Source organism: Phyllostomus hastatus, unplaced genomic scaffold (assembly GCF_019186645.2).
Source record: "Phyllostomus hastatus isolate PE091 unplaced genomic scaffold, TTU_PhHast_1.1 phas_scaffold_93, whole genome shotgun sequence".
Classification (NCBI taxonomy): Eukaryota; Metazoa; Chordata; class Mammalia; order Chiroptera; family Phyllostomidae; genus Phyllostomus; species Phyllostomus hastatus.
The window spans coordinates 45,767,819-46,056,176 of record NW_025334042.1 but is presented as its reverse complement, the minus strand read 5'-3'; the positions used below and the strand labels follow the sequence as shown (position 1 = coordinate 46,056,176).

General features: G+C 40.0%; 2 protein-coding genes across 4 annotated transcripts; one reads left to right on the top strand and one right to left on the bottom strand.

Moving 5' to 3' along the window:
• The first annotated feature begins 94,670 nt into the window (after window positions 1-94,670).
• Window positions 94,671-114,775, top strand: BCL2L14 (BCL2 like 14). 3 transcript variants are annotated; one of them, XM_045828967.1, is made up of 6 exons: window positions 94,671-94,842; window positions 100,264-100,709; window positions 105,353-105,532; window positions 107,526-107,596; window positions 110,493-110,759; window positions 114,363-114,775. In XM_045828967.1, exons 2-6 carry the CDS (start codon window positions 100,271-100,273, stop codon window positions 114,399-114,401), a joined length of 996 nt encoding a protein of 331 aa, XP_045684923.1. In that variant the 5' UTR covers window positions 94,671-94,842; window positions 100,264-100,270; the 3' UTR covers window positions 114,402-114,775. The 3 variants fall into 3 exon arrangements, with proteins under 3 accessions (XP_045684923.1, XP_045684922.1, XP_045684924.1); XM_045828966.1 differs by lacking the exon at window positions 94,671-94,842 and adding an exon at window positions 98,336-98,496; XM_045828968.1 differs by lacking the exon at window positions 94,671-94,842 and adding an exon at window positions 98,491-98,591.
• An 11,249-nt stretch (window positions 114,776-126,024) lies between these two features.
• LRP6 (LDL receptor related protein 6) lies at window positions 126,025-265,551 on the bottom strand. The gene is made up of 23 exons (XM_045829020.1): window positions 265,211-265,551; window positions 244,471-244,864; window positions 215,717-215,914; window positions 194,005-194,201; window positions 192,201-192,332; window positions 189,011-189,407; window positions 187,778-187,949; window positions 170,554-170,770; window positions 169,550-169,839; window positions 168,062-168,288; window positions 164,827-165,011; window positions 163,869-164,195; window positions 156,753-156,955; window positions 153,972-154,183; window positions 152,855-153,045; window positions 148,020-148,229; window positions 143,310-143,435; window positions 141,868-142,104; window positions 140,967-141,077; window positions 135,973-136,203; window positions 134,338-134,474; window positions 133,589-133,686; window positions 126,025-130,823 (listed from the first exon to the last, which is right to left on the bottom strand). Exons 1-23 carry the CDS (start codon window positions 265,263-265,265, stop codon window positions 130,529-130,531), a joined length of 4,842 nt encoding a protein of 1,613 aa, XP_045684976.1. The 5' UTR covers window positions 265,266-265,551; the 3' UTR covers window positions 126,025-130,528.
• Between the last annotated feature and the right edge of the window lie 22,807 nt (window positions 265,552-288,358).

Genomic DNA, 288,358 nt, shown 5'->3' with positions numbered 1-288,358 from the left:
GGTGGTAATATACTTGCCTAGAGAACCCACAAAACCCACTAAAATTATTATAAATAATAAGAAATTTAAGTTGTCTAAATTAAAATTAATATTAAAAAATCAACAGTCTTCATGTATATAAACAACATTTGCTTAGAACTCATAATGGTAGAAAATATCCATTTATAATGGGAACATGAGATAAAACACATAGGCATAACTCAAAAAAACATGCCATAAACCTGTAAAATGCTACAGATGGAATCCCTCCAAATCTTAACTAAATAAAAAATAGTGTGTGTTCTTAGACAGGAAGACTCAACAGCATAAAGATGTTATTTTTTTTATTAAGATTTTATTTATTTATTTTTTAGAGTAGGGAGAGGAAGGGAGAAAAAGAGGGTGAGAAACATCAATGTGAGAGAGAAACATCAATTGGTAGCCTCTTGCATGCCCCCAGCTGGGGACCTGGCCCACAGCCCAGGCATGTGCCCTGACCAGGAATTGAATCTGCGGCCTTTTAGTCTGTGGGGTGATGCCCGACCCACTGACCCACACCAGCCAGGGCAAGGTGTTAATTCTTTCTAAATTAACTTACCATTTACGTCATCCTCATAAAATATCAACAGAATTTTTTTTTAACTTGACAAAGTGGTTCTAAAACTTATTTGGAGAATTGCCAGGAAAATTCTGGGGGGAAAAATAAAAAAGATGTGTATTCTACCACATCATGTGGTAGATTAAAACATGTGGTGCTGGTTCATGAATGTATCAATAGAATAATCAAGAAAAATTTTAACATGACTCAAATTTATACAGGAATTTTGTACAAGATAAAGGTGGAGTTTTAAATCAGTGGGGACAAAGTGGATTATTTAATAAATACTGTGAAGACAACAGGATTATCATCTCAGAAAAAATTCTATCTGTATTCAAAAATTAATAATATAGAAACCAAGTGAATCAAAAATTGAAATGTGAAAAATTAAACCATTAAAATATCAGAAGAAAACATGAAGAAGTTGTTTTATAATCTTATAGTGGAGAAAGCCCTTTTACTGTGCCAAGAACTGTGATTTTTCTGTCCATTATATCCATTTTCCTCTTTCTACCTTTTCCCAGATAAATAAAACCCAGTTCCCTTCAGGGTGGCAATAGGTTGAACTCCCAAACAAGGGTTATGATGGCTGTCTTGTTCTCCACTTTCCCAGCCTCCCCTGCAGCTATGGTTATTTGACTTGGTTTTGGTCAACAAGACTTAAGTGAAAATCTACTGAGAAAATTTCTTGCTTTCCTAGAAAAAAATATATAAACACATTGGCACCCTTTTTTCTTTGAAAAACGAGTCCTGTAGAAATCATCCTGGGACTAAAAACAAACAAACAAACAAAACAGGCCATGAGAGTAGGCTAAGAAAGATTAATCCTAACATTGTTGAACAGCTGAATCAATGCTAGCAACCACCTACCCTTAGACTGACCACAGAGACAAAATAAACCTATTTACTTGAGCCACCGTGTTCAGACTTTTGGCTCCTTGCAGTTATGTGAACGAAATCTAAATCTTCATCAATATAGGGCTAGTTATTTAAGTTATGAAATATGTATACAGCTATGCCACATAATGATGTTTCGAATTGACAGACCACATATACAACGGTGGTCCCATAAAAGTATAATGGAGCTGGGAAACCCCTAGCACCTAGCGACGGTGTAGACATCGTGGTGGCTCGTGACTCACAGGTTTGTGGTGATGCTGGGGTGAACCCACCGCTTTGTTGCCAGTCCTACAAAAGCACAGCACACGCAGTTGTGTGCAGTACTTAATACTTGGTAATGATAATAAACAACTCTGTTTCTTGTTTATGTGTTTGCTATACTGCACATTCTATTGTTATTTCAGAGTGCTCTATTTTTACTTATTAAAAGTTTTCTGTAAAACAATATGCTGTGTTATGCTGGCAGGTGCCTCATAAATTTCATGTCTCTTGATTTTATCATTTTCTCTCATGCTTGATTTAATGTCTTGTTTTTTTATACCTTTAGTGTGGCCTAAGTGTCTAGTATTTATAAAGTCAATGATAGTGTACAGTAACATCCTGAGCCTTCATTCACCCACCGTTCACTCACTGACTCACCCAGAGCCACTTCCGGGCCCACAAGCTTCATTCATGGCAAGTGCCCTGTACGTACAGGTGTATCATTTTTTCCCTTAATGGTGTATCTTCACTGTACCTTTTCTTTGTTTACATACACTTAGATACACAAATAATTACCATTGTGTTACATTGCTTACAGTATTCAGTACAGTAACATGCTGTACAGGCTTGTAGCCCAGGAGCAATAGGCTAGACCACATGGCCTAGGTGTGCAGTAAGCTATAGTATAACATCTAGTTTTCTGTAAGTGCATCCTGTGATATTTGCAAGATGACAAAATTGCCTAATGATGCGTTTCTCAGAATGTATCCCTGTCATTTAGCTGAGAATGACTGTATAAAAATATTATGCATCTATAAAAAAAGAATAAAAGAGCTCTACATGTGTGGTTGAAGAATCTTCAAGAGATGGTGTTAAATGAAAAAAAATCAAAATGCAGCACAAAGTGCATGGTATGCAACCATTTGTTTAAAAAATACATTGAACCTGGCTGGCATAGCTCAGTGGATTGAGCTCGGGCTGCGAACCAAAGTGTCGCAGGTTCTATTCCCAGTCAGGGCACATGCCTGGGTTGCAGGCCACGACCCCCAGCAACCGCACATTGATGTTTCTCTCTCTCTCTCTCTTTCTCCCTCTCTTCCCTCTCTAAAAATAAATAAATAAAATCTTTTAAAAAATACATTGAATGGAAAATATGGAACTGGTAATGGTGGTTCCATCTGAGAAGGGGAACTGAATAGCTGGGTGTTCAGTTATCTATAAGTGCATAATGAACCACCGAAAGCTTGGTGGCATAAAACCACACCCATTTTTATTGTACTCACTGATCCTGTGGGTCAGAAATCTGGCCAGGGCCCAGGGTGGGATGACTTATCTCTGCTCATCCAAGTCTGGAACTCCACTGTGAAGAGCTGATTGGCCGAATGTGATCTATCGGCAGGAGCTAGAAACATCTGCAAGCTTCTTCGCTCTCCCGTCTGGCACCCAGGCTGACGGGAGAGTGAAGTGCTAACCAGTGTGCCTACAAGTGTGTTTCCACGTGACGGGGCCTTCCTCACAGCATGGCAACCTCAGAGTAGTCAGATCTCCTTTGTGGCAACTCAGGGCTCTGAGAGCACGTGTTCCAACAACAAGGCAGGCACGTCAGGCCTTTCTGACCAGATTCCGGGATCGCCTGGCTCCACTCTCACCATCCTCTATTGGCTGCAGCGGACAAGCCTGCTCAGCCTCAAGGAGAAATTATAGTATGCCCGTTGGATAGCAGTAGTTAGCTTTAGGGTGTGGAATTGGGGAACATTTTAATTATCCTCTTTTAGCTTTCCTTTATTTTCTAATTTCTCTAAATAAGCAAGTACTACCTGTGCTATAAAATGCGTGTTTTAGAAAAATTATGGATCTCTCTTAAGATTCTCTCCTGTGGAGTACAGCAAAACCATGTTTCCCATTCATTTACCTTGTGAGCTGGAAGTAGTGATGGCGTTCAGAGATATACCCACGTGTATTTTTCATAAATCTCTCTGGACACACACATCATATAAGAAGAAGAGTATGCCTTATTCATTTGTAGCACATTTACTCGGTAGAGTCAGATTCTGCAAGGACAGAGAGCCGTGGCTTTAATTGACTTAGCTGGACCTTATCCAGCTGTGTGTCATAGCTTTGTGGGGTCTACATCCTGAGTCCTTGTTGCTCGGTTGTGAAGCAAGCCCCAGCAGCGAGGGGCTGGCCTGCCTTTGTCTTCTTGCCTGTCTGTCACACATTTGGAGGAACCTTTCCCTCTGTTCCTTTGTCCCTTCTTCAACGGTTACTTTTCTTCTCTCCCCACACCATCACCCTCCCCCGATGTTTATTCTTCAACTTACTTCCTCTCCACCTCTCTCCACTCTCTCTTGTTCTCCCCATAGCAGACCTACCTCCATAAGGACTGGGCACAAACACCATGTCAAGGGTGGTGGGGCAGGGGAGGGCAAAGGGGGAACCCGCCTAAATCAACAAAATGGGTTTACAGGTCATTGTTATCTTTTCTCACCTGCTAGTTTTGGGTTTGTTTGTTTTTTTCCATACTTTGTTTTGTTTGTTTTGTTTTCATCAGTGGTCTTAGTATTAGCTAGAACTTTCTAATTTCCTTTTTCTTATTGTGGCAAAATATACATAACATGAAATTTCTCATTTTACCCATTTTGAAGTATCCAGTTTAATGGTAATTGAATCCATTCACATTATTGGGCAACACTCACCCCCATTCACCTCCAGAACTTTGCCTTCTTCTCCCACTGAAACTAAGAGCCCGTTAGCCACCAGCTCTGCTTCTCCACTCCCAGCCACTGGCAGCTTCCATTTCTGGGTTTACTCTCTACAAATTTGAGTATGCTAGGTATTTCACATGAATGGCTTTTTTGTGTCTGATTATTTCACTTAGCATAACGTCTTCAAGTTCATCCATGCTGTAGCGTATGTCAGGATTTCTTTCTTCAACAAGGCTGAATAGTACTCCAGTGTTTGCACATATCACCTTTGGTGTATCCACTCATCTGCCAGTGGACGCTTGGGCCCCCAGCTAATGGTCTCCTTCAGTGTGGGTAGGCCTTCTCCCTCTCCTCACCTCAGAGGAAGGACGCCCTCCCCTCCCCCACTCCCTCACTGCGGGCCTGCAGGCTCCCTGCTCCCCAGGGCCCCTCAGCACTGGGTTCTGGGCCTTGATCTCTCCTCTGGCCCGAACGACAGCCTCCGTTTCCATGGCTTTATAGACCCTCCCGTGCTGGTGACTTTAGGCTTTTCTCTCCAAATAGGAAATCTCCTCAGAGCCCCAAACCTTACTCCCACCTACATACTTCCCAGCTCTACTTACGAGCACCTCGTAATAAGTTCAAAACCAGATTTCTTGGGTTTCCCACACCAGCCCCCAACCTCAGGATAAAAGTGACGAGACCCCCTCCCTAAACAGGAGACCAGAGGGTTGGTGTTCAGAGAAACTGAGGCTCACTGCTCCACCTCTGGACACCAGCCAGAGAGGGTGAGTGTGAGACGCCGAGAGGAAAAGGGGGCAATTCATCAAGAAAGCAGACGCAGGCCCCTTCCCCTGCCAGGCTCCTAGAACATTAGGAGTCAAGGGCAAGTCCCCAGGCAAGAGACTGGAATTTTCTTCTGTGGAGAAACTGAGTGGGCCCACGGAAACGACCTTCAGACACGGGTATGAGGCCAGTTCACAACCTGTTTCCTTTTCAGAGAGGCCTCCTAGCCACCGAGAACAATGCCAGCCCTGGGCGTGAAGCTTTAAGCCACGCACTAGGGTCTCTCTCTGAAATGTAAATAAACAATCAAGGATCACGGGCATTTTAGGAAAATAGCAATGCACCCATATTATCTAGAAACTTAAGAGATACGTACCGAGAAAACAGCTGAAGAAATGGTTGCTGCTAGGGAGCAAAACTGTGGGATAGGAAGGGACTGGTATTTTGAGTTATATATTATTTTAGTACTGTTCGAGTCTTCAAAATTAATTTTGAGATAACACTGTTTAATAACATTATATACATTTCAGGTGTACCGCATTATAATTTAATTTCTGTATGCTCCATTGAGTGCTTACCACCCAAAGCACGATTTCATTCCATTACCGTAGTTTATTTGACACCCTTCACCCAAGTCAGCCCCTCATCCCCTCCAGTAACCACCATTCTGTTGTTGTCTGGTCTGTGACTTTGTTTTTATTTGTTGTCTTCGTTTGTTGCTTTTTTTGTTTCATGTTTCACAGACGAGTAAAATCATACAGTTTTTGTCCTTTTCCATCTGTCCTATTTCATTTAGCAAAATACCCTCCAAAATATATGTATATATATCATATCTTCTTTACCCCATCATCTGTCAATGGACACTTGAATTGTTTTCATGTTTTGGCTATTCTATGAGCATAGGGGTGCATACATCTTTATGAATTAGTGTTTTCATATTTTTTGAGCAAATACCCAGAAGAGTAGTTGCTGGATCATGTGGTAGTTCTATTCTTAATTTTTTCTATTAAAAAAAGAATGAGTACCACTATCTATCTAGCTGTTCAAGACAAGAATTCTGGAAATTTTCTCTGACTCCTCCCTGTTCTTCATCCCACAGTATCCAATCTATCACTAGGACCCATCAGTTTCACATCCAAGATAGTTCTGGATTCATCCATTTCTTTCCATCTTTGCTACTACTCTCCTCAAACAAGGCACTCACACCTCTTCCCAGAAACACACAGCCCCTTCATTGGCCTTCCCAACCCTCCCATGTATTCTTCTAAGGGACTAAAAATGATCTTCTTAAAAGGCCAATCAGGTCACATAAAGCCCTACAGTGCCATCCCTTCACTCTCAGAATGGAATACAAACTTCAGCAGTGACCCCGAAGGCCCTGCTTCACCTGCCCCTTGCCTGCCCCTTCAACCACATCTTGCTTTGCTGGTCCACTCCCCCTTGCTCATTAGGCTCCAGCCTCACTGTTTCCTTTGCTTACATTCTTTTTAAAAAGGCAACATCTTGGCTGCTGTAGGCCTTTATATTTGCTCTTTCATATCCATGGCAAGGTTTTGTCCTGCTCTTCATCTGGCTGGTCCCTTCCTGTCCTTCAAGTCATAAAAGTAAGGCACCCTATTATTTTCTACTCCATCCTTTTTCCTGCTTCCTTTATAACATGTTTAAATTGTTTCATTTTTTATTTATTCATTTGCTTTATTTTTCTGCTCCCTCAGCAGGGAATTCAGTCCATGAAGGCAAGGACCATCCCCTCTCCCTCATATCTAGCACAGCACCTGTTTGAAACCATTATATTCTAAACTGAATACAAACCTCAGTGTGCACCTCTCTGGGCTGTTTTCTAGGTTGTGCTATTCTTCACGGTAAGTACGACCAACTTAGATAAGATTAAAGACGTGTAATCACAGAAGTTCCCTAACGTGTGACACAGCCCCAGCCCCATTCCAGACAGCTAGGACAGCTCCCTTATGGGGCTGGTGTAACAATTTATCTATTTATGTCAGAGGGAGCAAAGAATGGGAAACACACATATGCACGTTGATTGGGGCAGGAGCGTTATTTTTCAATGGCTCTATAAGTCTTCCTTAGGTAATAGAAAGGACCCCTGTGTTCACGGGCTTTGGGAAGTGGGAGTCAAATGCCAATTTTCATTTGAATCACATTAGTTTGGGTGATGTAACAGCTTAATACTTAGTAGTTACGATGACTATTAAAATAGTAATAATGAAGGAGCAAGAAACTGATGATGGAAAGGAATAAGCAAGTAAAATACCCTCAACTTTGTTCTCTAGGTATTTTGGTTGTGTATATATATATATATATGTACATACATATATATATATATGTACATATATACACATATATATGTACATATATATGTACACATACACACACACACACATATATATATCTTCATCAAAAAGATCTACAGGTAATTAAGATAGTGCTGGTAATAAGGTGTTTGCAGTTTGTCTGACCTGGAAAAAAAATCGACTTACTTTGTTACCTTAAAATTCAATCCATGTCATGCCTATAACCCATCCTGTCCAAAATCGTGGTGACTTATTTCAAGCACTATTAGACACATATCTGAAAGGAGAGGTGTGCACTCTGCTGACGGGGGAGCCTGCAATTACACAATCTTCTCTCCTATGTACCATGGAGCAGAGGCTGAGGGCCTGCCTTGAGGAGAAGGAAGAATGAAATGATTCTTCAACAACCATTCCAGTTCTAAGATTTAATAATTGGATGGCTCATCACTGGCCAAAGGAAATGAGGTTAGAAGATTGGGTGGTAGTAAGCTGTGACACTCTCATAAACTGGGTCATGCCTACTGAGCTGTGAAATCTATACATTAACATCCTACAAAAAGAAAAGCCCGAGGAAAGAAAGAGAAAACATCAAATTTCATATTAGCAGAAGCCAGGAGGGATGCGATACTGCTCATCATGTATTTGCTCATTAAGCACACATTCATTTATACAGCACTCACTACATAACTATTTAAGCATGGTGCTCGACCTGGGAGGCAGACCCATAACATAAATCCCTCTTCTCAAAGAGCAGTGGAGATAAACGAAACAGTAAACAATCTGATGAATTCTGTTGTAGGGATCAGTGCTGCAAAACTCTATAGGAACAGAGAGAAATGAGTAGCTCTACTGAGGGAGTTAAGAAAGACCTTATCAAGATGATATTTGAACTGGGCTTTGAAGGTTAAGCAGAAGTTTTCTGGTGAAGATGGGGAAAGGGATCCCAAGGAGGTGGAATGGAAAACATAAAGGCATAGAGACACAAAAGAACACAGCAGGAAAAGAAGAAAAACGATGTTTAGAATGTGCGGGAGCAGGGTGCACAGGGTTGAGAGACTAGAATCAAGAAAGACAGGGAACAGATCATTAAGGATTTTGTGTGCCATGCTAACAGCTTAAATTTTTCCTATGAACAATTACCTGATTGAATGACTTTTTCCAAGAGTACTTCATGATCTGATTGCTTTTGTTAGAGCAATCTAACAAAATCTGTAATCTGTAAAATCTGTAAAATCTGTAAAATCTATCTGTAATTCCTTAGTGGGATTTTAGAAAATTAAAAGAGAACAAAGTCAAGGAAACCAGTCAGGTAGCCACTGTAACTGTCTAGTCAAGAAATGAGGGCCTGTGTTAGCAGGTGAAAATATGCTCAGCTTCAGTATAATGAGAGAAATTCAAACTAAACTCACACTGAGTACCACTTTTCACCTCTCAAGATGGCAAAAATTCAAATTCTTAAGAATACACTCAGGTTAGCGAGGCCATGGGAAAATAGGTCCTCGTATTTGCTGGGAGTAGGAGTAAAAAATAGTACAACCCACAAAGAGGGGAGTTTGGCAATTTCCCATAAAACAATATGTGCCTTTATTCTTTGTCCTAATAATCACACTTTTAGGCATTTACCCTGAAGATATACTTCTGCAAACACAAAATCATATATACATAGTTTTTAACTGTAGCATTACTCATAATAACAAAATACTAGAAATAGCCCAAATGCTTATTCAGAGGCATCTAGTTCAATAAATTATCGTGAAGGCACACAACAGAATATTATGCAGCAATGAAAAAGAATGTGGAAGAACTCTGTGGCTTGATATTAATGATTTTCAGAATATATTGTGAAGTGAATAAAGCCAGGCTCAAAAGAGTATCGAGAGTATGTCACCTTTTGCTTAAGTATGAAGGAATAATTAAAATGAGTACATATATTTGCTTATTTTTGAAAAAAATCAGAAAATATAAATCAGAAATAAATACAAATTGAAAGAACAAAAAATAGTGGATGAGATGCGGTATAAAGAAAAAGGATAAGAGTAATTAGGCATAACTATTCTTATGTGAAGTCTAAAACTGAATCCAAATATCAAAAATTAATCTTTGGGACAAGAAAAGGTCATCTCTTCTCACCACTGCTTTTCAACATCATACTGGAAATTCTAACTAATGCGGCACGACCAAATATAAATAAATACAAAGTATATGTATTTGAAAGGATGAAATAAAACTCTCTTTGTTCATAAATGACACAATCATCTATGTAGAAAATCCAAAAGAATCAACAAAAAGCTTCTGAAACTAATCAGTGATTATAGCAAGGTTGTAGGATACAAGCTTAACACTAAAAACTCAATCACTTCTCTATATAAAAACAATAAGTAAGTGGAATTTGAAATTAAAAACACATTACCATTTGGGGTAATGTGTTGGGTACCATAATGGCATCTCCCCCAAAATGAAATTCTTGGGTAACTCAATGGAACAGAATACAGAGCCCAGAAATAGACCAACACAACAGTGTCAACTGATCTTTACAAAAGAGCAAAGGCAATACAATGGAGAAACAATAGTCTTCACAACCAATGGTGCTGGAACAAGACATCCACATGAAAAAAAAAATGAATGCAGACATAGACCTTACATCCTTCATAAAAAGTAACTCAAAATAAATTACAGATTGACCTGTAAAATGCAAAACTATAAAAGTCTCAGAGGATAACAGGAGAAAACCTGGATGACCTTGGGAATGGTGATGAGTTTTTAGATCTGTCAGCAAAGATACAATCCATAAGAGAAAGAATCAATAGGCTAGACTTCATTACAATTGTAAAATTCTGCTCTGTGAAAAATACTGTCAAGCAAATGGGAAGACAAGTCATAGACTAGAGAAAAAATATTTACCAAAGTCACATCTAATAAAAGATTGTTACCCAAAATATGCAAAAATCTTTTAAAATTAAACAATAAGGAAACAATTTGATTTTATTTTTTGTAGTTTTTTAAAAATATATTTTATTGATCATGCTATTATAGTTGTCCCATGTTTTTCTCCTCTTTATTCCCCTCCACCCTGCACCCCCCTCCCACCAGCATTCTCCACCCACTTAGTTCATGTCCATGGGTCATACATGTAAGTTCTTTGGCTTCTCCATTTTCTGTACTATTCTTAACCTCCCCCTGTCTATTTTGTACCTACTATTTATGCTTCTTATTCCCTGTACATTTTCCCCATTCCTCCCTCTCCCCTTCCCCACTGATAACCCTCCATGTGATCTCCATTTCTGTGATTCTGTTCCTGTTCTAGTTGTTGGCTTAGTTTGTTTTTGTTTTGTTTTAGATTCAGTCGCTGATAGTTATGAGTCTGTTGTCATTTTACTGTTCATATTTTTGATCATTTTCTTTTTCTTAGGTAAGTCCCTTTAATGTTTCATATAATAAGGGTTTGGTGATGATGAACTCCTTTAACTTGACCTTATCTGGGAAGCACTTTACCTGCCCCTCTATTCTAAATGATAGCTTTGCTGGATAGAGTAATCTTGGATGTAGGTCCTTGCCTTTCATGACTTTGAATACTTCTTTTCAGCCCCTTCTTACCTGTAAGTTTCTTTTGAGGAATCAGCTGATAGTCTTATGGGAACTCCTTTGTAGGTACCTGTCTCCTTTTCTCTTGCTGCTTATCTTTAATCTTGCATAATGTAATTATGATATTACCTTGGTGTGTGCTTCCTTGGGTCCAACTTCTTTGGTACTCTCTGAGCTTCCTGGACTACCTGGAGGTCTATTTCCTTCACCAGATTGGGGAAGTTTTCCTTCATTATTTTTTCAAATGACTTCACAATTTCTTGCTCTTCATCTTCTCCTCTGGCACCCCTATGATTCAGATGTTGGGATGTTTAATGTTGTCTGGGAGATTCCTAAACCTCTCCTCATTTTTCTGAATCCTTATTTCTTCATTCTGTCCTGATTGAAAGTTTGTTTCTTCCTTCTGGTCCAAATTGTTGATTTGAGTACTGGTTTCCTTCCAGCCACTGTTGGTTCCCTGTAAATTTTCCTTTATTTCACTTTGCATAGCCTTCACTTCTCCATCTATATGGGGACCATACTCAACCATTTCTGTGAGCATCCTGATTACCAGTGTTTTGAACTCTGCATCTGATAGGTTGGTTCTCTCTTCATTGCTTAGTTTTATTTTTGGAGCTTTGATCTGTTTTTTCATTTGGGACAAATTTTTCTGTCTTGGTACACCTGTTACTATAATTAAAAATAAGCTTACTAATTAATTAATTAATTAATTAAAATGGGCAAAAAACCAAATAGACACCTCACCGAAGAAGGTATATAGAAGACAAGTAAACATATGAAAAGATGTTCAACATCATTTGTCATTAGGGAATTTTTAATTAAACAGCAAGGAAATACCACTATACATTTATTAAAATAGCCAAAATCCAAAAATCCAACAGCACCAAATGTTAGCAAGGATGAGAGCAATAGAAAGATTCATTCATTGATAGTAGGAATGCAAAATGGTATGGCTACTTTGAAAGACAGTTTTGCAGTTTCTTACAAAACTAAACATAGTCTTAAGGTCTAGCAATAGCACTGTTTGGTGTTTAGCCAAATGAACTGAAAACATGTCCACAGAGAAACCTGCTATAAACATTTGAAATTTAAAATTGCTTAATTTATAATTGCCAAAACTTGGAAGCAACAAGATTCTCTTCAGTAGGTCAATGGATAAACTGTGGTACATCCAGACAATGAAATATTATTCAGCACTAGAAAAAAAAGGAGCTATCATGCTATGAAAAGACATAAAAGAAACTTAAATGCCTATTACCAAATGAAAGAAGCAATCTGAAAAGGCTACCTACCATCCTATTCTAATTATATGACATTCTAAAAAAGGTAAATGTATGCAGATGGTGGATCTCCATATGGTGAACACATGTCATTTACACATTTGTCCAAACCCACAGAGTATACAACACCAAGAGTGGAGCCTAAGGGAAACTATAGACTTTGTGTGATGATACGTTTGTGTAGGTTCATTGACTGTGACGCATGTACCACTGAGATGCAGAATGTTGATAGTGGGAGAAGGTGTGCGTGTGCGGGGCTAGGAGGTATATAGAAACTCTCTGTGCTTTCTGCTCAATTCAAAACTGCTATGAAAGATACATTTTATTAATTAAAAGACCTTAACCTAACTTTATATAAATTCAATAGCATAACCAAACAAATAATTAATCCAAATAATTTGAAGACTTAATTCTCTAGTCTCTACATCCTTAGTGGGATACATATTCTAAGGACAAAAGAACTGAATATAAATCTTAAATTTTACTTAGTGGATTCATTGGTAGTGGTAATAATAGTATTATGTACCTAAAATATTTTCTGTAGATAATAGGGTAAAGCAAATAAATATATTAATATTATTAGGAACCAAAATCTGATTGTGAGAGAAAAGAGATACAAATCTAAAATAAAAAAGGTAAGAACAAATTTGAATTGTAAACATCAGTAAACTGAAGATTTTTAAAAATACTTTTTTTGTTACTCCCAATTGGAAGGGCGTAGGTGCAGTAACACACCAATGGCAATGAGCACGCCTAGCAACCAGTTCTTAGTGTCTAAATATATTCTTTACTGAAAAGGCCACATTTCCTTGAAGAAACTGTCTAGTTCCTGGTCTGGGACCAGAAAAATATAAGTTGAGCATTGGATCTCTTCTTGTGTCCAAAACAAGAAAGTACACAAAAACCAAGAGTCATGTTAAAGGTCTCAGGCCCTGTCAGGTGTGGCTCAGTTGAGTAGAGTGTCATCCCATAAACTCTATAGGGCGCAGGTTCGATTCCCTGTCAGGGCATATGCCTAGGTTGCAGGTTCAGTGCCCAGTCAGAGCGCATACAGAGAGGCAACTGATCAATGTTTCTCTCTCATATTGATGTTTCTCCCCTTCTTTCTCTTGCTCTCCTCCCTGTCTCTAAAATCAATAAGCATATCCTTGGGTAAGGATAAAAAATAAACAAAAATTAATAAAAGACCTCAAGGCCTGGCCTGAAAGAACTCCCACCAACACTAAAAATGGACTCTGACAGGGATAATCAATAGATACTGCAACCACTGGGTAAGCTTCGTTGGGCATCAGGATATTCATACCACGTCAAAGTATTGTCCGCGGATTGCTCACTAATTACAGAGTAAGTTGCTTTTATAATTGAGAAATATGATTAATATTATTTCTTTTTCTAAGATTTTCTTTTTCTAGTATTCTAACCAAGGTTACTATCTGTGATGGGCTTGTACTGTATCAAGTTAGCTAGGCTGAAACCACATTTCCCAGAATTCCTTTCCCTAATGGCCTGGAGTCAGGCCAGTCACACAAGAATTTCTGAGTGATTTAGAAGGTGGACATGAAGCAGCAGAGTCAATAAAGTACAGTGTCCTGGGGCTGAAATTCTACTGGGTTAAGGGCCATGCAACCCCTCTGTCCCTCCAGCTAGTCTTCGCACTTCCATTTCTGGGCTGTGAAGCCAGTGATCTGGCTTCAGGAATGGCAGCACAGAACTCATTCATTTGCGTATTTTCCTTCTTAACTTCTCTTACCATACCATGCCCGCATGAGGGGTCTGAGGATTACATAAAGTCCCTGTGTATTTGGGCAAGAAAAGGGTAGCTCATTTAAATATCTGTGACATCAATGGGACAGAAGCTGATTAGACAGATGGACAGTGACATTTTTAGTATCACATATACTATAAGCCTGCAGAAAAATCACTCAGCTCACCATGATGCTAGTGACTCATGGGTGTTAATAGTGGCAGTTCATAACTCTGCTGAGCATACAGCCAATCTCTGCATATCCACAAATAGATTATTACTCTGCCAAGTACTTGCACAGCAATCTGTTCTAGCCGAGGCCAGCACAGTGGGCCCCAACTTGGGTAGGGGCAGGGTTGTGTAAGGGGGAGGAGGTAGGGGTGGGAGTAGAATATAGACTGAAGGGTAAGGGAGGATTTTCACCTCAGCATGTATCCAATTACATTCTAAGGTGAAATGATTTTCATCTGTATCCCCAAATACTTACTGAGAAAGCCAGTGGAGTTTCAAAGCCACTGAGTAGAATCCATAGTTCAGGAACCCTACACTGGAGTTTACAGTACAAACCATAAACCCAAAAACACATACATCAATATTCATCAGCAGTGACAAATGCCCAGGTGTGCAATGCAGCCCACAGAGAGTAGAGAAGGGGAATTACCCACTAAGATGTGATGGATGAATTACAAGACTGAATGAATTCTCCAGGGAGAAAAGAGAAGCAATAGGAGCAAGAAATATCTATTAAGAATCTACTAATGATACTACTAACAGCTGCCATTTGGGGACATTTAATAAATGCCATGGTTTACTTGTACTTCCTCATTTCATTCTTATAACCACCATGCCATAAAGTATATTATTACCCCTATATTATAATTATTCAACTGCAGTCTCAGAGAAATAGTTACCCCAAGGTCACACAACCTGTAAGCAACTGAGCAGAACTCACACATGGGTTTGTCCAACTCAGAGTTCATCCTCTTCCTGCTTCATAGTCTAGGCTCATCCTGTCTCTTTCCACATTGGAAACATGTCATATACATCATGTATGAGCTCCATGGTCTCTACCTTCCAGGTGCTGGGGGACAAGAAAATATCAAACCAAAGGGTGGTTGAGTGCCCGAATGTATGGTAGAAACCATTTGTACTTGGCGGGGGTGGGGGGAGTTGTGGTGGAAGGGGTGGGAGGGGAGCCACAGGGAGAGGAAGCTTTTCTTAAAGCATCAGGTCCCTCTAAGCTGTGTCAGCAAATTCTGCTACAAAAATTGTGAAGAGCAACAACAGCCCCTCAAGGAGAGTCTCTTTATCTAATGCTGCACAATGGGGCACCCTGGTTACACTTCCACAGCACACAAATGACCTACGGGTGACCTGACCAGGCCGGCAGATTGTGCACATAATGTAGCTGCCACCCCCAAGGCTCAGCCACCCATCTGGGTGATGGCAGAGAATATTCCCCATGCCTGGACCTAAATAGTGCCAATATTTACAGAGGAACTTGAGGGAAAACAGATGAGTGGAGTGAACCAAAAGGCAGCCACTTCCTAGTCTTCATTTTGAGGTCTCTGGGGCAGGAAGGCAGGAGCAACTCGGGAAAGCGGTTCTGCTCGCACCTTAGCAAACATAGTCGCCTCTCCTTAAACCTTTGAGTAACTCCCCAGTGAAAGGTGGTCATCATACAATGGGAAGAGTTCAGTGAAATGGTAGCATTTTTGTCTTAGGATAAAATTAATTCTCCTCTTTCCTCTGACTGGAACTTCCTTCTTTATGATTTTCTAGCAATCATTGACAGGTTTGGAAGTCACCAGCACATAGTTTACCGGCTTTAAAAAAAAATGAGAGTGTATGATACGCAGAGTCCAGAAGGAAGGGAACTGGCTAAGAAAAGCCCTGAGGTGCCAACACCTAAGACTGTGATGTGAAGAATAGCCCATGAACTCTAGGTGATCATAGATAAAGAACCAGGACTGAGCCCTGGCTGCTGTGGCTCAGTTGGTTGGGCATTGACCTGAAAAGCAAAAGGCTACTGGTTTGATTCCTGGTTAGGGTACATGCCTGGATTACAGGTTCAGTCCCTGGTTGGGGTATATGAGAGAGAAAACCACCAATGTTTGTTTCCTTCCTCTTCTCCCTTCCTCCTTCTCTCTCTAAAAATTAAATAAATATAGTTTAAAAAAACACACAGGACTGAGAGGTGTCCTGGGAATCCCAAAGGGTCAGAAACAGCTGGAAAATCCAGTAAGAAGACAACTGAGAACTGTCCCCTGTGTTTAGTAGGTACTGAGTGAGTTTTGGCAAAGTGGTGTTACAAAAACCAACTCGCGTGGAGTAAGAAGCGAAAAGAGGTGAGGAAGTAGAGACCAAGAGGAGAAATGAGTTTTCAGGCAAGTTCGAATATGCTAGCAGGGCAAGTTCAAGGAAGAATCATTTTTTTCAAGATGGGAATTATTTGAGTGTGAAGAGAGGGTTCATGAGAAAGACCCAGCAGGGAATGAGAGGTCCTAATGGGGGTGGGAAGCCGACGGAAGGACATGCGGAGACATTGCAGAGAGAGAGGGAGAATGAGGTTTTCTCGAGAGTCCGTAAACAACTCAAATTGTTTTCATCGATTTCCCTTTGTGACATACTCAAGCACAGGAGGCCCAGACTGACCATCTTCTCTGGCTGCCAGCTGATCAATTTACCCCCTAAAAAATGCAGACAAGATTTACTGTGTACAGACTGTCTGCCGTGTTTCCTCGCCCCCCACTTTCACGCATAAATCCTTACCTCAGCTTAAGAACAGATTCCATCACATATGAAGAAACAATTTGCATACAAAATAATTAGCATGCAAACTAACTCTATGTTTTTCAGTTATTTTTTGAGAATGAAAAAAGAAAGGGAGAAGATGCAGGGCTAAGCAATGTCCAAAGAAGGTGGGAGGAGATAGGGCCAGAGGTGCTGTGGTAAAGAAGCCTTCAAGCAGGAAATGCAGGGAAGGTGCCCAGGATGGGCAGGGAAGGGGATGGTATCCAGTGTGGAAGGGGTGAGGGGTAAATAGAATGGAAAGTTAAAGGGCAGTCTGCTGAGGGTAAGAGGCCAGACATGTAGGAAAGTGTGAAAGTTTACTTTTTTGGAGAGAATGGGAGATGACCATGGAAAGAGAAGGAAAAGGTTGGCTGGGTATCCACAATGACACAACTGAGGCTGAGGCCCGAATGGCCACCATCAGCATTGGCTATGTCATTTCCCCCCACAAATTGCTCAGCTGCCCAGGTGTAAAGGGAACGGAAGGCCGGTAGGTGTTTTGCTGGGTGGGTGCAGAGGAAGGACAGGTGGCAGAGACGTGGGAAAGGCAAGGAAGGTGCTCATGGTGGCCAGTGTTCCAGTCAGAACAGAATCCACTCCAGCTAGCTTAAGCAGAAAGAGATATGAGTAGCTCAAAAACTCACCGAGAGCTGTAAAGAAACAGGCTCTGATCTTAAGGGGAACGCTTTTCGTTTTTGCCTATTAAGTATGATGTTAGCAATGGGTTGGTCATATATGGTCTTTCGTATGTTATGTTCCCTCTATTCCCACTTTGCTGAGAGTTTTTATCATAAGTGGGTGCTAGATTTTGTCAAATGCTTTCTCTGTATCTATTGATATAATCACATAATTTTTATTTCATTTTGTTGATGTGGTGTTATCACATTAATTGATTTGTAAATATTGTGTCAGTTTTGCATCCAGGAATAAATCCAACTTGATCATGGTGTGTGACCCAGCAATCCCACTTCTGTGTATATATTCAGAGAAGCCCAAAACACTAATTCAAAAGAATATATACACCCCTAAGTCCACTGAAGTGTTATTTATAATACCCAGGATATGAAAGCAACCCAAGTGCCCATAAATAGACAAGTAGACAAAAAAGCTGTGGTACATATATAAAATGGAATATTATTTGACCATAAAAAAGAAGGAGATGTTACCATTTGTGACAGCTTGGATGGGCCTAGAGGGTATTGGGCTGAGTGAAATAAGTCAGTCAGAATGATACATACCATGTGATTCACTTACATGTGGAATCTAAAGAACAATATAAATGAACAAACAAAACAGAGTCACAAATACAGAGAACAGACTGATGGTTACCAGATGAGTGGAGAACTGCGTGAAAAATGTGAAGGGACTGGAAAGTACAGCTTGGTAGTTACAAAATAGCCCTGGAGATGTAAAGTAGGAAATATAGTCAATAGCATTGTAGTAACTACTTATGGTGCAGCTGGGTACTGTAAATATCTGGGGGTACACTATGCAAAGGATATGACTGTCCAACCACTATGCTATACATCTGAAACTAATACAAAGCAATATTATATGTAAACTGTAATTGAAAAAAATATATTTTTAAAACAACAGATGGCCAAGTGTCCAGAAATGGCTCCCTCCCCACTCCCCACCCCACAGACACACCCCTACACACACACACACACACACACACACACACACACACACACACACACACACACTGCAGGACTGGCCCATCAGAGGAGTTAGGCTGCTGCCATAATCACAAAGCTTTAGTTCAGAGGCCAGCCCCCTGCTGCCAACTATTGAAGCAAACCCCCTCAGCCACCATGCTCCCAGGAAAGCAGATGCTCATGCCCGGCCTTTTCTGTATAACTCAGTGTTGGGTCAGAGTCTCCTGTAGGTGCCTCAGGTTGGTGGGTTCTACAAGAAATCACGTATCTGCTCTTGGAAGCAAGGAAACAACTGAGGCTAAGGACTCAACTGTAGGTGTGTTTTGTCTCCCTTCCCTTCCTCACTCCCAGTTGTGAGGTTGGTATTTTCACTGTGAAGAAAATGTTTAAGAAGTGCAGAGTTCAAGAGTTCAAGAGTTTCGAGTAGCCATCCACTCTAGAGTATATCAAACCTGCTGCAGCCTACACACTGCCTCGGGGAACATGGTTGAAAATGTCCTACCAGGCAGGCACATGCAGTCCTGTGGCCCCAGGGAAGGATGTGGTCTGTCTTTTCTAAGAGGAAAAAGGTGCTCCTTATTCCAGGTCACCGCCCTGCCCGGTGTACAGCTTACAGAAACCCGACCAAGCCAAGTGCTGGTTGGGTTTCAGGCCACACCTGGCCCCTCCCGTGGCAGAATCTGACAATTTGGAGCTTCCTGGCTGGGAAGAAATGGAGGAATCAAAGGCCAACAAATCTCTGTGAAGTCAGAGAGCGTGTGTAGTGGGAAGAAGACCATGGGGAGCCAGAGGGACAGGCTTCATGGTCACACATGAGACATGGGTGTCGGAGAGTTCTGGGGCAATAACAAGTGCCGGGGTGGGGTGGGGTCAAGTGCAGGGGAGTTAAAGGGCACTGGGAAATTGAGGAAGCAGTGCAAGAGACAAATCACCTACACGATGTTAAAAATAAAGTTGAAGGAAGAGGAAGAAGGGAGCCAGATTCCAAAATCTATGTGAGTTATAAGGCACCACCATGAGAAGAAGGCGGCAATAACCTTTATGTGAAAAGGAGGTAGCAGCCAAAGGTAAATAACCACACAATCCGTTTTTCTCTCCTGGCCCCTTGCTATGTTGGACATGTTAGTGAACTTCCAAGTCTTAGTCAGCTTGGGCTGCCATACCAAATTACCACAGATCGCATGGCTTATTAAACAATGGAAATTTACTTCTCACAGTCTGGAGGCTGGAAGTCTAAGATCAAGGTGCCAGCATGACCAGATTTTGAAGAGGTCCCTCTTCTTGGCTTGCGGATGGCTTCCTTCTCCCTGTGTCCTCACATGGCAGAAACAGAGAGGGCAAGCTCTCTGGTGTCTGTTCTTATAATCACATCATAAGGGACTTACCCTCAGGACCTCATTAAACCCTAATCACCTCCCAAAGAGCCCATCTCCAAACACCATCATATCAGGGTTAGGGCTTCAATATACGACTTTGTGGGGAAACCCAACTCAGTCCTTAGCACTCCACTATTTGTGAACAAAACAAAACCTCTATTGTCATGGAGCTTGTATTCTAATGGAGGGAAGCAGACAATAAACCAAAAAAGAAGTATATACAATAATATTGAAGGGCAATAAGTACTATTAAAAAAAGTTAGGTCGATGGGGTGAGGGAGAGCCAGGACATTACTGTGTACAGAATGGATATGGAAGAAGAAGGACTGAGACATCAAATGTCTGGTGGAAGGATGTTACAGCCTGAGAGAGGGTCAGGGGCAAAGGCACTGAGGCAGGATTAGGTTTGACCTTACCACTCTGCTAAGAAACTGGAGAGGGGTGAGGGAAAAGGCAGAACATGGTAGGCTTTGTTATCATTGGAGTATAATGGGGCAGATCACACAGGGATGCTGTAAGGACTTCAGCTTTCACTCTCAGCAAGGCGGAAAGCCAGTATGGGTTAACAGAGAGAGAAATGACATGATCCAGAAATGGGAGAATAGAAAACCTTCAGTGAAGAAAGCCACATGTATGGTGTTCCTTATAGGAAACACAAACGGCAGGGAGGACAGGGGATGGGGGTAGAGTGCTTGAGGAAGCTGAACACCAAATGGTTAGGGTTTGCAGGGCACAGTGGAGTGAGTGAGGTAGGAAGGGTGAGGGAGAGGAATGCAGAGCAGCAAGGGCATGATACAGCGAGAGAAAGGACAGGGTTGGAGGATGCCTTGGAGATCCAAGATTAAAGGAGTGAGAAGTGGCATTGGACCAAGGTGCTCTGAGGCAGGAGGATGTCAGGCGTCAGAGCACAGAGAGAACTACCAGGGTCTGCAGAGGTGGCATCAATGGGGATGACCACAGAAGTTCCATAGGTTTCAGGGTATTGGAGGTTGGGGGAACATGGAGAAGCTGGGGCATGTCTCAAATGTGCAGAATGGCACCCTGGGTATCAGGCAGAGTGCAAGAGACTTTCTGGCCAAGATCTGTCTTATAGTAAATTTTGAGGGGAGAAGGTGAAAGGAAGAAGGAAGGAAAGGATGGAAGGAAGAGAAGGGAAGGGAAGAAATAAAAGGAAAGGAAAGGAAAGGAGAGGAGAGGAGAGAAGAGGGGAGGGGAGGGGAGGGCAGGGAAAAGGAAAGGGAAAGAGAAGAGAAGAGAAGAGAAGAAAAAAGAAAAGGAAAGGAAAGGAAAGGAAAGGAAAGGAGAGAAGAGAAAAGAAAAGAAAAGAAAAGAAAAGAAAAGAAAAGAAAAGAAAAGAAAAGAAAAGAAAAGAAAAGAAAAGAAAAGAAAAGAAAAGAAAAGAAAAGAAAAGAAAAGAAAAGAAAACCTGGAAAGCTATCCAGCCTGGGGAAAAGCCTCGCACATGGGATCTGGGGAAAGGAGGAAGTGAAAGGGCTGCAGCTTGGGACACTTCCTCCTTCCTGGCTTTGCCCTCTCGGTGACCTGGGCCTGCAGGAGACCAGCAGGGAGGCGGCCATGGAGTATAAAAGAGAATAAGCCACAAAATAGATCTAATCAAGAACCACTCTACATTTTGCAATTTGCATTTGCAATTCATTTGCTCCTTTGGCAAAAGGCCCCGTGCAGCTATGCAGCTGTTGGGCCCAGAGATCCTTTGCCAGGTAAACCAGGGGGCTGAGCAAGATGCCTCCCAACTGCCTGTTTGAGGGCTGCAGGACTCAAAGTCTCCTTACTCCCAGCTTCCCTAACTCCAGGCTCTTGGGCCAAAGTTGCCCTGGGGGACAGGTGAGAGAGGAGGCCCAGGCACAAGCAGGGAGCACTAGCTTTCCCTTCCTTTCCTGGTGAAAGCAAGACACAAAGCACTCTTTGAGCGAGCCCTCTGCCAGTGTTGGAAGAGCTGTGTTTGTCGCAGCTCAAAAAAAAAAAAAAAAAGAGCAGGAGGTTATTTAGCTATGGATGAATAATAATTTGGGCATTTGTCTAAGCTACTGTACTGATGAATAATTGAAAATTTTATTACAATTGAGGCGAAAAGCATTCTACCTATATGAATGGTCTGTCCACTGTACCAGGGAAATGCAAGTAACAAAAGAATACCTTCCAAGTTCTGAAGTCATCATCATTATTATGGCTACGCTGGCTGGACAGTAAGCTGAGAATCTTTGGCAAAGTTATAGGTGAGGCAGACCTGAACACCCAGGTCCTTTCCTTGACACTCCTTCTCAGGATATAAGATAAATCACAGGAGCTGGACTTGGGTGTGCAAATGCCTGAAACAGCTAAGGAAAACTAGAAGTGAAAACCAGGAGGCAACAAATAAAGAGAAAGAGGTGATAACTCAGCCATGCAGACATCCTTATACCACACCAATGGTGATGACTCTGATGACAATGGAGAGGGGACAGCTGGAGTGTGATGGGGAAAGTGCTGATCTCGGGAGTCAGAACAACCCTGGTTCAATGGCTTGGCTGCTTCATGAGACCTCCACAAAGCTCCCTTTTGGCATCTATAAAATAGCATAAAGCTACTTAATCATGTGTCGTCCTAAGGATGAAACAAGATGGTGTTAATGAGAGGATCTGGTGATTACAAAGACAAACAGAAAATGCAAGTAATTATAACCTAAAAGTCAGAATAAAAGGGAATTGTGTACTGACAGCTTACGCCTTGGGACAAGGTGAGTGTATTGGGATTCAGAAATAATGGAAAAAAAAATCTGTGGCATTTGGGTTGGAAATAAAATTACCAATGGAATTTTATAGGGTTCAACTTAAATATATTGTAAGAGGTAAATAAATATCTGTTTAGTTATTAAATAGAGTTTTATCTTTCTCTGGTTTGTCAACAGGACGATCCACTTAAAAGGGGACCATTAAATGCTAATTATTTTAATGAGAAGGTGCCTATAGAATTTATACATCCTCCAATAAATATTGATACAATGGGAAGTGCCTATAGGCAGGAGGGACTATTTTTGAGAGCATGTGATGCTCAGTGAAACTTTGACCTACCTGAGGCCTAAATCCCAGGATTGCCCTGACTCCTCAGCCTTGAAGTCCATTTGATTCAAGTTATGGTGAGAACCAAAAATCTTAAATGTGTAAAGGCTAAGTGTCCATCATACATTAACTCCTTTAATCTTCACAGTACTCCAATATTTCCCATTTTACGTAGAATGAATCTTAGGATGTGAGAAGCATAAAAACTAACCCCAGGTCCCAAGACTACTAATGCATAGAGCCAGAATTTGAAGCTCATTTATCTCAAAAGCCATAAAAACATTCACTATACTATTCCCCTTCATAGTTTATATGGGGATACAACACTGACTATAATAATATCCCTTTCCCTTACAACCTACTGAGAGAGATAATACTGCAAAAACTAATCCAGTATTTGTTGGGTACCTTTGTTCAAGTTGCTGGGAAGTCATAGGTACACAGGAAAGATGAAAACTTGTTCTTGGAAATGACTATGTAGTGGGGTAGGCCCAGTGCTGGAGGCCTTGCCGCACCTGTCACTAGCTCTTGGCAGTGAATCCCCTTACATTTTTGCCATTGGATGTCCATGGGTGCAGCTACCACCTAAGCATCCCCCACCACAGCTGAGCATACAGAAACTGGAGACGGCAAGCAGGTTAGCATAGCAATGGATGGAACAGGGATTTAAAGGAGTGATTATGGGCCCAGTTCTGGCTTCACCCTTCCTAAACCTGTGACTGTCTAGTGAACCCTTCAACCATCGAGTCAGTTTCTTTCTTTGTAAATGGGTATATTGTTGAGTTGAGAGGTGAGACTTTGTCTAAAAGTGCCTTGGACATAATATTAAATAAAGTTAGTTTTTATTAAGCCCAGGGTAATTTGTGTCTCCATCACCCTGGGAGGCTCCATCAAACACGATGACCTTGAATATTGCAGACTGCTCCCTTGTCCCATGAAGGGTCTGGCCGTGATGGAAAGAGGTATTGCAGAAGGTGAAGAGCTGCAAAGGAAAATGAATGCAGGGCATCTCTCTGCCCCCTGCCTTCCATCGCTTCCGGGGCATAGATCTCTCGAGGACATGTTAAAAGTATGGGTGGTTTCACTGAACAAAGAGCCAGGTGGGAAGATGAGGAATTTCTGACACTTTCTAGAAATGCTAACGCAGTTAGCTGCACTGTAGCTCCCCTGACACCAGGGTTGCTGCCATCCTTCCCGTCGTGACTCTGCCCTGGCTCCGCGTTTGAATGACTGTGCCCTGACCACTGAGCTCCACGGGTTGGGAACGCTGCCTCATCTCAGAATAACAAAGCAGCTGCTGTCTCACCATCTGAATGGGCCTGGACATCTGGCTGGTGTCCTTCCAAGGGGCTCCATCCTGAGCAATCCTTAAGCAAAATAGTCCAACCTTCCACTGTGGACTCGGGCCAGGACTGTGTGTTTGACGGTTAGCAGCCAGCTGCTGAGCTCCTGATGAGACAAGTCATGAATAGTTGGCTGGTATCTCAGTCCTTCTGACAGCCAGATCGAATGTGACAGATGAGCAGTCAAGTTCATTTGCCCAGCTCTAGACTCTGGTACTTATCGAAAAGAAACAGAGCCAAATCCTGAAAGGTCAACTTGGGGTGTTGTATAAACAATGTCTTCACTGTGATTTGTCCTTTACGTCTCAGCTATCTCAAGCTGCTTATGGGAGGACTGTGGGCAATTTGCCCACTGGTATCCAGAGAGGAATATCCAATAACATTTCACTAAATCTTCTGTTTTCTCTTAAAATTCAAGAACACATGTGGTTGGCTCATCTGCAGAAGCACAGTGTCCCAACAGTATCACGCTGGGGAGACTATAGTATTCGTGCTCTCCACCCTCCCACCCTGGTGCCCTTGAGATTGTAGGGAGAGGCAATTGTTCTGTGATATCAAGGGAGAGAGAGAGGCCCTACCTTTCAGAGACTCAGCCCACCCTTGGAGCTGGACCTCCTCGTACAACCTTCCTCCCAAGGGTCAACCTGAAACCACCCAGGACGCCACCAATCAGAGCCTCCAAGCTTGATCTGCCTACACCTCCTCGGAGTCCGCTGTAGGAGGCAGCCCTATGCCATGAGACCCATTCAATTAATTGAAAAAAATTATATTGAAATGAAACCAGCTTCTCTAGAAAGTTCTTTCATTGATCTGTTGGTATGCCACATTGGTATCGTACCTTCAGAAACTATGAGAGGCCAAAAGAGGAACAGGTGCATCTGCTCTCCCTTCCAGGCCCCTCTCCTACTCTATCCCCACAGGGGTATTTTAACTTGTTCCCAGACCCTTTGTGAAAAGGCAGGTACTCAGGCTCATCTCTTGATCAATTATAAAAGGCTTTCTCTAGTGAACCTCATTCCTGCGCTCCTCGTCTATCCTAGATATCACCAAACCCTGCAAGCACCTCAGCATCCAGCACACACACACACTGCAGAAATTCAAGGCAAAGGCCAACATAAGTAACCGTGAACATAAAAAAAAGACAATTGTGTCTACTTCTCAGTGCTTATGAGGGACAATGTAAAACCTACAATGATTAACTTTATATTTTCCAGTGGTGTCTCAACCCAGTCATTGGCCCATAGCTTTAGCTTCTCTCCAAAATTACTTGTGCAAACATGTCAACATTGCTCTAATTAAAAGGTACAGGTAAACTGTACCTACATGAACCATCATCAGAAAATCTCCCCACCGTCCTCTCACCATCACCCCCAGACCACTCCCCTCTGGTGGGAAGGGAGATGGTGGGGCGCAGAGCATGAACTTGGTAACACAGCCTTTCATTCAACACATGTGCAGTGCATAAATGTTTTATTTTCACAGCATTAAGGGGCAAGAAAAAAAGAACTTTAAAAGTCATAATCATACCCCATATATTCTGGTAGACCTGTATTTGAAATCCTCCAAGTGGGAGAGAATACCTTTACTGTTGTTGATGATTCAGGATGGTGATGATAATTTTGTCTGTGCTTGTTTTACCTTATCAAGTATTTCAATGTAAAGAAAGAAGTATAGATAATAATTTTTTAAAAAAGCCAACAGTATTCATGTATCCACATCTGGTTTTAACACGCTTCACAATGTACCATATTTTGTTAAGTTTTTTATGACAATCACAAGCAGTTAGAGTCACGTAGTGCTGTGTCAGTGCTCCTCCCTGACCCCATCCATTGGCCTCCATTCCCACAGGGAACCCCCGGCCCGAGGTTAAGGGAGTCATCCCATGAAGTCTTCTTAAAAACATGCACTACACAAGGGGGAGGAGAACGGGGACATCTGTAAGAGTGTCAACAATAAAAATAAGGAAAAAAATTGTTAGGAAGAAATAAAAAATATTGACTACATATATGCTCATAAAGAAATAATGAGATTAAATTGTATTTTACATTTTACAATAAAACAGTCATGCAGAATGTTTTATTCTGCACTTGCCTGCCACTCAACAACATGCTTTCGAGATGTATCCATAATGACACATGCAACTCTGCGTCATGCCTCCCAGCTCTTACTACTTCTCCAATCTTAAAATAAAACTTCCATTGACTTCACCAGTCACTTACCTCCCTCTCCTTTGCTCTCTTCACCATTTTTGGCAATAAAATTCCCTGAAGGTGTTGTCTATACTCACCGTCTCTAAGTTTCTCTCAAACTCAACTCACCCCCGTAAGGGTCCCTCTACTCCACAAGCAGGAGACTCGGGTGACACGGCTAAAAACGCCGCCTCTCCAGAACCCCTGCGCTGCTTCCTGAAAGGCTAAGTAGAAGCCCCATGTCTCAGTGCTTGGCGGCAGTTTCCGCGGTGCCCCTGCTGCTGTAGAGCACCTTCCTCAGCTTATCTGTCCTGAACTTCAGGGGCTGGAGCCAAGCACCCTCACAGGCTGGCCCGCCTCAACAATGATGGAAACTCGGCTGCCTCCCCTACTGTGTATGTGATCCTCTTCAGAACACTGCACATGTGGAGATGCCCAATTTAGAAGTCCTTTCTGACAACTTCTAAGGAGATGCATGAACACCGGTGAACCTTTCCCTTCCTTGTAAACACTGCCATACAGGAGGAGGGCAAAGAGCCTCTCTCCAAGACCCTCTCCCCGCCCCCCATGGCTCTTGGCTTCCACTCAGGTAACAAGCAGAAGTCCCAGCTGTTAGTCAGGTAGAGGCATCACAGTGTGGGCCAAGAATAGCTTTTTGGCCCACCCCTCCCACTCCTGAAAACATACCTTGTTGGCGTTGGCAGTAAGGCTTTATGAATGAGTGTTTAGATCCTCGTTAGGGAGAGGACTTCGAGCTGGTGAAGGAGCAGGATACACTGTCCTCAGGCCATCTCACTTGTGAAAGGACACCGTTATCATCCAGGCAGACGCTACCACAACTTCCCTTCCCACCCCACTCATGGGGGAAGATGGACTCATACACTCAGAAGCCTGACTCTACTGGTACATCTCTCCGATGCACAGGGCAGACTCGTGGTGGTAACCAGGCAGTCAGTTCGTTCTTTCTTTTTTTCTTTTTTTTTTTTACTACTTTGCCTCTCAGCTTATACTGAGATATGGGTGGATAGGCACGAGTTCCAAAAGCCCCAGTGTCCTGCTCAGGAAATGCTGTGGAAAAACAGAAGAGGCACTGTGACTATCCTCTCCACACCCCCAGCACTGAGACACAGATGAGCTCTGTGGGGAAAACCTGCAAATAGGCGCTGCTTACCCTGTCGGCATGTTTTATAGGCTAATTTTTATTTTGCACTATGCTTTTCATACAAGTGCATTCTAAACAGATTTCACAATGATCTGTAATAATGTAGTAATGATTGCAGAGAGAAGGAATTAATTAAAGGTATAAGCAAAGAGAAAGATTTTACTAAAAATTTTGGAAAGACGAGTCATCTAGGACAAATAAAAAACCTAAATGGGTGCCGTATAATGAGTTAGAGAAATAACTCCTAAAACAAATACATTTGCTTTCTTCTCCTTTCTTTAGATTTGAGTTATTTCTGTCTGGCATACAATAGCCAGTGTTTGAATCTCGGCTCTCTCACTATCTGTGATTTGGGCAATTTACTTTACCTCCATAGGCCTCAGCTTAGTTAGCTGTAAAATAAAACATAATGACAGCACCCATCTCCCGGGATGGCTATGCGTACTTAATGTGAATGAAGCGCCTGGCACGTAGAATGTGGTATTTAATACATGTTAGCTAATAATATTAGTAAAATTTGCTTCACAAAGCTTTCAGTAACCCACATGGCTCCGTATCAGGCGCCCCTCCAGTACCCATGGGTGTTGGAGGGTCAAACATCAGGGCAGAGGTTTCTTCGGAGACCCCGAAGATTCTTCATCCTCTCACTGTCGTGGGAGGGCACCCAGAAAGGGTTCACAGCTGAACCACTGTCCCACCTCAGTCCATCACGTGGCCATTTCAACTGGAAACCAGACAGCCACCTGGGCACAATCTACCCATATTTTTGGGAAGATGTAAATACACAGTGCGTAAGACAGATCCAGTAAAGTCCTGTTATAATGCTGGAACTGGGACCATGAAGAACATCCTTGAATAGAAAGTCCCTGATCTAGAGAAAGACACACTCCCTGCAGAGTCTACAGCCCCTGGGGGACAAGACTCTACCTGCTGGAAAAGTAACTCCAAGGAGAGAGAGGCACTTCCCGGGAGGTTTTTTCTTTTCATTGTTGTTTGCTTTGCTTTATTTTGTTTTACTGCAGTTCATTTCTGCAGAATGGAACTCCTACATGATGTGGCACAATTTCCCTGAGTTTTAGTAAAAGACATATGAAAACGCTATGGCGTCCGTGGCAGAACCAGAAGTAATGAATCATCATGTGAAAAAACAGAAAAAGTAAGTGACCTTCCCAAGGTCACCTGGTTAGTGGCAGAGTGTGGACCACAGTCCAGATGTCCAACCACTCACCACCAGTCCTCCTTCCCCTGGACAAGACCCCTTCCAGGTCACAGCTAGGAACTGAGGAGATGGTTTTGTGTGGTGGGGGACAGGCAGAAAGGGCTGGGGGTGCCCAGGAGGACCAGTTCCAGTCCAAACTCCAATAGTCTGCATGCAAAACCCTGCCCTGCTTCTCAGCAGCTGTGAGGTCTTGGGGTCACTTATTTAATTTCCCTGTGCCACTCTTTTCTTATCTGGAAAATGGGGTTGGTGAGGGTATGGGTATCTCTAAGGACTAAATGATACACTAAAGCTTTGGGATTAGGGCCTGGCACATAATAAGGGCTGTGTTCATTGTTATCGCTCTCATAAGTCTTCTCTACAAGCCTTCTTTGCAGGGTGGAGAGTGTGGGTTGCACCTTTGCCTTGCATCATGGCCATGACTTTGCTCTGGCACTTGCACTCCTGCAGCAGAATCCTCTGTTAACTTCCCCAGGCCCACACTCCACTTCTGCTTGGAAACTTTGCAGTGGCTGCTTACTTGCTAGTTTTTTAGAGGTCCCTCCACTGCCAGACAATTGCAACTCTAGGACAGGTCCCTCTTGCGCTGGAATAAAATCTGATCTACCTCCCTAGAACTTCTTACTATTGCTCTTAACACAACTGCTTTACTTCTCATACAAAGATATATATTTCCTCTGGGAGATTTGGTGTTGTGTTTGGGGTGTATAAACCCATAAAATAAATATGGCATGCCTTCCTGATGAACCAAATTGAAAGGGAATTTTTAAACTTTCCTTCGAAAGTCTTGGCTTTTATAAAAAAAGTTCTAATTTAAAATAATTTTCATTAATATAAGAATATTTTCATGTATAATATAAAGTTCAAATAAATTCTTTTTTAGATTTGACACAAAATTTTGCTTCTGGCAGCTCTACCCCAGACATCCCAGGAGTATCTATTCACTTGCCTTTGACATTGGGGAATTTTAGCTGGAAAAGCCCGAGAAATGCTACTCTATTGAACAGAGCTACAAAGAACTAATTTAATTCCTTTCCCACAGGACTGCCACTTGAGTTTTCATAAGATCTTACAGTTGGAAAGAGACTCAGAAGTTGTCTAAATCCATCTCCCTTCTGCAGCCGTCCTAGCAGATGGTCACCCAGCCTCTCCTGGATTGGGCTCAAAGCAGAGACCACGTGGGATCCTCGCCATTCCATCCCCGGCCAGCTCCGATTGTTAGAGTACTCTTTTCTTAAACTCAGCAGCATGCACACAGGCCCCGGAATGAGGCAGACCTGAACTGAACTCCAGGACAGTCACTTAACCTCACCGGGCCTCAGTTTCCATTTGTCAAGTGGGATGAATGGCCTTAGCTACTTCACAGGGATGTGGAGAAGAGAAATGCATGTCAATCACTTAACACTGAAGGACTCAATAAGTGTTCTCCATCATCATTTTCCTGCATAGCTTCCAGGAGCTAAAGTTCCAGAGACTGTTTGTAGTACCTGTGCCCCCAAATCATGTTTCAGATATTTGATAGTAGTTAGCATACTCTCCCCACTGTGCCTAAAAAGCATGTTCCCTAAGTTTAATATGCCCCAACCTATCTCAATAGAATAACATTCGGACCCTTCAGTTAATTTCTTTTTTACAAAAGCCATTCGAAAGTGTACTAAAAACCCTTACAGATGAACTGGAGAAATGCTAGAAGAGGAAAGTGCCATGGGGAAGAGAAAAGGAGCCGAGTAAAGAAGATGGGGAAGGGTGGGGGCTGGGGTGCAATTTAAAATAGAGTAGTTGCCCTGGCTGGCGTGGCTCAGTGGTTTGGGCGCCGGCCTGCAAACCAAAGGGCCGCCAGTTTGATTCCCAGTCTAGGGCACATGCCTGGGTTTCAGGACAGGTCCCCAATAGGGGGTGTGTGAGAGGCAACTGCACATTGGCATTTCTCTACCCCTCTTTCTCCCTCCCTTCCCCTCTCTAAAAATAAATAAATAGAATTTTTAAAAAATAAAATAAAATTTACTTCAGAAAGAAAGAAAGAAAGAGAGAGAGAGAAGGAAGGAAGGAAGGAAGGAGAGAGAGAGAGGGAGGGAGGGAGGGAGGGAGGGAGGGAGGGAGGGAGGGAGGAAGGAAGGAAGGAAGGAAGGGAGGGAGAGAAAGAGAGAAAGGAAGAAAGAGAGAAAGAAGTCAATTAAGTTTTGAATGCAGTTAATCTTGCCCAATACAGGCAATGAATCTGTAGACTGGTTTACCCAAACCAAAAGTACAATAGCTAGAAATGTCTTCTTAATGGTGGTAGCATTGGTAAGGCACTAATATGCAGAAAATAAAGGAATTATACAGTGAAAAAAATAAAGTAGTCAAGTAGCTAAAAAGCTCAAAAGACTGGAATTTCTAATAAAGTCTGATTGGAGAATGCAGCTTGGACCAGCGTTACGGGGGCATTGCACCATGCCTCACTGCTTGGTACAGGCCTTTCCTGAACCAGTCCTCTTTCTTGGTATACTTCAGGACCAACCTCTGTGTTTCATGCTGAGAGACTTCTGTGCAGCCAAGTGGATCCAGTTTCCTGCTCTTCCAGAATCTTCTCAGGTACCATGCCCCATGCTGTCTTCCATCGCCCGCTCCACCTGGGTGCCCTCCACCTGGAACAGCTTCCTGCTGGCTGGCCTCTTGCCCTCTAGTCACTTCTCCTTCCTTCAGACCAGCTGAATCTCCTCTGTGTGCTGCTAAACACAGAATGAATTCTAGCATCTGCCCATTCCCAGTGTCTAAGGCATTTTGGGTTTTCTTTTTTAATCTTACCATCTCTGCTTTGACCAGACACTTGGTACAACTTCAAACATCGTCGCCTGTAGTCTGGCAGCCAAATGAGGAACTCTTGGCCCATTTTGAAGCCAGCTCTCTTGAAGCCACTCTCACATTTAGCACCCTTAATATAGACTTTGTCTGCCACAGAGTAGGGAACACTGAGGAGGTAGCTGAGAATCAGGGAGGAGGCTATTTCTTGGCTTGTGATTTCTAGCCCAGTGGCAGAGCCAATGCTGAGTCTGGTGAAAGAAACTGAAAATGCAAAAATGAGGACTGTAGGGTGAGAAATGAATGCAGCTTCTCAAGCTTGGCTAATCAGAGTTCCTTGAAAGCATCTCTAAAAAATGTTTGGGGGGAGACCTCCTGGAGGGTCCCTTCCTCTCAGAATGATTGGGGGATAGGCCAGCCTCAATCTTGCAGGCCAATCGGCAACTCTGCCCACAAACAAAAGGAAAAAGAAGATCCCAGATTCCTGGTCCAAGTAGCCTTCTGAGAAGAACTTTATCTTTGGGAAAATTTTTGCTAAAGGAAATTTGAACTGAAGTTGTAAGTTTCCTTTGTTAAGAAAAGCACATAAGAGGTTCTGACCAAGATGGAGGTGTAGGTAGAAACACTTCACTTCCTCGAACAACCAAAAGAAGGATAACAATCAATTTACAAACAATAAACGAATATGTTGGGTCAACAGGCCCAGCAACTGTATTTATTTTCAGGGAGTGCCTGAAAATCAAACTGCATGGAACTCTGAAAACCAAGGAGTTAAAGAAACATTCACCCAGACTGGTAGGAGGGATAGGGATGGGAGACAAGCAGCCAAGCAGAGAGGACTGGTGTCGGGAGAGGCGGGCCTATCTGAATGGAAAACTAAAGACTCAAACTTAGCTGTAAACTACTGCAGGGGTTGCCATGGTGGAAGAAACTCCCAGTCTCACAGGGGAGTTTGTTGGAAAGTGGGGCCAGAGTGGAGCAAGCAAACGGCATTGTTCCCTCTCGGACCCCCTCCCCAACATAGAGTGCCACGATGCAGCAAAGAGGGTTGTCCTACCCTGGCAAATACCTAGGGCCCCTCCCCCTTACAACATAACAGGTATGCCGAAACAAAGAAATATGGCCCTAATGAAAGAATTGATCGAAATTCCAGAATAATAATTAAGCAGTGAAGAAATAGACAACCTATCTGATGCAGAGTTCAAAACACTGGTAATCAGGATGCTCACAGTACAGACTGAGCTCGGTCACAAAATGAAGGAAGAAATGAAGGCTATACAAAGTGAAATAAAGCGAAATATATAGGGACCAACAGTGAAGGGAAGGAAACTGGGACTCAAATCGACGATTTGGAACAAAAGGAAGAAATAAACATCCAACTGGAACAGAATGAAGAAACAAGAATTCAGAAAAATGAGGAGACTTAGGAAACTTTAAGAGCTCTAACACCAAATCATAGGAGTGCCAGAAGGAGAAGAACAAGAGCAAGAAATTGAAAACTTATTTGCACAAAGGAAAACTTCCCAAATCTGGCAAAGGAAATAGACTTCCAGGAAGTCCAGGAAGCCGAGAGAGTCCCAAAGAAGTTGGACCCAAAGAAGAACACACCAAGGCACATCATCATTACATTACCCAAGATTAAAGATAAAGAGAGAATCTTAAAAGCAGCAAGAGGAAAGGAAAAAGTTACCTACAAAGAAGTTCCCATAAGACTATCAGTTGATTTCTCAAAAGAAACCTTACAGGCAAGACGGGGCTGAAAAGTATTCCAAGTCATGAAAGGCAAGCACCTATATCCAAGATTACTCTATCCAGCAAAGATATCATTTAGAATAGAGGGGCGGATAAAGTGCTTCCCAGATAAGGCCAAGTTAAAGGAGTTCATCATCACCAAACCCTTATTATATGAAAAGTTAAAGGAACTTATCTAAGAAATAGAAGAAGATAAAAAAAAACTATGAACAGTAAAATGACCACAAACGTGTAACTATCAACAACTGAACCTAAAAAACAAAAGCTAAGCAAACAACTAGAATAGGAACAGAACCAGAGAAATGGAGATCACATAGAAGGTTTTCGGTGGTGAGGGGGAGGGGAAGAATGGGGGGAAAGGTACAGAGAATAAGAAGCATAATTGGTAGGCATAATGAATAAATGTTAGGAGGTTAAGAATGGTATAGAAAACAGAGAAGCCAAAGAACTTACACATACAACCCACAGACATGAATTAAGGGGTGGGGGGATGCTGGAAGGTAGAGGCATGCAGGGCTGAGGGGAGATAAGGAGGAGAAAAAATGGGACTACTATAATAGCATAATCAATAAAATATACTTAAAAAAAACAAAACAAAAAAGAAAAGCACAAAACATGGAAAGGGAGAGAAGCAATGAGACGAAAGATGGTCATCAAAGATGCAGATAGAATCCCGGGGATAAAATACACTGGGAAGAACCTAGACTTAAAAGCTGTATACAGAAAGGGGCAATGGGAGTTCACATTCATGGACATTTCTCAGGTGCTGGGCAGGTGCTGGGCCTGTTGACCCAACATATTCGTTAATTGCGTTCCTTTCTTTCTCAAAAGTGTCTTCGTTTTGATGACAAGTGATATCCTACCAAACACGGGTGAGACCTGCGCTGGATGACTGGGCTTCAACTTCCCCCAGACCCGTAGGCTCCTGGTAACCCATGCCTGCGGGTCACTTCACCCTTCCAGGGAGTCCTTATGAACCAAATTCTTTCAAGAAAGCTCCAGGCTGGCTCACTTCCCACATGGCTCACAGCTGGTGCCCATGGAATTGAACCCCTTTCTTCACCATCGTCTCCCTTTTTTCATGTCTCTCTGCATCGGGGCTCACCATCTCTTTCTTTACCAGTCCTTACACTCCTCCCACTCCAGAGAGTATTTGGAAACTACCCGGAAGCTCCTCTCGACTGGCTTCAAGTGAGCGGGAAGTCCCCTCGATCCTTTCCCCTGTGGGTGGAGGGGACAAGCACTCTCACACCTGCCTCCAAGGGAACCCTCACCCTCGGGCTCTTCATTTCAACTCTTTTTAAAGGTCGTAGGTGGTGACTATAATGCTAACGGACCTCATTTTACCATTCTTAACATGTGTTCAACTTTATATTCTTTTGTAATGTGGCAATAAAGAGGAGTTACTTAGCACCTGTTGTAATATTCTCAGACTTTAGAGATGGTGCCCATCTCCTAAGCAACAAGAAGAGTTTAATTTAACAACCAGTTACGCATAATTTAATAAAGAAAAAGGAAAAATTACCAACCCACCAGGTCTACTAACTCCTACTAACAGACACTTCCTGTAGCTGTGACCCAGCGTGGGGGAAGGGGCTGAGCCAGTGCCGCTGCAGCCAGGACTGCCACGCCTGCCCACCCGCCAGGAAGAGGGGACACAGCCTCTCAGGGCCGCCTCAGTCACTTTCCCTGCACCCAGTCTTACAGATAAAAATGCACGTAGACTCTGAAAGCCTGCAACGTGCCCATGGCATTTCATAGCCAGGAAAAGGTCTGTGCACACTATCGCAGCTTTGAATATGTGAAGAGAAAAATCCGCCCTAGAATTACCCTTCTGACTGGGGACATCTGGCCACATTGCCACATGAGGCATGCACAGAAGGTCAGCCTCACCATGTCTGCTTTTCAGTTCTTTATCCAATCCAAAGAGGTGAGAATGGGGTACAGGAAAGACTCCTCTTCTGTGTCTCCACGGGGGTTAGGTTGGTACCCTGGAAAACCAAAAGGTAGAAATCCAAGAGTGTGTCCTTACAGAAGAATCACTGTGCTTGTCTCTATTTCCTTTATGTGTAATTTGAGAAGACTTCTGGTTATGCCCGAACCACAGGCTGGACCGGCAGCTCAGCCGTGATCCATCTGCAACGCCTGAATTTCAGCCCGAGTGCTGCTCACCACACAGCCCAAGCTCTGTAGGGTAGCGTGCCCACAGAAACAAAGAAAAGCTTTTTAGAGTAATCCCACCTTTTCCCACAAGCCATGTTTTTATAGGAGGTTTTTGGGTTTTTTTTTTCCTAGCAACGAGGTAAATTGAACTAACTTGTTCTCAGATCAATGAACTCATTGTGTGCTTTGGGGAGCAATAGAGTTTTTATTGTTGTTGTTTTTTTTCTTTCAATGTTGGTTTGGAGCAGGAATTAAATGTGGCCATGGGCTATGAGGAAAAAGAATTAGATAGACAAAGCTTTTCTTTCTTTGGGTGAGGTTTAGATTTTTGTGAAAATCTACAGGTTTATAACAAAAATTATTACTAAATATGTAATCACTTATACACATGTATTCACTGATTCTCCTTCCTGTTTCCCTCCGCTTATTCCTTGCAGTAGCACCAGCTGAGCTCCAGAATACTGGAACAGCCTTTATTACAGTGCTGAAGTCTTATATGCCTGACTTCGCCTGATTATCTTGCCAACAGAAGCAGATGCAAGGTTACTGAAGTGCTATCAAATGCTGGCAAAGAAGGGAAGATTCAAAAGTCCTTCCTTAGCATGGACAAACCTTCAGATCAAAATTCTAGAATGTTATGATTTACTTAGGAGTTGAAGAATAAAAGGGTTTTATTTATTTCACTGTTTCTCCTCTGCTCACTCACAATTTGAATAGATTCTAGTCTCAGTCCTGAGCTAGTTTAAGAGTAACCAGAACCAAGACAATTCATTGTGGAAGAAGAGTCCTTTGACCAAATGGTCTTGGGACAACTGGAAATCCACATGCAAAAGAATGAGACCAGACCCCCATATTAGTCAGCTGGGGCCACCGTAACAAAATGCCATAGACTGGGTGGCTTAAACAATATGTATCCATTTTCTGTTTTAAAGACTAGAAGTTCAAGATCAGGATATTAGCAGGCAGATTCTGATAAGATCTCTCGTCCTGATTTGCAGATAGCTGCCTTCTCACAGTATCCTCACATGATGAAGGGAGACATCTCTCTTGTCCTCTTCTAAGAAGGCCACAGTCCTTTCAGATTAGGAACCCACTCTTACAACCTCATTTAATCTAAATTAGCTCCTAAACACCTTACCTCCAGAGATAGTCACATTAGGGATTAGGGCTTCAACATGTGAACTTTGGTTCACACCCCACACAACAATTAACTCAAAATGGAGCAGAGCTAACTATATGAGCAAAACTATAAAGCTTTCAGAAGAAAATATGAGTAAATTTTCACAATCTTGGGTAAGGTAAAACCTTCTTAGATGTGACACTACGAGCACAAGTGACAAAAGGGAAAAAACAAATAAATTGGACTTTATCAAAATTAAAACTTTTGTGCAATGGACACAATTAAGAAAGTAAAAAAATAACCCATGGAATGACAGAAAATATGTTAAAACCATATACCCGATAAAGATTTGTATCTAGAAATATAAAGAACTCTTACAACTCAAAATAAAGACAAATAATCCAATTAAAGCATAGACAAAGGGCCTCAAGAAACATTTTCCCAAAGAATATATAAAAGTGGCCAATAAACACATGAAAAAATGTTCATTGTTACTGTTTTGCATTAGAAAAGTGCAAGTGAAAATCACAATGTGCAATGAGATACCATTGCACACCCACTAGGATGGCTATAATCAAAAGATAGATCATAAGTATTAGCAATAATTTGGAGAAATCAGAACCTTCATATATTGCTGGTAGTAGTATAAAATGGTGCATTTATTTTGGAAAACAGTCCGGCGGTTCCTTGAAAGTTTAAACATAGAATTGTCATATGAACCAGCAATTTCATTCTTAGGAGTGGACTCAATAGAAATAAAAACATACATTCACATAAAAACTAGTACACAATGTTCATAGCAGTATTATTCATAATAGCTAAAAAGTAGAAATAGTCTAAGTGTTGGTCAACTGATGAATAAACAAATAAAATGTGGTAAATCTATACAATAGAATATTATTTGGCCAGGAAAAGGAATGAAGTACTGATTCACGCTACAACATGGATGAAACTTGAAAACATATTGGGTCAAAGAAGCCAGTCACAAAAGCTGCTTATTGTAGGATTTCATTTATATGAAGTGTCCAGAATAAGCAAATCTGTAGAGACAGAAAATAGATTAGTGACTCACCTAAGGTGGGGTGGGGTGAGTGCATTGGGGAAAAGGGGGACTGACCACTGAAGGGTACAGGGTTTCCTGCTGAGGTGATGAAAATGTTCTGAAATTGAATGTCGTGATGGTTGCACAGCTCTGAGAATATACTAAAATAACATGAATTGTGCGTTTTAAATGAATTAATTGTATGATATGTAAATTATATCTTAACAAAGTTGATATGTGTGTCTATATAAACATCTACACCCAACTTGAAAAATTACTTTACCTGAGATTTGAAAACAACACTAAGGAAAATTGGAGGGTTGGATTCAACGTATAGGCTTTCGTTCATTTTGAAGAAGGCACCAAAATGTTTGAAAGCTAGAAAAACTAACTTTGGGAAATATATACTCAGGGAAACCGAACCAGAGGCGGACGATAGGAAGCCAAGCAAAACAAGGCATTTCTCTGGTCCAAAGGGGTGAGCACGCCGCCCAACCCTGGCCGGGCTCTCGGCGGTCCTGGCCAGGAAGGAAGTGGGGCCCGCACTCGCCAGGCATCCCTTCCTTCCCTGGAAGTGACCTCATGCCCAGCATGTGAGCGTAAGGACAACAGCGCACTCTTTGTCCTGATTATAAAAGTATTATATTTGACTTAATAGTACAGAGAAGAAGGGGAAAAATCACTCAATCATGCACTGATATTTAGTAAAGTACACATTTTCTCACCGTCAGGCTCATACAGTACATGAAATTTGGTGGCCTTGTTTTACATTTCTGATCAACATTTTTGTTATTATTTAAAACTCTAATAAGTATATTATTTTCACAAAAAGTATTTTATCATTTATTGAATTTCCTGGTACAGGGAATTTCTCTTTTCAGTCTTTTACTATTATTAAAAATAAAATGTTGCAAAAAAATTTTGAGCATAGATTTGTGGTGATATTTCAAATTATTTCATTGAAATTTAAATAATTTTACAGTCAAAAGGTATAAATCATTTAATCATCCTAGTGCTTTTAAAATTTTTAGTATTCCTTCATCTACTAACAACAGTACTTGATATCTCACTAAACAATATGAAGACCTTTAAAAGTATTTTCCATTTTCCTTCTAGGAAAGAACTCTAAGAAAAAAATCTCATCATAGCAGTATTTCTGATAGCAAAAATCGGGGAAAACTAATCACACAGCAGTAATGGAAAAGTTAAACAGATTATGATGGATTAACTTTCAGTAATTAAATTTAAGCATTTTTAAAGAATGTGAAATGAGAAAGAAGAATAATTTCTACAAAATTCTTAAATGTAATGACCTGTATGCCAATGCCAAATTGCCTGCATAATATAACTCAAGATAATAAAAACACACCAGCAGTGATGACGTCTGGGTTGTGGAGTCACAAGTGATTTTGTTTTCTTGTTTGTACATTTTTACATTTTTCAAACCACTTACACAGACAATGTATTGTCTGCATGGTATTTAAAATGTCATTGATTTTTAAAATTAGCTCCATAAGTAAATTCAGTCTCAGTGAGTATCTTGCATTGAAGAGGTAGGAAAGGTGGGAATCTACGGGTACCACTGAGAGACAGTGGGAGGGATGTCTTCTGCTTGGGCTTCTAGCTCCAGTCCTACCACTTCTAGGTGGGCTCTGCGCGGAAGCCTGGCCTGGACTTCATGTCCTCACTGCTACAGGAAGCTGCCAGACGACCTCTATGCACTGAGGTCCCTGAGCCTCTCTGTTCCTCGAGAACATCCCCCGGGACTGTGTTGCGGCCGTCTAATGAGCAGTAACAATTGATCGTGCATGAGGCAGGCATCCAAGAGCATTCTCCATTTCTTGCCAAGCGCAGAAGAAGGTGAATCTGGTTATACTTGCCCTTGGGAATCTGAACACAATCCTGGCTTCAAGGAAACCCCCCAGATTGCAAAGTTCCTGGACAGAAAACAAACTACATCCAATATCCCTGCCACTTATCTGTGAGTTTTCCACTACCGTTTTCTATCGAGACCTCTGATTTGTCCAGCAGCCTGGTGGCATTCACACCAAGAGCAAAGCTAAAATGGAAGGAAAGAGGTCTTGTGAGAAACAACGGTGTTGACAGAAAACCCAAAGTCAGTAGGTAATCTGGGCTTCCTGTCTTGCTACACTGTTCATAATGACCCCCTGAATTGGTGAGGAACTGACAGCAAACTGAATTTGGGGGACCCAGAGCTAGAATGTTGGCAATGTGATCCTTGATTTAAAGAGCTCCAGTGAGGCTGGAATATATTTATAAGCAGGTAGGGAAAGCCTCATTTGTCCCATATGAAAAATTAGAGGCAGTTGGTTAGCAAAGATGGGAAGTCAGGTTGACCCTATTCTTTTGCCTCCATGTTATCACCATAACATCTCTGGAGAGGTTCTCCATACCTTCTGTGCAGCCAGAAATCCCTTTTTATCCAGGAGGGACTCAGAAGGGTCTGTTTAGCAGCCTTAGGCCAGTGTATCAGGCAGCTATTGCCTCAGTAAGGCTACATAACAAACCACCCCAAGACTTGGAGGCTTAAAGCAAGGATTTAATCTCATACTTATGAACTTACAAGATGGATGGTGGTTTGGCTGGCCAGGTGGGCTAAGCTGGAGAGCTCTGGTTCAGGCTGCAGGTCAGCTATACTGGGCTCCAAACTGTACGTTAGGCTGTAGGCATGTATGTTTATTCTGGGGCTCAGACTGAACCGGCAACTGAATGCACAGGAGGAAGTTCTTCTTGCGGAGGATCACTGATGTACAGAAAACAGCAGCCTGAATGGCAGGCTTTTTTAAGCCTCTGTCATGTGCCACCCACTAATACTCTCTTTAGCCAAACTCAAAGTTAAGGGGTAAGAGGTACTATATTTTGCCATGCATAATGTACACTTTTTTGCCCAGAGTTTTGAAGGAAAAATAAGGATGTGCATTATACATGGGCATAATGATTACATACCATGGGTATAAAAATGGGCATAATAATCCTGTGTATGATGCACACAAAACATGGGTATGCGTTATACATGGAAAAATATGGCATATCCCACCCACCATGTAGCCATAGCAAGGGTGTTGATGAATAATTCTCTTTGAATGTTATGAAGAATTGAGAACAGTAATTCAATTTTCCACACTGATGGTTAAACCTCCACATATCAACCAATTCTTCCTCCTCTGGCAATATCTGGTTTTTTCCTCTGACTTCCCAGACAATGTTTTCTCCCTCATAGGTTAGCCAAATTGCCAAGAGATCAGTATCAGCCACCCAAATGGAAAATCACTTTTCTTTTGGAAGGGCTTGCCCAACCTACCACACATCAAGACTTCACCATTGTTTGGGAAGGGACATAATTAATGCAAAATAATGGAGTATAAAGAACTTAGAGCCAAAAAGACATTGGGAGAGGAAGTAGATACAACAGTTGGAACTAGAAATAAAGTTCAAATTAATTTCTAAAAAAAATCCCAAGCAAAGAATATTCTCCTGAACTCCTTTTTCTTATGTCTACTATTTTATCATAGAGATAATGAATGTTCATTATGCAAAAAACTTAATCTGGTGAGCAGAAAACACAATTATCCATAACCCCATCACCCATAGTTAGCTGCTGTTCAATTGTTTATGCACAAGCAACTACAAAGCCTGGGAAATCAAGGTGATAATATCTAAACAATGTAGTAAAAATATTGAAGTTCTAGGTCTAGGCCAGAAATTCATCTGGACAACAGAAACTTCTTCTCCCACCTCAGCTATAGATGTTTATGTAAGTCCTCTTTTACAGACTTTTTTCAGTGTTTATAGTATGTGCATACACATATTTTTTACAAAAATGGGATAACCTATTACATTTGGTTTCAACCTACTTGTTTCACATATAAGAATACATGTCCTTATCAACAAATATATATGTACATATATATGCATTTTAAAGTCTACATTGTACTTCATTTGCAAATTACTGTAAATTATGTAACCAATGCTACATTGATGGAAGTTTAGGTTATTTCCAATTTTTCAGAATTACTTTCTATGTGCACAATAACTCACGTCACTTCATATACAAACTGAGGCATTTATTTTTATTTTCAGATCTAAGAAATCTAAGAAGTGCCATTATTGACAATGACTAGAGCCACCCTTGTGGGGTTAGAATGTGGGCAGCAAGAAAGGAAATAGTGCGGTTGTGTGGAGATTAGTCATTTTTGAAAGAGCACATATGCACATTTTACATATTGATTGCAATCCACTCAAAAGTTTACAAATGCAGGGTAGTTCCAGGATGCAGCTTAAGTTTTGAATCAGCATTAAACATTCCTAAATTCAGATGTTCATCTCAGCCTCTCGAGTCTGCCAACCAGTCTGGAGACAAAATAAGGCCAGACTCCCCGGTGGGCTCTTGGCAATCCTGTTCTCAGAGTCATTTTGGGAAGGGCAAAGTTGTCCCAAGGACTCCTGTGCCACTAGGACAGACGTGTCACCCCGATCCTCAGCCCATCTCCATCACCTTAGCAGGAGAGAGTAGCCCAATCACTATCACATTGGTCAGGAATAACTCAAACTAAGTATCAAGCTGGGTGATTACAAACTAAGCCAGGCATTCAAGGGAAAGACTTTGAAGGCTATAAGCCAAGGAAACAGCACCAGAAACTGAGGGGCCATTCCTTCTCCAGTTCTACTCCTCAAGAGCTTTCAAGGTGACACAGCCTGAAGTAGGTACTGAAATTATTGGTGCTATGACACCAAGTCATTTTGGCACCAAAGAACGTACTCTCTCCCCTCAATCCTGCCTTCTCCCAGATTAATTTTCACTCCTTCCCATGGTAAACCAGACTGTCCTGTGTGTTTACATAGATAAACATATTTATCAAAAGATTGACGTGCCATTCAGAAACAAAAAAGCTCAACTTTCCCATTAGCCCATGTTATAACCTTCCATCACTCCTCTCACCATCTTACTTTGGAATGTAGGGTCAGGATAATAGATTCATAGAATGTTAGAGCCTATGTAGACCGTGGAGATTTTCTCCAATACGCTCAATCTTCAATGAGAAAAGGGAGGTCAGAGCGGGTGAATGACCCGCTCATGGTCTCACAGAGTCTGGGGCAGACCCAAGACTCTTGGCCTCCAACCACTCTGTCCAGACTCCAAGCTGATCCTCTTGCCAATGCCCCACGGTGGTTACAGCCTTCTTGCCTGAATGCCTCCTGGGGATGTCATGAAGACAAATTACTCGCTAGCTGTATGGTTCTTGAGTCCTTTGGATAAACTTACTGCATATCAGTGTGCTTGGCAGGCCCCCACAGAAGCTAAAGCCGGGAAGAAAAGAAGCAGCTCACCTTGGCTAAAACCACGGACAGGATGTTCATCCAGTCTTCAGCTCTCCAGACAACTTAGCAGGTAAATGTGAGGCATTAGGTGGGGTTAAACCTTGCATGTCGGTTGGGTTAAAAGAACAGCTGATGTCATCCCCATAAACTTTGCAGGAATAGAACATGAGCTAAAAGGCAGCAGGAACAAAGGAACAGACTAGATTTTTCAGAAATTCTAAGCTACAGAAGAACAAAAAAAATTTTTCTTCAAAGAAAATTTGGGGGTTGGGGATTGAAATACATGCAAAACTTATTTTTAGTGCCCTTTACAGATATAAAGTCATGCTGTTCGTTTAGTAACACAGGAATGCATTATGTATAACTTATTTCACCATAAAATTACCATGTTTTGTATATTGATATATTTAGACATTGGAAGAACTGAAAAAGAGAGTTTTTATGGTTTCTTTCCTGGCGGTTTTCTTGGGTGAAAGGGAGTTTTTGTGTTTTTTTTTTTTAGTCCTCAGTGAAAAAATTTCTCAGAATTTTCAGAAACTTTTCAGAAAATGTACAGATTTTAGAGGGCCTTTACTTCTCCCAAATCAATTATTTGAAGTCTTCAAGTTCTCAAAACTATGAATTCACATGAGTTCAACCAAAACCTCTTCCATCCAGGCAAAAGATTAATTAGCACAATCTGGTCACCTGTGGTGACCTGTTGTGGGACTTTAGAAAGTCCACTTTAGAAGCTCCACAAATCTGAAATTTACGTTGCCCTCCAAGGCAAACCTCTTCTGCTCTTCTCACTGTCGCACACCTGGAGCACATTTCTAGCAGCGAACCAGGAAAGACCATAAGTCATTTAGCTGAGACCCTATATGAGCACCGATCCTCTCTGTATGAGGTGTGCAGAAGGTTCACCGTCGGCTGCTTCTTCTCCCTCAACAGTCTCAGACCTATTTGCTATACTTTATGGTGTGTGTGTGTGTGTGTGTGTGTGTGTGTGTGTGTGACTATCTGATCAATTTCTATCTTCCTCACTAGCTTGTAGGTATCATGAGGGCAGGAACCAAACTTTCTTTGCTTACTATTTTGTCCTCATTACTTATCAGTGATAAGAAAACAGAAATAAATGTATGCTCACTACTTTCTGAGACAGTTATTATTATTAGAATTTCCCTCTGTAGATTGAATTCTACTCACTGGTTGGATTCTGCCCTTCTGGTTCACCAGACCTTTCACTACATAGCCCTTCATATATGTGAAAACACGGTGTCATCACCAACTCTTCTTCCCTCTAAACCAGGGGTGTCCAATCTTTTGGCATCTCTGGGCCACACTGGAAGAAGAGTTGTCTTGGGCCACACATTAAATACATTGTGACACATAATCACAAAAAAAATCTCATAACATTTTAAGTAAATTTATGATTTTGTGTTGGACCACACTCAGAGCCATCCTGAGCTGCACATGGCCTGCAGGCTGCAGGTAGAACAGTCTAAGCTAAAGATCTTCAGTCTCTTCAGCTGTTTCATATGCGGCATGATTTTCCAGTTCCTTTGTAGTATTGGGTGCTCTTCTCTGAACACATCACTGATCTGGCTTTATAGACCCACACAGAGTTACTGGAATAGATATTCCAATATTCAGTGCTCTCTCCCTCAACATGGTTTCAAGGTTCAGGACTAAACTGGAACTCTCTAATGTTCTTCCCTAGAAAGCTGATTGGTGACCAAGACTGTTAGTTGCTCCACATAACATATGCTATTCTTCCTTTGTGGCAGTAGAACCCTGAATTTTAACTGGACAAAAGCTGCCTACAACAAAGGCTATGTTTCTCAGCTACATGTTGCTGTGGAAAAAGTCCTCATGAGTGGAATGAGTAGGAGTGTTTTGGACAGTCTTTGAGAACCTTCCCTAAATGACGGAATACCTTCATCTTTTACCCATCTTCTTCATATTCTTCTACTCTTTTTCCTAGAATATGAGCTCCACCATCTTACACCATGCACCCAAAGTCACACAATAAGGTAAAGAGGTTCTAGGTGCCTGGTATCAAGGAGTGTCTTGGACTAAGATTTATGTCTGAAAGACAAGTGGATTATTATCATGTTTAAACCACAGTTACTCACACACAGACAAAGCTAATCCTAGCTGATCGTTTATTGCTTTGTCTTCAACCAACCTCAAGAGGAATTTCTTCCAGCTCTCCAGCCCCACCTGCAACCTTAGGTGAGTCGCTGCCCTCAGAGCACTTATAAAATCTGACGGTGCCTGGGATGCATTCTCTCAGTTGGCCAGTCATGCTCTCAGCCATGGGCAGGATGCTGCCCTGCACTTGAAAAAGGTTCTGTGCATCTTGCTGTGAAGAAGCAAGAAAATGTGACTCATGGTCAAGAGAGGAAATAGCAATAGAAACTGACCCAGAGATGGCCCAGATGTTGGAATGAACAGGTGTGGACCTCAAAAAATTATATTATAAATCATATTTGTCATAATATAACAAGTAATTATTAAATAATAACTACCATAAACATATAAAAAGATATTGTGGAAAAGTTGGACAAGAGTGAATAGTTGGGGAGATAAAATTTTTAAAAAGGAACCATGTTGAAAATGCTGGAAATAAGTATGTAATATAGGAAATTAAAAATGTATTTGGTGGGCTTAAAAACATTCCTAGGATCATCTGAATGGAAAGACCATACAGCTAGGGCAACATTGCACAAAACTATGTGGGTTTACCAGAAAGGAAATGTTTCTAAATGCTTTGTCTCCATTCTTTTTTTCTGGCAAGTTGAAGCTGAGAAAAGTACTAAGCCCTAACTCAGTCAGCCACTTTAGGAAAATTGGTCCTGGCAAGTTCCTGATGAAGCCAGAAAAAACAAGAGTCTTAATAAGAAACTACAGGCAGAGGTTAAGAGTGGACAGAAACTATGTGAATTTTCACATTAGGATACTCGTGCTCAGGTCCTGTTTTTCTTAAGGAAAGATCCAAGATAGATGGCCATGAGCTGTGCTGTTAGCTGTTAAGTTAGGTTACAAAGTTGGGTTGTTCACACTGACTCCTTGTGCTATCTTCCCACTGCCAAAGCACTTCCATCCAATCTGGGCAGCTTTGCTCCTCTTTGGTTGAATTGAGGGACAGGAAGAGCAAGGAAAACAATAGGTTTCCACTCACAAAAGCTGCTGAGTGACCAAAATCCCTAGGAGAATGATTACTACTATCTCCAGCCCAGGACTGCCTCCATGCCACCATGCTGACAGGCAGGACGATGGAGCAACATGAATTTATGGATTATTTATGCTGCTTCATCCACATTAACAGGAGAAATAACCACATACACCATGTCCAAGAAGCTCTTGAGTTCACATGATCAGTGCAATATTTCCTCTTATCCATAACCTAAAACTATGCAGTCTTTTCCTTCTGTATCACCTCTGCTGCTCCGGCCTCATGTTGGATGTTATTATTGATCAGGTGATGGTTGTATAATTTCACTCACTGTATCTTATTTGTTCCAAAAATGTACTATATGAAATATTCCTAAATAAGCATAACCACATTATAGAATCTCTTGAAAAATACATGTCCCATATCTATGACTTAACCAAACAATTTATTACTATATACATTAAATTTAAGTCACCATCGATTATAAGTTGCACCATTATTTTAGTACCAGTACATACAGATAATGTATTAAGAATAGTCATGGTCGATACATTAACTAGTCACACTTTTGTTATCTTGAAATCTGGGATTTGCCTCTTTTTTCTGCCTTAGGTTGTATTGTTTAGTGCATGATGATGCAATCATAGTGTGAGCTTTCTGAAGACATTTCAAATAGCAATTAAATTCAAAATTTATACCACAAACAGGGAGCAGAACTCAAGTGAAGTGCAGACGTGGTGAAAAGCTATGAACAAGTTCACACGTGTGCTGACAACAATGGCGACATTCTGACGGTTGCCCGGCCCACAATGTTTGTGAAACACCGCTGCTTATAAGATACTTCTTGATTTCAGAGAGATTAAGATGAGCAAAAAAAAATGCTTTTCAGAATTGTTATGATATGAACAATAAATTTCCCTCCTCATCAGTACTACCCGTCACTCACCATCTGTTCTCTGTATCTTCCCAAATGTCTTACACGGCTATGAAAAGGGTCCTACATTTGCATTTCCCAGTATACCCATTCACAGTTCTCTCCTTCATCGATGACTTTTCTTTGTCTTTTTAAAAAATTATTGAACAATGGTGATGTTTTAAAACAAGGAGTGAAATGTGTGAAGAAGACAGGAGGTATACCCCTAAATATAAGTAGTTATCTACAGGTGCTTACCTATGAGTGGTATGTTAATGGATGTCTATTATTTTCTTTTTTCTGTTTATTAGGTTTAATGATTTTGTATAAAAAACTAACATTACTTGAGACATTTTTTAATATTTATTAAGAGATAAACATAGTTTTTAAAACATCTTTTAACAAAAGACAAAGGCTAATAAAGTCAAAATCAAACGATAGCTGGGAAAAAATGTCTGCAAAATACAGGGTCCAGCAGAAGTACATCGCCTGAGTGTGGTTGGCAGGGTACTAACATGGGTGTGATAATTTATAGTTTTAATCTGAACATGTCACCTAAAATGTCATATGGTGTGCTTGAGTGTGATATTATTATATTACAGAATCACATGCTTAAGATTTCGTAATTTAAAAAGGGGCTTTATTTGTGCCAGACCCTGTGTAATGAGTAATATCCAACTCAGTACAATAGAATAGGAAATTCACACAAGAGGAAATCCAAATGGCCATTAAACATATGAAAAAAATGCTCATCTTTACTGGTCAGTAGAGAAATATAAAATAAGTAATAAGCAGATGCCATTTTTCCTGCTCCTCAAATTGACAAAAAAAATTTAAGCTTTTAAAACTAAAAACCTGTAGAATTTGGTACCAGCAAGCACCCTCATACATTGCTATTGAAGTGGAAATTGCTATGCTTTTTTGGAAAGCAAGCTGGTAGAGCTACTAAAAATTCCAATACAATAACCTTTGACCCAGCAATCCCACCCTAGTAATAGGTCCTATGAGGAAGGAAAGTACTAGTTTATAATGATCTATTTAAAAGAATATGTATTGCAGTATTATTTCCAAAGGACACTTTCTGAATAGTCATTGAGTAGAGATTAAATAAATTTTGGTACATCTATACCATGGATTGCTTAAAGCTATTAAAAAGAATGACATAGCCATTTTGATCTGAAAGGATATTCATAGCAAATTGTTATGTAAAAAAAGTATCATAAAACTGTATACAGTGTGATCTCAATTTTTGAAAGTCAAAATAATACATATTTGTATTAATTTGGGAAAGACGTGAAAAGACAGTAAATCATCATCATCGGTTACTGTAGAGGAGCAGGGGTAGAAATGAAAAGAGGATGAGAAAGATGCTTAATTTTCTTTATTTATGCTATTTTACCAATTACACAGAACATGTGAATTCTATAATTTTAAATGGAATTTAATAGATTTTTAAAATGGAAGGCTGTGCACCATGCATTCTTATCTCCCTGGAACAACACAGACTCAAGACTGATCTCTCTCCAGACGACGGAATGAGTTCATCCACCGTGGGGTGATTTGCAGCTAACAGTTCCTCAGGTAGCCTGATTCTCCAGCTGATCTTTTGATATATCAGCATTTTTACACTTTTACTTCTGGAACAAGTGTCTAGTATAGTCATTCCTTCACGAGGCTAACTGTACATAGCATCTCTGTCTAAATCCTGGCATGCATCGCGTGTATCCGATTAATTCCAGGTAGGGTGTATTATGGTTCCATGAGGAGGAATTGTCAATCCTGAGCAAGTCATTGGGGGTGTTCCAAATAGTAAACATGGGATGAAGATTTGAGACCCACTCAAATAGGTTTTGGGTTCTTCCCATTCTAGCATCATTCCCTTGTTTTCATTAGCCAACACTGTATTTCAGTTTGGTCAAATAACTGTACAATTGATGAGGATTTAAAGTGTCACTAGTGCCCTGGCCCCCAGTGGCTCAGTTGGTCGGACCATCATCTCGTACACCAAAAGGCTGTGGGCTCAATTTCCAACCAAGGCAAACACCTAGGTTGCATGTTAGATCCTTGGTCGGGCTGAAAACAGGAGGCAACAAATCACCAAGAGATGTTTCTTCCACCCTCCCTTTATATATATATATATCTCCACCCACCCCGCCTCTGTCTCTCAAAATTTTTTTAAAGATTTTATTTTTTTATTTTGAGAAAGAGGGGAAGAGAAAGAGAAAGAGAGGGAGAAAAATATCACTGTGTGGTTGCCTCTCACTCACCTTCTACTGGGGACCTGGCCTGAAACCCAGGCATGTACAATGACTGGGAATCGAACCGGCAACTTTTGGTTCATAGCCGGAGCTCAATCCAGTGAGCTACACCAGCCAGGGCTGTTTCTAAAATTTAAAAAATCAAAAAAACATATCCTCGGGTGAAAAACAAACAAATAAATAAGTCACTAGTGCTTACCGTGCTTGCCGAAGAGGCCAATAGTTGCCATGTGCCCACTAGTGAGAAAGACCCTTACAGCTGCCATAACCAGCCAGTGCAGCTTGGCATCAAGAACCTGATTAAGAGATAATCAATCAAGAAAAATTCTAGTTAAAATCTGCTCAATCTATATGTGAAAAAAAATGTGGGTCTACCTGTGGTCAAACTTGTCTGAAAACTATGGAATCCTGGAGAAAAACAGTAATATTTTCTATGTGTTCCTTTCCTAGGAATAAGGAGCAAAAATCACCTTTCTCTGCTTTTCAGTAATTACCAAAGCAAATGGCCTGAAGCTTTCTTATTAGCCAACCAGGAAGTGGAACCACTGCCAGATTCATTCACCAGTCATTCACCAGACACCCTATGCCTTTCATCTGGGATCAGAGATTGGAAAGAAAGAAAAGGCACAAATCTTTCCTGGCATGGAAATGGTCAGATGCTAAAATGGGCGTCTCTCATGGACCCCCAAGCACCTGCTGGGAGGCAAAGACCATTTGAACACTAATTTTTCTTATATGCCTGATAGTTCAGAATGATCCTTGTGCCCATATTTCTCTGCACTTCAGCAGCACATATAAAATTGCTGTTTATTCCAACCTTGTCCTCAAGACAGTGTCTCCTGAAGAGAGGAACAGAGTTTGGAGACAGCGAGCTGCCAACCAGCCTTCAGGAAAGAGCCCTGTGTGTCTTTCGACCCCATGTGCTCTGAACTTATTCCAGACGAGACAGGCAGAGGGTCCCAGAGAAGCAGGTCCTAGAACTGGTGGCCACTGGGTTCACATAACAGAGTAGACAATTGTCTTTCGCCTCCTTAACAATCACTCCCCCTCCTTCTGCCAACAGACCCAAATTTTCTTTAGGGACGTACCTCCCTTCACTTTCACAAAGCATTGCATTCTCTGACCACAAAAGCACCAATGAGGTTAAGTGGGACTTTTGCTGGGACTTCTGGAAAGGTGACACCGTGTATTTTCCCTTAGATTTGAAGGTAAGAAAAGGTGAAGCTTGAAGCTGTGCAGCCTTTATAACCCCGAAGGGAGAGCCTCTGAGATGGGGTATAATGCAGGTGAAGGGTCAGGGCGCAGGTGCATCAAGAGAAAGGGCGTCTGATGACAGCGTAGTGACAAGTAGCCCCTGGAGCCTGGGACTGTCATTGTTTATTAATAACAAATTCTCTTCTTGCCTAAGCCCATTGGGGTAGGATTGTTTTTATCACCTGCAATACAAGCATCCGGGGATAAGACATGAGACGACCAAGGGGTCTGCATGACGACAACCTCGTGTCCCTTTTTCCCATTCAGAATTTCCATGCATTGTGCTCACCAGTCACATGCCTGAGGGCGGTGCTACCTTCTCACCTGGTGAGGGGCTCCTTCCAGCCTGGTTAGGCCTTCTACCGGAGACATTAATTTTCCTGAGTAAGAAATCCTGATGGGATGTCAAAGGCGTCGTTTCCTGTCATTTTAATTATATTCTCAGTAATTGCAATGCATCTACCAATATTCAAAGATCATTCAGTTGGTCCAACAATGACAGGGGGTTTCTTCTTTCCAGGGTCAGGGAGAGTTCTGTTATGAGTGATCCACATTCTCACATGGTGACAATGGCACATTCTTGCAAAACGTTTTATCCAAATCCCCCTGTGGGTTAGTTAAATTGGCCACTCTACACTAGCTGCTTTTATAAGATATACACTAGCTACTTAAAATTTAAAAGATAGGGTATTGAGGGTTGTAAATAAAAAAGGAAATTCTAGAATAGGCATTGTCCTGGTCTTCCACTGCAGGCCCCAGCGAAGGATATTTTTCTGATCTTGCGTTCCTCACTGAAGATAAAGGAGACATGAAGATGTAAATGTCATCTCTCAAGTTATGACTTGGCCATTGACAGGCTTCTCTTTTTATTTCTTTATTATTTGTTTGCCTTCTTTTTATGGAGTAAGTGATAGATACCAGGGTGGGTCTTACACTGTCATCCAACCAAGCCAGATGTGCGCCAAAGCCTCCTTCATCCGGACCAGGGCTCACAACCTCCGGGTGCTCCCACCCCGTCCACCCCGCTGGTTAGGACCTGGCTGCCTCTGGAGAGCCCCTCTGCCCGTGACCACGGTATCAGAACCCAGCTGGCATTCCATCGGCTGGTCTCTCCTTAAGACCCAGTTGCAGGAATTGAGAACTAATTGTCACTGGCTGCCCTAGCTTCTTTACTGAGGTCCCTGCACCTTCAGGAAGACAATTTTTGGAGAAGCTGGGTCTCAATGAGTAGGACAAAATAACTGCTCAGTAAGTCATCATCAATTTCAAAACCATATCATACTTCATATTGACACCAAACATAACCAAGGAGGCCTTCTCCTTCACCTTTCTCCAAGGGTAAAAGTACAATTACAATATTCTGTGGAAAACTCCTGCTCTCACCTAACTAAATCCTCCCCCAATGACACTTTTCCCCCCTTTCCTTACTTTCTCAAGGTGAGACAATTGCATGCAGAGCTTAAAGGACTCACACACACGGCGGCAAGGTGGAGGGTGAGAGAGCCCAGTGGGACAAAGGAGAGAGATGCGAGGTTCTTTCCCACGGGCCCCAAAGCATCTTACCCGCTCGAACTCAGGACAAGGGGCTCCGAGTTCTCGGTGGGTCCAACTCACCTCTCTCTTGTGAGAGTGGATGAGTGCCTGGTGTCTTGCAGCTGAACTTGTGAATATGTTACATTGGGTGGAGCGCACATCAAAAAGAATAAATCCAAATGGTGATATAAAGGGAAATAATCAAAGAAATAGGAACAAAACAATTCAAGAAATTATAGCCAGTGAGCATCAATGCACAGAGAATTAAAACAGATTCCTTTCCAAAATCAGGAATCTTGTACCAGTAAAAATATCTATGTGTTAAAAAACAAAGTTGAGGGAATCAGAACTCAGATATGTTTTGTTTTGTTTTAAATTACATTTTATTGATTGTGCTATTACAGTTGTCCTGATTTTTCCCCCTTGGACCCCTCCACTCAGCACCCCCTACTCCCTCAGGCAACCCCTCCACCCTGTTCATGTCCGTGGGTCATTCATATAAGTCCTTGGCTACTCTATTTCCTATACTGTACTTTACATCCCCCTGGCTACTCTGTAACTACCTACTTGTACTTCTTAATTCCCCTCACCTCTTCACCCATTCCTACACACCCTCCTCCCATCTGGTAACCATCAAAATACTCTCCGTATCCACGAATCTGTCTTTGTTCCTCTTGCTTGCTTAGTTTGTTTTTTAGATTCAATTGTTGATAGATATGTATTTTTTGCCATTTTATTGTTCATAGTTTTGATCTTCTTTTCCTTAAATAAGTCCCTTTAATATTTCATATAATAATGGTTTGGTGATGATCTACTTTAGTTTTCTCTTATCTGGGAAGCTCTTTATCTGCCTTTCAATTCTAAATGATAGCTTTGCTGGGTAGAGCCATCTTGGCTGCAGGTCCCTGCTTCTCCTGACTGTGAATATTTCTTGCCAATTCCTTCTAGACTGCAAAGTTTCTTTTGAGAAATTGGCTGACAGTCATATGGGAAGTCCCCCATAGGTAACTAACTTCTTTTCTCTTGCTGCTTTTAAGATTCTCTCTTTATCTCTAAACTTTGGCATTTTAATTATGATGTGTCTTAGAGCAGGCCTCTTTACAACCACCTTGTTTGAAAAAATAGTGAAAGAAAACTTCCCTAATTTAGTGAAGGAAAAAAGTATGCAAGTCCAGGAAGCTCAGATATGTTTTTAAACTCTAGAATTAATTCTAGGACTCTGGCTTTATTTCTGCATGATGATGTCTGTTAAAGTGTGTGTGCAAATGTGTGTGGCATGTGTGCGCACGTGTTGGTGTGTGTGTGTAACACATCCAGCATTGTCAATACAAGCAAACAAGCTGAGGTAGAAACTGAGAATTCTGAGACCTGCCTGAGGTAGGTCAATCTAATATCATTTTTTATTTGAAAAATAAAAAATAAATTTATAAAAACAGAGTGAAAGTATGAAAACATATCTGGCATTTTTTTAAACCATGACATTTTAAACAACTATATATACTCTGGATTATACTATGTATATATTATATATACTATTATATTATGAAATTTACTCTGCTCTTCATCACACTGTTTTATGAGATGGATATATTATCTACCCAAAAGATATATACTAGTATACCCATTTTTGCAAAAGGGGAAATGAGATGATAAGAAATTTCATGGCTAGGATTCAAACCCAGATCTTTCTGACTCCAAAACGCATGGTTTGTTATACGACATTGCCTTCTTCAAAACACTTCAGTCTGCTCAGAAAAACCCAGCCCGTTAGGGCCTGAGAGAAGAATCTGGGATTCCCCCACTATTCACGGTCTCTTGAAGAAGGAGTCTTGTCCTGCCCAGGCCTGCCCCAAGAAGAACCTCACCAACCACACTGACCTCAGAGCTGTGAGCCCCCTGGAAACCGCTGTGGGAGTCCTGCTCCTGCCCTCTCCCTGCAGGGGCCCAGCCCCGACATCCTCCTGTGGCCTCCAGCTTTCCTTTCTGACTTGCCAACCCCCAGGCCTTTTCCACGGTGCCTGTCTCTTCTCCAAAGCATCCTTGCTACTCTCTAAAGAGAATCGACCTTGTTTCTGTCCTGGCTTGGTCATCCTTACCTTAGTCTTCCTGTCCTGATATCCCCTTTCCTTGGGTGGGTTTGACAAGATATCAGTAATTCCAACCCAAATTAACTGCCCCCCACCCACCGAGTCTTCCCATTTACAAGCAACACCCACCGAACCCTGGCTCAGTCTGGGTGCTAAATTAAGCTCATAATCCAACTTGTTTCCTCCCTCCCTTGAACATACACATACAAAGATCTGAAATGTTTTAATAAAACAAAGGAGAAATTGCAGGCTTCTGATTAAAGTTCAATAAATGCATTTGTTAAAGAACTGTGAGAAAATTCATGTTAAAACAATAATAATGTACAAAATAAAAACAATAAAGTTGAGTAATAAAACCAATAAATATCCTAACATCAAACAGCAAAGTGTAATGAAAATAAGCAAATAAAATGAGCTCTTACCAAAGGTAGTGAATTCATCAACAGTAAGAAAAGACACACCTTTTAAACAGAAATAATGATCAGTAATAAGTTCTTGGATAGGTTTATAATCCAATTTATGAGGAGATGTGAATCATAGGAATTCACTGAGAAAAGACTTTAATTTCTCTCTAGTTCAACACAAAATACTGGTGTGGATAAAGAGATAACATAAAAGTCATCAAATGCCAGGGAAATAAGGACAGGGGCATCAGCAGTGCAAAGAGTATTCGAGATAGAAACTCACAAGAAAAGGCTCCGATGCCCTGAAATCTTACAGCTCTTACATGACAGAAGCGGGGTGGTAGTTTGCCCAAATCTGACAATTTTAAACATTTTCTTGGTGTTATCAATCCCTAGTTGGGAAGCTTAAAGAAATTTTTCTAAGCTGTCTGTAATAAAAATAAATAATTTTTCCATGGACTGTGCTAGAGGAAAGACTAAATAACCTTTCTATACTCTCTATAAAAGAATACCACAAAATTGCTGTCATATAAAACCCCAGAGTATATGGTTAAGATAACTTTTAAAAGAATACTATAAAGGTGTGTCCAGTAGTTAGTTAATAAAAATATTATTACTATGACTTCTGTTCTCATTCTCATTCTAAGTTCACTTTTCACACCTAATTTTGCATTCTCCCACTTACGGAGAGATCCAACCCCTGTCTAAGTCTCAGCCCGTCAAAGCCTGGGTCCATGCTCACAGTGGGATCTCTGGTTTATCCCTCACGCCCTCCTCCCTCACTGTAACTCAGGGTTGGCCCTGTCTCAGACAGACAGGCAGACAGACAGGCAGACAGACAGACAGACGGTGGCCGGGGCAAAACCAAAGCAGGGGGAATAGAAATTCTACCCACACAGACTTCATTCCCGGATTCACACACGAACAGGCATAACAACACCCCGTGAAAGAGCAGAGCACTCAGAGATACCAGGAACTAGCAGCTACCTAGAACATGTTCAACCTCGTTTCCATTATTTTGTTTCTTCTAAAGTGAATACCCTGCCGGCATCCACATCCATTAGCAGCATCAGCCCAGGGCTCGCCTCCCCCGCCTGATGGAAACACAGGTGACTGCAGGGATTTGAGTACCTGAGGATGGGCTGGTGATTTTCTCCCTCTAATCTGGTGGATGTTATTTATTTGGACTGTGGTTTCCTTTCTAAGAAAAAGCTCTCTGTGTCTTCAAAAAGCATTCGTTAGTGCATTAGGCAAACTAAAACAACCTAAAACTAAACGTATATCACTATAGAAAGTGCTATCTTTTTTATTTCATTATTTTCTTGATTCTTATTTACCGGGGTCCAGGTCTCAGGAATTGTGTTATATTCCACTAAATTTAAAAATGCAAAGCTTGACCAAAAATTGTCATTCTATCATTGTTTCATCGATGTGTTTTTCACATCGATTCCATCTGGCGAACGTCGGCTGGGAGCCTTCCGGGGGAGGGAGGCACCGCGCTGCGCACCGGGAAACACGGAGATGGAGATGAAGCACGTTCACCTCAAACGCGTCTAGGTGATGACTGATGCTCTGGCGATGAGATCAACCTGCTGAGAGAACAGAGAGGAAGGAGCAGTCAGTTCTGCCTGGGCCAATGGGGAAAGGAAAAGTAGATGCCAGGTGTGGTCTGCGGCTCTCAAGGCGCCATCCGGGAGCCATCCGGGTGTCCACGGAGACAGGGGCGCCGAGGGCCCTGGCTCCAGGGCCCCGTTACTGCGTCAGCCAGTCCCTCTCCTTCCACCTGTCGCACTGGCTGCAAGTCTGCATCGTCTTTCTTTGACAAAAAGCTTCTGCTTTTGAAAAACAATTTTTTTAACTACTAAACAAGTTGCCCTTTGATTTGAACCTTGAAGGTTATAGAAATTATCCAAGTAGAGACCAACCCTGTGCTTTTGGCTCCCTTCAGATGGTCAAATTCCCCAACCGACGTGCGTAGCCCTAATTTCTCCTAACTCCCCTGTTCTCTTTCTTCAGTCCACCCTCTGTCCTCCATACCACACATGAGATGGCTCCCCATCGCCTGCCAGACAAAGTCCGGTTCTCGAAGTAGTCTCCAAAACCCTCCCTAATCAGGCTCCAAACTCCTTTCGCCTTTCCCTTTCCTCCACTTGCCCAAAGAGATTGTTGGAAGACATTCTCCACGGGTCTTACATTTCTGCACTTCTTGCACACAGAGGCACTGAGACACTTTGTTACAGAGTGTCTTTTCAAGAATGTTTGTGTGGTGAGAAGGTTTGGAGAATAGAGATACTGACTCCACCCAGAGTGGAGGGAAAGTTTGCTTTCCAACACGGTAAAGAAAATATTTCCCTCTAGGAAAAAGTGGGGACAGGTTGGCTTGCAGTCCATTATAAAAATGGGGTTTCCTCAGCATGGGCTTCCTCAGCTTTAACCCAACCCCACTGGGTGCAGCATTGACTGGGCCAGTCTACATTGTCACAGGGAGACTTGGGGGCAAGGGAAACTTAGTGTAGCAGTGAAGCTCCTGATTCTCGCTGTGCTGTGAGGAGTAGAATCCTTGATCTCTGCCTCTAGTATCATGTCCTCTGCCAGCATCCATGTAACTCTAGCAACTTAGCCGTGAGCTTCCATGCAATGGAAAACCTCAGTTTTATACTTCATGTTAAAGTCCTTGACAGACCCTTGTATCAACCGAGATAAACTAAGTTATGCTACAGTAGCAGGCGCCCCCAAGTCCCAGTGGCTTACAACTGGGGTCTGTTTCTTGCTCATCCTTGTGTCCTTTGCAGATTAGCTGATGGCTCTGCTTCCAAGCAGCATTGGCCTCATTCCAGGACAAAGGAAAAGAGAATATGGCAACGCAGGCCCCAGCTTTTAGATCTTCCACCTGGAAGTAACAGACATCCTCTCTGCTTATTTTCACGGGCCACATCTAAACTCCAGCCCAGAGGAAAGTTCAAAGCTACTACATGTGCAGAAGAAAATAGGGTTGGTATGTTGTTAAATAGACTTAATGAGTTCCAGAGCATTCTGGTCTCTATCCACACCTTTGGGAGGTGATTCCATCAGGACGGTGGAGTAATTAATGGGATTAGTAGCCTTATACAAGGGACCCCAGAGAGCTCTCTCACCCTCTTTTTGCCATGTGACAGCACAGCAAGACGTCAACAGGCAGCCAGTGACCTGGAAGAGGGTCCTCACCAGAACCTGTCCGTGCTGGCACCTGATCTTGGACTTCCAGCCTCTGGACTGTGAGAAACAAACATTCATTGCTTAAACCACCCAGTCCATGGTAACGTGTTAGTGCAGCCTGACTGAGACAGCCCACAAAGCAGGGAAGAGGACAGCGATCTTCGAGGTGGGCGTCAGGGGTTGTAAGCAGTGGACAACTTAACTGTGCAGGATGCGGAAAGAGTGGGAGTCTGCAGAGGGGGCGGGTGCCTGGGGGAGGGAAGACAGAGACCACAGGGACCTGTGGGGAGCTGAACTTGTCAACAGGAACATACAAGATACTTTTAGGAATCATTAAAAGCTTTCTTATGTGGGTAGATGGGGGCTGAAAAGTTTTACTTAGAGGAGGAAAATGGAAATTAGCCCATAGGTCACAGAAAATGGAAATTAGTTATTACTGCTTGTGTTTGAGATTCCATCAGTGTCGGAGGGTTGGTCTAACTGAGGAAATAAACATCTTGAGCGGGGGTGGGTGGGGAGGGGAGGAGGGTAAGAGGATACACAAGAATTTGAAGAGGCCAGCAAGTTGCAAAGAATGGAGCAATGCCCTAATTTGTTCACTGAGATACAAGTCCTCCCATGATGCTCCCAGGAGCTCTGAGCCACCACGGTGGGAGACAGCTGCCAGGAGACGCAGCCAGTCCTCCTGGCCTCTAGTGCTCTGCGTGAGCCGCCGTACGCAACCCTCCTCACTGGCATGGAGAGCCTCCCGCACCGCCAGGCCAGGGAACAGCACCTCCGTCCACCCTTGTGCCCAGGACAGAAACCTGGAGGTCATCCTTGACTTTTCTTTCACTTCACTCCTCTCTTCACAACACACCTCTTTTCCACACACCTCTCGCTATCCCTATAACCACTAACATGGTTCAGGAAACCGTCACCAAAGTACTTTCTAACTTCCTCCCGACCTCTGTCTGGCTCCCTTCCGAGCTGGTTGTGGTGCTGCACAACCAATCACAGTCCCTCCTCTGACTATCACTCATCATTAGCTCTCTGTCAACCTCAGGATAAAATCCAAAGCTCCAAACATGCCTTAAGTGTCTTCTGTGAGCTGCCTCCTGGTCACTTCCCCAGCTTTATCGTGGGGCTCCCCGCCCAGCTCTTCCCAGCCAAATACTTCTTGCTTTCCATGGAAACCCTGTAACTTCCCCTCCCCTCACTTCAGCCCCCGAGTCCTAACTCACCTGGTTAATTCCTGCTCTTGAAATCTCAGCCGGAATGTTTCCTACATCACAGTATCTCCCCAGTGTTCTGGGCTGGGTAAGTGGCCCTACCTCTGTGTTCCCATTGCAAATTTCATTTGCCACAGTCAGAGCATATCGTAATCAGTGTAGCTTTGGTGTTTGTTTTTCTTTTTAACTTATCTGTCTCTCCATCTAGATCACTAGTGCTCTACCCGAACTACACACACCTAAGGACCTTTAAAAAAAATACGAATGCCAATTAAAGAAGTTTTTAAGGTGGGTGTGGACATGGGTGTTTTGCATGTTCCCCAGATAACTCTAGTAGGTGGCCAGAGATGGGCATCACTGAGTCGACCAAAATTTCTCCAGCTCAGGGAAACTGCCAGGTTGGTGTTTGCTCCCCAGCACCCTGCACAGGAAACAAAGCCTAGCATCTGTCACCTGGACAGATCTCTGACACCTCCACCTCGGCCCTCCAGGAGCAGCTCTGCAGAGAAGGCCTGGAGCAGAAAAGATACGTCTTGGAGAAGAGCCTTGCCTTGGGGAGGACCCACCTCCCATCCCTCCGTGAGCACGGCTGGAAATCAGTCTCTTCAGCTTACACCCTTGGGTGATGGCAGCCACATACAGCAACTCTGCCCTGTTAGGAAGGCTTTGATGTCAAACAGCAACTTACTTCTCTGCACGGAGGGTGGTGGAAATTTGGAAAGACAAATGTACTTTTCAGAGCTCTTTAGACTTCATACTTCTTCAGAGCCAGGACACAGATGGGTAAACTGAGACTCCAGGAGCCTGTGCGTGGCCGTCACATCAATCCTCTCTAGAAGAGGGCAGAGCAGAAGTCACGAGGTGACTCTTGAAGAGCAGTCAGCTTCACCAGGCATGACACAGCCCTGCCCGGACGCCAGCAGTCCTGCACCCTAGAGTAGCGCTGGCCCACGCTACCCTGCCTGCTCGTGCGGACGGAGAGGCATTTGCAGGGAGGGCTCCGTGGAGGAAATGCCCAGAGGTGGAGGAGAAGGACAATTCAGCACCTCAGCATCTCTTTTCATGAAAATGAGATCATGTTAGTTCCTACTAAAATAAGGGAGGGACCTGGAGAATTTTATCAGCTACTCTGGGCCCTACTGAGCATGGGAAGACAAGCTCTTTGCCAGCCATGCATTGATTGATCTTGCCTACCCACTCCACCAGCGTGTCCACTGTTAGGATCCTCAGCCCAGCCCCCGTTCCCCCCATCCACCCCATTCCCTGCTCAGTAGGTGCAAGAGAGGGTGGGCAAGGGGGGCCGAGGGCTGTGCTTATTATTAGATGACTGTAAGGCAGGATGACTTGGGAACAGGCAGACCTGGGTTCAAATCCTGACTGGCCATAGCCCTGACCAGCTCTAGACCTTGAGCATGTAATGTAAAGGTTGTGGATGTAGACCATTTGCCACTCAGCAATGTTAGTGTGCGTTATTACTGTTGCTGCTGTTAGTTTTGTTCTTACCCGGATTTCGCTTCACAGCTGCACTAAAAACACCTCACCCAAAAAGGGCAACAACAACAACAACAACAAAAAAAAAGAACACAGAAGAACTCAGCACCCAGGGAAACTGCAAGTGAAACCAATGTCACTTCTCTCGCTGTGGTTTGCGGGGTTGATGCTCTTGCTTTGCTGGTTGTCTGGGAGCGGGGGTAAGGGCCGTCTGTGGACTGTCCTCCTCTTAGGACAGAGGTTCTGTTCAAAGTCCACCCCAAATAGGTGGCCCTGTGTCCAGCCGCCCGTGGAACCAGAGCTGCTGCTGTGGTTCCAAGTGCCTGGGACCGCGGCATCCACACTCATTTCCTGCCCGCCTGTCCCCACATGCAACTGCCGCTGAGAAAGAGGAAGCGGTGCCATGCGAATCCTTTCAGCAGCTGACAGACAACATTTGGATTCCCTTTTGAGCAGCGAGGCTGGGAGTGTTTCCCTGCCATCCCTGCTTCCTTGTTGCCGGTGAAGCGGAGAGGAGGTGAACTACCAGCCCCCAAGCCGAACTCGGGGGGGAAAAGGTGGTGCGCCTTTAAGATGAAGGTGGTGGGCAACCATCCATCTTCCCTAAACACAGACTTGCCTTGTTCTTCCATTTCTGGCTGAGTGATAAAAACGTTAAATGTCATTTCCTGTATCAGTGGTTAACCACTAGATGCTGGATCAGAGATTTACCAGAAGTGCTGAAGTTAAGGAAAGAAAAAAAAAAAAAACCCTGCTGTTTTCAATAACCCTTTCTAGCACCCGGTGGGAACTGTTTAACCTTTTGGAGGAGTGGGAAGGCATGAGGGAGCTGCTGGATTTAGCCTGGGCAATAAATTTAGGATTAGATTTGCCAAAGCGTCTCATGCTTTATAGGGAAGTGAGAAGAGACGTAACTCGCCCGCCCTGCATCCCTCCCCGGCGAGGCAGCGCGGGTGCAGGGGGCGCAGCAGAAGGCGGGCCAGGAAACCTTCCAGGCGCCCCCTGCGCCCGCCGCTCGCTCGGGACAGCCGCCGCCGCCGCCGCTGCTGCTGGGTTCTACTGACCCGGCGTTTTCTCCGAGGACTGTGGCTCTGGCTACCGCGTTTGCCCAGCTTCCCGGAGCGGTAAATGCCCTCCAGGGATAAGGCGCAACCGGGGAAAAGCAGTTCTCCCGGGACCTTCCGCGTCTGAGCGGCTGCGGTCTCAGGGACGGACAGCCCAGCCCCATTCTTTGTTGTGTCTTCTTGAATTTCTCCATTCAATTATCTAAGTGCTCGAGAAAGCAAATGAAGAGGGGCCTGGCTCAGCCCTGAAGAGAGGTGGCTGGCCCGATGGCAAGCTACCCAGAGCTTTGCTCCAAGCCCCTCTACTCCGCGGCGCACTTTCTGGGGTGACCCCTGGGGGCGGGGGAAGGAGAAGGGGAGCAACAATAGCAAAACCACCACCTGGGTCCCACCCTGCTACTGCCCAGGCCCCGTGCACCACCTCTCAGTCCGGGCAGACAAGACTAGGAGGCTACACTCTGTTTCGGCAATTGCGTTTCCTAGCCGATGCGCACACCAGGCACGCGCAGCACCTCACACACGTCTTAGCGTGGCCAACAGTCCCGATTTCCCTGGGGCCAAAGGGATTTCTTTGTAGGAGGTTGGGCTTTCATTATGAAAACTGGGAAAGTCCCTGGCAAACCAGAATGAGTTGGTTACCCTAACAGAAAAGTGCGTGACAAGCAAACACACGTTCTGCAGCAAAAGGGAAGCTAAATCTTTAGGTCCAACCGAGTCACACTGAAGAGGGCACGTCTCGGGGGAAGGGTTCCGTGGAGAGAATGGAAATCATCGCTGCTCCCGGCATACACCTAGAAGGCGTCCTCGCCTGTTTCCGCAGTTATTGGTGGAAACCTGAAATCAAACTCAGAACTGAAAGGGAAAAGCTTGGTGGGGGGAGGGCAATATATTCCACCAAATTTCTAATAGATCGTGAAGCAGACCTATTTCCCCCCTCGCAGTCTGGGTTAATGGCACTGGCAGCGCCACCTGCCAGGTGTACGAGGGCTGAGTCACTTCTTGCTCTCCCTCAGTCCCACTTTGTTTTTCAACAACTTCTGATTTCCCTGCCACCTAATGTCTCTCCTCTGCACCTCCCCCCTGCGACCCACCCACCACCTGAGCCCTGCTTCCCCGCGCCTCAGCTGACGCCTCCATCCTGCCTGAACCGAGATTGCATCTGCTCCCTGACCTTTATAAATTAGATTCAGGAACCATTTATTGAGTGCCTAAATCAGAGGGATGCCACTGATGTCACTTATCTAGGTTTTATATGACTTTGGACATTTCTCGTGGTCCCTTTTTGACTAATACCATCTGCGTGCCATGTCTTCTTGACTGAGAAAATCCCCTTGACATTTCCAGGCAAAGCCGAGCTCTTCCCACCAGTGCCCTGGTTCGTCTCTCTCTTTGGCCCTCCACGCACTGCTGTGATTAGTGGTTTATATTTCCATCTTGCCTATCAGCAGTGTACTCTGTGTCTTATTTATCTTATTTCCCCAGAGTTGCTGCCAGATCTTGATAGGTAGCAGCCATTAAATAAGTATAGAAAATGAGGCAGTATGGAGATAAGGAGGGAAGCCATTGGTTGGGGTGGGTGCTGGTAAGCGTAGACGGGTCCACAGCCATTGGAACACGTGCAAGTCAAAGGTCATTGATTCTGCTTAGAACAACCCATTCGTCTTTACTGAAGAACCGAAGGTCTCCACCCTGGGCCCCATCCTAACCAATATTTTTATAAGCACCTTGGATGAAGATATAAAAAGCACATAAAACAGATTTGCAGAAAGACCAAAGCTTGGAGGTATCACTAATACATAGGCATTAGAATTAATGTTGCCTACCAGATCGATAGACCAAACTAAGAAGACAAAAACTCACACCAATGAGTGTAAATGCTACACTCACAGTCACACTAGGCACCAGTGAGGGAGGTCTGGCTTAGCATCAGTTCCTGTGAAAAACTTCTAGCAATTTGCACCACCTTTACGCTGAAAGAAAACCCACAGACTATCCAATAGTGAGGGCCTCAAACTTTTTTAAAACAGTAGGATATTTTCATCAATTAGAATTCCACACAGAGACCCACTTCAAAAAAAAAAGTTTGTTAAGGTGCTGCTCTGTGCAGCGGAGACAAAGGGTCCCTGCCATTTGCCTCTCACTGCCACCTCAAGACACCCCCTCAGGCCCCTTCCCAGACTCCTGGGGCTCCCCTGAGCACTGCTTGAACACACCAGATTAGAGCCAGTCTCTCTGCTCTGCCAAGTCTGCACAGCAGCTCGTGCCAGAATCCCTTCGGTCCCTTAGAGAGCTTTACTTTTGTTTGTTTTGTTTTGTTTATTATTATTTGTGTCCCTCCCTGGCATTGTATTATGCACTTGACTGTCTGTACAGCATCTGCTCCCTCACTGGGGCGCTGTGGTCTGTGTGGCTCGCCAGTGTACCCTGGTGCCTGGTACGTGGGAGGGGCTCAGTGAACATTTGTTGGGAAAATAAATTAAAGAACTGGGAAGAACCAAAATGTCTTGAAACCCAACATCCTACTGCTCTTTCAGTAACAACACAAGCGAGCAGTAGGCTGCATTAGAAGAAGGCTGTTGTCCATCAGTAGATGAATGGATGAAAAAGATGTGGTACACATGCTATAGAATATTGCACGACAGTAAAAATGAATGGGATCTTGCCATTGCCACAGCATGGATGGGCCTACAGGTGCTGAGTGAAATAAGTCAGAGAAAGACAAATACTGTATGGTTCCACTTATCTGTGGAATGTAAAAGAAACAGAACATGTCATGAAAATGTTACTTTTTTTTCAGTCATTTAAAAATGTAAAAGCCATTTTTAATTCACTGGCCATACCCAAACAGGCAGCAGACTGGATGCAGCGGGTGGGCCACAGTCGGCCAGTCCCTGATCTAATCCAAGTGCTTGCCGAGACAGGACACAGGACAGTGTGGGAGGAGAATCCACACATGGGGTCCCCTGCTGGGCTCTTCCCTCTGCACCACGTGCCTCTCCTGCAAGGGCATCAGCTGGCGCAAACCCTGCCACCCGTCACATCTGATGTGGAACTTCGGGGCATGATGCGTCCTTCCTCTGTCCCACGTCTATACCGTCCATGGGATGACCCAGGGCAGGTCAATGGCCCTCTCTGGACCCCAACAGAAAGCATGAACATAGGCACTCAACTTGGTCGTCTCTGAGAGTGTGTCCCCTGTCACGTGTTCTCCCTTCCCACATCCCAGCTCAGCTCTCAGCCTCTCCCTGTCCTGGCACCTTTCAGTCCTGGCACATCCTGGCACCCAGCCAGCGGGCACTGCCTGCTGCCCTCACCAGAAACCATTCCTTGTAGCAACGAGCTCTAATGTCACGAAAAGAGAATGATTTCTGGACAGGAAAACCAGAAATGGAAGCAGATGACGTGTCTGTTTCTGTGCAGATGAAGTCGTGGGAGGATGCAGGATTCATGCTTCCTGGATGGCGTGTTTCTATCATTGTGTGGAAGGCAGCGAGCTAGCTTTCTCCCGGGCTGAAGGGTGAGACTGGTGTTTGGGGTTGCCTCTTTTAATGGGGCTTTGATCTGGTTTTTATAGATGTTTGCTTGGTGTTATCATTTTGTTGTGTTGTTATTTGTTTTAATGAGGAGTTGGAGATGGAGGATCAGGAGGGAAAGTGGTGTTTGGGGGGCGGGGGAGCTGGGAGTGAGGCAGAGCCTGTGTACAGTGCCTCCTCCAGGGTCTGATCATACAAAGGTCAAGGTGGTTCAAAGTCATCGAGTCAGGTGCTTGGGCCAAACATCACATGCCTTGGTTAGGAAATTAGTGACAGTTTGACGTCTTGTGTGATTGCCATCCAGAGATAAGGAAGGGAAAGGGGAGAGTCCTGGCATGGAGTTCCAAGCAGGCTTGGAGCCCGGGGCCTGTCCCTGCTGTCACATGAAAGAAGGTGGTGCCTCTGCCTCAGAGCAGTTCCCTCTAGTCACACCAGGACAACGGGGGCCAGGAGCCCGGAGGAGAAACCTGGTCACTGACCAGCCCAGAGTGTTTCTCAGTATTCGCTCCCTCTGCTACTCTCTTCCGGGGTATCTAGTGCCCAAAGGGGCTGGACGCCTTGAATTAGGGTGTCAGGTCACTGGATCCTCTCCAGGTGCTGTAGGGCACGCTGGGGACTTGAACAGACATTGTTCCTAAGGACTACACTGAACCCTGCATTCTCCTTAGACACCAGTGAGCCAATAAAAAAGCTTATCAACCCACTATGCAGGAAAATGGGCCCTGATTTATAACATTTGCTTACTCCTATGGTGTACATATTCCCAACCTGGCCAATTTCAAGTTGTCAGCGTGATTCTCCACTGATTCACAAAAATCCTGAAAATTATACTTGGCTCTTGCAAGCTGGAAGTTTCTGGTCCAGTACAGCACTGTCCTGAGCCCTTGGGAACCCAAGGAGAGAGCAGAAACCTGAACAGTCTGCCCAGGTACCAAAATGAACCTTGGACATGGTGAAACACATCCGAATTGAGGGACCCCAGTGCGGGTAGAAAGGAGGAAAAGGGCTGGCTAACCAGGGGTCCTAAAACACTCATAGACGATGCAGGTAGGAGGGAGTGAGGGTGTGGAGATACAATGATAGAAACTGCAGAAGAACCAAACCGCTGTGCAGTCCTCCTACAAAAAATCACGAAACTGTGAGGGATTTAGCCACACCCCCTTTCTATTTCCTGAGAGTGCTCCTGTCTCAATCCCTCACGTTCCAGGGAAAGTCTTACCACAGCACATGAAGAAGCAGCCATCCTATAGCGCTGAAAAGAGATGCCCTGACTTTAGAACATGCTGAAGAAGAGATGGCGGCTGACATCGAGGAATCTATCCTGTGGACACAGAGGTCTACTCTGCCCACCTGGCCAGCCAGAGGTGGCACCAAGGATGCAGTCGTCATGTCCCCTACTGTCACACTCCTCTTGCCCTGCTCCCCAGCCTACTCCTTCTGGGTTAGAGGAGGAAAACCTCGCCTCCTTCAACTCCCTAGGTTTCCTTCAAGTCCACAGAAATGCACCTATTAAAAGGGAGTCTAAGGATTTGTGGATGAACATTGGGCAGTTTCAGCTCAGCAGGCACTGTAAGAACAGGGCCGAGCAGTAACCCACTCACGAAAGACTTCATCCTATGTTCTGCTCTCTCCTCACCAGTGCCTGACACACACACAGAACCCTACTGCCTGTGTTACTGGCCCTTGTCTTTCAGAGTCTATTCACCTGGCCAGAGTGGCGCACATAGTCCTCCAAGCTCCCCTTGCCCTTCTCTGGGAGACAGAAGCCCCGGGTTCCATTCTTACCTCTGCCACTAGCTGTCTTAACACACATGTGACCTGTTTAGATTATAATTTCCTTATCTGTTACAGATATATGTTGGGTTTTAAAATAATAAGGTTCCATACAAATTTTATGGGAAAACAAGATTTGTGGGAAAGCTTCAAGTACCTGTCACTTAATAACCACAAAAAAAAAGTGACATAAGTAGTAATATTAGATGGTATTAGGAAACTGAGGCTCAGAGGGAGGCTGGGAAACATATTCAAGGTTACATGGCCAAGAAGTAACCCAACCAAATGCTAGCTCATTCCTCTGATAGCCAACCCTCCACACAGCCCCCTGAGATCAAAGGCTACAACTAGGATTCTGCATCGGAGTCCCACAGCTCTTCCTCTGGGTAGGACAGCCCCTTGGTTCTTCCATGTCCCGTTCTCTTGGGCTCTAATGCTCTTTGTTATCTTAATGCTGCCCTGGCCCCTCCAAAAGAAACACATGAATCAAAAAGCTATAAATTATATTCCTTAGCCTCCTGCAATAACACAAATGCTGATACTCACCATCCATAACGGGGTAAAGAAAGAGGGACTCCTCTCATCTGACAGACACATTTCCTTCACTTGTGTCCACACGGTTTTCAGTGTTCTGCCCTATGCTGCCCTCTCTGCTTGAGGGTAGCCTTGTTCCACCTGTCCCGAGTCTTTTATTGTTATCATCATTCTTCACCATTGTTAACTGTATGTCCTGGGTACCAGTCATGCCCTCCCTCCAAGCAGGATAAAGCAAGAAGGAGCAAAAGAAGCATAAATTAACTTCCACTGTATGTAACAGCACTTTATAGTAACAATACCTTCCGAAGCCCTCATGAAATTATGAGAACAATCTATTGAAGTGAGTATCGTACACCCACTTTTACAGATGTGGACACTGAGGCACATGGACTTTATGTATTCTTCAGCTGTTAAGTAGAAGAGCCAGAATGGGCAGCTGTGTTGTCCATCAGACTCCAAGAGCAACGGCGTGACTGGGGCTCTCTCTAAGAAATTACCTGATAAGGCTCTTCAGGAATATTTGCTTTTTAACAGCAGTGTTCAAACCAGAGCCTAGGAACCCAGTCAACAGTTCTCTAGGGGGCCAGCACCAGCATTTGCCCATGCAGTTGTACAAAGGACCAGTGTGGGGATCACATAACTATCTGCCAAAGTCTTGGCTTTCATCCAACTACTGTGCAGAACTGGACATAATAAAAGGTTCTCCAATGCCAGACTGTGGAAATAGCAATCACGTGGTACCTTTCCAAGTCCCCTACAGTCTGAGACCTGTGATAAAGGAGCTGATTTTCAATTCATTATGGACAAACACAAAGTATAGATTTGCAGACTTTCCTAGAAGTTAAGACCACCAGAGAAACTCGATTTAATTTAGACACTTTATCAGTAAAGAGGGTCAGGATACCATAGGAACTTTCTAGTGATTCCACTGGACAGGTCAAATCTAAAGACTTCGTCCACAAATCCATTATGACTCAGTTAATGACACTTGGTTAGGTATTCGCCATCTTGGTAGAGCCAATAATGGTTGACCACTATGCAGGTTGGGCTGAGGAAATATGAAATTGAACTATTTATTACCAGAGAAGTTTTAGATATTTTTCTAGGTTCTTTGTATAGGATAAAGACCTGCAAAAGATGAAACTCAAGACATCAGCTAAGTGTAATGTGGAGTCAAACTTTTAGCTGTTGAAAACAAAACCATAACTACCTGGTACATGGCTTTTGTTGGAAAAAAGATAAGCAGACTGCCCAAGAGCAGGTCAAAAAACATGGAGGCGGGACCAGCTGGGCTGGCTTCAAAGGTACAGAATGAGAGGTGAGCTGGGAACACTTGCTCAAATGGACTCAACGGAGCTACCTGGGCCTGACAAGGAAAGGAAATGGAGTTTGTAGGGCTTCAGAGGGGAGGAGGGGAAAGAAAGATGATTGGTTCCAGCTGGTGGTAGGAAACAGGAAAAGGAAAACAAAGAAGCCAGAGTATGGTCAATGCCCTTAGAAGATAGCTTCCTGGGAGAAATCGCACCTAGATGGATAAGCCTAACTCCAGATGGAAAGTTCTGTGAAGTCCATGGTGGGGAACTAGAGAAGAAAGAATGGCTATAGAAAGTAGCAGAGAGAGAGAGAAGCTTGGTCAACTGATTGTGGGTAGGTCCCAAGTCTTAAAATAATGGGAAGAAAAAAGCAGACAAAGGAAGAGAAATTTAAAAGACATCTTAAAAGACTAATTAAATTCACAAAAAGAATAAAGAATAAGTCCACATAAAAGCATAAATTTACCACTAAAAGGAAGGCAAGAGTTACAGGAGTCCATGGAAAGACAAACTGTAATAAAATTGGGTAGGAAGTGGTCTGGATATTACCTGTGAGGAGAAGATTATGTACAAAGAACAGGAATGGATCCATAGGTTTCCTACCAAACAATTTACAAAGAGTGAGATATCTGTTTGCAGTTTATAATGGGAACTTTCCAAAGACTTATGGGATCTGGATCTGATGATACAAAATGAGGCTTGTGGATTGAAGAAGCAACACAATCCACTTCATGGATATGCATATTCCCCAGAAAGACTCTTAAAACCCCCAAAAGAAATGTGAAAAGAAGAGCCATAATTTAAAATATGACTAATTTCCTAAACACCACAAGAAGAGAATGGGTGGGGGGAGGAAAGGAAGCTTTCCACTGATTCTTCAGAAAAAAATGAAATGAGAGAGAGATCTAAGGTCCCCAGCAACCCAAATAACCCAGGTTGTAAAAGCATAGAACTAGAGATGTTTATTTAAATGCACAGGCCAACAGTTGGCTACACAGTTACCCAAAGGGAGGAACGACATTATCTATCTGTGTACAAAAAAAGAATACAGGTTGTGACATGTAACATTAAGTGATGCTCCCATTTTTATTTATGAAGGGAATAGCCAACATTCACTTCTTAAAAACCAGAAGTCTGGCGGAGGTATAAAGAAGGGGGTGAGCTCCTGATGGAACAAGATGAGATTAAAAGCAAAGAAGGTGAGATCAAGGGCAGGGTGAGCCTCTGATCTTCCTGAGCTGGCAGTGGTGGCCACGTTAGAAAATGATATGAGGAAGTGTTCAAGGAAAATGGCCCTGAAAGGACAGGTTTTAAAGAGAAAGCCAGAGTCCCTCAAGTAGAAGCAACAATAAGAGAAGCCAGGATAAAGAAACTGGAAAGAAATGATGAAATTTGAAATACACAAAGAGAGGCTTCTAGAGGAGTTTGTACAGAGGAGGGAAATGGGGGGGTGGGAAAGGGAAAGATACAACAAAAATAAAGAAATCGCCTACAGAATTCTAGAGTGTGCTAGAAATGGAAGGAAAAAGGAGTAATGGTTAAACGCAGTGGGTAGATTTTAGTGACATGATTGAAATGATTAATAAAGGGGATTTTTGTGAAATGGTTTCCAGGAGGAAAAAGGTACAGGAGAAGAGAAAAGGCCATGAGTTTATTTCTGCATGCCAAGAATAATAAAGAAATACATGAATCATTAGCCAGCAACCCATATCTGAAGAGAAGGGTGTTCAAGCTGAGTGTGGAGAAGCAGCCACGTTCTGGGGCCTCCTTCCGACTCCCGAGAACTTCCGCTCCTCCCCTGGGCCTCCTTCAGCACCTGTTTTCAATAGCATATGTGGAAAAGGGTGAGAAGATGCACGAAATGAATCCCATTTCTTCTCTGGTTCAGTCAACATTAATAAAAACATGGTCTATGAACCAAGCACAGTGCTAAATACTGAGAAAATACAAGAATATATAAGAAACATGGCTAGACACTGTGACATAAACAGAAGTAGAAAGAGAAGGGTAAGTATTTAAACTATGGTGTCTGCCAAATAAGGTGGAGTGAAGTTCACAACCAAGAAAATGAGAGACAATATAAAATATAATAGAAGTGAACATATGAAGGTAGATAAGAGACTACGGTATAGTTTCTGGGAAGAGGAACAAAATGGAAAGCGAGAAGCAAAGGGGGAAGTGTTGAGAGTCCTGCTCTAGAGCCTGGGCTCTGGTCTGCATCCCCGCCCTTATTCAGCTGCTTCTAATGTGATCACGAGCAAGGAGGTGCTTATGAACTCAGAGCCTCAGGTGCCTCAAATATAAAATAGATTAATAGCCTAACCACAGAGTAGCTTGTGGTATAGCCATGACAGAGAAAGAGATAGCAGACTTACCCTCCCACCATAAATACCAATAAACAACAATATAACTGGACAAGATATATAAAACAACTGTTTTCAGGGAGTCGACCACAGATGGTGCAAAGACGGGAACCTTGAGAGAAGTAAAACAGAAGAGGTGAAATCCGTGTTTACTCTGGCCTTCTGCCTGGGGCTTTCCAAAACCACAGCATAGGGAAGTATAATCCAAACTAAGGCAGGAGGAAAAGCAGACCAAAATGGGAGGGCCGACCAAGAAGCTGAAGTTAGCAGGGCAGGGCACTAGAGAGGAAGGAGCTGCCTTGAGAAGAAATCCAGAAATCTGCACAGGGACTACCCAAGTCCAGCTGCAAACGAAGCTGAAGCTGCGTACATGCAGGGTGCCGGAGAGCTGTGTCCTGAACAGAGATTCCAGAGGTCACATAGTGGGGTGGACACTGGTGTTCTCAGTGGCCACAGTGGAGAGTGTTTGAAGAACACTCTGGACACTCGACTGAAGATCCAGGAAAGGCCTCACCTTGGGAGTTGGGTCACCTGACCCTACAGAGGCGATGCACTGGACCCACCATAACAAAAACAAGAGCTGACACTGAGCAGTATCACGCTGACCCTTGAATAACCAGCTGCCTGCCAAAAAAAAAAAAAAATCTTAAAAGGAAGACACTAAAATCCATAAAGTATGGCATGCAATAAAAAAAATGATGACATGTAACAAAATGAAACAGTGGTCCATAGAGAGAGTCCCAGAGGTGATACAGAGGAATTAGCAGACCAGGACTTTAAAAAGATGAGATAAATTTGTTCAGGAATTTAAAGTGAAAGAATAGATATAAGGAATGAATAGATGGTTAATCTTATCAGAGAACAGAAACTATGAAATAGAACCAAGTGGAAACTTTAGAACTGAAAAATAAACAATTACTAAAATTATTCACAGGATAGGTTTAGCAGCAGACCGGACACTGCAAAAGAAGAGATCAATAAACTTGAAGGCAGAATAATAGACAGTATTCAATTGAAGCACACAGAGAAAAAAGGACTGAAAAAAACAGTTTCAGTTACACATGAGACAATATTAACCAGTTGAACACATATACAGGGTCCAGCAGAAGTAACACTTGCTTGAGTGTGGTTGGCAGGGTAATAACATGGGTATAATAATTTATAGTTTCAATTTGAACATTTCACCTAAAATGTCATATGGAGTGCTTGAGTGTGATATTGTTATGTTACAGAATTACATGCTTCTGCCTTGGCTGGCATAGCTCAGTGGATTGAGCACGGGCTGCGAACCAAAGCATCGCAAGTTCGATTCCCAGTCAGGGCACATGCCTGGGTTGCAGGCTACAGCCCCCAGCAACCGCACATTCATGTTTCTCTCTCTCTTTCTCCCTCCCTTCCCTCTCTAAAAATAAATAAATAAAATCTTAAAAAAAAGAATTACATGCTTCTGATTTTTTTCATAAAAGATTTTGTAATAAAAGGGGGCATTATTTAAGACACTGAAATGGAGAACAGGCTGACAGTGACCAGAGTAGAGAGGGGAAGGAATTTCAGGGGAAAAGGGGAAGGGTTTACAGGAACAAGTATAAAGGTCACATGGACAAGAACTAGGGGGGTAGAGACAGGAGGGAGGTGGGGAGGGCTGGGGGATTGGGCTGGGATGGGAGTAAAAGGCAGAAAACTATACTTGAACAACAATTAATAAAATAAAATAAAATAAAATAAAATGGCATCATTTGTGCTGGACCCTGTATACCTGAAAACTGAAAAGGAGAGCAAAGAGAAATTAGAACAGAAGAAATATTTCAAAAAAATAATGACTTCCACATGTGATTAAAAAAATACCAGTCCTCAGATCCAAGACTCTCAATGTATTGTAAGCAAAACAAACACAAAGGAAAGCACATCTAAGCATATCACAGTCAAATAGCTGGGAAAAAAGAGAAGATCTTAAAAGCATCCTGGAAACAACAAAAACAAAAAAAACGCTTTTTACATGGGAACATTAATAAGACTGATGACTGACTTCCCATCAGAATCAGTGTGAGCCAGAAGATAGTGGAACGAAATCGCTGACTCTCTGAGAGAAAACATTGTTAGCCTGGAATTCTATATCCAGCAGAAATGTCTTCCAAAAATGAAGGCAAAGTAAAGACATGTCAGGTAAGCAAAAGCCAAAAGAATTTATCGCCAGCAGAGCTACACCATAAAAACTGTTCAAGGAAGTTCTTCGGACCAAAAGGAAATCCCAGATAGAAACATACATCTACAATACACAAAGAACAGTGCCGGACACGGCAAATATATGGAGGAAATATAAAATAGTCTTAAATTTTTTTATTTCTTTACATTGACTATTTAAGGCCAAAATAATGGTGATGTGTTTCTGGGCTTATAACACATGCAGAAGTAAAACATGTGATAACAACAGCACAGAGCACGGCCGAGGAGCAAATGGGAGCACATTATTGTGACGTTCTTACACCTCACATGAGTCATATTAATTCAAGTCAGACTGTGAAAAGCTAAAGATGCGTATTTTCAGAAGACACTGAAATAAATAAATCAGAGAGCTGAAGCTAGAAAAGGCAATAGAGGAGATAAAGTGGAACACTAATGAATACTTCACTAATCCAAAGGAGACAGGGGAGAGGGAAAAAGGGACAAAGAATAGAGGGGTCAAACCAAGAACAAATGGCAGGAACCAGGCCGAGCTAACTTACAGATCTCTCGTAAAAACATCATGAAATAGTGAAAGTGGAACCCTGCCCTGAAGCCGTCCTCAGAATAGACGTGAGGTTGTGGCGGTGGGTTTCAGGATGGAGAGGAGGAGGAAGACAATAAGGGAAGTGGAAAAGTAAACCTGGCGGGCACAAAAACTAGCACAGCAGGTTCTAAGTAGCCACGCTACTTCCCAACCTGACTCTTCCGGGCACACACAGCCGTGGGCCACGCTCACCAACGGTGTGGAGCCAAAGCTAATGGTACCATTTTCATGGTGTTATGGACCAACCACGTGAACTTGGCTTGGGATCCACCCCCATGGAGGGGAGAGTGCAGCGGGCTGGTGTGGAGTGCAGTTGTTCGAGCTGTACGGACGGAGGAGACAGGCTTCCAGACCTATGTACTCGACGCCAACACTTGGCAGGGAGAGAGTGCCCCGCAGAAGGAAAAATAAAAGCACTGAGTAAAAAAATGGCAGAAGAGAACAAAGACAGTAGTAGATCTAGAAAGAAAAACTGTAAGCCAACACTTGACCTAAGAAGTAGGTAACTGTACAATTAGAATGACAAGGTTTTTAATCATTAAAAGAACAATTAAAACAGGGCTTTCGTGCAATATGTGTAATTCAGTTCATTTCCCTCAGCTCTGACACCAGGTACAAAAATTACTAGGACCATGTCCCTGCCTTCAAGAAACACCCGGTTCTAGTCAGGGGAAGAGGCTTAGAAACCAGTCACCGCGTGGTGTGGCCCTGGTCCTGGTGTGTGGGGATAACGATAACTGCCAGGCCAACGGCGGTGAAGATGGTTGTGCTCAGAGTCTGAAAGCACCCAGCGTACTTCCAGTTCCGCAGTGATCCCACACCTCTCAACCTGAGCACAGGATACTGCACCTGCGTTAGAATCCTCCAGGAGAGCATGCCCGCCTATTTCAAACCCACGTGAATAAACTTTGAGAATCTCTGCATAAGCATCGATTCAAGTCAATACTTACAAAGAACGTACTGTGTTCCAGGTTCACTAAAAAGCAGTATTGTGTCAACATAATGACAGAAGTACGTATAAAATGCTAAGAGAGCACAAAGAGAAGGCCCTCGGCCTGGGGTCGGAGAAGGGAGACCTGTAGGCAGGGCAGACGAGGGTGAGAAGCGCATCTCAAAGAACAGAAATGTATGAGCTGGCGATAGCATGAGGTGTGCAGGGAACAAAGGTCCAAGCATGAATTTGTCAGGGAACTGAGTATCTGGACAGACAGACAAGGGCAAGTCCAAGAAAGGCATGCCAGTAAGCTCACTCCATCCTGTGGACGGTGCGTGTGGAGGGTCTGAGAGGGAGGCGCAGGTGGTCCTGGGCTCCGGGTGGTCTCTCTGGGAGCTCTGAGTGTAATGAGAGCATGACTAGCTTCAGAGAGCCCAACTTCAGGAGAAATTCCTCTAGCGCAGGGTCCAGGGCTCGCTTGGCTTTGCTTCCCGAGCCTCCACCAGAGCTGGAGCCACAGTAGGCACTCAGTTTGCTGAAGAAAATCAAGATCAATCAACTTCCTTATCCAGAACCTTTGCATTTTATGTATGTATGTATGCATGTATGTATGTATATATGTATTTCAGGAAGAGAGGGAGGGAGGAAGAGAAACATCAATGCGGGAAAGAAACATCAATCAGTTGCCTCTCATACCCGCCCGGACCAGGACCAAACCAGCGACCTTTCACTTTGCGGGGTGACACCCAGACAGCTGAGCCACACTGGTCAGGGCAAACCTTTGGCATTTTAAGCCTTGTCTCCACTTATGGGACTGACTTATTCCATCAGTTGTATTAAGCCCCCTGAGGGGTACAACATCCAGTGGGAGGGGAAGATATGAACACAGACAATTACAATACAGTAAAATAAAGGTTATAATTTGAGTATGTATAAAGTACGTTAGGACATAGAGAAGCAGGTAACTGTCAGGGGAAGCCAGGACCATATCCACCATGAAAGAAGAGTTTGCATTGGGTTTTGAAGGATACGTAGGAGTTCACTAGGAGAGACAGATGTGAGAGTGTGCCAGCCTGAGGGTGGGCAGAGGAAGGGAGGTGTGATGAAGAGCTGGGAGTGTTGGAGGATGGAGGATTAGTACTTTCACTCACTGGGGGTTGGATATAAGAATGCAAAGAAAGGAGAGCCTAGAACAGTGGTTTTTCAACCTCTGAACGTCAGAAACAGCTGCAGAGCTTCTAAACTGCCCAACGCCCACACCACCTGGATTTAACTGGATTCAAACCAGTTAAGTCCAGGTCTCTGGGGCTGGGAAGCAGTCACTGGGGTGTTTTTTAAAGCTCCTAAAGTGATTCCAATGCACTGCCAAGGTTCAGAACCACTAGTTGTAAAGAAGAGAGAAGGACTTGCAGCGTCCCCAGAGGTCAGGCTGTCTTGGTGCCCTGCAGTGCTTGAAACACACAACACGCCCCCTGCCCCCGCCCCCAAGAAAAGACCCTCCAAGCTGGGGCTTCTTCCTACTGCTCCTTCCCCCCACCTGCTCTTTACTCTGAAAGAGCTGTTCTTGAGTGGGGTCCCCAGACTGGAAGCACTTACTTCACAGTGCAACTGGTTAAAAATGCAAATTTCCCAGCGTTACCCCAAACTAGAAACTCTGGAAGTGGGGCCCAGCAGTCTGTGTCCGAACAGGCCCCCCGCCCCTGCAGGTGATTCTGGTGCCGGCTAAAGTGTGGAGACCACTGTTCTGCAACAGTGTTGCCTCCAAAACTGCAGCCAAGCAGAATCCAGGTGTGGCTGCACCGGGACCTTCTGGGGTCGCTGCTTCATCAGCAGAGACACCAGGAGCTGGCCTGGGTGCCGTCACATTGGCCTGGAATTGAAGGTGCCAGAGGGCTGAAAGCCTGGTTGTTGTTTTTTCCCTTCCCTTCCCTTCCCTTCCCCTTTCTTTCTTTCTTTCTTTTTTTGTTTTTGTAGTGGGGTTGGGGGCAGGTGGGGTACCAGGAAAACACTTTAGGGTAGGAGGCATGATGCTTTTATTTTCTCCCTTTAATACAAAGTGGCCCTTGAATGGAAACTTTCAAGATAATTTAAATCAAAACTGGCAGGAAAATCCATGATTGTCGATGGGCATGGATATACCACAAGCATTTTTCCTTTGGGGGAAAGGGGCGGGTGGGGGTGCTTGGAGGGTCTTCAGGGAGTGGGAAGGAAGAAGGGTCCCCTGCTGGTTCACTGCCCTTGCCCTGCTCCCAAGCCCCAGCTGGGTTGGGAATTCACAATTCCTGGGGTGGGGGCCAGGGCGGAGGAGGAAGTAACGAAGGAAATGAGTTCCCCTGTATAGAAATGAAAATTGCCTTTCCCCTTACCGTCAGCTGGTCAGATGTAGAGGAGTGCACCCAGCCACAGCCACTGCTGGAGTAGGTCACTTCCCGAGTCTCCCTCACTTGAGAAGCTGGCCAGCTCCTGGTTTACTCAATGAAGCCCCCAAACACTAGTGGATTCTCTAGTGTTTTAATTGCCCACACAATTAGAGGGCAAGTTTGGGGGGGGGGGTGGTTTCACCACCTCTTTCAACTCCACCACCTCAAGTTGAGATACTAGTCCTACCTGGACCTACCTGTTTTTTTTTGTTTTGTTTCTGCTTCAGAAAATCCAGAAAAATGCCCCAGGTTTGAAAAACTGTAGGATTTGACAGCGTGTGTGTGGCGCCACCTGGTGACCATAGCTTATTAAAGCAGCTTTGTTCCCAGTCCCCTTGTTTGTGTTTATCAAGGGCTCCAGTTTCCAGACAGGTATGCGTTCAGTTCTCATGCCTGGCCTGCTTTCTCGTGGGAATGTCAGCCTTGGCTGAACGTCTCCTGTCTTTTCACAGGCACAAAACACAATACAAACAAGCAACAGAGTTCTCTCTTTCTCCTAAGTAACCAAGCATTTTAAATCGTCTAGAGTACCAATCTCTCTCATTGACAAAAGGAAGCAAGAGAGAAATTTCTGGCCGTACCTATAAATCATGACGAATTGTCAAGGATCCTTTCTCTTTTGCATGATTCCCAGGGCCCTCGCCTATAGAGCGAGGCACCCCTGGCAGCCCTGCCCAGGCACCCCTGACACTGCAATACCCTGGGTTTTGGGTTTCTGGAACGTTAGCTGATAGACGGGAAGGAGGCCGGCAGTGGGAAGCAAAGGTGGGTGGAGAGTCGCTGTGGGCATGCGCTGGCTGCCGGAGAGATCAGCATGACCTTGGGCAAGCTACTAAATGTGTGTGGGCCTTAATGCCCCAGACTCGTTACCCTCTTCGCCCTTTTCTCCGCAACTTCCATGGTTTTAGAAGAGGTTGCCGGTGAACACGCGTCTCTAAAAAAGTAACTAATGACTTTTCTATCTTCAGTAATCAGATCTACGAAGATCGGCCAGAGCTTCTGGTCATCACGAAGCCACCAGAGTTATCCCCGTGAATTTACATCCCAGACGAAAACAAAGACACCTGACCCCTCCTTATCCTGATCCCCGGTATGTGTATGATTTCTGTAGACCTTAAACTATTGAGACTAACTCACAGACCCTAGTTACAACTTTCCCATACCCTAAGGGTTGGGAATCCCAGTTTAAGAACCAATGCACTGAACAATCTTGAGGGTAACTCGAGCTCTTACGAACTGAAACAAGGAAGGAACGCAAGGGTGTGGTGCGCATGTGCAGGTGGAATCTCAGTTTCAGAAACATCATTACAGGGAATGAACACTTAAGAATTGCCAGCTGGGCGCCCGCTTTCACTGCAGAATCCCCAGCCGCCCCCCAGTGACCCCTGGAGCAGCCGGGCGGAGAGGGAATAGGCACAGAGGAGTTAAGGAGACTGCCGGACAGGACCACCGAATCAAAACCAGGTCCGTGAGATCTCAGAGCACATAACAATCTTTCAAACTAGCCAACTTTTAAAATAAAATATGGCAATTTCCAGGTACGCACCCAGCAGCCCAAACTTAAACCGCGGTGTTGAATGGGCCCCCTAGGCACGACTGTGTTTTCACGAGTTCCCAACTTCTTAAAGTGTGACAGTTGGGGGTTGGCACTGATTGACAAACCTTTTGAATATCTATGCAACGTTCATTCTTTTTACTGTACATTCCTTTACTGTGGTGAAGCCAATTTCCTGACCTCCGGTCCATTTATCTGAAAGCAAACTGTGAAATACTTCCATCCTGCATCCTGGTGATTCTTAGTGACTGAGCTAATGTGTTGTTTCAAGATGTGAAAGCTCGGCTCTGGGGTATTTTCTTCTATCATTCCTTTGATAATCCTTCTTCCACCCATTATCTCTGTTTTCTCTTTCTTAAATGTCGAGTACTTAACTGTTGGACCACTTGAATAGATATTCTAGGATTTTAACTTTTCTCTCTACATTAGGGAATATGATTCAGCTAGGAGTAAAAGAATATCCAATTAAGTAGTAGCTTAAATAAATGAAGAGGCTTTTTTTTTATAAGAAATCAAGAGGTAGTTGGATTGGTATTATTTCGGAGGTTCAAAAATGTCAAGGCAAAGCTCTCTGGAATTCTCTTGGCCTCTAACACCTGGCCACAAGATAACTGCTGCAGCTCCCACCATCACATCCACGTCCAAGGCAGGAATAAAGAGGAAGAAAACAGAAGGAGTTGTATCTGTATCAGGAAAGTAAAGATTTCCACAAACTTCCTGCAAACTTCAACTTCTGACCCAATGGCTAGAAATAGGTCAAAGGGCAAATCTAATTACAGGAGAGGATGGGAAAGTTTTAGTATCCAACTTCAGTGGAGGGAGACAAGAGAAAAGGGAGGAATGAACTGACCCAGTATCCTAGTTTCTAGTCTTTTTTTAAAAACTACTTTATGCAAGAATTCCTCAATGGCGTCTTCCAAAACTTCTGTTGAATTTTTATTGCTGTTCTAATTATCTTAATTTCTAAGAGTTCTTTCTTGTTTTCTGGTATCTCCTCTTTTGTTTGTTCTAATGGCATTCATTCTTGATTCGTGACTACAATATCTTCTATCTAAGGATACTTACATTTTTTCTTTTAAGTCCTTTTTTTTCTTTTTGCCTCTTTCTTATACTATTTCCCTTTTCTTCATCTTGGTAAGTTCACACACACACACACACACACACACACACACACACTCTTTGATCTCTGCCTTTTATTTTGGTGGTATCCCTCAGAAGTCTGGTCACCCCTGGTTGTTGGTTTATGCCTTAAAACAACACCAAGAAGCTACTTGGGAAAGCTGTGTGATTAGATCAAAAGTGTCACCTGTTGGCCTAGGGAGAGACGAGATGTTGAGCCACTCTGTCACTGGGAAACACCATCCCACCCCTCCCCCAATTGTCACCTGTATTTTCTCTGGGGAAATTAAAGTTTCCATTGGTTTTTGCTCTGGTCTTCTTAACATGAAGCTGTTGGGGAACGAGCCTGTTGCCACAGTGGGAGCAGGGAAGAGGACGGGGGCTGCCCGGCGGCAGGCTCCACAGCCAGAGGCTCTGCTCAGTCTCTCCAGAGAAGGAGCTTCACGTCCTGCAGGAGTTAGGGAGCAGCCGGTGCTCAACAGTGTAGGTCAGAGGTATAGCAGATCCCTAGGGAATCTTTCAAATTCAAACCACCTCCCCGTCCTCAGCCCCATGACTCACCCCTGCCCCTTCCACTGAGCTGGTATCTCCAACTCCAGAGGCTTCAAGGCGCCCCAATGGACAAACCTGCCGCTCATCAGTCTTCCTCCCCCAGGCACTTGCGTTTCAGCCCCCTCTGCTCGGGCAGAGTCAGTGACCACCCTTCAAAGCACTTCTACCTCCCAGATGTGACCACATCTCTTCTCTGCTCTTGTCTCCGTTCGGCGGCCCCCTGCCCAGTTGTCTTTGTCTTTATGGGTTCATGCCTTTTACTCCTTCAATGTAATTTTGGACAAGGAGTGGTGGGTGGAGAATAAGCTCAGGTATGTGTGTGCCATACCTAACTGGAAGGCTAAATGTGGTATTGTATATTTAATATAACTATAAGAGCCAAAACCAATTTTTAAAAAGAAGGAGAATCAGTGTATGTAATCGAGGTTATATGGCATTCGTGGAGGAACTGACACACAGCTCAGTGGAACAGAAGAAAGAACCCCAAACAGACCCACGCAAACACGCCCAACGGATTTCTGACAGGGCGCAGAGCAGTTCGCTAAAGGAAGGAGGGCTGGCACAACTGCATATCCGTGACTGGCAAATGAACCTCAACCTAAGTCTCACACCTTGTACAAAAATTAATTCACCAAGGACCTCAGACTTAAATGTCAAATGTAAAACCATAAAACATACAGGAAAAAAAACATAGGAGAAAATATTCACCCCCTAGAGCCAGGTAAAGAGTTCTCAGACTTGATACAGAAAGCATGATCAATAAAAAAAATTATAAATTGGACTTGATCAAAATCAAAAACTTTGGTCTGTGGAAGACCCTGTTTAAAAAGATAAAAAAGACAAGCCACAGAAGGGGAGACAAATATTTGCAAACCACATACCTGGCAAAGAACTAGTATCTAGACTACATAAAAATCTCTCAAAATTCAACAGTAAAAAAAGCTAAAAGTCCAGCTGGATCACGGACAAAGCACATGAAGAGACATTTCACCAATGACAGCACACAGACGACAAACACGTGAAAAGACACCCTGCATTGTTAGCCATGGGTGAGATGCACATGAAAACTGCTGTGAGAAACCACTGCACACCTACCAGAATGGCTGGAACAAAACAGAGTGGCACCACGAAAGACTTCCATTCCGACAAGGATGCAGAGGAGCTGGGTCCCTCACGTGTTGCCGGTAGGAATGTGAAATGGTAAGGTTTGGCAGTTTCTTTAAAAACTAAGCATGCAGCTGCCATGTCACCCAGAAGTACGCTCCTGGGCGTGCCTCTCACAGACTCGAGGACCGAGAGTTGCACAGAACCTGTACACAAGTGATGGCAGCAGCTTTGTCCATAATAGCCCCCGACGGGGAGCAGCCTGCTGTCCTTTCACGGGCGAGGGGCTGAACCAGGTGTGGGACATTCACACCCTGGAGCCCCATTCAGCCATGAAAGGAGCAGACTATTGGCAGACCTGTACCTTAGTTGAATCTCCAGAGAATTATGCCAAGTGAAAAAATTCCAATCTTAAAATGTTATATATTGTGTGAGTGTATTTATATACCTTTCTTGAAATGAGAAAATTATACAAACAGAGGACAGATTAGTAGTCGCCAGAGGTTATAAGAGGGAACAGGAGCAGGAGGGAAGGGTTGTGGCTGGGAAATGCTGACACAAAGGGTCCTTCTGGGGAGGAAAATGCTCTGTGTCATGACTCCGTCAGTGCCAACACCCTGGTTATGATACTGCACTACAGTTTTGCATGGCATTACCATTGAGGAAAACTGGATAAAGAGTAACACAAAATCTCTCTTTATTATCTCTTACAGGTGTATTTGAATATACAATTATCTCAAAATAAGTTTAACTTTTAAAAACTCAGGGTATACCTGGCTGGCATAGCTCAGTGGATTGAGCATGGGCTGCAAACCAGGCATCACAGGTTCAATTCCCAGTCAGGGCACATGCCTAGGTTGCAGGCCATGGCCCCCAGCAACCACACATTGATGTTTCTCTCTCTCTCTCTTTCTCTCTCCCTTCCCTCTCTAAAAATAAATAAATAAAATCTAAAAAAAAACTCAGGGCATACAAAAATAAATTATTTTTTATCAGTCTGCAAGCTTCAACTGACACAGGCCAGGTGGCTCCGTTGATCTTGACTGGCCTCAGTCATGGTCATGGGGTGTGGCCGTGGGCTGGGCCCCTCTGAGTCAATGGGGAACTTGGCTTTGCTCCACATACCTCTTCTCTTCAGCGGGCAGCCTGGATGCATTCTCGTGGCAACAGCCGGGGCACCCAGGAAAGCGAGCTCCAGCAGACAAACCTCTGTCGTGGGCTTCAGTTGTGGCTTTTACATCACGACAGCTGAAGCAAGGCACATGACTGAGACCAGAATTGCAGGACAGGGCAGATCCTTCTACTCATGATGGGAGGGCACTACTCGGTCATCAACATGGGCACAGGGCGTGGTGAAAACCAGGGGCTGTCACGAACGCCACCACACCATCCTCTGTCACCTCGAGGACTGAAGCCACCTGTAGCCACCCTTCCTTCTCACAGGCAGACGGTGGCAATTAATTCTCTGTTGTTTCGAACACCGAACACCAGGATCTGAGTATCCCTTTAACAAGGACGAGTCTCAGGGAAGAGAGTGTGTGGTGTCTGAAAACTTCCTGCACGAGCCACGCTGCTTCTGGACGGTCCCTCTGCAGCGCATCCCACCGTCCCCAGCCCTGGCCCAGTCCTCATCCCACCTGCTGCCCCAGTGGTTCTCTTCTCACCCTTCCCATCTTCCAGCATCCCCGCTCTGTTCCCAGCACTCACCAAGCTGGTTTTATTAGAATGCCTGTCTGCAGTCGCTGAGAGCAGTTCTTCTGGCCTCCATCCCCCCATCTGTGCAAGGTGGGTGATGGCAACACCCACACTGCTCCCATCACAGGTTGACGTGAGGACAAAGCAATGTAACTCATCTAACGTGTTTACGCTGCCCAGTACTAGGTATTCCTCAATAAGGTGCAGTGGGTTTTCTGCTACAGTGGAGGAGGTGCATCCCAGTGTCCCCAGGCGGAACTCTGAGAGCAGTTCCCCATAGAAACACCACTGCCCACTGTGACTGGGCTCTGCGTCACTATTATTACCCCTAAAGGTCCAGTAGTTCCGGTGCCTCGCTTAATCCTACGAGTTAAATGGGCTCTCCTGGGCCGGCCTGGCTGAGCTAACCGCCATGAAGAACACTGTCGCCAGGGGAAAATGTGAGTTCTAAGCAAGTCTCTTACAAACAAACTTTTAAAACAGAACCACTCTTAAGGCATCACCTAGAGTTTAGAGTTTTGAGAGAAGCCGCTTTGGAGACGACATTTTGGGTGAATCTTAGATACTCGACTAGGCTGACCACTCTGAGCAAGAACCTTGGGCGTGAGGCCAGGTGACAGAGGCGCTCAAAGCCAAGGATGGGAAGCAGAATTGTGTGTGAAGAAACCCAGCTAGACGTGGGTGGGGGAGGGCGTCCATGGTGTGCGGAGGCTAGGATCTTGGGAAGAAGCCTCGGAAACAAGGAAAACGGTGCTGAGAGCAATGCCAGAGGGTGGGTGCCTACTTGTGGGAGAGCAGGCTGTGAAAACAGAAAGGTGTTCACCAAAAGCTTATAGCAATATACCTAGGACCCAAACAGAAAAGAAATAGCTAGACTCAACCTTTGGAAATGAAATGGAGTGGCTAGAAGAAATGCTCTACCACTAAGAGCCTAGAAGAGATGGATTTGGGGCTTTGTGGGAAAGTGCACATAAGGTTTGAATATCACTATAATTGAAGCTAAGCTGAGAGGTTTCAGGATAGGACTGTGAGACACTCAGGACTTTTCTCTGTAGTAAATAGGGGTGCCCTTCTGGGTGCACAGTATACCAATGAGCAGGGTGGGCAAGAGAGAGGGAAGGGATGTTGCAAGAAATAGAGGAGATGAGGAGAGGGGCTGGCTTTTCCCGGGGGTACCGTCTCCTTTGCACAATGGACTAGTGAGACTCGAATTCAAGACAGGGCAGCACTGGGCCCATCTCAACCCCGTTAGTGCACCAGGCATGCGGGGCATGCGCTGCACCTGCGGCTGCGTGTGGACCCTAAAGTGGCCCCAAGATCTCTAGTGGTGTTGAGACATGGGCCATGAACAGGGAGTCTCGGGGATACACTCTGCAATGCTCACCTGTACTTGGTGGAGCCTGACTTCTTACGAGGCACCCACCTGCTCATTGACTGACTCTCGGTGTGAAGAACTTTCTCCACATGGCTAGATCACATCCGTCTCCTGGCGACTGCCAGCCCCGTTCATCCCCACTCTGCTCACTGGAACTAAGTAGCCGAATCTAATCCTTCCTCCCCATAAGAGTCGGTCCCATTCCCCCCGAATCTTCTCTCTTCTGAGATGAATAGTGCACTTTACCCAACCTTAGTAACCAAGTCAACGATCACTGTATGACGGCCCAGTGTGTGCGAAGCCCCACGCATGTGCTAAACAGGACCCTAAAGTGACTAAATGATCTCCTTGCTCTTCAGGCAAACAAGGTGAAGACAGAAGCACGGACAATGGACTCTAAGTCAAAGAAGGCTGATAAGTACTGTGAAAAATGTTCAAAATTTGCTATGATGTAGCTACGGGGAAAGGGTGGGCCAATTCAACTTGAGGGAGCCAAAAAGGCTTTAAAACAGAGAGGGGATTTGAGTCAGAGTTTGAAAGACTTCCACAAGTAGCTGTGGGAAGGAGGCAAGTGGTGAGTAGAAACAGCACTGGATACGGACTTGAGGACCTTGGTTCTTACCTTCCTGTTTGACCTTGAGCATATTTTAAATGAGGGCCCTACACTCGATGACTTCTAAAATCTGATGATGGAGGTCACAGGGGGTGTTGGTAGTTTGAGTGTGCCCACTATAGGCAAGAGTGTAAAAGTGTGAACCCCTGCCCGTGTCAAGGTTGTGGTGTGTATGTTGGGGGCAGGATAGGAGGGTAATTCATTCACTGTTTCTTCTGCCTGTCGTACTGAGGCAGCACCCTCACCTGGTATGTCTTTTTGGGACACTGACAATGTCCTTAGAATGCGATGCTGGCACCACCGTCACCGTGCCCACCAGCAACAATATTTTTTTAGCAATTACTCTGAGCCAGACACCATTGCAAGCACTTTGGGTACTTATGTTTATGTTGCACTGAAGCCTTACACCAGCCCTATGACATAAGTACAAGTTTAATTATTCCCATTTTACAGCTGAGAAAGCAGGAGCACAGAGACTTAAATAACTTGCCCATCTTCAGAGCGCCAGTCCGGTAGCAGAGCTGGGATTTGAACTCATGCAGTCTGGCTTCCCACTTTACTTCTTCAGTAGGAACTGCAAGGGCCGAAGGGAGCACAGGCATGTTCTGCCTCACCGGGGGAGCGTAGCGTGGCACCAGAGCTTTCCAGTTCACTCAGCCGAAGACAGCATTGGTGTTGCTGGCAGCCACACGGCAGCGACAACTCTGATTGAGCTGGCGTCTCCTAAAGCCCCTAAAACACTTTGACACGAGTCACCCTTAAACCAGCTCAGCCCCATTTGTGCACACACAGTTTATTAGTTAATCCTAGATGTTGGGCTCTTCGTTGAGCCTTAAGTCATTCTAGGTTTTAGCTCACAGCTACACCCTATGGTGATCTCGAATCATATGTTATCAATGTTATCTCTCTCAGCTTAGTATTACAGTAACAGCTAACAGGTAGTGGAGCATGTACTTTGTGCAAGGCACCCTCCTAAACATGTTTCATGCAGTGTCTTATATGACAGTTTACTCTTTACACGAAATGTGTTGTTGTTATTCACATTTAAGAGAATAGGAAATCAAAGCCAGTGAAGTTAAGATACTTTCTGAAAATCCAATTAGGAAATAAAGACCTAAGGTTTGTGTCCGGGACTGTCTGAGGCTGGGTCCTGAACTCACCTGCTCTCAGACCCCTTTGCATCCTCCGAAAACTCACCATTATCTAAGTCAACGCCAAAGAATATTAAGCAGAAGCAAGGGCAGAACTCCAAGGTGAGTTACATCCCTCCTGGTTTACGGGAACCGAGTACTCGCGTAGTCTAAACCATCAGAGATCGAGGCACTTCTTACATAATATCGAGGGCCGGAGAAGCTGAGCAGTTCCCCCAGGCTCACCCGCCGAGGGAAGAAAGAGGATGGAAAAGTGAGCGATGCAGGGAGGTCAAGCCCTCCGTTCCGTCAACACACACCTCCCGCGTGGACGAGAGACCGTCCAGAACGTTTTGCAGTCCCAGTGTCGTCTCGACCGCAGTTCTCCCACCTGTTTGCACGCGTCTCCTGAGGGCTCTACTGACTGCCTCGCCGCAGTGAGTGTCCACTCCATCGTCCACTTCATCGAAGGACCGCCCCCCACCCCGCGTGCCCCGATCATGGGATTCATGCGTCCTGACCGACTCTCAGGGAGCGCACGGAACTCTCTGTTCTGACGGTCGGCAAGTCAGCAGTGTAGGGGTGTGTTCAAGGAGTGAGCATCCGTGTGAGGTTTTCCGAGGCCTGCCAGCACCCTGAAAACTAAGCAGGTCGTCATCTCCAGTCGTCGGGCACCACTGAAGGCTGGCCCTGGGTCACCCTACACAGAGCCTGTGATTTACTGAAATCTGCCAAACACGCTCTGCCACCTACTCTTTATCTAAAGCTTCGCCGTCTCCCAGTCATTTCCTCTGCAGAGAAGAGAGGAAGTCGGAGTGTTTTGTTTTCCTTCTACCTTCGGTTGTACATGAATCTGGAAAGTCCCTCCTTTTGTCATTAATGTTTTCAGGAATCTCAGCTCAACCTGACCCTCCGGGTCTAGCCCACTTCGTATAGGCTTTTTGTCACAGCCAGTGACAAAGACTCTGTCCTTGACCAAACTCGACCCAGGCCTCGCTGAGCCCAGTGGAGTCCCTTCGCTGGGCTTGCTCTCTAAGGGCCCAGTTTCAGCAAGACTCCCACTAAGTCAGTTTATCCAGAATCTCCCGCCCTTGATATCTGACCAAACGCTTCACCCAGCTGTCCCCCACAGAATGCCTGGTCGCTGTGGCCTCCTCAGGAATCCTACCTGGTCAGTGTAGCCAGAAGCCCCCTTAACCCTGAGGCTTCCTCTCACTAATGTGCCATCTCCTGACCCTCCACCCGCTCCTTAGCTATGAATTCCCAGTTTTCTTTGTTGTGTTCGGGCTGAGCCAAGTGTCTTTCCTGCTCCACAAAACCCCAACGCAGTGAAAGCAGCCTGGCCACCTGTCATAGTAGTCCTGGATGTAGTCTACCCTAGTGTTTTAACAAGTGAAAGAACAAGCTTTTTTTTCCAAATTACACTTTTTTTTAAAGATTTTATTTATTTATTTTTAGAAAGGGAAGGGAGGGAGAAAGAGAGAGAGAGAGAAACATCCATGTGTGGTTGCTGGGGGTCATGGCCTGCAACCCAGGCATGTACCCTGACTGGGAATCGAACCTGGGACACTTTGGTTCGCAGCCCGTGCTCAATCCACTGAGCTATGTCAGCCAGGGCAGAACAAGTTTTTTAACACTTCCTTTGGACTTTTTAAATATGTACTTTAAAAGTAAGAGCTCATCCAACCATTTCTTATTAGCTCAAAAAGGAGAATTCAGCTACTACATTGTTATAGTCCCATAAGAAATGCTGAAATGGTTTTACAAATAGAGGCAAAACTGGAAAAACCAGTCACTACCCACGGGCGATAAGCAGTTGCACTCCAGAGAGACAATCTGCATTTACTGGATGCAATTATTTACATTACTATCAGTTTCCTACAAGTCAGCTTCTGTTTATACAAACTTAGAACAGCTCCATCAAAAACCAGCAAAGGTAGACTTGTCTACAAAATCAAATAATCTCCAGAAGGTCTGGCAGTCCATTGAAAGGATATCCAGTAATCTCTTAATTTCAAAACTGTCCTGTTGTTCCTTATATACCAAGGTCCAATAGCAGTAAAAATAAGTCCAGAAAATAAAGAGAATGGAAAGCAGAGATAATCAGGGACCATTTATATAGAATTAAGATGGTCAAGTTACAAGTTACATTGTGTTACCTTGGGCAATTTTACTTAACCTCCCTATACATCAATTTCCTCATCTATAAAGCAAGCATAACAGTGAGTACCTACTGCATAACCGAGTTAATAATTGGTGAAGTCTCAGTAAAACAATAGCTGTATTCGTTATGCCTCTTTGGAGCCTGTGACCATGACAGCATGCCTAGCTTTGCTCTAAAAGGAAATGCCAGGTGAGAATTCTACCGTAATGATCACAGGTTCTACAAGATAATGTACATTAATTTTTTTCCCCAGGGTTCCCATTGCTGCTAGTAGACTAACAAGTTCCTCTTCACCAAGTGTAGATTCAAGTGTAGAAAACCTGTATCACCATTGCTTTCTTTTACTTAAGAGATGATATTAGTGTCAAGTGTGAGATTCTGTTTGTTAACCAGGAGTGTTTAGTAGGAGTCAAGGAAGTTAAAATCTTCTGCCACAATCATATCCCGCCTCTGTGCAGGTGATCTCTATACCAAAAGCATCATCCATCTTCCCTCTAGCGGGACCAGTTAGAATAGTTCCAATGCCATTACTTCAATTGCACTCATAATTTTGTCCTCACCCAGACACTCTAACCACAAGTTGCAGAGATTATGATGGTGGTTGCCAGGGGCTGGGGCCTGGGAGAAGCAGAAAGAGGCTGGTAAATGGAACAAACTTTCCAGTATAAGATGAATAAGGTCTGAGGATCTGATGTGTAACATGGGAGTCTACTTGATAATACTGTACTGTATAATCAAAATTTGCCCCTGGCTGGACTGGCTCAGTGCTCTGAGCGCTGACCTGTGAACAAAGAGGTCACCAGTTCCCCTCCCAGGCAGGGCACATGCCTGGGTTGTGAACCAGGTCCCCAGCAGAGGGTGCGTGAGAGGCAACCACACAGGATGTTTCTCTCCCTCCCTTCCTCCCTCTTCTCCCTTCCTCCCTCTTTAAAAAGATTTTTAAAATCTTTTTAAAAAATAAATAAGTTTTGGATACATAAGTCCAAATGGAAAAAAATTGCTAAGGGAGTAGAAATGTGTCCTCACCACCACCACTCACCCCTAAAAAGGGTAAATATGTAAGCTGGTGGATATTTTAATTAACTCAGTGGTTAATTATATATATATATAACAAATCATCATGATACACACTTTATATGTACTGCAATTTTATTCGTCAATTATACCTCAGTAAAGCTGGGGGTGGGGGATAACAATAAATTTGTGGAGAAGTAGGAAGACAAATGAAAGGGCTTTAGGCTTTGGGGTGACAAAGTGTGGGAAGGTAAATGTATGGAGGAGGCGAATCCAAGGTTCGGGCTCAGTCAGTAAGGTCCGTTGTGTCGATTCCTCTGGTGTCAGCTCTAGGATAATGAACGCCTAGAGTTGTCTCCAGTAGTTAAGAATCCTCCTTCCCTTCCTGAATAGAGACAGAAATAAGAGAGCTGTTCTTGTGTGTGCTTCTTAATTGCCTTCAGCTGAAAATATTCCTCACGCCAAAATGGCATGTTAGGGATCGCATCCTCTGAACCATTCCCAGGTATGCTTTGTAGCAATCAGTGGTTCTCCGCAGTTCCTTTCCTCAAATGTTTCATTGAACTAGTCATTTCCTCTCGGATCCCATTTCGTCAAGTTTCATCACTGAGATTGGTATAAGGATGAGAGTCACATCCCCAAAGTAACGTGGCACCCATTCTGAAATCTGCCCAGCTGGCCTTTTGAGTTTTATTTGGCTACTCACTTATAGTGATGGACAAGAAAACCCAAATTTTCCTGAAGAAGAGCTTTTTATCCATTCATGCAAACACTTAAAGATTTTCCCAAGACATATTCCCAGTAATAATTTAAATAAATTCCAGAATCCAAAATTAAGGCAGGTTGAAAATCAGTATAATAATTTTAAATAATCCATACTCAGTAATTCAACTCCTAGGAATAATTCCTCAGGAAACAATGCAAAATATGAGCAAAGGTGACAAAATTATACGCTGCAACATTATGTGCAACAGTGAGCAGTTGAAAGCAAACAAAACATGTGAAAAAGAGTTGTCTAGTGGAATAATCCCAGTGCTTCCCTTCACTGGACTTGTGCAGCCACTAGAAATTCCATTTACAAAATATGTTTGTTGGCATGGAGATCTTGTTATGATAGATGTTAAATGGAGAAAGCAAGTAACAAAACTATAATAATATCTTCAATATAGAAAACCATGGACATCGCATTTATTGAGGGATTCATCTGGTTGAAAGAAACACTCAAATCAGCTTAAGCAAAAAAAAAAAGAAAGAAAGAAAAAAAAGCAAGCAAGGGCACCCCTGGACCCCGGGTGGCAAGCGGGAGCTGCCTGGATGCAGGGCCATACTCTCTCCTGCCCCCGGGACCAGTGCTCTCCAATTCTAGTTCCTTTGTTTCTTTCTCTGCCCATCAGCTTTTTCTCTGCTGCGTGGAACCCGAACATGACCTCCCAGTCGAAATACACAGCAGGAGCTGGCAAGATTCTCTATAACGCAATTCCGAATTTCTGGCATATAGAATGGAATTGGCCCAGTTTGGGTAGGCGAGTCCACCTCTCATCCACTTGGATATCACAAGGGGTCATTTTGTCCACCTGGCAGCAGGTCTTCCTCTTAGCAGGTGCATTACTGGGGCAGCATGGAGAGAAATGGCAGGTGCCTGAAAGGCAGTTCACCGTATTGTCACAGAAGAAAAGAAATACACCAAAATTTTAACAATATTTATCACCGATTACTGGATCACGGTGGTCCTTACTTTATATTCTTTTATGTTTTGAGAGTTTTCAACACTGTTAGGAATAAGTTTTAGAATCAGGAGAAAAGCGGGTTTGGTTTTGCTTTTTAATATGTAACATGTCTGGGGTCCCATCTCTAATATGTGCCCACTTGTTGGGTGTGGGAGATGAGAAGTCCAATGAGTAATGGACATTCTCTGTCCTCAGTGAATCTACCTCCTTGTGCTGGCGGCGCCTTCCTGAGTTCATCCGTATCTCGCTGAGGTCTGGTGGGATTCTAAATGGGTACCTGCACCCAGTGCCATTCAGTTATGTACCTCTGGACTCCAGTAGCAACTCCAGTCTGTACTCCGTGACTGACTTACTGATTACGTGCATTTGTTGACTCTTGAATTGTTTCAAATGACTATATCTCATCATCCCCCAAAAGGCTGATTTTTAAAATAAGAAAAACCACTCTTAATTTTTTGTTAATACCCTTTAAAGTGACTAGACTGATGCACGTTATGTACAATAACTACGAGCTTGTTAGTTAAAACTCACTCTGAACTGACTTTCCCACAGCTACTCTTTGCTGGTCTCTGTGCCTAGTATTGAAACCGTCAGTTCTTCCTGCACTTGTATGAGCTGAGTCATGATTTCTCTTGCACTGTCCACACTTCCTCCATCTGCACGTGTCAGTCAGCCAGCATGCACCGTTTTGCGATCACGTGCATGGCCATACATGTCTATTTCAGTTAAGAGTTTGGGTGGAGTGTAAAATCATATTTAAGTGTTTCTTCTATCATACACACAGAGAATGCTACCCCTAAATTTACCACATATGACCTCTAGACGAGCTTTTGTGGATTTTACTATGGTTAGGGCTAGATTCGAGTTTTAAAGACGTTCCTGTGGTTCCCTTTGAATACGACCTTTGGTTTTCATAGGAGAGGTGACACGATATAATGTGAAGCCAAAAAGACCAGGGTTTAGATTGCAGCTCAAATGATAGGACCATTAGCAAGATGTTTGACCTCTCCAAGCCTTGGTTTACTCATTTATAAAGTGAGAATAACACCTGCCTCTCAGTGTAGTTAAGATTAAGTATTTGTGCAATACCTGTCATGTGTTAGATAGTAAACATTTGCTGAACAGAAGAACTGAAAAGAAAATTAAAAAAATGAAATAAACTATCAGGAAAACACCCATATAATTGTCCTGAAGGGTGGTGACTTTGATAATAAATAAATTCAGTTAAAAAAAAAACAGGGTTTGAACTTCCAGCCAAGATGGAGGTATAGGTAGATACACTGTGCCTCCTTGCACTTCCCAAAGAAGGACAACAACAAATCTGAAAACAAAAAACAACCAGAACTGCCAGAAAATCAAACTGTATGGAAGTCCGACAACCAAGCAGCTAAAGAAACATTCATCCAGACCAGCAGGAGGGGCAGAGATGGGCAGCTGGGATGGAGAAGATGTGAGGCAAGGTAGTGTCTGGCAGACCACTGGTCCCACATTTGTGAGCAGATAAACTGGGAGGAACAACTGGGGAGTGAGACAGACAGTGTAACCCTGGGTTCCAGTGCAGGGAAATAAAGCCTCAAAACCTCTGACTGAAAAAAAATCTGTGGGGTTTGCGGCAGTGGGAGAAACTCCCAGCCTCACAGGAGAGTTCACTGGAGAGACCCACAAGGTCCTTGAATGTACACAAACCCTGGGAATCAGAACCAGAAGGATCTAATTTGCTTGTGGGTATCAGAAGAAGTGACTGAAGGCAAGCAGAAAGCTGAGCAAGCAGCACTGTTCCCTCTCGGACCCCTCCCCCACATACAACATCACAGTGCAGCCAGGTGGGTTGCCCCTCCCTCGTGAACACCTAAGGCTCCACCCCTTACTATGTAACAAGCACTCAGAGACAAAAAAAATATGGCCCAAATGAAAGAATAGATCGAAGCTCCAGAAAAAAATATAACTAAGTGATGAAGAGACAGCCAACCTATCAGACGCAGAGTTCAAAACACTGGTAATCAGAATGCTCACAGAAGTGGTTGAGTATGGTTGCAAAATAAAGGAAAAACTGAAAGCTATGAAAAGTGAAATCAAGGAAAATGTACAGGGAACCAACAGTAACAGGAAGGAAACTGGGACTCAAACCAATGGTTTGGACCAGAAGGAAGAAATAAACATTCAAACAGAACAAAATTAAGAAACAAGAATTCAAAAAAATGAGGAGAGGCTTAGGAACCTCCAGGACAACTTGAAACATTCCAACATCCAAATCATAGGGGTGCCGGAAGGAAAAGAGGACAAGCAAGAAATTAAAAACTTATTTGAAAGAGTAATGGAGAACTTCCCCAAGCTGGCAATGGAAATAGACTTCCAGGAAGTTCAGGAAGCTCAGAGAGTCCCAAAGAAGCTGGATCCAAGGAAGCACACACCAAGGCACATCATAATTACATTAGCCAAGATTAAAGATAAGAAAAGAATCTTAAAAGCAGAAAGAGAAAGGAGACAGTTACTACAAAGGAGTTCCCATAAGACTATCAGCTGATTTCTCAAAAGACAACTTACAGGCAAGAAGGGACTGGAAAGAACTATTCAAAGTCATGAAAGGCAAGGACCTACATCCAAGATGACTCTATCCAGCAAAGCTATCATTTAGAATGGAAGGGCAGATAAGTGCTTCCCAGATAAGTTAAAGGAGTTCATCACCACCAAGCCCTTAATGCATGAAATGTTAAAAAGGACTTATGTAAAAAAATAAAAAAGAAGATAAAAAATATGAACAGTTATAACAATTATAACAAACTCACAACTATCAACAACTGAACCTAAAAAAAAAAACACAAACAAGAACATATTAAGCAAACAACTAGAATAGGAACAGAACCAGGGAAATGGAGAACACATGGAGGGCTATCAGCAGGAAGGGGGAGGGGAGGATGGGGGAAAAGGTACAGGGAATAAGAAGCATAAATGGTAGGTAGAAAATAGACAGGGGGAGGTTAGGACTAGTATGGGAAATGAAGAAGCCAAAGAACTTGTATGCATGACCCATGGACATGAACTAAGGGGGGCAGGGAATGCGGATGGGATGGGGAATGCAGGGCAGAGGGGAATGAAGGATGGGAAAATGAAACAACTGTAACAGTATAATCAATAAAATATATTTAAAAGAAAAAGAAAAAGAAAAAAACAGGGTTTGCCAACTAATAAAGAAAAGATGCAGAAGTCCTTTTAGAATCAAATTACAGGAGTGAAGGTCAGCCACTCCTTGGATAAAACGTGGGCGGGGAAGGGAGGTGGGTGGAGGGGGCAGGGCTTAAGGAGGAAGTGGTGCTCCTCCCCCAAGCCTCACTAAAACCTGAGTCCTAAAGCTGGAGAGGCAGCACCAGATGAAGTCTTAGACCACACGAACTTCCCCAAGTGAGAAGCCAAGAAGACTCGGGGAAAGTTTCCTCTTAAATTTCCTGGGGAGAGATTCAGGTATAGAAATACCCTTCCTGCCACCTACGGGAAGCAGAGGAAACCACTGACAGCTTCAAGACCAGGTAACACCAGGAGGCACCAGTCTTCATTCTCAGCCTTCCCAGGAGGACACAGTTGGCTCTTCAGTCCTGGCTTTACTAATGAGGCAGTGTAATCAGGGGAGATGCTTACTGAGTTGTTTAAACGGTTCATATCATGTAAGTCTCAGAATGCAAAATGACAGCTAAGAATCTAGTTTATTGGGATTTCCAGGAAAGAGAAAGGAGGTATTTCATTTTCTCTTTCACTTCTCCTTTGCTACAGAAGACTGGGGATCGTTCAGTTAAGATTGTAAAAGTGGCTTAATCATTTTTAACACAGTGCCATTCTCTCTCATTGCATGTATGACGAGATAGGTGATGGCATGACAGCCAGTCGGTGGCCTGGAGATGCTGACTTCCTCCCTAGAGCAGGGATGGGGCTGAAGGCAGGGATCCTGGGTTGGAGCCCAGAGTCCTGAGCATCTTGTGGGAACTTGGTCACAAGGTCTAGGCCTGGCAGACTCCCTAGGGACTTCCTTGAGTACCAGGCCGAGATAACATGAGAAATCCCTCTCCCTCCCCTCTAGAAAGCTCCCTCCTCTCTGATGCCCTGGCCCTTCTCTCCTACCATCAGAGCTTGAGTCCTTTTGTTTGATAAATATGACCTATGGCTCTGCCAGTTTAGCATCTACTGTCCAAAGTTAAGGCAGTTTACCCCATGCCTCATCTCACCCTTAGGATTAAAGAGCACGTCATACTCAGACATGACACCCAGGGGAGGAGAAAGGAAGGCTGTCAAAGGCTGGAAGTTTGGAGACAGAAGGAGAGGGGCAGACAGCCTCTGAAGGGCACCGAGGGCATAGGGTGCTCCAGGGGAGGCTCAAGGCAACCAGCCCAGACTGAGTTCATCACTTGCTGTAGGAGCCCTCCTTAGAGATGAGTGTCTACGCAGGTGAGGGACACTCGGGCCTCATCTGTGTCCAGAGCAATGAAAGTCAGCTCTTTTGCTGAGCCTGTTGCCCCGGGGGCCTCCACACCCCTCACCCCTAGGGCAAGCTGATGCCAAGTGAACCCAGTATAAGTTCTATCCAGTTAAACTTGTAGCTTCACTCATCCTGGGAGCCTGCTTCCTCCATTCACACATTCAGTACCTCCCACAAGGGAGTGAAATCTAACCTCAGCAAACAAATCTAGAGCTAGAAAAATTCCCAGTGTGTCTGGCAATAGCAGGGGTTCAGGCGCATCCCATGCAGCTTTGGGCTCCTGGGCTGGACACACACTGCCCACCCAGCAGTGCCTTCTCTGCAGGTGGAGACACGAGGACTCTGGGGTGGGAAAAGAGGCCAACAAAAGAAACTTTGTAACCTTGCTCTGGGGAGTAGGTTTGTGTAGTTTGCTATGTAGATAAAGAGAGAGTATGTAAATATAGGGTGGTGAGCCATTCATTGAGTTAGAACAAGTCTCACAGGTCTTACGGGGAGCTCCCTCTTCCCTCCTGCTCTGAGCGCAGGGGGCCCCACCCAGGGCTTTGTTTCCATTAACATTGTCTTGAAACTTACCGTTTGCGTTCCCAAAACCCAGAAGTTGGGCTTTCACTTTCAACTGGAGTAGCTGAGAGCAGAAAGGATCCAACATATGATAACTTAAGTCACCGCTGCTTTAAAATAAGACTTAGCTGTTCATTTAACATAGCTCTCCCTTAACAATCTGCATTTGTTAAATGTATTCACAGTGTCTTAGCCAGTACTTTTGGGTCTCCACGCATCCTCTTTTAGCCGAGTGCTTGCTTCCCAGGGCCTGGCCACAGTGCTCACCGCGCTCCGCCCCCTCGGGAGGTGTGGCCCCGTTCTCGTGGGGGGTCGCTGCCTGAGCCCTGCTTGGTTCTCTACTTCTCACCCTTAACTTTGCTGGTTGCTCGCTCGGGCCAAGTACTTCCTTCCTCTCTAGCCTATAACACAACAAAAATTTCTTTCACAAATGGAAGGACTGTGTGGTCCTTCTTGACCTCAGCGGTTTCCCTCTTTTTCTGACCTTGCTTTTGAATCAGCATTTAGCAAACTTATTTCTTAAATAAATTGGACCCTTCGTCTCTCCAACAATGCCACACACGTGTGCAACACACACACACACAACTTTCCAGTACTCCTCACACTGTGTTAGAAAGGTATGTTTTTTTGTTTGGTTTGGTTTTTAACTTACATAGAGGTTTCTTCGAAAGCGTAGTCTTATGGCTTGAGGAGAGGGCTCACCCTGCCTTCTACGCAGTACATAGTTCCTGTAGCATCCAAATGTACTTCTTGCCGACCGTGTCCTGAGCTGCCCAATTCAAAAGGAAGCTTCAAATTAAAAACCTCATAGATCCTCTCCTGACACATTCCAGTTCTGGGCTCTTGCCTGGGCTCAGCCGCTTCCCAACCAAGTCGCTGCCCAGAATTCTGACCACACAGCTCACTTCACCCTGTCGGGCTCATTCTCTTGCTTTTCCCAGGTTGCTCAGTCTGGACCTTTGGCCCACTGTCTTTGCTCACACTTACCTGAGGTCTCAATAGTTCTGAGCAACATCTTTCATTCATAGGGTTGCCAGATTTGCATAAAAATACAAGATGCCCAGTTAGCTTTGTATTTCAAATAAACAACATATACTTATTTTAAATACAGATGGTCCCCCAATTAGTGATTGTTTACTTGTGGTTTTTCAGCTTTACCATGTTGCAAAAGTAATACACGTGATAAATTACATGAGTTAGTGAACACTTCAGTACAAAACAGGCTTTGTGTTAGATGATTTTTCCCACCTATAGCCCGATGTAAGTGTTCTTAGCATGCACAAGGCAGGCTAAGCTATGGTGTTCGGTAGGTTGGGTGTGTTAAATACACTTTTGACTAATGATAGTTTCAATGCAATGGATTTATCTGGACATAACCCCATCAGAGACCGAGGAGCAGCTGACCGAGTATGTCTCCTGCAATACTGGGGACATAGTTATACTAAAAATTATGTGTTACCTGAAATTTGACTGGATGTCCCATATTTTATCTGGCAACCTTACACACATTTGTCATTCATTTATCAAATATTTATGGGGAACTTAGCATGTGTCGGGCATTGCGCCAGGTGCTAGGAACACCAGCCAGGTCCAGTGTTTGTACCTTACAACAGACGTACTTACATACACACAGTGCACAGGGAGAAGTATGGGAAACTATAAGAAGAGTGTTGATTTGGTGTTGAACCTAATCTTTGTATGTGATTCATTAGTTTTCTTAATTGCTGCATTTAATGAGCTTGCTTTGATAAATATTAAAATTTACTTACAAAAAGGCAACCTTTCAAAATAATATCATTTTAATGAATAAGTATGCTAATTTTGGTTGAGCATTTCTCATCTACCATGCACAATGTGAAGGGCTTTATATGTACTCATCCTTTTTATCCACATCCCACCTTGATGACGGAGGACTTTTTATCCCCAGCTGACTGGTGGACAAATGGAGGCACAAAGAAATTAAGACTTGCACCCAGTTCACACAAGCAGTAAGCCGAAGCACCAGGCTTTGAACAAGGTCATCTGAGTCGAGAGACCAGCACGTTAACCACTGCTCTGTGCAAACCAGCACATGTCACTGCTTCGCAGTGTACAAGGGTTTTCACAGTTCGTCATGCCATCTCCCTACGTGGTCGGCCAGTGAGATGACGTGAGTTGCGTTTTACAAACGGAAACCAAGTCCTGGCTTTCCCGGGCCTGGCCAAGGAGCAGTTCCTCAGACAAATGGCTTTCCTGTCATCCCAGGTGTGGAAACAGGAGGCACCCAGCTGGCCTGCAGAGCGGATATTCCCTTTCCTATGGATACCAGAGTCAGAGAGAAAAGTTAGAGACTGGGCGTTGAGGACTTCGCCAGTTAGACCTTGAGCCAGCCCTGACCCTGCAGCCCCCAGGCACCCAGTCCAGTTTAACTGGACCACGTCACACCACCTCAAACCCTGTCTGCAGTCACTGCCCGTTTCTCTTTTTGTCGGTCTTGGTGTGAGAAGGCACAATAGGGAAAAAGGAGGGCTCCTATTGATTTGTTATCACACCAGCTCACGTGACCAAAGATAGTCTTAAAGCTGGACCAGTAAGGGAAGAAGAGAATATGATTAAGAACCACCTCGAGGACAGAGTCAGAGAGCCTGGGACGACAGATGTACTAGAAACAAATACTAGCTACCATTTCTGAGCCAGTTTCTGCACTGGGACGTCTCATGCATTGGCTTGTACCCTTGCCACACCCTTGTTATTTTCAACTAACCTGTAGGAAACTCAAGTTCAGAGAGGTGAAGTACCCTGCCCAGGTCACACAGCTAGTCAATGCCATGACTAGGATTTGAACTCAGGACTGTTAGTCAGAGGAGCTTAAGCTATTTTTCAGTCCATCTACTGTGAAACTTTAATTGAGTGAAAGTTGGTAGATCCAGGCTTTCTGGCACATGGAACAAAAAAGGAAAATGTAGTCCTTAACATACACCAGAAGAAAGCAAAGTAGACTATTAACAGAAAGAGTTAACAGAAAAGGAATTATTTCAGGAAAGCTCAGATTGAACAAAATCAGTTTATTGCATCTAACCGTTTCTTCATGTGAAAATGGAGATGAAACCCTTCCCTCTGTCCCTGTCATTTTTTGTCTTGCGTCCATCTTCCTAAATCATGTCTGTGATCCTGTCACTCAAAAAGGCAGGATTTTTCAGATGAAATCTTACACGGAATACCAAACATGGCAAGAAATAGGAGCAAACCCACACAAACTAAAAGGAGAGGGTGAATGAAGGAGGAGAGAAGGTGGGAGGGGCCTTGCACCCCAGACACTTCTCTCTCCGGAGCTGGCCTTCCCCGTGCCCACCTGCCCCCTCCCAAGAAGACCTTTAACCGCCCTCCACAGTCTTGGGCTCCTTTCAGCCTAACATTCAAAGCTTCCCATACCCTGGCCCCAGTGACCACTTGATTTATTGCTGCTCCACATTCCCGAACCCCAGCTAACCACGAAGGGCATGCTTACGCCAAACAGCTCTCTCACCACCCTTCAAACACTCCGCAGATTCACCCACAGCCTCTCCTCTGCCCATCCTGTTCTCAGCCCCAACACCCACCCACCCGCCTAAACCCTTTCTGTTGTTGAAGGGACCTTCACTCGCCCACTGCTTGCAGCTGTCTGTTCGTGGCCGTCTTCCCCACCCCCACCCCAGCTCCCCGCATCCCCACTCCTGTCCTAGCTCGCTCTTTGGAGTTGACTACACACATGCCTCTCTCCTCATCTCTATAAGACTGAACTTTCAAAAAGGACCCTGACTTTTCCAACTACCCTCGCCTCCCAGAACCAATAGAATAGGCATTCCATAAATGTTCACTGAGTCTCCCCTGCTTCTCCTGACCTACAAAGAGCAGGTGGCCCACAGGTAGAGGACGCGTGTGCCCTTTGTCGTTGCAGGCCCGCCATGTGCACCCCCAGCCTGTGCAACCTGGAGGAGATCCCCCTTGAGGAGGACGACACGAAGAGCATGGAATTCCAGATCCTGGAGCACTATGCCAAGCACCATGTCTTCAAGATCATGGCTGCTGTGTCCTCACCAAAGCCGCTGAGAACAAGAAGTCTGTCCCAGAAAGTACTGGGGAGTTGGTCAGCAAATGAGTCGTGGACACAGGTGTCGTGGCCTTGCAGAGGTTCCCGATCTAGCGAGAAGCCCATAAACCTTGCCAAGAAAAAGTCATCTTGGAGAACACTCTTCGAAGGGACAGAGACAGGGGCAGGTTCACAGAGCTCAACGACAGAGACCCAAGCCAAGAGTCGAAGGCGGGTGGAACTTCAGGGGTCTCATCACACTCAGCAACGGGCTAAGTCCTCTTCTAACGTGGAAGAGTGCATAGAGACCGAAGGTAGGCTTGGGGTGGGGGGTGGGGGGGTGGTTCTTTTCTCTCCCGTAACCAAATCTTTGCCTTCTTTGTGTGCATAGTAGTTCATCTCCTCCCAGCTGGTGATGTGGCCTTAGGCAGGGTGTCCATTGTGCCTCCGTTTCCCAAGTTATTAGCAGTTGATAATAATTGCCCTACTTTTCTCAAGACTGAGCAGAAAGGAAGAGGATGGCAGAGAAAGGTGATGGGACTGGTTTTCTGGCTCCACGGTCTACGAATAAGCTTACTGTCCAGATTCTTCAGCCTCTGTGCCACAGACCAGCACAAAGGAAGGCACTCTGGACAGCGGCTCGGGCTGCTGCTCTTCCTGAGGGAAGTCAGGCTGCCTCTCTGGGCCCCTGCGCTTCCATCGGTAGGTTCGGGCGTCTCATCCTCCCCACCTAGTGGGACAGGTGAAAAGATGAGGTGGCTATATACAAAAAATACTTTTCAAAGTCGAAACCACCCTAAAAAAAAACAATTGAGAAGCATTTTGACAAAATCTCACTCAGCAGGACAAAATACACTGTGTTAAATAGAATATTTTCACAAAAGACTTCATCATAGAGAGCTGCCCTTCAACTACAAACGTTGGCATAAGTTTCTTCAACAACGTCTAGTGTGGGAGGCCCAGCATTTGAAAGAAAACACCCCTCCTGCTGGGCTGATTGGCCTGCATAACTTTCCTACAATTAGTCAACAGGTGGCGGTAATGTCTCAATTTTTAAATCTGCCCTTCCTGACTTGCTTGGACAATCAGCTCACATAAGGACAGCTTTAGATCAGTGCTATCGTCAAGGAAGCTTCCATTCCCCACCAGACACAGAGTTTGAGAATGGAAGTGAGGGTCGGATTCCCCAGGCTGCCCCCACCCCCGGGGTACAGCAGGCTCCTTCCCCTGGGCGTGGGCCTGAGCTCTGGGGCAAACCACAGTCTGAAGGCATCTACATAGGCTTTTCTGCTGGGCCTGTTCTTTGGACTTTGCCAGGAGACGGAAGATTTTACAAACTAATTTACAAACTGGCTTTCTTGAGATAAGTGACATTCTGCCTTTCCAAATTACAGAAGTGTCATTTGACCTATTTTTATTTCCTAAAATTTCAAGATCTCTATATGCATACATAGATATCTCTAAAAAGTAGACATAGTTACCTCCTACGTAGGCTTAGCTATAAACATTTTTATACAGTTACCTTCTCCTCACCTTTTTCTTTCCCCCTTGCTTTCTTGTGTACAAGCTAATTGTGTGGGTCGTTTGTTGGTTTTATGTTGGGTGTCACCCAAGAGAACCTCGAGTTCCATTTCTCTTTTACCACTTACAAATCACAGCTCAGCAGCTGGCGTCACCTGGGTTCTTTTAACTGAAGGTCGCAATGTAGCCTGGGCTGCCATTGCCAGGACTCAGACACTGGGCTTAATTGAGAACTGTGAAGCGATGTCCCCAGGCCAAAGACTAGTACTGAGAGGCCTTCTGGTGTAGAAAAATGGATGTCAAAACCCATTTTAGAGACCCTCGTGAATCTTTTGTTTCTCCACAGCTGTGATTCACTACATGTGAAATGTTGCAGTTAAGATTAGTCTCAGCAACATATGTATAGTGTTGTTTTGTTTTCACAAATTCACTTTTGTTTATGTACTTTTCAATAAGTTTAAATCCCGGGGGTGGGGGGTGGGGAGGAGGTGCAGCACTGCTGAGATCCCGTGTCCGATGGCCGCGGTAGGAAGGTTGTTCGGGAATTCCGCGCGAACTGCACTGCCGGAGCACAAATCGCCTTTGCCCCATCGCCCTGGTTTTGTTCGGTTCACCACCAGGAGTCACTATGCCGCTGTTTGCTTTGTGCACATCAGCACGTCTCTGGTCTAGACAGCATCCATTGCCATCTGGAGCACAAACATCTTGGATTTTAAGAAGGGCTGTGTGCTCCCTGGGGTTCTGGAGACCCTGCTCGTAGCCTGCGGCAAAAACTGGCCTTGGACCACAGCCTCCAGACGTATTTGTCAAGGTGGAAGTCCTGTTCCCAGCAGGCCTCCGCAGGCTGCGAGGACCTAGAGATAATTTTTCTCTCCCACAACAGAAGACCCAAGTTCCTGGGTGACCCATATCACCCAGGCCTGATATGGTAGTTCCATACAGTCATTAGGGATTCTTATTCTGCCATCCCTTCACTAGTGGCTTCCGACCTCAAAGTGACCTTCCATTCCAAGGTGTCTGCTGCGAGTCCAGCCACCATGTCTCCATTCCCAGCAGAAAGAAAGAGGGAGCAAACATGACATGTGTCAAGAGGGAAGGACAAACATGACAGGTGTCTTCTTACTAAACAATTCAGCTCCCTTTTAGAAAGCGTTCTTGAAACTGCCCCCAACTTCTTCTTACATCTCATTGGCCATTCTTAACTGCAAGGGAGGCTGGGAAATGTAGTTTTTTCCCACGCATCCATAGCTGCCTCTGACATTGCAGGAGTCTGTTAGAGAAAAAGAAGAAAATGGATACCGAGTGGAAAAGAGCATTCTCAACCACGTGGAAATCTCTCACAACCTTTCTGCCCCTTCTCTTTAAAACAAATGCCTCAGGCCAAAGGCTCAATGGCCCCTTCCCAACCCTGCCCTCCTTAGCCCCACGATGACCCCCCAAAATAGGCTCCAAAGAATGGGCGGCCTCCCTGTTCTCTCCCCACCCCCTCCAACTTCCCCTTGCCTATCAGGTGGAGCCTACTCAAACAAGAACAGAAACTTTCCTTTCTCCACTGTTTAAAATTAAAGTATTCAAAATGGCAGTCTTAACTAGAGTTAGTTCATCTGGGTCAAAACGTATTTGCTTATGGTTTTTGTCCCACACATTTCATCTGCACCGCTTACTCCATGCCCCCAATTCACAGACATCTGTACACTGTACACAGGTAAGTCAGCCTGGATCCTTCTGTACCTGCCAGGGGTCTTGTGATTGCCCTGCCACATGGAGGAGGGACAGCCTTTGGGATCTTTATCTGCCTTCTTTGGGTGCAAGATGGGCACAAGGTGGCTTCTGGTGGGAGAACCACGCACTGACCATCCTAGACAGGCTGCACAAGTTTACAGAGGAAGAAGACGCAAGCTTTTCTTTCCTATGTCCTGTGGACACTGCAAAGGAAGGTTCCCATTGACTTCGGGATCCAGCCTTTTGCCATTTCTTTGCCAATGGCCATGGGTGACCAGGGTTCTAGAGGAGGCTGGTTGGGCTGCAATAAGGTGCTTGAAATGTGGAAAGTATATTTGGTTTGGTGGTTAGCATGGGAAGGGAAGCATTGACTCTCCTGTCCTTGACCTGTCCATTCCTCTGTCTCTGATTCACTCATCTGTTTTTCAACCCTGTGAATGGAGCATGAAAAATGACTTTTTAAAGGAGCCATTATGCCTTTTTTAAAAAGAAGGCATTCCAGACAGAGCACTAGTCTCTGTGCCCTTTCAGTGCATGCCCAGGAAGTGAAGGGAGAGCCCCACTGTCCTCGTGCTGTGGAGGAATCCAGGGAGAGAGGGTCAGACATCGCCTGGGCAGCTCCGTGGGATGTCCAAACCTGCTCTTCATGTGACACAGTTCCTCCTGAGACCCAGGCGTCGCCTCTCCCTATCCTGATCTAGAAAGCCCAGCGATTTCCCAGGCACACCAGCCTTCCAGCCAAAATCCCACTCTGTTACTTCAAGCCTGTGAATTAAACAATATTGTTTCTCAAACATCCCATGATGGGATTGCTTCATCTGGCATCACAGACAAAGCTGGTACAAGCTTATAAAAGTTAAGAATTTAGTAACGACTCAACAATGAATATTTTACTCCTAAACAACTCAAAAATACCACCTGCCCCCCTCCCCCGGCTTCCTCCCCCACCAGGGGCAAAGCCAACTTGTCTTTCATGGACTATGACATTCGGGAGGCCAATGTCATCAAAACCTTCAGGTCCCAAATGCTTTATTCTCTAGTTACATGTGCAAATACACGACATGCTCTTTTCCCGGATTATAAATTCTTGAAGGTCGTGGGCTGCACTGTATGTGTCCTTGCTTCCTATCAGCATTAACTAGATGTTTCCCAGTAGACCTGGGAGAGAGAGGAGGAGACAGGAGAGTTCGGTGTTTATTTGCTAATGGACTTGAGTAATGAATATGGCCAGAGAGCAGGCATATATTTATCTTTCCTCAGTGACCAACCCCCATGGGCTTGTCAAACTATTGAATGCCCTCCTATGTACATAAAGGCCAGCTCTCCAAAATATAAAGGATGTCCAAAAAAAAAAATAAAAACAAAAGCATAATGAGCATTTCCTCAAGCAAAGAACTAAGCACACCCGTTTGTGTTTCTTCCCTCACAAAGGGGAAAGGGGACCCCAATTTTGCAAAGACTTCATAGAGAGGGTGCAGGACAATTGTTTCAAGGTGGTGACCCTTCCCCTGTGGACGACTCCTCCCTTGTCTCAGCCTCTGCCAGGCAAGTGCCAGCGCTTTCTGCGGGGCGGCCTGCCTGCACTGCACACGCACTCCCAGGCGGTTTCCACTCACTCTGGGCTGGTCTTTCATTGAGGGCAACTGCGCATACCATTGAGCTCGGCCAAGTTCTTCTGGGAAGGGCCTCTCAGCACCGTTTTGTCTTATTTCAGCTGTGGACCCCAAAGTCGCTTCCATTGCCAACCGAGTTGCTGAAATTGTTTATTCCTGGCCACCTCCAGAAGAGCACACCCTGGGAAGAAGCTTCAAGTCCAAGAGGAGTTTGGAACCGCAGGCCCTCTTGCACTCGCAGGGCCCAAGCTTCCAGCCTAGGCCGGCAAGTGCTAAAAAAGGTAAACTTCCCTCGGAGTGTCTGTGTGGTGCTGAGTGTTTTCCCGGCACAGAGAGGTATATGGGCATTTATGTGCTGGTTCAGCTCAGCACTCTGCGACTGGACCAAGGGCAGCAGCATGCTGGCGGCACTGACCTTCAGCCTGAGAGGCCGGCCCAAGCCAAGAGGAATGAGCCAGCAGATTGGAGCAACATGCCAAGTTCACTGCTGAGTCCAAAGAAAAGTCTAGTGAGGGAGAGGAGGAAATACAGAGCATGCAATCAACTTTGTCCACAGGGGGAAATGCAGTATTAGATTTAATCGTGTTAGCAATGGCCAGGGACCAGTTTGCTCACAGGAGTGCAGAGGGTCCAGATCCAGCAGCAGCCCAGAGATTTATAACATTGCCTTGGACTCCTGTGAAGGAGCAGGCTAATGTCGAAAAGTATGTCTGGGGCAGAAGACAAAGCAGAGCTGAGAAGTAGTGATTAGACTGGGTCAGCTGTCACCAAAACTGTAGCAATAGCTGGGACAGTAGATTCCAACAGACTTGCAGAAATCCTAGGGTGGAGGGGAGCAGGACCAAGCGGGAAATTCAGTCCTATACTCCCTCACTGATGACAGCCGTCTCTCCTGGCTGTCGGTCCCCACACTGCAGTGGAGGGTGAGGGAGACGGAGCTGGGGCCTGGGTACGCGGCACAGCGAGGCTAAGGTGTCTCCCAGCCTCGGCAGCAGAGTGGTGAGTTTGTCCACCCTGTGCTGTAGCGTTGAAACCACTGTCTGTCAGCGGGGCTTAGAGTGAGGAGCTGGAGAAGACACCTCTTAGTCTGCTAAAAACAAAGCGTGTCCACTTCATTGCTATCTTGTGTGTGTCTGGGCAATGGAAAGCGATACCCCTAAACCAAGCTCCAGTTAAGGCCCGTGTCCTCTGTGCACATGGGAAATTTGGGCCAGTGTTACAACTTTCCTGAGAGAAGCAGCAGCATGAGATAAAAAGTACACTCAGGGGATGGAGACACACATTCCTCCTTCTCCCAGGTGACTTGAATCTCAGACTTCCCACTCACCTTGCCCTTCACTTGACCTCCCTGGGACGTGACGTCCTAGATTAATTTCTTGGCTTCTCTTTCCCTTTTATCTGGAACAAACCCGAGGACTCCAGGACTTCACAGATTTGCCATAAGTAAAAAATTCCGTTCTCTCAGTCACGGGCTTTTCTCTGTGGATTCTGTGCTACGGCAATGACCGTTTTCCTCATGTATCATCATTAGCACGTTTGAGACAAGAAAAATCTATTACCGCACCTCCTCCATTCTGACAAACAAACACACCAGCCACCAACCGTCACCGCCTCTCTGGCCATTCACCATTTTAGCCTTTGGGGTGGGAGAACTTATTAATTATATTTCTTTTTACCCCACCTTATTGTAAAGACATAGCATACAAAGTATACATTTTGGTATAGTAAAATAAATCAAATTTGAAAAATAGTGTGAAAAGAAAACAGTAGCAGGAAAATAAGGTGAGGCTAGAAATGAGTTTAATTCTCAAAATGCAGGCCCAGAAGACGACACCCCTCTCAGATGGGCACCGTGAACTTGTCTCTCCCCTGCCAGCAGCTGACCCCAAGGGGGAATGTGGTCAAATGGGGGATATACATATCCCTCTGCTTAGGAGAAGCCCGAAGAGCAGAGAGAGAAATTTCTCCTAAATATCTTTAGAGATGGGATCCTCTGTGGTAGAACCAATGTCTTCAGCAACATTGTGACGGTAAACAGGGTGATGAATTTCACCTGAGAACTGGGGGCAAGGGAAGAAAGAAAAAGAACAGAAAGCAGAGGGTGTCTTGAGGTGGTTTGTGCCTAAAATTGGCAAAGAGGATGTGAGATTTAATTTGCTAAAAATTACCGACCTCTTGTCTTCCTCAATCCCTAACCAAGCTAAGCACTGTCCCTGGGAAAATTTAAGATTATTTTTTCTTGAAAGAAAGAAATAACTGGGATTTTCCCAACAGATGCAGAAGACCAAATAATAGCCAAAATCGTCGAGCTGCTGAAATACTCAGGGGATCAGATGGAGATAGAGGTATGGCGCTTCTAGAACGAACCCGGTTTCTTTCCCCGCCTGGGCACTGGTACATGAGAACAGAATTGCACTCCAGCCTGTATTCCTTTTCGAAGTTCTGATTTCCACTTAGTCCTAAATTTTATTTCACTTGGAGTCAAAATTCTTCATGCTGGCTGCATCTCAAAAATGAATCACTTTGGAAAACATAAGTAAACCTTCTGGAGCCTCCTTGGAATTTTTGGAAACGAGAAAAGTAACTTTGTTATTGTAAGAAAAGACACCAATAAATTACAATTTGCTGAATAGAATTCTGAGTCTAGTTCCCCATGTAACTGATCCTCAGGGAAGTTTAGACTCTTGTGCTGGCCCCATAGCCTGGATAGCTGCGTCCCGCAGCTGCTCCAGGGCTGCAGCCCTGTCTGAAACCTCCCCCTATGGCTGGACTGCTCTCTGCTCAAGTCTCTCCCAGCGATCCGGCTGGGGAGGCCAGTTAGCGTTACTTGGAACATTGGGTTTCCTGCCGTTTAGAAGCCGAGACCCGTCGTTCCAATTAGAAACATGTGAGAGGCGCCTGCAGATAAAGCGTTGGTGAGCAGGCTCCCTGCTCCACTCTGAAGGGCTTCTGAACACCACCCCCTCCACGTCTGTCACCCACAGGCTGCCGAGGGGTCTCGAGGGGCTGTCAATCACGGGCCGGCCTGGGGACCCATTTCCTGGTTTGGCTAGGATGGGGGCAGGGGGTGTGGAGAAGTCAGGCCCAGGGGGCTGCAGAAGGGGGAACAGCACTGACCACCCTAGTCACTGCGGGCTCTGTGGCTGCCCTCCCAGTGCCTTCGTCACAGGCTGGTGGCCAGGGTGCTAAATGTCACAGAATGAGACACAGTGAGAAGACCGGGATCTGAGACTAAAGAGAAGGGGCAGGGTGTGAACTTCGGGGCCACACGTTGAGGCAGACGGGGTTCAGAGGAAGCAGACACGAGAACATGGTACACGATCCCAGGACACCCCCGCGTCTCCCAGAGCTAACATCAACGAACGGAAGTCTCGGGGCAGTTGATTTCTCCCCATTTTAAGAATGACCTTTCCAGCCGTGGTGGCTGCCCTTCAGAGCCAAGGGCTGACCTTCCTGTCCCTAGAAGAAGTTCAAGTAGATGCCAATAACCAAAGCAACAGTTGGGGGCCTGACCTGGGACGGATCCAGGAGATGTCCTCCAGGGTTCTTTAAGGCCTGAAGCTTCTGGAGCTCTCCCGGCAGCCTCCTTCCCACCGTCCCTCAGCAGTGACTTGTAGGTCGGGGAGGCCCGGACCAGAGGCAGGAGGAAGGCAAGCCCTCTGGCTATGAGGAGAGATGCTTTCTTTCTCACCCCACAAATTGCTACTTGGGAAAAAACCTCACTTTGTCTGTTACACTCTCTTGATGATTTGGGTGATACTCTGTATTATATTTATTTACAGCACATGGTGGTTCTTCCTTTTATGTGGTTCCCCAGTAGAGAACTGGGGCAGGAACACATAAAAAGTCTGACTTGTGCACTGTGGGTGTGAGTTGCCCCCAGAGGGAACAGTGACAGGGGAGAAGGGCCCAGCCCCGGCTGCGGGGCTTGTACCCACAGCCGCATCCCGCACCTGGACCTCCTCCGGGTGATGCTGTGGAGCCCGCGGGGCCAGAGAGGGCCAGGGGAAGGCCCGGACACTCTGTGGGAGACGTTCCTTTCTGGTGTTGGATTCCTTTACTGTCTGGCAGAGTCCAGGCCTCCAGCTGCCCGCTGAGGTTTTGAGTTTAGCTTCTTCAGCCGGGTCCCTGAGTAAGAGGAGTCCATTCTTGGTGTGGAGGACTTGGGTCATTCCTGCTTCAGCTCTGTAATGCAGATAGGCCCCTGTGCCTCCTGGAGGCTGGGGGTGGGCGGGGCTCGGACACAGGACACTGCTCCACCAAAATCTTTCTGCAGCCTCTGACTCATCCCCAGAACATCCCTGTTATAAACAACATTTGTTGAAAACCTGCTCATCTTATCATTCCTCAAGCACAGAACCAGAGGATGTTCAAATAAACATTTAGTCCCTGCTAAGGCATTTCTGTTTTCACGGGACACCCATCATAGTAACAGACATGGCAAGGATGGCTGTGAGTGAGGGTGATGTCTGCCTTGTGACTCAATACTTACTCTTTTGTTAAAAGTATGGAAGTCCAAAGAAGGCCGAGCCGAGAGATACTAGGGGGAGGTAAAATAGAATGTGTAGAGCCATGGAAAGGAATCAGTAGATTTGGGTCTTTTTTTTTTTTAAGTGAACTCATGCCCCTCAGGGAGTCCTCCCTGACGCCCTGTGCTCTCACAGCACCCTGAAAAATTCCTGACGTTTCACAAGCACGTCTCCACGTGGGGCACTGTGCCCAGTGTTTCACTCAATCACCCTGCAGTATAGTTACTGTCATCACCCCAGTTTAGAGAGGACACAACTGAAGGTGAGAGGTTAAGTAATTTCTCCCAGATTGCACTGCAAGGAAGAGCTGGAGCAGGGGTTTGAGCCAACACAGTGACTTCCAAGTTCTGGAGTCAGCCCCTGACATGACTTGTAGCAAAGCACTTGGCACTGTGTTGTCATTGTCACTAGACTGTGAGCCCCGGAGTGAGGGCCTGGGTCTCTCTTGTCCCCAGGACCTGCCCCTGCAGGTGCTCAGGAAACATCCCGTGAACGTGGAGTGAATGGGTCGTTCAGGTCCATCACCGATTTGTCCCGGTGAAATGAAGTCGCAGAGCAGGCACGTGCTGGTCTGGCTCTGCAGCACATTGTGCTGTGGCGGAGGCCGGAAGGCAGCATTCCCCACTGGGTGTTTAGCGGCCCACTGTCGAGCCAGGTGGTCTGCCCGACTGTGCCAAGCCACACTACTGAATGCTTATCCTCTTGTACGCAGCTGAAGAAGGACAAGACCTTGATGAACAGCTTCCGGGACGGCCTGACCTACCCCGTTTTCAAGACCATCACAGACCAATTCCTCAGGGGGATAGATACCAGGGGAGAATCAGAGGTCAAAGCTCAGGGCTTCAAGGCTGCTCTGGCAATAGACGTCACAGCCAAGCTCACCGCCATTGACAACCACCCCATGAACAAGGTGCTAGGCTTTGGAACCAAGTACCTGAAAGATCACTTTTCACCTTGGATCCAGCAGCATGGTGGATGGGTAAGTGCATGTTATCAAAAAAGGAATCATCCCCAATCTCAGAGTAGATGGGATGGAACGCTTGAGGGTTTTATTTTTTTGTTTTGTTTTGTTTTGTTTTTTTAGTGAAGGGAACACATCCATGAAGCAGTTCTCATGGGTTTTGGACACTTGAGTAGCAAGAGATATATCCCCTTGGTGGGAACATACTTTTAGTGATTATCTTCATCAATAAATAATTACTGAGCTCCCAAAGGGTACACGGGCTATGTGTGTCAGGGGGCAGGGACTGGGCAGATGTGACAGGAAACGAGGAGATGCTGAGAGACGAGATGTTCAGCTAGATGTGATCTCTGTGTTCACAGACTCTGCAGGCGGCAGCAGAGGGCAGTGAGTCGGGAGAGGCAGACCCTACCTCACACTCTCAGAGGCTGAGAGGATGTGGGGACAATCCTCAGGCAGGGGTTCAGGGTGATGATGACATTTTTGTGTCATTGGGGCTTTGACCCAGAATTTTGATGGGGACATTTTGATACAAACTAAAAAGCAAATGGTTAAATTTTCATCTGTTTTAAATGACCCAATATCAAACCAAAGAGATATCTTCACCCCGTGCCTCAGCCCCAGCCTCTCCCTCCTCCTCTATCCCCATGCCTTGAGATTTTCTCCGAACTGTCATGTTCAGACGGCCTCCTAGGGTCAGCCTTGTCAGAATGCTTTGCCCCAGAGCTTTAAATCTCCGAGGATAGGCCCTGGCCCCACATCATCATCATCAGTCCTCTTTCTACCAGAATGTTCCTGGGCCAGCAGCGGGGTTCAGTCTCTTCGGAACGTGGCCAGCATGCCCCGGGGGCGTCCAAACCAACCTTAGTCTCTCGGCACCCAGAGAGGAAGTCTAGCCGACCTTGCCTCGGGGACCCAAGTGCCCGCCGGGGTCTTCCGTGGAGGCCCGTGAAGCTACGCTGTCTTCGGATATTTCCTATTTCCCGCTTTTGCACCGGGTATGCCAGCCCTTAAGTGGCTGAACAACTAAGGCTTTAAGTATTTTAAATTTAAGTGGCCTCAACTCATGCTAAGAGGTTAGACTCCTGGACACTATTTCAGCTTCAGCTGTTCTTCCCAAAAGGACCCCTCCAAGTCCCTCCTCTGCCCCAGAGCCTTTCCCAACCGCCCCGGCTGGCAGTCCTCACCAGCCTCTGGCCCTCCTACAACACTTCCTGCCTGCACTGTAATTACACACAGGAAGTCACCATCATTGTTGGTCCTGTAAATATATTTTTCCATAGAGATTATAAATATCAATTGGGTTCCCAGGCCAGTTCTCAAAAGTCTGCTTAGTTAATTAGTGTAACAGAAATGCCAAGCGTGTTCTATAAACAATGGTGGTTCCACACCGAAAGCACAAGCGAGAAAAGAAAAAATAAACTGGACTACTAATGAAAATTAAAAACTTTTCTATTTCAAGGGACATCACAAAAAAAGTAAAAGCACAACCCATATAATGGGAAAAATATTTGAAAGTCATACACTTGTATTTAGAATATGTAATGAACTCTTAACACTCAAAAACAAAGAGACAAATAACCCAATTTTTTAAATGGGCAATGGATTTGAATAGACATTTCTCCAAAGAAGACATACAAATGGCCAATGAGGATATGAAAAGACACTTGCTTGGCGTCGTCATTGTAACATTAGGGAAATGCAAATCAAAACCACAACGAAATGCCATTTCACACCCACTAGCACGGCTGAAATAAAATAGACGAGTGTGGGTGAGGACAGGAGAAATTTGAACCCTCATGCATTGCTGGTTGGATGCTAAAATGGTCCAGCCCTTTGGAAAACAATTTGGCAGTTCCCCAAAGTGTGCAACATAGAATTACCAATTCCACTCCTTGGTATGTACCCAAGAAAATTGGGAACAAATGTTCACATAAAGACTCATACATGAATGTTCATAGCGGCATTCATTATTCATAAGCCCCGAAGTGGAAAGAACACAAATGTTCATCAAGAATGAATAGTGACTAGAGAAACCAAATGTGGCATATTCATACAATGGAATATTATTCAGCCACAAAAAGGAATGAAGTATTGACAGATGGATGAACCTTGAAAACATTATCCTAAGTGAAAACAGTCAGACGAAAGGGCCATCTATTGTATGACTTCATTTCTATGAAATGTGCTGAATGGGCAGATCCAGAGACAGATTAGCGGCTTCCCGGGCTTTGGGGAGAGGGAATGGGGCGCGACCGCTAATGAATCGGAGTTTTGTTTTGTGATGAGACTGTCTAAAATCAGACAGAGGCACAACTCTGCACACATTCCAGAAGCCAATGAATTATATAAAGAATAAATTTTATGGCATATGTCAATAAATCTGTTATGAAAACAGTGGTTCTAAGTCTAGTAAGCAAGCAAAAAGGGGGAAAATACATTTTTATTTACTTATTTTTAAAAATTTATATGCTAGTTTCTAATTAGAGAAAAATAGGTGGATTCTTCAGTAGAAATAACAAAGGGAACTTTCAAAGGCTTTAGAATTTGATGGCAGTAGTTCTTTATCACTTGCAGTTTCCATTCCAAATTTATTAGTTTACTTTTTTCAGACCATCAAAAATCCCGATTTCAAGGCTTGGCCATAATTTAGTTTTATTTGGAGCATGAAGCTGGAAATGAGGAAAGGGAGAAAATAAGAGAGAAAGGACTAATTTTTCAAAGTGATAGAAAAAGAGTTGTAAAAAATAAGAATGTTGATCTGAAAACATATCTGTGAGTCTCTATGAGCTACAGCAGGCTGAAGGCAGTGTGGGCCGAGCCCCGTGCTCGGTTTCCCGGAACAGGGAAAAAACGGGGGCCCTGGGTGGCAGGGCTCCAGGGACTTCCATCACCCCGGGTATTCCGGTGCCTCTCGGGGATGCCCTTGCAGTGGTGTGGAAGGGAGAGAATGATTCCTAAGCTTTCAGGAGCTCAGGGTTCATTCCTAAGTTTCTCAGTATTCCATACAAGCACGTCTAATCTTCCCAACCAAGCTGCAAATCTGTAAGGGCAGAACTGCACACTTTTATGCCTCTTCTTGTCTCTAATAGCTCCCACTGCTTCTATATATATCATAGATGTTCAGCTAATAACTTGTAGAATAATGAATCAACCAATCAAATGAATAGCAACTCTGTTTACAAGGCATGCTAAACAAGCTACCACGGGATTTTAATTTACTCTTTGGCCCTTTTTCCTCACTGTTCACACAGTCACCCTGACCTCCTGTAACCTCTCCCATTCTACAGCACCCTGAAAAGAGAGGCTTATAAAAGGAGAAGAAAGCCATCAACCTTTCCTTATTCAAAATTCTTTTGAATTTTAAATACAGCACCTAAGCCCTTTCCCATTTAGCCTGTTAGCCCTGGATGTGTAACCCAAGTCCTTCGCTGGCGTTTTCCTTGCAGGCATACCAAGGATGCCGGTCACCTTTCCAAACCCTCCCCCATCCCTAATATAGTCTCTGAGCCCCGGGTCGTGCCTGGGATAAGAGAGCAGAGTTAACAGGCATATGTTTTCACTTCCACAGTGAATCCAACTTGGAATTTTAAGAATCTAATTTCTCTTTTTCCCCTCTAGGAAAAAGTGCTTGGGGTATCACATGAAGAAGTAGACTGAAACATCAGAAGACGTGTAATCTGGAATACTCATCAGCCAACTGTGGGCCTGGGTACATCGCTCTCAGCAGAAACTCCGGGAGAAAATAAGCTTGTGCAAGGCAGATGGAGCACTGACGTCATCAAAACCGTCATTCCCCTGAATCCAGAGGCATCCGGAGAGGCCTTGGTCGTGTCTAGCTCGTAGACTGCAGTCACATGGCCATGCCATCCGTGTTTTTCAGGCCCTCCACTGAGCGTGTGTGGAGATCTAGAGAGACTATTCCTCTCAAACATTCAGATCTGAAACCATCATCCTGCCTCTGGCAGCCACCTTAGGGAAAGTGTGACACTCGCCGACCTCATGAGGGCGAGATGATAAATTGCGCATGTGCCTACTCTTGGGTTTCTAGCACTATTTGTTTTTTCAAACGACACTTGGGATGGCCTGCTGACGTTCTCTGGAGCATCCCTGTAGGAAGAGGCTGCTGTGCATGTTAGCAGACATGGTTCAGAGAGACTGGAGACACCGCCACCTCTGCTAGTTTGGGGAAACACTGCCACATCTGCCCCTTTGACTCCCTTCTCTAGGAGGATTCTCTGGCAGTTTGAGAACGTTTCATCTGGCAGAAAACAACGACTCTACTGCCCTCAACTTGCGTAGACCTCCTCTCTGCCTCTCAGGGCCTTTGGGGATTTCTTTGTTATTTATTGTGGGAGGGTAATGATTAGTAGCTGGTACGAAAAGGTATCATAAGACTATCTTGTGGTTAAAGCAGTGAGTAATCCTACTGCAATTTCTGTTAGGATCTAATGAGTTAATTTATAAAAAGTGCTCAGAACAGTGCTTAGTCTTGGTGCCAAGTAAGTGTACACTTATGTCCACTGGTACGTGCTGTTCTGAGCTGAGCTGAAGATTTGCTCTCCTCTCAAAGCAGTAGCTGATTGTTTTTCTGAAACCAATACTGTTTGGAATGAGGTATTTTAGTAAGTAAAATATGTCCCATAGTAAGTAGTTAAGACATACAGCAATGTTTAAAATTGCTTTCAAATTATAGGGTCTTACAAATTTCTGAATCTCTAGCACCCAACATGCAGTCTGACATAAAATAGGTGTTCGAAAAAACCTTTGATGGACACATAAATGAATGGGTTATTCAGATATACTTTCAACTTCAAGAGAAAAGTGAATCTAGCTATTTTCACATGCTTCACTATCCAACCCATCCCAATGGAACCGAGTTATTCTCTTTTTTCCTCCCCATATTGAAAGTCAGAAATGTCAGAGCTAAAGGAGTCTCCTTTCGCAGATGGAGACACTGGAGACCATCTCTTCTCCCACTGTGATCCGACCATGTCAAACTATTTGCAGGTCCCCGAGTGTGTTATGTACTACAAGTGTAATCTTGTAATCCAGAGGCTTCGTAACAACATGTTCTCCATTTGCAGTGTCCTTGCCTGCTGGTCCTCTTCCCCCTATTTCCTCTAATTCGGCTAACTCTAGCCCATCTTGCCAAATTCACTCCTTCCACAAGGAACCATTCATAACCCTCTTTCGGCCATCATTTGGCAAAATTGTCTCTCAGCCATGAGACTACATTTGGATGCTTTTCTTCACAAGGATGCTACATAGCACCACGTATGTGGACATCATACTTAATACATTTGTACCATAAGAACAAGTCTTTCACACCGGATTGCAAACTCTTTCGTAAACAAGTATGATGCCTCATTTAACTTTGCATACCTAATGCCTGGCATATTTTCAGGGCACAATTGCAGAATCATGCCTTAGCCTTAGTGCTGTAACCTATAAATCAGTGAGACTGGAGTATGGCCCAAGGTGTGTATGGTTTGAAGAAGCTTTTTAAGTGTTTCAATGTCATCTGCAGCTTCCATCTAAGATAAAGTAACAGTAACTGAATTTAATCTCCGCTTAAAACAACTGAAAAAAATAGACAAAATGTTTGAAAGAATCATTTTCAAGATGTTATGCATCAGGTAATGAAGAACTGGTCTGGAGAGATGAGAAACAATGTGAGCCCTGTGCTTGCCCTAGAACACTGCGGGTAAAGAGTGTTCGGGCTGTGTCGGAAGGAGGGGAACCCATGCAGGGCTCAGCAGTCACCCTGAATAGAGAAGACAGAGCCTGGGAGTCCAGGAAGGCCAAGGCAGCTCAAGTTTGCAGGGAAAATAATGGAGAGAAGAGAATGGCGCACAAAGCTTTGGAGATCTGCAGATAGGTCCCCTCGAGTTTTCAGATGAATACTGAACAATACATGCACATGAAGATGCTATCTAAGGCTTCAAAGAACACCTGAAAACATTAAGGGAACACATTCTCAAACTGACACAGGGTTGGGAGTTGTGCCTATTTCCACTATCCAGAATGGAAAAACCTCAAAATTTGCACTGCAATAGGTAAAATACTCAGAAGAATTTTGCCTCCCAAATGGGAAAAAAATAGCCCAAGACTAAACATACTTCTGGTTCTGCCCAATAAAGATGAAGAGCAAGAAGCAAAGGATCAATAACTTAGTTGTGTTCCAGAGCAAAGCTCATGAATCTTCATAAGATCACAAAAATACCCAATACTCAACAAGGTAACATTGACCAAGTCTGGCATCCAACTGAAAAATTACAAGGTATAAAAAGAATCAACAAAAAACAATGAGGAGAAAAATGAAGAAAAGCCACCCTAGAAATGATACAGCTGATAGAATTACTAGACAAGGACGTTTAAAAAAACTATTATAATTGTATTCCATTTACTCAATAAGCCAAAGGAAAGACTAACCCTTGAAATCCACTCAGAAATTATAAATATGATTTAAAACTTCCAAAGGAATCTGTAACTCTGAGATGAAAAACAGACCAGACTGGATTAACAGCAGACTACAGTATGTAGTAGAACAGAAAAGTACATTCAAAGGCATAGCAACTGATTCACAATAAAACACAGAGAAATAAGACCAGGGGAGAAAAATGCAAAAGCAATAGTGAACTTTGGGATAACTTCTATTGGCCAATCTATGTGTAACTGCAGTGAAATATATCCAAGTCTGATAAAAAAACTATAAGCCCATAGAACCAAGAAATTCAATGAATATCAACTACAAAAACCATGCAGAAAACTACAGTAAAGTATATCATAAATAGCTCAAACCAGTGATTTAAAAAAATCTTGAGAGTACCCAGAGAAAAAGGTACATTACATACTCAGAAACAAAAAAATTGATAGCAAACTTTTCTTGTAACAATACAAGACATAATAAAATAGAGTGTCATCTTTAAAGTATCAAGAGAAAAAAATTATCAACACAGAATTCTATACCCCCCAAAAAAAGGTGTTTTAAAGATGAAGGTGAAATAAAGACTTTTTGAGAGATGCAAAAGCTAAAAGAATTCCTCACTAGCAGAACTGAACTACAAAAAATGTTAAATGAAGTCCTTTACACAAAACAAGCCTCAACAAATTGAAGGAAATTGAAATCATACCAAGCATTTTCTCAGACCACAAGGGCTTGAAACTAGAAACTGGACTCAAGGAAAAAACTCAAACACATCCAAACTCATGGAGACTGAATAGCATGCTATTAAATAATGAATGGGTTAATAATGACATCAAAGAAGAAATCAAAAAGTTTCTGAAAACAAATGATAATGAACACACATCAGTCCAAAGTCGGTTGGACACAGCAAAGGCAATCCTGAGAGGGAAGTTCATAGCAATACAGGCCTACCTGATAAAGATAGAAAACTCCAAATAAAGAACCTAATCTGTTGTTCCTACATCTACAAGAACTGTAGGAACAACAACATACACAGCCCAGAGCGAGTAGAAGGAAATAAGATCAGAGCAGAGTTAAATGACATGGAGACTAAAAGTACAATGAAAAGGATCAATAAATCCAGGAGCTAGTTTTTTATCTTTTATCTTTGAAAAGCCTTTATTGACAAACCTTTAACCAGACTCATCAAGAAAAAAAGAGGACCCAAATAAATAAAGTCAGAAATGAAAGAGGAGAAATTGTAACTGATACCACAGAAATACAAAAGATTGCAAGAAATTACTACAAACAACTATATGCCAAGAAATTTGAAAACTGGGGTGAAATGGACACCTTTCTAGAAAAATATAATCTTCCAAAACTGAAACAAGAAAGCCTGAACAGACACAACAGCTGGCAAAAATCAAAGCAGTAATCAAAAAACTCCTGGCACTCAAGAGCCCTGAACTGGATGGTTTCACAGGAGACTTTTACAAAACATTTAAGAAAGACATAACCCCTATCCTTCTCAGACTATTCCAAAATACCCAAGATAAGGGAAGACTCCCAAACTCTTTTTGGGAGGCCAGCATCATCCTAATCCCCAAAACAGATAAAGATACAACAAAGAAATAAAACTACAAGCCAATATTGCTGATGAACATAGATGCTAAAATCTTCAACAAAATATTGGCAAACTGCATCCAGCAATACCTTAAAAAGCTCATACACCATGATCAAGTGGGATTCATCCCAGGAATGCAAGGATGGTACAATATTCACAAATCAAGAAAACTAATATACCACATACATAAAATGAAGGAGGAAAACCACATTATCACATCAATAGATCTGAAAAAGCATTTGATAAGGTACAGCACCCATTTATGATAAAAACACTCAGCAAAATGGGAGTAGAGGGAGCATACCTCAACATAATATAAGCCATATACAAGACCATAAAGCCAACATTATACTCAATGAGCAAAAACTAAAAGTGTTCCCCTTAAGATCAGGAACAAGACAAGGGTATGTTTTCACCACTCGTAGTAGAAATAGTAGTAGAAATTCTAGCCACCACAATCAGACAAGAAAAAAATAAAACACACCCAAATTGGAAAGGAGGAAGTAAAATTCTCATTAATCACAGAACACATGACAGTGTACATAGAAAACCCTATTGTCTCCACCAAAAAACTACTAAATCTAATAAGTTTATTTGGCAAAATAGTGGGATACTAAGTCAATATTCAGAAATTAATGACATTTTCATACACAATAAAATATCAGAAATAAAAACTAGAAAATAACCATTTACTATAGCAACAAGAAAAATAAATCATGTATAAATTTAAACAAGGAAGTAAAAGACCTGTACTCCGAAAACTATAGAACACTGAAGAAAGAAATTAAGGAAGATACAAATACATGGAAGCATACACCATATTTACGGACTGGAAGAATTAACATCATTAAAATTTCCATATTGCTGACTTCCAGCCAAGATGGAAGCGTAGATGGACACACTATGCCTCCTCGCACACTAAAAGAAGGAAAACAACAAATTTAAAAACAAAAAAAAAAAACAGAACTGGCAGAAAATCAAACTGTATGGAAGTCTGACAACCAAGGAGTTATAGAAGAATCATCCATCCAGACTGGTAGGAGGGGCAGAGTCGGGCAGCCAGGCAGAGAGGACTCGCAGCAAGGCAGCAGCTGGCGGACTCAGAGAGACGGCAAATTGTGGACTGGGTGGTCTCACATTTGTGTGTGGATAAACTGGGAGGAACAATTGGGGAGCAGGACAGACTGCGAGACCCAGAGCTCCAGTGTGGGAAAATAAAGCCTCAAACCACTGATTGAAAACCTGTGGGGGTTGTTGCGGCAGTGGGAGAAACTCCCAGCCTCACAGGGGAGTTTGTTGGAGAGAACCACAGGGTCCTAGAATGTACACAAGCCCACCCGCCCCAGAAGGATCCAATTTGCTTGTGGGTAGCGGGGAAATGACTGAAAGCTGGCAAAGCTGAGCAAGTGGCACTATTCCTTCTCAGACCCCTCCCCCACATACAGTGCACAACTCAGTGACAAAGGTTGCCCCACCCTGGTGAATACCTAAGGGTCTACCCCTTACTATGTAACAAGCACTTGGAGACCAAAAAAAAAAAATATGGCCCAAATGAGAGAACAGATCAAAGCACCAGATAAAATACAACTAAGTGATGAAGAGATAGCCAACCTATCAGATGCACAGTTCAAAACATTGGTAACCAGGATGCTCAAAGAATTGGCTGAATATGGTCACAAATTAGATGAAAAAATGAAGGCTGTGCTAAGTGAAATTAAGGAAAATGTGCAGGGAACCAACAGTGACAGGAAGAAAACCATGATTCAAATCAATAGTGTGGACAAGGAGGAAGAAATAAACATTCTAATCAGAAGAGAATGAAGAAACAAGCATTCAAAAAAACAAGGAGAGGCTTAGGCATCCCTGGGACAACTTTAAATGTTCCAACATCCAAATCATAGGGGTGCCAGAAGGAGAAGAGGAAAAGCAAGAAACTGAAACTTATTTGAAAATGTAATGAAGGAGAACTTCCCCAATCTGGCAAAAGAAATAGACTTCCAGGAAGTCCAGGAAGCTCAGAGTCCCAAAGAATTTGAACCCAAGGAAGCACACAGCAAGGCACATCATAACTACATTACCCAAGATTAAAGATAAGGAGAGAATCTTAAAAGCAGCAAGAGAAAAGGAGACAGTTACTACAAAGGAGTCCCCATAAGACTATCAGCTGATTTCTCAAAAGAAACCTTGTAGGCAAGAAGGTGCTGGAAAGAAGTATTCCAAGTCATGAAAGGCAAAGACCTACACCCAAGATGACTCTATCCAGCAAAGCTATCATTTAGAATGGAAGGGCAGATACAGTGCTTCCCAGATAAGGTCAAGTTAAAGGAGTTCATCATCACCAAGCCTTTATTATATGAAATGTTAGAGGGACTTATCTAAGAAAAAGTAGATGATCAAAAGTATGATTTCCCAGATGGAAAACATTTTGATGGACTCTTAAAAAGTTAATCAGCTACCAAATAATCCAATCATTTCACTCAGGAATTTACTCAAAAAATTGAATTTTGTCTAAAACTTGTACCAAATGCAGTAACTTTGTCAAAGTCCATCATAGATGAATAAACAAACTGTGCCATATCCATATAATGGAATACTATACATTCAATACTTAAATTCCATAAAAAGGAATAAACTATTAGTATATGTTTTAATATGGATGAAATCTAAACCTCTCCACACACAGTATAAATTTAGCAATGCAAATGAATTCATTGTCACAGAAAACAGATCGTTGGTTGACTGGGGATGCAAAGAGGTGTGAGTGTTTTGGGATGATGAAACCATTCTGTACCTTGTCTTATTTCATGAATGTACACATCATAGAATTAATCACTGTATGCTTTAAATGCATATAGTTTATTGCATGTCAGTTGTGCCGCAACAATGCTGTTTTAGTTTTTTTTTTTAAGACAAAATGAAAACATTTCAGCCAATCATAAGTAAAACTTATGCCCTGGCTGGCGTAGCTCAGTGGACTGAGCCCCGGGCTGTGAACCAAAAGGTCTCAGGTTTGATTCCCAGTCAGGGCACATGCCTGGGTTACAGGTCCTCAGTAGGGGGCGCACAAGAGGCAACCACACATTGATGTTCTCTCCCTCTCTTTCTCTCTCCCTTCCGCTCTAAGAACAATAAAATCTTTTTTTTAAGTAAAATTTATCATGAGCAGACCAACAGTGTAAGATATACCAAAGGAAATTCTTCAGTCTGAAGAATTATACCAGACTGAAAATCAGATCTACACAAAGGAATAAAAAGCACCAAAGAACAATAAATATATGGGTAAGTAAAAATACTTTTCTCATCTTTAAATTTTTTTAAAAGATAATTGACTGAAGCACAAATAATGTATTGTGACATTTGCAACACTAAACCACAAAGAACTGGCAGGGAAAACAGACTGCTGTGAAGTTCTCACATGCACAGTGGGGTATTATTTCAAGGTAGACTACAACAAATTAAAAATGCATACTGTAAATCATACAGCAGTGATCAACCACATCAGCATAGCTAATAAGTCAATAATGGAAATAAATGGACTAGTAAAGATAATCAATTCAAAAAAGGCCAAAGAGAAACAACAGTTGGCACAAGAAGACTATAGCAAGATAGACGATAAACCCTATCATATCAATAACTGCATTAAATGGAAATGGCTAAACCCTCCAATTAAAGGCAGGAATAGAATAAATAAAAAGGAAGACCCAATTATACTGTTTTATGTCCATACATGAAATAGAGATACATTGAAAGAAGTGAAAATATATGCAAAACTAGTAAGAAAGCAGGAACGGGTAGAATACCAGTCAAAGTAGACGTCAGTTCAAGGAATATGGGGACAAAGAGGAGCATTACATAATGATAAAAGGGTGAATTATTAAGATATAATAATCCTAAAATAGCCCTGGCCAGGTAGCTCAGTTGGTCAGTGTGTGGTCCTGATACGCCAAAGTTGTGGGTTTGATCCCCAGTCAGGGCACATACGAGAATCAACCCATGAATGCATAAATAAGTGGAACAACAAATCAGTGTTTCTCTGTCTCCTTTCTTCTCTCTAAAATCAATAAAAAGGATTTTATTTTAAAAATAATAATCCTAAAATATGCACAGCTCAAAATGAAGAAAAAATTTATTAAACAAAAAGGTAAAATAGAGAAATCTACAATTTAGTTGATTTCAACACTCTTCTCACTCTTCTCTCAGTAATTGATAGTAGTCAGCAAAGATGTAGCAGACTAGAACAACAGTATTAACCTAACCTGACTTTATAGAAAACTGCATCCAACCGCTGTAGAGTATTTACTACTCAAATGCCCATAAAACATTCACTACTAGACCATAGTCGGGCACATAAAACAAGCCTCAATAAATTTTAAAGTTAAAATTATAGAGTATCTATGACCATTATGAAATTAAGTCTAACAAAATTATATCTAAAAATTCACATATATTTAGAAGATAAACACATTTTTTATGTAGTACATGGTCCAAAAAAGGAATCACAAGTAAAACTGGAAAATGTTTTGAACTGAAGGATAAACATGCTTAGAGGAAAATGTAATAGCTTTAAATGCTTATAGTAGGAAAGAAAAGTCTAAGATCAATACAGTTCCATCTTAAGCAGCTAAACAAATTTGACCTACATGAGTAAAGGAAATAATGAGTAGAAAACAATGAAATAGAAAACAGACATATAATAGAAAAAAATTAATTAGAATAAGACCTCATTTTTGAAAGATAATATTGATACACCTTTAGTTTGACCAAGACACAAATTACCAAATGTCAGAAATGAAGACATTAAAAGCACAAGACACTTTTTTATGAGACATACTTTTTGCCAATAAATTGAAAATATAGATGAAATGGACAAATTTATGAAACACATAAATGATGAAAATTGACATAATACAAAGTATAAATTGCCCTATATCAAAATTGAGTTTACTTAAAAACCTTCCCATAATATACATCTGCACCTAAGAAACACAAACATTATATAGAACTCGAGGGCCCTAACACTTTCCCTCCTTCCCATGGAATCCCCAAGAAAAAGGACTCTACTTACCAGACAAAACACAAGTCTTCAAGGCCATGACATTGGGTAATGGCAGTGGGGGAGATTTGGGTAGGATGATCAGAAGTAAAAAAACACTCTCAAAATAATCATTTTTGTCTGCCATAAAGCTTGTGCTGTATCATGAGCCTGCCTGGGGCTGACTCTCTTTTGAGAAGTATAAATTCCTTTAAAGTGCAGAGCAAGACCAGAGAAGGGGCAAAGGGGGAAGGAGGCTTGGAATAGGCATCTGGACAGAACAGGATACTAGATAGCTGTTTCATCTCCGGGAGACTTGTAATACTACTCATTGTCTAGAATGTTCTATATACAAGTAGCTTTCTGGAACAGGTAATAGAACTGGCTAACGAGTCAAGGTTCAGAAAACTCTAACAGAGCCTAACACCAACAAATAGTGAATGAGGTCAGACACGCCTTGACACTTAATGAAAATGAACCAGAGATTAGAATCTAAGCCTCAGTGTCCTTCCCCCTCCACCCACTGCCACTGTCTCCGATAGAAATTTTGCACTGTACTTTTTAATGCTCAAGTTTGGCATTTCCCATCAAGGCTGCTTATTAATCAGCTGTCTATTTTGAGGAGGGAAACAGCAAATACTTAGCACTGTAGCTGGTGCACAGTAAATGCAAGCCCAATGTTAGCAAAACTATCCTTTATTTTTAGCCCTTCTATTGGAAATTGGCTTTATATGGTGATAAAACCTGAATTTGCTAATGCAAATCTCAAGAAGAAAATTTTCTTCTAGACATTAACAAGAAATAACATACAAATGACTTAAGCTTTACACAACACAGGAGCCCTCATAAGAAAATAAAGACAAAGAAATGGTTAAATCTGAGTGTTTCTATGCCAGGTTTGAGGAGAGTTTAAAGTTTAGTAAAGATATGATGGGACAAACATTGGGCTAGCCAGAAGGTTCATTCGTTTCTCTCCTAAGATGGCTCTAGTAGTGCTTGCCTTCATTCAAAACAATTTTTGTTAGATTATCGTATCTGTGTGCATTAAAAAAAAATCAAAACTGATGAATTTTTGTATAGCTATTTTAACACTGAAGATGGATGACAATAAGCAACATTTCTGGTATATTATGCTTTACTTCAAGAAAGGTAAAAATGCAACTGAAACTCAAAAGATTTGTGCCGTGTATGGAGGAGTCATAGCAATGACTGATCAAATGTGTCAAAAGTGGTTTGGGAAGTTCCGTGCTGGAGATTTCGCACTGGACTGGGCGATGCTCCACGGTTAGGTAGACCAGCTGAAGTTAACAGTGATCAAATTGAGACATTAACTGAGAAATAACATTATACCACGCAGGATATATCCAAAATATCCAAGTCAATAAAGTTATTGGCGAAAATGAAAAATGTGTCTTTTACTTCACAGAAAAAACTAAACAGACTTTCAGCTAACTTAATAATATGAGATAAGTGTAGGAAACTGGGGACGACTCAGCAAGGCCTGTTGGTCCAGTTTCCTGCGTCCCTCTTGCTCCTGTCCTCTGGGTTCAGGGAGGACACCTCTCACAAGGGGGTTTAGGGCCTACTTCAGGGGAAGGTCAGTGAGCTTCCTGCACATGTTATTTCTCAAATTCCTTCAGCCTAAGATATTTAATATGCTGAGGTGCCATATTTTGGGGTAGTGTGCCCTGATCCCCATCAGCAAGTTTAACTCTGTATTTAAACCAACTCATCCTTTGATTTAAATTTATTTAGAAATCACTACATTTAAATGCAACTATATACAAGGCAAAGAATTGAAATTAAAAAGACTGTATAAACTTAGATGAAAACCTACCTAGGGGTAAGAACCCAAAACAACTTGCACTGTTTTCTGCATTCTTGTACCTGCCCTTAAACCAAGCAAACCACTGTGTGCGTTGTCAGGCGGGCACTAGACTTTTGTTGGGGGGCAGGGTTACATAAATGTCTAAGCCAAGGCAAGCGTACTGATTCAAAGGCATCTGCTAAGGAAAGACCTTTATATTAAAACTTGGTTTCCATTAGCCACCTGATGTTTGAGCTCAATTACTGCCTAATAAAAAGCCTTTCTTCCAAGGTTGTGTTTTACTTGAAATAAAAATAAAGGTGGGTTTTGTTGTGTCTGAAACACAGCAGTCATATATCATGGCACAGCACAAGCAGCTGGTTTTAATTTCTCGCTGAAAAGAAATGACACTTTTATTTTCCACTGTTTTATTATAAAAATCAACATTTCATTTGTTACAGCTCAGCTTATTGTAATAATCAAAAGGGGGATTTATACAAGGTATTTTTATACAGTTTACAATTAAAGCACTTATTTTACAAAAAGGGGGAAGTGAATAGTGGACAAGGGCTGACCAAATGTTGGCCATTAAAATATAAATACATCCTTGCAAAGCACCATCGTACCAAAGTCCGTGAACAAGAAACACCAGCTGACTTTAAGACAAAACGAAGATTAAAGCTTAAGAAAAAATTTAAAAACACAAAGGATAAACATCTGAAAGCAGCACCAGGTCCTTCACTTGCAAATCAGGCTAGTCCAGCTTAAGTTTCTCAGTATCCTCTTTACTCTTGTAAAATTTTTCCTTGCTAACCCCAGATACTTTTTCACATAACGTTAGATTCCATCAGACTCTGTCTTTTTACTATCCATGTTAAAAGAATATTCATATATATATTCACATACATATATATGCATCTCTACCCTGATTTAAAAAAGAATGGACAGTTAAGCAAAAGCAGTTGTCTATAATTCTTTCGTGTTAACTTTTAGTCAAACCCTAAGTAATGATGGGGGGGGGGGGCATTTTTGTTAGGTCTATAGTCCAGTTCTGAGTACAAGAAATTGCTTAGTTTATAATTCTTATCTGTCAAATCCTGAATATTTTTTGAATACACACAGTCAAGCCAGAAATATCCTGAGTATATAGATTCACAATATTCATAATTAAGAACTTTAAAAATTACAAATGTAAAATGATATATTTTAGGTCCAATGTCTTCTAAAAACTTTGAGAATTTCAAGAGCTAAATTTTGAGACCATTATGAAATGAGGCCATCCCAGAAGTCAGAAACCACACAGGCTACCAGCACTTTCTAAAATCATCTGTTATTTCTCTTGGCTCATTTTAGACTTGGGATAAGGAAAGGAATACCAAATAAAATTAAATTTCTTGAGCTTAAAAATTCTGAGAACGTTTTAAACATACGATTACTTCTTTATGACTCAGTTCATGTCTACACCTACTGCAGTCCCATTTGCAAATGTCCAAATACTTGTCAGACAACTGATACTCACACTCATACCCACACTCCAGACATACCGTAACTTAATAAAGCGTGGCATATTTGGGATTTGAAAAGCCCAAAATTTTTTGTTGTTGTTACATGTAAAATGGTATATAGTGTGCAGCTCTTATGGCTTGCAAATTAATGGAGTGGCATGTTTTCTCCTCCAAGATATAAAATAATTTTAAAACTACACTTACAAGCATCTAATCTAGGCACAGGACTAGACAGGGAAACAGCAGCAGCACTTTTATTGCAGAGAAGCACGCCTGTGCAAAGAAAGCCTCTCTGGTACCGGAAGTACATAATGCCTACCATGATTATTGCTATCAGGTCATATAAATACACACAGTTCATCAATAGGCTAGGTAAGCCAGAGCTACCAACTGTACTTAAGTCTTCTTTATTAATGTACCTTTAGAACAAAACAAAGATTTTCCCCAGAACTAACTGCTACCTAATACCAATGGAGGCTATTTTAATATCCTAATATTGAATGAGTTGGCTTTACACAAATTATTGACTTCAGAGTTGTTTTTAAATGAATGCAGTCCCCAAACATACTAAAATTTTACTGCTCAAACCACCCCCCTTCCAATGTATCTACCTATATTAGGTTTCCAAATACACGTCAGCCTTTTAGAACAGTTGTTCTCAAATGTATTAAAGGTTCAGAGCAAAACCAGTGAGCTGCTGTTTAGAAGACCAGGGCTCTGCAGGAGCCAAGTTCAAGTTAGAAAATTTCAGGGTCATAAAACACCACTTTCAATGTGGAATAGCTTACTATAGTGTACAGAACGTATCCTTTGCTAAAGCTAATTTCTCAGATAATTCTAATCACACCAGTAAGTGGGAATACTTTAAAACATTCAAAATAAATACATTTTTAAGAAAGCTAATGACATTTTATTCATCCCCGCGCCTCAATGGATAATGAATCAAGACACAGTAGTTTACTTAAGCTTAACTGTCCATGTAACCTAAGGGCCAATAAATCTTCCCTGAATTCCCACAATTCTCTCATTTTGAAGGTATGCCCCAAATTATTAAAAATCCATCTCAACTACTCCAGAAAGAGGATTCTGAAATTAAACTGAACCACCTTCAAATAATTTCAAATTGGCACACAAATTAGCATTTTGCAAGAAGAGGCCATTGCCATCGCAGTACAAGCACTTGGACTGAGATACAACAAGGCAGTGTTCTTCTTAGTTCGTCATAGTGCAAGTTCCCGCATGGGAAGCCCCCCAGATAAAGATGCACACTAAAAAATGTAAACATATAGAATTGTCAAATTCTAACCAATACCCAGTTATTGCTAACCTTCCCATCTTCATTTAAGCACAAAGTGCCCCTGTGTGTCACAGAGTACAACTGCAGTGTCCATTCCGTCAGGCGGGGAGCACTTGGTTCCGTCAAGAGGAAGTCAATGCTAGTCTGACTGAAATGCAAGAAACTGGTGGATTACCATTTATTTATATGCGAAATCAAGTGCCCCCAATTCTTACTAGGTGTCCTCGACAATCTAAGCATTATTCTGAAGCCAGTTTTGTTCCTCTCCAAAAAGTTTACTTAGGTATTTTTTAATTGCTTAAAGAAGTAGTTCATCCTTGCTGATATTCTGAATCCTTTCTTCCACTGTTTTCTCTTGGGCCCCAAAATCCAGAGGCCCCAGCAAGACAGATTTTTAAAAAAAAAAAAAACCATTCAATAACTAGCTGACCAACATCTGTTAAGGTAAAAAGTACACGAGTTTAAAAACACATTCAATTGTAGCAGAGAAATGTTGAAAACATGTGAAAAGCAGGAAACTAACTTCTGGCAAGGTGGAAGAGCAGCGCTAGAGTCATCCCACAGGTCAGCCCCGACAGCTGAAGACACAGCGGCCCAGTCCCGCACAGGTCGGGCAGGTGACACGACAGCCTTCCACTACCCCCTCCCCCCCGAGCTCTGACCGCTGAGAAGTTAATAGTTTGCCTTCTCATGTGATCTGTGTTGTTAAATTTGTTAAATCTTAATCCATATTGGGATAAGAGAGGACACACAAATATATACAAGGTGGTTATAAGGATAATTTGCGGATAATCTGAAAAAGTCTAACATTCACATTAGGTAACAGAAAGATCCTAAACTCATGTCACGCATTAGAAGAGGTATGTATGTAGACATCATTCTGAGAAAAATTGGCCTAAAGAACATGAAAATGTCACAAACAGTTAATAAAGGGAAAACCTAATGATAACAAAATTCTCCTTTTACACAGATTGTCTCTTACTGGAACACATTAAAATATTTTAGTAGGAAAATATATATAAAAATGATTTCATATTGTGATATATGCTGAAAGTACTGCAAGGATATATGATTAATTTACAACAAAAAATAATAGCTAAATTTGTAATTCTTAAACATTGTCTATATGTGTCGTAAGAAGACAGTTTAATGAGCATTAAACAATCTTAGAAGTAAAGAGGAGCAATAATATGTCTTACCTTTGATCATTACGTGAAAACATCAGTCTAATAGAAGAGCTAAGCCTTCAGGGGAATGGAGCTAGTATAAATATTAAAATGAAACCTTAATTTAGAAAAATCCATTTAATTAACCTTCAGATAAAAAGTTTTGAATAAATCATATCTTGGCAAACGGGCCTATAAAGCTGCTGGGGGAGCAAGGACGGTAAAAACATTGTGAGAACCAAACTCTGAAGGAGGCGTGGACTCGGACGCAGGGACAGAGACGTGCGCACACAGACGGCCCCACGGCACCCTACCAGGCAGCTGACCTTCCCTGCCACAGCGGTACCCAGAACGGATTTTTATGAATATCTATTTTCCTCACTAAAATTGTTGGACGCCTAGAGAAAACAAAGCCCTAGGTCCAAAGTTAGTATTCATTACTTTATTTCTTTTTCAGGATTTCTTAAACCTGTTGGCCCTCAAATGTTATGTAACATGAAGGCTATTTGGCTACTTCCAAGTATCTATGGTTTGCTGCTCTGAGATGGATTTAAATTTTTCTTCTTCTTTTTTTTTTGGTATCAATAAAGCCCAGACACTCCTGGTCACTGATGCCTTTATTATGCCTGTTTCCTCTGTACTCAGTCACTTCACTGGGTTTAAGGCATGCTTTGTGTATTTATTTTGCAAAAATAAAACTTTTAGTACAAATTTATTTTTATACAAATTTTTATGGCACAAGCAGCAAATTTGCTGTTTTAAGAAAATATATAAATATCCTTTTCTTCTGTACAAATATCTCCAGTATTCCCTATTCCATTTATAATTTTTAACTGTACATGGCCTGCCTCATCCTTCTCTAGTATCTCCCTCCCCCCCTCCAGATCTCAGCCAAATCTGTATGTACATTTTTGTGTTGGAGGCAGTCAGAGGAGGAGGGCCCCTCCTCAGGAGGAGTCTGTGCAGGGAGATGGTGGCGGAGGGTAGAGGTGATGTGAGTAGCTCCTCTCTGTGTACGGAGAAGGCGGGCAGCTTTCATAGTTCTCTTCTGCTGACAAGTATTGGCTTCGGGGTGTGGGAGGTGGGGGCACAGGCTCTGAGTCATAGTTCAAGTCACTAGTGTAGCCCTTGACTGTTGCCACCGAGGTCATTCTCCGGCTGGGGGCATAGTCACTGTCACAAACATCGGTGCTGCAGGGCGTGGTGGGGGGTGCAAAGTGCCGGTAACTATATGGCCTGTAGCTGGTATTGGAAGAAAATCAAGAGAAGAGTTAGTTTTACTGAAAAGTGGTTTTGCTATCAAAATACAGAGGTATTGGATATAAAGTTCATCTTGAAGATAATAACTACTGCAATTTAAATCCGCACAGACCAAGAGGCAATTTTCAATGGCAGTCTGGAGGTGGAAGATAGCACGCATTTCACATTTGCAGATAAAATGTGATTAGAGGCAATTAAACATGGATAGAATGGAAATGAGAAGGTGACTTTGGATGTGCTCTTATAGCTTTAAGTTAAACTGTATCACGAAATAAAAAAGAACTATTCAGTTGTACTTAATGGTCACGTCTGGAAAACCTGTCAGTTACACAGTCAGCGTTTAGTCTACATACAGCGAACCTCACTCATTTCTGCCACTTCATGGTCTGAGAGAAGAAGGATCTTCACACGCTTTACACTATTCAAACAGTTAACGCTCCCTCCACGTTCTTGAACTGCTCTATCATTTACCTGATGAATGATCTAATGATGTCTGACAACTTCATTCTCTCTTTAAAAATCAAGTACTGTACAAGCCAGACTAAACATTGTAGACAGCCTAAGGGGCTCATCATCCCATTTGTGTTTGATCAGCAGAGGGAAACTGCTGTGGTTTCAGAGAGTTTCGACTCTCCATGTAGAGATGAGCGTGTTGTCATAGGAGCAGCTTTAACTGAACATTAAAATAATAAATTCTAAATATCCATACAGAACCAGTGAATTTTCTAATATGTATTTGACCTGACTTATTTTTTACACTTGTTTATTTACCTTTTCAAGTAATTGATAGCTGTTAAAAGTTTGTAGCATGGCTAACTAAAGAAAAAGGTACTGGAAAGAGAGGATCACATTAGAGAAAGTAAGAGCTCATTTAACACCCAGGTTTTTCTTTTTAAAAAATATTTTATTTATTTTTTAGAGAGAGGGGAAGGAAGGGAGAAAAAGAGGAAGAGAGCTATCGATCAGTTACCTTTTGCACACCCCTAACTGGGGACCTGGCCTGCAACCCAGGCCCGTGCCCTGACCAGTAATCGAACCGGTGACCTTTGAGTTCATAGGCCAGTGCTCAACCAACTGAGCCACACCAGCCAGGGCAACGTGCAGGTTTTTCTATCATTTCTACTTCCACCTGCAACTTCTTATACATTTATATTTTAAATATGGTGAAGTTAATCTTACATGCTTTCTCATCAAAGAAACTGCAAGAGAGGGGCAAGAACAAGTATAAAACTGAAGTTACAATCCATAAAACACCTAGTGACAGAGAGAGCTACGGATAATATCCCCGGATGCAGACCATTCAATACCATTAGGACTTGCCTCAACAGAAATGGTGGCCAAAAAACCAAAAGCTACAGAACCTGCCGAGCAGGTTTATTACAGTGTGTGTTTTGTTTGTTTGTTTCTTTGCTTTTCACTACCAATATCGACATGTGTCATAGTATCTTTTAGGTCTTATCATTCTGTCCAATCAGGTGTCAAGCCCTGGTAAACTTCCTTGGCTTAACATTTAAAAGTCCCAACATTTCCGTTTTCACAGAAAAAATAGGGAGGAAAGGAAGAAAGAAGAATCAACAAATTCTTTTAAGTTCTATTTTAAACGAAAATCTCAACAAATGATAAACAGTTTCATTGAGAAGAAACAAAATGGGCTTAATTTGAGATGTGGGAAATGACTAAGAATTGTTTTTGACGTTATGATCACTTTAATTAAACATTTTATTCAATTTACAGAAATTTAAAGATTTAAAATAAAATTTTAGGTCTTTTCTTTTTCTGTTTCTTTTTTCAATTTTCAGGTTTTCACCCCTTTATTTTGGCATTTTAAAGCAGACTTGTGGCAGGGAAAGCAACACTTACAATAAAATATAAAAATCAATTCAGAGTCTAGCCCATCTCAAAAAAATCTCATTTAAACACTAAAATGAGAATTCTGAATGAGGTAGTATAAACAAGTTTCTACTTGATTTCTATATATCTATATAGTTACAGATATGGGCTATTTGATTGGAATGCTAGGAAACCTTATCTTGAAGACAACAGGCACTTGAGGAATGCTAATAAATACTGGCACTAAGTGTGTAGACAGAGAGTATCAAGCTCTTGACTATTTGCTGGCCTTTCAAATAAGAGGAAAGAGTAAGGGCAACACGAGTGCTTATGTTTATTAACTTGCTCACTCTGCTCTATAGATTTATAAATCAGCACAAAGGCATACCCCCTCCCCTTTGGCTTACAAATACATTTCATTCATTTTAGTGAGTTGTAATCTATTCCATGCAATTATAATGTATGTAAACAAGGGCTGAATTTAAGCTTCCCTCAAGTTCTGTGCTCTTAAAAATCCCACTGTTTTAGAGTTCTCACAACTCTGAACACACAAGTCTTATCCCAGTACTTCATCCTTAGACTATCAATCACACCTAACCTGAGCAAATTAGTTATTTTGAAATCAATCAGTTTGATGGATAACATTCTCTTAAAAAACACTGCCAAAGCACTGAAGGCTATACTCTTATTGTCCTAAAAGCCAGCATTTGTGACTCTCTTTTAAAAAATGTACAATGCCCTGAAAGAAAAGAATTTGTGGTAGGAGCAACACCAGTATTAGCAAGACACGATGCCCATTCTCTCTCAGTGACCATCATCTATCTACGCACTTGGGTCTACATCAAGCCCACAACTAGAAGAATACTTCATCCTTCTAATAAAGACTTCAATTTATATTAGAGGAGGATGTGTAATACCTGTAGGACCTGTGAGTGGAAGGACTGTTTGAAGAATAACCAAATTCCATGGTGTAATGCGATCGCTCTGTGGCTGGGGATGGCGGAGGGTTCAAAATCTAAAAGGAAAATAATGAAATTATTAAAATAACAATGGTCTACCCCACAAAGAGACTATTAGACTTTCTTTCAACTTCTCTTCTTTCCTTTCTGTTCTATTCCTTCCCATTAGACTATTAGTACACTCCTTCCTTTCCAAAGAACTGACTTTAGGATTGTGGCTCTCCACTCCATACAATACAATGTCATCACGGCTAAACAGTGCAAGGTGATGAGAGGAAATCTATAATCTACAAGTCACTGGTTTAAATTCAGTATAGCTGAGTTTTGACTTTTTAAATATAATTGTTTAAAGAAAAATTACTGACATAGGAGAAGTGCCATGTGCTTCCTCTTTTGGGAGGTCATGGCATGAAAGTCCTGAACGTCTCAGGAGGTACTATTCAGTAGTGCCACTTTTACTAAATAGAAATTAATGTCCAGTGCTTCCATATATGCTGATTAGTATACAATAAACATAAAGAAAGATTTGTAAGTGCTCACAAGGTGATGGTAAAGCCTTCTTTGAACCTTATATGCCTAAATTCTACACTAAGTTTAAAAACTTTTTACATCACCATCACTGAGTACCCACACTGAAGTGAGGTAAAAATCTAAGATCCTGTGTATCTTAGCATTCAGAGCGAAACAAAGGAAAACAGACTGCTTACTGCAGGGAAGTAAGTGCCTTTGGTGCTTGAAGAACTACTTGATGAGGCTCCTGTGACATGAGCTCGGTCGTAAGGGGGTCCGCTGCTGCCCCCCATGATACTGAGGGAGCTGATCATTGATTTACCTCGAGACATTCCTACAATGAAGACAAATACTAAAGATGAGAAAGACCAATAAAGATACATGACATAATTTTATTCAATATTAGGATTATAAATGCCAACAAAAGAGTTTGACTTTGAAACAATTTATGCCCCCTTTTTCTAATAATTATTGAAAGCACTTATTGGAGAAGGGAAATGAATATTCCCTAGCAGTGAACACTTCCATTGAGAGCTGGCCTAGAGCAAGGCCAAGAACGGCTACTGCCCCCTCTGCCTGTCCCAGGATGGAAGCAGAGCTCTTCAAAATGAGATAAAATGAGTGGTTTTCAGTTTCTTAGAGGATTTGAGGAAGAAAGGGCTGTGGAGAGTGGGAGTTGCGGAGCAGGGTAGACTAAACAATAGATTTGGTCAGAAAGAAACTAAAACCATTTTTAAGGGCATAAATACAATGTATGGAAGATTATTTCTTCAGCTACTGGAAGTAAATGTTCTAATCACAACCACCAGTGCTCAAGAAAAATTTATATTCTTTTCCAAGTGACTTCCTAAATTGTACTAACTGCCAACAGATATGGTGACACAGAATAGTATCATTAACATTTAAAAAATCGTGTCTGTTTATTTAGTTACACCCAGAATAAGTCCTCATTTTCAGAGGGCTTTGCCTGAAACCTCCTTCTCCCTATTCTCCAAAACAAAGAGGCTTCTTTACACTGAGGGTGTGAGAAAACATTGACAAAAAATCTGTACCCTCTAGAGCAGGGGTGTCAAACTCATTTTCACCGGAGGCCATATCAGCCCCACAGTTGCCTTCGAAGGACTGAAATAATTTTAGGACTGTATAAATGTAACTACTCCTTAACTGTTAAGGAGTTGCAATTACATTAGGCCCTTTGAAGGCAATGATGAAGCTGATGTGGCTCCCCCTGGCTCCCCGCCCGCCCCGTGAAACCTAGTTTGACACCCCTGCTCCAGAGCAATGTGGTTTACCCAAGCACAGAACTTCTGGCTACTTGGCTAGGCCTGGATAACCCTAGTCCCACTGTCATCACCTAAAGGTAAGAGAAGACATAAGACATTACATCCCTCCCTGCAGTCACCCAGCAATTTCCAGATCTTTGCTGAAAAGAAATCTTAGTCTATTTTTTGGCCCCCCTTTAATTTGTGGGCTCAGTAGTACTGAGGTCACCGATAGAGAACCTAAAGAACTGTGGTTTATGACTTTTCACCAAGTGACTAGCTGATTCATGTTTAGCAGACTGCATCCAAAAACGCAGTACATATAAATGGCTGCGTATGTTATTTGCTTTATATCCTTTGGCAGTTTCTACCAACCCCTACCTCAGATCTTTTGTGTACAGAGAAGGTGCTAAATGTAAAAGAGAACATTTGTTCTTAAAACCTTTAAAACCCAATGTGGTCTAGTTTGAAATGGACTCTGGGCAGTAAGTATCCTGGTTTCAATTATGGAAAATTGAGAATTCTGCCAGGACCCAAGACTTGATTTTCAGTGGATCAGTTTTAACTCACCTGGAAGAGATCCTGACAAAGAACTTGGGTGTGGCACATAACCAAGGGGCACAGAGGCTGGTCCATGAACTACATAGTCATTAGTCATGGTTTCTCCATCTCCCTTCATGCGTGGACACAACATCCTCTGGCAGATAAAGTATATGGTTCCAGACACAAAAATAGTGACAATTACTCCAATAACTGAACCAACTGTGTTGGTGGGTGGTGGTGCTGGCTCCTCAGTTGGATCTAAAATGAGAATGCAGTGCGGTTATATAATGAAAAACAACTACAGATTCAAAGTAGTAATCAAAAAGAGGGCTTGCGAGCAGACTGTGAAGCTAATGGAGACAACTTAGAAACATTTTTCTTTCATATGGATAGGAGGGGGGATCCAAAAAAACTGAAATTGTCTTCTGGAGGGGGGTTGCTTGTAATACACAGGCTTCCCCCACTAGGTGAGTGTTCCAGAAACCCATCTGTATCAGCATACCAGCTGGTGTTGTTCTGAGAGGCTACACTCAACTGCAGTGAATTTTTTTGAAGTCTCTTTCAATGCATTTGACCATTTCATGATGGGTGATTTATGAGTGCACCTGCCCATACAGCGCTGAGTGTTTAGCAGTTTTTGACCAAAAACAGCAGGACCCCTGTGCCACACCATCCCTATTCACCCAATCTCGTCTTAAACAACATTTTTTTTGGTTCCCCAGATGAAAAAAAGTCCTTAAAAAGAAATGTTTTCCCAGTGTGGAAGAGGTGAAACAAAAAACGGCAGAAACACTAAGGTATCAAAACCAACAAGTTCTTTTGAGCAGTGAAAAAAACATCTTGATAGGTGTGCTGCATCAAAAAGAGTGCTTTGAAGGTGACTGAAGTTTAAACATATAAGAATACACAATTTTTAATAAATTCATTCCAGATTTTTGGGGTACTCCTCATACATGTACACCGCGCCCCATGGATTATGGATAAATGTTATCATTAGGAATCAAATGAAGTATCCTTAAGTGGAGACAGAAATAAAACAACATGTTGGGGAAGCATAAATGATAAAAATAAAGATGTTAAGTGAACTGTAGAGTTTTAAATACATATATACATTAAGACTTTTTAATACCTATACATACAAAATCTATCCAACTTTATCCTGTATATCATTTAAAGTCAACAAACTTAGTTTGGAATCTCAGAGTCAATTATAGGACCCAAACACATGAACCTGGAAAAGTCATTAAATGTTTTACCTGGAATGGTGAAGCCAAAAGCAACTCTGAACTAGATTTTAGGTTTGAAAAGTGACATTTAGGTCTGGTGAAAGGAAATTAGAAGCTGAAGATGAACATTAGCTCTCAGGCTCAACATGCTGCTGCCTTCAGGGTGAGTCTAGCTGCCTGAACAACGCAAGGAACAGGTCTCTGACACTTGAGTAGTCGAGGACTCAGAAAGAAAGCCAGAGCATGAGAGCACTAAGGAAGACCCTGACCAAGGCACCCACCTTCACAGAATTGAGAATTTAGAAGCACAGGGCATCAATATTAGGGGTAGAGAGAAAGAACAAAAGGGTGCATCAAATTCAGAACGTTACTATTTGACTTAGAAGGAAAATTCTTCCATTCTGAACATAGACTACAGGTCACAATTGCAGACCCTTTAAAAACCTTCCTTCTGTTTCATTGTACCTGAAATATCCCATCCCCATAGCTAAACTCACCCTGTGATAGACTGAATAAAAGAAATGAGAGAAAACAGTATCACAAAAGTTATACAATTACATAAGGGCTGCCAATTACATATTTCCTCTATGGCGTCTGAGGCACAGACTCTGCTTAGTCCTGGGAGCGACCATCTCAACTTTTTTAGTGCCCTGAGCATTCCAGTCTAATGCCAAGATTCAAGAAAGAAAAGTTTATGCTGACAACCCGAATTCTTAGTCTCTAGGTCACATCTTGACTTATTGAAATCAGGTTTTTATCCTCACCACGACACTGAAATCAGTCTGGCAAAGTCAACATTCTCCTATTTGCCATATTCAATGAACCTTTCACCTCACTGGCCTTTTTATACGTTCTCTACTTTCAATACTGCTGGCTCTTGTTTTCCTTAAAAATGTCTGATCAATATCCTTCCAAGACACCACTTTCTTAGCTTCACTATCTCTAATTGTTGTTTCCTTTTGTTGGCTTCATTCTCTTCTGTCTGACTTCTAAGTACTGTTGCTTCCTAGAGTTCTGTCTATCCCCTATTTTCCTCCCCTGCTTAACTTTCACTGGGAGATTTCATCCACTGCCTCCAATTTAATTACCATTAACAAACTGAAGGGCCCATGAGCTACAGACCCATATGGTCAACTTCCTGAACAGCTTCAATGAGACATCTAATGGGCAACTTTAATGCAACATATGCAAACTGAACTCAATGTCACCATCATCTTCCGTGTTTCCTAAATTCCAGGAGTAAAGCAGGTCATAAATAAATGAGGTGCCTGTAGCAAAGGTATTTGCATTAAAAACAAAAAAAAGTAATAAAAACCAATATATCAGCCAAACATTACATCTGCAGCCAAGATATGGAATGGTACTTCCGTTTTCAGTCCCTGCTACATATTCTAGTTAATGAAACAACTCCAGTCACTCAGTGAGGTATCTGTGTGTCAACCTAAGCTTATCAACTAAATCTAAATGGTTACCAAACCCTTTTATTTCCAAAATAACTCAAATCAATCTATCTACCACACTGCTCCTTCTCAACTTAGATTGTCATCGTCTGCCTGATCTACAACAGTCTCTCAAGTATTTTTAAATTATACTTAAAATTATACTTAACTGCAAGTTATTAGACAGTGAAAACAATTTAGTGGGTTGCAATTAACATTTTAAAACAGAAAATGTCAGAATGCATTCACATAGTATGGATAAACACTGTTGTATGACATTATTTATGTGTGTACCTATGTCACTGTAACCTCTTGATTTGGTCAAAAGATTTGAAAGCCAACAGTCTAACAGTTTTCCCTGCCTATAATCTTATCGCCTCCAACGCATCTGCTTCACAGCTTTCACAACTACGCAGCAATGACAACTCTTTACTTATTAAGTTGCTCAATGACTCTCCATTACTCTGGAATACTGTCCAGGCTCTTCAGAAGAAAAGCAAAGTCCTCTATGATCTCACCTTTACATACGTTTTCTCCTGCTGACACCCTCATGATGTAGCATGTACTCTGGCAGTCCTATTTACATGCCGTTTCCCAAAGGTGCCTGTTTCACTTTGCTTTTGAATAGGATATTTCCTCTGCCAGGAATTCAATCTCTCTAATTATCTGCATAATTAACACTATTCATTGATCAACATCCTATATCTTCAGCATCACTGTTCTAAAAAGTCTTCCTTGATGAGCTGCATCTTCATTCCTAAAGCTTTGACCACTCTCTCCTGTGTGCTACTTGCGAAGATCTCTAAAATAGCACATTAGATATCACTTATCACTCTTTTATCAATAGTATCTCCTGATACTCCTGATACCGTAAAACACACAGAGACAGGCTGTATGTTTTATATATATATTACATCATTTAATTTTTCCCACAGCCATCAGGATAAATATTATCTTCAATCCAAAGATGAAGAAACTAAGGTTTAAATTTCCTGGTAAGAACAAAGTTTCTGGTAAGAGGGGGAGCTAGAATTCAATTCCATCTCTGACTGGCTTTAAAAGCCCTAATCTTACTACTACCCCCAAAATAGACAGCTTTAAGAGCACTGGTACAGGTACCCTGCATGCTCAGCACATAAGTAGGTGTCCAGTAATGTTTCATGAATATGAATAGATACTACAAGTCTCAGTGAGTATGCCATTTGAATTTTTTAAAATATCAGCTTAAAGTCTTTATTAAGATTAAAGAGTTTCTTTTTTTCTTTGTTTTTTATTGTATTTTTCCCATTACCATTTAGTTCCCTTATACCCCCGCCCCTGCAATCATGTCCATGAGTCCTTTTTCCTTTTTGCTCAATCCTTCCACCCCCAACTTCCCCCACTGTAGCTGTCATCCTGCTCTCGATAATTCATTAAACCAGTTTTGACAGGGTAGATGAGGCTTATGCTGATTTCCATTCAGAACTAGGTTGATCAATTTGGGATATATTATAGATTAGAGCATTGGTCAATTGTTAAGAATCTTGAAGAAACTATAAGCTATTCATCCTAGGGTCTCTAGGCCTGTGCATATACATTGGTACAAATTTCCTCAGGCTACATTTTAAGGAAGCTCTTAGAGTCACTGCGAGACTAGAGTCAAGAAAAAAATGGGGGATGTTGAACATGGACTAATGTTCAGAAATTCTTAAGTTTTGACCACTGACTGAGTTCCACATATCTGTAAACATACCTCGTTTTGGTACGTTTCACTTCATTGTGCTTCACAAATTTTGTATTTTTTACAAATTGAAGGTTTGTAGCAACTCTGCATCAGGCAAGTCTATTGGTGCCATTTTCCCAACAGGCTTAGATGATGGTTAGCATTTTTTTTAGCAATAGATTATTCTTTACACATTGCTTTTTAAAACATAATGCTATTGCACACTCAACAGACTACATTACAGTGTAAACATAACTTTTATATGCACTGTGAAACCAAAAAATTAGTTTGACTGGTCTGATTGCAGTATTTGCTTTAATGAGGAGGCCTGGGGTCTGGAACCGAAACCGCAATATCTCCGAGGTATGCCTGTAAACTGTTTCAGAATTTTTAACTTTGGCTGTGGCAAAACAATATTTATTCTTTTCTGATGCTATACTAAATGTTCCTATGAAGATTTTTTTTTGCATAAGAAAATTGCTGTCTTTCAGGAATTATTAAAAGCGAAACAAAAAAATCCCTGGTACAAATAGCTTAATATTAGTATTTGTTTCTTAATAAGGAAATAGTGATTACAAGTGAAACACACATAAAGAAAAATGTATTTTAAAAATTCTCCCTTAAGAGTAATATACAGATGTTAGTCCTACTTACAACATTCCAGTTCATCTGATTTGTCACTGCAATCCACATTATGATCACATTTCTTATGTTTTCCAATGCACTGACCATTGGCACAGCGGAACTGATCAATTAAACAAAGCACTGGAGAAAAATGCAAATAGTTTTTTTATTTTTACTATGTTGTAAAGCCGAATACTACCAAGAATCAAAAAAGTACTTTGTGGGAACAAATGAAAACAAATGTGAGGCTTTTAGATATATCTTAAAAATTATTCTCAGAAAACTCATTGGTAGAGGAAAAAGACATTCCAGCAGGAAATTTCCTATTTTGTTATTTTTTAAAAAAGTGATTTTATTTATTTTTAGAGAGAAGGGAAGAGAGGGAAAGAAAAATTGGTGTGAGAAACATCGATCAGCTGCCTCCTGCAAGTGCCCCGACTGGGAATTGAACCAGCAACCTTTCCCTTTGTGGGACAACAGCCAACCAAATGAACCACACCAGTCAGGGACTCCTATTTTGTTCTTTATGTTAAATTTCATCATTCACTAATAACTCCAAAGAATTTGTGGGTTGTTTTTTTTTTTTACCATGTTAAAGGTTAATGGAGGAAAGAAAAAAATAATGAACTTATTTTACATTGAAATAAATAAATTCACTAATTCAGAGTTTATTGGAAACAAGTACTATTTTTACATACTGAAGTTCTTTTGGTCTCATTCCTCTGCTATGCTTATTAATGTGTATAAATCTTATGCATATTAAGTGAACTAAAACAGCAATTTGGAACATGTTACTATGCTTAACATAATAAGGTCAAATGTACTTGAAAACCCCAAATCTACCACTGAGCCAAAGCAACGCTCCACTCTGAATTGCAAACAACCTAATGGAGAAAGGACTTTATAACTGGGTCTTAAAATTTTTAGATACCTTCACAGTTCTTTTCATCTGATTTATCCTGGCAGTTTGCATCTCCATTGCATCGGAGTACACCATCAATACACTGCCCACTGGTACACTGGAACTGGGACTCTGAGCACACAGGACAGTTAAGCTCATCACTGTGGTCTTCACATTCAGTAAACCCATCACATCGCCAAGCCACAGGGATACAATCAATTTCTCCCGTGAAACAAGTAAACTGCTGAGGAGAACATGTTGGGGGTTCTTCAATAAACAAAGGGGAGGGGAGTAACAAAAATAAAGTAAGTATCACACAGAGGTCAAATACACCTGAGTGGAGCTCATTTAATAATTAATATATATTGTACAAAACACTTCATAATAGATCAAATCTGTAATCCACCCATCTCATCTAATCAGAGAAGAAATAACAAAAGAAGAAACTGATATACTCCACTCTACAGCTGAATCTCAAAATTATATTAAGAGAATCCAGACATTAAAGAGTACATATATCATGGTTCCTTCTATAAAGTTCAATAACAAGCATAGCTAAACTACAGGGATAAAAATCAGAACAGTGGTTACTTTTGGAAGATGAAAACTGGCTGCTAATGGACATGAGGGTACTTTTTTTAATGACAAGAGTTTCTGTCTTGCTTTGGGTAATGGAGTCATACACATTAGTTAAAACATGCTACTAATGTAATATGTGCACTAAAAACAATCACTAAATACAAAGAAAAATGCAAAGGTCTTTTTTTAAGACTTCTAAATAAGAGGTGATATCCTTGATTCAATTTTATCTGTGTTACTTCATAGAAGTAAATTTTTCTAAGATTTGCCTTATTTGAGTTAACACCAAGACCCTGATATGGAAGCATTTGCTTTTTTAAAAAAAATGTGTAAAATATATGTAGAAAAGCCCACCATTTAACCATTTTAAAGCGTACAGCTCAGTGGCATTGACTATGTTCACAGTGTTGTGCGACACTTGCTATTTCGAAGCACCAGAGCTTAACTCTTTCTGCGCACACACCTGATCTCCCCAACCACGCCGGTCTGTCTCTGAGACCTTCAAATCTTCTGTAGTCCAAGCAGTGTCTTGGATGCTGCTACTCAATACGTGTAACTTACTTTTTAAAAAAGTAGGAAAATTAAAAGAATAAAATATTCTTATAATACCATTTTTCAATGATTTTAACTTTTGCATTAAGCCTTTTCAATCTGTTCACAGCAATATGTATTTTATCTATCTTTTATAGGAGAAAACACTTTTATATCAGCTTATGATCATAATGTTTAATACCTTTATAAACTCAGTTCCCTAGTAATTTTCCTCTCATTAGAAATCAGATTATTTTAACATTCCTGCCACTATAGAGAACAGTTCTTCCCTTCAGTGAATTAACCTATTCAGTTACAGAACAGCTTAAACGATCTGCACAAGGAAATGACAACACATTTACCTCCACATGACAGCTCATCCTGAAGCAGAACCAAGTGCATAGGGCAAGAGCACCGTGTAGTACCATCTCCTTTTACAAGACAAATATGTGAACAGCCACCATTGTCCTGAGCACAGGGGTGCTGTCCTGCAGGGAAGGGAGGGCGGGAGGGAAGGAGGGAGGGTAGTTTAGTTAAAATCTACCACTTATGAAGTATCAAGAAAACAAAATGTAAATCACCTCAGACTTTATTTGCACACGTATATGCTTCCTTGCTCCATCCCTACACAACCTTCAAGAAAATGAGGACAAAGATTTAAAAGTACAAAACACTGTCTGTACATATTTATATATAAAATATTTTAAATGATTTTAAGCAAGGTAATGACACAGCTCATATTAATTTGTAGGCAGAAGGCTGAGACCTAGATATTGTTCTATTTAATATACAAAAACGCTTCTAAACTAGAGAGTTTAACTCAGATCTTTCTAAAAGATCAGATGATATTACTCAAAAACTATATTTTAATAAAGAATCCACTGATAATTAGAGTTCTTATAAGAAAAAACTTAAGTTCACATGGAACTCAACCGTTTGGAAACAATCAAAATTATCTACTTGGTCAACTGCAAAAGATAACCTGAAATAATACAAATGTTTCATTTCCTCATATTTAGGTTAAATTAAATACACAGTCTGGCAACTTTTCAAACTCTGTCTCACAGGTTGTATTTAATGAAATCACTGCTATGAATTTTCTACTTAGCTTGTGTGAAAAGCAACTGGATATCTGTCATGACAGAATACCAACGTCTAACGTACAGACACCCATTTATTATCTGACTCTCTTTTCACTGATATATCAGTTCTGCTTTAGCGTGTGCTGATGAGATTGAGGGAGTCAGCTCACTGTCCCAAAACACACGTCAGTCATTACATTAGGACCTACAAACTATATTAGGATCCAGTGTTTCTTGACCTTTAATTCCATGACACTTTTTTAAAGAAAATTTGACTTGGGGTGGTGAACACACAACACGACAATTCCACTAACCAATGTTACCACAATAAATTCAATAAAAACCAAATGTTAACCCAATTAGGGTTCTCAGCACAAATCACAGAAATGATGCCTCTCCTACTACTCTGGGCACACAGCAACCCTAAAACCAACAGAAGACAACAGAGGATGGCAAACCCCTACAACTCCAAATGGAGCTAAAGATACTTGATTCAGACATGCACAAAATAAAGTAGTTATAGGTGAAATTAGACCCAGACTCAGCAATGATAGAGAGTTATCTTTCATAATTCTTCACTAGACCTTATGCAGTCAAGTGCCATTTCCTCCTCCTGAGTACCATCACTCTGCCTCAACTGATCTGCCTATGGGCCATAACACTTTTGATAAACATAAATCTCATTCCCTTTAATGTTATTAAAGTTTTTAAAATGTTTTTCCAAGTATAAAACCATATTTAGATGTTGAATTATAAAAAAAAGATAACCTTGCTCCCAGAAGTTTTGAAAAGCTCAAGTGAGATCTTATATCAATTGAATATGTAACTTAGGTACTGTGTCATTATTATCTTATTTCCATCTATTACATGTTCAGCATGAATTATTGTACATGTCATAACACAGAATGGCAACAATGCTAACTGTCAAATTCTTAAATATCTCTAAACTTAGCTTCTAAGTCCATAAACGGTGACAACAAAATGGTGACCTCATTCCTCTATTCTTTCATATTCCTATTTGATTTGAAAGCATTGTGCTGAGAAGTTGAGGAATTTCAATAGTTCTCTCTTTAGTCCTCCATTTAACATGATTGTATTCCTGGTACAATCATGTAAGACCTACAGTAGTTACTGGTGAGGGTACTTTTGATTACAGACACCTATTAACAAGGAACTAGGCCAAAGATGATCGCTCATTTTCAAAGGTTTTCTTTAAAAAAATATATATATATTGTTGATTATACTATTATAGTTGTCCCATTTTTCCCTCTCCCCTTTATTCCCCTCTGCCCCGAATCCCCCTCCCACCAGCATTCTCCCATATTAGTTCATGTCCATGGGTCGTACATATAAGTTCTTTGGCTTCTCCATTTCCCATACTATTCTTAACCTCCCCTGTCCATTTTTTACCTACCATTTATGCTTCTTATTCCCGGTACCTTTTCCCCCATTCCCTGCTGATAACCCTCCGTGTGATCTCCATTTCTGTGATTTTGTTCCTGTTCTAGTTGTTAGCTTAGTCTGTTCTTTTTTTTTACTTTTAATATATTTTATTGATTATGCTATTAGTTGTCCCATTACCCCCTTCATTCCCCTCCAACCTGCACACCCTCTCCCACCCACATTCCCCCCCTTTAGTTCATGTCCATGTGTTGTAAGATCTTTAGCTTCTACATTTTCCATCCTATTCTTGCCCTCCCTGTCTATGTTCTCCCTACCATCTATGCTACTTGTTCTCTGTACCTTTTCCCCCCTCTCTCCTCCTCCCACTCCCCTGTTGCTAACCCTCCATGTGTTCTCCATTTGCTTAGTCTATTCTTGTTTTTTTTTCAAGTTCAGTTATCAATGGTTGTGAGTTTGTTGTAAGTTTTTGACCATAGTTTCCGATCATCTTCTATTTCTTAGATAAGTCCCTTTAACATTTCAAATAATAAGGGTTGGGTGATGATGAACTCTGTTAACGTGACTTTATCTGGGAAGCACTTTATCTGCCCTTCCATTCTAAATGAAAGCTTTGCTGGATAGAGCAATCTTGGATGTAGGTCCTTGCCTTTCATGACTTGGAATACTTCCTTCCAGCCCTTCTTGCCTGATTTTTTCTTATGGGCACTCCTTTATAGGTAACTGTCTCCTTTTCTCTTGCTGCTTTTAATATTCTCTCCTTATCTTTAATTTTGGGTAATGTAGTTATGATTGTCTTGGTGTGTGCTTCCTTGGATCCAACTTCTTTGGGACTCTCTGAGCTTCCTGGACTTCCTGGAAGTCTATTTCCTTTGCCAGATTAGGGAAGTACTCCTTCATTATTTTTTTAAATAAGTTTTCAATTCCTTGCTCTTCCTCTTCTCCTTCTGGCACCCCTATGATTTGGATGTTGGAATGTTTAAAGTTGTCCTGGAGGTTCCTAAGCCTCTCCTCATTTTTTTGTTTGTTTGTAATTCTTATTTCTTCATTCTGTTCTGATTGAATGTTTATTTCTTCTTTCTGGTCCAAACCATAATCTGAGTCCCACTTTCCTTCCCCTCACTGTAGGTTCTCTGTACATTTTCCTTTATTTCACTTTTCATAGCCTTCACTTCCTCTATTTTGCAACCATACTCAACCACTTCTGTGAGCATTCTGATTACCAGTGTTCTGAACTCTGCATTGCATAGGTTGGCTACCTCTTCATCACTTAGTTGTATTTTTTCTGGTGCTTTGATCTGTTCTCTCATTTGGGATATATACATATATATATTTTTTGTCTCTGAGTGCTTGTTACATAGTAAGGAGTGGAGCCTTAGGTGCTCACCAGGGTAGGGCAATCCATTTCACAGTTTGTGGTGCTGTCTGTAGGGGAGGGGTCCAAGAGGGAACAGTGCCACTTGCTCAGCTCTCTGCTGGCTTTCAGTCACTTCCCCCACTACCCACAAGCAAATTGGGCCCTTCTGGTGCTGATTCCCAGGTGGGTGGATGGGTTTGTGTATGTTCTGGGGCTCTGTGAGTCTCCCCAACAAACTCTCCTGTGAGGCTAAGAGTTCCTCCCACCACTACCTCAACCCCCACAGGATATTTTAGTCAGAGGTTCTGAGGCTTTATTTCCCCTGCACTGGAACCCCAGGTTTCGCTCTCTCTCTCTCACTCCCCAGTTGTTCCTCCTGGTTTATCCGGCCACTCCGCTAGCCGCCACCTCGCCCAGTTTGCCCTGGTCCTCCGGCTGCTGCCTTGCTGTGAATTTTCTCTGTCTAGCTGCCCTTCTCCACCCCTCCTACTGTCTGGATGAATGTTTCATCTTTAACTCCTTGGTTGTCAGACTTCCATACAGTTTGATTTTCTGGCAGTTCTGGTTGTTTTTGTTGTTAAATTTTTTTTGTTGTCCTTCTTCTGGTTGTATGAGAAGACAAAGTATATCTACCTATGCCTCCATCTTGGCAAGAAGTTCAAGTTTTCAATAAGATAAAAGGAATATTTATGGCTACTTTTGTAAGCTGAGAATTGAAAACTTTATTCAAGAGGGGAAAAAACAAGCACTTATTAAAGTGCTGTATTCAATTTTTGCACACTAATTTTTAGTTTGTTTTGCTTTTGCTAAAGAATAAAGTTACTCCATAAATATATTCATCATCATGTAAATATAACTTTTGTTTTTGTTTGAATTATGAGGTATACAGGGAACCAAAGAAATACATGCCTTATACTAATATTCTTAAAGAGGCTGAAAGACAGAAAGGAGAGAAAGAGAACATATAACAAGCGGGACCTTTGTTGTACCTGGGGAAATTTTTGAAAATGAGTAAGACCATTCCTTTACCCCACTCCTATTTTATGAGGAAATGATGTTTAATTTGAAAAAGCTCCCAGGTAAGTTCAGCATAAAGATAAAAAGTTGGAAAACCTAACAGTACATGAAAATCTTCAGGATAAAGTGGTAAGAAGATACAAAAGAATATCTTATTTTTAATTTCTTACAATAAATACAAATCCTACAATTAGCAGTACACCATCAGCACTTACTATATTCCTGAAGGTTCAGCTCCTTTACTGCATGAATGTCACTGAGCTGAGCTATTCGAGCCTGGACTTTGGTTCTACCCTCTCGACCTGTCATGTCAATTTTTTCAATCATTTGCTGCTGCTTATCAATCCAGTATAGCCAATTTTCAAACACAGTCAGTCCCACAGGCTGCAAGATATTGGAATCTTCTAATACTACTCGGTTGGCACCTTGGAGAGAAGAGAACATTCACCAGAAATAATTCATGTGGGTCAAGTCATACATTCAACAATTATTTACTGAAAATTAAGATTCTAAAAGTTCTGAAAAGGAAAATATAAACTCTTTACTACAAAACTTCAGAATCATTCTTAGAAGATATACACATACCAGAAAACAAGACAATAGACTAGACATTCAAGTGCAATCAATAGCAAGTAAGTGCAATATACAGTTGTATTCTAATTCACATAAATGTAGAAAAGAACTTAGAGCAGTTTTTGAATGATTTTTAAAGCTGAGTCCATTTTTCAAATAAAATTTTATGAAAAGCTCTAGCATATAAAAACAGAAGCATGTACTAAATGCATTTCAGTATAAAAGGTTCTGTGGGAGGCTAAAAATGTGAAGCAGAAAAAGATCCTATGATAAAAATATATATTATTGGTGACTATATACAGAAGGAAAAAAGAAAAAAAATGCTGCCAATATTATACTAACCTTTCTCACAGAAAACAAAAAAAAGGGGAAACATATTTAATGAGGCAATGTAACCTTGACAGCAAAACTCCAATTACATTGTAAGAAAAGAAAATTATAGGGTATTCTTTCTCATGAACAGGGATGCAAATATCTTACACAAACAATAGCATATCCAAATCTATCAATGTATATAAAAAGGATACTGTATCATGCCAAGTTTGCTTTATTCTAGCAAACTAGGAACAAAAGGAAACTCTCTTAATCTGATTTAAAAAAAAGCTATCTACAGAAAAACCTTAGCAAACATAATACTTAATTACAAAGTATTAAATACTTCCCCCCAAATCAAGAAGCAAAGCCAAACAAAAAACACCAAATCTTCCATTATTATTACAATCACCACTGTTTTGGGGGTCCCAGACAGTATAATAAAGCAACAAGGAAAAGGACTGGAAAAAAATTCAATATCTGCACACAAATGATTCTGTAACATAGAAAATGTGAAAGAAACTACAGGAAACAAGCTCAGGATATCACAGTGGGGGATGGATGAGAGAACAGATGAACTGTATTTATATGTTTCAGCTATAACCACAAAATAAAGTCTTGAAAATTTAGAATACTCTTTATCACTAGCATTCAAAAGCATTAAATACCAAAAAATTAATAAAACATGGGCGACTTCTATACAGAAAACAATAAACAACACTGAGGGAAATTAAAGTTCCAAATAAAAAGAGATAAACCAGTGTTCATGGTTTGGAAGACTAATATTACAAAGAAAATAATTCTACTAAATTGACTTATAAATCCAAAGCAAACCCAGTTGAAGTTCTAGTAATGCTATTTCCACTTTTTTGCCACTGAAAGCAGTGTTGCAGTGAATATTCTTGTGCCTATATCAGAACATGTCTCTATGGGCTAAACACAGCAGTGGAATTGCTATGCAATCTGGTGTATATAGATTCAATATGAATGGATAGATCTAAGATGCTCTCCAAAATGATTACATCAATTTAAAATTCCTGCCAGAAGTATAAATGAGAATTGGTATTGTTAGACTTCTAAATTATTACCAATCCAATTATTTTATAAGTATATCCCATTATTAATATAATCTGCATTTGCCTGTTTGACATTGAGGTTAATTTATTGGTCTTTCATATTTCTTCTCTGAATTACTATTCATAGCCTTTCCTCATTTTTCTATTACTGATTTCTAGACATTCTTTATTCAGAACAAATTTGGGGAGGGATATACAAGGGCTTCAAAATTCAAATGTTTTATATCAAGAGAGAGGAGGAGGAAGCAAGGTTCAAAAGCAAATATGGCCAAACAATAAGATCTGACAAAGTTGAGTGGTGGGAACCCTGTGCTTTCTCCATGTTGGAACTATTTCATAATTAAAGGTGGGAAAAAAGGCACAGAAAAAAATGAAAGTTAATTCATTAAAGTGTTAAGTAACGATGATGGTATGAATTTTCCCTTTTTTGTACTTCTAAACTGTCTCTAATGAACACATGTTACTCTTACAACAAAAATAAGCATCCTAAATGAAGAAAAATGGAGAAAAGGAGAGAAGGGGGAAAATATCTTTAATACTAATAAAAGGTAAAACACTGATGTAAAAGCAATTATACAAATTAAAGGTGATATAAAAGATATAGGTCATCAGATGAGAGGAAAAATACATCATACTAAGTAAATATGCACACACACACAAATATGTCCATGACTATCTGAAATCAGAGAAGGCAAATGAAATGGAAGCATTTGAACCTCTAAAGACAATATTTTTTTAGTTTCTTAAAAGGTACAAATGTATTTAAACATAAAAATTCAAATGATACAGAAATAAATACTATTAACATATTAGTATGCTAGCCTTTCAGACCTTTCTCAAAGTATATTTATGTATTTCTCAAGGAATAAACAAACATGTACACCCATGTTCTTAAGAATATATATATATTATGTGTCTATATATGCATACATACATGTATATATAGTATAAATATTTTTGGAGGGCAATTTGCCAATAAATACAATACCTATGAAATATTTTAAACAAAATTAGATTTTAATAAACAACTTAGTTTTTAAAAATCATCTTTCCATGCCACTGCACACAGATCTACCTCATTTGTTGGAATGACTGTACTATTCCCATAAACATGATATTGAACGTACTGAGGTCTGTCCAGAAGGTATCCATCTCAGCCACATATGAAAGAGGTATTTTTTAAAGAGGATACAAGATACAGAAAATACTGTACGTAGGACAATGATGCCTCACGATTCATCCCCAGTTATGACTTTCTTAAGGAAATCTGGCCATTGGTAGTTCTTTGAACCAAGTCATTAGCAAATGCAACATGATGTTACTTCTGCTCTGGTAGCAGAAGCTGCGGAATGAACTTTGCCACAACACACTTCATGTCAAGATCCTGCATCAAAGTCTCGGACACAGTATTTTTTAGAATCCCCTGATCCGATTCTAGTTTTCTCACTGTCAGTTGCTGATCTTTGTTGAAAGCAGCCTGTACATGTTCAACATTCTCAGGTGTTCTACTTGTTGCAGGCCTTCCAGAATGAGGACCACTTTCAACAGATTCTCAACCATCTCTGAAGCATTTGTGCCACACTTTTGCTTGTGCTAGACTCATTGCATCATCCCAGAAAGCCTTCTGAATCATCCAAATAGTTTCCTCAGAGAAATGTTCAAGCTTAATGCAAAATTTGATGCAGATTTGTTGTTCTACTCATTCAGCCATTTTGAATGTGACAGCCACACAGTACACACACTTACTCAACAAGTATCTACCACTCCCACTGACTAATACAGTGAAGTTGTCATTGTTCACATATGTGCATTCCAGTCCACTCTTCTTGGCTGCCGGGTTACATCAATATTGCACAAACTGTTCTCATTATATCAACAATGGCTGGACTTTTCCTGGACAGACCTCATAGTTCTCTGTAGTAGGCTATTACAAAATAATGCTTAGCAAATACCCTCCTACAACTAGGTCAGCATTTCTGTAACACAGCTAACTGAAAGGGCAATTTATTGGCAAACTGCCCTCCAAAAATGTTCTACCAACTTCTACTCCTACCAAAGTACAGGGAAGCATGCCATTTTCTGCTATTCTTGCTAATGTTGGGTATAACCAACTCTAACATATTTTTGCCACTCTGATAGACATAAATAATGTATTATTTTAAGTTCATTTTCATGATCACTAGTGAGATCACAAAGAATATTTGGACATCAGAAATTGTGGGAAGAAGCAACTATGATTTTAGACAGAGGACTGCAGAGAAATGAGAAAGTAAAAGTACATCTGAAGACCAACAAATGATTTGAATTGGTCTCAAAATACCAGGATTGTTATGATCATTTGAGTTTGCTGATGAGCTTATGAAAGGTGAATACCACCTTAAGTGCACAGCTAAACATTTTTTCTTCAGGTTATGAGACTACTCTGAAGATTTTTTTAGTACAGAAGTGACATGATTACAAATGATGCTTCAGAAAATTAATCTAGGAATAGTGTGTAAACATTTAAGACCAGGGGAATCAACAGGGATGAAACTAATCACAGGTTAGAATTCAAGACAGAGATGATGAGAAATAAAGTAGAGCAGAAGAATTAGGAAAGGAGCAGAAATACATTAGAAATATATTTACAGAGCTAAGCCCAAATGAATATTGGCAGGTTATTAGATAACAGATGGAATAATCATATTGATGGCTGAAGACAAAAGTTCTTCCTAACCTACTTAATGCTAACTATTTTTAGTAAAAAAACTATAAAGAAATATGTACAAAAATAATACAATGGAAGAAAAATACAAATGCTACTGACAAATCATCTTAATACCTCAAATCAAAAGAAGGAAGCAGGCCCTGGCTGATGTGGCTCAGTTGACTGGGCACTGGCCTACCAATCAAAAGGTCACTGGTACAATTCCCAACCAGGGCACATCCCTGGGTTGCAGACCAGGTTCCCAGCTAGGAGTGTGCAAGAGGCAACAGATTGATGTATGTCTTGAAAATTGATGTTTCTCTCTCTCTCTTTCTCCTTCCCTTCCCCTATTTCTAAAAATATAAAATCTTTAAAAAAATAAGAAAACATATTTTGGGGGTACCTGAGAGATCACTGCTTTCAATTCGCCGGAGATCTGAATCAGCCCAAAAGAGCTTGCCCAATCTGCTATCAAGGGCTAAAGCAATTGGCTTACTTAAGCCACTGAAAAAGAGGACCTCCCGTTCTGTTCCATCCAAAGCAGCTCGTTCAATTTTTGGAGACCTTTCCTGAAGATTGGTAAAATACATATACCTAAAGAGAAAGGAGGAAATAACAAGTTTACTAAAATCAGAAACCATACAAAATGAGAAGATTCTTATTGATTAAAATCAAAACAGGTAGAATACTTTAAAATCTTATTTTGAAATGTTTTAAAATATTTTTAAAAGGCTATGAGATACTGTTACTTTCAGTAATATTAACAAAGGGTACACAGAATTTCTGAGGGAGTTAACTTTCAAGGATTAATAAAACAAAGTGTTAGACACTGGCAGTTACATTTTTTTGAAATACTACAATAAAATAAAATAAGACAGAAAATTTTAAATTCCTCCCTTAATGTCCATTTCACAACTAAAAACAAGTCATAAAAGTCATTTCTTATATTTAAGTTCTAGAGTTCATCTTTTTCCTGTAACTCTTGAGAAGCTAGCTACTTTCATGCTGAATTCCTTATCATTCATTCAGATGCAAATATACGCAATTTATTAAATGCAAAGATTTGTATTAAATGAAAGAAAATACATTAATTCTTGGCATAAAGGAACCTAAATACTAGTAGGAAATATAAGACTGAAAAGTAAAAGTTGTAATGTCAATTAGAAAGGACTAGATATAACTAGAGAGACACAGATATACTAGTACTGGGCATTTAGGAGAGGGGAAAATCACATCTGGCTAGGGTTGGAGCAAATCAAGGAAAACTTCAAGGAGGATGCTGCAGTTCAAATGGTCCTAGAAGGAAGGATGGGTAGAAATGAAAATTAAAGCAACAGAGACTAACAAAGGAAATTCTAGGCAGTAAAATGAGAAAAAGGAAGAAAATGCAGGGGCGGATAGATGGAGAATATCAAGTTTTTCATTGTTAACACAGGATATTGCAAGGTAAATAAACAAGGAATGCAAAGAAAGGCAGGTCTGAGATGCCAAGACATCTGAATGGTACTTCAGTAACATACCCTTTCTCTGGGTTTACCACAATGGCTCGAGGTCTGTCTTGCTCGCCTTTTAGCACCACTCCAATAGATCTCCCATCTAATCTTGTTACATTAATGACATTGGTGGCCTCACAAGTCCAGTAGATGTAGCGGCTATAAATATCAATGCTGAGGTCATAGGGTTGTATTTCTAGGTTCTGATTTGGAACTGAACTCACAACCACAGTAAAGCCCTAAGGAAAGAAAAAGACACACGTACACATAGAATATCAGACTCTAAACCAGATAGCCCTGAGGCAGTCATTTACCATACTTACATTTATATGGTTGCTCATCAGAGAAGGAAGTCTCAAGGGATATTTCTTACTGATACATTGTTTTATAAGTAATGTGCTTCTTTGTTAACATGCATTTCAAATGTTCCCTTGGATTATTATGGCATGGGGCAGCAGAGCAAGCTAAGGCCACATTAGTTGCTCTAAGAATCTGACAGTGTGCTCACGAGTGTGAGAAGGGGGCAGCTCTCCCTTACAGACAACCCCACCTAGAACCACACCTTAGAAATACCCCTAAAGCAGTGGTTCTCAACAAGAGCATTTGCAAATGTCTAAACCAGAGGCATCTGACAATGTTTGAAGATACTTTTGATTGTCATGACTCTGGGAGGTGTAGTTGGCATCTAGTGGCCACAGGCCACAGATGTTGCTAAACAGCTTACAATATTCAGATCAGTCCTCCACAACAAAGAATTATCCAACCCAGCTCTGGCTGGCATGGTTTGGTTGATTAGAACATCATCCTGTGGAGCAAGAGGTCTTGGATTTGATTCCCCAGTCAGGGCACATGCCTGGGTTGCAGGTTTGGTCCCCTGTTGAAGTGTGTATGAGAGGCAACTGATAGATGTTTCTCTCTCACACTGATATTTTTCTCCCTCTCTCTCCCTCCCTTCCCCTTATCCAGGTGATTAAAAAAAAAAAAAAGAATTATCCAGCCCAAAAATGTCAACAGTACTAAAGCTGACAAACTCTGCTCTAGAGACAATGGCAATTAGGGCTAATAAACCATGTCTATCAGTCAGGCCTGCCTGCAATCCTCAAATCCACCCCACCCCACTCCAAAAATTCTTTTTACAAAGTCAAGCAAAAAGAGAGCCTTTTGTTCACCTGTTCTAGCTGAATAAATTGTATTTCATTTACTCAGCATCTCCGAGGCAATGTATTCCTTAATGAAGCTATCTTACTTATTTGCCATGCCCTTGGCTGTATAATAACAGTTCTAATTTCCTTCTACAGGTCTTGGCCTACAAAGAGTAACATCCATCTACAATATACCACTATTGACTATACAACTAAATGATAAGTAGACCTAAATATTGGGTTGGCCAAAAAGTCCATTTTGTTTTTTCCCATAAGATGGCTCTAGTAGTGCTCAGTTGTCTTTAACCTCATTGAAAACAACTTTGCTAGATTGTACTGTGACAGCTGTCATATTAGGGTGCATTTAAAAAAAAACATCGATATTGGCAAATTTTTGTGTAGCCATTTTAATGTCAAAGATGGAAGAAAATAAGTGACATTTTTGGTGTATTATGCTTTATTATTTCAAGAAAGCTAAAAACGCACACAAAAAAAGATTTGCGCACTGTATGGAGAATGTGCTGTGACTGATAGAATGTGTCGTGACTGACAGAATGTGTCAAGTTATTGGTGAAAATGAAAAATGTGTCTTTTATGTTACAGAAAAAACCACACAGCCTTTTTGGCCAATCCAGTACATTATCCCCTTGCTCTTCTGTGTAAGAAAAGACATATAAAAAATCAGTAATCTCATCTCCCTAAATTTTAACATGTTCAAAATTAAACTGAACATTATTGCCATGGGAAGATAACAAATAATTATTTGTAGCAATCCCAGTCTAATACTATTTGGTCATAAAAAGAAAGCAAAGAAGTATGGATAGTATACAAACCATGACTGGTATGTAAGCATAGGTAAGTTTTGTTGATAATGTCTTCATTCCCATCCCACAGTCACCAAATATTTACCAAAAAAGATGCCAATGGATTAATAGCATATCCTATTAGGGGTGTCCAACCTGTGGTCCATGGGCCATATGCAGCCCAGGATGGCTGTACATGTGGCCCAACACAAAATCGTACATTTGCTTTAAACACTGTAAGAGTTTTTTGTGATGACATGTCACAATGTATTTAATGTGTGGCCCAAGACAACTCTTTTTTTTCCAGTGCAGCCCAGAGAAGCTGAAAGGCTGGATAGCCCTGTTAGATGTTTTTAATTTTACTGAGGCTGTGTTATGTGTTTCTTATCTTTTGAACTTTTAAAATAATCATTAACTAGTAACAGAACCATTATTTATTGAGTCTCTTATCATGTAACAGGTAATGCACTATGTGCTCTACATTCCATTCAGCTATAAAGTTCATAAAAATCCTAATGCGTGATAGACCTGAGATCAGAACTGAGGTCTTTTTGATTTCAAAGCTTCCAACACTCCATGTAAATGAAACCATAATGAAAAAATACTGTATAAATGGATATGGATGGCAGTGACTAAGTCATTACCAATATATGAGCATAAGTTATCTAAATATAATTTTCATTCCAATAGTATTATCAATTATATACTGAAAGATCATTAGAGGGGAAAAAGCTGCTCAGTCTAGAATTTCAGTTTCACACACACACATGTAGATTCAACACTTAAATACAATAAAGTAGGATGACTGGTTAGTCCAATTACTAGGTAGAAAAAAATGGTTTTTGCACTGAGTTTTGAATTACCTGGCTGCCATCCTCTTGAGCTTTTCGGATCATGTTTTGTCGTGAATCAATCCAATATAGTTGCTTGTCCAGTGGGTCATAGTCAATTGCCCGGACATTCCGAAGGCTGTGGATAGGAAGGATGATGTCAGGGCTCTGCTGTTCATCAATTACCATGCGGTTGATCGCGCTTTTTTGACTGAAGAGCAGGAAAGTAGTTGGAGCTTAAAGAAAGAAAAGAGCAAATCTGAAACACAAACTAAATCCTGCATCACTCAAAGATATGATCGGCCTATAGCTGTATCTCATACAAAACATACATACATGTTGAAGAGGTAAAAAGGTTAAGATTGAGGACAAAACCCTTTGGAATATCCCCAGAAACTTTCTTTAAAGTGACACTAATCAGCACTCTGGTTACCAAACCAGTTATGAATTGACTCAGTGACATAGCTATCTGCCTCTTTTTTGTACAGTGGCATCACAGAAGGCTTGATGTCAATGAGGCATTTGACAAAGATATATACAAAAGTCTCCCTGTTTATGAAGTAAATAATCCTCCACAATCTTTTCTTGTCCAGTACACCAACGGTTGTGAGCTCATTCCCCAGTCAGGACACATACCCAGATTGCAGGTTCAATCCCCGGTCAGAGCATGTATGGGAGGCAACAGATCAGTGTTTCCCCACCCCACCCCACCCCACTCCCTTCCTATCGCTCTAAAGTCAGTAAAACATATCCTCAGATGAGGACTAAAAAAGCAATTAAGACTAGTTTTAGTCTCGACTCTCTCACTAGTTACTTGATCTTAACTAAGTCACTGAACCTCTTTGCATTGATGCTTATGCAACTCTAAAGTAAGATTTTATCTATCTTGTCTTGCTCATTGAGTTGCTATAAGAATTTTATAACATATGAAAAGTTACTTTAAAGTTATAAGGCATTATATGTCAATTATAACAATAAAAATTGTAAGGCATTATATAAACTAAAAACTATTGTTTATTGTTATCAGTAGCAACAGCAATGAACTTGAAATTAATGGAAATCAAACAAACCCTGATGGATTGCAGATATAGGCTTTATTTTGCATTGGGGGTATGTGGTTTTCACTGTGAGAAGGAGCTGGTAAAAATCTCTCTCGTCCTGCCAAACTAATAATAAATGCTTTTACTTATTACCTCTAATCCTCATGACAAGACCTGTATTTATATTTTCACTAAAAAAAATATTCTGCTCTGATTCTAAGTTGATGCCCTAAATTTAAGAAATGGGGTGATGCAACAGAGACGACATTACCCTTTCCTAAGGACTAGGCTTCTGATTGCTGTGTGAGCATCTTGAGTGCAGGAAAACATCTAGGAAATAACAGCATTTGACAGTGCTACCAACAACTTGAGTCTAACAGCACTTTTAAAATCTTCATTAAAAATACATAAAATTTCATAGCCTTTCATTCTCTTGGGAGTCAGCCATCAACTAAATCCAGTAGAATTTTGCCCTTCTCAGGGAAATAAATGTAAATGGTGAAGCTTAACGCCTTCTTTTCCCCACTGTGCCCCATTCTTTATGGCTCTATATCTGTGGTTCCCTGCTTTACTTTACTTTTACACCCAAACGTATACTGGCTTGCATCCCAGAGAAACTCACTGGTACTCGCAAAGGAATTTGGTATTCATAACACTGAAATTCTGCTTTAAGTTCTTCACTGGCTAAAAGCCCACACTTAGCTTGGAAAATTTAGAACATATCCCAATGATCCCACTGGAGTTCTCTATCATCTTGAGTTCACTGCATATTGATTTAACAATTTTTAGCAATTTTAGTAGAACTTGTGCCTTAAGTAGTAAGAACATGTGTCACAAGAAAATAGCTCACAAATCCACCCATTTTCTTCCTTCTTTTTTAAAAAAAAATTACTTATTTTTTGAGAGGGGGAAGAGAGGGAGGAAAACATTGAGGCAAGAGAGAAACATTGATCAACTGTCTTCCGTACATGCCCTGAACAGGGACGGAACCCACAGCCTAGGCATGTGCCCTGACTGGGGATTGAACTAGTGACCCTTTGCTTTATGGGATGATGCCCAACCAAGTGAGCCACACCGGTCAGGGCTGTATTTAAGAACAAACTGACAGTAACCAGAGGAGAGTGGGGAGGGAAAAAGGGAAGAGTCATCAAGGAACATGTATAAAGGACATATGGACAAAGCCAAAGGGGGGTAGGATAAGATCAAGGATGGGAGGTGGGGATGGGTGGGGCGGGAGGGAGTGGTGGGGGTAAAATGGAGACAACTATACTTGGACAACAATAAAAAAATTTATTTAAAAAAAAGAATGGTTTTTTGGCAGTACTTTCTTATAAAGCAAGAGAAAAGAGAAGTCTCGAAATTGTAAGTTTCCAACAGCATAAGTACCACCTGTACTAAGCCATACACTGAAACTTAGAAGATCCCAAAATTTTAGTTGCCAACTTTTCCCTGACTGGGACACAATATCAAATATATATGTGGTCCCTAGGATGTTTTTTATTGAACTTTATTAAGTCAAGTTTTAAGCTTCAGTAAGATTCTACAATTAGATGTTCTAGAAATGTGGATTACAACAAAGCCAAACATGGCTTGAAATAAATGCTTGTTTCTAGAAGTCTATGGATAACATTAGCAATTAAAATTAATTGGCTTAATGTTTCTAAGAGGAAGCTGATGTTTTGACTTTTTTACAAGCCATTCAATGCTTAAAGTAAGAAAGAATATACAATTCCATAAGTCTAAATCCATCCTAATTTATGTAACCTCTAACCACCTTATCTCCTGGGGAAGGGTGCTTTAAAAATGGTTCTATCGGGCTGTCTGAATTTTATATTCCTGCAATGAAAAAAGCCATGTACAGAAGCTGGAGGATGAGGTGCAAGCAGAAGGGAGCTATTTAGTTCTCTGCTGAAGGTTTAAGTGTTCACCTGTGGCTTAAGGAGAGGCACTGCTCTTGTGTAAGAACAGCAAAATCCACAAGGCCTGGCCCAACACGTCTTACTGTGCCAATAGGCATTGAGTTGGGACTGAAGTACAATCCATACTTCATTACCCAAGCCATATACTTGTGCAGCTGTTTCTGTCCAGAGGAAGTATCTTTTCCCAGTTTGCACAAAGGTGCCATAGAAGTCAGCCACTTCAGTCCTGAACAAGGGATTACACAATTTGATTTCCCGTTTCCTCTCTGATGTAATCTATTTGTTCACTCTGTTCCAACACTGGCCGCCTAGGTGTTCCTCTAACATGCCAGACATATTCCCTCCCTAGGGCCTTTGCATTAGCTGCCCTCCTTGTTCTCGTTAGGTCTCCCCCCAGATATCCACGTAGCTCATTTCCTTACCTCCTTCAGTTCTTGACATGTCACTTTTTAGTAGTGACTTCTCTAATAACCCTATTTAACATTGCAATCCTCCTCCCGACATTTCTCACACTTATTAATTCTTCATAACACATATCTCCATCTAATCCACGATATAGTTTACTTAATCTATTCGTTATCTGTTCCCCTGGAATGTAAGCTCCATGAGAGCAGGGACTGATGCCTATTTCATTCACTGCTATATTCTCCAATGGCTCAAATAATGCCCAGTATGTAGGAGGTGTTCAATAAATATTCACTGATCAAATAAACAAATAAGGAAATAAATAAGCATTAGATGATGATAACTAAGGAAATCCGTGTAGCCATGATTTTGAAATTAAGAAAACAAAACTGTTTCAGAGACTTGGGATGAAAAACAAACGAACATTTATTTAAAACCTCCAATGTGTCACACATCATACAAGATACTATTTAATTCCCAAAATTATCATCTCCATTTTAGAGGTGAATAAACTCAGAAAGGTTAAGTAATTTTTAAAGGAAGCCTAAAAAGTTTTTTTCCAAGGTCACAAAGTCATTGAATGGAAGAGGACACGTGTTTTTCCAATCCTGTTCTATTTTTTCATTCTTTTATTTAACAATGATTTATTGAATACCTATTTACCTACTGAGCACTACTTGAGGCACCTAAGATATACCAGTGAAAAAACAGGAAAAAATGCTACTTTGTGGAGTTTATATTCCAATAGATAGACAATAAACAATAAACATAATGAAAAAGTTATAGTGCATAAATAATACAGTGTATAAACTATATAGTATATTAAAGAGTGTTAAGTGTTATAGGGAAAAGAAAAAATAAGTACAAGTAAAGAGCACTGGCATGCTAGATAGGGTGGAAGGGCGATTTGCAAATTTTAAATAGGGTAGATCAGGTCTCCCAGTGAAAGTCACAATAATGAAGACTTGGAGGGGAAGTACATCTATGCAAATATTTGCAGGAAGAATGTTCCAAGCAGAGAAAAGAAGCAGGTGGCAGTAACTGGAATATTGAAAAATTGCAATGGGGCTAGTATGGTTGTCTTGGAAAGAGCAAGGAAGACAAGAGTAAAAGCTGAGGTTACAGAAGCAAAAGGGGGGAGGTTCCAAATATTGGGTACAGCTCATATAGGAACTTGTAGGCCATTATAAGACTAGGTGTTTACTCTGTGTGAAATGGGAGCCATTGTAAGGTTTTAAGCACAGAAACATGATCTGATTTAGCTTTTGAAACACAGGTCAAGCAGTAAATTACACAATGTAAGAGAACTTTTTAAGGGCAAGTACTTTGTGTTAAACTTTTCTGGTAATCTGCCTTAAAATCTAATACATCTATACACAAATATTAAATAGCGCTATTATAATAAAAAGAGCACACAATGGAAGGCTTCTTGAGTCACTGCTGATCTATCTTGGAAAAGTAGCCTACCACAGTTATTAGGAACACTCAGCACTGATTTCTCATGGCCTTCACTGACCAACTAACATGCCCTCGTGACAATGATCTCAAAAGGACTTTCCATAGTCTTGTTGTCTCTATCCTCAATCAGTTATTACTCCCATTTTCTCCTTCCATTTAAAGTCGAACTTCTTGAATAAGACATCTACACATACCTCCCATTCTTCTTCTCCATTCACTTTTTGATCTACTTCAGTCTTTCACCATTACTTCCCTGAAATTATTCTCTTCAGGGTTATGAAAATGACCTTATCCAAAAATCCAGTGGATACTATTTTAGGCCTCATCTTACTCAACCTCTCAAGCAGCATCCAACAGAGTTCTTTTTGAAATGATCTTTTCTTTCATCTCCTGTGTCTCTGTTCTCTTCTGGTTTTCCTCTTACCTCTCTGGCTATTACTTTTCAGTATCTGCTGCAAGCTTTCCGTCCTCAACCAGAGCTCCTTAAGTCACCTGATGCCTTCTTTTCTCTACACAAGGAGTTGGCAAATTATGGTCCACAAACTAAATCTGGCCTGCTGCCTGTTTCTGTAATAAAGTTTATCAGAACTCAGTACATTTTTAAAATGTATTGTCTATGACTACATTCATGCCATAGCAGGCAGTGTTGAGCACATGTGAGAAATTTTACAACTCACGAAACCTAAATAAAATACTAATTCTCTGGCCCTTTACAGAAAAGATGTGCTGATTTCAGCTCTACATCTCCCTAAGTAGCTCCCCTATTTTAAAAACATGCTGGCAATTCCAAAATTTCTATCTCCAATATCATCTCTCTCTCGGAGCCCTGAGATCTTCTAGCCAACTTATTTAGTATTTATATTCCAACACCCCATAGAAATATCAATATAAATCTGCCTAAAATTAAATTTTTAATTTCTTCCTGAAAACCATCCTTCCTCTTCATACTTCCTCATCTACTACCTACTTACCTGATCAAACCAAGAATCTAGACATCATAGTTGCTTTCTTCCTCTTCTTCTTCCCGATACACAACTCCTGTTCATGCGGGTTTCAAAATATACCTTGACCATTCCCACTGCCACCATGAAATCCAAGTCTGCTGACATTACCACACTATACTCATTGACTTTTCTACCACTTCTTTTCCTCCTCAAATCCATTCTCCACATCAATCAATCATGTTATACCTCATTTAATTTTCACAGCAACCCTACAAAGTAGTTACTATTATTATTCCCAAATGAGAAAAATAAAGGTTTAGAAAAACTAATGTGACATGCTTTAATAAAACACAAAACTAACATGGAAGACTCCAAATCATTAAACTATAAACTTATGTTCCTTTTCATGACTGAAGAAGCCTACCTATCCTTTCCTATGTGATTTCTTACATTCAAGAACAGAATAAAGTAATTTCAAAAATTACATCCCATATTGTACAGTTTTGTATCTTCTACCCTAGTGAACCATACCCTACTTCTCCCCCATGAATCTACTTTTTCTGATCTAATTCTCTATTTCTTTATCATATCTACCAACTTGTCCTTGTCTATCCACCAACATGGCTTTCATGGATACTTAAAGCATGAACTAGGTTTCCCTATACCAACATGTTTTGTTATTCACTGTGCTTTGTTGTTAGCTGTGTGTGTGTATTTAATACGCAGTACCTATTAACATTTGAGGTGAGGAGGTATTGTAGCCCCCCCCAAAATATCTGGGTTCAAGACTACATAAGAAGATCTGGTAACAACAATTGGAATTAGTAGCGACCGCCCACCATTGTTCACAGCATGTGCTTTCTAGTTTTCCATCTACTTATGACTGTCCCATATTGGACTAAATTTACTCACATGCCTTTTCTATCTGGTCTTCTACATCTTCTACACTTAAATTTTTTAATATTTAGCCTATTCTATTAACTTCAAAGGACAAAGTGTTTGTATTTTGGAGATTCTTTTTGTTGTACTGTTTGTACTGCTCTTCTCTTCCTTTACAATGAGTAAATATGAATTATGTATAGCACACATGTAGGACTGTCTGTCTCTCTCAATGAAGCTATGCAGATTTTGAACTACATATTTAATATTGAAGGGTAAAAGATTTTTCTGTAACATCAAGTATTCCAACAATATCAACTAGCTGTCATCAAATAAAAAGTAACAAAAACATGTATTTTTCCATCTCTAGTCCCTCCCTTTTTTATTAAACAGATGACCAACTTCAGGGTTCTACACCGTTTTACTCTAGAAAGAACATAACCAGTTTTCAAAGTCCTGATTTCTCCTCTAATTCTAGTTTGCTCTGGAGGAAATGCAACTTACCACTACAAGTCCTGTTGTCAGCATTGAGAGAGTAGTGGGCAGGGCACCCACACACATAACCTCCAACTGGCACAGCCAAGCAGAGGTGGGAGCAGTGCCCATTGCTGGAAGCACACTCATTCCACCCCGCCTGCCGAGAGGAGTGAAAGACGAGGATGTCCATCACATAATCCAAATGGCCCTGAATGATGGTGCGGTTTTGGCCACTGGTTTTGTTGGCACGTTCAATGCTGCGTCGGCTCCAGTCCGTCCAGTAGATGTAATCTTGGTACTGAGTTAAGCCAAAAGGATGAGGCAAGTCATCTGCTATAACTTCACGGTTGAGTCCTATTTTCAGAAAGGCAGTAGAAGGGGAAAAGCAGAGGGATGAAATATGTGAGACTATGAGTCTTGCTGCCCCCTCCCCCAAATTGTAACATATAAAACAAACATTTGTAAGCAATTTAAAATTGAACAATTCATTTAAACGCAATTCTAAAACCAGACCAGTCCTGTGAAATCAATCCATCTGCAGCCTGACCCCATGCCTCAAGCTTATATTCTTGCTATAAATCTCTGAGTTTGTTTAAACTTCTGCAAATGGTCTCTTTTGATTGTGGTCTTATTTTCCCTCCATAAGGATCTATAGCTCAATTTTTCTTCTTCCTTCCATAACAAGATGGAAATGCATATATTTTATTGTACTGATACAAAAAGTCACTGCAGGAATATCTAGGGAGTTATAAATTCCATTACAAGTACAACAATAATGAAATTTCCACATAATAAAGAGATATGAGTCCAAGTGCCTAGCCCACTATTAGTAACAATAAACAGAATACAATGCCAAACAGAGGTAGAATCCAGACATTCATGAGAAGTTTTATTTATAGAATCTACCTAACAGTAATAGCAATCTTTCTGATTTTTGCATAGAAGAACAATATACTACTATCTGTGAATAAAAAGTAGAACCTACCTAGCATATTTGAAGATTCTATTAAGTTGGTGTCCAGGTCTGTCCAGTAGAGTCTCCTTTTAGCATAATCGATTGTTAGGCCATTTGCACGCCCCACATTTGGAACCAATGTAGTACGTTCACTTCCATCCATGGCAGCTCTGTCTATCTTAGGTTTTCCACCCCATTCAGTCCAATACATGAATCTAAATTCAAAAAGTAGACATTTAACATTTCGCTTTTGATTATTGGGGAGAAAGGGCCATATTCAGGCATAGTTAATTAAATAACTTTAAAGAAAATATATATTAAATCAAGGAAATTGGTAAAACAAAATCATAGCTATAATTTTTCAATTATTTTGGCACCCTCAACTAAATATATTTTCTTATATCCTAAAAAGGAAGTGAGTCAGCTTTCCTTAGTTTTTCCAATGAATCTGTTCCATCCAAAACCTAGGAATTGGAAACAAACCAATGAGTTCCTTATTGCAACACTTGCATTTATAAAACTAATATTCAAGACACTGGGAAAGGATTAAAGCTCTGGTATCTGAATCTGGTTCATTTCTGAACAAAATATCTTTATGTATTTCTAAATACAAGTAATTTGTGATTTTAAATTTTTAAACTTACTTGTCAACTTGTATAATCAACTCTCCCTAAAATCAAGCTGCAGGAGTGTACATCAAAAGTATAAGTTAACAGCCTTTAACTGGTGAAAAAGCAAAGTTTGAAAATACTTACATATTTGGTTAACATGGTCCCAGGGAACAGACTATATGTATAGGAGCAATGACACCCCTTACTGGGTCATCTGGGCAGTGAATGCTACTCCTGTCATCACTGTGAAATTTTAAAATATTCCTCTACTTTTATTTTACTTGGTCAAGTTTTTTACATTACCCTTGGAGAGGCCCTACAGTCCTACAGGCTTTTTACTTAGGAGGAGGCCAAAACACTAAAAGAAATAAATGATTTGTCTAATGTCTTCAAGCCAGTTACACGACAGAACTAGAACTAGATCCTATTCCTTAGCCAACTGCCCTTTCAGCTAAAACTAGTAAGATGCTAGTTTCAAAACACTCTAAATATTAGGCCTAGGAAAGCACTCCACATGCCAGCTCTCATCAAATACCTGAGGACAGACATTCACTCGTCAGCCTGTCAGCTGATGACTGACTTGGTAGCAATGCTTTTCTGAAAAGTTGGTCTTGGGCTTTGTTTGCATCTGTACTTGTCAGCTGACAGGCACGCGCACACCACAAGAGCCAAAGAGAAACAACTGTGAGAGAAATCTCACAGTTGCCAGCAGCCACATAAACTAGAGTTCTTGGTCCCAACTACTAAATTTATCTGTCTGGTAACTGAAGCTCAAAGTAAAAGATCACCATAATCCAACCACAACATGTCAGCACAGAGCTGCCTTTGGTATGGCCTTCTAATTAAGTGGCTAACTAGCTAATTGTGGAATTAAAGTGACTTCAGAAATACTATTTTAAATAATAAATATGGTAAAATATGCCTGTATGTTTACACTGTTAACTTCTGCTTTTATTTTTTTCTGATATATCTCCTCAAGCAAAGAAAACAAAACAAACAAAAAAAACAAATGGGACTACATCAAACAAAAGGTTTTGCACAGCAAAGGAAACCATCAACAAAATGAAAAGACAACTCACAGAATGGGAGAACATGATTGCCAATATATCTGATAAGGGGTTAATATCCAAAATTTATAAAAAACTTATAAAACAACAAGTATTGGAGAGGATGTGTAGAAAGGGGAACCCTCGTGCACTGTTAGTGAGAATGCAGACTGGTGTAGCCACTATGGAAAGCGGTATGGAGTTCCCTCAAAAGTTAAAAATGGGCCTGGCTGGTGTAGCTCAGCGGATTGAGCGCGAACCCGAGAACCAAAGGGTCGTGGTTCAAATCCCAGTTAGGGCACAACCCTGAGCTGCAGGCCAGGTCCCCAGCAAGGGGTACGTGAGAGGCAACCATACATTGATGTTTCTCTCCCCCTCTTTCTCCTTTCCTTCCCCTCTAAAAATAAATACAATCTTTAAAAAAATTAAAAATGGAAGCGCCTTATGATCCAGTGATTCCACTTCTGGGAATTTATCTGAAGAGACCAAAAGCATTAATTCATGAGAATATACGCACCCATATGTTCACTGTAGCATTTTTGCAATAGCCAAGATTTGGAAGCAGCCTATGTGTCCATCAACAGATGAGTAGATAAAACAGCTATGGTATATTTACACAAAGGAATACTACTCAGCCATAAAAAAAGAAAATTTTCTTTTATGACAGCATGCATGGACCTGGAGAACATTATGCTAAGCGAAATAAACCAGTCAGAGAAAGACAAATACCATATGATTTCACTCATATGCGGAATCTAATGAACAAACTCAACTTCAAGCAAAACAGAGACAGACTCATAAACAGAGAGCAGGTTGACAGCTCTGGGTAATTGGGGAGTGGGGGGATCAAGCAAAAAAGAGAAAGAACTCATGAACAACAGTATGATTATGGGGGAAGGTGGGTGGGTGGAGGTGGAAGAGGGTATAAGGGAGATAAATGGTGATAAAAAACACAACAAAATAAAATTTAAAAATATTTGCATCAAGAGACATTAAAACATGGAATTATTCTTCAGACTTCAGATCTCTTAGCTAATGGCTTTTTAAAATTTTCTAAATCATGCAGAAAAATCATCTACTCTCAGAAAATGTCACTTTGTAAATAGTTTACTGTTTATCAAAAACAGTTAACTGTTTAATACCAAAGTGTCTCCAAGCTTATAATAATGACTAAAATAGCTATCCTCCTGAATTAATGAGTATTATAAAGTGGAGCTTTTTTAATTGCAGTTATTTCTTTGCACATATTATTTCAGAGGATTCACTTTAATAGGTTGCAATCAGTATAACTTAGGAGAGACTACAAGCAAATGTAGACTTGATGATACCTTTAAAAAGCCTGTTTACTTAGTATACAAACACGACCAACAATATTTAATTATTAATCCATTTTACTAATCTTTTTTCACCCAATGTTCATAGTGACAAAAGTAAAATTCAGCTAATAATTAATTCTAAATCAGTGAAATGTTAGCTAACGATTTTAAAATAAAGCCTATTTATAGTTTAGTTGTCTGAGTCCTAATAAAAATTAAGACATTAAAAATATAACCCATACTAGGCCATGCACAATGTAGTTGCAAAGAATGCATACATAAAGCTGTTTACCCTTCAGCAGGGTCCAACGCAAGAGCTCTGGGACTGTCTAGGTCTTTCCACACCAAAACTTGTCGGTGCTGTCCATCCAACTTTGACGCCTCAATTCGGTTTGTTCCTGTGTCTGCCCAGTACAAGTTCTTTCCAAGCCAGTCTACCGCCATGCCTTCTGGATAATCTAAGCCGAATTCTACCACATGTTCCAGTGCACTGCCATTCATAAAGGCTCTGCTGATGGTCTGCAAAAGTAAGATTAACAACAAAGTTAAATGGCTTAACTACAAAACACTACTGAGAAGATATTTGGTTTAGGTTTTGTTGGGTGGGAGGATCCAGAAGAGGCAGATGCATAGTTTCTTAAAACAACTCATATATTTTATGAGTACAGGGGGAAAAATGATATCAAACTAATAAATGCAACTGTGACCTCAAGTTTTATTGCCAATTCAGGGAGAAATTTTTGAGATTCTTAAGGACCAAAAATTACTCAGATAAGACAGTAGAATGACTTTCTTTTTAAACTTTATTAGTAATCAAGTGAGAGAGATGTGACCAGAATATTGTAGACTCTTAACTGGTAGGTAGCTTTCTGATGGTACTTGAGAGTATGCCATGTTATTGTGTCAATTTGAGATCTCAACAAGTTTATACCTTACATAAAATGCATAATGCCATACTCATATTATCCCTACTGTAGCTCTGAGCTCTCTAAAATTTGAAACAATCATAATTCAAGCTGTTAATAACAGCTGCTACTTCCTGTCAAGCACTATCCTAAGTATTTTGTGTACACATATTTTCTCACTTAATCCTCACAATAGCCCTGCAAAATAGAGATCATCTCTATTTTCAAGATGTGGAAAGTTAGAAGGCCAAAGTAAAAGCCAAGATTTATTTATTTACTCCATTTACTCACTCAACAGATTTTACTGAACATTATCAGAATCCTACTCTGGCTCCAATGCCCCATGATTTTTGCACGTTAAACAAAACTTTATACAAGTTATATGAAACAAGCCCAAAACAATCTGGAAGAAGAAAACATTATTCTCCAGATTTTCTGAGAACTCCTTTTTGATTCAGTATGCTTTTCAGTATTTATTCTAGGAAAAAGAAAATAAAGTTGGGCTGTAACTCATAACTGGCATTTTCTACCTCATTCAGGCTCCAAAATTTTGTTGAAAGAAAAATTAAGAGTCAAGTCTTTGTAAGCCATTTGTGTGAAATATACAACTGCTTACTCTTTAATTGCGGAAAATGTCATTTGTTACCTTCAAATGGAACAAAGTAAAGGAAGACTATGTTTTATAGATTTAGACATTCAAGCAAAGTACCTTGTATTAAAAGGCACTTAATTAAATAATGAACGGGATTTTCCCTTGATTTCCTTTAAAAAATTTAAGTTCTTTGTTGAACATTGCCTATTAAGCAATGAAGGAGGTTGACCTAGAAGCTCTCCTTTTTACTCCCCAGTTTTAATACTTCAAATCTTTTGCCAACCTTGAGTGATATATCAGTCCAGTAAATTCGGTTGTCTGTCACATCAAAATCCAAAGCAGAAGCTTCTTTGACACCAGTGAGCGGAATGGCCACATTATTATTGTTAGTTTCCAAAGAAATTCGCCGGATATCCGCTCTCCGAGAAAACAAAAGGAAAGCCTCTGGGACAATGCAAGTCTTCATGTCACTGATGAGTTCAAAGCCAATGGGACAGGCACAGCGAAGGCCCTGAGGTCTATAGAGGCAAAGATGGCTACATCCCCCATTTTCCTCAGCACAGGGGTTGGAACCTAAAAGATAATTATGAAAGGGCACAGAAGGACACACAGTGACATCATCAACACATTTTTACTTTAGAATTACTAAGCATTTGGTTCACAGAGACCTATGATTGCATCTGCTCTCAAACCCAGAGGTTCCATTCTAATCCCATAAACAAGCACTAAGAGCACTGATACAAGGCCGGCAGCTATGGCTCCAGCTACCGGGTAGACCCAGCCGGAGAAGTGCTCGAGACCAGGAGTTTCTGAGCTGTAGTATGCACGCTATGCCGACTGGGTGTCTGCACTAAATTGGCATCAATATCGTGACCTTCCAGGGTGAGGGCCTAAAAAGAGGGGTGAACTGGACAAGGCTGGAAATGGAGCAGTTCAAAACTCCCTTGCTGATCAACTAGGAATTAAAGTACGGCAAAATATTTTCCTTTGTATCCACAGTAAGCTTTAAAATAAACTATGTTATTCATACAATAGGATTGAATTCTTTTGATGAAGGGGGTATGTGTGTGTGTGTGTTTCCCTTCAATACAAACTATGCAGACAGAGTAGAAAAGCAACATTTAAAAGACTCATTTCTGACTTGAAAAATAAAAAAGGAGTTAAAAGATTAATTTTATACTCCCTCAAAACATCAACAATTTACCATGCTGCTTTATAAAATTCTGCCTATCTCCATCTTGGCTCATTCATGGCTTCTACCTCTAAGAGAATTTTGGAATTACTTACCAATGATTCGATGAACATTTGTGGCCTTCAGGCCCATGAGGTCAGGGAGCTGATCTATGATGATCTCCCTCTCTGCACTCCGTTTGTGCACTCTTTCGATGCTCCGCCTCTGCCAGTCAGTCCAGTAAACATAGTCACCCAACAAAGTGAACCCAAATATGTGTGGAATTTTGTCTTCCACTAGCACTCGTCTTCCAGTGCCATCAGTATTCATAACCTTCATGTTTAAGTTTAAAGAGAAAAAAATGTATATTTATTCTTCAAATGTATGTGAAAATGACAAATGCAACTTGCCAGTGACATCAAAATCCAAAAGTATTTATCCCTATCACAATGCTTTCACAAAATGACAAAAAGCTGATTTAATGAGGATGATATCAAAGTCAATATAAGCTCATATTTTACCTCTATTTCTCCAATCTCTTAATTTGGCAATATTAGCTTTAGTATGCATGCATCTCTTCTACTAAATGACTATGTAAAAATTAAATATACAATATCATCACCTTAAGTTTGCTTGTACATTTGTTTTCAAATTATAATGTACCTTCACATGCATTATTTCATTGCATATTTGCTTTATAACACATTTTATCCTGAGAGTTTTGCCTTTTTTACATCTAAGGAAACAGATTCATATAAGGTCACACAGCTTGTAAACAGAGTTGGAGTTGAAGTATTTTTTAGGAGTCTTTCACTTAGTATATTTTTTATTTCATTGTTTCTACTTGAAATTAACATCATTAAACTCATTCTGACAGTCTCATGAATATTAGCAATTTCCCTAGAAGTAACCAAAGTGTCTCTGACATTATAGCAGCATCTTCTGTTCTAAACGATGGAGTCTTTTAAAGCACAAACTTGGAAGTCCCTAATTGAGACCATTTCTACTTTTTAAGGTGACCTTGTGCCAGGCAAATTAGCCTTCAGAAATGTTATTCTGGTACTAAAAACATGGACATATAATCAATATCTGCCCCCTAACCCATCTACAAAAAAATATCAAATACAGTCTTATGTGCAAGTGTTAATTTTTTATCCATATAATTAGTAAGAAATATTCCATGTAAGCCAACACTGTGATTGCCTAAATGGAATGACAACCAGATGTTCTTCATCTATCCTCTCTAAAAGTTTAAAAAAACCTAATGATATTCCAAGAACATCCAAACCTCAGAAAAAGACAAAATACTTAAAAATTGAGCAAGGAAAACTATACCATATTCTAGTAGTTTCACTTGCAAATATCAATAAATATCTGATTTATAGCTGATGAAAGAGAAATTTATATTAACTGAATGTTTATCTGTTCATATCAGATACAACAGAACTTCTATTAAGCCAACTGGCTAAATCTATATTTAAATAAATTTTTTAAAAGTCAGAAACATATGCCCTGGCTAGTGTGGCTCAATGGACTGAGTGCCAGCCTGTGAACCAAAGGATCACTAGTTGGATTCCCAATCAGAGCACAAGCCTGGGTTGCAGACCAGGTCCCCAGTAGAAGGGGCTCGCAAGAGGAAACCACACATTGAAGTTTTTCTCCATCTCTTTCTTCCTCCCTTCCCCTCTCTCTAAAAATAAAAAAATAAAATCTTTTAAAATTCTTTAAAAAACAGTTATAAACATAGTTAAAATCCAACTCCTATATTAAATACTGTTTCAAGTTAATAATTTCTCTTTGATCCATGAGCTTATGTTTTTTATATTTATATTTTCTTGTTATAGATCATTCCTGGACATATTTTATGATGTCTATGCTTTATCTTTTTTTTTTAAAGATCTTATTTATTTATTTTTAGAGAGAGGAAAAGGGAGGGAGAAAGAGAGGAAGAGAAACATCAATTGGTTGCCTCACGTATGTCCCCAACTGCGGACCTGGCCTGCCACCCAGGCATGTGCCCTGATGGGAAATCGATCCCATGACCTTTCAGTTTGTGGGGAAACAACCAACCAACTGAGCCACACTAGTGAGGGCTGTCTGTGCTATATCTTAAAATTAATTTGGTGTTTAAGAGTAAAAGGAGTAAGCAGAGAAAAGGGCAGATTACATATCTAAAAAATGTGAACTCTAGAATAGCAGGAACCTTAATTCAACCATTCATCTGCCTTCCACAGCTATTAAAGAGCCTGGCAAGGAACTCAATAAATATTTGTTAAATAATTTTTAAAAGGAGACAGGTTTCCTAAGACACTCAAGGAACATTCCTAAGAATGGAAATGAAAATTTCTATTAACAGTTCTTATCCTCAGATCCTAGAGCTCAACCATTTGAATGAATGAAAGGAATTCTTGCCCAAATTTTAAATCCATGTAAAGTGCATTCTGCTGCCTACTTTTGGAGAAGGGATGTATTCCTGCTCCCTTGTAATGGCAGTGCTCTGAGAAAGAATTTCTGGTCCCATTCTATTACTGCCTGAAAACTGATCAGGGTGAAAATCATTCCTTCATTAGACATATAATCCAGAAATGTCTATTTTAGTAGAGAAAGCTTATTTTGAAAACTCTACACTTTTCCCTCTCTGTCCTAATAGGGAGATTATCTCTTGACTCTAGTATCTTCCTCTACCCCCTTTACAAGAACTTTTCTCCCAGTACTATTTCCTTCTTTTCAAGGATCTTCAATTTTTCCTTCTCCATACGGCCCTTCTTTTCTGCCTTTAACACAACGCAATTCCCCCCATTTTATAGACACTGTTTAAAAGTTGAATGATCCTGTTTTAATGGCCACATTCTTTGTATATGAAAGATACAAAGCGATCTTTGGCGATCTTTGAATATGATCGCCAACAGCTGCTTCTAGCTTTCATCATTTGTTCCCTTACCTGCCTACAAATGGCTTCCAATCTATGCCTCAGGTTACGTGACTACTGAAAACAGCCAATGACTAGTTTCTTGCTTTTCTCAGTTCTTGAGCTCTTTCGCCACTTTTTAACATTGGACCATCTTAACCACCCACTAAAACTCTACACTGGGTTCGTGGCACAGTATCTTATTTCTTTTTCTATAGCCAGGAGTGCTTTTTATCTCTCCATTTCACTGGTTCCTTCTTCCTTTTTCAAATACGGGTGGGTATTTCCCAAGATTTCTTGAGTTCTTCTCTGTCTGTAAACACCTTTCAAAAAGCTCATCAAGGCTTATGGCTTCTGTTATCATCTTACATAGAAAAATTACAAATATGTAAAGTTGTATTCTAAGGTCTCACATCAGTTTCTATTGCAGAATTCCCTTCTCCCAGAAAACACACTGCTACCTCATCTAAAATACCACATACTTGACAGTGAACCTATGTTCTCCATTAGGTGGAGTTCATCATCCTATCAGAGGCACATCAAATGCCAAGTGCTTAATATTCCATATTATAAAGCTTTAAAACACTACTTCCTTACAAGCTTATGGTATTTAAACATTATCTGATTTAATTTTATTCTTAGTTTCATTCAGCATTATCTTAAATCAATTAATATGCATTACTTTATACTTAATAAATACTAATTTTTCTGATTATGTCTAAATATTCGCCTTTCTATTAAAATTTGCCAATCTAAATGTCTAATACTGAATTAGATGCCTAATAATGAGCTTCTTTGTAAGAATAAAATTTAAACTCCAACTTCAAAAATGTTACAGGATCAACCAACTCTTCTCTTTTAGCTATGTCGTCCTGCAACATTTTTGTTGGCTCATTTTGATAAATGAACAACTTAAATATAAGACAGCTGATTAAGTATGACTTTGGATAATGAACAAAAAAAGAAACTGAAAATCACAGTGAGAAAAATAACAAAAGCACAACTCCAAAAGATTCTTTTAGTTTACATAATTAAGCATCTTCTATTTAGCAGTTACTCTTCATTCTTCTGCTGTAAAAAAATAATCTCATGATTAGCAAACAATATTCTGGCAGAATCAGATTTGGATTTCAAATATAAGCTCTATCCCTCACCGGCAGCTTCTCACATGCAAATTAGAACTGACTTAAAAATTAAAGATCTCTGCTGTGAATATAGCACAGTATCGGATGTGTTGCTGGTTCTTGACTTTTGAAATTATTTTAGTGAAATGCTTTAGTCCTTAAAAGTAAAAAGCTATACTCAAATAGCTATAATTAATTTATAAAATATAGTTCTTCAAAGTAAACATGAATACACAAATATAAAAGAATATGTGAAAATAAAAAAAGAGTAACTACACACTGTTAAACTGAAGAATAAAAGCAATACAGACCTTTCCATAGTTTGGCAACTAGTGGAAAACTACAGGGCCTTGTTCTCATTTCAAACATCTATTTTTATTGTTTGCTTACACTACTCAGGTGTACAGTAACTAAAACAATAAGCAAAAAGGAGCAGTTTGACAATTGATCAGAGCATAACTTTGCTACTCTGCCAGACCCTCTTTCCACTCCCCACCAAAATCAAACACAAACATACCTAGTAAGTGCAAACCACCATGGAAGACATTATGGTGAATGCTAAGAAATTTGTAACAGGACCTCTTCTGGCTTACGAATTACGATCTAGAGGTAAATTATACCCTTCTCTAGCCTATAGCTTACCAGGAAAATCTTCAGGAAATAGCAGGAATTCAAATCCACCTTGAAGAATTAGGAGAATTTTGAGAAAGAAAAAGAGAAAAGGACTTTCTACAATAAGAGAAATTGCACATGTTAACACACAGAGTTAAGGACACTTTGAAAGAAACTCCCTGAGGCAAAAGAAAGAATACAAAAGGTACTTAAAGAAGACCGTGCCAGGCAGATACCACCCTATGGCAGGTATGAAATTTCAGGATAAGGAGCATTATAGAAAACAAAAACTTCTGAACGCATTTTAAGGAGCATGACATAACAAGGCTGTTTTCCAGGAAGACCTCATTTACCTCTGTCTCCATGTTCAGATCGTGTGCACTAGAAATTAACATCTTAAATACAGAATTATAGTAATTCCCACAAAATTACCTGTGAGATGATGGTAAGTCCAAAATCTCTTATCTAAGTCTCAGGGCCAGCTGTATTTCAGAATGTAGATTTTAAAAAATATATTTAGAAAGGTTAACAAAATGCTCACAGCATGTCACCTCCACCCGGGTCCAGGGCAGCACTTCACTGCCCGCATATAATTATTTCTACAAAGGGAGACAAATAATGACTACAAATGCTCTTACATTGCTTCAGGGCAGCATCACCACCAACCGAAGTAACAAAAATTATTTTTGGTTTCTAGAGGTTTTTTTTTTTAATTTCAGAACTACACATAAATGACTGTAGATCAGAAACACTTGGCTGATCTTCAACTCAGTCCCTGGACAAAACTAGGGTTTGGATCAGTGTTAAAGCTGTACTAAGTGCAAGCAAGGGTCTCTGGGGAAAAAAAAAAAGAACAAAGAACATAGTAAGGTTTTTAGCAACATCTGGAGAAAGAAAATGGTAATGCCGATCTTAAGATCTTTAGAATAGCACAATGGCCAGGAACTTAAACAGGGTTCTCTAGGAGTCACAACTAAGGATTCTGTAGCTTTACCTACTTGGGCACCAGGACCTTCCAGCTATTCCTGTTCTCTCACTTTAAGAGTGAAATATAAAAGTCTTTTGGGGGGGACTGGATAGGGGTGGGGCATAAATAAAACCCACACTAAAGCTAGATATATCACATCTATTTCAAATTAATGTAATTAAGATGTACTAAAGATTTTTTAAATTTACTTTTGTAAGCGCATTTTTTCCCTTAATTCCACATCTTCCTAGTCTCGTCTGCTGTAGGTTTTACAACAGAGTCGAGTCTAGAACAGTGCTGTCCAAGAGAAATATAATACCAGCCACAAAGGTGAGTTTTGTGAGTTTCTTTAAAAAATTAAAAGAACTGGCGAAGCTCAGTGGATTGAGCGCGGGCTGAGAACCAAAGTGTTGCAGGTTCGATTCCCAGCCAGGGTATGTGCCTGGGTTGCAGGCCATGAGCCCCAGCAACTGCACATTGATGTTTCTCTCTGTCTCTCTATCTCCCTCCCTTCCCTCTCTAAAAAGAAAAAAAAAATAGTTAAAAGAAAAAGATAAAATTAATTTTACCTAATAAATTGATATATTTAATGAAATCAAATATCAAATCCAATATAGCAAAAATATTTTTATTTTAATATATCTACTTTAAAATATTTTATTTATTTTTTTTTAGAAAGAGGAGAAAGGAGGGAGAGAAACATCAATGTGTGGTTGCCTCTCGTGTGCCCCCTCCTGGGGACTTGGCCCGCAACCCAGGCATGTTCCCTGACCTGAGAATCAAACCAGTGACCCTTTGATTTGCAGGCTAGCACTCAGTCCAGTGAGCCACACCAGCCTGACCAATATACATTTTTATTTTAATATTATTCATGAGATTTTTTTTCATACTATGTCTTAGTATGTATTTTGCACTTCAAGCATCTCAATTCAGAATAACCACATTCTACCTGTTCCATCGATGTATGTGACTATTGGCTACCATAACGACTACACAGAATTAGAATTTCATGGTGGTGACTATACTGCTTACAATAAAATTAACTTACTCCTGTTTAGATAAGATCTCTGTCCCCTCTTACACCTGCCACTTTCAGGGTTGTCACAGGTCCATCAGGCTTAGTAGACCCACAAACAAATGTCTTTAATTTGGTCTTTCCTTTCTCCTCAGCTACACTACACTTAATTCTAATATGGGTAAAAATTACTTCAAAAAACAATTTCTGATGAAAATATTACTAAAACTCCACCTCTTTATATCTTTTTGCAAATTTGCATTTCAAAGCACTAGCTGAGATTTCTAAGAACAAAGGCCTGATTCATTCATTGCTCTTAGGGTACCTCAAAACAGAAGTATTAAAACAGAGGTATTAAAACCTCAAAACTATGATATTAATAAGAGGATCCTTATCTGTCATCTCCTTAGTTCTCCCTTTCAGACCATCTAGACTGACCATGCACTGACAACAGTTGAAGGTGGGTGGTTCATGAGAATCTTTACTCTGTTTTACTATATCTGTGAAGTTTCCCTAATTAAAAAAAAAAATGAATGGAGCAAAGATAAAGAACAAGTCCAAGGGAAGAAGGGTTGGGAAAGGGGTGGGGGTGGGGAGAGCTGTTATTAATAAATGTTATTATTTTTGCCCTTAATCTGCAGGAAGCAATGATAAGAATCCTCTGAAGAGATTAAGGGATCAACAGCTTAAATAAAATCTGATTGTGAGAGCTTTACATGTGAAGAACTATGTATTTTCCTACGTGAGTCCAATGCTTACTTTCTGAAACTTTTCTTTCATTATTTGTGCCAAGTTCACACTTTTGTTAGAAAATTAGCTTTTCCCCTAAATATCCTCCTCTACCAACCATACGACCGCTTTCCATTAGGCAGAAGCAATATAGTGAAACAAGTACATGCTGCTCTGTCTCAAAGAAAATCACTACTGCATTTCTCATACCCAACTATGAACAGTTTTGGACAGGTTTCTAGGTTTGTAAATAGGATTTTAAGCCCCGTATGTTTAAAACAACAACCCCCGGGGGAGAGTTTGCTTGTATCTTCTGAACCCAAAACAAGTGGACCATTTTAGATGATTCCAAAAGACTGATGCGCCTTATACTTTAATAGCTGAGTCAACACTACTTAAATCTTCTGGTGATTCTTGAGGGTGTGCTTCACTGTATTACCTCAGAGTGGTTTAATTAGTTGAACTGAAATTAGGCTTCTGTCACCTCTAAAATCTTCCTACAAATTTGAACCAGAGTCTCCAGTGGTTTCAGCTGCTTCAACCACATTGCGGTATAGATTTAACATTCTGAGGCATTCTCAAATATCCCCAAACCACACTGAGAATGTGGGCTACAAGAGGAAACAGATGTGGGTTAACCAGAACATTATCTCCACAGAGAGGAGGTAAGAGCAAACCTTCTGTAAACATCACATCCGGTTTTTGGAGCAGTTTCATCAGTTCATTAAATGTCAAGACAGGATTACCCATGAAATCTTGGAATGCAGCCAGTCTACAACCAAAACTGCTGCTATGCAACTTTACTTGACTAGACATGTTCAAGAAATAGATGACAACAGGACAACCAGGCACCCCTCATAAAACAAACTGGAGTGGGAATGCTATGCAGCTCCAAAAGGGAAACCAAATTACGCTCATAAGGAACCATTCTTCTTCTAATGTTCCAGGCAACATCTAAAACTAGTAGTGAATTGGAAGTATAGGAGAGATACAAACAAATATCCTTGGGGGCTGACTGACAGACTTCACAGGACATAAAATAAAATTTCACAGAAAGGCACTTAGAAACAGAATATATATCCATAAAAATAACATTTCAGTCATGCAGAATCTCACGGGGGTGACAAGTGAAGAGAAATGTTTAGACCCAGGAAGGGAAGTAAAGAGATGGCATGCACTTGTTTCAGGGAGCAGTAAGGGCCACTACAGTGATGCATCTAAAACTTTTTAACGCAGTTCCTGATATATTATGACTAAGTAAAGAGATGAGTGATTTTTAATATGAAGGAAAAGTATCATAGTTGCAGTAGGTTTAATTTTTTTTAAGAACATGCTTAGAATATTAAGCATTTACAGTTACTATGTCCTTTTACAGAAAGAACTAAGAACTGCTATTGTGACCAAAGTTTTCTAAAACCTGACTTACTCAGGAAAACTATAAAATTGAGAACAGATTATTTTCAGAAGGCATCATTAAAATAAACAGCAACACCACCTTAGTCAATTCTACTGAATTGCTTCTCAAGACATTTCTGAGAGCCCCACTTTCCTACGGGAAAACATGAGCACGTTAACAAGGGAAAACTAAGGGCTTTCTCTCATTCTTTTCAAGTATAGCTAAAATAAATCCTATCTGCCCTCTGAGTAGGAAAAAAAATAAATTGTAACACCTCAGTACTAAAAGGTAAATTACTCCAGTACCAATGAGCATGCCTTATGCCCAGATATTGGTTTTTAAATACTACTCCTTCATGAAAAGAACCATGGCTCCTTGGACCAACAGCTGATTCCAAGGCTGAGGCAAAGGAAATAAGATAAAGCTGCAATATACTGCTGTTTCAGAAACTTCTTTAAAAATGACAGAAGCTTCTTGAAAAATTAAAAATAGAACTACCATGATCCTGTAGCGGGAAATATACCCGCTACTGGGTATACTTCCAAAAGAAGTGCAAAAAGGTTCTCAAGAGTTATTTGCACACCCATGTTCACTGTAGCATTATTCACAATAACCAGGAGGTGAAACCAACGTAAATGCCCACACACTGATGAATAGTTAAAGAAAATGTGGTATATAAAATGGAGTATTATTCCACCTTTAAAAAGATGGGAATCCTGTCATATGCTACAACATAGATGAACCATGAGGACATTAGGCTGAGTGAAATAAGCCAGTCACAGAAAGTGACTGCATGATTCCAGTTATATGAAGTACCTAAAGTAGTCAAACTCTTAGCAATAGAAAGTAAAATGGCGGCTGCCAGTTTGGGGGTGGGGAGGAGAAGGAGTTCTTCAAGAGGCACAGTTTTAGTTTTACAAGAGAAGAAAGTTCTAGAGATCTTGTTACACAACAATGGGCATATAATTAACACTACTGTACTGTACACTTAAAAATGGTTAAGGGGGTATGTTTTATGTTATGTGTTTTTACCACAATTTAAAAAAAATAAAGCAGAAAGCATGTGAAAAAGATGCAGGAGTCAACTTGAGGGTGCTTTTAATGACAATTCTGGGACAATTTTTACAACAATATGATGATAATAATGGATATAACTTATAGAATAAAATAATCGTCCACAAGTCCACACTGAAATTTGAGTAAACAGAGGTAAGGGGATAGCTCTTCTTATAGGAGAATTCCAGTTAATACATATAGTAGGAATACATCATGGAAATGGTATCAGTGTTAATTTCCTGATGTTGATAATTGTTTCATGAGTATGTAAAATGAAGCTGGGTGAAAGATTATTCTTGCAAGTTTTCTGTAAGTCTGAAATTATTTCAAAATGAGTAAGTACAAAAAAAGAGGCAGCAGAGCACAGCACAATAAGTACTGTATTAGGAATCAGGAAACTTCAATTCCATTCACTGCTTTCTAGATAGAAAGTTCCATGACTTTGGGCAAACAAAAGATAACTCCTGGCTGGTGTAGCTTGGTGGATTGAGCACGGCCTGCGAACCAAAGTGTCACAGGTTCGCTTCCCAGTCAGGGCACATGCCTGGGTTGCAGGCCACAGCCCCCAGCAACTGCACATTGATGTTCCTCTCTCTCTTCCTCCCTCCCCTCTCTAAAAATAAATAAATAAAATCTTAAAAAAAAAAAGAAAGAGGAAAAAAGATAGCTTTCTATTTTAAAAAAAGATGATAACTAAGCAAAAAGCACTAAGCTTTTTTAGTGCTTTTTTAGGAAGAGAAACTGCTGAATTTTAGGAAGAGAAACATGGCTAGAAAGAAAAAATGTTTGTGTGAGTATATGATGCTATCTAGAAACCATAGCTAGTTTTATAAGATTTGAAAACAGCTTTATTTTATTCAAAGACAACACTTTGGAAACCTATAAAACACTGTTTACTTACTGGTCTGGAGACTAATAAAATCTATCACAGCACAGAAGAGTTTTTGACATATTTGAAGAATAACTGTTAACTAAAACACAAAAGTAGTATTACAATTCTCAACCAAATATAAAAGCCAAGTCATTTGTTAATCCAAAATAAAAAATAAATGAACAGCAAAAACAAAAAAATGTTAAATAGGGGCTCTATTAATTCCATAAAGCCTCTAATTTCATTCCTACTTACAAAGTCTTGGCAGATTTCAGAAGCTCAAAATTATAAATGAAATATTAAACAAACACCAGCCTATTGAAAATTTCACTACAATAAAAAGAATACTAATCCTTCTCTGAGATTTAGTTATTTCAGATCAACTCCAACAAAAGAAACCCCCAACAAATTATAGTACAATAAATGAAAATGTAGTAGAGTTCAACAACAAAATGACAGGACCTGCATGCTAAAATTAAGATTACTAGAAGGTCTTAATTTTTAAATTGTAAACTATATCTAAAATGGAAAAAATTGACAGAGAATCCTTTGTTCATTACAGATAACTACAGGAATGACTATTACACAGGTTCTTTAAATAGCCGGTGGTAATTTTAAATTGAAACAAAGAGTTAAATTGCCTGTCACTGTTAACTGCTCAATGTGTTACAAATTCCTTACCAGGAAATCCCAAAACTGTGGTCCTTGTCATTATCTGACTGCTAACCCTTTCCAAAGCTTCTAAAAACAACAATGAAATCTCTACAACCCCTCTAAAAACAAAATGAAATCTCTACAACCCCTTTAAAAGTATAATAGTTTCCCACCTATACAGACATAACCTCCTGAAAAATAATGTTTTACATGGACTCCATTAATAAAAAAGCATTTACAAGTTTGGCAAGCTTCAAACAACAGCTTTAAACATTTCAGACTGAAACTAAAAATACCCGCACACACGGTTTTATACTAAAACATGAGAAGAAAAAGTATAAAAGCATAACATTTTAAAAATATCCAAATACAAGTTCAAACTTGGTCACTAAAAATGCTTGCTAAGTACCAATGCGCATCAGATTATTCTAATTTACATAGATAAAACCATACTAACTCCTAAGTGAGGCAAAGCATCTTCATTGGTGAGGCTCTGGGGTTTGCTGTGGCAGTTCAGGAAAGCATGATTACTCTTATCATCAAGGATGGTTCTCTCCTTGCATTATAAACATGCAATCATTTTTTTTAGAGCCCAAGTCAAATGGATAATAAGACAACATCTAATTGGATGATGAACTACTTTGGTTACTGTAGATGATAACTTAAATAATGTTGCTAGAGTTATACATGAATAGGTAATTTTCAAATAGGAGTTTAAAAAAATATAGTATAAGATACACCCCAACAGATGCAAGGTGATACAACGGGGCAGCACCATGTTTATCACTCAATGAATATCGGCCCAAAATCCAGGTATTCTGTTGAACTGAGGAATCAATCTTATGATGGGAGTTTATCAATATCATTCTTCTGTTATTATATGTCAAGAAGATGTGGGGAAAAATATAAACAGGGTCCAGCAGAAGTAAGGCCTGCTTGAGTGTGGTTGGTAGGGTAATAATATGGGTATAATAATTTATAGATTTAATTTGAACAGTTCATTTAAGATGTCATATGGTGTGCTTAAGTGTGATTATATTACAGAATTACATGCTTATGATTTTTTAATAAAAGACTTTGTAATAAAGGGGGCATTATTTGCATCAGACCCTGTATTTACACCCATCCATACATACACATAGTGTGGTAAAGTAGTAAGAATGGGTAATGTTTCAGGAATTTAAGTTCATTGACTTGAGTATCTAAAACTGAAAGTATACTATAATCTATTTTAAGGAACACTGAATGTTATAAATTAGCAAAGATTCAAAAGAAAGCACTTGGTAGTACCTGTTATCAGACAAGCTTTATCTCAACAGATGATTGTATTATTATAAATTCTTAACAAGGAAGTAATCTTAGAAACAGACAACAGAAAAATCATCATAAATGGGTCCTTGTGTGCCTTAACAGACTTTCACAATACGCAGGCTGAAGATGCCAGACAAAGAAATTACTTTAAAAAGAAATATGAATACTTGGGAAACAAATTTCCTTATTAGGGTATTGATAAAATAGAGGAAGTTGTCATGGGAGGAAAATGTAGCCCTGCAATTTCAGCCTTAGAATATGAAATAGAACATTCACCAAATGCCAAGTTTTCAGCACAGATCCTACACAATAATACCCTCTTTATTCAAAATTTCTTGGTACTCAAGGTTCTAATAATCTCCATTTCTGTTTCCCAACAAAGCTCTGCCAAGTATAATTAGATTTGAACAAAACTACTATGGACACTGTATTCTCTAAAGAATGGAAATTTATAATAAAAGAGACTCAAAACAAATCTACATGCCGTTAAGGTAGACAAGAAAAATCTCTTTTACCTATAACTACTAGGTGTTGCTGAATTTGACAGCAAAACCTCAGAAACAAAAGGGAAGAAATGAAATAAAAAGTACGTAATAAGAAAACAAACTGTAAGAAAAATTTAGTTATAATAGTATTATTTTCAATAAAACCAGTAATTCAAAGTGCATTAATTTTGCCAATCAGTTAAATTGGGATGTAATGAGAAAAGCATCCTGAAAAAATACAAGCAAACAGTACATTCTTTATATAATGGCAAGAAAATGCTTTAAACTTATAAATTATCAATGATATGTCTTTGCTGTTGGTAAGCAGTATTGCAGGCACTCAAGTGCAACAGATGTTTTTGGCAGTGAAACCTGACCAAGAAAAATGAGAATGTTGTTAAGACACAATGTGTTTCTGTCTACTGCAAGGTCTTATACAGCAGAAATAAAGGCTTATTTGATGCTCCCCATGTCAGAAAATAGAAATGATACTTTCTGCTAATGCTTTAGTATTTATTATCAGAAAGCCCCAGAATACTATATTAACATTTGGGTGGGGCAGGGGCTGGGAGAGTCCAGTGCAGACAAGTAAACCAGGAGCTTGTTCATAAAAGGTGATTAAATGATAACAGCATAATGAAGAAACAACAAAAACAAGCACCAGCATGTACCTTTTAACTGACACCTACAGAAAAGTGGTCACTATCAGCTGACAAGTAAGGAAATCAGACATAACCTCAAAGGTGCATTCTTATATTAAAGCATGGGTCAATATTATGACTATCTTAAAAACTCTGACATCATTAGCAATTCCTTGTGTTTCACCTCTCTCTGCAGATGGTGGATATAAACCTTGAACCAAAACTAAGGAATCTCCACTGAGGGGGCACATAGCAAATGAACATTCTGAGCTTCTCCCATAAGATCCACTCAAAACACAAGAATTTACTATGCCTTACACTACTATACATATTTACCAAATAATTGTATTTTCTCCCCAAATGTACTATAAACACATATACGGCAGTTTGATCCCAAGTAAACTCTAAGTCGGGTATCAAACTTATTTTCACCTGGGGCCACATCAGCCTCGCAGTTGCCCCCAAAAGGCTGAATGTAATTTTAGGACTGTGTAAATGTATCTACTCCTTAACAGTTAAGCGAGAGCTCAGAGCACAAGGTGCCGGCCGGATAAAACAAGGTGGAGGGCCGGATACAGCCTGTGGGTCTTGTGTTTGCCACCTGTGCTCTAAGTTTTCCAGAAAAGAACAGGGTTATTTAATCCATACTTAGATATTTTCTTACAGTCCCAGGAAAAAAGCAGCTTTCATTCTTGGACATGACAAAAGTTGGGAAGCTTTCTTAAAAGGATGGGACTAGAAGAGAGCATGTGACCTAGACTAGGGCCAGATCAGTACCTAGGATCAGCTGCTACATAACAAAAGTCTAGCAAATAATCTTGGAAATAGAAGCATTTTTAAAATTATGTATCACCCAGAAGTTTTCAAGTTCACTATAACCTACCTACTACTAAGTAAAGCAAGACAAAAAGCCTGTGGTGGCAGTTGCTCCTATAATCACCACTAGTCTCAGAAAGGGAAACGAACAGTTTTTCTCTGGAGAGCTGTGCTCTTTCCTTAGTTTACCATATATCAGCTATTTTACACGTCATCATAAATCAAGGACCGAAATAAGAATACCAGCTCTCTTTATTTCCTAGTTGTGTCTGTGAAAAGAAAATGACAAAAGCACTGATGCTCAATTACAGAAATTTCACCAGAATCTCCAGGGGAAAAAAATAAGGGGAAGTATGTGTGCATAATTTGGTGGAAGCAGATGTACCATTAACTGCAAATAATCTACCAAAAAGAGAACAAAGAACATCAGCAGCTGTGTTCCCTGAAAACCTGGAGGAAGAGCAACAGATCTGAAAGGCAGGTTTAAAAATGCAGGTACCACACTCAGGGAAGAAGCAAAGAAGTGAGGGAGTAAATGACACCACTGTGTACACATGTATAGCACAGGAAGACAGAACAAACCAGAAGGAATACTAATTTTAAGATCTAGTGGACTCACAGCAAACTAAGAAAATAAATCGTGTTTAATCATCAATATTATTTATGTATTATTATGTAACATGTATTCATTTTTACTCTTAAACACTATTACTCAGAACCTCCATAAATTCTCATTTCTCTATATGAGTCCCTCCGGAACTACTTGTGATTTTGAATAAACTTCTATATCTAAAGTGCTAAAAGTGACCTGAGCCACTAGTGTGGCTCATTTAGTTGGGCATCATCCCCCAAAGAGAAAGGTCACAAGCTCAATTTCCATTCAGGGCACATACCCAGGTTGCGGGTTGGATCCCCAGTCAGGGTGCCTACAAAAGGCAAGAGACCAATATTTCTTTCTCCTGTTGATGTTTTTCTCTCCTTCTCTTTTTCCTCCCTTCCCCTCTCTTTCTAAAAATAAATAAACAAAATCTTAAAAAAAATATGCCCTGGCTGGTGTGGCTCAGTGGACTGAATCCCAGCCTGATAACCAAAGGGTCGCTGGTTCGATTCCCAGTCAGGGCATGTGCCAGGGTTGTGGGCCAGGTCCCCAGATGGGAGCACACGAGAGGCAAATACACATTGATGTTTCCCTCTCTTTTTCCCTCCCTCCCCTCCTCTCTAAAAATAAATAAATAAAATCTTTAAAAAAATAAAAGTGACCTGAAATTGGAAAAATAAAACTTGAGAAATTCCAAGTAAGAAACATTTTATTTACAATCTAATCAGTCACACTAAGCTAAAATAACGTAAGACCATTTTTTAGACCATGTAATTTAAAAAAAGCCCTACAAAATAAGAAATCATGTACTCTTGCCTACTATGAATTACATTCTCTTCCCTTATGTACAGACATTCTTCTTGGACACATAAGCTTTAAACTGTTTTTCTAAGAGAAGTAACACCTATACATTCATGGATAATCCACAGCTGATCAACAATACACATTTGTGAACTGGTTGAGAATGGGTGGGCAATTTGTATTCAAGCCAACCCAAGTGAAGCTAATAGCCTGTCTGAAAAGTGAACCCATAACCTTTGTCTCATTAGCACTGAGCTCCAGCTGTTAAAGATTCAAACACTAACTTGGGTTTAAAGGGGAGAGGAGGAGGCAGTAAAACACTAACAACAGGGAGAAAATTTATACAATCAAGTCTATGCAAAATTTTTATTAATGGAAACCAGCTGCAAGAATGAACGGTGCAGTTTTCAGTATTTGAGCCTGGTGGGAATACTGATGGTTTTTTTTCTATTTCAAGTTTCCATTCTGAAAGCAAGGCCCTTTAATTCATTATTCCTTCAGAGTCCCTGGAACTCCTAAGAATACCTTTCTGAAACAATTGCTCTAGATCCCAAATTACCTATGTACTAGGAGATATCTGCTCTGGCTTTGAAAAGACATTCAAAGTCGTTCCTTATATAAAAGTCATGCATCCACCATAGGAATAATGTATTTGAAATTCTGTTTTAAATATGAGGTCTACAGTCTCTAGCACAGCTTAATTCAAAGTTGTGAAATTTAGACTTCATGCTCAATATCAAAGACATACACCACTTACCAAACACTGTGATAAAATATTCACCACTGGTTGTTTCCACCATAATTCTATTCTGACTGCCACAACTTAACTCTACCATTTGATAAATATTTTTTCCCAAACTCTGGTTAATTACTCTCTCTCCTCAAACAGCTCTAATCAATTTAAAACCTGTTTGCATGTAACCACCTCAATACTTATATATTCCACCATTTGCCCCCAACACCAGAAACAACAAAAAAGCTATACACTCATGGGCTTTGTTTTCCTGACACGACTACCAGCTTTTCCAGAATAGATCTTATATAATATTTGATTTGAGCAGAAACTGCCCCTAGGAAATTGAGATAGTAGCTTTTACCCATACTGGAGAAAATCATTCACATAAGCTTTTAAGACTAAAACAAAATGAATACCCACTTCTCATTGCAAGTGTAATTCAGATATCCTAGAGTTATGTGCAAGAAAATACATAATTGTTAGAATCCTGAAGGTTGAGTAACATTTCTGTGAAAGAACCTCTAGAACCCCAGACAAGAGGCAAGAATATTTGCATCAAATTACTATCAACTTAAAACCATTATAAGACTGGTTTTAAAATTAAAAAGCAAAAAACAAACCTCAATTTTGTCTGTTTTGGCATCTCCCCAGTATATTTTGCCTTCATCATAATCCAAGGCTAAACCATTGGGCCACCCAAGAGAAGTGTTAACCAACACTACTCGGTCAGAACCATCCAGAGCTGCTCGCTCAATTTTCGGGATTTCTCCCCAGTCAGTCCAATACATGTACCTATAGAAGTATAAAGAAAATGAGCTAAAAACGGATAATAAAGTGTAGCTTTTAGTGTCCTAAATAAAGGTGAGGTCCAACCCTCATATCACACTGGTATTACCAATTAATATCATACAAAGGAATAAAAACACAGCACTTAAATATACTAAGAGTATGTTTAAGACACTTTTAATAGCATATAAGCTTATAGGAAATTTTCAGACTAAACATTTTTCTAGATTTGATAATAAAAATGCCTTCCAATAATGAGATTCCATTTTTAGTCATGTTTTTTCAAAATATTTTGTGTTTCTTTGTGTGAACAACCCTCTCTTTTTCTTGCTCATTTGTCATTTCTGACACAAAAAGGTTAACAGTCAGATTACAAACTGAATTCCAAAATAACTAATTCTCCCTGTAATGCTAAGTGATTCTTCAGGCTCCTGGGAGTTTAAGTGGCTCTAAGGCACTGATATACAACAAAGTGTAATGATTTGCCATTATGTTCGCCCACAGAATGAATCTCATAGTTAACAAATAACATTGCTGAGTATATAAAAATCTTTGTTTCCCTTAACTGTGGCCAGGGTGTTATGGCAAAGGAAAAAAAAAAAATGACTGGAAGTCCAGCTGCATGGCATGGCCAGACAAGTTTTGAAAATAGATTCATTTGTATATTTAAAATATATAATGTAAGGTTTTTTTTCCATATCATTCTAGGAGTACTGCAAATGAAATGAAATTAAGTCTTCTAGGGGAAGAAAGAGTTCTGAAAACAATTTCTTTCCTCATTTTTCCTGGTCATGATGCAACCTCAGCAAAATTTGCAGCCAACACCCAAAGTCAGCAAGCATGAACTTAATTTAGAAAGAAAAAAATTTTCAAAAAATCCAAGGAAAAAACTAGCAATTCTTTAACTTGAGACTCTATTACAATCACTATATTCTAAAAATGGAAAGCCACTAAAGAGCTATTTATTGGAAATCATATATAATTCATATTGTTTTCTGTCAATATATTTAGGGACCTGTAGAAAACAGAAACACCAGGCAAAATTTTCTATTAGTGGAGCTTCTTACCCAACCATGGGATCTAACACAATAGCCCGGGGTTCCTCTAAGTCCTCTGAAATCAAGATCTTCCTCATGGTCCCATTGAGCCTTGTCACTTCTATCCGATCAGTGCCAGTGTCTGTCCAATAAAGATTTCGGGCAACCCAGTCAACAGCAATACCATCAGGATGCGCAATCTGAGCGGTGACCACAAACTGACTGCCAGTTCCATCGATGAATGAGCGGCGTATGGCCCTCACTTCATCATCAGTCCAGTAGATATAGCCTTCCACAGGATCATAATCGATAGCAATGGCATGGCGGATATCTTCTAACTGTAAAACAATGTCTGTGAAGTCTGGTGTATCCAAAGAAATGCGTCTCAAGTCTGTCCTTCGGGCTAAAAGCAGTAATTCAGTAGCACCTAGAACAAGGTGGAATAAATGGGGGGAAAAAAGAATTGAAACCCACAGGCAAAATTTAGCCACTCTAAAAAGAATGCAGAACTTCTTCAGGAATTGAAAAGTAAAATGAGTATAAAAGGACACTAGGATCTATTTAAGGTGAAAACGGACAGTAATGTGGTGCAATAGGAAGAGCTTGACTATGAGGTGAAGCTCTTCAATACCTGAGCTCCCCAAATCAAGTTTTGATTTCTTCTCTCATTTCATTCATTATATAGCCACTAGAAATAAAACAGCTACTTAATGGTATAATAAACAACAAGTAATGACCAAAACACTAAGCAGCTGAATATTAAAGGAGGAAGGAGACAAAATACAGGTCTAGTGTTCAAGAAGTATGTTTTTAAAAAGCTGAGGAAATCTAAGGCAAGGATCTTTTGTGACTGATGAAGATATTCTGAAATTGGATTGTGATGGTTGCACAAATCTGTAAATTTACTAAAACTCATTGACTTGTACATCTGAAATGGCTGGATTTTATGGTATATAATTATATTTCAGCCAAGCTGTTCAGACAAAGATAATGTCTTGCAGAGAATTATACCAAAGGAGGCTATGGAGAAGGAAATGCAGCAGCAGAGAGAGGGAAATCAGGTAAATGTTAACACAGTGGTTAAAAGTAAGTTGTAGATCTACCAGAAATGAATTCGAGTAGCTATACAAATTTAGGCAAAACGCCTAATCTCCCTAAGCCTAGTTTCTTCCTATCTCACAGGATTGCTGCAAGGACTCAGGAATGTACTGAACATAAAAGTACCCAATAAATATTAGCTAATAATTATTTTCATTAGAAAATAATTTCAAAATTTTATTTCACTGAGTTTTAAATCAGATTTATGAAATATTTAAAACTCAAATTAGTATTCAATAAAAACCTAGCTAAGACTGAGAATATTAAGCTCAATATTTTTTTGTTTTGGTTTGTAATGTTTAAGTAAATAACTAGCAAAAAGTTACCTAACTATAAAAGCTAATAAAAGATAGTAAGAAAATTGACATCTGAAGAAGTGAAAAAAGATTCCCAACTAAAGAAATTAATCCAAAGGAAAATACTGGCATTAAACTTTGATTATAAATCTGGAATTATAGTTGAAAAACACTGGGAAGAGTAAAGTTCTCAACATCAGTTTTCTGCATCTAGAATTAACTGTAAGTGAATTGTCTTGGAGAAAATATAGCCCTAAATGCCATAGCAAGCACCAACCATAAAATTCACTGCCTCTGCTGTAACTACCAAAAGGAGCCAGCCCAAAACTTTCCAACAAGTAAGTCACAGAAAGTGAAGTTGTTAATTTGAGCAAGGTATCAAAATAGACTAGTTAACTTAAGGCTATTACATGTCAAATATATATCTGAATTGCATTTGCATGCTGTGAGAGAGTAGATAGACCACTACTGCTAAAAACACAAACAAACAAAAAAAGCCCTGTTTTAAAGCCAGTCTACATATTTTTAAACAAAAAAAGGAACACTACAAAAACCTTTTGTTTTAAATGGAAACCAAATTATTGTTTGCCATGGAAACCGTCTGACAAGAGTCGGCCAGCTTCACCTTTAGCTATGAGGATAATTTATCAACGCCAAGTCATGACAAATATCCTGCACACCAGCTCAGTTCCATCTCTCCGACTGCCTGACCCCCTTTCCAGGAACTCTCTAACCAACTCTGAAATAAAGGCTTCTGCTTTTCAGAGTTAGATAAAGAAGCCACTGCTAAATATATCAATTTTCTTACCAGGTCTTGCTGGTGGCTAGAGAGCCAGATGGTGATCCACAGGGGTAAGAATAAAGAACAACATTCTCATTAAGAGGAAAAAGAGGAAAAAGAAAGAACTGGTGTTCTCCCAAACCAGAAGCCCCCTGAAATGCCCTAGTCAGTGTACTTCTCAAACATACCCTGTCTTCAGAGCAGCAATTCTCGACCTTTTCCAACTCATGGCACACATAAACTAATTACTAAAATTCTGCATCATATTAAAAATATTTTCCCGATCTGACAATAAAATAGGTATAGTTTTGATTCATTCACACCAGATGGCTATTGTTATGTTGGCTGTTGTCATTTTTCAATTTGATCATCTAAGAGAGAAAAGGTCATTGTCCCTGACTAAACAGTCAGGTACTGCATTTTTAAATTCTTACAGCACAACACCATGCCATGACACAACAGCTGAATATCGCTGCCACAAAGACTTAACAAAGTAAGAAGAGGCAGTGTAGTTGCTAAGTATAGAGAGAGGTTGCTTTAAACAGTAGAGTATGAAAATTTTTTCTTCTTCTGAAAGCACTTCTCTGTCATTAAAAGGCAATTAAAAAATTGTTCAATTATTTTCAGAAAATATTCTCAACCTCATGATAGTCTCTATAGTTAAAAGTTTAATGAACACCTTTTCCTTGCTCAAAGGTTCTTTATGTACAAGTGCTATCTACATCTACTGTTAAAAATATATTCCTTACAGAATATTCATTTACTTAGGATTCAATTGTGATATAAATGACTAAGAAAATTGACAGAGGAAAGAAATAGAACCTAATTCTTTTCAAAAATAGCATATTAAAAATACTAAAATTTTCAAAATAGTTTTCAAGAGGCCAAAACACACAAAACGCTCCTGTTATATAACCAATTATGAACCTTAAGTAACAAGTCTCCCAAAGCACTATGACCTATAGAGCATGTTATCAAGAAATAAAATAAATCATAATCCTAATTGCTATTTAAAATTTTTCCTTCTTGAAGACCATGTTCTTACCATCTTTGCAAGTTCTTCCATCCTCTAGGAGTTTGACTCCAGTTGGGCAGGCACACTGATAAAAAGGCTTGACTGGAGACATCAAACACAAGTGGGAACAACCACCATTATCAATTCCACATGGATTGGTAGCTGTCAAATATAAATCACACTGATTAATACCAATGATTACAGATGATCTTCGTACACAAAGGTTAACAACCATAACATGAACAACTGTGATAAACCAAATTATTACCAAATGTCATCCAGGTGCTTCACTACTACACCATCTGCAAGGAAGGGAATTAATCTGTAAAATTTACCTAGTGTTCAGAATCCAAGAATACACAAGAAATAAAGCAGGATGTCCCTGCCCTCAAAGAGCTTACCATCTAGTCAGTATACCAAAATTAACAAATGATAAAACAAAACTGAATCCTATCTTGCACCTAACAGATTATGTAAACAAGTATAGAGTCAAATGGGAAATAAATCACTAGGGATTAAAAAACAAAAAAAGCTTCATGGAAGATGTAGGACATGACAGGAACCTTGAAGGACAGGAAAGATAGGTAACAGGACATTTCAAGTGTGAAATCACATGAATAAGAGCTTGGAGGCCATACACTGGCAGAAATAAGATAAACTGTCCCACTGGAGATTACAATTTCTGTTAACTAATAAGAACTAAAGTTGAATGAACAGAGAATGGGAACAGACTGGCACAGGGCACTGAAAGCCAAGAAAAGTAATTCCAATGTCAAGAAATCATACTTCGGAAAGATTACCATGGAAAAAATAAGCATATGGATTAAAGAATGGAAAACTAAGAGCAGAGATTAATTAGCAAATTTGTAGAAACTATTAAAAGAAATAGATTTAAATAATATTCATAGAAAGAAATCAATGTTAAGATAGACCAACACAATATGAAAGATAAAAGAAAGTAATAACAGATAATTGCAAATCCTCAAATTAGTAAAGCATAAAGGATTAAAAGTGCCATTAAAAACAAAAAGAAACCAGGAAAATTCTTTCCTAAGGGCTAACCATGAGAATAAAAAATTCATACAAATGACTGAACTTTTTTTCTTTACAAAAGAGTAACACATACATTTAAAAACATGTTTATGGACTCATAATCACAAGAGTCCAATACAACAAATTCAATATTTGACTATGTCACCTAAACTAATACAAAGCAATGTATAATCCAAAAACCCTTCATTTCTAGCTATGGAATACAATCAGACACATGCCAAACATTTATTTACACACAAGTGCCAAGCACTTAACATTCTCAAATTCCTTTAAACATAATTCTATTCCCCTTTGTAAGTTAATAAGTCATTGTAAAAGTTGACCAAAAAACTAAAGCAAAACTAAAAAAAAAAGGAGATGGGGTGTGAACAGAAAAGTTTAAGTAGGTATTTTATTCAGCAATTTGAGGTACTAATCAGACAGATTAACCATTCAAGAAAAATCTGTTTTTAAACATATTCATATGAAACATCAAACACACATAAGAGACATAATATGAACAAGAAATACATTTGTGTATAAGCTATCTCAATTTCTTATTTTATTTCCTTCTTTTCTACCTCCATAACTCTAAACCCAAACAAGGAGCTGAGGTGATCTATAGTTACAAATGGTTTAAACTGTTGTTTAACCTGCATTGTATTTTGACGTTCTCCCTATTTTTTAATTCCTCCCTGCTACCTTTGGATATGCCCTCCCTCCTCCTGCCTCTCAAGAATGCCAGACATCACAGTTCTACAAAGCTATTCCAACTTGGAATTTAAAAATCAAGATCACTTACCATTTGGCTGCCTCTGTTGGCTGAAGGCATGTATATCCATGGGAGAGAAGATGTTAGAATGGATTTCACGCAGACCCTCGCCAGTGTACTTGTTGCAAGCCAAAATGGAGTGTGTATTCCAGTCAGTCCAGTACAATGTGTCCTCAAATAACGTCAAGGCAAAAGGATGTGGAAGGGAACCTTTAACCACTGCCTGCCTATTAACACAAAGAGAAAAACTCAAAACGTTTCTAAATTTTACTCTTTTATCAAAACTTTATCTCTTCGTTAAATGGTCTTGTAATCCACATTAACACATACAAATCCTGAGTAACACATATCTTATGGTCAAATACACCTGTGAAAAATAAGTCACATAGTAAATTCAAATATATTGTCATGGTGTCCAAATACCCCAAACCAAGTATTTCAGAGTAGTCTCCAAATTGGTAGCAGCCCTCAGGTTCATTAGAAATTAACAGAGACAGAGAAGACCCAAGGATTAGCACTGCTGCCCATTCCCATCTCTGGACTCACATCTTCCATCCTTCCACATAATTCATCTCATTAGAAAGAGAAAGGCAGGCAGAAAAAAAAAATCCTACAGTTTATAGTTGGCACTGGGAAGTAGTTTTAAATCAGCAATAGGTTTTTTCCCTTCTTGATGTGGAAGAACAAAGAATCTAGGCTCGTTTCTTCCATTATTTCTTATGGCTTTGATAACTGAAACAGTAAAATCAAACACATGAGGCTAAAAAGGCATTCTGGCAGAGCTTTCTCTGCAAACCCCAGTCTAGCTCCAGTGAAAGATCATCTCAGCGGGCCTTCTGCTATATGGTTTAACACCCACAAGTCATGTAGCAAAAAAGAAGTCCTGCCACTGGCAGAATGTGTTCATCAGGCAAAGCACACCAAAAAATGTCCCAAGCAATCTCTACTGTGTGAAAGAAAAGGTGAACAGCCTGATTAGTATTAAAGGCACAGAGCTTTGCAGAGTGTCATGGAGAGTTATGCAATTAGTAAATATTCCTTTTTTTTAATCCTTACCTTAGGACATTTCTTTTTCATTCCTTTTAGAAAAAAAGGGAAAGAGAGAGAGGAAGAAAAATATCAATGTGAGAGAGAAACATTGATTAGCTGCCTCTCATACACGTCCCAACCTGGGATCAAACTCGCAACTGGGTATGTGCTCTGAACGAGAATCAAACCCACAACCTTTTGGTCTATGGGACAATGTTCCAGCCAACTGAGCCACATGGGCTAGGGCAGTAAATACTCTTGAATGATGAACAAAAAAATGTTTTGAGCCAAAATAATATTCAAGAAAATAAATGCTCTGACATTTTCACAATATCAAATATAATATTTTCATAAATTGCCCAAGGGGGTAAGAAAAAAGGGAAGAAGGTAGGGAGGGAAAATATAAGCAACTGAAGAGAAATAAAGAATATCATGTATTTTAGGGAAGACAATCCAATTTTAGGTCCCTGAAGGAGACTGACTACCAGTTAAATAAATTGAGTGCAATAAAATAATTTTTACCTAAGCAGAATTAGCATCTGTTATTGCACATGAAATGGTCCTAGCCTAAAGTTTTTCACATTTGGGGCAAATTTTTAAAAACTGAATACAAGATTAGCATGACTAGTTTAATAAACGAACTTTCTATTTTAGAACCTCATACCTACTCTGCCAGCCCACATCACCACAATTTTCTCCTCTCAGTTTTCTAATTTTCTCTTCCCTAACAAATTACTCATCTCTCTCACTTCCCAAAAAGAATTGTCACGATGTCTATTTCTGAAGTGGTTTCTTCCGCTTTTTACTAAGTTCATTAAAGTGATCATGGCATTTACATGAGTGATATCATAGCTTAAGGCCAAATTTAAACAGGCCTGCATATTCCACACTAAAGTCTTCCAAAATTACTTATGGTAAGACACAGAGAGTTCTGAGAAGCTGCCAAGAAAAAAAAGTAACACAACTGAAAAATAAAGAATAAAAAAAACTACTCAGCATTTCTTTTAACCATTTTTTAAAACTGTAAATTACATAATCAAATCTATGAAAAATTTGGGGGAGAAAAAGCCTATGTCCTTTGTATGTTAAGTAAAAGGTTAAAATTCACTCTAGTGAACTCAACAGAAGAGACTAAACAAATAGGAAAAACAAACTCCCTCCCTACAAAATACACTCATTTCATATACTGATTGAAAGCATTTATACATTGATAAGAAATCAAACAGAGCTAGGTTCAACTGTTCCCGACCCTTACTACTTATATCATTTCTGCAAGCTTTGCTTTCCTCCTCTGTAAAGGGATAATAATCTAAACTCACTGATTTACTGTGAAGATTATATGATAATACCATCTTTAAAAGCATTTAGCATTATGCTTGGTATTTAATAAAGATTTCATAAATGACTCCTCAATTTTAGGATATATGTTTTTAATATTTTAGTATTTCTGATAGAAGAGTAACATTTTACAAGTGAAATTTCATGTGGTAGTATTTAAATCAATAAAAAGTTCTTAAAATCGATTAACTTATTACAATGAAGTAAATACCAGACTCAGGCTTATTTATATTCCCCAGGATCTCACACATCAGTATGTGTACAAATTAGGTAGATTTATTTATTAGATACTCAGGAACTGCTCAGTAAAACTTCATTTCTTAAATAAAATAATATAATTAACAGAGCTGAACAAAAAGCAGAGCTGAAAAGGCTAGCACAGGTTCTTGTCATATTCTTTGGTCATTTACTGGTTTGTCTAGTCAATGGTGACTTGTTCCTTGAAGTGGAAATAGCTGTACATGGTGTTCACCTTTCTTCTCTCTGATGGGGATTATCAAGCAGGCCTGCCACTTGGTTGGCCCCTGGAATGCAAGTTACTGCGAGGAGGAATTGGTCATGGGCACTGAGAACAACAGTGGCAGGCAAGATCAAAGCTCAGTTTGTCAGTAGTATGCCTCAACAATAACAGGAGTTAAAAAATAGATCTCTACTACGGAGACCAACATATTGTAAATAAATATCACAACTAACAGCCACCGACCGTCTCATAAAGATACAATTCAAAGAAAAGAAAAACATTTTCTGTTTATCATGAGAACTCAGGATTAACTTTCTTTACAACTTTCTTATATCTGCTAATGTACATCTGCTGTTGCACATTACACCCCTAAGGAAGAATTTTTAAAGATCAAAAAGAAATAGGAAAAGAGATTTATTTTAAAAATAAAATATTTGAAAGCACAAAGAACTACACTGGACCAAGAAAAATGACACTAAATAGCTCAAACCCTCATGAAAACTCAAAGTACCAGAAACAGCAAATATGTAAGTTAATAAAAGACTCTAATGTTTTCTCCTTTTTAACCCTTTTAAAAACACATAAGATTGTATAAAGCAATAATTATAATATTGTGCTGGTCATAATAGAAGCATAATAATATACAGGACAATAATAGCACAAAGAGGGGAAGAAGAAATGAAAGTATACTAGAGTTAAAATTTCTATACTTTACAGGTATTAATTTAGTACTCCCATTAAGCAGATTTTGACAAAATCCATACTTCAATCTCTAGAATAATCACTCAAATTTTTTAATCCCAAAAATAGTTTAAAGAAAATCAACAAAGGAAAATAATACTCAATACAAAGGAAAGGCAGAAAAGAAGAACCAGAGGAATAAAAAGACAGATATCTAAGAAACAAATCTCAAAATGTCAGATGTTAACCTAATCATATCATTAGTAACATTAAATGTGAATGGATTAACTATCCAATCAAAAGGCAAAAGGTTGAACACCTTAATATATGTACAAAGTTGACCCTTGAACAACATGGGGATTAGAAACATGGAGCCCAGAGCACTTGAAATGCACATATAACTTTTGACTCCTCTAAAACTTAACTACAGTTGTCCCTTGGTATTCCAGGATGACCTAGATACCAAAATCCGCAGGTGCTAACGTCCCTTTAAAAAATGGCACAGAACAATGCGTACAGTCTACTCTCCGCATCTTTAGATTCCCAGCAACCATGATCAAAAACACTGTTTCTGAGCTGCAGTTGGATGCGAAACCCAGGGAACACTGATGGCCAATTGTATATTTATTGAAAAGAAAAAAATCCAGGTATTAAGTGGACCTGCACAGTTCAAACCCATGTTTTTCAAGAGTCAACTGCTTATAAAAGATAAAGCTTGTTAGTAAGATTCAACTACGTTGTCTATAGGAGACACACTTTATATTCAAAGATACAAATTTGTTTAAAGTAAAAGGGTACAGCCAAAAGTAACCAAAAGAGAGATGGAGTGGTTCTATAATACAAAACACACTTCAAGAAAAAAATATTACTTGAGGAAAAGAAGCATATTTTAGGACAAAGGGTCAAATCATCAGGAGAATAGAATTATAAACACACATGCATATAAAAACCAGGGCACAAAACGAAGCAATCTCTGACAGAACCGAAGAAATGGACAATTCAAAAATAACAATCTAAGAACTCAACATCCTATTCTCATTAAAAGACAGAACAAGAAGCCAGAAATCATTAAAGAACTGGAAATTTGAACATTATCAACCACTTTAACCTAGCATCTATGGAAGACTCCATCCAACAATAAGAGAATACACATTCTTCCAATTATACACGAAACTTTCTCTAGAAAAGACAACATGCTAAGTCACAGAAAAAGTACTAATTTAAAAGACTGAGGTTACAGAAAGTACATTCCCCAATAACAGTGGAATGCATTGAGAAATTAATTACACAAAGAATTTGAGAGTTCCACAAATGAGAATTTTCTAAATTCTAAATACTTCCTTAATGTTTTCTAAATAAGCAATGAGTCAAAGAAGAAATCACAAGAACATTTTTTAAATATTTTGAGGTAAAAAAATACAACATACAAATGCTTATGAGGAAAAAGTTTATGGAATGCCACCAAAGGACTGCTTAGGGAACATTCCATAAATTTACCCCTAAACGCCTGTTTTAGAAAGAAGATAGATCTCGTAAGAATAATCTAAGCTTTGACCTAGAAAAAGAATAGCAAACTAAATCCAGAGCAAGCATAAAAAAGAAAATAAAAATATCAGGGTAGGAATCCATGAAATACAAAAGAAAAACAATAGAGAAAAAAATCGATAAATTTAAATGTGGGTTCTATGACGAGATCCACAAACTTGACAAATCTTTAGCTAGACAGGCCAAGAAAAAAAAAGAGAAAAGACACAAATTGGGAAACTTGTAAATAAATTTATTAATAAACAGAGGGGTATCACTGTTGACCCTACAGAAATTAAAAGGATGATAAAGAGATGCCATGAACAACTTAATGTCAACAGAACATACAACTTAGATGAATCTTAGAAACAAATTACCAAATCGACTCAAGAAGAAATAAAAATCTGAAGACCTAGAGCAACTAAGGAAATAATAATTTAAAATCTTCCCATAAAGAAATCTCCATGCCCAGATGACTTCATTGATGACGTCTAACAGGTATTTACAGGAGAAATAGTATCAACCCATCACACACTTTCCCAGATAATAGAAGAGACAACACTTCTCAACCAGTAAAACACGGGTACCAAAGCCAGAAAAATCACAAGAAAGATAAACTAGAGACCGATATCTCTCATGAACAAAGACATAAAAATCCGAGTATTACTGAACTGAACCTAGTACATCTAAAAAGGACTCTACACCATACCAAGTGGGGTTTATCTCAGGAATACAAGATTGGTTTAACACCGAAAGCCAATTAATTCAATTCTATGTTCATAAAATAAAAAACAACTACATGATTGTCTCAATAGATAAAGAAAAAGCATTGGACAAAATCCAATACTCAGTCATGGTAAAAGTTATGAAGAACTAGTCATAGAAGGGAACTTCCGCAACCTGATAAAAGGTCTCTTACGGAACGCTTCAGCTAAGATCATGCTCGATGAGAAATGAAATTAATGCTTTCACCCAAAGATCAGAAACCATGGCTTGTTTCCACTCAGTACTATACCAGAAGATCTAGTCCGTCTATCAAACAAAAACAGAAGGCATCCAGCTTCTTTGAGAAAATACCAAATGGGGAATGACATGGGTGCTGAGGAGAGGTCCAGAAGCACTCGAAGCCCCAGAAGCCCCAGAAGGGGAGGCCATGGTGCCTTCCTGGGAGGCCTGGGCAGCAGCTTCAGAAGCCATAGAGCTGGCAAAGGCAAAGCTGAGGAGTAAACCCCCTTACCAACCTGGGTCACCTGTCAAGGACATAAAAACCAAGTCCCTGCAGATCTCTTTTCCCTGACCAGCAAGGAATCTGGGATCGTTGATTTTTCCCCCCGGGGAAATGCCTCAAAGATGAGATTCTAAAGATTATTCTGGTGCAAAAGCAGACACATGCTGGGCAGTGGATCTGGTTCAAGGCATGTCACCATCGGGGATTACAATTTACATGGCTGTTTGGGTATTAGGTATCCCAAGGAGTTAACCACTGCCATCCATGGGGCCATCATCCTGGTCAAACTCTCCACTGACCCACATGGTGAAGCTACCAGGGGAATAATACTGGCAAGCCCCATACCTCCCTTGCAAGGTGACTGGCCCTGTGGCTGGCTCTCTGCTGGTGCACATCAGCCTTCTCTGGCCAAGAAGAGGCTGATGGTGGCTGGTTTCAACAACTGCTACACACCTCTGCCAGAAGTTGCACTCTAGGAAACTTCACCGAGGCTAACTTTGATGTCATCTGCAAGGACTACTCCCAACCTCTGGAAAGAGACCATATTCACCAAGTGACCATATCAGGAATCCAGTGTGGCCACCATACAGTTTTATACAAGAATAACAACGTGAATAGATAGGTAGATAGATATGGAAGGAATCCAGATTGTAAATGGAGAAGTAAAACTGTCATTATTCACAGATGATATGATTCTATATGTAGAAAATGCTAAAGAATTTTTTTAAAAGCCTCCCAGATGTAATTAATTTAGCAAGTTGGCAGGATACAAGATCAATATACAGAAATAAATCACATTTCTATATGTAGGCAATGAAAGCTACAAAACCATATACAGTCAACTAATATTACACAAGGGAGCCAAAAATGGAGAAAAGACAGTCTCTTGAATAAGGGGTACTGGGAATATTAGCTACTCAAAGGTAAAAAAAAAATGAAACTAGACCCTTACCTCATACCACTTATAAAAATTAACTCAAAATGAATTGAATACTTAAATGTAAGACCTGGAACTGTAAAACTCCTAAAAGAAAAAACAGGGGGAATAGCTCCTTGACATGAGAATTGAAAAAGATTTTGGATATGACACCTAAAGCATAAGCAACAAATAAAAAATAAACAAGTGGGACTATGTCAAACTAAAAAGCTTCTGCACAGCAAAGGAAATGATAAAAAAATGAAAAGGCAACCCATGAAATGGGAGAAAATATTTTAAAATCATATATTTAATAAGGGCTTAATATCCAAAATATACAATAAACTTAGCCCTGGCTGGCATAGCTCAGTGGATTGAGCGCAGGCTGTGAACCAAAGTGTCGCAGGTTCAATTCCCAGTCAGGGTACATGCCTGGGTTGCAGGCCATGACCCCCAGCAACTGCACATTGATGTTTCTCTCTCTCTCTCTTTCTCCCTCCTTTCCCTCTCTAAAAAATAAATAAATAAAATCATTAAAAAAAAGAAAATATACGATAAACTCACATAAATCAATAGCAAAAATAAATAAATGCTAATCCAACTAAGAAAAGGGCAATGTACCTGAATAGACATTTCTCCAAAGAAGATATTCAAAGTGCCAACAGGCACATGAAAGGTGCTCAACATCATTAGTCACTAGGGAAATGCAAATCAAAACAATGAGGTACCACATTGTGCCCTTTAGAATGGCTATCAAGAAAAAGACAAAAACTAACAAAAGCCAGTGAGGATGTAGATAAAAGAGAACTCCTGTGCACCATTGATGGGAATGTAAATTAGTATAACCAGTACTGAAAACAGTGTGGAGGTTCCTCAAAAAAATTAAAATTCCAGCAATTCCACTTCTGGGTATGTATCTCAACGAAACAAAATCATTATGTCAGAGACATTTGCACCCCCATTCACTAAATCACTATTTACAATAGCTAAGACATGGAAACTACCAATGTGTCCATGGGGTGATGAACAGATAATAAAAATGTAATGTATATACACACAAAGGAATACTATTTAGCCACAAAAAGAGGATGTCCTGTCATCTGCAACAACTTGGATGAACCTCAAGGGCATTATAATAAATAAGTCTGAAAGAGAAAGACAAATATTACACAATCTCACTTATATGTGGAATATTTTTTAAAATATAAAAATTGTAATTAATTAAACAACTCATTCACAACACCATAAAAAATAACAGAGAACTTACAACTCTATTTAACAAAAGAGCAGAAGACACCATACACAAAATGGATCATAGAACTAAATGCAACAATTAAAACAACAAAATTCTTAGAAGAAAACAAGCATAAATCTTAGAAGAAGAAAAGCATAAATCTTCATAACTCTGGAAGATTTCTTAGGACATCCAAAGCACATTTAACAAAAAATTGACAGAGTGAACTTTATTAAAATAAAAAAGTTTTGTACTTCAAAACACACCAACAAGAAAATGAAACCATAAACTACAGACTGACAGAAAATATTTCTAACTCACATCACATGAAGAAACTGTATCCACAATACATAAAACTCTTACAACTCAACAGTAGGATGAATAACCCAAATTTAAAATGGGCAAATGACTCAAATAATGTAAATAATATCTTAAACATCTAAGCCTCACTTAAAATGAAGGCTGAGCTATACTGTGTTCAAGAAAATTATAGGCAGGTCAGACAGAAGTAAAGTTAATATATCTGGAGTAGAGGTAAGACAGAAGCAAACTGAAACCATTTCAGCAAAATCTAGTATTCACTTTTTTCCAAAGTAATTATTTTCTCATGATTATATAAGAAATAATATGAAAAAATTGAAATACAAAGTACACCTTTCTAGTCTTTCATCATTACAGGTATGTGTAGAATATGTACATGTATATATAACAATACAAGCAATTCCCAAACATCAAGTGGTTTCTGTTTTTAAAACAGTTAAGGCACTGGAATGTGCATGTGTGAACAATGACTTCACTGTACTAGTCGGTGGGGGCAGTAGATGCCATTGAGCAAGCATATGTACTGTGTGGCCATCCCATTCAAAATGACTGAGCAAGTAAAGCACCAAATCTACATCAAATTATGTGTTAAGCTTGAACATTCCTTCACGGTAACTATTCGAATGATTCAGAAGGCCACAGCTATTGGCAACTGGTGATTGGCAGCTTCATCACAACAATGTGCCCACTCATGTGTCACATCTCGTGCAGTTTTTTGGCGAAACGTCAAATCAACCAGGTGACTCAGACCCCTTACAGCCCAGATTTGGTGCCCTGTGACTTGTGGCTTTTCCAAAAACTAACATCACCTTTGAAAGGGAAGAGATTTCAGACTGTTGATGAGATTCAGAAAAATGTAACAGGGCAGCTGATAGGCACTGGGAGAACTGTGTGAGGTTCCAAGGTGCCTACTTTGCAGGGAACTGATGCAGAAATGCTGTGTGTGTGTGGCAGTGGAAATTAGTAAAATCACTCCATAAAACAAAGATTGGCTTTAAAATTTCTATGCACTTTGATATATAAATCATACTTCTAGTAATTCTAAAGTTGTAATCAAAGATGTAGATTCACACAAGCTCCTCTTTATTCCAACAATATTTATAAGAGTAAAAAAAATACAACTTAAAAAAAATCACAATAGGGCAGTATGGTTAAAAATATTGTTCAACATTCAGATTTATTACATTTATATTTAAGAGCACAGCTGCTTGATCTTACACTTTTCTTCAACTTCTCTTTTTTTCCCTTACACTTTACCTCTCCCCTTTATCATGTACTTTCCTACTAGACTAAATTTATATGCTCTTTCTATGTCTGTAGGGATTAGAGGATATACAAACTTATCAAAATTTTAATAACCTTTACATTTTAAAACCATGTAACATACTATTTTAAGATTATTATCAATGTCACGAATAAGACAGTATTTACTAACACCCCCTGTAAAGGTAAGAAGTTAACATGGTTTTACCCCTGCCTGTCCTTTCTTATCTAACCATCCCACTACCGGTTCTTGTTGGGGTTTTTTTTTTATTGCTAAAACCTGGAATTTTAGATAATATGTGCTATCATTTTTATGTTCTATTCCAAAATATCTCACAGCTGCATTAAGTTTTAAAAGCATATTAAAAGCAATTACTAGATTTAACTCCTTAACTGATTTTATTCTTCACAAATAATTATCTGCCTTTCCCACTCTAGATCTTTAGTCTAATTCATCTCTATTAATCTTCTGAAGTATATCAATTAAGTTTTTAAGAAAAAGCAATGTAAAAGACACATTTGACTCCTTGCATATTGAGAATGTCTTCCTGCTGCAGCAACACAGGAACAACTTCTGGTTCAACTTCCATGTCTCAAATCTTTTCTTCTATTGTTTTCATCTCTGCTTCTCCAAATTGTGGGACAATTTCGAGGTTATTTTCCATTTCATTGGGGGCTTTTTGTCATCTATGTGGTTGTCAGTGCTTGTACTGTATTTTAAATTGAACAATCATGTTATTATCATTGTTTTTACTGATCTTGAATGTATTCTTTCATACTACTTATCTTTTCGTACATGTGCCCTTTTGAACTTTGATAAATTTTTTCTCCTGTACAAGAAATTACAGGAAGATATCTGCTCTGATTCCTTAATATGGGTCATCCATTTGAATTACAGTATCTTCTCATGTGCCGTTATTTTTTTTCAATCATCTTGTGTTTCAATGGGAGGTTTATACTTTGTTGGAAACTGAGACCAATTCTTTCACAGCCTGCAAATTCCTAGTCCAAGCTTCCAGATCCAGAAGAAGGAAGGTAAATAAATTTTGAATGTATTACAGCTTCACTTTATTTCCAAAATCAAATCACAGGGAAGGGTAGGGATCTGAAACTAGTGATAACAGCAGCATATTCATGTGTTTCTTTTGCACGTTTCTGATAGCACCAAGAAGTATGCTGCTATAGTGGTCCTGCTTGTTCTCTGGCACCACTGTGCTCATTCATAATTGGCTTTAACTATACCTCTGATCTTTGTGTAACATGCTCAGTCAGCTCAATCATGTCAAGCATGGTTGCCATAATGTGTGTCCTTCAGTGTATGGTGTATCTCCCAGAGATGCTAACAGAATCTAGATGAGGCCTACCTTCCACCCTATCCCACCTCCTCCTCATCACCCTCACCTCCAGCCATCATACCTGGAATTGTGGTTATTATTGATTTGGGTAAATCTCTTTTTTTTATTTTTATTTTTATTTAAAGATTTTATTTATTTATTTTTAGAGAGGGAAGGGAGGGAGATAGAGAGAGAAAGAAACATCAATGTGCAGTTGCTGGGGGTCATGGCCTGCAACCCAAGCATGTACCCTGACTGGGAATCGAACCTGCGACACTTTGGTTCGTAGCCTGTGCTCAATCCACTGAGCTATGCCAGCCAGGGCTTAATGATTTGGGTAAATCTCTTCAAGTTGCTTCTTTGAGAAGTAGATTCTTCACAAACTCAGCAGGTGACCAACATGTCACTCTGCCTGGGTCTGAGGGGTTTCCTGGAACCCAGGCGAACAAGGATGTGATGATGCAATAGCCTAGTCAGATTGGGATGTTCTTCCATCTCAAACCCTGGAGAATTCATCAAGGTTTCTGGTATGTGGTTCTTATCTCTTCCTAAATCTCTAGCACTGATGTAAAATCCCCCCCACCCCCGGGTTTATAGCACATGGCTTCAACAACCATTAACTTGATGATAACTATACATCTATAGCTTCCTCTGAAACTGATCTGCTGAACTGCAGGTTCATAAAGCCAAAGGTCTCTAGACTTTATCACCATAGTTTTCCTGTAAACAACTCAAATGCAAACATGTCCAAGCTGAACTCAAACTTATTCTTTTCCTATGTTGGAAGGGGAAGGGAAGGGAGGGGAAGGGGGAAGGGAAGGGGGAAGGGAAGGGGGAAGGGAAGGGGGAAGGGAAGGGGGAAGGGAAGGGGGAAAGGAAAGGGAGGGAGAAAAGTGAATCTATCCCCTTTTGCAGAATTTCCTATCTCAACAAATGACACTTCCCCCAACCAACCATTTAAAGCAGAAACCTAGGAGTCATCATAGATGCCTTCAGAGAGCCACAAGTGGTTCATTAGGGTTGGGACATAGTACACAAAGGGTAAAAGTGGTCAGAACATGTTTAAAATTAGGTAAGGAAATTAGAGCATTTAAGTCACAATAAAAGATTTTGTACTTTTTCCTGAAAACAGTGATGATGCACTGGAAGATTTAAGAAGGTAAAATAATCTTTAAACCATTATATGTACAACTACCAAAATGATATTTCTAAAAGACAAATCCAACCATGTCAATTTACTACCTGAAATGACTCCTAATACTTTTCAAGATGAAATTCAAATGCCTTATCTTAGAATATTAGACCTTCTATGATCTAACTTCTGCCCATCTTTCTAGACCTGCCTCCACCATTCTGTCACATTTCCTATTGTTGCTGAATTACACTGAAAAAGTGTTCTTTAATAACCTGAACTTGAAAACCTGACTTTCATAATTAGGAATTATAATTTTCCAGAGAGGGCTTTTATATTCCTCCTAGTTTTTAAGATTCATTATTTTTCTTCAGTGTCTGTCAAGACAGGTTAAAATAACGTATTTACAGCCTTGACACTTACGTTAAAGTCAATTAGTCATATACATGTGCCATGTTTCTGAACTCTATTCTGTTCCACTGAGCTCTATCTATTCTTAGATTTAGTACCTCTTGCTTTAATTATTCCAACTTTATGGTATGTCTTGCAATCATGTAGGAAGCTGTCATATGTTTTTGTAATCTTACAAAATCAATTGAGTTATTTTAATTTTTTATTTAATATGCACCCACAATACTTCATCTGGGAATCTTTATTGAGACTATGTTGAATCTATTGACTAGTTTAAGGAGAACTGCCATCCTAACAATATATCAATAAGTTTTTTCTTAAAAGATCAATATTGTAGTTTTCCCCCATTGCAAATGGAGAAAAAGTATCTATTTCATCTCACAAAGCACATGAGAGTCTTAAAAGTAATGTACTTTCTGCAGGAATAATGTTTAGGAGGCATAATTAATTCATGTTAGGAAATGCATGAGAGCCTTGAATTATCTATGCCCAGAAACAACTGATACACTTAAACTGTCTTCCACAGCTTATATGAAAGATTGTTTGGAACAAGATATACAAATATAGAATAATTAAGTATATACTATAAATTCCTGTTGTTTCTCTTCTAAGGAAGTGGCGCAGAAATGAATCTTTGAAGTTCATCATGGAAATTGTATTGTTCTTGTGAGTTTTCAGTTAAGGAAAAAAAAGACTTAGCACAGCAACTATACAGCTTTTCCCAGAACTGAATGGTAAGACTCTTTTTAACTTCTGTGTTAGATTTCTTTGGAAAATTTAACATATCTAAGATTATGGGTATTGTTCTGTAAGGCCAAGTGCTGATCAATTAGCTTACTCCTTCCAAGACCAATTTGTATTCTTAAACTGTTTGAATGGTATTTTGGCAAATGCACTGACTACTATTCATCTCAAAAAGAATTAGAAAAGTGTGAAAGTTTAAGGACAAGTCCATTACCACTGGAAGAGTGACCAAAAGCTCATGCTCTGCTGTCAAATGATCGAAAGCACTCTATTCACAAAGAATAGCACAAATTATTATTCTATAATAAAGAATACCATGTACTATATACCTAGTAAGTGTGGTGCTGTGCCCTGCTACATGCTCTTATCAAATGCAAAAGTTAAAATGGTGATGTTTAAAGAAGACCATTTAAAGGATAACAAGCTTACACCTTCTCTGGGTATTCTAAGATCTATCCTTATTTTAAGGACAAGATTAGCTTTTTTTAATAACAGTAGCTTTGTAGAATTACCTTTACTAAATTATGCCCCTCAATTTTAAACAAAGACCAACATGAAAAAGTAATATGAAATTAACACACACAAAAAAATTGCAAATAATAACCCAATACAGCACTAATGATTCCATATGAAAAATTCTTCTTAAATTTAAGATGATGAAAGCCTTCTCTTGAAAAGAGCTCTTAAGTTTCCACCTTTCCAACAGTGTCTGCAGGTACCTCATTTTACTCTAACTGCTAAAAAACACACAAGTAACTTATCTTTAAATTCTTATTACAAAATAAAGCAAATATAGAAAAAAATCAAACAAGACAAATATATAATTTAATGAGTTACTATATGGCAAACCCTATAAACTTAACCCAGATCAAGAAAGAATTTTGCCAAGAACCCTAGAAGGCCCTTCATGGACCCTGCCTATGTCCCTCCCTCTCCACAACAGTAACCATTATTTTGACTTTATGGTAGTCACTGTCTTACCTTTCTTGACAGTTTTATTACCCAAGTGTGCATCCACAGAAAAACAGTTTAGTCTTGGCCACCTGTTTCTTTCACTTGTTATGTATTTTAAGTCTCTCTCTTATTTTTTATGAGCAGTTTTAATTTCACAGCAAAATTGAGGAGAAGGTAAAGAAATTTCCCACATATCCCCAGCCCCCAAACATGTACAATCTTCACCCTTATCAACATCCCCACCAGAGTGGTACTTTTGTTACAACTGGAGAACGTATTCTGTCCCATCATAATTCCCCAGAGTCCATAGATTACCTTAGGTATTACTCTTGGTGCTTTGTATTCTATGAATTTAGACAAATGAATAAAAACACATATCCATCATTATAGCGTCACAGAGTATTTTCACAGCCCCAAAATCCTCTGTACTCTGCTTATTCATCCCTCCCTCCACTATCCTTTCAGTTTCTTTTAATCTATAGGTTCCCTCATGACTTTTTACAGTGATCTGTTGAAGGACCTGGGATATCTGGACTTGTATGTCCAGATCTGCTGATGTACACTCATGGTATATTTCAGTATGCCTCTCTGTCCTCTGTTTTACCTGCAAATTTTCTGAAAATGGCAAGCCTGATCAGACTCATGATAATTCTAACTATATCATTTCCTTTTCATTTAACTGAAATAGTTTCCCATGTCTATTATTTTGTTAGCTACCTGTAGGTTCATATAGAAAAGAGTAGATAAATTGTTTTGAGTCTTTCTCTTTGTTATCAATGTTCAAGATGATGAACTGGTTCCCTATATATCCTTTGAAAGTGACCACTTCCTTTTTAAAACATCATTATAAATTCAAGGGTTTAAACATACTTGATGAGTTTCTATCAATCTTTGACCAGAGAGAGGCTTCTTAAGTAATTTCTCTCGGTCACAGGTGGCAAACACAAGGCCCATGGGCTGAATCCGGCCCTCCACCTTGTTTTATCTAGCCCAGCACCTTGTTTCTACCTGGTGGCAGAGCAGAGCTCTCACTTAATTGTTAAGGACTAGTTACAGTTATACAGTCCTCAAGTTATATTCGGTCCTTTGAAGGCAACTGCGAGGCTGATGGGGCCCCAGAGTGAAAATAAGTTTGACACCCCTGCTCTAGGCTTTCTGAAATGACCCTAGTAGTCTATAATAGCTTCTTTAGCTGTTTGATCTGACAATGTTTCATTTTATCTTATACATTTCTTGCCAGAGACTTAGAATCACTATTTAACTTTAAAGGTATGGCTTCTTTTTAGTATTTTAGTACGGCTTTCAGTACTACAACCTGGAGGCTTTTGCTCCCCTAGGCCTCTTCAGTATAAAAGTATAAACATATATTTGCATGTATTTATTTTTGTAATATGAAATACCTAATGAGTTCATGTCAGTATTTTCAATACTGAGATGTCATCAGTTTCTCTTAACCTCTGCAGTATTACATCTGTATTTCCTTTCTCCACACCAAGAATCCTACATAGGCTAGGGCAATAGAATTAATATATCTGATAATTACTCACTTACTTGATGATGCAACATTATAAATAGTCTCAAGAAACTCAGAACAAATAGTAATACTGATACAGCAATGTAGTTACTATAAAATTTAACAAAATTTTTGCATGTAGTTCTTGTATTCTCACTTTAACCCTTTATAGTGGTACTTTATCTATGTTATCTAAACATATATTCATTATGTATTATACACTCTCAGTTTTAACCATACTTTAGTTTTCATACTATAAGAAATTATATTTTTCAGTTCCAGCCAACATGGAGGTGTAGGTAGAAACTCTTCGCTTCCTCACACAACCAGAAGGAGGAAAACAACCAATCTAAAATCAATAAACAATGAGAAGGGCCAGAAAATCAAACTGAATTGAATTCCGACAACCATGAAAATAAAGAAACAGTCAACAGAACAACCAGACTGGTAAGGCAGCAAACAGAGAGAAACCAAGGCAGCACCTCAGTGCAGCATGGAGGTTTGCCCTGCCTGGGTGAATATGGAAGGCCCTGCCAACTTACAACTTATCAGGGGTCCTAAGCAAAGAAATAGGGCCAAAATGAAAGAACAGAGCAAAACCTCAGAAAGAGAGCTGAGAGGAGGATATAGCCAACCTATCTGATGGAGAATTTAAAGCCCTGGCAATCAAAATGCTCACACAACTGACTGAGCTTGGTCAAAAAATGAGAAACATACCCAAAATGAAATAAAGCAAAATATGCAGGGAACCAACAGTGACAGGAAGGAAATCAGGACTCGAAGGAATGATTTGGAACAAAAGGAAGAAATAAACATCCAACTGAAACAGAATGAAAAAACAAGAATCCAAAAAAATGAACAAAGGCTGAGGAATCTCTGGGACAACCTGAAACATTCCAGTGTCTGAATTATAGAGGAGCCAGAAGGAGAAAAATAAGAGCAAGAAGTTGACAACTTATCTGAACAAGTAATGAAGGAAAACTTCCCCAATTGGCAAAGGAAATAGACTTTCAGAAAGTCCAGGAAGCCCGGAGAGTCCCAAAGAAGTTGGACCCAAAGAGAAGCATACCAAGGCACATCATCATTAAGTTATCCAAAATTAAAGACAAAGAGAGAATCTTAAAAGCAGCAAGAGGAAAGGAAAAAGTTACCTACAAAGGAGTGCCCTAAGACTGTCAGCTGATTTCTGAAAAGAAACCTCACAGGCAAGAAGGAGCTGGAAAGAAGTATTCAACATCATGGAAGGCAAGTACCTACATCCAAGATTTCTCTATACAGCAAAGCTATCATTTAGAATGGAAGGGCAGATAAAGTGCTTCCCAGATAAGATCAAGCTAAAGGAGTTCATCATCACCAAGCCATTACTATATGAAATGTTAAAGGGACTTATCTAAGAAAAGAAAGATCAAAAATATCAACAGTAAAATGACAACAAACTCACAAATATCTACAGATGAACCTAAAAAAATAAAAGAAAAACAATGAAAACAAAAACTAAGCAAACAACTAGAACAGGAACATAATCAGAGAAATGGACATCACATGGAGGGATTTCAGTGGGGAGGGGGAAGGGAGGAATGGGGGAAAAAGGTACAGGGGAGAAGCAGCATAATTGGTAGGCATTAAATAGATGGGGAGAGGTCAAAAAAGGTATAGGAAACAGAGAAGTCAAAGAACTTATATGTATAACCCATGGACATGAACTAAGTGGGGGGATGCTGGAGGGTTGGGGGTGTAGGGTGAAGGGGGGATAAAGGGGGAAAAATAGGGAAAACTGTAATAGCATAAAAAATTTTAAAAGGAATTATATTTTTAATACTCTTCATCAAGACTTCTTTTGATATCTCACTAATCATTTTGGTTGTCTACAGTTTCAGGATTGAGTCAAGGAAACAGTATTTTTTGACTTGTTATGTGTTGATAATGTTATCTATTGCTTAATATGGAGAGAGTCAGTTTTTCTGGATAAAAATCATTGGCTTACATTTTCTTACTTGTAGTAATATGAAAACACTAACTCCATTTAATACTACAGGGAGTGTTGCTGTGAGAAAGTCGGATACTAACCTAATTTCCTTTTGAAGTCATCTACCTTATTCTTAGAGGCCCCGAGATATATTTTCTTTTTCTACAGACTAATTTTACTAGCATATATCTTGATGTTTTTTGCTCTGGCTTACGTTCTCAGGCACACGGTGTTCTCTTTCTGTTGTTTTCAAATCGTCTTTTAAGAGACTTTTCATGAATTACAGTTTTCCATATTTGTTCTGTTCCCTTGCTTTGGTTATCTTCCTAAAGGCTTTTTATCTGGGCCGTTTGTTTGCCTGTCTTCCATATTTGTGACTCTCAAGTCCTCTTACCTTTTCACATTCCTTTTGGTCTTTAAATTTTTCTTCCTTTTCAACTTCTATTTTAAAGATCTTTTCTGTTTATTCACTTTTGTGGTCCTGCTGGCTTAGCTATCATCTTTGAAATGACTTGTCTTTATTTATACATTCCAAGATTCTGTCATCTCATTTCTGAGCTCTCTAATTTTAATTTATATTGGCTTTTGACACATAACACTGGTGTGTCAATTACTGATAGTGCATTTTAAAGTGGAGGTTTGATCTATTTTATGATCATATCTTACTAGGGAGTTTCCTATTAAGGCATTATTCTGTTCATCATTTTTTTTTCTTCAGCTCTACTGAGGTATAATTCACAAATAAAACTGAAAGACACTGAGGTGTATATAGTGATAAAATATACATACAAATTGTGAAAGGATTCCCCCATCTAGTTAAAACATCACATTTCACAAACTTTATTTTTGATTTTCTTTTTTGGGTTTTTTTTAAACCTCACCAAGGACATGCTTACTGATTTTAGAGAGAGGGGACAGGAGGGAGAAAGAGAGGGAGAGAAACGCCGATGTGAGAGGGGAACAATGACTGGCTGCCATCTGTACGCGTCCCAACTAGGAACGGAACCTGCAACACTGGCATGTGCTCTGACTAGGAATCAAACCCTTATGGGTTACAGGGGGATGCTCCAACAAACTGAGCCACACCATATTTATGGCAGGGGTGTCCAGCCTTTTGGTGTCTATGGGCCACACTAGAAGAAGAGCTGTCTTGGGCCACACATTAAACATATTGCAACATGTAATCACACCAAAAAAATCTCATAATGTTTTAAGTAAATTTATGATTTTGTGTTGAGTCTCATTCACAGCCATCCTGGGATGTATGTGGCCCATGAGCCGAAAGCTGGACACCTGTGGTAGAGCTTTTGGCGGGAGGGGGTGTTGGTGAGAACACTTAAGTTTGACTCTCTTGAGAAACGTGAATTACATAAAGCAGTTATCAACTATAGTTACAATGTCATACATGGGTGGGCAAAACATAGGTTAATAATAAATAATACAATAATTAGTAAAATTCAGAATACTCTAATGTTGTAATAGTGGTGGGTAAATCACTTACAAATCTAGTATTTATAACTGTTAAAAGATAAAAGTAGTAAAAACAACTACAATGTGTTAATGAATATACAAGGAAAAAGATGTAAATTGTGACATCTGAAACACTAACATGGAGGGGAGAGTAAAAATGTAGAGCTTAAGTATACATTCAAAGTTAAGTTGTTGTTAGCTTAAAATGCTGCTATAGATAAGATGTTCTTTATAATAACCTTAGATGGGATTTTACCTTGACACTTGTTTCTCATGTTTATGTAAAATGAGGTTCAAGCTGGTTTTCTAACTTTACAGAATTCAGTCTCCTGTTGTTTTTATGTAATATTAAAAACTATGGGAGCTTCCTTTGTAAGATCTCCCAGTTGTTCTGTCCATATTTATCGGAACCGTCTCTTTCCTTCCCCTTAATTTTCCCTTCTTCTCAATTCTGATGATACCATTCTATTCAATTTTGTTCTACTCAGTGAGGTACACTGTTCAGGAAGGGAACTCTGGCAGGCCATTTCCAGAATTCTTTGGAGCCAGACTGCTCTACCCTTTTCTGTCTTCACCGTGGACACAACTGTGCTTGCCTGATATTGGAGTGGGCAACCCCCACCCTCTCATTTCAGCTGCTGCTCTTAATATAGTCCACCACATTGTCTAGTAAATAGCTGAGGCTATTTTGGAGGTCTCCTGCATTTAAGTTCAATGAAACACCTCATATATATTCTCTCATGCTCTCTCATTCTCCCCCTCCACCCTGCCCTCTATATCCTTACTCTTACACAGGCAGTAATACTATGCAGGTCTTTTGACTGTTAGTGGTCTGCCTACTTACTTGCTTGTATTTCTGGATGCCTGAGATTAGTTTTAAGGTATGTTTTTAGATTTGCTATGTAGTTTCGTTGGTTTTTGTGAGAGTATACCAAGGGAGTCAAAAAAATTATGACATGGCCATATTCAATTTCTAGTGTCCCTCTCAAAGTCAAATTTGAAGTTAAACACAACAATGGTTTTATGTTCATCATATACTTATTACTTTTTTGACATTTTATTTCTAATTATTTTTCAACCATCTTGGTGTAAGTCATTTCACTCATTTTTGAAACAAGGCCCAAAATACACTATTCCATTACTACAAAAAGTTTATTTTAATAAATTCTTGAAATCTTTCTGGTTTTTAATACTTTTAAATGCTTCCTGACTCATCACTCAAATAACTTACAAATGCTTACCCTTTGATAAATTCTTTCAACTCTACCTAAGGCTCTCTAGGTTCCTGTTGGAGTCTTAGAATAAGACCACTAGAAATCCAAAGAATCACTCAAACACGCTATCATAAATGGTGTCTTTAAAAATCTGAACATGATCTGAGGAGAAATTCCATGTTTATTTATTATAACTGTCTTCCTTGAATACTGGAGTATACATGCAGTAATATACATGCAGTAGGTTTTGTCCTACCCCAGGAATCAGCAAACTACAGCCCACTGGCTCACTATATATGCTGTAAATAAAGTTTTACTGGAACACAGCCATGCCTATGCCCTTATGTATTATCTATAATTGCCTTCACACCACAACAGCAGAGGTAAGTAGTTGCAACAGAGGTCGTAAATGACCCACAAACCCTAAGATATTGACTATCTGGACCTTTTCAGAAAAAGTTTGCCAACCACTGTCCTAATCTAGAGATTTACCAAATAAGTTTCCATAAGCAGTAACTACTGGCCCTACAGGTAATTCTGAGTAGGATGACTCGTTGTTGTCCTGGGTGTCCAGCACATTGCAAAAGGTAGCATCCCTGGCCCTGGAGAAACTAAAATGCTAATAGCACTCCCAGTCCTCATGCTAAACAAAACTCCCCACACATTTCCAAACACTCTTGGAGAGAGTACAAGTCCTATCTCTGGTTGAGAACCACTGAAGAAGTAAATTAGCTCAGAGTAAAGAAAAAGAAAATATAGTTCATAAATTCTAAATGTTATCAACATAAATGAGAAATAGTTACCTCTTTTTAAATTTTATTTATTTGTTGCTCAATCACCTATTTACCTTTTAAAAGCACACTGAAAGTGTGTTCATCTTTTCCTTTGACACTTAGCAAGAAATACGCTAATTTCTTCTTTAAGAAATTAGGCTTTATAATTTGATTACTATCTCAAGACATGTGGTGTTTACTTAAAGTTTAAAAATAAATCTATAAAGTTAATCTTACCGATTTGTTCCATCCAGATTTGATTTGTGGATAAAATTAAGTTTTGCATCTGCCCAATAAAGTTTCCGTTCCTCATAATCCAAAGTCAGTCCATTTGGCCAGTAAATTTCAGTGTTTATTATAATGAAGCGACTTGAACCATCCATTCCAGCACGTTCTATCTTTGGTACTTCTCCCCAGTCTGTCCAGTATATGAATCTAAAAATCATATAAAAATAAACCAATAATATAAGCAGGTTAACAGCAAAGTATCCATATTTCATAATTATCACTATGATATAAAGAAAACTCATGAACACTAATGTTAAAACACTAGAAATTATCAAAATTTTAATAATCTACCTGGTAATAACTGATTGAATCAAGGATCATACAGGATACAAAAAAATCAGATCAAAGTTTATTGGAAAAGGACATTTACATGATCTCAATTTATCCCCCCCTAGATTAATTATTAATGACAAAGGGAAAATGGTAACTTTAGAGAAAATAAGCTTGTTGGACACCACCTTAACCACGTCATTTACGTTAACATCGTTAGTAAAGTGAAGAAACAGGCATCATGTATGTAATGCACAGGAAGGACATATCATCTTTTATGTAGATCTCTTAAACAATGTTCCTGCCAAAAAAATGCAAAACCTGAACAAATTTATGAAGAAATAGAACCAAAATGAGGAACATTCTGAAAAAACAACTGGCCTTTGAAAATACCAATGTCCTGAAAGTCAAAGAGAGTAATTTCCGCTGGAGGAGATTAAGGGAAAACAAAAAAACATGGCAACTACACTAAGTGCATGATTCCAGACTAATCAGTTGGGGAAAATGCTATAAAGATACTATTGGGAAACCTATCAAAATTTGATAGACTGTCAAAATCCCCATATAGTAGAAATGTACTAAAGTTAATTTTCTAAATATGATCATTGTAGTGTGGTACAGTATACAGAATTTCATTGTGCTATTCTTGCTTCTACAGATTTGAATTTTTACAAAATAAAAAAAATGGAAATCTTAATATTAATAGTCTCTTTCCAGAGGGGGGAAATTCTTTTTCTTCATTTAAAGATAAAAGTCTTAATATATTATATTTCAATTATAAACATTTTTTTAAAGTTAAATGAGGTGCTATGAACTAGATATGAGGTATTCAAGAAATGTGTTTAAATGCAATTGAAATTCAGGTATAACTTTTACTGAAAAACTGGTGGGGTGGTGATATTGGAATGATTCCACTTATGCACACTGATATTTCATATAAAGTATTTACTCAAATGAAGGGAGAAGAATATCAGGTGGGGGAAAATATACTTTTTAGTTATAAGGCATCGTGTTAACAGCCTTCCACACATTATCTTATGTAAGCCTTACAGCAACATTATGAAATATTACCTCCATCATCTTATTTCAGATGAAAAGACTCAGAAAAGTTAACATGTTGCACAAAGCCACACAGCTAATAAATGCAAAACAGAAATTCAAAACTGTATTCCTCAGATTCCAACATTTAAGCCACAGGTCAGAGCCTTATTTATAAAGAATAAAAGGTAGGGCCCTGGCTGGCGTAGCTCAGTGGATTGAGCACGGGCTGCGAACCAGTGTCGCAGGTTCGATTCCCAGTCAGGGTACATGCCTGGGTTGCAGGCCACGACCCCAGCAACCGCACAATGATGTTCCTCTCTCTCTATCTCCCTCCCTTCCCTCTCTAAAAATAAATAAATAAAATCTTTAAAATTAAAAAAAAAGAATAAAAGGTAAAGTGCTCCCTAAATTAAGGATAATGATTGGATAATGTCCAGAATGAGGGGAAGAGAATGATTAAATTTATGTAAGATAAAACTATAAGAAGGCAATTTTAGACCATGCTAGAATTTGTTTTTTATTCTTAGAGCAATATAAAGATACTGGAGGACTTTTAAAACTGGAGGTGAAATGACTAGCTTGGAGTGGCAGGGACTGACTACAGTGTGAAGAAAAACTCAAAGAAATATAAAAAGAATAGAAAGGCCAGAGCTCCCAAAATGAATCTGTGAAGGAACTTATTAGCAAATCATCTCTCCTGAAAGCAAGGAAAAAACAGGAAAAGACTTTCAAACATAACTAACGTCTCTGAAAATTGATCAAATGATATACAATAAAATGAGAAGCACTTACTCAAGAAAATCTATCAAATCTCAGTTAAGAAATACAGTATCTCAGCTAGAGGTTACTAGCATCACCATCCACAGCACTGCTGGGTTTGTGGCACAGAAGTTCTACCCCGAGCGGCCACAGCAGGCCATAAAGACTGGCAGCTAACTGGCCCTGAAAGACGGGGCTGAATTTATTTCAAGCACTTAACAGAAAAATCTGTGCCTAGGAATAGTGTCAAAAAACAAGAGAGCTCTCTCAGTGGCAAACAATCCCAGCAGCAATGGTTGAGGAAGGCAACAAAATGGCACACCAGACGTAAATTTAATAGGGAGATCCTGGGTAAGAGACAACTAAAGAGGGCCCCCTAAAATGCACACTCATCCTTGTTGGTCAGGAAGGCTGTGTGCATGCATGAGGCTGCTCCGGCTCAAGAGAGAACCCTTGAAAATTAGTCTCTGGCTGAATGTGGGATGAACATTAAACCTTCTAAAATTTGAAAAGATTCCCCAAACCACAAACAGATTCAAAGAAAAATGATGAAACATTTACTGGCTCAAGACATTTAGGTAATCAGTCATTAGCAGACCACTAAAATACAGTGATCCAGGGGCAAACCCTAGAAAGTCAGGCATACAAAAATTTTTTAAGAAAAAAAATAGTAGCCTTCCAGGAAGTGAAAAATTTCCTTCAAATATTTTCTTTTGAAAGTCCAAACTGTGGCCTTCTCTTTTTGACCCAGTCTCTAATTACTTTTTTTGTTTTGCTTTTTGCTGTCATTTACATGATCCAAAATTTTAGAGTAAAAAAAAAAAAAGTTGAGCAGTAACTTCAGAAGCAGACATTGAGAGGGGAATACATTCAAAGTAATTAATGGGGCAAGTCATTAAGTAAACACACACACACAAAAAATAGGAAAGGGACAAGCCAGGGAGGCCTCAAAGTCCATATATGCTATAAGGACATCAATTACCTGTCTGATATATTACAGGAATTCCCAAATTATTTTCTAAGAAGAATCTTGCCCTTGAGAAATCTCAGTTCACTTCCCCAGCTCGCCTTACCTACTTTTATTGAACTGCACTTTGCCCTGATGCTGCAGGGACAAATGCCGAAGAAATCTGTCACTGTGGATATTATAAGGGTGTTGTTCATTACATTATATAGCAGCTTCTCTATAAAAACTAATGGGGTAGAAATTGGTTTAATTATCAGGAGTAAAGATGATTTCTCAGCAAATGGCATTTACCTAAGGAACATTAACTCTTGTAATTGGTATACTTTAATAGATTGGCTTAGAATATTCCTAAAACCCATTCCAGTTACAAAATTTGTATTTCTATTAACTCTCTTCGCCTTTTATACCCACCATTACACCTCATTCCATCTTTCAACATTAGAAAGGGAAAAAAATACAGACATTCAAATCTCAGCAAAGATACCCATGAATCCTATGGCCATTCATTCACAAAATGTCGTGGATATTTGGCATTTTTGCATGGACATCTAACATCTAAACTACCTTCCTATGCATGGAGAATCCTCCGCTTTATAAGGCAGAACCAGTTTCTGAACCTAAAGAAATCGAAAACATCAGGTATTTACCTTCAAAACCTCTACTTCAATTGGGACAGGGGCAGTAAGATCTGGGTTTTCCTCTCTGACAAACCAAGAAAAGGAGGTGGAGATGGAAGGAAACAAAGGTGGCAGTAGCAGCCACAAGGACCACAAGCAACCCATTCTGGTGAGGTTGGGGGCAATAACAAGGGCTGAATAAATCCAGTTTGAATTAGTTCATCCTTCTCTAACCCACCCATCCAGTTTTGCAAGAACACACGACAGCAGTTTTAGGAGTATCTGTTGCCTCAAGTCACTGAGAGAGTACAAATAGTGGTGAATATACTACCTAACAGTGGTGCCTGCACTGTCCTAGGTCTGTGGTATGATTTGGAGTACTGTTCCTGGCTACAGATTCCAAGCCTCGTCCTTCTATCATTTAGGAAATTCTATGAGTAACCCAATATATGCTTTAAAAACGCTTTGTTTTTTTTTATTAAAGGGATAAATACTTTGTTTTTAAATTAAAGGGATTTCTACTGCTTAAAACAATGAATACTGACACACATTTTAGATCCAAACAGGATCCCAAAGTGTTACTTTAAAAGTTTAAACAAAGTCACTTCAACTCTTTGTCAACAACAGCTTATATCTTAGAACTCCCCCCACCCCCACAGTCTTACAATTGGCATGTTTCAAGTCTCTTCCCTCCTCTCATTAAGGGCCAATGTCAACATTCATCAGAATGACGGGCAGAAAACTGTCAGACAAATCACATCCTAAACCACTGATCTGTACACTTACCCAAAACAGTATCTTGATGAAAACTGATACAGAGAACAATTTGTGACAGATTTGATACTTATGTCACCATAAACAATGACACAATAAAGTGTGAAAGAAAACCAACCAACTGAACTGTTTGCTTTATTCACACCTTTGTAACTTCAAAACCCAATAATCATCCCTACATAATGACTGTGAGATAACCAGTTCTTAAGTATTCAGAAACTAGAATTGTACATGTAATTAACAGTTACAGTATGGTCTGAACGTTTACCCCTTCAAGAGAAACTCATTAAAAATATCAATAACTTGCATTCTCCCATCACCAATTCTCCTTAAGTAGGTCCAGACTGGGACTTGACATTGTGTAAAAGCTCCCCAAAGAATTCTAATTCAGACAGGGTTTAGAACCAGTAAAAACAAATCTGACTTTTTCTGCACCTGTTTATCCACAGCACTCAGTTTTTGTACAAGTAGCATTGTGTTTAACTCATTAACCAGCTGATCCTAAATATTAACTAATAATTAGCCCCAGGTGACACTCAGTCCTTAAGGCATGTAAAACCATGTAACGGAAAAAAGCTCTAAGTAAATTCTACCCACATAATAGACTTCTATATATTCTTCGAACATTTTTTTGACAAATGGAATTTTAAAAGTTGACAATTACTGCTTAAATTTTACTAAGAGCAAATATACAAAGATCTGTGAGAATAAAAATGAATTTTCAAATTTCTTCTACAACTTTTCAAGATTTTGACATCCAATTCTTTAAATAGGGACAACCCTCAATTGAGATTTTAATGTGTTAATTCATTCAACACATCATACATACAGTCTTGTTTTTCTTACAAGATATGAGCAAATAGAATATTACAATAAGCACCCTTTAAAATCTTTTGTCTGCAGTTTAGAAAATGTTGCCAAAATGGTAAAAGAGGGATTAATTACCTAGGAATTTTCATCAAAATGTATACAATATAGAAAATTGTACTGCAACAACAATTAAAATTTTTAAAAAATTTTTAAAAATTAAAATTCAAAAAAAAGAAAAAAGGTTCTTATCCCACCAGAGAAGATAACCATCATTAAAATTTAGTGTATTAAAAAATGTATACAATACAAATAGTATACAGTTGACCCTTGAACAACATGAGTTTGAACTGAGCAGGTTCACCCATATAAAAATTGTTTTTCAAAAAACACACAGAAAAATTACTTAAAAATCTGCAGCAATGCTAGAAAAAACACACATAAACCACATATGTAGAAATACTGAAAAACTTAGGAAATGTTCAGTATTATATGTCATGACTACATAAAATATACATGGGCTCTAGTCTATTTTATCATTCATTGCCATAAAATATGCACAACTCTATTATAAAAAGTTAGAATTATCAAAACATACACAAAGATACACACACACACATACACACAAAACATACATACATACATACAAAACACACAAAACATACACACATACTTAAAGATTGTTCATGGTACCATTCATAGTCAAGAGAAATGTAAACAAATGTAAAGATGCTGTATTGGATCATAAGGGCATAAAATTAACTGTAGCACTTATTGTACTACTATAATAATTTTGCAGCCACCTCCCGATGCTATTGTGGTAAACTCAAGTGTCATGCTAAGTATCTGCTTAAAATCCCATGTGACCCAAGTCATTTCTGAGTGAGCAGCTCATCTCTCCAGCATATTGTGTATCAGTAAAAAGTGATCTCTTGCAATTCTCGAGTATTTTTTCATTGTGTTTAGTGCAATAATGTAAACCCTGAATAACAATCATACAAAATGCCACCAGTGATGCTAGAAGTATTCCCAAGAAGCAGAGAAAAGTCATGACATTACAAGCAAAACTATCAATTGCTTGATGTGTACTGTAGATTGAGGTCTACAGCTGCAGTTGCCTGACATTTCAAGATAAATGAATCCAGTATAAGAAGTGTTGTAAAAAGAGAAAGAAACATTTGTGAAGCTGTTGCTGCAGGAATGCAATCAGGTGTGAAAACCTTACACATTTTGTGAAATACCTTTTTACCTCATATTGAAAGTGAAGCCTTTATGTGGGTGCAGGACTGCTATAAGAAAGGCATACCTATATAGTCTAATATGACTGGAGAAAAAGTGAAGTCATTACATGGCAACTTAAAGCAAAACAAGAGGATCTAAAGCTGGAGCACATAATGCCAGCAAAGGATGGTAGATAAATTTTTTTTTGTTAGATAATTTTTAAAAAGGCTTGGTTTTAAAAATGTCAAGATAACAGGATGGTTTGATTTTAAAAAATTTTTGTTAGATAATTTTAGAAAGGGGTCTGGCTTTTAAAATGTCAAGATAACAGGAAAAGCAGCTTCTGCCAATCAAGAAGCAGTAGACAAGTTCCCAGAGGCCATTAAGAAAATCACTGAAGAAAGGATATCTGCCTGAACAGGTTTTTAATGCAGACAAAAGTACCCTATTCTGGTGCTCAAAGGGTGTAGGGGAAGCCACAAAGAACATTTATTGGTAAGGAAAATAAACGAACACCGGGATTTAATACAGGAAGAGATAGCCTAACTCTACTGTTTTGTGCAAATGCAGTCAGGTTTATGATCAGGGCTGCCCTTGTCTGTGACTCTCCAAACCCTTGAGCCTGGAAGGAAAAAAGTAAACACCAGCTGCCAGTCTTCTGGTTGTACAACATGAGGCCTGGACAATGGAAACTATTTTACTGCACTGATTCCATCAATGCTTTGTCCCTGAAGTCAGGGACAAAGTTCTTTTAAAGTTCTTTCGATATTGGGCAATGGCCCTGGCCACCTAGAACGCTGTGAGTTCACCAAAGGCATCAAAGTGCTCTACTTAACCACAAACACATCTCTAATTCAACCTCTAGTTCAATAAGGACTTTTAGGACTCATTACACACAGTACTGTATGGAAAGGATTGCCAATGCTATGGAAGAGAACCCAGACAGAATATCATTCAAGTCTGAAAGGATTACATGGTTGAAGATGCCACTGTTATGATAGAGTGAGCCACGAAAGACATCAAGACTGAAACAATGAACTCCTGCTGGAGAAAACTGTGTCCAGATGTTGTGCATCACAAGATTCACAACAGAGTCAACCAAGAAAATCATGAAAGAGACTGTGTGGATATGGCAAAGAAAAAAAAGGTGGAGGGTGAAGGGTTTCAAGATATGAACTTTGGAGAAATTCAAGAGCTAACTGACACGATACCAGAGGAGTTAACGGAAGATGACTTGATGAAGATGAGTGCTTCCAACCACCACCAGACTAAGAAGAACACATAGAAGCAGTGCCACAAAACAGAGATTAGACAATCTGGCAGAAGATTCTGATTACTCAAGTTTGCTTTTCTTTTTCTCTTTTTTTTAAAAAGATGGCTTCTTTTGTCTTCTTTTCTGACATGGATCCTTCTATAATATGGCCACTGACACTAAAGCAAATGGCAGAAGGATTGGTACCATACAAGAACATTTTTAGATTAATGAAAAAGCAAAAGTCAGACAGAAATCATCAAGTACTTCCATAAAATTACACCAAGTATGAGTGCCTCTCCTGTCTTTCCTTCTACCTCTTCCACCTCTAGTACCCCTGAAACAGCAATACCAACCCTTCTTCTTCCTCCTTCTCCTAAGCCTATGCATTGTGAAGACGACAAGGATGAGACCTTTATAGTTCACTTCCACATAATGAGTAGTAAATAATCCTCATGGGTATAGTTAATAAAGTTATCTGTTGATATATATGTGTATTCATGTGAAAATCCAGTAACTATATGGCAAGAACTGTACGAGACATTTTGTGTCATCATCATCATCATCATCATCATCATCATCATATCCTAAGTATTTGTTGTATAAAACCATCATGTGAAAAATGTGTATTTAAGTGGATAGTCAATGCTTACATAGGCACAGGTGAATGATATTTCATATCAAACTAAAAATGTGTCCTTTTAATATAGAGCTTGGTGATGATGAACTCCTTTAACTTGACCTTATCTGGGAAGTACATTATCTGCCCTTCCATTCTAAATGATAGCTTTGCTGTATAGAGAAACCTTGAATGTAGGTCCTTGTCTTTCATGACCTGGAAATCTTCTTTCCAGCCCCTTCTTGCCCGCAAGGTCTCTTTTGAGAAAACAGCTAATAGTCCTATGGGCACTCCTTTGTAGTAACTCTGTCCTTTCCTCTTGCTGCCTTTAGGATTCACTATGGACAGTAAAGTGACAATAAACTTATAAAACCAACAAATGAACCTAAAAAATCAAAAACAAAAACAAACTAAGCAAACAACTAGAACAAAAACAAAATCACAGAAATGGAGGTCATAAGGAGGGTTATCAGTGGGGAGGGAGAGAGAGGACAGGGGGAAAGGTACGAGGAATAAGAAGCATAATTGGTAGGTACAAAATAGACAGGGTAGGTTAAGAATAACATAGGAAATGAAAAAGCCAAAGAACTTCTATGTATGACCCATGGACATGAACTAAGGTGGGCGGATGCTGGAGAGGGGAGCAGGGTAGAGGGGAATAAATGGGAAGAAAAAAATGAGACAACTGTAATAGCATAATCAATAAAATATAATTAAAAAGTAAAAAAATACTATATGCCATAAAACTTTTATAACAATTCATGCATTAGTGTATATGCTAGGCTACTGTGAAACAATCATATCAATTCCACCAGGCTACCATAAAGCAATCATACTGCTGCTTCTTCATTATGAATCATGAAGAACTATACCTATAAATAAGTATCTTTTTCACATTATCTTTTTATTTTTGATGTCATGTTAGCAATACATATAATACCTACACTGTTTTTTTATCATGTAAGATATAGATACTGACAGATAATTCATCTTATAAACAAATAAACCTATGGTATTGATAAATACAGTATAGTACTGTAAATGTATTTTCCTTATGATTTTCTTAATAACATTTTCTTTTCTCTAGCATACTTTAAGAATACAATAGTATAGAACACACAAAATATGTGTTAATCAACTGTTAATATTATCAGTAAGACTTCCAGTCAATAGCAGGCTTTTAGTACTTAAGTCTTTGGGGGGGGAGTCAACACCCCTAACCCCTGCAGTGTTCAAGGGTCAACTGTAATCACTTTGACACTGTGTTACTTTGACAATGATCAACTTTCATCTTCCCTTGGTTATGACAAATTAAGTGTGAAGGAAATCATACAACTATTTTTTTTAGTAATCATGGATTTTTTTCTTTTTTTCTTTTAACTAGGTACAATTAAGAGATCAATATTTAAAAAACGGTCATGCCTTTAACAAAACTGTATTACTCAAAAAGCAATGGATAAGCCTGAGTTTTCACCAAGAAGAAATGGTGTTTGAACACGCCTAAAAAAAAAAACAAACCATCACTTATTACTCACCTTTTCAAATCAACATATACCAATCAGTAGCTGAAAAAAGTATGCAATCTTACAGTAGACAGACTCACCCCAAAACCAAGTCTCTTTGTATGTGTGTGTGTGTGGGGGGGGGTGTCATTAAGGCTGTCAAAATTACTGACTCAGTTTCTGCCTGAAACTCCAAGAATCAAAGTAAAATAGATCTCCATTCTTCTAATAATGGTATCAATTTTAGAGTTACCTGGATACTATCGAGGGCCAAAAGGCAAGCATAAGTTACCTTCAATTTTGCACTGGGGTCATACAGATCAAAAGATTAAACTTCAAGGTAACCACAGAGGGGGAAAAAAACTAGAAAACAGTTATTTAAAACTTAAAGAATAAAAACAAAATCTAGCATCAGGAAGTTACAACTTTATTCTTCAAAATTTGACAGAGACACAAACTATGAAAGTTCTCACATGAAAAGATAATATGAGAAGTCCTATACCTGTCAAAGAAATTAAATTCATAATTAAAACCTCACAATATTAAAAACTTAAGGTCTAGCTGACTAAATTGATAAATTCCACCAAATATTTGCAGACTAAATAATACCAATTCCATACAAATTCTTCCAAAAATAGAATAGGAAAGAACAATGAATAGCCAATGCATTCTATAAAGAATTACTTTGATTCCAAAATCTGAAAATGACATTTCAAGAGGAAAAAAAAAACCCTACAAACCAGTATCTTTCATGAACACAAATGCTAAAACCCTTAACAGTATTTCAGCAAACCAAATCCAACAATATATAAAAGGATTAATACAACATGACTAAGTAGGGTTAATCCAGGAATGCAAGGCTGGTTCAATATTAGAAAATCAATGACATTCACCATAACAACATACTAAAGAAGAAAAATCATGTATCATTTCAACACATACTGGAAGGCATTTGAAAAAACTTCACCATCAATTCATAATAAACACTCTCAGCAAACTAGAATAGAGAACTTCCTTACCTTAATAATGTACATCTACAAAAGCATTTGCCGCTAACACCATAAATAATGATGGATGACTGAATGCTACTTGGAGTGTAAGGCAAGGATGTCTGCTCTCACCATTCCAATTTAACATCCTAGTGGATATGATAGCCAGTAGAATAAGAGGGAGAAAAGAAAAAAAAAAGAGGAGGCAAGGTAAAAAAAGCACACAGACTATAAAATAAATAAATAAAAACTGTCTCTGTACACAGACATGGTTATTTATGTATGAAATCAAAAAACATCTACCAAAAGTTACTAGAACCAATACATGAGGTAAGATCTCAGGATGTAAGGTTGATACAAAAATCAATTATATTCTACACAAAAGCAATGAACAATGAAAATTAAAATTTTTAAGCAGTATCATTTACAACAGAATTATAAAACATAAAATATTTTGGTATAAATGTGACAACACATGTGCAGGACCTGTATGCCAAAAACTACAGAACACTAATGATAGAAATCAAAGACCTAAATAAATGAAGAGTTATATACCGTGTTAATGGATGGAAAAGCTCAGTGTGGGTAGTATATAAATCCTCCCAGAGTTAATGATTAGAATTCACAATCCTAATCAAAACCCAGCAAGATTAAGTTAGAAACTGACAAGCTGACACTGACATTCATTTGGTAAATCAAAGACCAGAGTTGTCAAAACAATTTTGAAAATGAGAAACAATCTTGGAGAACTCATACTAACTGCTTTCAAGACTTACTATCTGTACTACAGTAATCAGGATAGATGTTATTAACAAAACTATAAACAACGAGATCAAAAGAAGAGACCACATAGTACAGAAATAGACCCACATATATACAAACTGTCAACTGGATTTCAATAAAGATACAAAAACAATTTAAAAGAGGACATTTGGTGCTGAAACAATTGTACCTCCATAAACCAAAATGAACCTCAATTATACCACATACTGCATACAAAAATTAACTCAAAATGAGTTATAGAACTGAATGTAAAACCTAAAACTTCTAGAAAAGAAACACAGGAGAAAAATCTTTGAAACCTTAGATTAGGCAAAGATTTCTAAGATTGACACTAAAAGCCAAAAGCACAATCCCTGAAAGAAAAAAAAAACTGATAAATCAAAGTATGTCTGCTCTTTGGAAGATGTTAAGAAAGTAAAATGACAGACCACAGACTAGGAGAAAAGATTTATCAAACACACATCTGATAAAGGACTTGTATCCAGACTAAACCAACAACTTTCAAAACTCAACGATAATGAAAACAGTATAAAACTTGGCAAAAAAAAATGATATATTTCAACAAAGAAGATATACAAATAACATAAATCACATACAAAGATGCTCACCATCTTTAGTTGTTAGAGAAATACAATGAAAACCACAATGAACTATAACTACATAAACGTAAGAATGGCTTAAGGAATATGACAATATCAAATACTAGGGAGAATGCAGAGCAACTACAACTCTCTTACATTGCTATTAGGAATGAAAACTGGTATAGCCACTTGAGGAAATTTTTGGTTTCTTATAAAGTTAATTAGAGTTACCACAGAACCCGGCAACCTGTGACTTCTGGGTATTTACCCAAGAGTAATGAAAAAGAAATGAAAACTTATGTTCACACAAAAATCTGTACTGGAGTTTATGGTAGGTTTATTTGTACTCACCAAAACTGGAAACAATTCAAGTGTCCTTGAACTAAGTAATGGATAAACAAACTGTGATACATCCATACAACGGAATACCACTCAGCCAGAACAACAACAAAAAGCAAACTACTGATATACACACAACATAGATGAATCTGAAATGTATTATGCTGCATCAAAAAAGTCAGTCTCACCCTGACTGGTGTAGCTCAGCTAGTTGGACATCATTCGGCGAGGTGAAGGATTGCCAGTTTGTGGGTTCATCCCCATTCAGGGTGCATATGAGAGGCAACCAATTAATGTTTCTCTCTCCCTCCCTTACCCTCTCTCTAAAAATAAAAAAATAAAATCTTTAAAAAAATTTTTTAAAGGAAGCCAGTCTCAAAAGGCTACACACTGTATGTTCCATTTATTTGCATTCCAGAAAAGGCAAAAAACTATAGTAACAGAAAACAAATCAGGAATTGCCAGCGGCTGGGGACAAGGCAAGAAAATAAATACAAAGGAGCACAAAGAAATTTGTGGTTGGCAGAGGGTGATGAACGGTGGAGATTTTTATCTCCACTGTGGTGATGACACCAACAAAGATTCTCGCTGTGACTAAACTCTAGCCAGCATCCCGAGTCCTTTCTCAACTAGGCCTCAATTTGGCCTATAAAGATGTGGACAAAACACTAAGAGAGTTTCTAACAGTTCACAGTTTCATCCAAAGGATGACCTGAGCCCTTCTGAAAGTGCCTCCCTGAGAAAACTCAAAGCTGCCAAAAGAATTTATTGTTTGTTCCAGGGACACCTGAACATGGGGTCCTGTCTGCCAGTTTCCATAGGAGGGTGGGAGCTTTCGATAAGCGACAGTTAACCAATCCAGATGGTTTTACATGAACCAATCTCCCGATCCAGCTTTTTGTAATTTACACTCCCCTGACTCTACTGAACTTCTGCTCATCACCATCCCCACCCCAATCTCTCATTCTCTTTTTAGAACACTGACAAATCAAAGTTGAGTTCCATTCATGCTGGACTCTTTTCCATGTTGCAATAATATATTACTGATTAAAATCTGTCCTCACCATTTAAACTAGGGCCCAGCATTTGTTAAAATTCATTAATACTATACACTAAAATGGATGAATTTTACTGTATGTAAAATCACACCAAAATTTAAATAAGGAAAGCAAATTTTTGTAAACAATAACGCTTCTGAACCATCAGCAATATTTTACCTCATTAATAGGTCAAAAAATACTGATATGATCATCTGAAATGCTGAAAAGTCATGACAAACACCCATCCTAGAATTGTGTTTCTATCAACAACTAAATGTGTACACCCTTTCTCTAACAGGAATACGGAAACTATGGCCAGGTCAAGTCTGACTTATGCTTTGTTTGTGTATGACTCCATGAGCTAAGAATGGTTTTTACATTTTTAAGTGGTTGTAAGAAAAGAAAAAGAAAAAAGTAACATGTAATAGAGACTGTATTGTGCCCACAAAGACTAAAATAGTTACTGTCTGGGCCTTTAGAGAGAACATTTGCCCACCCCTTGCTTTTAAGCCTACTACTCAAAATGTGGTCCCTGGACCAACAACCTCAGCAAAATCTCAGGCTCCACCTGAAAACTACAAAATCAGACTCTGCGTTGTAACGAGGGAATAAGACCAAAGTATTATCTTTTCTTACAGATGTGTCTTTGTAACATCAGAAATACATAGAAATAGTAATATACAGAACTCTAGAAAACCCTAAACAGTATTTCTAAGATAAATCCATAACACACTTGGCAAAATGGTCCTAAATCAACTCAGAAAAACCATCGATTAAATTTCAATTATACTGTGACTATTTGCTGAAACCAAAATTACAGCTGATACAGTCCAACATCAAGATAAAATGCTTTAAATCATTATCCCAGAGAATGTGGCTAAATACTTATGCCATTCACTAAGCATAATAAGTTACAAAGGTGCTCCAAGGTTTTTAAGGATATTTCCCTAATTGTTTCATCAAAAATATACAGATCTGAATTTTCCCAAAAGTTTACATGCACATTACATAGTCATTAATCTCGGCCTCCCACAATGACTTGGAAGTGGCCATTCTACAAGTCCTGCCACAAATGGAGTGTTTAACTGAAAATTAGATATGCAGGAATTCTGTTGCTGTGATTCCCCTTGGAAAGAGGTAGGATGGAGCATATATTTAACAATAATGTAAATAAAATTACAAATACTACAAAATAGAATCATTACTCTATGATCAAGGGATTTGTATTTGTTTGCATCAATACAAATCTCCCTCATATCAAAAGTCATTAAACAATAGGATTGGTAACACACAAGTTTGGAATTAGGACCCCATTCTGTGAAATCTATGGATTCTGTAATACTTCCCAAAGCAAATGCTGAAAATATAACTATAATATACTTTCTACTATTCCTACCATAATTATAAAAGAAAAACTGTATTAATTCCAGACCTGAAATATTTCTTTTTTATTGTTTTGAGGTTAACAAATTAAACTCATTTAAAATGTACACTGTATCTCTATTAGATTAATAAACATATGCTCACACTGATGTCTCTAACTCTTAGTCACTATCTCATGAATCTTTCTAGCCTGAAACGAGCTGCTTATCTGTAACTTTCTACAACAGCGAGAAACCTGATTCCCACCACCTATCATCTACTTTCTCTAATTCTAGTATAGACTCGGAATTGTTAACTAAACTTTTAGGGAAGCAACACTATCAAATAAGAGGATACCGCTTATGTGCAGTTCCTCCTCCTTTAGTCTTACAGGTTTCGTGCATTTCCAAAGTTACTTAAGTCAACACCTTTTGTTTCCTGCTCTTTTCAGTGAGATTTTTTCATTCATTTCTATTAGAATTAGATTTTTCTGTCTGTTGCAGTCTGCATTCCAATTTGGGATACTCCAACCTCCTGATTTTTAAAAACTTGCATACATTAAGCTTTTACTTTCTGCTGTAAAGTTACACTGATTCTGACAAATGTACACTGCTTTTTAAAAAAAAATGCCTCGTACCTTCTCTATATAAAACATCTTATAAACAATTTTACCACTCATTCATCAGGCAAATATACATTTCCAAAGTCTCCTTCAATTCTACTGAACAGAGTACAGGGTCTGGCAGACATAAGGCTTGCTTGAGTGTGATTGATAGGGTACATGAACGCCTCACAAGAGGGACAACAATCTGAACATTTCACCTACAATGTCATATGGTATGCCTGAGTGTGACACTGTTATGTTACAGAATTACACGCTTCTGATTTCGTAATCAAAGATTTTGTAATAAAACAGGGGTGCTTTTTATTTATTCTGGACCCTGAATACAGTCTACGTTTTTGTAGGCTTATCTCCATGTAGATCACTTTTTTCACAATCTCTGAGGAGACCCATTTCTGTAAACTTTGTTTTCAGATTAACAGCTGTCTGCTCATCATTAGGCTTAACGTTAAAATGTTGCAGGGTTATGTAAGAAAACAGATTTCATATCTTTTTTACAACCAAGTTCTAAGTTTCACTTATACTTCTATCATTAATAAACAGAAGTTTTAAAAGACAGTTATGAATTTATATTACTGCTTTCACTTCTATTTCAGTCTTCCCTTACATAAACTAAGAATATAAATTCATTTCGATAGTCTCACTGTAAGGATTTTTAAACAACATCAGTCTAAACAGCATCTGTTTGCTGTAGTTTACTATTATAAATAACATTATTGTTAGATCTAACAACAATAGTTCAGGGAACCTGACTAAGATTGGGGATATAAATAAGATACAGGAGCACAGAGGTTCTATTCTCTGGATGCCAGCCCCAACCCAGATTAAAAACCTCTGAATATGCCAGGAACTCATCTATCAAAATTAAGATTCTTGACTTCTCTCTCCTTCTCTCTCTCTCTCTCTCTCTCTCTCTCTCTCTGTGAAATCCTTCTAGTTAACAAATACTGTATTATACTTTACCCATTCTTCGTGTATTCAGACTGAACGCAAAGAAGCAAAGCCCTCCCTGACTTCTGACTTCCAGTTCAGCAGGTAAGAAGCTTAGAAGTCATCACTCCATCCTAACAACAAGCAAAAACCTGAACAGACTGGAAAATCAACAATTATTCTTGGATTCATCAGAGAAAAGGTCACAGAGCAAACTGGAGAGACAGGCAGGCAAATACAGAGAATCACAACTTACCGGAACAGAAACCAATAGGCAGCAACTTCCATAGGAACCAATACCAAGATAGGAAAACCTGAGCTGTAACTGACAAACCGCTAGAGGCTTAACGTGTAGACAAATCTAAATGCTAAAAACTCCAGAGGGAACTAGTCATGAGTGGGCCCTCACACTTTTTATGAGTTTTACCTCCAGGAAATCTACCAGGTCCTCAAAATGAAGATCAAAGAAAAATCCCCTCATGTTTCTAGCAAGAAGAGCAAAAAGTAGCCATTGTGAAGTACATTAGAGCATTTCATTCTTCTTAACAAGGCATGACCTCAAGAAAAACTATTTTACCAGAGCCTACATAGTTCCTTTTACCCAATATATCATACCCAACTTTTTAATTTTAATCCCCACCGGAAGACTTACCTTCTTTTCATTGCTTTTAGAGAGGGAAAGAGAGAAGCATTGACTGGTTGCTTCCCACATGCCCCGACCAGGGATTAAACCCACAACCCAGGTATGTGCCCTGACTGGAATTGAACCCACTGGTTACAGTACAACACTCCAACCATTCTTTTTTATTGGTCAGTAATATTGGTGCCAAAATCCTCATTTCACACATTTCTCCAAAGGCAGCTAAATCATATTCTTATTCCAAAGAAAGAAATAAGAAAGAGGTAAATGATAATTCCTAAAACATCACAATTTGGGTATCTCAGTCAATGCAATAACCTGAGAGCAGAAGGGAACTCTGTGCCAGGATCTTCTTTTGCAGCCGTCACCATGTATTTTTCCCTAGGCTTCACACTCAGAATCTGCTTTATAAGACTCTGTCCCTCTCCAGAGAGTGAAGAAAAATGGCAGTGGGTCGTCGAGAACCAGGAGAGAAGCATTCACGGCATTGAGGGATACAGCACTGAAGCTGATCCAAAAGGAGTGAAGTGATGTTGGAGAAGTATGGCAGCCGATCTGAATGGAAATTCCATTTTGCAAACCCAAACTCATCATTCAACATGAGGGGAGAAGAAAAACCCTGGAGAGAGGAAAGAAAACATCCACTGGGATTTGTCCTCCAAAATCAGACAATGTATCCCCTGTATCCATGGTAGATACAGAGGATTTCATTTCTATCTTGGGTTATTATTATCTGAGGAGATTACTTGGGCCACATGAGGGGACAAAGTTACAGCATTTTAACAATGTCATATGAACACCAACGCATATCCCTTAATACAAGTGCAGTGCAAGACAAGACTAGTATGTTCTGTCCTCAAATATGTATAATCCAGACATGGTACGAATACACAATAATATCTCTATAAATGGAACAGACTCTACTCCTCTAGGTACTAAAAAAATGTTAAAGGTTGACACTATATATGTATCAGAAAGAGATGTGAACTAGGAAACTTCCAAGTAAATTTTTCACATCAATCTATTATATATAATTTTTTAAGTTGAACCCATTAGGAGTTTTTGTTTGTCATTTTTCAAAATTATTCTGTGACTTCAAAATTCCCAGAATATTTACACAACTAAAGAGAGCAGCCAAAAGAAAACAGTATGGCCTCAATGAGTGTCAAATAAATCATCAAGAGTTGTGTCTGCACTGGAGAGGTGAGGAAAGGTCATATCCATCACTAAAATATATATCAGACATAGCAACTCTTGACTGTAGCTGTTAAACTGCATAAGAGAATCTGGAGAAAACAGGTTGATACAGTAAAGGGCACCTGCTTTAAAAAAAAACTTGAATAACATAAAGATGTCAGATTTAACAAGGAGCAATATTTGAGGGCTACTACTTTTAAGAGAGGGTTAAACATTAAAGGGGTTGTGGGCACTAGTCAATAAGAGAAAGATATGAATTTTATTTTAAAATCAATTAGCAGAGCCCTGACTGGTGTGGTTCCGTTGGTTGGGCAGCATCCTGCTAAGCGAAAAGTCATCAGTTAGATTCCCAGTAAGACCACATGCCTGGGTTGTGGGTTCAGTCCCCGTCAGGGATGCTTATGAGAGATAACCAATAAATATTTCTCTCTCACATCAATGTTTCCATCCCTTTCTTTCTCCCTCCCTAAATAAAATCTTAAAAAAAAATCAATAAGCAGAATAGAAAACACCAGACTGCTAACAGAATAGAGACTTCAGCATGCAGGGAAAAAGAAAATTCTGGAGAAAAAAAATTCTCTGAATTCTCTGCTAGAATATGACATAAACATTTTCTATTATTAAAATGACAGAAGTCTGAAAATCTCCTTGTAACCTAGCTATCTAAAAATTAGACTAAGATAAACTCATTAACTATATCATTTTATTTTGCACTCAATAATAATAATAATAACAGGGGCATACATATTAAGTAAGGAGTAGCTTTGGTTTAATTTAGTTGTTTTGTTTAGGAAGTTAACCTAGCTTAGAAACTTTGGTTACTAAAAATTAATTATTTGCATAATATATTCTGCAAAGGTTTTTGTTTTTTAAAATTAGCATCAGATTTAAAGGCCAATTTTAGTATCCTTTAGGAAATACAAGTGTTTGATAAATAACTACCATGGCATCTCAAAAGCCAGGCTACAGATTCATATAGAAGAAATCTCTTTGGCAACAATTATTACTAACTCTCCAATTATGTAATCTATTTGGCCCCTGGCTTACTTTGGCTTCAACGGGTTCTATTTTGACTTTGAATTAAGAGAGGATAAACATATTTGCTTGATACTGAAGAATTAAATATATGTGGTTACAGCTCCACTATGCAATAGCATGAACATCTGCTCTTCATCAAAAATCATGAAAACTAGTACCAGATTGTTATATGCTGTTCACTAATTTTCATACATATAATTTTACTGCTGTATCAGGCCTGATATCCATTTGCAAAGCCTTCTGGAAAATAAATTTTTAATGAAGCAAAGAATAGAGAATAGGCCACATTTTAATTAGGAATTAAAGTAAAGAAAACATTAAGTTTTCAAGACATCAACTTCTGGTCAAGATGGTGGCATAGGCAGACATGGCTCTCCTCTTCAAACAACTACATCAATTTTGAAACTAAAATGTAGAACAATCATCACTCAAAACCATCAGAAATCAAGCTGAATGGAAGCCTGACAAGTACGGAATTAAAGAAACCACACCCATCCAGACTAGTAGGAGGAACACGGATACAGAACAGGCTGGTCCGACACCCACACCAGGTCTCCCAGCCTATGGTTCTATTGTAAGTCCCCACAACTTCTGGCTGCAAACACCAGGAAGAATTGAGTCGGTGGAAGAAACTGCTAGAGCCCCAAGCAGGTCCTCTTAAAGAACCCACACACAGACTTACCTACTCAGACTCACTCCCTCTGAGCCTCAGCACCTGCGTGGCAGCTTGAAAGACACCAGTGGTACATAGGGAGAAAGTGAAGTGTCTGGCAGTAAGGTGAGCAGAGACCATTGTCTCTTTTCTAAACCTTCCCACCACAGAGCCAGCAAGCTAGGGCCATATCTAAGACTCCATCAACCTGGCTAACACTGTGTGACTCCCCTACCCCTGGAGATCCCCAGAGATTCTGCCCCACCCAACAGACCAGCCCACCCAAGGTGCTTTTCCATATGAATGGCTGGTTTTGGCTCATGCTTCGTAATTTCCTAAATCCTATCAAACAAGCAATGGCTGGCCTCAGTGAGCCCAGGCCCAGCACTAGCAGGCCTAGATTCACAGCTTGGCTTTGCCTGGGAATCTCCAAGCCCAGCACAAGTAGCAGCCATTTCAGATTGCTTTATAGCTCAGGCAGGGTGGCACCAGGCAGGACACAGTTTGGTGCTGACCTTGGCCTGCACCACCCAGGAAACTCCAGGGCCAGCATACCCAGTGGAGAGATACAGACCATGTCAGAGCACCACCACCCTACACATGCACAGCTGATCACCCAAGGAGGCTGAAGTTTAGTGGTCAGTAGTCACAGCCAGTCCTTACAACTGACTGGTCTGGGTAAATCCCTCGAATTTATCTGCCAACAGTAATCAAGGCTCAACTACAAGAGGGTGTTCTCAGCCTACACAAAGGGTACACCTCAAGTACTCAGCTTGGGTGATAGAGGAGACTGTGCCACTGGACCCTACAGGACACCTACTATATTAGGCCATGCTATCAAGAAGGAAGTCATAGTAGCTCTACCTAATACATAGAAACAAACACAGGGAGGCTGCCAAAATGATGAGACAAAGAAACATGGCCCAAATGAAAGAACAGATCAAAACTCCAGAAAAGAGCTAAACGAAATAGAGATAAGCAATCTATCAGATGCAGAGTTCAAAACATTGGTTATAAGAATGCTCCAAGAACTTAGTGAGGACCTTAAAGGCATAAAAAAGATATAGTCAGAAACAAAGAATACACTAATTGAAATAAAGAACAATTTACAGGGAAACAACAGTACAGTGGATGAAGCCAAGAATCAAATCAATGATTTGGAACATAAGGAACCAAAAATCAAACATGCAAAGCAAACAAGAAAAAAGAATCCCAAAAAATAAGGACAGTATAAGCAGCCTCTGGGACAACTTTAAGAGGTCCAACATTCACATCATATGGGGTACCAGAAGGAGAAGAGAAGAGAAAGAGGAAGAAATTGGAAATCTATTTGGAAAAAATAGTGAAAGAAAACTTTTCTATTTTGGTGAAAGAAATAGACATGCAAGTCCAGGAAGCACAGAGAGTCCCAAACAAGGTGAATACAAAGAGGCCCACTCTGAGAAACATCATAATTAAGATGCCTAAGGTTATGATTTCTCAACAGGAACTTTGCAGGCTAGGAAGGATTGGCAAGAAATATTCAAAGTCATGAAAAGCAGGGACCTACAGCCACAACTGCTATACCCAGCAAAGCTATCATCTAGAACAAAGAGCAGATAAAGAGCTTCCCAGACAAGAAAAAACTAAAGGAGTTCATCATCACCCAAACTTTATCATATGAGATGTTAAAGGGACTTATTTAAGAAACAGATCAAAACTATGAACAATAAAATGGCAAAAAGTACATATATATCAACAATTGAATCTAAAAAACAAACTAAGCAAACAAGAACAACAGAGACAGAATCATGAATACAGAGAACGTTTTGATGATTGCCAGATGGGAGGGAGGTGAAGGAGAATGGGTAAGGAGGTGAAGGGATTAAGTACAAATTGGTAGTTACAGAATAGCCATGGGGATGTAAAGTACAGTATAGAAATGGAGTAGCCAAAGAGTTTATATACATGACCCATGAACATGAATGGGGGGAGGGGGGCTGAAGAAGTAGGGGGAGGTCCGGGAGTGGGTGGTGCTGGTTGGAGGGGGAGAAAGGGGGAAAGATCAGGACAACTGTAATAGCATAATCAGTAATATACAATTAAAAATTTTTTTTCAAGACATCAAAATTTTTAATGACAGGAAAGTAAAAACACTGTATCTCAACTAACCAATCAGATTAGATACTAGCCATTTTATGCAAATTTATTATAATCCAAAGTTATATAATTTCTATAAATAGGTAAGGTTAAAATAGTAAATTTTCCAAAATATTCACACTAATATGTATCCTGAATCTGAATCCAGTTTACCCTAATCAAAATATTCAGAAATATTCCATTTCAATAAACTGAGGGGATAAATGTTCACCCTTTACTAGATGTAATTACATACAAAGGTGGTTAATTAAGACATTTAGAATTGAGCCATAAAAACTAAGTGAACCAAATCTAAACCAGATCATAAATCACTTCATGATCCTGTTATTTATACAATCCTGTAATTTAAAGAAGTTATAAATACACAAATTTGTAAGTATGAATAATACCCAACTATTATGCACATATATCCCCAGTAAGAAAAGGCAGTATTTAAACATGAAAGTTAGATTTTCTATATCAAGTAATTTGGTAATAAGATAACCTGAAAACCCTCTTTTTACAAAACACCTAGAACTACTGGTTAGTCTTTTTATATGACTTATATAGTGCTCTGGTCTGAATGTGTCTCCTCAAATAGGATGTGGAGCCTTCCTTTGGGAGGTGAAATTAGCGGGATTAGTGCTTTAAAAAAAGGGTTCCAGAGAGATTCCTAGGCCTTCATGAGGTGAGAACACAGCAAGAAGGCACCAGCTATGAACCAGAAAGAAGGCCCTCACCAGAAGGGGACCGTGCTGGCACCTTGATCTTAGGCTTCCCAGCCTCCAGAACCGTGAGCAATAAATCTTGTTGTTATAAACTGCTCAGATCTTGGCTTCTAAATACCATTTGATTCCAAGGGTGAGGCAGTAAGAGGACAAGATAAATCTGGAACATCTTGTACTTCCAGATAGTAAAAAAGTACTTAAAACACGATGAGGGATTGTAAAAAAGACACAGGAACAAGTCTAAAGGTGCTCCCAATATTGTCTGGGACAACTATCAAAGAATGCTAATGTTAATGGATAAAAGCATGATAAGAAACAGGATAATCACATAGATCTGAATGTTTATTCCAAGGGAAAAAATAGTAAATGCTATTAAAAAAAAAAACCTGGCAAATACCACCACAAGCAAGTGATCAAAGGTAACATCACCAGTATCCACATCATGTACCTAATTTGCCCTGGGAAGAGCAAAACATCACTTGTGTGCCATTCTTGACAAAAATGCATAACCTTAACCTAATCATAAGAAAACATGAGACAAATCCAAATTGGGAGAGATTCCACAAAATGGCCAGTAATTTTCAAAAGGTCAAGGTTATAAAGACAAAAACTGCAAAAATATCTCAGATTAGACAAAACTAAGGAAATAATAACAAAATGGAATATGAGATTCTATACCAGAAAAAGGACTCTAGTGGGGAAAATTGGAAAAATTCAAATGTAGTCTACAGGTTAGTTAATAGTATTGTATCAACATTAATTTCCTGATCTAGATAACTGTTCTATGGTTACATAAAATGTGAATATTATGAGAAATGTGGTGAAGATTATACAAGAACTGTATACTATTTTTGTAACTTTTTAAGGTCTACGATTATTGATAGACTGTACTTTCACACAGGTTGACATTGTTTCGTAAGTCTTTTAAATGAGGAGACTGAAGAACTTCTAGAAAAGCAAAATACAACCAATAATATTAAAATTCAATTGATTCATTATAAACTATAAAATTCGGCACAACTAAAGAAAGATTTAGTTATATGGAAGGCAGGTACAAAAATTAACCAGATAGTAATTTAGAGAGATAAAAAGATAGATGTTATAACAGCAAGAATAAGAGTTTTGGAGCAGAAAATCAGACAATTCATCATACGTTAAACAAGAGTTCCAAAGGAGACTTAAAAAAATGAAGGAAAAGTAAGAAATAATGTATAATAATTTTCTAGAATTAACAAGTAACAATAAGGATTAAACTTCTAGAAACATCAGTTATAAGCAGGGTAAATTAAAATACAACCACTTCTAGACACAGAAGTATATTTTGAAATATATCAAAAGTTAAGAGATGCTTTTAAACAACCAGGAAAAAATACCTTACAAGGCAACAATAATTAGAAAATAGCAGATTTATTAAAGCAACAAAGTCATAATATCTTCAAAGGACTTAGTCAAAATAAGTCTCACCTATAATTCTACAATCAATTCATTATCATTTCAAAAATGAGGGCAAAATAAATACATTTTCAGATAAAAGCAAAGATTTATTACTAGCAGAACTTTGCTGAAAGAAATATTAAAGAATATACTTTAAGCAGAAGGAAGCGGAAAGTAATGGCAAAATAAGAAACTGGTACAGTGAATAAAATTTAAAAACACAGAATTTATAATATTCTCCTTGAAATAAAGCTGCCATGTTGCATTTTTAAGCATAATTCATTTGCAAAACAAAACGACAATAAAACATAGCTTCAGCAAGATACTTTTCACGAAGAACAAAGCACCACACACAGACTTAGAAAATCTCAATTAAGAATCTGGCTTTCTCTTATCTTATCTTGGCCAAAGGTTTTGGTTTCTTCACCCCAAAGTAAAGGCATTTAGCTAGAAGTTGTGTAACATTCCCAGCCAGCTCTAGATTTTATGGATAGAAAATAGGGTTCCCAAATTACCAAGACATCTTTCAAAACAGAACAAGGTGTGACATAAAACAAGCTCCAATGAGTATATTTTTATAAAATGATTTTAATAACTTCTGTTAAAAAAAAACAAAACTCTCAATTATGTTTTAAATAAACTATTGTAATCAAAGCCATATAGATTTAGAATTCGTAAGCGCCCATGCTAAAATTTACACTGGCTTAGAGAAAGCCTTCTCCCCTAACAATGAAAACAAACAGGATTATAAAAGAAAACATAAAGTCCAGTCACTCAAAAAATATTTATTGAACACCTACTATGTGGCAGGAACTATTGTTGTCATCTGGAATATACCAGTGTAGAAAATACTTTTAAACATACTCAAGATATGACAATTGTATGTGTAAAATTGATAGGGACAGTATAAACCATTCATTTTCCATTGAGTTAGGTCTGCAAGGATTTTAAAGAAGTTCTAGTGTTGTTAGTATTATTCTTAACAATGATAAAAATGTATTTTTAAAACATACAGGTGACCCTTGAATAATACAGGCTTAAACTGCACAGGTTCACTTACACAAGGAATTTTTTCAATAAACTGTAAATATATTTTCTCTCATGATTTTCTTAATAACATTTTCTTTTCTGTAGCTTACTTGATTGTAAGATTAAATAACAAACAAAATTGTTAACTGATTGTTTATGGTATCAGTAAGGCTTCCCGTCAACAGTAGGCTATCAGCAGTTAGGTTTTGGGGGAAGTCAAAAATTATGTGTGCATATTTGACTGCATAGAGGGGCTGGAGCCCCTAACCCCTGTGTTGTTCAAGAATCAACTGTATATTATCCAAAGCTGTTCAGTAGGAATTCACTTCTGACTGAATCACTAAAGTTTAACTCTTTAAAAAATATCCAGAATGATTTGGAATATGAACAGATCCTTAAAAAAATTTAGAAACCTTAGGACTGCTTTATTTGTATTGGAAACAGCAGGTCCTCAGCATCACTAAGATTAGTATAGTCATTATGGAATAGATTAAGGAACTCCATTATTAGGAGCAGTCAGGAATAAAGTAAGGATACTGCTTTCTGTAACTATAGTTGTTCATTTCTGGAACAACTGCTATACACATTTTCCTGTTCCTTATTCTAAACTGTACACTGCCAGTCACTCAAAAAGAAAAAAAAAACAAAACTCAGACTAATAGAGGCCAAATTTAAGGAGGGAAATAAAAATCATCCTTCAGTCTAGGCTAAATGGACTGATTACACAAAGAACTCCATACATCCGAAAGCAGACAGATGTCTGCACTAGTTCCCAGGGCTCAAACAATACTAGTCATTCAATAGCTTTGCTTTTACTAAGCTGATGTGAGAGTGAGCTCAGTCAGCTCTTCTGAACCTCATAACCCAGGATCCAGGAACTCTAATAAAGCCTACATTTTTCCTCAGCACTGTTTTCATGTACTTTCTCTGGAAGAAAACTTCACTTTTCCCCAAAAATAAATGTGGAAATCATTTCTTCCGTTTGATAAGTGATGTACTCAATCTAAAATTACTTTTCCATTAAAATCACAACCCTTAACACAAATCTAAGATAACACAAAAGACAAACTGACAGAATATGTATTTAAATGCATGAGTTTAAAGTAGAATTTTAAATACATTCCATCATGGTAATTCTCAAATGTACATACCATTTGGCTGCATTGTTTTTTTCCAGTTGCATGATTTTAAAAATAACCCCATGACACAAAATAGCAACTCCCCCCCCAAAAAATTTTTTAATTAAGAGAAGTGTTCAGAGGGGATAAATTTACACACACACACTCAACACTAACCATAAAGATCAAAAAATATAGTGATTCTTCATTGAATATCCCTTAGAAGCTTAAATAATACTACTTTCTACCTTCAAAGCACATTATTGTTGATTCTTCTAGTTCCTTCACCAGTTGAATCTCTGGTGAATTCCTGCCTTCAATTCTGGGAAGTATCATGGATAAAAGCCCCAGAAACTCTAATGTCCTTTTTTAATCAAATGGCAAACTTCCTAAAACACTTATAAGACCTGCTTTCTAGAAATAAAGCTCATTAGTTTTACTACTAAGTGATAATGATTCATTTACTAATTAAATTACTAAACCACGAATAATCAAGAGTTGCCTATAAATTCAGCTCCTTTGAATATGTACTGTCACACAATCATTATCACACACAGAAATTATCAAATGCCGCTCGTGAGTTGTGGTAATGGAGTTATTTTATCCACCCAGCTTCATTAACAGCTCTTGTGGCTCCTCTAATTCCTTTACCACTCTTCCCCTCTACATATACTACTATGTAATACAAATAAACATATTTTGAAGAAGGAAAAGTTATCTCTCTCCTAAGTTTCATGTTCTTAGATAGTAAATCCTTAGAGATACCAGCTCTCTCTCGACAAAAGTACAAAAAGCAGAGCTCTGAACATACTAACCATTTCATAATAGATATTTGGGTGAATTTCCATCATCGCCCTTACCATAAGATTGAATTTGTCAAAAAGAACTATTTATCTTTTCATCAAAATGTTACCCTCCAATGATCACCAAAACCCTGTGCGTTCTACCAAGCAGCAACCTCAGAAACATTTCAACACTACCCGAGACTTACAAACTTTGTTGGCAAAACACAGATTACATTTCTCAAAAATATCTTGCAAGTTCTCAACAACCAAATTTGTCAGTCAGTACAAATCACTGCACATCCAACGTCCAACTTCTCCTTGGGACACTCAATTCTTTTACCTACCCCAAGAGCCACTATAATATTTTCTGATGCATTATTAAGTGACCATTTGACTTTAGCAGATATCTTAATGTTCCTCTAAAAAATATAATAACTTTTGTTATATAAACCATGTATATTTGTGTTTTTCAAAACTCCTCATCCTAAAATTTCACTACACTATTGCCCCTGTTTTCTCTTAGAGTCAAACAAGTATTTTCATTTCCCTACAACGTGGCATCATCTTTAACCTTTGTACCAAATAAGGCCTGGTATCAAGACAAAGGAGCAACTATAAACCTGTCTTTCATTTTCTCCAAGTTTTATTACATAATATTAATACATTCCCATTTATAAATACGTTTTGAAGCATTTTGACATACTTGAAAGTCAAAGAAAACAAAATATTAAAAGGTATTTACAAGTTATTTCTCTTTAGATTTTTATCAATTATTAGTAACTCATTTCAGGTTCCTGTTGAGACAGTCATCTATACCTAGCTAAGACAGAGTCTTGTATGACACTGTATTCAACAGAGAAATATCCAGGAATGGTATACGGCAGGATTGAAGCATAGTAATAAAGAAGCATGTGAGGACACAGTTCCAACTTTCTAAGGGGATATTTGGCTTTAAGTTTCCCTTCTCATGTGAAAATAAACCTTTATAGCAAATATATGTTTATCTAACTAGAAAGAAATTATTATTTAACAATTTAATTTTTATTTTTCATTAAATATTGACATTAAATACAGTTTAATATAAAAGACACTACTATCAAAAATGACTATATATATAAAACAAAAGTTGTAAGATGCAGTTATTTTCTATAATCTTGAGCTATCAAATACTACCCTTGTTGAGTCTTCATTACTTCTTCTCTGCCTTATAATTATCCTCTCATAGTTAGAAAAAATAAACAGAGAAGAAAAACCAAGAATTGTAAATATAGCTATACCATAAGTGGCATTAGAAACAAAAAACTATTTACAGAAACACCCTAAAATCACAATATAAATCCCCACATTCAAGTCTACTTGACAAAAAAGCCCAAAGAATATAAAATTTGGTTTTTGCTCTTTGTTTTTTCTTGGGGATGAGAGGGGACTACGCCAGAGAAGAGAAATCAGGAGGAGATGCAATACCCTTTGTACATTACACAAAACTTACCCACTGGAAGGATCTAAGGCAATAGCTCTAGGTTGATCCAACTCTTGCCAAAATAAAACTTTTCGTAAAGATCCATCTAGATTAGAAACTTCAATCCGATTAGTTTCAGAATCTGTCCAGTACAATTTTTCTCCAAGCCAATCGCATGCCAGCCCATCAGGAGACAATAATCCAGAAACGACAACATTCTGTACGCTCTCAGTTTTGTTAAACTCTGTTCGTTTAATGGCTTCTTCGCTGACATCACTCCAGTATATCAAGCCATGACCAAACACAAAGTCCACCGCAGCTGCATCCTCCAAGCCCCCAACTACAATGGTAGCATTCTCTTTGCCATTTGTAGCATCAACCAATCGTAAGTCCCGTCTGTTTGCATAAAGCAACAAAGGGGCCGCTAGAATAAAAAAAGAAAAATATGTAAGTAAATGAAAGGAAATGTATTGGTTCTCATAAATGAGTTCAAATAAATCAGAATCAGGAAACAAATACTATCAAAAAAGAGTAAATATATCTATAGAAGATGGTCTTAAAATCTTTTCACAAACGAAATAATATATTTGCAGCATTTTAAATACAGAAAGTTGCAAGAGAAAATATTAATTCTACCAGGGCTGTCTTGTTAAAATGGTCTGTCAGATGAAATTAAAAAGTTTGGCCATACCAAAAATGGGCAAGAATATGGAGTTACAGGAATGCTCATACTCTACTAGGGCAATGTGAAATGGTACAGCCACCTTAGAAACCAGTTTGGCAGTTTCTTCTTCTTTTTTTTTTCTAAGACATGGTCAAGTTTTTTATAAATATGTTATTTATTTATTTTTAGAGAGAGGGGAAGGAAGGGAAAAAGAGTGGGAGGAAACCATCAATGTGAGAAATATTGGTTGCCTCTCATCTTCACCCCAACATGGGACTGAACCCCAACCCAGGCATGTGCCATGACCAGGAATGGAACCAAAGACCCTGAGCTTTGCAGAACACCTAACCAACTGAACCACACTATTCAGGGCAGTTTGGCAGTTTGTTAAAGGTTAAACATACAACATACCTAAGAAATAAAACCATATGTCAATACCAAGACCTGTACATAAATGTTCATAGCAGCTCATCTGTAATAACCCAAATTGGAATCAACCTAAACATCATCAACAAACTAATGGATGAATGAATTATGATATATTCATATAATAAAAAGTAATAAACTATTTGTACAATATGGGTGAATCACAAAATAATTATGTACAATGAAAGAAGTCAGACAATATATGAATATATATTGCATGACTCCATCTATATAAAATTTTAGAAAATTCAAGTTATTGTGACGAAAAGCAGATCAGTGGTTGTCTGGAAATAGGAGGGAAGGTGAAAAAGAATGGAAGGCAGGGATTATAAAGGGGCATAAGGAAACTTTTGCAGATGATGGCTACAATTATATTGACTATGATGATGGTTCCAGAGATGTATACATATGTCAAAACTTACTACGTTTTATACTTTACACATGCAATTTATTGTACAGCAATTTTATCTCAATAAAACCATTAAATAGTCTGGCAGAGATAGTTCTTAATAGAACTATTTTATTCTCTTTTATATTATTATTATTTTTTAAAGATTTTGTTTATTTATTTTTAGAGAGAGGGGAAGGGAGGGAGAAAGAGAGGGAGAGAAACATCAGTGTGTGGTTGTCTCTCAAGTGCCTCCTACCAGGGACCTCGCCACAACCCAGGCATGTGCCCTGACTGGAAATCGAACCAGCAACCCTTTGCCTGCACTCAATCCACTGAGCTACACCACCCAGGGCTATTCTCTTTTATATTATTATTAGAATGACCTTTGAGTAAGACCTAATACCAAAACTAAATATAAAGCTTATCCTAAATAATATTTAACTTTGAGAAAGCTGAAGCTACTATTATGACTGAAGTAGTACAAATTTTATGGTTTTGTTTTTTTTAAAGTATCTGTTCCAAGTTTCTGACATTTACTTTCCTGGTATCAATAGAAATTAAAGATCTAGAGCACCACTATACAACAGAACTTTCTGTGATGACAGAAAGGTTCTCTTCACTATGCAATGCGGGAGCCACTGGCCACATAAAGATCTGGAGCACTTAAAATGTGACTAGTGTGACTAAGATACTTAATTTTTAATTTCATTTCATCTTAATCCATTAAAATTTAAACAGACAAGTGGTCATATAGCACGGGCTGAGGTGAAGAACACAAAGAGGCAGCAAAAATATAACCAGTTATGATGCAATAATTAACATGATCTTCTCTCACAATTCCTTACTAAACGTTTAAAATGTGTCATCCAAAGCCAAGACCAAGTATCATTTAAAAGCAACCACTCCCTCTTTTTTTAAAACATTTCAAAGGAAAAAGGACACATGGACAACAAGGTGGGGGAGGGGAGGGAGGTATAAGGGGACTAAATAGTAATGGAAAAAATAAAATAAAGATTAAATTTTTAAAAAGAAATTAATTTCAAAAACAAAGTGCTCAAGAAAAAGTACTGTTTAAGCCATCTAGACTCTGGACTCTGGAATCTGGACTCTGTCTGCCAAACGGAGTTATGAAGTCCCATTATTTTCATCTGTAAGTACAACAAATATGAACTTCCCTTCTAAGCTTAAATCCAATTTTCTTAGTCAAATACTAATGAGTAGACCATTTTTTAAAAAGTGACAATGAGTCCTTTATGCTTATTCTACGTATTTACTGCTACTATTTGCAAATTAATAAATGTCCCTCACAGATTTCACTTTTAACTCATTTCAGGCTTTCATACATAGTACTGATTTATCAGTCCCTACACTGCATTATCTTACAATGCGCATCATAACATGGGCCAATTATAAAAATCAGAAAAAAGGTCCCTATCACTTAAGGGTAGAATGCTAAATGCTGCACAGGGCTAAGAAATAACCCCAGTACACTTACAACTTAAAATCCAAGAGAAGTAATAATCTAGTATTTATTGGACACCTTTCTTTATGGCACAATTCTTGGAAAACTGCGTGCCAAATTTGTATATGGCATTATGTAGCAGTTAAATGTCTTTTATGACTTTTAAATCAAATATGAACATTTCTACTAAACACCTTGCCTACAAAATGCAAAGAAACTTTCTGGTCATTTACGGCCTTACTCACTGTACAAGAGAAAAAAGTGTTCCTGTTTAAGTTAGTAGTACTGGTTATAATTAAGGATTACTAAAAGACTGTATGTAAACCTACACATATTAAAAGGCAATCACAACCCTGACCGGTATGGCTCAGTTGGTTGAGTACCACCCAGCAAAGCAAAAGGTCACCAGTTTGATCCCCGGTGAGGGCACAAGTGTTTTCTCTCCCTCTTTTCCTCCCCCTTCTCCACTCACTAAAATAAAATAAATAAAATCTAAAAAAAAAAAATCAATCCTAACTACTATTCTGCTACTTGAATATTTCTACAATACTGTCACTAATGTCTATTCAGTATTGAGATAGCTAAAAGGTGTAATTCAATCTGCAGTACTGTTTTTGTAAGTTTAATTTTTATTGTATTTTTCCATTGCCATTTATCCTCCTTATACCCACTTTCACCTCCACACATCTCTTCCCTCCAGCAACATGGTTTTAATCTACTAAAGAAATACACTGGACCCACAGACACTTGCCCCTAGTTATAGCACATATGCACTCAGTATCTTCCAATCCAAAGAAGTTAGTTCTGACTTCTTAACAACCAAATAACCCAAACAGCCACCATTGTCTATTTAGTGGAACCTACCTGGGTATGTAAGAATCTTTATTTTCCTTTATTAACTTCCTAACAAACTTTCACTAGTAGCCTTTCTAAATTTTTTTCTGCATTCCTAAAGACAACTTTCATGCTTTGAATCATTCATTCTCAGATCACCTCGACATAATCAGTAAAGCAGGAAACAAGGTAAATGTCTTCCATCCTGAACATCTTTATTAAATAAACTCCTCAAAAATCTTTCTGTATCCCACCCAATCCTCCTTTAACTTGTCCTCAAGTGTCAAATGACAAGCTGTCTTTCCTCCTTTCTAAGATTAAGCAATACTTTTGGTTCAGCCTCCCTACCTCTACTCTGCAACTCTGCTCTTATCAACTGTTTTCTATGTCTTGTATCTTTAACGGCCCCTGCCAGGTGCCTGCTATCAAAAAAACTTTGTTTTGCGTTGGCTGGTGTGGCTCAGTGAATTGAGCACCGGCCTGCAAACTGCAAACCGAAGGGTCGGCAGTTGATTCCCAGTCAGGGCACATGCCTGGATTGTGGACCAGGTCCCCAGAGGAGGCTGCGTGAAAGGAAAGCACACATTGATGTTTCTCTCTCTCTCACACCCTCCCTTTCCCTCTGCCTAAAAAATAAATAAATAAAATCTTAAAAACAAACAAACAAAAAAAACCTTTGTTTTGATGACCCTAACCTTGCTATAACTAGTAGCATAATTTTATTTCTCCTAACCACAAAACTTACATATTGGTATACATTTCATACCACCATCCATTACCTATTAACCCTTAGCCTAACTTCCTATCCATCACTCAACTGTCTCTGCTTTCTCCAAGTCTTCTTAACCAAATCCAGTGGCCAAATCTAATTTCTGACCTTTCTGCAGCATTCAATATGGGTATGTTGTATCCTTACCTATGTACAGTATACTATTATTCTTGTTTTACTGGTGATACTTTGCCTGCCTTTTAGTTTCGAATCTTCCAACTCCCAAATATAGGTATCCCCAAGATTCTCTGTTGTTACTCAAATAAGAGAATATAGAAAATTATTCAAGTTCACCAGGTCAACAAGCAACTCTATTCATGTAATTTACAAATCATCATCTCCAGTCTAACCTTCAGTTCTGTACCTGTAACTTCTTGTTGGCCATCACTTCCTGCCATTAATTTAAAATTCACTACCTTCACCCAATACCCCCCCAAAAAAATCCCTCAAGGGTCAATGATACCACAATTTTCCTAATTTCATTAGTCTACCTTAGAGCAGTCTTTGACACCTCCCTTCCCACCCACCCCCAGTCTGCTAATTACTGCCATGTTGATTCTTCTTTAACATGTCCTTAAATCTGCCTCTTTTTTTCCATTTTTAGTACCACTATCCTACTCTAGATCTTCATGACCTTATACCTAATCTACCCTAATGTAAGTAATCTCAACACACTTCCTTCCCTTTTCTACTTCCAATACTTCAACTCTATCCAACTCAAAAAGCTTTCTGATGAAATTTGCCTAAAATAAAAAGCCTCGATACCTTAGGCGACTGTACCTATGACTCTACCTTACCTATTACAGTCTCTCCATCATACAAACTGGTTTTGAACACATCGTATTCCATTGCTCCAGTGTATTCATTTTCCTGCCCACTCCATACTTTTCTCTCGTTATTCTAGCAAGCAATCCTTTATGGCCAGATTCAAATCTTATCTATTCCATGAATCTTTCCAATTGCCTTGGCTTTCCTCCTTTGAGCCCGTAGGTTCTTTACCACGTTTCTGATATAACCATTTTTAAAAGTGTATTTCCTATTTCAACTAGGATCTACGCCCTTGGAAACAGAAGCCACATCTTATAACTAATTTTATCCCCAATCCCTCGAGCAGTTCACTGAAGAATAATACGGTAAGCATTAACTAAAATTAAAAAGAAATTTCCCAGAACCTGATCTAAAATTATTATTTGTCAAAAACCCAAAAGGATTATACATTAAGTACTGGCCGAGTACTCACAAATACCCATTACTTACCCACTAAATTGGTTTGGCCAAAGTTAGTCAGGCTTCTCTCTTCCCCACAGACTCCTAAAATTTGGCTAGCTCTAAGCTCAAACAAGCCAATGAAGAATTCTTAATCCTGTCTTAAGGATTCGTTCTGAGTATCACCTGACCACTGAAAAAGCTATCTGTTAAACGGCCCTTGTCCTGTCACCTGCTAACCCTCACCTGCCTGTCCCACTCTCCCACAAAGATCCTGCGGGCACTATTCACTTCTACTATAAGAGAAAAGCCTTCTTTGTGTTTGATTTTCAAATACCTGCATATCTCGTGGCCACAGCATTCTCCCTAAAGCAGTAGTCTTTTCGAATAAAACCTCTCCCTAAGTAAGGATTTATTTTTAAAATCTCTATGGTGACTGACTTGGATGCGGACTGGGCTTCACCTATGGATCCGCACCACTCCCACCTCAATAATGTCACTTTGTGAGTCAATTAAACTCCTCTCCTGCTCAGGAGGGACCGTTCCTTAAGTTCAACTCATAAAACAGTGCTCCATCTTGTCTACAGCAACATGGTAAGGAGTTACTTTGATATTTTCAAGCAAAGTAACTTTTTTTGGCTGAGTAGAGAATCACACCCTGACTAAAGTGAGAATATTCCCAGCTCTTCTGTGAGGCCTCTTCTATTTTCCCTTGACTCCTCACATGGGAATAGTCCTCTTGCCCAGGTCCTTTAAATTCTTGTCTCTGACTTAATTATCTAATCCCACAGATAACGCTCACTCTAGTGGGTGCCCTCCCTCTTCTTCTTCCACTGACTGCGCACTTCACCTTTACAGAACTACTTCAAGTTCAGTATCTTCAAAACTGGCAAAATTTTTCTAAAGACAATTTAGAACTTCAGTGTCCTCCTTGGGAAACTCGGAAACTTCCAAAACTGTTTTAGGGAAAACCTCTCCTTTCCCATCACTCTCTGCTCTTCCTTCCTCCATTTTACCACCCACGACCTTCCTGTCAGCTCCTGTGAATCCTTAATCTATCCTCTTTTAATACCCAGCCTCCACCATCCTATATCCACCCATCACACCTTTCCCTTCCTACCTAACTCATCTGCCTGTAGTGATTTGAGCTTTAAGACTCCCTTTTCTTCCTTTTCCCCACTAGGGACTCATTAAGAGCTCAGGGGCCTGAATTTAAGAAAAAGAAAAAAAAATTGGAAACAGGCTATATCTTTTATCTACTCAAATGAGCTTTAGACACACCCAGACAGTCCTTGGTCTCTCTTTGTTCGCTCACTGAAAATTTAGTCCACAACCTCCATAAGACTATCCATCAAAGCAAAGATAATCTTAAAGGTCTCTTCCACAAACATCATTGAGTACACTTCAGCACTAATTGACTGAGCAGGAAACACAATTAAGATAAGGAAAAAAATAAAGGTAAAGAAAGTGAGCTGTAAATTTCAAACTGAAGCTGTAAGCTCTCTACCTTTGTCTATATGTATGTTTTCATATGTTATGTATATAAAAAGTTTTCCTATCTCTAGGCAGCATTCCTAGTGTAAGAGGGTGCAGCCAGGGGGCCCAAAAAGAAGGATTTGTAATGAGGTCCAGAACTCAGGGTGTCCAGGAAATATTAAAAATATAGCATGTCCTTACCCCCACAAGTCTGAACTGGGAGATGGGACACATGGAGCACAGCCATTGAGAACTGTTTTGCATAGCAACAGTTTTGCAGAAAACCTCTAGAACAGTTACTTAACATATCTATAACCTTTAACTGGTCTCACAGGTATGTTAAATAGCTGTGGCCATGCTTTGAGCCAGGGAGATGGGAGCGACTTTCACCCAAGATGTAACTGGGAGGCAACTCTCCCTGGCTGGTAAGGCCTGCGTAAGAGCTTAGAGATGATTGGCTCCACACCACAGGGACTTACTATGTGCCTGCCTGGACTTACTATGGCAGCCCAGAAAAGCTGGAAAATACAGGAATGCTAGCAGGTGGGAATGCTGACAGGTGTAGCCGACTGTGAGAGGAGTCAGAAATGGGGCTGCAGAAAAAGACTAGAGTAGGGATTTAAACCCAGATGCGGCAGCCATGACAGGAAGAACCACGCAGCTTAGAATGCCGGAAAGCAAGATGTAGCAGCGATGCAGAGCTCTTTCTTAGCAGTTTGGAAGAATGCAAGGGAGGTGCTGCAGGAAGGAAAAGGGTGAAAGGACTCCTGGCTAGTGGGCCATGAGGAGGTGCCATGTGGTTTTGGATTAAGAACTGGAGATTCCGGTGACATAGCCAATGGTGCTGGGAACCGAAGGAGAACTGCCAGCCAAGCACGATTACTGGGAAGAACCAGGGGCTGCCTGAGCCACGGACTTCTATTTCTTTTCCTAATAGGCCCCTGACAGGTTTACTGATAGAATAAACTAGCATAATTTGTAGTTAGCATAATTCTGACAAACTTTATTTCAACAGTAATAAGCAAACATAGAAACAGGTCCCAAAATCTTTTACTAACTTAAAAACTCACACTTATGCTAAGTTAATTCACAGATAGTAATTAAATACCTAGGTTATTTCAAAGTAAGATAGAACACTGAAACATATAAGCATTCCAATTTTATACAGTTTTTTGCCTCTTGTTTTTATGGTACCAAAGCTATATATAGTTGAGTCTATTAATGAACATACTCATTTCTCCAACATTGAGAAGATGTACTATCAGAAAGTGTATGGCTATAAAAAGTTGTAAGATGTGTATATTCACATGCTTGGTCAGTCTACTGGCGTGTGACAGTTCACAACTATCTACCTCATAGTTTTCTCTGCAAAATAGTCAATACTGTAATTGTAAGTTCTAATTTTATGTAGAGACTCTACTAAAAGAAATAATTACAGAAAAGAACAACCTGTATGCAAAGTATGTAGGATGTGTTTTTAATTAAAACACACACACACACACACACACACCAGTCCTAAAGTAAAATGACTAATTCCTCCAGAGTGAGAAGAGGAAAATGTAGGACAAAACTTAATGAATATAGAAAACTATAAAGAGTTCATGAAAAAGAAATTTTGTTTGTTGTGGTAACAGCCAGCTAAAATTCGATAGGCTTATTTGTAAGATTTTCAAAAAGCACTTGAGTATCAAACATTACACTGATGTAAAATTGAGTAATCTCCTTGTAAGACAAAATACGTTATCAGAATTTCCTGTGCTTGATGTTGACTTTATCATGTCTTAATAATAGTCAACAACAGTCAACAAACTGTCTATGACAGATGTCCCATATGATTATAATGGAGCTAAATTAAATCCTGACTGGTATGGTTCAGCCGGTTGGAACGCAGTCCCATACAACAAAAGGTTGCAAGTTCAATTCCCAGGCACAGCACATGCCTAGGTTGTGGGTTCAGTCCCTCATCGAGGTGCTTAGTAGAGGCAACCAACCCATGTTTCTCTCTCACACAGATGTTTCTCTCCCTCTCTATTCTCCCTCCCCCTCTCTTTAAAATCAGTACGTTCTCAGGTGAGGATTTATACACACACACACACACATATATATAACAGAGCTGAGTAATTTCTATCACTTAGTGACATCATAGCCATCATAACATCATGCTACAATGCATTACATGTTTGTGGTGTGCTGGTATAAACGTATCTGCAGCCCTGCTAGTCATATAAAAGTATAGCACATATAATCATGTACAGCACGTAATACTACATAATGATAATAAATGACTGTTAATGGCTTATGTTTTTACTATACTATACTTTTTATTATTTTAGACCGGACCTGTCTACTTATTTTTAAAAAAGCTGGCTGTAAAACAGGATGCTGAGTTATACAAGCAGCAGCCTCATACATGGTTTACCATGTCTTGATTGTATAATTTCCTCTTGTGATTGATTTAATCTCACGTTATTTTGAACAACATGCTATACAGACTTACAGACTAGGAGCAATAGGCTATACCAGCAATTTTCAACCTTTTTCATCTCAGGGCACACATAAACTAATTACTAAAATTCTACAACACACCAAAAACATAACTTTTACCAATCTGACAAAAATTAGGTGTAATTTTGATTCATTCATATCAGACGGCTATTTTGTGTTGGCTGCTGTCATTTTTTTATTTGACAATCTAAAGGAAAAGAGGTCAGTGCCCCTGACTACAAAGTCAGGTAATGCATTTTTTAAAAATTCTTGCAGCACACCAGTTGAAAGTCCCTGGGCTATACCATTTAGCTTAGGTGTGCAATAGGCTGTACCATCTAGGTTTGTGTAAGTACACTCTATGATGTTGACACAATGGAATAATCTCCTAATGATGCATTTCTCAAAACATATCCCCATCGTTAAGCAGAGCGTAACTGTACTTAAATAAACAAAGTCTTCTCATATCCTTTGAAAGAGGTAAGGTTCTTTACCATCATGTTCCTCCCTATGTAAACTTTAAAAAAAGATTTCTGACAGTTTGGTTACATAAGTAGCCATGTACTTTTTTCTCATCAACCTATAATAATATTTAATCAAGTTTTCAAACCTCTTGACTTGTGACATTCTGTCTTTTCAAAATCAAATCCAAAATAATGTCTTTTGCACCTACAATTGTCTCTGAAATATCCCAGGGGTCCCTTGAGGTTCACAAAGATTTATTCTTTCACTTGGTAAAAAGAGAGTGTTAAAACTAGTTAGGTTTATTTGATCAATCTTAAGATTTACATGGGAAGCACTGTCAAATCAGAAGAGATGTTATCCTCCCCTAGGTTAAATCTGTATGGGTAAAATATTAATATGATTATTTCAGAAACTGTATGTAGTTCCTAGAAATTTATCAATACTCTCACTGTCCATGTTTCTAATTATCACGAGTCCCAGCGCTGCTCTGCCTAATATTAGACCACAGTATAGTATCGCAAGTCATAATTTCAGTTATGCTTTTCATAACTTCAATGATATTTTTATGTTAACGTGGTCACAATTTGACTTAATTTGAATACAGTATATTTTAGATAGCTAATGGTTCTCAACTGGGGATTCACATCCCTTACTCTAAGGAATTTTATTATAGAAATGTTTAGGACTAATTCCAGACTCACTCTTCTTTAAAACAAGGTTAATCACTATATTTTATCTAAAACTGCTTTGATTGATTTGATCTTAGATTCTATGTCACAAAAACCAAACTTTCTTGTCAATTGTAATTTTGTATAAAAATGTCCCATCAGATCTTTCAATTTTTAAATTATCACTAATAAGTTAATCATGTCCATGTTAAGTCTTCTGTCATCGATAGGCAGTTTTTTTGCTTTATTCTGATGATTTCTTGAAAGGACTTACATATGAGCTATAGATCAACAAAAAAAGGACCGCTGAAAAATGACTACACCAGGTACTCGGGCACAAGCTTCTGATGGACTCACTGAAATATCTTTGAGGCTATACCAGTGGATTGACTCAGGATTTCAAAAAAGCTGTAAGAAAAACAGATGGACTCATGAGACTGATAACCCACATCCAGCAGAACAAAATTAATTACATAGGACTGAATAAACTGATGAAGGATGATTCTGAGTTTTGTTTAAAATATTGCTGATGCTTTAATGTCCTGGTTTTTGGGGGGTGTTTTTGTTGTTGTTTTTGATATAAGGAACTCCTCTTTTTCTTACGCTATCTATAACATTAACAATTTAAGCTTCTGTGATCAGAAATAAAACTTATCTTTTTCTCCCTGACTCCTCCATAATTCAAAGATTCTTTTGAGTATTTATATTTTCATGGCAGTACAGTTATTTGCATAGGTTCAGTAAGAGTCTGTCCTAGTTGGAAACACTGGTTATGCAACCAAAGTTTGATTGGAAGGGCATATTTGAAAGTGGTGCCCATTTAATCAAATACAACCAGACACCTTTAAGGAGCTATGGTTGACTTTACAAAGCCAATGCTTACTTACAGTCCCAATGGGAAAACTGGACAGGCACCCAGCTTAGACTTCCCAGCCTTACAGGTGAAATAAACAAGGTCACTTCTGGGCAGGCCCAAGAACCCTAAGATATTTTGGGAACCTAAAGAATTCACCCAAATTGATAGGTAGTGCAAGTGAAACCTGACAGTGAATTCTTAGCTTCGCTTCCTGGTTTCAATAGCCTTTTAAAAGTCCAACCCAAGATTCCTTATAAAAACTTTCAGCAAAGCAAACGTTAAAGACCTACCTCTACATAAATAATCAGGCCAAATCTAATGAGACCAACTTTGCAATTGTGAAGTTATTTTATCCCCTTGTGGTCTAAATGTTTTTGTTCACTCCCTATCAAATTCACATATTGAAATCCTACCCCTCCTGTAATAGTATTAGGAGGTAGGATCTTTGGTAGGTGATTAGGATTAGATAAAGAGGGTGGAGTCCTCATGAATAGGATTAGTATCCTTTTGAGAGTTAAGAAAGAGCTTGCATCCTCCCTTTGCTCTCCACCTTGTGAGGACACAGAGAGCTCAAAACAGAAGTGGGTCCTCACTAGAACCTGGCCATTCTGGCACCCTGATCTTGGACTTCCAGATGTAAGAAATAAATTTCCATTATTTATAAGCCACCTAGTCTATACAATTTTTGTTATAGCAACAATATATCCCTAATAATAACAACATTTTTTAAACAGTTTTTGTTTTAAACAACAGGGAGACTGACCTAGTGCTCACAATTGCCCATTACTTACCCACTGACTTGGCTTGACCAAACTTTAGTCAGGCTTTTCTCCCCTAAACTTCGGCTTGCTGTAAGTTTAAGCTAGTACATATAGAATGTATTCCCTTAACAGTTCATTTCAAACATAAGCTGGCCACAGGAAATAAAAGATTCCAGTTAAGTATCCTGACATGCAATCTGCTCACCCCTACCAACTTGGCGCACTCTTCTACAAAATTCCTACTAGCCCTGCTTACCCTTCTCTATAAAAGGAGTCTTTTTGTGTTTGATTTTGAGATGCCTAGATCTGGCGTTCAGAGCATTTTCCCTACTGCAATAATCCTTTTGAATAAAAGTCTCTCCTTACCTAAATCCAGATGTGTTTTTATTTAACAATGCTATGACAAGACACCTATTTGCAAACTCCAAAATTATACTAACATTTATTTTCCTCTATCAAAAGTGACTGGTATTGCCCTTGCAAGTGTGGCTTGGTTGGAGCATTGTCCTGTAACTAAAATGTCACTGTTCGATTCCTGGTCAGGTCACATACTCAGGTTGCGGATTCCAACCCCAGTAGGGGCAAGTACAAGAAGGTACAAGAAGTACAAGAAACATCAACCAATTGATGTTTCTCTCCTCCCTCCCCAAAGCAATGAAAATACAGTATCCTCGGGTGAAGAGAAAAACAAAAAGGAAAAAAGTAGTATCATTTTCAAAACCATAGTAAGACCCACATAAAATTAGGTACATTGAGAAAGCACTGCACATAAAATTACTGTCCAGACCAGCAATCTGGCCTTAGGTTAGTCATTAGCCAGTCATCTTTCTAATTTATAAAATGAGTAAGTTAGGCCAGGTAATTTCTAATATACCTTCTGTCCTAGGTATGAATTTGGTAAAAAGGTTTAATGGGGACAGGGCTATTCATAAGTCAATACACAGAAATGAGATGCTGGTGAACTACAGAGTGCTTCTCCAGCAGAAAAACAGGAACATTTTTTAAGCCTATTTCTATAACTTCAAAAACAGATTTAAACAGTAATTTCTCAAGATAAAAGTTTCAATGATCAAACACACACTCATTCAAAAGTACTTCATATATCCACACAATGGAATATTATTCAGCCATAAAAGTGAATAAAGTATTGATGCATGCTATAACATGGATGAACCTTGAAAACATTATGCAAAGTGAAAGTAGCCAGATACAAAAGACTACATATGGTATGATTCCATTTATATGAAATGTTCAGAATAGGTAAATCCATAGAGACAGAAAGTAGATTAGTGGTTACCAGAGATTGGGGACAAGGGGAAATGGGAAGTGACTGCTAAGGGGCACTGAGTTTCTTTTGGAGGTGATGAAAACGTTCTGGAATTAGACAGTGGTGATGGTTGTATAACCTTGCAAATATACTAAAACCAAAGAACTGGACACTTTAATATGAACTTTATGGCATGTGAATTATGTATTTTTAAAAAAACTGGATTAGAAATGTACTTGAGCACATTATAATATCACCAATGCAATATTAATATACTAATACCAGAAAATGTTACATAATCCACATTTCAAATTCAACCTCAGTTATAAACATGATTTATTTCTATTAGTATGATTAGTTGTGCTTTAAAAAAAACTTTATAGTAGTTACAAATTTATAACTTAAGATTGTATAAATATTACAAAAATTCACATCTTTTTACAGTGCTTTAAATATAAAACTTGAATACCTAATATGTGCAAAGCTCTGGTACATCATGGTATATGAAGGAAAAAAAATCCATTCTTGAAACACTTTTTACCTAACAAAGGGCTGTTGTCTTCAGCTGGCATAAATCAAGAAACTGTTACAAAGAAATACCATGTAATATGTAGCTAAGAGTTCACCTTAATGAGTTCAGCTGTTAGCTTTCTCAGACTTGCGAAATACAGTTGATATATGGACACACATAAATTACACCTCCAATAAAGCTGGCCAATAAGGAGGAAGATTCTTATCCCTAAATCCTTTACTTGACAAGGTTTTGGTCCAGGAATGATAAGTGATGACTAACCAAGGCCATTAGAGAAAATGGTCTCCTGATCAAATATACATTACTTGATAAAGGTACAGTTTTCCAATATTTGGGTGACTACTTTCTTGAAAAACAGGACTACTGTTGACCACATTCACCTCTGCATTTTTTTTTTTTTTACCAAGAATCTGATCACCCTGGCTGGCATAGCTCAGTGGATTGAGCGCGGGCTGCGAACCAGGCATCACAGGTTCGATTCCCAGTCAGGGCACATGCCTAGGTTGCAGGCCATAACCCCCAGCAACCATACATTGATGTCTCTCTCTTTCTCTCTCTCCCCCACCCCTTCCCTCTAAAATAAATAAGTCTTAAAAAAAGAATCTGATCAATAACTTTAGGCCTACTGTCAATAAATAACTTAAAATTTCACTTTTTTTTGCCTGAAAATATGATTTTATTTTGCATCTCCAATCTCTGGCCTTTCCAAGCAAGATATAACAGAAACAAAAAAGAGCAAGTCATATCACAGCTACCAGGATCACAGCACTGAGCACCAGCAATTTTCGCCACATGGAGCCCAGGCACATTTTAGTATTTCCCAGTCCCGTATCTGAATGTCATGCACCTTTTGTGAGGCTAACACAAGCTTGAAAAACAAAGTGTATCCTAATATCAGGCAACACTGTTTTCCTTGAATGATGAATTATATTTAAAATGAATAATTTCAAGGATAAGTATCCTAATCTTAGGTTGCCTAGTACATATATTTGACTAAATGTCAAAATTATTCACATAGAGAAGTGTTCTCTTCATTAAGATGGACTCATTTTACAGAAGATACACAAATGGTGAAACATGCAATACAGGAACTCAATATAACCTTTACCTATCCTATAGAGAAAAGTCCATCAACTGAATAACTTTAATTATTATAAACAAATAATAAAATTTCTCAATTAGACAATGTTTTGATAAAATTATTTTGCCTACACAGAGTTACAATCCTTTAGAATGTAAAAAAAATTTAGTAGGTAGTGGTCATCTTGTTTATATAAAACAAAATAGAAAATATCAGAAGAGTCAAAAAGGTTAAAAAACTGCTGACCTAAAATTATTGACTACCTAAAACAGTGCTTGACACTTAAATGTTTTCCTGAGAATATTGCTTTCAATTTAACCATGTTAATAATAGCAACCAATTATCTGAAGTCTACTCTTGACTGTGCACTGTACTATCCATTTACAAATATTATTTCATTGATTCCCACAGTCATCCTGTAATGTATTCCTACCTGACAGTAGAGGAAACTAAAGCTAAGTAATTTGTCCAAGGTTACATGAAGTAATAGAAGATTTGAACTTGGTTTGTTTGTCAACAAAGCCCATGCCTTTCTAACATAGTGTACCCCTTTATAATCTTCTCTGAATATATAAATTTGCAATAAAATTTCTATGATGGAAATGGATTTTCTCATAGTTACCTGTGGCCTAAACAGAACTGTAACCTGTGCTGTTTTTCTATTATGTTCAAATTATAAGTTCACATAAATGGTTTCCATTTATATACCTCTCTACAGAATCTTTTTTGATAGTCAAAAAGAAGAGTCATTTCTGATAACCAAAGCATGCATAACTATATGAAAATAGTATTTCAGTTGAGCAAATAGAAAAACCTCCAATTAAAGCAAAACAAAAACAAAAAACTGAACCAGGGGAACTGTATATGACATTGTCATCAAGTATCAATTCACATGAATCAACCCAATGCCTGAAGAGTTATCTAGTCAAGGTTCCCTTCAAGTGTGTTGCTTGGAACAAAGGGTCAGCAGAATGTTAAAAGAATGTGAAAAAAAGTCATTGTCAAGTTTGAGAAATAGTGGGTTAAACAAAGTTATTAAGATGGTCTTTCTGCCTGGGGATGTCTGAGTCCTTAATGTGCAAATATAAATTATGATCTCCAAAAGAAAGTTCCATTATCCTAATAAAGATAAGGTGTACAGAGATTAAGTGACTTATCCAAGGTCACACAGCTAACTAATGGCAAACTTAGAATGAGAACCTAATTCTTTTGACTCCCACTCCAAAATGTATTCTGCCTCCCCAAGACTACATCATACCTGGTAATATTGTTTTTTAAAGGTGTTATTTTTTTATTTTTAGAGAGAGGTGAAGGGAGGAAGAGAGAGAAATATCAATGTGTGGTTGCCTCTCACGTTGCCCCCACTGGGGACCTGACCTGCAATCCAGGCATGTGCCCTGACTGGGAAGTGAACTGGCAACCCTTTGATTCACAGCCCATGCTCAATCCACTGAGTTATACTAGCCAGGGTTCTGGTATTATTTTTAAAAATTTTTACAAGGGTCAGTTCTATAAAAATATAACTTGGGAAACCATGTCTCTTGTCCTAACATATTTACCACCACCCCACCGAAATAAGTAGCAAAGAATTTTTATAAAACAAAAAGCCTCCTCAAAGAAAGCTGGGACATGGTATTTACAGATTACACACACTAACAATACTGCAAAACATATATTCTTATAAAAATATTCCCTCTAGATCATCAGAGATATAATCTTTTTCTAATCAGTACCTGGATGGAATTAAGAGAATGGTAAAAAATGACAACTTAGATTGTGAGGTCCATCAGAGCAGCAACCATGTCTATTTTGCTCACAAATATACCAGAGCCCTAGGATACAGTAGGTATTCCATATACTCAGGGTGAGGCAAAATCAGGTTTACCGTTGTATGGGAATACAATAATTAATAAATAATAAAACAAGAATAAATTCTGTTTCACATACTCATAACTGTAAACCTACTTTTGCCCCACCCTGTATTTGCTTAAAGAATGAAAAATAAATCCCTGCTCTACCATTAATTAGCATTAGGCTATTGCTCAAATTATAATCTCTGACTCCTAGTTTCCCCACTTGCAAATAAAGTGGTTAGACCAAAATGATCAAGATCTCTTCTACCTTTAAGCATTCATGAATCTTACACAAATTAAGTCTCAAAATCTCCAGCATTTGTGGCCATGTCCACAGTCAAAAAATTACAACAAAAAAATGACACTGGCAGGTCACTTTGTAACCGAAAGCAGGTCTGTCCATCTGCCTGCCTCTTCAAAAGCCAATACATGAGAGGCAGGTGCTGATGTAAAGAAAATTGGTTTATTTCTGAGTGCTGACAACCTGGAAGATGGGGGACTCATGTCCTAAAGTTCACCTTCTAGGAAGTTGGGAGACTCTTGTCTCAAAGCCCATCTTAACATCTCAGTGCAGGCAGAGGTTTTTATAAGGAGGGAGAGGGGAGCAGAACAAAGATCAAGGGAGGGGGCTGAAAAGTTCTCTTCGTGCAGATGAGCATAGTCCATTCCAACAAGGCAAGTGACGGTCTGGTGTGCATCATCCTGGTTTAGTCATCCTGGCTCCACGGCTGAAGGTCAGCAAATCTCCTGGCGGTGGGATGCCTGAAGATTGGAGTCTGTATCCTTTTAAGTTAGTTCCTGGGATTCTTATATAAACATGCTATTTATCTACAAGCCACATATTAGAGTCAGCACTTAACAGAAACAATGTAAAAAGAATGGTGAAGTGGGTTTCAATCCCCACTATTACTTCATACTCATTACTTCATTTAATATGCCCAATAAAACGGCAAATTAGAGCAATATTACTACCTATATTTTGCAGGTAAAGACATTGAGGCCCAGAGAAACTGACTAGACCAGAAACACAAAGTTATTAAGTAGTGAAATGTGGAATTTAAACCCAAAATTTTAGTATTGAAATCTCCAATTCTTTCCATTCACCTCCAGTGACACGGACAGAAATGCAGCCTAGATGATGACTGTATTACTTCCCAACTTTCAGCTATTGATGTAACAGAGATACAGGACAAAAGTTGTCCAAACTCTCTCATCATCCCATCTTCCCAATGTTAAAGCTCCGACTTTTCTGTAAAGAAAAACGTCTTTTAAACGTCTTTTTTTTAAAACATTTTATTTCTTTTTAGAGAGAGGGGAAGGAAGAGAAATATCACTGCAAGAGACAGACAGATGTGAGAGGAAAACATGAATCAGGTGCCTCTAGTATGCACCCCACCTAGAGACCAAACCCACAACCCGGCATGTGTCCGGACAGGGGATCTAACCGGGCGACCTTTCACTTTGAGGGACAATGCCCAACCTAGCCACACTGCTCAGGGCAGAAAAATGTCCTTAATTCAACAAATTAATCACATTTTTCTCCTTGGAGCCTAAGGTTAACTAATATCACTATTACAACAGAAGATGACATTTTCAAAGAATGAAAAGAATCTAAATTATGAATAAAAATCTTCCACATCAAAAGGCAGTTTTAGTTCAAATAATATGTATTCACAGTCAAGTGCTGTTAAATTCAAATACCATTATTATGCTACATTTAAAATGAAAACTCCACTTAGTGGAAATGAGGCCATTTAAACCATTAACTGTTAGGTCTTGTTACAATACTACCACACTTCAAAAATATTAATTCAAATGCAACTTCTCTTAATTCTGGTAATGAACAAACCCACCTCTAGGCCAAACTTGGTGTTAAAATAAACTAATGGCATTTACATCACAGGATCCCCCTCCAAGAAATACAGTTGGGCAACCAGAAGCATCCTGGGTTATAGATTTAGATTTCCCCAAGACTTTAACCTCTCAGCAGACTCCCATATTTGTTAACATTATTAACTCTGTCTTAAAATATCTACATATGTGATGTCAAATATAATTGTTTCTCACAGCTATGGCAAAACCCCTTTCAATAGGGAGTATACTATACTAGACATACACTTATTAAACCTCTCAAGTACATAACACCTCATTAAATCCTCTGCCAAGAAAATTAAATGAGCATTATCTTTCTGGGGTTTACATGTGGAAACAGTTTGGAATATGCTTAATGAGTCCTCATTATTAAGTATAAGTAGATACAACATGGAAATATAATAATCCTACAGAAGAGTAAAGAAAAAATTCTTCCTCAAAAAAAAGTAAAGTAAAAGGTAACTCGTGCTCATACAAAATTAGTATGTACACACAGGAATAGCACACCTGGCTCATTTATATCATGAGATCGTTAGTGACTATTGTGTTCTGTACTTCAGTAAGTTTTGGAGGCTTACCAAAAGTTCAGCTTGTTAAATTAATAACTAAAAATCTCCACTGACTCAAGAAGTCCCATGCCTGAAAAGAAATGACCATGAACACAAGCGAGAATCTTTACAAAAAAAAGGCTACAAGCCATTGCATCAATCAGGACTTAAATTCCTCTGCTGGCTCAAGAGCCTAAGACTCATCTCATCACCGCTTCGACACGGACGGACAGCCAAGTTTGAGAGGAGGTATTGAAATCCTGCGGGCCGGTCAAACCTTAGTGAACTGTCACAAAATAGAAGTCACAGCATAAGTGACAGCTTTGTAGGCCGATTCAAAAAACCACAGGACCAGGGAATGCATGAGATTCTTAGAGCAAATCACCTAGAAGAGCCTAGGTTATTTACCCAAGTGCCAAGCAGTCCCCTGGGGAGCGCAGCAAATGATAACGTAGGTCCCAAAGACAGGCTCCTTTTTACACCAGGATGACTTTCCCAGTTAGTGCCAACTGTACACTTGCATGCTCCCAAAATAGGGGCAGGTCACCGTTTCCATTTTACTATGGGCTGAAGTTCAGATGATTCCCAGTGCTGAACTGCTCGACCTACAACCTCGGAGTCACTTCCCAACTGTGTTCTCTCCCAGGACCATTATATCCCCCACGGAAGCCAATTATTAGTTCTAACAAGGCCTGAAAAAATAGTAAGAGGGCTCTAAAAGTTCACGTAAGAGACACAGAAAAGTGGGGGCTTCGAGGGAGACCAACGTGAAAGCATCTTGGGCTCAAATATTCTAAAAGCCAAGATATATACAAAGATCCTTCTCCCTGAGGACTCCAGGCAGAAAGAGACCCACAGACCGTCAGTCATTCCGACAGCATGGTGCTGCAGGGGTTCACTGAGCCCAGCAACCGGACTGAAGCTACAATCTGCCCAGATACGGTCCGGAAACCTAGGCAGGGGTCTGCATTGTGGCCAGGCAGGGCGCCCAGCCCCTTCTCCCGGCCCCTTCTCTCTCCTTCCCCACGACCAGGCCTCTCCTCGCTCCTATTCCCCCTTTTCTCCCTCCCTCCCCTCCCCCCCAGATACACACAAAACAAGGCCACCTCCCCCCCAAAACCCCACCAACTTTCCCGTCCCCTCCACTCTTCCTACCTCTCAGGAGCACGCAGAAACTGCAGGCCAGGAGGCTCCTCAGGACGGCCCCCATCTTCCCTTCTCGCGTTCTCTTCTCTCACCGGCGAGGGGCGGCCAGAAAAGGGGGAGGCGAGGAGCCGGGGCGGCCGCCGCAGCAGCAGGTCTGCACGCTCATGCTTCCCAGCTTGCCAGTGAGAGAAGAAAGAAAGGCGCACGTCAAGCCTCCGCGCGCGCCGCCGCCCTCTCTACCGCGCCGCCCTGGCCGGGGCTCGCGCGACGCCAGCGTCTGCTTCCATCCCGCCGCCTCCTCCCCCGGCGCCCCGCTTCCCCCGCGCAGTTCCTCATTCAGCCTCTTCCTCTCACGCAGCGGCGCAGGGATACGGGCCTCCCGCCGCCGCCTCTGGTCTTCGCCAAGGTCTTCCTGCGCGTTGCCGAACCCCCTCCCTCGGCGCCGCCTCCTGTCCAGTTATGAAAAGAAGTGGGGGGCGCACGCACAGCCTCTGCTTGGAGACCCCGAGGCGTCTGCCCCGCGAGCTGAAGAGACTTGGAAGAGAAAGGCCGCCCAGCGACGCATTCCAATGGGATTCTTTCCTGGGCCGGCGGCTTCGGTCTTCCCTGCGGAGGGCGTGAAGCGACGTCGAACAACATTGGAACCGGCGTAGTCGGGACTACTTTCTGCGGCTCGGCCGGGCCGCCGCCTGCTCCGCTCTTTGTGCGGCTACCGCTGGCCGAGCCAGGTGGAGCTTGCTATCTACGCCGTTTGCCACCTGGGCCAGGGGTTATGGGGGCCGGCGGGCTGGGAGTGGCTGAGCTGCAGGTCCACGCTCACGGAGCAACGCGGATCCCGACACGGGGTGATGAGCGCAATCTTCAGGATAGAACACGCAGGTTTTAGCAGTTTGTTATTTAAGGAAAATAAAAGCCAGTGGTACTTAAACCCAGCTTTAAACGTGGATCTAGTGAAGGATGTTCAAACAAGAATTCAAACTAAGATTTGTGTTTTCTCCTGGCTTCCAGAACTACAGACTGGCTCCAGAATTAAGTCAGGCCAGAACTAAAGGTTTCTAACCTGGCAGATAAAATTCCAAGATAAATGCGTCAGCACCTAAGAGAGCAAAGGAACAATTGTACAGGACTGTATCTGGAATTTTACAAGTTGAATTTATAATGAATGTTTGGCATATTTTGATGATTAGTTCTCAGCTTGAGGAGGAAAGAATTCCCCAGAATCTCAGACTTGTTTGCACTGCTTCTGCTGCTTCCACTGCACTAGGCATTCAAGAGTATCCACACAGACAGTGCCTGAAAATCACGTGGCTGCCGCAGACTAGGAGGGCACTCCAAGAGTTAACCATAATGGAACCATCAGTTCCATTCTGCCCAGCTGTCACACGCCCTTACCTGGGGGCACGCAGGCGAAGAAGTGGAGCTGCTCCAGCAATGTTACCAGTATCTCAGTGACATTGGATTTCACCAAGTGCTTACCCACACATTGTCATATTTGACACTTAAAACTACCCTGCGGTTACTATCCTCATTGCATAAAGGAGGAAAGTGAGAACGTGAGGAGTTCAATGACTTATCCAAGGCCACTCAACTACTGAACAGCAGGACCCAAACCCAAGTCCACTTCTGACTTCATTAGCCTGCTTCCAAGAAATGTATGCTGAACCAGAGCCATGCATGTCTGTAAGGTAGAAAGACAGAGAGAGCTAAATCACTTTCTCCTAAATTCACTTATGAAAGTCTAGCCACAGTTGATTTAAATTACCTTCTTCCAAAAACCATGTCAGTACTCTGCAGATTTTGTATTCTGGCCTCCTCAAATCACACAAATGAGAACCATATCTTTCAGCAATAGCAGGGGTTGTATTACTGGAAAGCTACTGAGGCTGTGGAGACATCATGATGTCAGTGACAAAGGCATGAGCTCTGGAGTGAGACACGGGTGAGGATCCAAACCCTACCCGTAACTAGATGCGTGACTTCGGGTGTGACATTTAAATGCACCACACCTCAGTTTTCTCCTCTGTAAAACAGGGGTAATGCCTCCATCAGGTTTGTAAGAGGTATTAAATTAAATAATATATATAAACTGTTCAACATATAACCATTTCCTTTCTTTCTCAACTCCTTTAAGGTGAATGGTGTCATAGTAACTTGGAATCTTGGGAAATAACCGAAAAGAGACAAAAATTGCATGTTCAAAATGTTCACTGCAGAATTATTTATCACCGAAGCTACACATAGATGATAGTGAAGCCAATGAAACCTACTCTTTAGGACTTCTCACTTTCCCAAGCCCCTTCCAGAGCCCAGTGAAGGATGCTAACAATCTGATCACATGGTCCTATTTGCAAAAGTAAGATTAATTTTTTATTTTTTAAAAAAATCCCTCAAAATTGTCAATTTCACAAAACCTGAATCTGTTCCTGTTTATAATAGAAAACTGAGTACAGCATAAATTTCTTTAGGCTATCATCTAAGTAAGGGAATGAGATATAATGCTGAAAAATGATATTTTGCAAGATGATGCAACAGTGTTAGAAAATGTTTATAGTTAGCTAAACTTAATAGCAGGTAAAAGTGCATGTAGATTCTAATTACAGCTATGTAAAATATACATATATGAACACATATCTCATATTGTCATATAAAAATATCTCACATACATGGATATATGAACAATATAAATCTCACATATTTGAGCAAAGACTGAAAATAAATGCACTAAAACAAGGATTAGAATGTTGAAATAATGTATTTACTTTTCTGTTCTTAAATTTCCCTTAATGTATTATATATTCTTCTACAATTTTTTAAAATTATGTAAGTACAAATCTATAGCTTAAGCTTAAGTCTTGTCTAGATACTATTCTTCTCATTACTCAACTAATTTGTTTTTGCATTTATTTAAGCCCCTATTAAATAGTCAATGCCAATCACTGTCACTATTTTGTCATGTATAATGTACACTTTTTGACCCAAATTTTTTAGGGCAAAATAAGGATGTGCATTATACATTAGTACAATAGTAGTACTAATTCTGTATCTATATAAGTATTTTTAATTATTTTATTTATGCTTATACACTAAAAGTGTAACTCTAGAAAACAATAACTATGCAAAATAATACCCTGGAATATGATAATTGGCTTTGTTTCTAAATATAAATAGACAAAAAATTGAATTAAAAATTTAAAATGAAGGATTTTTTTACTGAAAGTTTAGGCCAAAAATGTGGGTGCATGTTATACAAAACAAAATACAGTAAGTGCTAAGGATGCAAATAGGAGATCAATCAGAGTTGCTATCTTTAAGGAGCTTACAACCTAGTTTGGAAACATTAATTAATATAACAAATAATTTAAATGTTAACATTGCTATAGTGCAAGAGTGCACCATATTAATAAGGAACTCAAGTGCAGAAGCATTTAAGTCTGCCTGAAACAAAAAATTTACAGAAGGGAAAATAACCCTAGAGCTGAGGCTTGAAATATAAGTGTTTTTCAGGCTAACAAGACAAGGAATTCCAAGCAGAAGGCTGCCTTTTGCAAAGGCACTGAATTGTTAGAGAGCTCTCGGCATGTGGGATTGGAAAGTAGACCCATATAGCCAAAGCATAAGTTGCTTTTAGAGAATGTCAGGAAATGAGTCAAGGTTTGTAAGTAGCATTGGATAATAAAGAACTTCTTATTAAAGTCATGCTTAAAAGTTTAGATTTTAGCCTCTTAACAATGTGGACATTAAAGGTTTTTCTACTTGATTTGCATGTTAGATAAATTCTCTGGCAACAGTGTGTATAATAGAAAGGAGGCAAGGCAGAAAATAGGAAAACCAGTGGGAAGTTATTTTTAGTCTTTGAAAAGGATGGTCAGGACAGCAGCACTGGGGACTGAAAAGAAATAATGGATCTCAGAAATATGAAATCTGAACAGCAGGACTTAGTAACCTATTGGTTGTGAATTGACAAAGGGAGGGAGGGAGGGATCTAGAATGCATTTTCAGGTTTCTGAATTGTGTACCCCAGTGAATGGGAGTCTCATTTACTAAGAAAAGAAATTCATAAGTATTTCAAGAAGGGTTTTTTATACTGGCAACATCTATAAAACATCCATCTGGAGATGTTCACTGGACAGTTTTGATACAGAAGTTTGAAATCAGGAGAAAAGTGGTAAATACAGCTATCAATGAGGATTGTGGAGCTTATATACCACACAATCCTGGGCACATATTGTAGAATATTGAACAGTGATTGAATAGTAATTACCACACCTTTCTGGACAGTGACAGTACAATGTCTTCAGGAAGGGAAATCCTATTCTAATTCAGGTGAAGGGACCTTTGGGCTACCTCATTGGTGGGTTGAGAATAGGTAGAGATTGTCGTTAAAACCTTAAACTTACCTAATAGGAGAACAGAACTTTTAGTGTGGCTAGAGAAGTAAGCTAGGGTGGAACCAGGTGGTATTCAAATATCTAGGAACAAACAGAAGAAGAGAAGGGAAGGGAGGGGAGGGGAGGGAAGGGGAGGGGAGGGGACCAAAAAGAGGCAGGAGGAAAACTGGTGTGAAGTGGTGCCAGGAGAGAAGGTGTGGTAATGACAAATACAATGAACTAGGGAGAAGTCTTCTAAGAGAAGCACTGAAAAAAAGGCCACTGTGGCATAACTTTCCTGAAGGTCATTGCTGGGACCATATATTATACCGGTATTTTTGGAAAGCAATCTACTTTCAATGAGTAGAATAAACACATCTTTTAAACAAAAATCCCACATCTTTTTATCCACAAAAACAAAACTCTGTAAAGATATGTGTACCCAGATATTTATAATATTGTTTGTACTAGAAAATAAACACACGCACACACAAAAACCCTACAGATATGAGTCTTATATGGTTCAACCTAATCAAAGGAACCTAAACACACTTCAACAGAGAGTAGTTCCTTGTTGTGGAATACTCTACAGCTGTTAAAAATAATTATATAGATTTATATGTATTGATCTGAAAGTATAGATTTGATATATTGTTAACTGAAGAGCAAGTTAGAGAATAATATGTATATGTATGGTATGATGGAATTTTTATTTGGAAGAAAAAAGGAATGAAGGGAGAGAAAAAGGGAAATAAGAAGAGAGAAAGAGAAATCCTATGTAGTTGTACACATCTGTTTGGGATTTGGATGGGCAAAGCAAAAAGAATGAAGGCTAAACATGAAATTGTTAAAAGTGGACGAACACTCAGGAGTGTACTTACAGGAAGGAGAAGGAAACTTAAGCCTGCTTTAGACACAATTATTTGAGATACTGTGAGGACTTTTTTTTTTTTAATTCAAACGACTAGGGGTTTTTTAACTGCCAATAAAATGAAAGTAAACAATGTAGTCATTGGTAATTTTAGACAAAGCAATTTCAGCAGAGTTATAAGAACCAAAGCAAGAATGCAGTGGATGGAGAGATAAATGGAAAACAGGGAGGGAAAACAGTGGTTTTCCCAGAATTTTATTGTTGAAGGCAAGAGAGCAATTGGGTGGCTGGAAAGGAATTTGAAGGTGGAGGAATTGGCAGTTGACTTGATTAGGGTTGATTGATTATTTTAAGTTTGAAAGGAACATGATTGTATTTATAACCTGAAGTGAATGATGTAACAACGAATGAGGAAAGAAAAGTGCATCAGAGACTGTCCGGCGGATCTGGAGCTCAGCAGGATGGACTGGCCTTGGATGGGAGGAGGAGGATGACAGCTGCTTCTGGAGGAGAGGGTAAAGGGTGTGTTTAGCAAAGGCCATGGAAGTGTCAGCTCCCTTCCTCCCACCCCCACTTTCACAGGCTTCTTCCAGAGGCCCTAGGAGGGCCCGGGGCAGTGATTTAACAAGGTCATATTAGATGTGCAAGAGATTTATTGGGGGAGTGTGATAGGCTTCAAGGTAACAGTCCTCAAGCATTCTCACCTCATGGTAGTCGCACCCCTGGGAAATCCCCTCTCATACTGAATAGAGCTGGCCTATTGCTGCAAGGACAGAGCCTGACTTTAAGGTTGGACAATGAAAGACACAGTGGCTTCTGACTTCTCTTGGAGAACTTTCTGTAGGGAGAAATCATCTGCCATGTCTCAAGGACACTCAAGTAGCTCTATGGAGTGGTCCCTGTGGGGAGGACAGACGTCCTGCCAACAGCCAAGTGAATCATCTTGGAGGCAGATCCTCCAGGACCAAGTCCAGCCATCAGATGACTGTGCTGGGCCCAACATCCTGACAGCAGCATCGTGACAGATTCCAGACCAGCTAATCTGCTCCTGAATTCCTGACCCACAAAAACTGAGAGCGAATACATACTTACTTTGTTTTAAGCCACTACATTGTGGGGGTAATTGCTATACAGCAATAGGTAATGAGAAGTGGAGAGAGACCCTTGAGACTGAGACGTAGTCTGCCATTTGTGGAAGGATACAAGGAAGGAAGGGTTGGAATAGGAAAGGTCTTGGACAGCACAGTTGCAAGAACAGATTTACCAGGTGGATGGGGCATTCCCCAGCCAGAGTTACCCACTGAAGAATTCTGTGTCTTGCCAGAATGCTCCTGCTTCAGTGCCCCTGCTGCGCCCTCAGGCTGACTAGGAGTAACCCTTGGAAAGTACAGCCTCCGTGTAGAGGGCGGCAGGTACAGGGGCAATCAGCACTGTCAGTCAGTTATGCTCCCTGTACCAGGAGATCCGAGTGACGCATTTTTATAGCTACACAGCAGGTGTGGCAGTCTCCCAGCAATGAGCACAGCTGGTGTCTGAGACCTTGGCTTCTAAATACATTTTCCTTTGAAAGAAACTAGGGCTCCTTAGAGAAATGGCCGGTACCACATCTGGAGTAGGGAAAAAGCCTGTCTGGAACAACTTGAGACAGAGAACAAGGAAGGACTCAAGAAATGATGGGAATATGTCAAAAAGACATAGAAGCCAGCTTAGAGGGACTTCCACTGGCCAAATCAGGAACAATGTGAGCATCAAAATTAAAAATGAGAGCAAAATACAATAACCCATTGAATAAAATAGAAAGTTATGAGTACAAACAAACATAAATAAGTAAATGAATACATCAAAAGTTTGATGAGGAATGGGTTATTAACATGATCTTGGGAGGAAAAAGAGCATGTTCCCAGAGGCTATGCATGGTAGATACCACCCCAATCAAGGAATCAAAAGGAATATCATTAGTAATGAGACAAACCGAAACCATGAGCCACCTGACCAAATATAATGAGAAGAAAGCAGCATGACTTCTATTATAGCCTTGTTACCAAAGTTGTATAGCCTTAACCCAATCACAAGGAGATGCCAGTAAACCCCAGATTAAGAGACAATTCAAAAAATAACCTGTTTTCTTCAAAAGTGTCAAAGTTATGAAAGTCAAGGTATTGTTCTAGGCTTCGGGAGACTGGGGAGACAGAACAGCTCAATGCAGTGTGTGATTCTAACCAGACTCATTGCTATAAAACATTTGATTGAGACAATTGGCAGAACTGGAGTGAAGTCTGAAGATTAGATGGCAGTCATGTATCAGTGTTAATTCTCTGATTTTCATTGTGATTAGACAGAAGAGAGCCCTTGTTTTGTAGAAAATAACACTAACAATCATCTGGGAGTGGCAAAACGTCAGGTCCGTATTTACTCTCAAATGGCTAAGAACAAAAAGTTCTTGGTACTTACTGTATTTAACTTTTGAGAAATTTTTTGAATGTTTCAAAATAAAGAAATAAAAGTACTTACGCTACTTAAACATAAATGTGTTATAAATATAAGGTTTTATTAATTGAATCCAAAAAACCTTTTAACATTTTTTAACTTGAAGAGTAACTACCCTCTTTCTTTTCTCCCCATCCAAGATTACTGCAGTTCATTCACAAGACTAAGTGGAATCTCAGCATTTAAATACCTAATCGCTTTATTTCATCTTTGGCACAAATGAACTGGATTTCCCCACATGTATGAGTCACCTGATAACAAATTTCCCAGCTTAAGTAGGTTTAAAATTGTAATATTAGTAAAGCAGCATTATGAATTGTGTCTCAGACTCAGGATTTATAGTAACAATGTGTTTCAGCATTTATGTTTCTTCTCAACATATACATTTTTCTTTCACGCTGTAAAGTTTTTCTGATGTTGAAAAGTTAGTTTGCAGCTACGCCATAATAACAACCCTCTCCCACTTCTCACTCCTAGAAAATCAGACAGCTTGATGTGATTTTTAGCTTTAATCTGAGTTGTAAAACACTGCATTCTTTGTTTCCGCACAAAATAAAATGAAAGAAATATGCAATTGCTATTTTGGAGGCATATGTCCAGATACATAAAACATGGTCCTACTAATCTCCTCCTCCTGGAGCCCCTTGGCATTGCTGAGAGGACAGAGAGAAATACTGCCTCTGGGGAGGAGAAATTCCTTTTCCTTCACCATTGGCAGAATCTATTCAGTTTGGAGGCACGTGAACCAAATTTTTGCCTCGAGATAAAAGAAAACAAAATCAGTCCTACCAAAATTTACTTTGAAAAGATTTAGGCAGATTCCCTAGACCAGTGTTTCTCAACAGGGGAATAAGTGAGGGGAGGGCAGATTTCGTCCCCTCTCCCAGACTTTTGGCAATGTCTAGAGACATCTTAGGTTGTTAAACTAGGGGTAGGAGATGCTACTGGCATCTCATGGGTAGAGGCCAGGAATGTTGCTAAACATTCTACAATCCCATGACTGTCCCCACAACAAAGAATTGTTAGTAGCAGGATTAAGAAACTCTGCCCAAGATGAAAACAGAGAAGAGAGAAATAAGGAGGAAAAATATATGCACAAAGAAGCACAAACACAAAACACAAAATTTAAAAAATAATAATAAACTATGGCTTTGACACAGGTTATAAAGAGGCAAATTTTTAGGGATTAAATGCCTATTTTGTGGCCTTTTAGAATTTCACTGAGAGGAAATTAAGGCCATTTTAAGTTTTTCCAAGGCCTACTGAGGATGCAAAGATGGATGAATCCATTCTTCCCTAGAGAAACTAAGAGTTTTTCGTGGTGGAGATCCCTTTAAATAAAGAATTATGATACAAAGGGCAAGGGCTAAAAGAGTAGGTAAAAGATTTATTATGGATCTTCTCTAAGCCAAGCACCTCCTGCTTATGCTGAGCAATTCTCATATCAGCTCTCTCCAGTGAGTATTATTACCATTTTGCAAAAAAAGAAACTGTGAGATTAATAATAAGCAGTAACAAGTATGTGTCAGGTACTGTTTGGAGTGCTTTCATACCTCGTATACCAAGTCACTTTATCCTTGTGACGATCCTGTGAGGTGAGTACTGACATCACCCAATCTTACATATGTGGGCACCGGGCACTAAGAGTTCAGTCCGAAGTCTCGCAGCCCGGCTGTCTGGCTCCAGCATCTATGTTCTTCACAACCCACTCCACTGCCCCTCTGATGCCTTGCCTAAAGGAGGAAATGACTTAAAAAAAAAAAAAGAAAGAAATCTTGCCATTTCTGACAGCATGGATGGACCTGGAGGGTATTATGCTAAATGAACTAAGTCATACAGAGAAAGACAAATACCATATGATTTCACTTATATGTGGAATCTAAAGAACAAAATAGCTGAATAAAAAAAATAGAAACATACTTATAGATAAAGAGAACAGACTCGTTGCTGTGGTAGGGGGGTTGGTGAGAAGCTGGGTGAAAAGGGTGAAAAGATGAAGAGGTACTAATTGGTGGTTACAAAAGAGTCCAACATAGGGAGCATGGTCGATAATATTGTAATAACTACGCAGGGTTCCAGGGGGTACTAGAAATATTAGGGGGATTACTGTGTAATGTATATGATTATCTAACCACTATGCTGTACATCTGAAACTAATATGAAACAGTATTGAAAGGAAACTGTGACTGGAAAGTAAACTAACGCCCTCCTCCCAGTGCCCTTTGCCACTGCTGAGAGGACAGAGAGAAATACTGCCTCAGGGAGGGAGAAATTCTTTTTCCTTCACCGTCGGCAGAATCTGTTCAGTTTAGAGGCACATGAATCAAAATTTTCTCTCAGAGATAACAGAAAAAAAAAACAGTCCCACCAAAATTTACTTCTTCTGAAAAGATTTAGGCAGATCTCCTAGATCAGTGTTTCTCAATGGTGGAATAAGGGGCAGGGGCAGATTATTCATTAAAAAATAAATAAATGAATGGCTGATCGGAGTGTAAAAGCCAAAGTGTGCCTGAAAACCCAATGCTCTCATCTGCTCACAGCTTTACATACTCTCTCTGCACCAGGAATGTTTCCAAGGTGCTATGGGCTTGCTGACGCCTGGCTTTGGGGAAGACAACACAGAATTTACTTCGAAGGAAGCACTTGAACCGATATTGAAAGTCTGAGGAGGAAAGGACAGGGCAGGCAAGGAGAGAGCAGGACAGATTCCTTTACGGCCGGCAGTGTGTTTGGCTGGAATGCAGTCTGTGGAGGGAAGACTAAAGAGAATCTGGAGAGGTAAGTAGGGACCAGATCAAGAAGTGTGAGCTTTGTCCCACTGGCAAAAGAGAATTGTTAAAAGACCATAAGCAGGGTATGATCTGACTTGATATCAATCTTTAGGATGGTATTTGGAAATCTAGAGTGAATCTCTTCCATGCCTTTCTGTCCCCAGCCCCCTTTTTTTTTTCATTTCAGTCCCACTTTAACTGATGTAAATGAATGTTTATGCTGTGGGGGAAGAAGAAGACAACTCTGGACTGCCTCTCCCCTAGCAATTCTCCCAGCAACTCTCAACCGCACTCCAGCCAGCTGACACACTGGAGCTGTTAATGATGACAGTGCTGGTGAAAAGCAGGAAGCAAAGTGATGCAACTCCTACCAAAATTACACTCTCTAGATTGATGTGGTTGCATACATTTTGAGTATGACAGTGGTCCTATTAGTAATACTCATATAACGCTTTATAGCTTACCAAGCTTTTTCACATGCACCTTGTTGTTTGATCATCAAAACACACCAAGGAGGTAGGTATTATCCCATTTCACAGATGTGGAAGCTGGAGTTTACAGAGAATGTGTAAGTGGAAACAATGAATACAGAACTCCACACTTCAAGTCTTAGCCTCCCTCCTTGGCTTCTTGCCTTTCCTACCTCTCTCTTGAACAATGTTTCTTTGTACGTGTTTTAATTTTCCCACTTGTGTGGGACAGCAAAAGCCAGGAGACTTGAGTCGGCTTTCCCTTCACTGGTGAAGGGTTAGCACCTATACTTGCAAATATAGCCCCAGGAGACTTTCCCAAATACAGTATTCCCCCCTCGTCTGTGACTTCAGTTACCTGTGGTCAACTACAGTCTGAAAACATTAAATGAAAAATTCCTGAAATAAACAAGTCATGAGTTTTAAGTTTCATGCATTTCTGAGTCATGTGATGAAATTTCACACTGTTCTGCTCTTTCCCACCTGGGACGTGACTCATCCCTTTGTCCAGCGAATCGACACTGTATATACTCCCTGCTCATTAGTCACTTAGTAGTGGTCTTGATTATCAGATCAACTGTCATAGTATCTCAGTGTTTGTGTTCAAGTAGCCCTTATTTTACTTAATAATGTGTCATTCACCTCACTTCGCCTCATAACTTAGGCATCGTATCATCTCCCATCATCACAAGAAAGATAAAGATGGAATAAGATATTTTGAGAGAGACAGACTATATTCACATAACTTTTATTATAATGTATTGTTATAATTGTTATGTTTTATTACTAGTCATTGTTGTTAATTCTTATGGTGCCTGATTTATAAACTGAACTTTACTAGAGGTATGTATGTCTAGGAAAAAACAATATTTTTAGGGTTTGGTACCACCTGTGATCTCAGGCATTCACTGGGGGTCTTGGAACATATCCCCTGTGGATGAGGAAGGACCACTGTATATCCTGTTGCTTTTAGTAAGAGTCTTATATACTGATGGATGTGTATACTTCTTTTTTTAAGATTGTTTTTATTTTTATTTTTAGAGAGAGGAGAAGAGAGGGAGAAAGAGAGGGAGAGAAACATCAATGTATGGTTGTCTCTCAAGGGTCCCCTATTGGGAACCTGGCCCACAGCCAAGGCATGTGCCCCTCCTGGGGTTCTAACCAGCAACCCTTTGGTTCTCAGGCTGGCAGTCAATCCACTGGGCCACACCAGCCAGAGCATGTGTACTTCTTTTCATGGCACACATGACCAGTCTTAGTATGACTAGACTGAGGGATGGGGACTTTTGATGCTTAAAAACGGATAGTTTGGGGGAGAAAGTGAGACAGGTGATCACCCTCTATCTCCCTCTCCAGCTGCCTAACCTGCCACCCCTCTACACTGACCTTTGAGTACCTCTGTGTCCCAGCGCTTACATCCAATTTCAGCTCCCTGTTTTGGATTAAACCATTCCTTTTGTCGAGAGTAAACACCTCCACCTTTTTCTCATAGCTACTTTCAGGATGGTGTTCTGAAGCGCAGGTTCTGATTTCTCCAGGGGACTTTCCCTGCCTTAAATGTTCCTCCTTTGTGCTTCTACATCCCCCAAGAAAAACTTTCATCATAGCATTTAACTTCACTGTATCTAAATCATTTGTTTCCTTGGCTGTCTCTTCCAGAATATGTTAAACTGTTTTGTAAACCATCTTTCTATCCTAGTCCCTAGGAGAATTCCTGACATATAGTATTTAGGCAATAAAGTTCTGTGAGCTAGAATTCTATGAGAATTTTTTTCAATTCCCTCCCATAGAGTTCTTGCCTGAGAGGAGGTGCCCTCAGGGCAGCAGGGTAGAAGGCTCAAGAAGTGGGCAGAGGTGAGGTCATAGAAGCCTCCCTTCTAAGAGGTTCAGACTTTCACAGATTAGCAATTAATGGAACCTTTTCTGTGACTTCAAGAAGAGCCTGGGCTGGAAAAACAGAAGCGTAGGTAACCAGCCCAGCCAGAACAGAAACAAAGATGATATACGAAAGACCTCCTAGTGTCTGCCTAGAGTTCTAGACACCCTCCTCGGGGCCAGAAGTGCCTCAGAGCAGGAGTCTACCTGAGCCCACAGGTGTACTGGGCTGGAGTGAGCAATGAAGAACAAAGTAGGAAACATTTTCTGACAGGAAAAACTCAAAACAGTTTAACTGCAGAGACACGCATTCAGGTAGGTACTATATAAACAATTCCCTGGCATGGTGCATCTCAGACTTGAACGTGCATCGGAATTACCTGCAGGGCCTGATTCAGTAGGTGTGTGAGGTGTGGCCCGAAAGCTTATTTATGTAACAAGTTCCCAACAGGTGCTTCTGGTCTTGGGGACAACACTGTGAGGACCACCACCCTAACACCCACTCCACATTTTCTCCCCAACAGATGAGCTTGCCAGTCCTTTACCGAGACAAGCACGTTCCCCCATGATCCAAAATTTACCTCTCTCCTTGCTGACAACATCCCCCACTCCTTCACTGATGCATTCCCCTCTTGGCATTCTCAGACCTGTGCTACAGGGGGTGGGGAAGGGGAGGAGAACAAAAACACCTTTCCTTTTTTATTTTTTTTTACCCAGGTTATATCATTAACATTTTATTTATTTATTTTTATTGTCTTTTCCCATCACCATTTAGTCCCCTTATCCCCCCACCAAACACCTTTCCTCATTAGAGCTATTCCTTAACCATCACTCCATATGTCTCTTTCACTTGAAAACTTTAAAAATTTTTCATAGTGACGACCTTCATTTCCTCACCATTGGTTCTATTTGCCATCCTGTAACCTACCCTCGTCTACCACTTTCTGTCTGTAAAGATTATTTGTAGCTATGTGATGACCAGATCCAGTCATTGTTTGTCAAACTTACTATGTGATACAGATTCGATATGGTTGACCACCTATTCTCAATATTTATAAGAGAAAGCTCTATGTTTAGAACATTTCCATATGTCCCCATTCCTTCACTAACTCATTTTTGCTTCTCCTTACTAAGGCCACTTTTCCTTTATAATATTCTTGAATAGTACTTACCCAGCAGAGATTAATACGTTTTTCTAATAAAACCCCATTTTGGTTCAGGCATCCGGGTTAGGTAGGCCTCTCCCTATTTCCAGGTGAATCATGATTTATTTAATCAAACATATTACAACAATGCCTCCTTATGCACTGGGGGCAGGGGGACATACATTCTGAGACCCCCCCATGGATGCCTGATAAAGTTTAATTTATAAAATAGGCACAGTAAGAGATTAACAAAAACTAATAATAATGAAATAGGACAATTATAATAATATGCTGTGACCAAAGTGTGAATATGGTCTTTCTCACGTGCAAAGTATCTTATCGTACTTGACTCACTCTTCTTGTGATGACGTCAGATGATAAAGTGCCTCATTAATATGAGAAGTTTCACTTAAAGGAGGCACTTCACGAATTGTCTTTGGCATATCTTAATCGCCAGCTTTACTACTCTGGAGCCATGGGGCCATTAGTAAGTGAAATAAGGATTGTTTGAACATCAGCACTGTGATACTGCAACAGGCAATCTGAGAACCGAGAAGGCCACTAAGCGACTTAACTACGGATGGGGAGCGTACACAGCATAGATAATACATTTGGACAAAGGGGAGATTCATATCCAATGCAGAACAGAGGGATGGGGCAAGATTTCTTCATGCCACTCAGAATGGCACCCACTTTAAAACCTATGAATTATTTATTTTTGGAATTTTCCATTTAATATTTTCAGACCAAGGTTGATCACGTAACTGAAACTGCTGACAAGGTGTGATGTTGTAATCCTTTTTTGTTTAAAGACACGTCTACAGTTCTGTCTGGCCAATGAGACAAAAGGAGAGGTTTGGTGGGGGGAGGGTTCTGGTAATTATTTTCCTCCTTTAGAAAAAAGGAAGCACAAGGAGAGTCCTTTCCCGGCTTTGAATCCAGTTTACATGAGAATGCGATGCATGGAGCTATGGCAATCATTTTGTTACAATAAAGGGCTACATCTGAGACCAGAAGCCAACCCACTGAAGATGTCAAAGCATCGGGGAAAAAAAAGAAAGTTGGAAAACACCTAGGCTATCAACAACTTTGTTTTGCAGCGGAATTAACCAACTTCAGAATTCTCCGTCTTCACACTTGTTGCTCTGTGAAATAATAATCCCCAATGTAGTCCAAGCTAGTGCTTCTAAAACTTTAATGGGTATATGAGTCACCTGAGGGTCTTGCTCAAGTGTGTGTTCTGGGATGGAGTCTCAATTCTCCATTTCTGTCAAACTCCCAAGCAATGCCTGTGTTGTTGATCCAAGGACCACACTTTGAGTACCAAGGACCTCCACTGTTTTAGCCAGGCATTCTGTTCCTTGCAGTCTAATGCATCCTGACTAAAAACGCACTTCTAGCAGTTGCATATTACTATGAGTGTCTGCTTACAAATGCAGTTGAGGTGCCTCTCACAAATTAATTTTTTTTTAAAGTTTAAAGTTCAATGTTCAGGATAAAACTATTTTGAGGGCCCCCATGCCCAGGATACTTTGTACCCCTTGTATATATCAGACAGAGATAGGTGATTGTTGCTGTCGTTGCATTGGGGCAGCCATGAAGGAGCTTAGGGGATTAATTTCTTTTCTTTTTGTTTAGGTTGGCTCCTAAAACACGTTTCTCTGCTTGTTTTCATATAGAAACCTAATTTCTCCTTGATTTTCCCCACAGTGGAGTTAAAAATAGCATGGATCTATTTATTTGGTGCCAATTTCCCTTAGGATGTCTGCAGATGTTAACAGATACTTCAAAGTTGATAAAGAAACCTCAGATTTTCACACTGGAGTGGGTGGAGAATGGAGGGCCCTTGCTCCCTATTAACTAACTCAGTTGGGTATCATCATTGTTGTTTCACTGCTAAGAAAAGTTTTCCTAATGAGAATATATTTTTATTTTGATGCAGTTTTATATCTACAGTAAACTCATAGGCATTAATTCATTCATTACCAAAGCATATACTTCTCAGACTTCAGACACACAGGCCATTTAGCAGGATATATCTGACATAGGAATGAACTGCACTGGCATGAAAAAGAAAAATTACACCTATTTGCAACTGCAGATGTCAAGTCATCAGAGCACATGTTATTACCATTCTTGATTATAGACATTAAAGCAGGAAATTCAATTATTGATTCATTAAAAATACTGAGAGCCTCTTGCACACAGCACTTATATAATGGGGTAAATACTAAACAATAGAGCTCAAAATCAGTTATGTTTAAGAGAAGTGTTACATCATCGAAGACATTATAGACATGTGCATAGGAAAACTAGTTAATAGTGGAAAATACTCACACAAAGGGTTTTTGAGAAGCACAGTGCCAACTGAGTGGTGGAGAGAGTAAGTGCTAGGTATTCACAGGCAGCAGCTCCCTCAGCAGTCTGATTTCCTGGAGCAACGAAGATTCCCTCATGGGAAGTTTGGAGAGGGAGAGAAATGGAAGGGTTCAGATGATCACAATATATAAAGGGGGAAGTGGAGGGAAGAATGACATTCTATTCAAGGAAGACCCAAGAGCAAAAGCATGTCCAGGGACCAGTGAATTGGCCAATGTGACTGGAGCAGAGATTGCAGATGCTAAAAAAATACAGAAGTTTTATTTGAGCAGCATTGCAAAATATCTCAGATTTCATCAAAAAGTCCTCTGGGAGAAATCAAAATCAGAAGGTTTGATGGACGAACATCTCATGAAGTTGAAAATGTACATGTCATATGCTCTGGTCAGCATCTTCCAAGAAACAGAATGTGCTCCCACCCTGTGCCACTGAGGACCATTTAATGACAGGACTATTTACAGAAACACGGGTAGGGTTCATGGAAACTTAGAAAAGCAACAAGGGTAGGGATAGCTGGGGAGCTTGGGGAACTTTATTACTATCCCTAAAAGAACAAAAAAGGAGTGGTCACTAGGTCCACAGAACCCAAGAAGCAGCAGCCTCAATGAGAGACAGGAGTGCAGCCAACGCTGGAGACCCAGCAGGAAGAGAGCCAAGAGCATACATGCCCTGATCTCACTCTCCTCCACTCCCCCACCCCTTTCCTCTCACTGGTTTCATCCAACAGAAGCCAGAGGGAAAGGAAATTCATTGATGCAGTCCATAGGCATAAAGGTTAGCTCCCCCGCCCTTCCCCCAGCAGAGTGAGAGAGACTGGATCTGAGGGGCCAATGGAAAACATCTCACAGATCACATGACTCACATGTCTACTCCCAGGTTTACACCCTACAGAAATTTTTCCATGTGTGTGCAAAAGCACAAGCACAGATACAGTCTTGCAGTATAAATTGGGGGAGGGGGACCTGAATGATCATTAATAAGGGGTTAAATAAATGGAAGTATATTAATTTTTTAGAAGATAGAATAGCCATTAAACTATATTAAACTGGATATATATTGATATAAACGTGTGTGTTGCAGAGAGATACATGCAATATAATAGATAACCATATAAAAATACTTAAAACAAACAGGAAAAGCAATTGTTGCTTACACATACCTATATGCAGTACAAGTACAGAAACATGAGTAGAGTGCACGAGGTCAGAAAGATGAAAACTATGACAGCAGTTTCCTCCGGTAAAAGAGGAAAACGGAATGATATTGGGGAAAATGGGAAAAGGAGCCTTCAACTGTGTTCTCTATTTTCGAAAGATCCGAGGCCAACGTGGCAAGGCTAGTGTAGTGATAAATGCTATGAAGGTGGGGGGAAGGCGGAGGAGGGAGACAGAGAGTGATGGTGGAGAATATTTAACATTTAGATGGAGCATTTGCAAAAGGTCCTTTTGGCGATGTAGCATTACAGCAGGGACCCAAATGGAAGAAAGGTCAAGCATTCAGGTATCTGGGGCTCTAGTGCTCCAGGCTGAGGGCACCACTGGTGCAAAAGCTGAGGGCAGCAGGTTTGGCCTGAGAGTTCCAGGCTGGTGTGAGCTGAGGACAGTAAGCAAAGGGGAGGGTGAGAGTAAAGCGTTCCAAGAGTTAGGCAGAGACTGGGTCTGGTAGGGTGTGGTAGGCCATTGGAATGGACAGTGGTAAGGCGGATGGGGAACGGAAAGAAGAAAAGGAGCTACCTCAGAAAGGGTAGCACAGACTTCATGTATGATTATACAAAGGGGGCTGCAAAGGGGGTTGCAAAGGGGGCTGCAAAGGCGAAGGAGGGAAAGAGAATGTCAAGTATTCAATTCATGATGATTGGAAGGCCGTGGTGGTGGTTTCCACTGATGGAAATAGGGCGTTGTGGAAACTGAAAAAGTGAAAACGTACTTTGGGGGAAAATTCTAATAAGGTTAAGGGAAAATATCGGGGCACTGTCAGCTATTTTTAGGTTTATTTGAATTTTACTAGCTTCTTTCCCAGAAGTTTCCAGAAAGTACCTTTTTAAATTATTTTTCCTATCTTACAGGCCTATATTAAATCATGGTCCTGGATCAAACACTGAATCAATCTAGGTGTGGCAGAGATGCTAATTATTCCTCAGCTTCCACACTTTCCTTTTCCTTTTAGGTCCAGAACCACCGCTTTCCCCCAGCTTTAGCTGAGAACACGGCCACTCGCCAACTTCTCTTTCCGCTAGTCGGGCCCTGTGACTGAGTGCAGGGCAATGGGACAGAAGGGAAAAGTGGTGTGTGTGACCTCTTGCTCTGCTTCTTCAAGGCGGAAGACTGCAAGCAGTAAGCTCTCTCTGCAGTTCCTGCAGGCTGGAACACAGGCGTGGAGCTGAGCCAGTCTCAACCACGTGAGGATGGTGCTTCAAGAGACGGTGGAGCGATAAAATGAGAGCAATCTGTGTTCCTTAATGGAGGGTAGAACAGAATTACCCAGCTGGCCCTGGATCTCAGAACACTGACTTTCATGAGAATTGGAAGCGAATTTCCATCTTATTTAAAGCACTATTTGGGGTTTCTTTGTTACCATAGCTTGGCCTCTACCCAAATTATGCACTAGGGGAATGGGATGAGCTGATTGATTTAATCCAATGGTGGAGGACCTCCGGCAGATGGGGGTGGGGTCAGCTTCTCCAGAAGCACATGGGTTTTAGAGAGGAAAGGAACATCCAAATAAAAATCAAGGTGCTTTTCCTTGAAGAAAAGAAAACGACGGCATGGACATTGAGCAACCAAGGGCAGAAATCGTCCACTAAGCCCTAGAACGGGGTCTCATGGCATCCGCACTGCAGTCATCCCTCGGCGTCCACGGGGTGTTGGTAACAGGACCTCCCAGAAGGATTCGAAAATGTGCAGATACTCAGGTCCACAAAATAAAGTGACACAGTATTCCCATACAACCTACACACACCCTCCTGTGTAATCTATATCATCTCTAGATTACTCATGATACCTAGTACAATGTAAGTGCTATGTAGATCGCTGTTATATTTTGGGTGGAGTGATGACAAGAAAAAAAAAGTGTGTACATGTTCAGAACAGACACGATCATCATAGTTCTAGCTACACAGTACACGTCAGCAAGAACATAATTTTGGGGGTGGGGGTGGGAATGTAGAACCTGTGGATATGGAAGGCCAACCCTATTGTTATTTGGGACCGGATAATTCTTTCTTGAGGTTGAGGGAGGGAGTCCTGTACATTTTAGGATGTTAACAGCATCTCTGATCGCTACATACTATATCTCTCCCACCCCCATGAGGTAAAAAAGTGCCTCCAGACATTGCTGGACACCCCCTGGGGCAAAAATCTCCCCTGATTGAGAACCACTGCTCTAGAAAGAGCCTTGAAGCTATCTATGCTTTCTGCCTCTCTCTTCTAGTCTTTTTCTCACTTGGCTGGTAGATTTTTCTCCTGAAACAAAAATATGGCTTGCTTAGAAATGATGACTTTATTCTGTGTGCTCATAGGGTAAAATCTAAACTCTCAACCAAGGCTTACAAAAAGCCCTCCACCAAGAACTACTTTGATAGTCCCATGCACAAGCCCATTCCCGTGAACCCATCGCTCTAGTGATGCTGCATTTCCCACTCTTCTCAAAGTTGCCATGCTTTTTCCCTCATGCTTTTGTACGTACTATTCCTCCTCCTGGAGCATCCTTCCCACTCTTCTTTTAGGGAAAAGCCCATCTACTCTTGAAGAACCAATGTAAACCTGACTTCCCCCATTTAAAAAAAAAAGCTTAAATTTCTTAAGAAAACTTTGTTTCTCCACACTGCTTTGTTCATACTTCTAGGGTCATCTGTGGCACAGTTTGTTGTAATTGTTTGTGTATGAATTGCCTTTGAATCCCCTGTTCCTAACACAATGTCTGACACAGAGTGATGGTTGCCCCATCACTGTTTGTTAAATGGATGAGTGAAATGAAGAAAACTGTCACAGTACCACTGTCAGCTTTCACCAATAAAAATTGTAGCTTGCCCAGAGATCATTGGCTATCATTTACACAGACTGGGTTTACAGCAGGTGTCTTTGTCATTGACCTGGAAAGCAGGTGGAAAGCTAACTCCAGGACATGGAATTAAATACTGTGAGCACTGTGCTTGGTAGCCCATGCATCAGTGAGCATGAAGCGGTTAAGCAGTAATTTCTAGCTGCTGCTGCTGCCAGGGAAATAGTGACTGATGTTCCACAGAAAGTAGCACGTTATAGTTTGTTATACTCAAACCTCTGTGAGGGCTGCTCATGCTTTGCGTCCTGGTACATGGAGTCAGTCCTTTCACACAAACCCATTTCTTTGTTATCTGTAAAGTCTTGATTTAAGTAATTTCAAAAATATGACTTTGAGATATAGGTATACCTAATACTTGGACCCTATGAGTCCTACGTGAGTATCAGAATCAAAATTCTGGCATCTAGGCAGCACAAAAATTAGAAGAGTATGTCCTTTCACAGAATTACAAGACTCATTTTCATCTCATTGGGCCACGTGTCTCTCTCCACATAGGGAAGTCCTATAAGAATATGCCCACTACATCCTAGAAACAGCCTCCAAACTGCCTTAGCTGCTTCTCCTCACTAGTCTCCTTCTTACAAGACTGGCAGAATAACCTTTCTGTCAACACGACTGCATCCTGCATGGAAACTGTAGAGTCTGTTCAGGATAACACAAGCCCTGCAGTTGGGTCTGAGAATAATAAAAATGGCACAAAGAGTCCACCTGTTGCAGAAAATCACTCATTCGCAGAGAGATGATGAAGCACAAACTTTATTACCCGGGGGGCTCAGAGGGGAATCCCAAATTCTGAGCCCCAATAGGCTGGACTGGAGCTTTCTTTTTATATTAGTTACACAGGCAGAAAGGGAGGAGGGGGTGAATCATCTGCAGAAGCAAGCATACAGAAGCAGGGGCGAGCGAAGGTCAGTGCTTTGGCCTTGAGATAACTGTTACCTTGGTGACGGCTCCTAGTCAGCTCCCCATCATATAAAAACAAAGGCACTGTGACGTTTTGTAAGTGTTACAGAGAACACTGCTTATCAAAGAAGCTACAGAACATAGAAACTTTTTCATGGGGTTTTCCTCTCCTGCCACACACTGACTCTGGGGGATATTTTCAATCTAAAAATCTTAATTCTGTATTAACTTTACAGCATCAATGCCCACTTTGTAACATAGATCAACCAGATGGAAGTTCAAGGACTAGAAAGTGGAAGAAAGTGCAGTGGGGAAGAGAGTTTCTTGAGGTGGAGAGAGATAGGAGCTCTCAGGCTTGCTTGCCCTGCTTCATCGGATTGCAACCCTGTCTGCATGCCAGGACCACCTGGAGAACTTTAAAAAGTGTAAAGCTGTGCCCCTGAAATCTATATAATGTAATTAACCAATATTACCCCAATACATTCAATTTTTGAAAAAGAAAATGATGGATAAATATGTTTTTTAAAATACTGATGCCCCAGCTCCAACTAAATCAGAATCTCAAGGAATGGTCAGTCCAGCCGCTGCTTAAATATATCTGCATTGTGACAAGTCTTCTGATTCAGAAATGGTGCCCACCTGATGTGAGGGAAACACAGCACTGTGAGAGTCCCCCTGAGTATATTGTTCACCCCCTCTTTGCCCCTGCCAATCCCCCATGCCCACCAAAAAAATAGGATATTATTACAAGAAAAAGCAGGAGGGATGCCGGGCATGGGAAAAAGTGAAAAAAATTGCTATACTTGGTATAATTTTGTGCAGGGCTTAAAGATCATACACTGAGCCTAAACAGCAATTACTAGCTGCCTAAGTCTTATTTTAGTTCAGGACCTGGGTGGAGTTGAGCTTGAACCTGTAAGTAAACAAGGCTGGGATGCAGGATCCAATACAGATAGAAGCAAGAGGTACAGGCATATTTTTCTTAGTTTTGAGTACAGGGCATAAAAGTTGGGAGGGAAATTCCCAGTTTTTTTCTTTTTAAGGTTAACACCTTATAATGTCAAAAATTTGAATGTAAACATTTAAAATGCCTCTGTAACTTTCAAATGTGTTATGTAACATATAGCCAATGGGTTAAGAAATGATTCATAATCTATATGTGTAATTGTTTCTTAATCATAAAGTGTAAGATGTTTGTCAATGTTATGATTTAAAGCTAAGAGAAGAGGGTGACCTCTGCTTTGGCTTCTTCCTCCAACAGAGACAAACCAGTACAAGCGATAAAGCCTCATTTGTACAGCCTGCATACACAGCTGTGTTGCAAAGAAGGTGTTGCTGCTCCAGCTGAGCAAGACGCGCTCCAATGTCAAACAACCAGCGTGTCACTGTGCGTTGCCCTTGCCCTAGGCCCCTGCGGGTCCGGAAGGAATGCGTGTGTTCAGGTCTTTACCAAAGAATTTCTAAACTTGGTCCATTGGGCAAACTGTCCTCGAGGAACATTGATTCTTCCCTACATACACCCAATTTCCTATTTTATGAGAGTAGAAAAAGCAATAACAACAGTAATACTAAATAGTGACTTTAATTTATTTCTACTACGTAGACGCTGTGCTGAATATTTCACCTGCCACATTTTATTTAAGTCCCACCATAACCTTGTGAGGTAGAAACTAGCACCACGCCACTTGGCTGAACTGAATATGTCTGAACTAGGTCTTGCAGGTGTGTCGCTGAAACCAGGTTTTCCCACCTTGTGGGTGTGTGTGTGTAACATCCTTGACTCCTTGAACTGACGGACTGTAATATGCTCTGGCTCCTTAGTGTCTCAGA

Bases quoted from the DNA above. Each gene is read 5' to 3' on its own strand.
- BCL2L14 (XM_045828966.1), top strand. The intron at 100,710-105,352 runs GTAGGCTTGGGG...GTCTTATTTCAG, and splicing joins AGAGTGCATAGAGACCGAAG to CTGTGGACCCCAAAGTCGCT. The intron at 110,760-114,362 runs GTAAGTGCATGT...TTTCCCCTCTAG, and splicing joins TCCAGCAGCATGGTGGATGG to GAAAAAGTGCTTGGGGTATC.
- LRP6 (XM_045829020.1), bottom strand. From the start codon at position 265,265: ATGGGGGCCGTCCTGAGGAGCCTCCTGGCCTGCAGTTTCTGCGTGCTC. The intron at 169,840-170,553 runs GTAAGTAATTCC...ATTATCTTTTAG, and splicing joins AAATGTTCATCGAATCATTG to GTTCCAACCCCTGTGCTGAG. The intron at 143,436-148,019 runs GTAAGTGCTGAT...CCTTCCCTGCAG, and splicing joins GCTGAACCTTCAGGAATATA to GACAGCACCCCTGTGCTCAG.